This window comes from Ranitomeya variabilis, chromosome 4 (assembly GCF_051348905.1).
Source record: "Ranitomeya variabilis isolate aRanVar5 chromosome 4, aRanVar5.hap1, whole genome shotgun sequence".
In the NCBI taxonomy this organism is placed as follows: Eukaryota; Metazoa; Chordata; class Amphibia; order Anura; family Dendrobatidae; genus Ranitomeya; species Ranitomeya variabilis.
In genome coordinates, this window is record NC_135235.1 from 214312496 (window position 1) to 214560908 (window position 248413).

Sequence of the window (248413 nt, forward strand, 5' to 3'; positions counted from 1 at the left end):
CAATCTGCAGTACTAGATGCAGCCTTTTTGTACTCAGCAATATATGGGAAGGTGATAGTGTATTCAGTATGTTCCTCATTTTAGGTCTTTCCTGATTTGCTGAGCATTTGTAGGGGACAAGGTTGACACAATGAACATTCAGTTTATATAGGTAGATTCTTATGTTTCCTTTCCTATTCCCAATGATTTATCTCTGTAATGTACAAAACCATGAGCTATAAGTTATTACTTAACCTGTTGCTGCTCAGCGCTTTATGAGTAAATCAGTCCCATTGTTTTACAGTATTAAAAAGGTTGTAAAAACTAAGAAAAGGCAGAAATTAGGGAAAAAAAAGTGTTTTTTTTTTCTTTCCAAATAAAGTACTATTCTTGATCACAGGTAGTGTCATTACTCTAACTCAGCACCATTCACTTGAATAGCACCGAGCTGCAATACTAGCAGTAGCCCATGGAAAACAGTGTCTTTTTTTCTGGAAAAAAATTAAATGGTAAAGAAATATTACAAAAAATGAAAAATATTTCCATTTTTATAATTTTATTGTTAGCCTCACAACAAGTCAAAAATGCATTTTTTGATCCCCCAATGTGGAGCGGGTTGTAAGCAGATGTTATTACTGAGTATTGTCACCAGTAAGACAATCCAAGAAAAGATGGAGCAAGGTGAGTCCTCCAGAGGACATTGTGGATCTACACCATAGTTTGTTGAATTGAAGAGAGTCCTGAGCAGAGGACCCTTCTCTGTCCTATCGGGGAATATGGATAGGAGCTATATAAACATATTTTTAGCTAAATAAGTTTTCATTTTCAGCAGAAAAATAAAAATGAAGCAATGCTGAATCTGTCACATGATTGATACCAATGTTGCCAAAGGGCTAATAGACAAATACTGCAGTCTATCAGGTTCCATCTCGGAGTATACCACGTTTCCAGAAAAATTATCTAAACCCAAGATAAAAAACATGATAAGCAAATACCCTGCAGTAAATAATTAAATAGCAATAGTGCACAAAAATAATAAAGGGTGCTTATTTAAAATAATTTTGATTTAAAAAAAAAAAAGGAAAAGCCATCTCACCACGTCACGGTGACCCTACTTGGGATAGTCCTAACCTCTAGTATTAAAACCTTACCATTTATCAAGTGACACATGTGCAAAAAGGCTGAGAATGACTGAGATCAGGCTAATGGACACCCAGGAATGGGGAACTACATGCCTGGGTGTCCATAAGCCGGATTCAGTCCTTTTCAGCCCTTATACATGTATGTCAGTTGACAAATGGCAAGGTTTTAACACTAGAGGTTAGGACTGTCCCAAATAGGGTCACCTTGACGTGGTGGGATGGCTTTTACATTTTTTTAAATCAAAATTATATGAACTAAGCACCCTATGTTATTTTCATGCACTATTGCTATTTATTTACTTACCACAGGGTATTTGCCTATTATGTTTTTATCTTGGGTTTTGTCTGTTTAGTGGCCAGTGTGAACATGCGCTTACATGGCGCAAGGTCACCTGTTATGAACTGGTGGTTTAGGAGCAACATGGGACGTGCTCTGGAGGAGGTGGTACCTGTACTGACTGCAGTTCCTGAGCTTAACACAACACTAGAAGTAGCCGTGGGATGTTCCTGTCACTCCCTAGACATATCGTCACAGCCGGAGGACTAACTGCCCCTAAAGATAGAAACAGGAAAGCTATCTTGCCTCAGAGAAAATCCCCAAAGGATAGGACAGCCCCCCACAAATATTGACTGTGAGTGGAGAGGGAAATGACATACGCAGAATGAAAACAGGGTGTAGCAAAGGAGGCCAGTTTAGCTAGATAGATAGAACAGGACAGAATACTGTGCGGTCAGTATTAAAAACTAGAAAAATCCACCACAGAGTTTACAGAAATCTCCACACCCGACTAAAGGTGTGGAGGGTAAATCTGCTTTCCAGAGCTTCCAGCTTAACTGAATAAATCCATAGTGACAAGCTGGACTAGAAAAAACATAGAAAGTGCAGAAAGATTAAGTCCACAACAAGTGGACTGCAAAAGAACAAAGCAAGGACTTATCTTTGCTGAACTGGTCCGAATATCAGGGAAATCCAAGCAGAGATGTGAATCCAACCAGGAACCATTGACAACTGGCACTGGCTGAAGGATAGAGCCAGGATAAATAGCCGAGCCAGAATAAACGATCAGTGGAAGCAGCTGCTGACTGCTAAATCCAAGGAGCAGCAGTTCCACTTAAATCCACCGGAGGGAGCCCAAGAGCAGAACTCACAAAAATGCCACTTACAACCACCGGAGGGAGCCCAAGAGCGGAATTCACAACAGACACCAACTTATCTTCCAGTTCATCTCTTTAGGTTTTTGTTTAAAGAAGAATAGATTTTCAATCTCCTTTGCTCTGAGATTACAAGGGTCCAGTAGGTGGACCTTTCATGGGACATGTCCCAGATCTCTTCACTGCAAACTTCTTAACTCCTCCCCTCTGCACTGATTGACAGCTCTACTGACCAACCAGGAAACCGCTAGAACAAAAGGAAGAGGATAGAGAGTGGACACTTCACATAATGTTACCTCCCACAGGACACTTTCAATCGCAGCGCAATGGGGATTAAAACTCATTTCTCTTGGTCATGCAACCTAAGTATATTTAATCTGATTTACCCAGTCTGTGACAAATGGTCGCAAGCCACATCCAGAGTACCTCGATTAGAGATATCCAACTTCTGCATATGATATCCAGATCTGCTTTCTATTTACAGCTAATTACACAAGTAGAGACGTGCTGTTAGCTAGACCTAATACACCTAGCTTGCAGAGAGCCACAAGCCACACAACATGGACTGGAGAGCCACATTTTTTTCCTGAACCACAGGTTGGGGACCCCTGCCATAGGTAATCAAGCAATTATAGGTTCAAATCTGTTAAGTCGAATATTTAATACAATTAAGAAAAAAAAATTTAAAAATATAAAATAAAACTTAACATCATATTTTACCACTAGTAAAATGTAACAAAAATACATTAATAAATAATTGAAAAATTACATACCGGTATTTGGTATTGTTGTGTGTGTAATTGCCAGAACTATTAAAATATAAAAAATATTTATCCCATACAGTAAATGCTAAAACCAATTTCAATTTTTCGATCTCTACAATTCCCCCCTCCCAATAAATTCAATCAAAATTGTTTAAAATATCAGCTCAACATGCAAAAAAACAAGCCGTGGTTTAAAAATGAAAAAAACAAAAACATCCTGGTCTCAGAATATGGCAACAAAATCCATATTTTTTCATTTTTTCAAACTTCTAAAATATTAAAATAAACTTTTAAAATCACCGTACTCATACTTGTAAAATCACGTTTTTTTGTAAAAAACAAACACCAAAACAGAAAAAAACAAATGCAGTTTTTCACAATTTTACGCCACTTGGAATCTTATCCCTATTGTTCGCTATATAATTATAAAATGAGTGGTGATAGTCAAAACTTCAACTTGTCGCCCAAAATCCAAACCCTCATGGCTACGTCAATGGATAAATTAAACAAAAAGTTAGGGCTCTTGGAAGAAAGGGAGGAAAAAAATTGCAAAAATTAAAATTTACCCTCTCATGGAGGACTTAAATATAACTTGTACCTTGTGTATACGTGCTTTCAGGTTGGATGGAAAAGCAAATCAACAATTAATGATACATGGTTACAGAGTAAATAAAATGTACCCAACACGTTCAACAGTTGTGCATTCGGTGTAAAGTTCAGGCTGTAAATCGGGGGTATAAAAATGTCAGGTAGTCAGTCGATAAGTACGTTCCAACTGTACTAAAATCAAGTCAACTTCTTATCAAGTTATGATACTGCAAAAAAAAAAAAAGAAAAAAAAAGAACGAGCACCTTCCTCTTTGCTGTCGCCATAAAGTGACAGATGACACATTTCTGCAAACGATCTGTAGAGCAATCTGTACCGTGGGAGTCAGGAGACTTCTACACTGCTGGGACCAGAGCGGATGCAGTAACATATGCTGGAAAGAAGTGAGACCTGATGGGTTTACTGCTCTGGAGTGTTTTTCTGTGCACCATTGGTAAGTTGAAATATTATTAATTGGGGTCTAGATAGCACAGAAAACTAGGGGATGATGAGGTCACATTTGGAACCATTTTACTATTTGGCTTAAGTCGAGAGCTACACTTTGGTAGTGGAAGGTGGCATTGATCTCCGCAGATGTGGTGGACATTTAATTTTCCTCTTTTAGAACCTGAAACCCAATAAAAGTGTTTTCTACTCAGCAGAGACCCAGTGCCCCTTATAGAGAGACGGAAGTAGAGGTTCACTCTTATTTTGGAGGACTCAAGTTGACCATTGGCAACGAAGGTTCCCAACAGTCAAATTCAGTTGTGACAAGTGATGTTATGGCCAAGCGAAAAAAACTCTTATCCTGCAAATGATAAAGTTTTGACCCTACTGCTCTAATGTTTCTCCCACCAATAATGTTTCAATACTATCTATGTAGTTGCCAAGAACAGGGCAAAAAAATGCACAAGGTCCAAAAGCCATGTTTGGCAGGGGAACAAAATAAGCTAGGATTTTCATTGTAGACCATTTTTCTTTTGGCTTAACGTGAGAGTTACACTACAACCCATACATTGATATTTGAAGACACTTCATTTTCCTATTTTCCTATTTTCCAACCAGAAACCTAACAAAAGTGTTGTCCGCTCAGCCCAGAACCAGTTCTCATGCCCCATTATGGAGTCTTCTCTTAATTAGTCAGAGAGTAACTCTTGCTTTAGGAGATTCAAGTTGACCATGAGCAATGGAAGTCCCCAAGAGAGCCACAGTTAGTTCTGACAGGTGGTGTTTGATGTCCAAGTGAAAAGTCTCTTATCCTACAAGTGATATGGTTTGACCCTAGTACCAAGATCTGGTAATGTTAGTGTTCTTGGTGCTATTAATGATCAATGGTATTTACAGTTTCCAAAAACAGGGCAGGTGATCCTAAAGGCAAACATGGCTGGGGAACCAAATGCCATAAAACAGATACCTATTGATTTTGTGCATCGTTGTAGGTGAAACATGTTATTGCCAATGTTGATCAAAGTGTGAGTTGTCCAGATATGGCATTCATATGTAGGAGGTCCAAGAGTCAACCCAATGTGTTTGGGAAACATAATGCTATATTGTAGTGGTCCAATTATTTTGATACGTTGGTGTAGACAAAATTTGTTAATGCCGACACTGATCAGAAAAAGAAGTTGTCTGGATTGGAAATCTTGCTTATACTTATCGATTCTCTTGTCCGTAGGCATGGTGGCCACCATCAGTCAATTCAATGCCTCTATTGGAGGAACAGCATTCATTTCTCCGATTTCACCTGCCAGCCCAGACTATCGGATAGACTGGAACTTTGATACCGCGGGGGCAACTATTGCAACTCTTATTCCGTCCAGTAGCCCTACTTACGCTGGGAGATGTAATGGAGGCAAATGTACACTTTTTATAAATGGAACTCTCCAAATGGACCAGCTCATCAGTAGTGAGAACAGATCTTACTCAGTGTCATTTCAGGCTGAAGGGAAGCTAATAAAAGAAGAGGTCAAGCTCAACGTATATAGTAAGTGCTTGTGATACATTGTCAAATGTCTGATGTAGAAGAACAGATAAAACTATCTGATCCCCAACATAAATCCTGATCTTCCCATTCATGAGATGTTGATGTGGAAGTGCCAACAATATCAGCTGGTGAGACTATGCTCCCAACAGTATTGATAATGGTTCTATATGTTATGACTTGTGTTAAGTACTGATGTTTGGTTAGGGTCTGAGTCTATAGGACCTCTTCAATCTCTCAAACCAAGAGGCAGAAGATCTCAGTAGATGCTTGAGTATGCACAGAATAGTCTCAATAGGAAGTCAGTACACCACTCAATGTGCACTGGAACATAATCTGACCCTTTTGGTTTAAGCGATCGGTGCAGAGCACAGGAACCAGAACCCCATATATGAACAGTACTTAAAATGAGATACAACATACTGTACCAAAATTTTTTTAATAAAAAGTTTAGTTACCCTTTAAAGAAAATATTTTTAAAAAGTGTGTGGTCTACAACTATTTAGGAAACATTCCCAGTCTGCAGTCAAAATTAAGGGAACTTGCCTAAGAAAACTTATTAAAGGGAGTCTGTCAGCCGTTTTGTCCCCTGGTGTCAGCCAGAGATAAATGAGGTATACTCTGGGCGCTCTCTTACAGTGAAGCATTCTGGGCTGTTGGCACTGTTCCAATCCCTTCTTTTTACTCTCTTTGGTGTGGTCCCGTGGTCTCCTGAATGGATTCTGGAAGCATAGCCAAAGAATAAGCCAAAAATGTCTCGTGAGCCAACCCCTTTTAATATTTAACCCATCTTTAAAGAGCAACAATCATTTTAAAATTATCTTCATACATTAATAGTACCGTACATGTAAAAACAAAAAAAAATCTCAGAAATGAGAAAAAATTGTTTTAGCTGATTACAGATTTCACCCATAAATTGAGAAACAAGTCAGTCCCAGGAAAAGAAAGAAGCAGATTTCTCTGATTAAAATCATTACAAAGTTGATTATTTTCTTGTGTACTAGTAATTCATTGAATAAAAATTAAAACGATGGTTACACTTTAAAAATTACACTTCTGTGTAGAACTTATTTTCTTCTTTTTTTCGCCACCCCCTCCTATTGGAGCCAGTTTGTCTCAATTCATAAATGTAGCTTACACTTTATTTGCATAGAGATCCACCCTAAATTAATCTGACTTTTCATGAATAACGGGCGTTGTGTAAAACAGCAAAAAAATCAACAAAATTTGGTGCAGAACTATTTGATTTATTCCTCCGATTTCTTAGAATTTGCAAGTAGGATCCTCATAATCTTACATGGCTTTGCAGAAGCCGCCTGGCACTACATTGCACTTATCTTGTGGTTTATTAGATCATACCTCTATAATTCTATTTCAGATCTTCTCACCCCTCCATCCTTGATCGTCTCTTCCTCCATTCGCCCAGTAAATGGCACCACCCTGAATTTGAGGTGTAATCCAGGGACACAGACCGTCCACAGTGTCTACTTCTATCGAAATTATGAATTACTGTCATGCAGCTCCTCTCATCTATCGTGCAGTAGTTCTAGTGTCTACCTGTACTTCAATCCCATCCTAGGCAGTGATACCGGTAATTATACTTGTGGCATTGAAAATCCTGTAAGCAACAGCATGAGCATCGGGACCTACCTGGATGTTGCAGGTAAGTGTAAGGAGATGCACATACTGCCCCCGATCCCCTGTGAAGACACGGGTACTAATATGGTGGATAACATGAATTGTCATATGGTTATTAGTGTTGGTGTTTTGTTCTGCCCAGCAACAGATAGTAATGGATAGAATGAAGAGGTGAGACTAGCCCAGAGAGGGAGAGGCAACATAGCAAGATCAGAGAGGACTTCCTGGTAGTGAGTCAGACAAAACATAGCTTACAGCTAGAGCAGATGTTTGGTCTGAGTGAGTGGAGACCGAGGCAGTGGATAGCCTGATTCTGAGCAAAGAAAGTAAAATGCATATACACAGTGAGTGCTCCAGCAGAATAGTGAGTGCAGCTCTGGAGTATAATACAGGATGTAACTCAGGATCAGTAATGTAATGTATGTACACAGTGACTGCACCAGCAGAATAGTGAGTGCAGCTCTGGGGTATAATACAGGAGGTGACTCAGGATCAGTAATGTAATGTATGTACACAGTCACTGCACCAGCAGAATAGTGAGTGCAGCTCTGGAGTATAATACAGGATGTAACTCAGGATCAGTAATGTAATGTATGTACACAGTTACTGCCCCAGCACAATAGTGAGTGCAGCTCTGGGATATAATACAGGATGTAACTCAGGATCAGTAATGTATGTACACAGTGACTGCACCAGCGGAATAGTGAGTGCAGCTCTGGGGTATAATACAGAATGTAACTCAGGATCAGTAATGTAATGTATGTACACTGTGACTGCACCTGCAGAATAGTGAGTGCAGCTCTGGCGTATAAAACAGGATGTAACTCAGGATCAGTAATGTAATGTATGTACACAGTGACTGCACCAGCAGAATAGTGAGTGCAGCTCTGGAGTATAATACAGGATGTAACTCAGGATCAGTAATGTAATGTATGTACACAGTGACTGTGGAGCGCCCCCACTGCCACAGGGCCGAGGGGTACCCGGTACCGGGCCTCTCTGTCTCAGTTCTGGGGTTGTCACGGTGGCTAGACCCGGCCCGTGACCCTGCTGAGGGACGTCCAGTGAAAGTTAAGAGTGATGATTTTGTTGTGGTGTAGTGCAGGTCGCGATGAATAACGAGGACACCAAAGTGCAGTCTCTTTACCTCTTTACTGAAGGCTTCAGGATCCTCAATCCGGAGTATGGTTAACTGGGCTGGCTGAGACCGGCTGGTCCGATGGCACTTCCAGAGTTCCCTTTGCAGGTGGAAATCTGTGCCTACCTTCTAGCGCTTGTGTGTTGTAGTCCTTCCCTGCTTAGCACCACGGGATAGTCCTCACAACTGTTGTGTCTGTTTCTGAAGTTCCCTCACAACTGCTTTTGATGTTCTTCTTCATCCCCCAGATGATATGGCTAGGACGCACCCGTATGACGGGTAGGCCTGGAGGTCTTCCGGGACCCTAGAGTCGCCCCTCTCCAATTGTTGCCCCCTAGGTCTGCTTAGGTGATTTAGGTGAGACAGCCCGCCTATAACTGACTGTCCTGCCGTAGGTTTGAAGTAAGGCCTGGAGCTCAATACTTCCCCGGCGTTTCCGGCCACCGGCTACACGCCTCAGTAGGATGTTGCCTCGTCTTACAGCACGACTTCTACTGGTGTTTCTCCTTGTTGCGTTGATCTCGTTTCTCACTCTTCACAATATACCTCACTTCCTGACCTTTCTTGGGGTACCGCCGCAATGAAGTGCAAGCGCGGTCCCGTAACGTTCTTTCTGTTCATTAGGCCTCTGTCAGGATCCCACCCCTGACAGGGAACCCCCTGAATCTTCCCCTGCAACACCCTCTGCCACAGGATGTTGCCTGGTTCCAACCCAGTCAGCTTCTGACTAACTTCCTATCTAACCCCGTTTTACCAGATTGTGAGGAGTGGCCTAATACATAGCACTTTTAGCTCCCCCTGGAGGCCAGACTGTGAAGTGTATTGGTGTCTGTGATACCTGGTCAGGTGAACTCCTTCAGTGCCATCAGACGTACCAATACTCCCCTTAGCGGCGGAGCATCAGTACTGCAACGACCAGGACTCTGGGGCGCTGCACTCCCCCCCGGTTAAATCCAGTACTCCTGGACTGGGAAGAAAACAACAATACATGTCAGCAAAAAGACATACACTTTTTGAAATGCAATAACAAGTAAATTTGAACAGAGCTTCCCTTTATGGGAGGTGAGGACACTTGAACGTTACAAACATGGTTAAATATTTTAAATAACATACTATAAATAACTTCTCTTACCCAACTGGGTATTCTACTTAGTGCAAATTCTGAATAATAATTTAACTTTGCCTCTAAGGACGTATAAGCTGAATCCATAAAGGATTACTATAAAACACTACAATGTTAATCAACTTTTCTTCATTTTCCAACTTTACATTTGCAGGACCGCCTGTCTATCTGCCCCAGGCCTACTGCCTCTCGCTCTTTTGCAGGACCGCCCCATTCCTCATCCGGGCCTACTGCCTTTCTTTTTCTATACACAGTATAGGACTTATCAACCATTTCTTAGTTCAAGATCACTGAGCCATCTCTGTATGGCTCCTAGGAGGACTCACCGACTAACCCCGTACGGGTTCACTTCCTGTCCTCATTCTCTAACACATTATTAAACATTTCTTACAATCAACTAACTAACTACATATAACTTTTACATGTAAGCATTATTACTTCTTCTTTTAAGACATCATTACACCTTAAGTGCTATTGGTGAACGTTCCCTTTAAGAGAGAACCAAGTTTCTATGAGGTAGTGCAGCTACTCCAGCTGCCAGTCCGTGTAAACAGGAACTCCAATGCTGTTCCCAGGAGCAATTTCTTCGCAAAGAGTTCTCTTTGTTGTAAAACCAGTAGGGAGCACCTTTAAGAAGGTGCAAACTATTTACAATGAGTTTGTAATCATGCAGTGTTCATGATCCAGCAGTTCTTTTCAACAGTGATGAACAAAAGCAAGCGAAAAGGCAAAAATAGGGATCCCGGGTAAACTAAGGGATCCCTTTAAGAGTTAACCCTAGTCGGGTTGCAGCAGCAGGAAAACACATAGAAAGACGAACAGTTAACTATGTACAGTCTGTAAAGCACTTATGCCTACTCAGGTTCTGGCTGAGCAGGAGGCGGCCTCCTATCGGGTCTCACCTGGCAGACGGGTCGTGGTGGCATGACAAGGACCGGTCCTGGCCTCAGCAACGACAGGATTCCTCTTTGGGACACCCTCCTTAATCGGGAGCGACCACGACTCATAGACACGCGGTGGGTCTGGGGTTACTGGGGTTCCGCGGGGGCAGGTTCCGTCACCTTCTCCGCAGGGGATTTGTCCTCCGACGTCCCGGCGGCGGCCTGGAGTGTGACGCACCGCTGGACACCCCGAGCCATCCAGCCAACCTCCCTCCTCCACCGCGTGTAGGTTACCGCATCCCCGGGCTCCAGGTCGCGATCATACCTTCCTCCGCAGGGCTTCACTTCTTTCCGATCAACACGTACCTGCAGTGGCTCTCCAATTTCTTGGATGACTCCCCTTCCTTCCCGGGAGTTGAAGAACACCACCACACCCCAGTGTGACGGCGGAACCTCCTCAATGCCCGTCAGGTCGACCTGGGCCGCAGATTGGGGCCTGCTCCGCCACGCCGCCATCAAGCGCCGCAGGTGTTCGGCCTCCGGCAGGATTCTCAGGCCCTGTGCCTGCAGCTCACACTCTGCCGCGGCTGGGATGGAGGAAGCAGGGGACACCGGAGTTAGGCGGACCTCCGTAGGCTGACCCAGCCGAGCGGTCACACGAGCATCGGCCTCCCGGCGGCGTGCTATCTGCCGGGCCTCAGCTGCAGCCACATACTCCTCAGACGGCGGCCAGTTTGGTCTGCCCGGCGGTATCTCCATGAGGGCCAGTCCCTGTAACGATGGCGGGTCTGGGGCTGTGACGGGTAGTGCAGCCTCATGCTGGGTCGGGTCGTCCCCATGCGGTGCTTCCGACGTCGCCATCTTTGCCTCCTCCTCGGTATCTTCTTCCCGCGCTCTCTTTTGTGGGCGGCCCTGTCTCCATGGTCTCCACCCTCCAAAGAGGATGAGAAGGCGGACCTCAGCTGCTGACGGGCACGTCCTCAAGATGCAGAGATATTTGGACTGGGCGGCCATTGCTTTTCGCGCCCTTCAGTTTAGCTGCGCCCACTCCACGCCCCTCTTCTCCTCCTGCGCTCTCCTCAGCGCTGTAATGGCGGTGGTTTTGGCGGCAAGTGGCAATACACAGTCTTTGTAATAAGTCACAGTCCAAGCACAATAAATCACAGTTCCAAGGCACACATGACCTGATTCTTCAGGCTTAAGTAGATCCTGTTCGTGACGCCAAGTTGGAGCGCCCCCACTGCCGCAGGGCCGAGGGGTACCCGGTACCGGGCCTCTCTGTCTCAGTTCTGGGGTTGTCACGGTGGCTAGACCCGGCCCGTGACCCTGCTGAGGGGCGTCCAGTGAAAGTTAAGAGTGATGATGTTGTTGTGGTGTGGTGCAGGTCGCGATGAATAACGAGGACAACAAAGTGCAGTCTCTTTACCTCTTTACTGAAGGCTTCAGGATCCTCAATCCGGAGTACGGTTAACTGGGCTGGCTGAGACCGGCCGGTTCGATGGCACTTCCAGAGTTCCCTTTGCAGGTGGAAATCTGTGCCTACCTTCTAGCGCTTGTGTGTTGTAGTCCTTCCCTGCTTAGCACCACGGGATAGTCCTCACAACTGTTGTGTCTGTTTCTGAAGTTCCCTCACAACTGCTTTTGATGCTCTTCTTCATCCCCCAGATGATATGGCTAGGACGCACCCGTATGATGGGTAGGCCTGGAGGTCTTCTGGGACCCTAGAGTCGCCCCTCTCCAATTGTTGCCCCCTATGTCTGCTTAGGTGATTTAGGTGAGACAGCCCGCCTATAACTGACTGTCCTGCCGTAGGTTTAAAGTTACGCTACGCGCCTCAGTAGGATGTTGCCTCGTCTTACAGCACGACTCCTACTGGTGTTTCTCCTTGTTGCGTTGATCTCGTTTCTCACTCTTCACAATATACCTCGCTTCTTGTCCTTTCTTGGGGTACCGCCGCAATGAAGTGCAGGCACGGTCCCGTAACGTTCTTTCTGTTCGCTAGGCCTCTGTCAGGATCCCACCCCTGACAGGGACCCCCCTGAACCTTCCCCTGCAACACCCTCTGCCACAGGATGTTGCCTGGTTCCAACCCAGTCAGCTTCTGACTAACTTCCTATCTAACCCCCAGTTTTACCAGATTGTGAGGAGTGGCCTAATACATAGCACCCTTAGCTCCCCCTGGAGGCCAGACTGTGAAGTATATTGGTGTCTGTGATACCTGGTCATGTGAACTCCTTCAGTGCCATCAGACGTGCCAATACTCCCCTTAGCGGCGGAGCATCAGTACTGCAACGACCAGGACTCTGGGGCGCTGCACCTGCACCAGCAGAATAGTGAGTGCAGCTCTGGAGTATAATACAAGAGGTAACTCAGGAACAGTAATGTAATGTATGTACACAGTGACTGCACCAGCAGAATAGTGAGTGCAACTCTGGAGTATAATACAGGATGCATCTCAGGATCAGTAATGTAATGTATGTACACAGTGACGGCACCAGCAGAATAGTGAGTGAAGCTCAGAGGTATAATACAGGATGTAACTCAGGATCAGTAATGTATGTACACAGTGACTGCACCAGCAGATTAGTGAGTGCAGCTCTGGGGTATAATACAGGATGTAACTCAGGATCAGTAATGTAATGTATGTACACAGTGACTGCACCAGCAGAATAGTGAGTGCAACTCTGGAGTATAATACAGGATGTAACTCAGGATCAGTAATGTAATGTATGTACACAGTGACTGCACCAGCAGAATAGTGAGTGCAGCTCTGGAGTATAATACAGGAGGTAACTCAGGATCAGTAATGTAATGTATGTACACAGTGACTGCACCAGCAGAATAGTGAGTGCAGCTCTGGGGTATAATACAGGATGTAACTCAAGATCAGTAATGTAATGTATGTGCACAGTGACTGCACCAGCAGAATAGTGAGTGCAGCTCTGGAGTATAATACAGGATGTAACTCAGAATCAGTAATGTATGTACATAGTGACTGCATAAGCAGAATAGTGAGTGCAGCTCTGGAGTATAATACAGGAGGTAACTCAGGATCAGTTATGTAATGTATGTACACAGTGTCTCCACCAGCAGAATAGTGAGTGCAGCTGTGGAGTATAATACAGGATGTAACTCAGGATCAGTAATGTTATGTATCTACACAATGAGTGCACCAGCAGAATAGTGAGTGCAGCTCTGGATTATAAAACAGGATGTAACTCAGGATCAGTAATGTAATGTGTGTACACAGTGACTGCACCAGCAGAATAGTGAGTGCAGCTCTGGAATATAATACAGGATGTAACTCAGGATCAGTATTGTAATGTATGTACACAGTGACTGAACCAGCAGAATAGTGAGTGCAGCTCTGGGGTATAATACAGGATGTAACTCAGGATCAGTACAGGATAAGTAAACCAGTATATGAAGAACATTTCTATAAAAAAATCTTTAATCTCTTATAATCTTCAATGAGAAAGCCCTGATGGCTGCATTTCTAGATATCCTAGCTAATTTTTCAGCTCAACCTCATATATTGTATTTAGAGCACAGGTTAGACAGAAGTCAGTAGTTTGTACCTTTGGATACATAAGGGTCATTTGTGGTATAAAAACAGCAGAACATTTTTTTTTATTAAAACTATTTGCAAAATTGCCTAATTTTGTATTTTTAGTTTTCAATTTTGCTCTAACAAAATGCCGCATTGATGTACACACTTATTCATTCTCACTCCTTTGTCTATGCTCTGATTTACAGTCCATGTATCTGGAGTGACTCTACGCAGTAATACCTCTGGTCCGGTCATTGCTGAGAAGGAAGCCATCTCTCTTGTTTGTTCTTCCTATGGCACAGACGTCAATTACAACTGGACACTAATGGAGTTACCATTGCCTAAAAACCCCCGATATAACCTAACTAATGGTAACTCAACTCTCGTCATCAGTCCGGTGATGAGGAGCGATCAGGGAGCATTCACTTGCCGAGTCTCCAACTACCTGAACAGTCAAATAAGCAACCCCCTAAATCTGACATGTGAGTACACCTTCACATCCACATTTCATCGCATACTGTATGTTGGTAGTAATTCCAATATATAGCTTTACGTCAGCCTCCCTCATCCACCACTGGTCTCTGTTCTCCTGGCTCAAGCAATGAGCCATCAACCAGATGTGATCACTGCAGCCAAGAGTTGACAGCACTGAGGCCACCAGTGTATGACTGTAGCGATAAAACGTTTTGTATAGTAAAAAACTGAATCTTGTTCTGATATTTTTTAAGTTCTAAGACCCCCTCAACAAGGATTTTTCCATCAACAGGGTCTCCAGAAGGAAACATTGAGTGCCGAGCAGAACATTTAGATCAAAGTGTCCAACTTTACTGCTTGTGGCCTGGAGGATCCCCCCCCGCTGTTGTACACCTGATGTATGAAAATATTGTTCTAAGTGGGACTGAGACTAGCACAGCAGTGGTGTCAACCAACCAGTTTTCCCTTGGAGCTCCGCTGTCTTGCAGTGGAAGCCATGTTGGATCAAGTGAAATGTGCTTGCTAGCGATTGGTAAGAACTTATAAGACTATACGGTACCCTAACATTTCTAAAACGTTATTTTGAGGGTGATATTTGTTCATATGCCCTAATAAAGCTTATAGACATTATAAAGGAAGTCCACCTCTTGAGACTCCTCTACGAGCCATGGCGAAGCGTCTCATGCATAAAGCTTCTTCAGAGAAGAGTAGTACTGGAGCTCTAGTGCCACTTACCCTAAAATCCAATATCAATCCATTATCGAGCCTTGCCACATGACTTGGCATAAGAAGTCCAACCAGAAAGTCTATTTGCAGACACGTGTTTCAGGGTGTTTGCTCTTCATTAGTGCAAAACAAGAGATCTAATTTGGCTGGATGAGAGACCTCTAATGATTCTCCTTGTGTAAGGAGACTTATAGGCAATGTAATGCTGTTTTGGGAAGTTAAATATGTAAATTACCTCTAAAGAGAAGAAGAGGACTGGACCTTTTGTGCCACCTATTGGAAGTAGCAATCCTAAAAGTCAATATCGACCCTTTAAAAATGATGATCACTAACGGGAGGTGGGATATTGAGGAGCTGTATCATGTTTCAAATCATAGGAAGTTCGGACAGGTTAATTACAATGTATGTAAATGAAGTCCACAAAATCTTCATCTCTGATTTCATATAATTTTTTTTCAGATATACCACGGTCTTCTGGATTCATCAACAACAGCATTAACACGGCCAACAAGGGGAACAGCGCCGTTCTATCAGTGACTCTAAACAGCGGGAACGCTTCAGGAGCTCAGATCTTCCCTGCAATATTCTCGTGGGTTCGCCTTGACCCAACTCCATCCAAACTCATCACCACGAGAGATATCATCATTATGTCTAATGACTACTCATCATATATGATCATACTAGAAATGAATGAGGAGTTTAATGGAAAGTACATGTGCAAAGCTGAGAATCCCATTGGAAGCAATTATTTTACATTCATTCTCAATGTGAAGAAAGAAGGTACATACAATATATGTATGTAGCAGTAATTATCATCCAATAATTTATTTGTGTGTTATGATTATTAAGGTCCAATGTAAATGAAATGGGGCGCTATAGATTTCTACCATGGTGCACTACCCATTCCTACCACCAGATGGAGTATTCTACAGTAGGATTGTTTATGTTATTTGCTATCAAGATTAAATATTACAGCACTCCATGTGGTCAGGCTTCGTGCTGCAAGCAAATTGTTACACCAGATTTTTATGCAATATTTAATTGAAAAAAAAAAGATTAAAAGTGTTATTAGAGCCTAAACAATAATGGACTATTCTTAGGACAGGATATTAATGTATTAAAAGTAGAAATTCAACCTATGGGATCCCATCAATTAGTGCAGTGAAGGGGCTAAAGCTGAGGTAATTGAGCATATCTGCAGGTTCAGACACAGTCTATACAGACGAGCTGATGAGATTGTATAAGCAATGAAAGGGACTCACAGGAGGTCAAAGGATGGAGCATAACCAATCAAACAGTGGAAGCCTATAAAAAATAGCTCAATATGGGTCTCAGATAACTCTCATTCACTAAAGCAAGGGGTAGAAGCAGTTAGCTGATCAATATGACTCCATATTTGCCTCTCCTAGGTCTGTTTGGAGATCAGATCAAATGATGATTAGATCCATAGACTACTTTTTCTGCTTCTTTGTTTTAGCAATCATTGATGGCGTCTAAGCGCCAAGGCCACCATTTATGAAGTCTACTTACTAACGAGAAGCAATGGCTAAATCAGTATTCCACTGCCGCAAAACAAAAACCCATCAAATCGGCTTCTATCTGCTGGAACCTCTTTTGATTAGCTTTATCTTGTCCAACATCAGTGTTGAGATGTGAGACACATGATCAAAGGAGGAGCTGAAGATGCCCCCAGGTGGGAGGCTCATCAAAGGGATCCTGTTCAGTGGCCATACCATGCAAAACTGACCACTGGATCAGGGTCCCACTAATCAATTAGCTCATCTCTATGTCTAACACATCACTATAATAGGTACTTTCTAAATCCTCTTCATTTATTTTCAGACCATCTGATATGTGGTTTTCAGCCCGATTTAAGTTTCCAAAAGTTTCTCTTGTGGGAGTGTCTCTCCCAGTAATATAGGCTGGATGTGAGCTCTGTGTGTCTCTCCCAGTAATATAGGCTGGATGTGAACTGTGTGTCTCTCCCAGTAATATAGGCTGGATGTGAGCTCTGTGTGTCTTTCCCTGTAATATAGGCTGGAGGTGAGCTCTGTGTGTCTCTCCCAGTAGTATAGGCTGGATGTGAGGTCTGTCTGTGTCTCCCAGTATTATAGGCTGGATGTGAGCTCTTTGTGTCTCTCCCAGTAATATAGGCTGGATGTGAGCTGTGTGTGTCTTTCCCTGTAATATAGGCTGGATGTGAACTGTGTGTCTTTCCCAGTAATATAGGCTGGATGTGAGCTGTGTGTGTCTTTTCCTGTAATATAGGCTGGATGTGAGCTCTGTGTGTCTCTCCCAGTAATATAGGCTGGATGTGAGCTCTGTGTGTCTCTACCAGTAATATAGGCTGGATGTGAACTGTGTGTCTTTCCCAGTAATATAGGCTGGATGTGAGCTCTGTGTGTCTCTCCCAGTAATATAGGCTGGATGTGAGCTCTGTGTGTCTTTCCCAGTAATATAGGCTGGATGTGAGCTGTGTGTGTCTTTCCCTGCAATATAGGCTAGATGTGAACTGTGTGTCTTTCCCAGTACTATAAGCTGGATGTGAGCTCTGTGTGTCTCTCCCACTAATATAGGCTGGATTTGAGCTCTGTGTGTCTTTCCCAGTAATATAGGCTGGATGTGAGCTCTGTGTGTTTTTCCCAGTAATAAAGACCTGGATGTGAGGTCTGTGTGTCTCTTCCGGTAATATAGGCTGGATGTGAGCTCTGTGTGTCTCTCCCGGTAATATAGTCTGGATGTGAGCTGTGTGTATTTCCCAGTAATATAGGCTAGATGTGAGCTCTGTGTGTCTCTCCCAGTAATATAGGTTGGATGTGAGCTCTGTGTGTCTCTCCCAGTAATATAGGCTGGGTGTGAGGTCTGTGTGTCTCTCCCAGTAATATAGGCTGGATGTGAGCTCTGTGTGTCTCTCCCAGTAATATAGGCTGGATGTGAGGTCTGTGTGTCTCTCCCAGTAATATAGGCTGGATGTGACCTCTGTGTGTCTCTCCCAATAATATAAGCTGGATGTGAGCTCTGTGTGTCTCTACCAGTAATATAGGCTGGATTTGAGCTCTGTGTTTCTCTCTCAGTAATATAGGCTGGATGAGTGCTATGTGTGTCTCTACCAGTAATACAGGCTGGATGTGAGCTCTGTGTGTCTCTCCCAGTAATACAGGATGGTTGTGAGCTGTGTGTCTCTCCCAGTAATATAGGCTGGATGTGAACTGTGTGTCTCTCCCAGTAATAATGGCTAGTTGTGAGCTGTGTGTCTCCCAGTAATATAGGCTGGATGTGAGCTGCGTGTCTCTCCCAGTAATATAGGCTGGATGTGAGCTCTTTGTGTCTCTCCCAGTAATATAGGCTGGATGTGAGCTTTGTGTGTATCCAGGGTGCTGCTATCTTCATTAGCTCACATCCACACAGCATAAGAACTGTACTCATTTCATCTGCATTCGCTTCCTTCCTTGTCTATAGTATGTTTTTTCTGCCCTCTCTGGAATACTTTCTCCCCTCTCCGCAGTGGAGGAGTGAACAACCCTCTACCTTTTGTTATCTCACACACTGAGAAAAGCTAGATAGCCATGTAGAGCAAAAGCTCAGAGAGATCTTTTATATGCGCTGTATTCAGCTACTATAAGAGACTTACAGATACCCTACAGCTAAAAACGGAAGAACATTTTTAATAAAGATTATTTAGGAAGTTACTGAACTTTACATTCAGGAAATAAATGAACAATAAGAAAATATACGCACACATGTACATGATCTTTAAAGGGGATACTAGACAAAAGGAGCTATTACACATCCACAGGCTGTGTAAATAGAGTATACAGACAATGAAATATAATCCACGTGGTGTTTTAGTTGTTTTTTATTATATTTTTACAGTTTACAACCTATAACAGCTTCTCTTTTCGTGTTCCTTCTACAGAAATCCTCTCGGCAGGGGCTATCGCAGGCATAGTAATTGGGTCCATTGTGTCTTTGACGCTGATCATTCTGGTTCTCATCCTTGTTTTCCAGAAAGACAAAATAAACAATGCTGGTAAGATAAATGGAAAAGAATAAAGAATAATTTAGTGATCTTGAATAAGTATTTTCTGGAATCAGAAAATACCAGGTATGAGATAGAAACTTATATGCATTAATAGAAGGGGGAAAATAGGTGTAAATGCCCAAGACATCCGGGTCATTTACCTGGGAGAGGTGTGTGTTCATGTAGGGTCCTTCTCAATGATTGAGACTTACGTTCACGAAGCTCGATCATCTGTTTATTCCCAGCAGAACCACCATCTGCACCACATCCTAAGCTCATCCGTAAGATACAGAGAAGAAATAAAGAGAAGCCTTCCAACAATGAAGCCAGGAATGGTAAGTAGGTCACAAGTATAAGATCAACCACTAACCGTGATCACCAGGAAAATGGTAACTTGCCCATATCTGTGTTGAGTTCCATCTCAATGGGGTCCTGCCTTCCTACAAAGACGAAGTCATCCAGAGAATATCCATAGTGTGACCTGACCTAGATGAAGCGGTTACATGATAAGGTCACCAACGCATTTGTCTTTTTCAGATCATTGTATTAGTTCCAACGAATACATCAACACGGGCGAACGATCAATGCCTTCAGGGCCGGTATGTTATGCTCACAAATACTGTAGCATTATTAAATGAGGTTAGTAGAGATATAAAGGTTGTCTACTTCCCTCAGAACTAAATATTTGGGTTTTGGTTACTGTCCACTAAAGATACCAAGAGAACCAAAAATTAGTAATAGTCATACATGGTGTCACGGTCATGGCAGGAGATCCTTTCATCATCTTTGAGTGAACCTTTGCATGACTTTTCTGCAACAAACTGTGGTGGTGTTGTATGGAGTAATGACGATATTGGGGTTTCTGCTCCATGTAACCTCTTGGGACCTCCAGAAGAAGCTGACCACACTCAGTCACCTGTTTGTACACAGCCCCAACACGAACTACATACAACTCCTCCTCCTCACCCTGTATAAAGGAAGAGATGGGGGGGTTTCGTTCAGGTGATCAGTTGGATCCTCATCTCTCAGATGTTTATTCCATATCCTATCGATATGACATAAATGTCCCAGACGTGAACATCTCTTTAACTACCAGAATAGAATGTACATTTGGGGATTGTTCCTAAAGTTGACCCTACACTTCTCACGATCCTTTTTTCCCCCCAATATTTGTGCTGGTAAAATGTTGAGGACACCCCTATACACATTGAGGACACCAATTTCCTTCCAATGTGTATGATACTTATTGGCAAGACCTAGAAAATAACTAGAAACAGTTCCCACTGGTGGAACCTCAACTGATCACTGTAATGGTGTCCACTCCAGACCGTCCATTGCTCCATACCTACAAAACTGAAGGGAGCAGCATGGAAAAGTGAATCTGTCAAAATTGATTTCAGCAATTTTCATCAAATTTATTTTACGCAAATGGAATGAGACCCAATTTCAAGAACCAAAGCAGAATAAATGGATGGACAAGCTTCTGGTCGATCATCCAAAGCAAATCATCCCTACACCACCTGATCTTCTCCTGCTCTGGTCTCCTCTTCTTGTACACTGGTTAGGCCTCAATGTACATTATCATGTCATAATTTGCTGTGCCCCATGTTATCACGTGGGATGGTTCATAGCATCGTGATAGAAGGACTTTGAGGCCTACCCGGCACCGGTGAAGAAAAGACTGGAGCCGGAGTAAAGTTGGTGTTTAAGGAAACCAGAGGAAGATCGGCAAAGATCTGAGGTAGTAAGAACAGGTAAGAGGCTAGTTAAGTATGACAATTTCTTGGTTTTTAAACTCCCAACAGATTGGAAACCAGATGGCTGCCATTTTACTTGAAACAAACAGTCAAAAATCCAGATTTGGAAAATTATTAATGACTTTGATTAGTTAATAATCAATTCACTGATCTCCAAAAAGCATTCTCTCTTCCGCTCTGTACAATATCTACAGGACTGGTGAAGATAGCCACCAGAAACAAAGAACAACACCATAAATATTATATATATATTGGGGCAGCAGGGAGACTGTGCGAATATGCCGCTCTGTTCAAGTCTGACCATAGTAAGAAGGAACGAAAAATCCTTCCCCCAGTCAGATGTCCAGCAGTAGGAATCAGACATTTACTACCAATTATATGGATAGATGATGAAGGTCTTTTTGTGGGAAAACAGCATTGATTACTGACTGATTCTATGATAACATTGATAAACACAAGCACAGTTACGTAAAGTTGCATATTTCTAATAGTCAATGTCTTTTTTATAAGCAGGAGAATCAAATGTCCACTTCAACATATGAGGTGAGCAATTTACATTCAATATACGAGGTGAGCAATTTACATTATTAATTACTGTCCTCTATGTACATGAATATACTTATATATATGAAGAGAGGGGCAAATCAGAACCTCTGCTTGATTGCAAAAGATCTTCAGAAAGATTTAGCAATGTGGAGTTGTGGTATATTGTTCTACTGGTCAGAGACACCTGCACAAATATGGCCTTCATGGAAGAGTCATCAGAAGAAAACCTCTCCTGTGTCCTCACCATAGAATTCAGAATAAGAAGTATGCAAAAGAACATCTACCAGACTGAGGCCTTTTGGAAACATGTACTGTGGACCGATGAGGTTAAGATAGAACTCTTTGGCCACAATGATCAGAGGTATGTGTGGAGAAAAAAGGGCACAGAATTTAAGGAAAAGAACATCTCGCCAGCAATTAAGCATGGGGGTGGATCAATCATGATTTGAGGTTGTCTTGCAGCCAATGGAATGGGGAATATTTCATGGGGGGGGAGGGAAGAATGGATTCAATGAAATTTCAACAAATTCTTGATGCAAACATAACACCATCTGTAAAATAAGCTGAAGGTGAAAAGAGGATGGATCCTACAAATGGATAAAGATCCTAAACACACGTTAAAATCCATAATAGATTACCTCAAAAGGCGCAAGCTGAAGGTTTTACAATGGCCCTCTGAACATCATTGAAAATCTGAGGCTAGACCTCAAAATAGCAGAGGATGCATGATGACCCAGGAATCTCACAGAGCTAGAGGAATACTCCAAGGAAGAATGGATGAAAATCCCTCAAACAATAATTGAAAAACTCTTGTCTGGCTACAAAAAGCATTTACAATATGTGATTCTTTCAAAAGGGGGTGCTACTATGTACTAACTATGCAGGGTGCCCAATCTTTTGCATCGACCCATTTACCTTTTTGGAATTTTTAAAATGTAAAAGGTGGAAAAAAATATATTTTTTGCCTAAAATACAAAAAATACAAAGGAAATGTGTCGTCTTTAACTTTAGGCCTTTTAGAGATCATTTAATCTTCAACTTTCTTAACGGTTCAGAATAACAGTAATTTTGACCAGGGATCAGGGTCGGACTGGGGCACCGGGACACCGGAGAATCCTCCGGTGGGCCCCGCCCCCAACCTCAGCTCCTGCCTCCGTCATTCGTGCCTGCACTACCCTGCACACTTTATTCTATAGCCGGCACTGGCAAGTAGGCAGCAGACTGTACAAATGATGTGAAATGCAGCTGCGCTGCAGCTCTTTCACATCACCTGCTACCACTGCCGGCTTCTATTGAAGATGTGCAAACAGAGGTGCGCAGCGTGTGTGCGTGTGCAGAATGCCGACCTGACTTCAGCCAGCACAATCACAGGCACAGCTGACACACACGCACTCACTCACGCATCAGCTGATCTGTTTCTTGCCTGTGTCTCTGGCTCTTCAAAACTGTGGACCGAGGTGGTCTAATGCTGAAGTGGGGAAGGAAGCCCTCAGGAAATTAGCTGACAGTGGGGAACGGGGCCCTTGGGAAATTAGGTGACTTAGTGTGGAAGAGGGCCCTCAGAAAGTTAGGTGACACAGTGGGGAAGGGGGCCCTGAGGTATTTGATGCCTTCACGACATCCGCCTTACATGTATGGCACATGTTAAATGCCACTGTCAGTCTCTGACAGCGGCATTTAACATGCGGCACTGACATGCGTGCGCATTATTCTTTTGCCCATCAGAGCACCCGTTATGTGATCGCGGGTTGTCGATGGGTTGCCATGACAGCAAGGATTCAGCTGATGACCCCTGTGCCTGTCATGGAGAACCTGTGAAACCCCACAAGAGACTGTGATTTCTGGAATATACAGCGATGCTTTGGCATCACTGTATATTGCACGGGCGATCAGACAATCGCATCTCTAAGTCTCCTAAGGGCAATAAATGAGGCTAGGTTCACATTGCGTTAACATTATCCCGTTCAACACATGCGTTAACGGGCTGCTGTTAACGCAAGTGCCGATATGTCATCACGCTAGCGCAGGTAGAGCTAGCATAGCAGATGCTCTATCTGCGCTAGCAGTGACGGACCTGGAAACGCTGCAGCCCGCGTCCCAGGGTCCGTCACTCAATGACGGCACATAGCTAGCGCACGCCCATTGTGGGCGTACGCTAGCGATGCGTCCGACATTGGACTTAATGGCGGTGTTAACAGGCTGCGTTACACCGCGCTATGCCGCGGTGTAACGTAGTCCGTCTAACGTACGCCTCTAGCGCAATGTGAACCCAGCCTTACAGTGAAAAGTTAAAAAAGTTTTTAAAACTACCTTAAAGTTCAAATCATCCCCCTTATATGCCATTGAAAATAAAGATGTTTAAAAAATGGAAAAACTCAGCTCTGTTAACTAAAAACTGTTAACTCGATCAGTAAACACCGTAAGGCTAAGTTCACACATTGCGTTTTTACTGCATTTTTGCAGTGTTTTTGTTTGCACTACATATTGCTTTCAATAGGTAAAAAACACTACTAGGGTAGGTTCACACTGGGCGTTTTTGATGCATTTTTTTGCTGTGTTTTTTTTAATGCTAATTTTCAGCTGATTTTTTTCAGTACCAGCAAAGCCTATGAGATTTCACAAATCTCATGCACACACATTGGTTTTGTTTGTCATCAGGATTTTGTGCTTTGCATCGTTTTTTTACATAGAGCATGTCACTTTTTTCAGCGTTTTTCACCCATTGACTTGAATGGATGGTGAAAAAGCGCTGCAAATGAATTTTCTTGCAGCGTATTTGCTGCAGAAAAGTCAAGGAGAGCTGGATGTGACCTCACGCTCGGCTCTGCTACATCTAGATGGCAGGCTGCATGGTGCGTCCATGCAGCCTGTCATCCAGCAGAGTGGACCCGAACCCCATTCACTTGAATGGGGTGCAAGACAATACAGGGTTTAACACGCTGTCATATGCATGACAGCACGGAAAACACTGCTTCTGATCGGCAGTGAAATCCTCCCCGCCGGTCAGAGAGCCGCGGTTCCCACGCTGCCAAAAAACAGCGGGAGCGCTCAGCTGTGATTGGAGGTATAAAGTTTACCTCCGGTCACTGGTGTAAGCTGATGGGACTACTGCTCCTATCATCTGACGCCTGTTCCGCTAATAACCGTGAGAGCAGGAGTGGATGATGGGAGTCTTCATCTGCCGCTCCTGTGCTGTAAATAATTAAAAAAATAAACCTGCGTGGGTTCCCCCCTATTTTTGATACCAGCCAGGCATAGCTCACAGCTGGGGGCTGCAACCCTCAGCTGTCAGCTTCATCAAGGCTAGTTACCAAGAATAGAGGGGTCCCCAAGCCGAATTTTTTAATTATTTAAATAAATAATTGAAAAAAAATGGTGTGGCGTCCCTCCATTTTTGGCAACCAGCCTTGCTATAGCAGACACCTGGGGGCTGGTAAGGGGCCATGGATATGGCCCCCCCAGCCTAAAAATAGAAGCCTGCAGATGTCCAGAAAAGGCAATTCTATTAGATTTGCCAATTCTTGTGCTTGGCCCGGCTCTTTCCACTTGCCCTGTAACAGTGGCAAGTGGGGTTCATATTTGTGGGGTTGATGTAACCTTTGTATTGTCCAGTGACATCAAGCCCCGAGGTTAGTAATGGAGAGGCGTCAATAAGACACCCCCATTACTAACCCCATAGTCACATTGTAAGAAAACACAGGCAGCAAGAATAAAGTCCTTTAATTGAAAGAATGACACAGATTCCTTTAATTATCTCAATTAAACCATACTTACGACCTCGCCTAATTCCACCAAAGCTCTCTTTCTCCTGTAATAAACCAAAAATAATAAAACAACTCTATCCCTCACCTCTCCGTTGTTGTGTCCCACGCTGTAATCCATGTCTGGGGGATAATTAATTTTGAACCTGGACGGTGCCCAGATGCAACCGTCCACGCTTAAAACCACTGGTGAATGAGCTGCTGTGAGCGCAGCCTCAGTGACTAGCGGTGACATTACTGAGGCTCGGTTCCCAGCTGGGATGAACTGCGGTGACCTCGGTGAGATCTCCGCTAGCACCGTGAGAAAGTCGCAAGGTGAAGAGGCAAGTTCACTGGGAGAATTTCACCGTGAGAATTTTACTGCGGTGAACTCATCTCTGCACCATGCGACTGACACCTGGCACTGACACCTGCTGGCATACAGGGACGGCAGCTGCCTAGGGCCCCCAGCCAGTGGCGTGTCGCTAATAGCGGCACACCACGCAGCTGCTATGGGGGCCCCCGGTGCCAGTGGTGCAATGGCGGGTGACAGGAGGCAGAAGCCAGCTGCTGCGGCCCCGCTGCTAAAAAGAAATGAATATTCCCCATGCCCCCATGGGTGGGGAGAGGGGTGAATATTAATTTCACTATAATAGTGGGCATTGTTATCAGCAGCCAGCTAACACTGCTAGCTATCAGGGTCCACAGACCAAGGCCCCCACTCTCCCAGGGGCCCCCAGCCCGCGTGGCCACTATGGAGCAGTAAGTCAGGGATGTGTTATGGTTTCCAATGGCAAGGAAACATCAGAAGCATAGATTAAACGGACAAGCTCTCGGGTGATGGAAACTAGAGCTGACCGCGATGCTAAACCTACACACCACACTAGAAGTAGCCAGGGGGCATTCCTGCGTTGTCTCTAGATGCCGCGCGCCAGCCGGAGAACTAACTACCCCTGGTAGAAGAAAACACAGTCCTGGCTTGCCTCCAGAGAATGTCCCCACAGGAGATAGCAGCCCCCCACATATAATAACGGTGAGAGCAGATGAAAAGACACACGTAGTATGAAAGCAGATTTAGCACAGAGAGGCCCGCTAACTAAATAGCAGAAAGATACAACAGAGGACTTCGCGGTCAGCTGCAAAACCCTTCAAAACACCATCCTGAAATTACCTTAACTCATGTGACAACTCATGCCACTGGAGTGGTAATTTCAGCCCAACAAGAGCTTCCAGCTGCAGAGATTCACATAAGTGCAAACTGGACAAAACATACAAAAATAGACTTAAGGACTAAAGTGTCCAACTTAGCTGAGCAGAAAACTGGGAGCAGGAACATGCAACAGAATCACTCTGGATACATTGATGGCCAGCATTAGAATGACTGAGGAGCAAGGTTAAATAGGATACTCCCACATCCTGATAGGAACAGGTGAACTGAGAAGGCAAAGCTTGCAGGACACCAGTACCACAAGAGACCACCGGGGGAGCCCACGAACCGAATCACAACAGTACCCCCCCTTAAGGAGGGGGCACCGAACCCTCACAAGAACCACCAGGGCGATCTGGATGAGCCCTATGAAAGGCACGGACCAAATCAGAAGCATGAACATCAGAAGCTGTAACCCAAGAATTATCCTCTTGACCGTAGCCCTTCCATTTCACCAGATATTGAAGTCTCCGTCTGGAAACATGGGAGTCCAAGATTTTCTCCACCACGTACTCCAATTCACCCTCAACCAGCACAGGAGCAGGAGGCTCAACAGAAGGCACAGGTGGTACCTCATACCTCCGCAATAATGACCGATGGAAGACATTATGGATAGCAAAGGATGCTGGGAGGTCCAAACGAAAAGACACAGGGTTAAGAATTTCCAAAATCTTATAAGGACCGATGAACCGAGGCTTAAACTTAGGAGAAGAGACCCTCATAGGGACAAAACGGGAGGACAACCACACCAAGTCCCCAACACGAAGACGAGGACCAACTGTCATGTTCTCAATGGCAAGAGAACATAGCATCAGCATATATAGGAACTAGCTCTTGGAAGATGGGAACTGAGCTGACCATGAACTAAACCTAACGCACAACTAGCAGTGGCCGGGTAGCATGCCTACGTTGATTCTAGATGCCCAGCACCAGCCGGAGGACTAAATAATGCTAGCAGAGGAAAATATTAGTCCTAGCTCACCTCTAGAGAAATACCCCGAAAGGAGACAGAGGCCCCCCACATGTATTGGCGGTGAATTAAGATGAAATAACAAACGTAGTATGAAAATAGGTTTAGCAAATTTGAGGTCCACTTACTACATAGCAGAAGACAGAAAGGACACTTTCATGGTCAGCTGAAAACCCTATCAAAACACCATCCAGAAATTACTTTAAAACTCTGGCATTAACTCATAACACCAGAGTGGCAATTCCTGTTCACAAGAGCTTTCCAGACACAGTAACGAAACTACAGCTGTGAACTGGAACAAAAATGCAAAAACAAACATGGACAAGAGTCCAACTTATCTAGTAGTTGTCTAGGAGCAGGAACAAGCACAGAGAGGCTTCTGATAACATTGTTGACCGGCAAGCAACTAACAGAGCAGCAAGGTTATATAGCGACTCCCACATCTTGATGGGAACAGGTGAACAGAGAAGATGAAGACACCAGTTCAATTCCACCAGTAGCCACCGGGGGAGCCCAGAATCCAAATTCACAACAACCAACACGACGATGGCGATTAGCAAAACGTTCAGTCTTCTCCTGGGACAACTCCAAATTGTCCACCACCTGCCCCCAAATACGATGCAACCTATCCACCATGGTATCCACTCCAGGACAATCCGAAGACTCCACCTGACCAGATGAAAAATGAGGATGGAACCCTGAATTGCAAAAGAAAGGGGAGACCAAAGTGGCAGAACTGGCCCGATTATTAAGGGCAAACTCAGCCAACGGCAAAAAGGAGACCCAGTCATCCTGATCAGCAGACACGAAACACCTCAAATAAGTCTCCAAGGTCTGATTAGTACGTTCCGTCTGGCCATTTGTCTGGGGATGAAATGCAGACGAAAAAGACAAATCAATGCCCATCCTGGCACAAAACGCCCGCCAAAATCTGGACACAAACTGGGATCCCCTGTCGGAAACGATATTCTCCGGAATACCATGCAGCTGAACCACATTCTGAAAAAACAGGGGCACCAACTCAGATGAGGAAGGCAGCTTGGGCAAGGGCACCAAATGAACCATCTTAGAAAAGCGGTCACACACCACCCAAATGACGGACATCTTCGGAGAAACAGGGAGATCAGAAATAAAATCCATAGAGATGTGTGTCCAAGGCCTCTTAGGAACAGGCAAGGGCAACAACAACCCACTAGCCCGAGAACAACAAGGCTTGGCCCGAGCACAAACATCGCAAGACTGCACAAAAGTACGCACGTCCCGAGACAGGGAAGGCCACCAGAAGGACCTAGCCACCAAATCTCTGGTACCAAAAATTCCCGGATGACCTGCCAACGCAGAAGAATGAACCTCCGAGATGACTCTATTGGTCCACTCATCCGGCACAAACAATCTACCAGGCGGACAACGATCAGGCCGATCCGCCTGAAACTCTTGTAAAGCACGTCGCAGGTCTGGGAAGACAGCAGACAATATCACCCCATCCTTAAGTATACCCGTAGGTTTAGAATCACCAGGGGAATCAGGTTCAAAACTCCTAGAAAGGGCATCCGCCTTCACATTCTTAGTACCTGGCAGATACAAAACCACAAAATTAAACCGGGAGAAAAACAACGACCAGCGCGCCTGTCTAGGATTCAGACGTCTGGCCGACTCAAGACAAATCAAATTTTCGTGATCAGTCAAGACCACCACCTGATGTTTAGCACCCTCAAGCCAATGACGCCACTCCTCGAATGCCCACTTCATCGCCAAAAGCTCCCGATTACCGACGTCATAATTTCGCTCGGCGGGCGAAAATTTTCGAGAAAAGAACGCACAAGGTCTCATCACTGAACAATCTGAACTTTTCTGCGACAAAACCGCCCCCGTTCCGATCTCGGAAGCATCAACTTCCACCTGAAAAGGAAGAGAAACATCAGGCTGGCACAACACCGGAGCAGAAGAAAAACGGCGCTTAAGCTCCCGAAAGGCCTCCACAGCAGCAGGAGACCAATCTGCAACATCAGCACCCTTTTTAGTCAAATCAGTCAAAGGCCTGACAACGCTAGAAAAACCAGTTATGAATCGACGATAAAAGTTAGCAAAGCCCAAAAATTTCTGAAGGCCCTTAAGAGAAGTCGGTTGCGTCCAGTCACAAATAGCCCGAACCTTCACAGGATCCATCTCAATAGAAGAGGGGGAAAAAATGTACCCCAAAAAAGAAATCTTCTGAACCCCAAAAACACACTTTGAACCTTTAACAAACAGAGAATTGGTCCACAAAACCTGAAAAACCCTCCTAACTTGTTGAACATGAGATTCCCAGTCATCCGAAAAAATCAAGATATCGTCCAAATACACAATCATAAATTTATCCAGATATTCACGGAAAATATTGTGCATAAAAGACTGAAAGACCGAAGGGGCATTTGACAGACCAAAAGGCATCACCAAATACTCAAAATGGCCCTCGGGCGTATTAAATGCGGTTTTCCACTCATCCCCCTGCTTAATTCGCACCAAATTATACGCACCGCGAAGATCAATCTTAGAGAACCACTTCGCCCCCTCAATGCGAGCAAATAAATCAGCAATGGCAAAGGATACTGATACTTGACTGTGATCTTATTCAAGAGTCTATAATCAATACAAGGTCTCAAAGAACCATCGCTTTTAGCTACGAAAAAGAACCCCGCTCCAAGAGGAGACGAAGAAGGACGAATATGTCCCTTTTCCAAGGACTCCCTAATATACTCTCGCATGGCAGCATGTTCAGGTACAGACAGATTGAATAGACGACCCTTAGGAAATTTACTGCCAGGGATCAAATCTATGGCGCAATCGCAGTCTCTGTGAGGAGGAAGAGAATTAAGAGTAGATTCCTCAAAAACCTCACGATAATCAGACAAAAACTCAGGAATTTCAGAGGGAATAGATGAAGCAATGGAGACCAAAGATGTGTCCCCATGATTTCCCTGACATCCCCAGCTTAGTACAGACATTGTTTTCCAGTCAAGGACTGGGTTATGAGTTTGCAACCATGGCAATCCCAGCACCAACACATCATGTAGATTATACAGTACAAGGAAGCGAATCACCTCTTGATGGTCTGGAGTCATACGCATAGTCACTTGTGTCCAGTATTGTGGTTTATTACTAGCCAATGGTGTAGAATCAATACCCTTTAAAGGTATAGGAACTTCCAGAGGCTCTAGATCAAACCCACAGCGCCTGCCAAAGGACCAATCCATAAGACTCAAAGCGGCGCCAGAATCCACATACGCATCCGCAACAATAGAAGATAACGAACAAATTAGAGTTACAGACAAAATAAACTTGGACTGCAAAGTGCCAATAGCAGAGGATTTATCAACTTTCTTTGTTCGTTTAGAGCATGCTGATATAACATGAGTAGAATTTCCACAATAGAAGCACAAATGATTTTTGCGCCTATAAATCTGTCGTTCGCTTCTGGACAGAAAGCTATCACATTGCATACTCTGTGGTGCCTCTTCAGAAGACACCGCCAACTGGTGCACAGGTTTGCGTTCCCGTAAACGCCGATCAATCTGAATTGCCATTGTCATGGACTCATTCAGACCAGTAGGCGCAGGAAACCCCACCATGACGTCTTTTACAGCATCAGAGAGACCTTCTCTGAAAATTGCCGCCAGAGCGCACTCATTCCACTGAGTAAGCACAGACCATTTTCGAAATTTTTGGCAATATATTTCGGCTTCATCTTGCCCCTGAGAGAGGGCTATTAGGGCTTTCTCAGCCTGAATCTCCAAATTTGGTTCCTCATAAAGCAACCCCAAAGCCAGAAAAAACGCATCCACATTGAGCAACGCAGGATCCCCTGGTGCCAATGAAAATGCCCAATTTTGGGGGTCACCCCGCAGTAAAGAAATAACAATTTTTACTTGCTGGGCAGGATCTCCAGCAGAATGAGATCTCAGCGAAAGAAACAATTTACAATTGTATTTAAAATTTAGAAAACAAGATCGATCTCCAGAAAAAAACTCCGGTATAGGAATTTTAGGTTCAGACCGAGGAGCATGTAACAAAAAATCTTGTATATTCTGAACTTTAGAGGCAAGATTATTCAAATTGGTAGCCAGACTCTGGGGATCCATATTTCAACAGATAAAGTCTGAGCCATTCAGGGGTTAAGAGGAGAGGAAAACAGGAGACTGCAATTAGAGCTGGAGTGCAACTTCAGAGGAAGGGAAAAAAAAAAAAAAAAAAGGTTTCACACAGTTCCTTTTCTCTCCTGCTTCAGCCTATAGATTAAACATTTGGGCTGGCCATACTGTTATGGTTTCCAATGGGAAGGAAACATCAGAAGCATAGATTAAACGGACAAGCTCTCGGGTGATGGAAACTAGAGCTGACCGCGATGCTAAACCTACACACCACACTAGAAGTAGCCAGGGGGCATTCCTGCGTTGTCTCTAGATGCCGCGCGCCAGCCGGAGAACTAACTACCCCTGGTAGAAGAAAACACAGTCCTGGCTTGCCTCCAGAGAATGTCCCCACAGGAGATAGCAGCCCCCCACATATAATAACGGTGAGAGCAGATGAAAAGACACACGTAGTATGAAAGCAGATTTAGCACAGAGAGGCCCGCTAACTAAATAGCAGAAAGATACAACAGAGGACTTCGCGGTCAGCTGCAAAACCCTTCAAAACACCATCCTGAAATTACCTTAACTCATGTGACAACTCATGCCACTGGAGTGGTAATTTCAGCCCAACAAGAGCTTCCAGCTGCAGAGATTCACATAAGTGCAAACTGGACAAAACATACAAAAATAGACTTAAGGACTAAAGTGTCCAACTTAGCTGAGCAGAAAACTGGGAGCAGGAACATGCAACAGAATCACTCTGGATACATTGATGGCCAGCATTAGAATGACTGAGGAGCAAGGTTAAATAGGATACTCCCACATCCTGATAGGAACAGGTGAACTGAGAAGGCAAAGCTTGCAGGACACCAGTACCACAAGAGACCACCGGGGGAGCCCACGAACCGAATCACAACAGGGATGCCCGTTGCCAGCGCCGCCCCCCAGTGAGTGCCGCATTCAACTGTATCGGCATCATAGATGCCAATACAATTGAAAGCAATAAAGGAGGAGAGAGTGTCAGATGATGCTCCCCCTCCCATTATTCCCCTCTGACGCTGACACAGCAAGTGCGTGATGATGTCACTTAATAGCATACCCGCCGTGTGCCGGGCAGACGGCAGCGCAGCTCCTGACACCGGAGAAGAGCCGGAATCAGCACGGGAATGAGAGCGAGAGGAAAGTAGTGTGTTTATATATATATATATATATATATATATATATATATATATATATATATATATATATATACAGTATATTAGTGATGAGTGTGTATACTCGTTGATCCCAATCATGCTCGGTTGGTCTCCGAGTATTTGTGAGTGCTCGGAGATTTCGTTTTTGTTGACCCAGCTGCATGATTTACGGCTGCTAGACAGGCTGAATACATGTGGGGATTCCCTAGCAACCAGGCAACCCCCACATGATGTACTCAGGCTGGCTAACAGCCATAAATCATGCAGCTGTGTCACCAAAAACGAAATCTCCGAGCAGTCACAAATACTCGGAGACCACCCGAGCAATGAGTATACTCGCTCATCACTAATATATATATATATATTAGTGAGTTCTGGTTCCATTATACCCTATGAGGGGGGAGCATTGTACCCTATAAGGGGGGGCTACATTGTACCCTATGAGGGGTTGTGCATTGTACCCTATGAGGGGGGCTGCATTGTACCCTATGAGGGGGGCTGCATTTTACCCTATGATGCTGGCTGCATTGTACCCTATGATGCTGGCTGCATTGTACCTCATGAGGTGGGCTGCATTGTACCCTATGAGGGGGGCTGTATTGTACCCTATGAGGGAGGCTGCAATGTATCCTATGAGGGGGGCTGTATTATTCCCTATGAGGAGGTCAGCATTATATTCTGCGGGGGCTACATTATATTCTGTGAGTGGGGGGCTACATTATACTATATGAGGGGGCTGCATTATACCTTATGAGGGGGTTGCTTTATACTCTGAGGGGGCTACATTATATTCTGTGGGGGGCTGCATTATACTATACAAGGGCTGCATTATATTCTATGGGGGGCTACATTATATTCTATGAGGGGGCTATGTTATGTTTTATGAGGGGGCCTACCCCAACTCCTGCTACATAATTAAGACATGTGTATTAACTTATATTATACCCTGATAGTAGCTTGTTTTACTACACAATTGGTGGTCTTGTATTTATTTCTATGTAGCTACATAGTGGGCCCCAAGAATGATTTTCTCTGGTGGGCCCAAGGTGCTCCAGTCCGACGCTGCCAGGGATGACCAAACTTTTATGAGAGAGAGAGAATGAATACATTAAATAAAAAGTTTCTATGCCATATTCCATCCTAATGTCTTCAAAGGGAGATTTGTAGTTAAAATTCTGCGCTGCCACTAAGATGAATTTCCGTCCTAATGGAGACCAAAACAGCACTTTTTTCACCATAAATGGATCCTTGGAATTTTGAAGTGAATATAAAGAAGGATTTGTCCTTTTACCCATTGAACTAATTTACTGGATGACATTTCTACCAGTAGGAAGTCAGATATATGTGATTTTAGCCATAAGCTGGGGCTATGCTGCAATTTTTTGGTTACCTTCATTACCACCTCCAGATTTTTCCACGTAGTCCTAGTTTAACCATCTGATACTTTACACCTTCTCAATCTTTCCTGTACAGCTGGAAAGGACAGATTCAATAAATCAAGCCTGATTCATCACGGTCTTTATTGCCAAAATTTTTAGATAAACAGCATTGGAATTGAATTTCCGTAAAAAATTTGGAGTTTTTGCATTTTTACACTACTTATGTCCAGCTCCGTCAACTTTCAGAAAAGCTGGTGTAACTTGGAAGGGAAGGGCAAGACTTAGTGTCCCTAACTAATTCATGATAATTTTCATCTCCAATGTACCTGAAATTACTCCAGGTGATGGATGCGTCAGATCCAATTCCCAGAGTGAATTTGGCACATAGTTCATTAAGACTGGTACGAAACGGGCATTATTAGGCAAAGCACATGTTCTAAAATTACTTCTATTGCTTTTTCTGATCATTATGTAGTATTGCACATTATTATTTTTGGCATTAAAATTGTTATCCAGAATAACAAAACATTGGTGCTTTAGTCAAACACAGCGCCTGTCCCTGTACCTGTCCACAGGTAGTGTGAGGTATTGCAGGTAAAACTCATTGATATCGTAAAGCTGACCTCATATAAGCCATGGACAGGTGTTTTCATTTGTCAAGGAAAGTAGATACTCGGGTAAAAAACATGATTCCTCAGTTCCTTCCTGGCTCTGACTTTTAAGGGATCTCCCAGCACCAAGGCCCTTTCATCCTCAGGCCCCATAATAAAGTGATATTAAATTATAGTTTCTCTGGTTTCTGTTGTATATTTATCCCTAATTACTTACTCACTATTGATAACTTCTCTCTTTGCAGACGCTGAATTTTTCAGACAGAGCGTTATACAACCACCTGAATAATGGTAACAAAGCACCATAATGGTAACAAAACACCATGACAGTATTACTCCCTAACATTAGACTTTTACTAACAACATTATTACTTTACATACAATTATTAGTTGGTTAACGGATTTCTACCCAATTTATCTTAAAACATTTTGATTCATGTGACTGCACCAAAATATGTGGCTTAAAGGAAATTTTTCATTAAAAAAATAAGAATAAGTAATTTCATCACTCCTCCTGCTCTCCCTTCCTGCATAATAATCGTTGCACATGCTCATTAGGTGCTTAAGTACAAAAGATAAGCAGATTCTGTTCATTGCTGCTAATGTACATGTGCATTTACTGAAACAGGAAGTTATAATCTAAAACAAGCCCTAGTGGTTGGGGTGAGAATTGCAAGATTTTTAATTTTTATTTATAATACAGATTGCTATTGGGATAAAAAAAATAACAATTTAAAAACAATTAATACATTTAACACAAAAATTTTATTTGGGCAATAAATTATTTTCTGCTGTCATGTGTTATGACCCCAATGGCGAGGGTCTCAGAGGAACGTGGAAGTCTGCAGAATACAAAAATCCAGCTCATAGGTCAGTGGTAACTGGGTTGACCATATATCTACTCCTAACGCCAACACTAGAAGTAGCCGGGGATCATTCCTACGTTGATTCTAGATGACACGCGCCAGCCGGAGAATCTAGCTACCCCTAGTAGAGGAAAACAAAGACCTTTCTTGCCTCCAGAGAAGGGAACCCCAAAGCTGGATAGAAGCCCCCCACAAATAATGACGGTGAGGTAAGAGGAAATGACCAACACAGAAATGAACCAGGTTTAGCACAGAGAGGCCCGCTTACTGATAGCAGAATAAAGAAAGGTAACTTATATGGTCAACAAAAACCCTATCAAAATCCACACTGGAAATTCAAGAACCCCCGAACCGTCTAACGGTCCGGGGGGAGAACACCAGCCCCCTAGAGCTTCCAGCAAAGGTCAGGATATAGATTTGGAACAAGCTGGACAAAAATACAAAACCAAAACAAATAGCAAAAAGCAAAAGGCAGACTTAGCTGATATAACTGGAACCAGGATCAGTAGACAAGAGCACAGCAGACTAGCTCTGATAACTACGTTGCCAGGCATTGAACTGAAGGTCCAGGGAGCTTATATAGCAACACCCCTAACTAACGACCCAGGTGCGGATAAAAGGAAAGACAGAAAAACCAGAGTCAAAAAACTAGTAACCACTAGAGGGAGCAAAAAGCAAATTCACAACAGTCATGTTCCCATTAAGTACAACTGAGTTTTTTGCAGTTTCTAAATTCAATACTAATTTAGGACCTAAAATCTGGTAGAGAAAGTCTTGTTGCTCAGTATGGGAGTCCTGACAACCATGGATAAGGCTGTAGTTTATACTTTATTCAGGATCGACTATGATGCCATGCAATTAGAGGCACAGACATTACTAATACTATAAAGTGAGTAACTAATGTCAATGACATACGGTACAGCATATAAAAGAGGCACATTAACCATATCAATATCAATGTCAGTATGGACATTATCCATGTCTACGTCAGTACACAAGTAATGCTGACATAAAATGCGTTTACATCCTGTACACATAAACAGTGCTGACATACTGTGCAGATAAAAAGTGCTGCTATACTGTACAAATAAAAAGTGCTGATATATTGTACAAATAAAAAGTCCTGCTATACTGTACAAATAAAAAGTGCTGATATATTGTACACATAATGCTGATATACTGCACACATAAAAAGTGCTGACATACTGTGCAGATAAAAAGTGCTGATATACCATGCACATAAAAAGTGCTGCTATACTGTACAAATAAAAAGTGCTGCTATACTGTACAAATAAAAGGTGCTGCTATACTGTACAAATAAAAAGTGCTGATATATTGTACACATAAAGCTGACATACTGCACACATAACAAATGCTGACATACTGTGCAGATAAAAAGTGCTGATATACCATGCACATAAAAAGTGCTGCTATACTGTACAAATAAAAAGTGCTGATATATTGTACACATAAAGCTGACATACTGCACACATAAAAAATGCTGACATACTGTGCAGATAAAAAGTGCTGATATACCATGCACATAAAAAGTGCTGCTATACTGTACAAATAAAAGGTGCTGCTATACTGCACACATAAAAAGTGCAGAAATGCTGTACAAATAAAAAATGCTTCTATACTGTACACATAACGTTCTGCCATATTGTACAATTAAAACATGCTGATATACTGTAAACAAAGCGCTCACATACACAAAAGCGCTGCTGTACAGTGCAAATAAAAAGTGCTGCTTTACTATAGAGATAAAAAGTGCTGATATACTGTATACATAAAGTGCTGAAATACTGTGCAAATAAAAAATGCTGCTATAAAGTGCTGATGCGGTACACAAAGTACCGTTTTACTGTACATATAAAAAGTGAGGATATACCATGCACATAAAAAGTGCTGACATACTGTACAAATAAAAAGTGCTGATATGCTGTACACATAAAGTGCTGACATACTGTACAAATAAAGTGTTGCTATACTGTACTCACGAAAAATGCTGACTCACTGTACAAAAATATTGCTATCATACAGTGCACAAAATAATTTGCCCTATGTCAGCCAGACTGCCCAATTTTGATATCGGAGTGAACTCCATTGATTATTTACACAAAAAGGATATGGCAGTATTATTTATAGTGGTATTAGGGGTTGGGGAGACCACAGGCAAAATGGAAATATTTTCAAATTGAAATAATTAAAAAGTGAGGTATGTGCAGACACTGGTGTGACCATACGGTACTTGACATTGCGCCCTCTGGGGTTCTTTGCGTTGCCAATTGTTCTGTTACTATAGTAATTAAATTCATTAGTAGAACTTACCCCATAATCCCCCCTCTCGTTCTGTGGGCACGATCTGAAACACATGAGCTACATATATTCAGCCATCAATCCCATATATGATACATACATTTTATTTCTTCCCTTTTAGTACCTGTGGACAATTGTCTCCAAACTGGCCACAGACGACAGGAAACAGAGCGCAATAAGGGACCGAAATTGTAAAGATCTTCGCACGACGCTCAAAATTCAACTCGTAAATGTGGTTTTAGACTCGTGAGCTCAAGTTTTTACAGGATCAGACTTCTAGACGAGGACTTTCTAATCACTTTCTAGTAGGATCTAGATACACTAAATAAGTGCTAAAGTCTCCTGTGAGAGCAGCCAGACCTTCAAAAGTGGCAGCCTTGGATGGGATAAAAGGTTTTCTACGTGGTCCATCCTTATAGCAGGCCCCTTTTCCTCAGCAGCCAAATTAACAATGAGGGGTTTAATACTGCCCTCCTTGGTTGTAGTGTGTTAATAAAGGCTGTTATTAAGATGCCTTTACTGCAGTATATGACAGATCAATCAGTTCAGTGATAGTGACTCTGCAGGTCCTGCACCTCCCTATTTCACATGAAGATTTGGATTATTATTCACTGACTGAGACTACCACTCCCATTTTCAAATTGTTTCAGTGCTGCAGTAGTACAATACACTCAGATTAGGCCTTCTTTTATCATTTTGTGGAATTATCTACTCGATCTTACCTCCTATCCCTATGCTGTAAACGCCCCCATCTTTTATAGTTTCAGGGCAGAGAGCAGCGCTGAACCTGCGGAGGCTGGGTGCTATCTCTGTTTACTGCTTTAAATGTCTAAAATCATTTGGGGGACAACTTTTTTGGAAAGTAGAAAACCAGGCAGATCGATAACACTTTGGAATATTTATAGGCATGTTTAGTTTTGGTTATATATAAAACCAACTGAATAATGGTAACAAAGCACCATAATGGTAACAAAGCACCATGACAAAGAACTGTTTTGTGGAATTATCTACTCGCTCTTTGATTATATATACGAGTATATAAGAAAGTTATGTTTTTTATTTGTTATATATTTTTATAGAGAAAAATAAATTGATTGTTACTACTTATAGTATAACACAGTGGTCTGTCGGTGGTGTTTTGTTTCACATTCTTTTTGATTTACGGTTGTATTACTCCTCTGTTCTAAAGAGTTTTCTGGGATTTTAATATTTATGACCTGTCCTTTAGGAGAGATCTAGTATTGGATTGGTGGAGATCCACCTTCCAGGACACTCTGCTGTTTGAAGGGGGCACGGTATCGAATGCTGATAACGATCGTAAAATCCAAATTCTGGAAACTCATTATGAATTTTCCTATTAGTGCATATGGACATTCACAAGAAACCCACATTCAAGACCCTCTTCCGTAAGTCAGGGCAGACAGCTTCTGCAAAGAGCACATTGGGTCTGTACAGAAGTCAACAGTACAAATCCCTTTCTCGGTCCTTAAGTTTTAGATAAGGATAAGTTTATGACAAATTTGTCACTCCTTAAGGCTTTTTAACCCAGCTCAGGCAGCAGAACACTACCTGAATATTCAGGTAATTTATCATCTACACCATTACCACATTACTTGGCTTTGGTTTTGTTTTAAAGTATTCCTCATACACAGGTCTGTTCCAGTCACTGGGTTCTGCTGCATCGCACATATATGATCTAAAGGTGCCCTCTGACAAATGCAGTTCTGCTACTTTTGCCAAAAGTGTGTAATTTGACAAATCCAGCTCTGCTACATCACTGGGCTCTGCTACAGTACTACTAGTGTGTCTCCTGAAATAGCCATCTCTGCTGTACCAATGCCAATTAGAAAGCTAATGACATAAAAGCAAACATCTGTTTTCTCAGTGGTAGATGAAATGATGGGCAAACTTTTCTGTAACAGCACAATAAAAGTAGGCGATATGTACAGTTAATGAGTTTCACCAACACTTTGGCTTCATCAGGGGAAACAGGAAACTAGTCAACTAAAAATAACATTTTATGAGCTAGCAACAGGTAGTTGTACTGTAAGGCATCAATTTAATATAACTACTAATTACCAAGCAAAATTGACAGACAAAAAGAGTCAGAATCTGCATCACTTTTGTCCAGAAGTTGTCTAGTATTGTAGATTCAAGTGACCAAGAAGTTTTCCCAACAACTAAACTTCATCAGGGGAAACGGGAAACTAGTCACTTAAAAATTACATTTCATGAGCTAGCAAGCGGTAGTCATGCTGTAAGGCATCTATATAATAAAACTAATTATTATCAAGCACAATTGTCAAAGACCAAAAGGATCAGAACACGAATCACTCTTGTCCATAGGTTTTGCCTGGAATTGAAAGTTCAAGTGACCAACAAGTTTCACCAATACCTTAGCTTCATCAGAGGAAATGGGAAACTAGTCACTTAAAAATTATACTTTATGAGCTAGCGAGTGGTAGGTATAAGCACAATTGTCAAAGAAAAAAGTGATCAGATCCTGAATCACTCTTGTCCATAGGCTTTGTCTGGAATTGCAAGTTCAAGAGACCAACAAGTTTCACCAATACCTTAGCTTCATCAGTGGAAACTAGTCACTTAAAAATTATATTTTATGAGCTAGCGAGTGGTAGACATGCTGCAAGGCATCTATATAATAAAAATATTAATTATCAAGCACAATTGTCAAAGACAAAAAGGGTCAGCAGAATCAGCATCACTTTTGTCCATAGTGTGTGTCTGGTATTGCAGGTTGAATGACTAGGACTGATCTGCAGTAGCGTATACAGCCTTTTCTAATCTAACCCTTAGGCCGGAGTCACACATGCGTGTTTTACGTACGTAAGAGTGCAGAAACTACGTACGTAAAACTCGCATTACATACGGCACAATGCTTCTCAATGGGTCTAGTCCTATAAGGCGTATATTACGGATCCGTAATTTACGGAGTTGTACGGGCGCAGAAAATCGCAGCATGCTGCGTTTGTCAGCGTATCGCGCAAAAAATACGCCAATGCAAGTCTATGGGAGAGCGTATAATACGGAATGCTTACGGACCATGCGTGTGCCTTGCGCGAAATACGGATTTACTGGCAGATGTCCTGAAATGTCCAAAGGCCTCAATCAGGCAGGTGAGACATGCTAATTAGCTGAAAAAGCCAGACAGTGAACCCGGAAGTCTGCTGCACGCCTCCACGGAGTGATATTCAGCATGGCAAACATTGTCAACGCGGACATGCTCATAATTTTGGTCCAAGAGAGGCCTGTCCTCTGGGACCAAAGAGACCCTAATTATGCCAACAGGGCACAAAAAGAGGCAGCATGGAGGAGCGTGTGTGTAGCACTCTTCCCACATTATGACCAGCAGCCACGTCAGGCACAGCGACAGATAAGTAAGTACACCCATGTTTGAAATGTAATGTTCTTGTGAATTATCAGGCCCTTACTACTTTGAATTTCTCTTCACGAATTTAGTAAATAGTCATGAAGGAACTAGAAAGCCCACCAGTAGATACATGGTGTTGTACATGAGAAACGGATTTCATTAATGTTTAGAATAGGTGTCCCTTTTACTTACTAACAGTGTTTCCCATTATTTGTCCTTTCTGTGATAGAGGTTAGTGGACTCTGTCCTTGTGGCTTTGCTTGCTAATTGTGGTTTTTTGGTATATTTAAGATTAAATCTTCTCCCCAAAGGCCTATTTGGATGCTACACTTAAATCTCTGTAGTCAGTTCCACCTTTTGTGAGCTCACTGATTAATGGCCTAAAGAATGTGTGTATTTTTTGTTGTTTCAGTGGGTGATGTTACAACAAGGTGGCGGAGTATCCGCGACCAGTACAGGAGGGAGAGGCAGCAGCGGGAGAGAAGTGGAGCCGGGGCACCTCCCAAAAAAAAGAAGTACATATATTTTGACCGGCTCAACTTTCTGAATCCCAGCATGGACCTCAGGCCGTAAGTACTAATCTAATTTTTTTTTTTTTTTTGGTTTTTGTATTATTTGTGTACCTAAAACATTTTTTCTTTTTCAGAACTCAGTCTAACCTCACTGACAGGGAGACAGGGTCTGACTCGGAACTTGTCATTGACCCAGTTGGGGAAGTTGAAGAGGTGGCTGGTCCATCTGCTGCTCCCTCTGGCTCCATCCCTCCTGGATCCTAATCTGGTCAGGCAGCACCGTCTGCCTCCGTCCCACACCCTGAGGACCCACATTTTGCCTCTTCTGCAGCAGCCTCATCAGCAGCACCACCACCTAGCCAGGATGACTGTTGTGAAATTGGATTCTGGGCTCCCCCGGTGGCCACTTGTGGAATTGTTCTTGTGTGCATCATCCCCTCTGTTCACCTGCTCCTATCAGGATGTGGGAGTCGCTATATAACCTTGCTCCTCTGTCAGTTTCATGCCGGTCAACAATGTAATCAGAAGCCTTCTGTGCTTGTTCCTGCTACTAGACAACTCCTAGCTAAGTTGGACTTTTGTCCTTGTGTGTTTTTGCTTTTTGTTCCTGTTCACAGCTGCTGTTTCGTTACTGTGTCTGGAAAGCTCTTGTGAGCGGAAATTGCCACTCTGGTGTTATGAGTTAATGCTAGAGTCTTAAAGTAATTTCTGGATGGTGTTTTGATAGGGTTTTCTGCTGACCATGAAAGTGCCCTTTCTGTCTTCATGCTATCTAGTAAGCGGACCTCGATTTTGCTAAACCTATTTTCATACTACGTTTGTCATTTCATCTAAAATCACCGCCAATATATGTGGGGGCCTCTGTCTGCCTTTTGGGAAAATTTCTCTAGAGGTGAGCCAGGACTGTCTTTTCCTCTGCTAGGATTAGGTAGTTCTCCGGCTGGCGCTGGGCATCTAGGGATAAAAAACGTAGGCATGCTACCCGGCCACTTCTAGTTGTGCGACAGGTTTAGTTCATGGTCAGTATAGTTTCCATCTTCCAAGAGCTAGTTCTCATATATGCTGGGCTATGTTCTCTCGCCATTGAGAATCATGACAGTTTGACCGGACCAAAAAAGGGTTAAATTACTGGCTGAGAAAGGAGAGAAAAAAGAAGTCTGCTACAATTTTTTTTTTTTTTTTTTTTTTCCTCTAGTTCTGAGTGTGCTCTTAATTGAATCACTTGCTAGTTTGCCTATGCTGCAGCCTTCCTCTCTTTCTCTCCTTCTAATCCTTGAATGGCTCTGTGTTCACCTGTTTCAAATGGATCTTCAGAGTGTAGCTACAGGTTTGAATAATCTCGCCACAAAGGTACAAAATTTGCAAGATTTTGTTGTTCATGCACCTATGTCTGAGCCTAGAATTCCTTTGCCTGAATTCTTCTCGGGGAATAGATCTCACTTTCAAAATTTTAAAAATAATTGCAAATTGTTTTTGTCCCTGAAGTCTCGCTCTGCCGGAGACCCTGCACAGCAGGTCAGGATTGTAATTTCCTTGCTCCGGGGCGACCCTCAGGACTGGGCTTTTGCATTGGCACCAGGGGATCCTGCGTTGCTCAATGTGGATGCGTTTTTTCTGGCCTTGGGGTTGCTTTATGAGGAACCTCATTTAGAGCTTCAGGCGGAAAAGGCCTTGATGTCCTTATCTCAGGGGCAAGATGAAGCTGAAATATACTGCCAAAAATTCCGCAAATGGTCTGTGCTTACTCAGTGGAATGAGTGCGCCCTGGCGGCGATTTTCAGAGAAGGTCTCTCTGATGCCATTAAGGATGTTATGGTGGGGTTCCCTGTGCCTGCGAGTCTGAATGAGTCCATGACGATGGCTATTCAGATCGATAGGCGTCTGCGGGAGCGCAAACCTGTGCACCATTTGGCGGTGTCTACTGAGAAAACGCCAGAAAATATGCAATGTGATAGAATTCTGTCCAGAAGCGAGCGGCAGAATTTTAGACGAAAAAATGGGTTGTGCTTCTATTGTGGTGATTCAACTCATGTTATATCAGCATGCTTTAAGCGTACTAAGAAGCCTGACAAGTCTGTTTCAATTAGCACTTTACAGTCTAAATTTATTCTATCTGTGACCCTGATTTGTTCTTTGTCATCTATTACCGCGGACGCCTATGTCGACTCTGGCGCTGCTTTGAGTCTTATGGATTGGTCCTTTGCCAAACGCTGTGGGTATGATTTGGAGCCATTGGAGGCTCCGATACCTCTGAAAGGGATTAACTCCACCCCATTGGCTAGTAATAAACCACAATACTGGACACAAGTGACTATGCGTGTTAATCCGGATCACCAGGAGGTTATTCGCTTTCTGGTGCTGTATAATCTACATGATGTTTTGGTGCTGGGATTGCCATGGCTGCAATCTCATAACCCAGTCCTCGACTGGAGAGCTATGTCTGTGTTAAGCTGGGGATGTAAAGGAACTCATGGGGACGTACCTTTGGTTTCCATTTCATCATCTATTCCCTCTGAGATTCCTGAATTCTTGTCTGACTTTCGTGACGTTTTTGAAGAACCCAAGGTTGGTTCACTACCTCCGCACCGGGAGTGCGATTGTGCCATAGACTTGATCCCGGGTAGTAAATACCCTAAGGGTCGTTTATTTAATCTGTCTGTGCCTGAACACGCGGCTATGCGAGAATATATAAAGGAGTCCTTGGAAAAGGGACATATTCGTCCTTCGTCATCTCCCTTAGGAGCCGGTTTTTTCTTTGTGTCTAAGAAAGACGGCTCTTTGAGGCCGTGTATTGATTATCGACTTTTGAATAAAATCACGGTTAAATATCAATATCCGTTGCCACTGCTGACTGATTTGTTTGCTCGTATAAAGGGGGCCAAGTGGTTCTCTAAGATTGATCTCCGTGGGGCGTATAATTTGGTGCGAATCAAGCAGGGGGATGAGTGGAAAACCGCATTTAATACGCCCGAGGGCCATTTTGAGTATTTGGTGATGCCTTTTGGTCTTTCAAATGCCCCTTCAGTCTTCCAGTCCTTTATGCATGACATTTTCCGCGATTATTTGGATAAATTTATGATTGTGTATCTGGATGATATTCTGATTTTTTCGGATGACTGGGACTCTCATGTCCAGCAGGTCAGGAGGGTTTTTCAGGTTTTGCGGTCTAATTCCTTGTGTGTGAAGGGTTCTAAGTGTGTTTTTGGGGTTCAAAAGATTTCCTTCTTGGGATACATTTTTTCCCCCTCTTCCATCGAGATGGATCCTGTCAAGGTTCAGGCTATTGGTGATTGGACGCAACCCTCTTCTCTTAAGAGTCTTCAGAAATTTTTGGGCTTTGCTAACTTTTATCGTCGATTTATTGCTGGTTTTTCTGATGTTGTAAAACCATTGACTGATTTGACTAAGAAGGGTGCTGATGTTGCTGATTGGTCCCCTGATGCTGTGGAGGCCTTTCGGGAGCTCAAGCGCCGCTTTTCTTCCGCCCCAGTGTTGCGTCAGCCTGATGTTGCTCTTCCTTTTCAGGTTGAGGTCGACGCTTCTGAAATCGGAGCTGGGGCGGTGTTGTCGCAGAGAAGTTCCGACTGCTCCGTGATGAGACCTTGTGCCTTTTTTTTCCCGTAAATTTTCGCCCGCCGAGCGGAATTATGATATTGGGAATCGGGAGCTTTTGGCCATGAAGTGGGCTTTTGAGGAGTGGCGTCACTGGCTTGAGGGGGCCAGACATCAGGTGGTGGTATTGACTAACCACAAAAATTTAATTTACCTTGAGTCTGCCAGGCGCCTGAATCCTAGACAGGCGCGCTGGTCGTTGTTTTTCTCTCGGTTTAATTTTGTGGTGTCTTACCTACCGGGCTCTAAGAATGTTAAGGCGGATGCCCTTTCTAGGAGTTTTGAGCCTGACTCCCCTGGTAATTCTGAGCCCACAGGTATCCTTAAGGATGGAGTGATATTGTCTGCCGTTTCTCCAGACCTGCGGCGGGCCTTGCAGGAGTTTCAGGCGGATAGACTTGATCGTTGCCCACCTGGTAGACTGTTTGTTCCTGATGATTGGACCAGTAGAGTCATCTCTGAGGTTCATTCTTCTGCGTTGGCAGGTCATCCTGGAATCTTTGGTACCAGGGATTTGGTGGCAAGGTCCTTCTGGTGGCCTTCCCTGTCACGAGATGTGCGAGGCTTTGTGCAGTCTTGTGACGTTTGTGCTCGGGCCAAGCCTTGTTGTTCTCGGGCTAGTGGATTGTTGTTACCCTTGCCTATTCCGAAGAGGCCTTGGACGCACATCTCGATGGATTTTATTTCGGATCTGCCTGTTTCTCAGAAGATGTCTGTCATCTGGGTGGTGTGTGACCGTTTCTCTAAGATGGTCCATCTGGTTCCCTTGCCTAAGTTGCCTTCTTCTTCCGAGTTGGTTCCTCTGTTTTTTCAAAATGTTGTTCGTTTGCATGGTATTCCGGAGAATATCGTTTCTGACAGAGGGACCCAATTCGTGTCTAGATTTTGGCGGGCATTCTGTGCTAGGATGGGCATAGATTTGTCTTTTTCGTCTGCTTTCCATCCTCAGACTAATGGCCAGACCGAGCGGACTAATCAGACCTTGGAGACATATTTGAGGTGTTTTGTGTCTGCGGATCAGGATGATTGGGTTGCTTTTTTGCCTTTGGCGGAGTTCGCCCTCAATAATCGGGCCAGCTCTGCCACCTTGGTGTCCCCGTTTTTCTGTAATTCGGGGTTTCATCCTCGATTTTCCTCCGGTCAAGTGGAATCTTCGGATTGTCCTGGAGTGGATGCTGTGGTGGAGAGGTTGCATCAGATTTGGGGGCAGGTGGTGGACAATTTGAAGTTGTCCCAGGAGAAGACTCAGCTTTTTGCCAACCACCGTCGTCGTGTTGGTCCTCGGCTTTGTGTTGGGGACTTGGTGTGGTTGTCTTCTCGTTTTGTCCCTATGAGGGTTTCTTCTCCTAAGTTTAAGCCTCGGTTCATCGGCCCGTACAAGATATTGGAGATTCTTAACCCTGTGTCCTTCCGTTTGGACCTCCCTGCATCCTTTTCGATTCATAATGTTTTTCATCGGTCATTGTTGCGCAGGTATGAGGTACCGGCTATGCCTTCCGTTGAGCCTCCTGCTCCGGTGTTGGTTGAGGGTGAGTTGGAGTACGTTGTGGAAAAGATCTTAGACTCTCGTGTTTCCAGACGGAAACTCCAGTATCTGGTCAAATGGAAGGGATACGGTCAGGAGGATAATTCTTGGGTCACTGCCTCTGATGTTCATGCCTCCGATCTTGTCCGTGCCTTTCATAGGGCTCATCCTGATCGCCCTGGTGGTTCTGGTGAGGGTTCGGTGCCCCCTCCTTGAGGGGGGGGGTACTGTTGTGAAATTGGATTCTGGGCTCCCCCGGTGGCCACTTGTGGAATTGTTCTTGTGTGCATCATCCCCTCTGTTCACCTGCTCCTATCAGGATGTGGGAGTCGCTATATAACCTTGCTCCTCTGTCAGTTTCATGCCGGTCAACAATGTAATCAGAAGCCTTCTGTGCTTGTTCCTGCTACTAGACAACTCCTAGCTAAGTTGGACTTTTGTCCTTGTGTGTTTTTGCTTTTTGTTCCTGTTCACAGCTGCTGTTTCGTTACTGTGTCTGGAAAGCTCTTGTGAGCGGAAATTGCCACTCTGGTGTTATGAGTTAATGCTAGAGTCTTAAAGTAATTTCTGGATGGTGTTTTGATAGGGTTTTCTGCTGACCATGAAAGTGCCCTTTCTGTCTTCATGCTATCTAGTAAGCGGACCTCGATTTTGCTAAACCTATTTTCATACTACGTTTGTCATTTCATCTAAAATCACCGCCAATATATGTGGGGGCCTCTGTCTGCCTTTTGGGAAAATTTCTCTAGAGGTGAGCCAGGACTGTCTTTTCCTCTGCTAGGATTAGGTAGTTCTCCGGCTGGCGCTGGGCATCTAGGGATAAAAAACGTAGGCATGCTACCCGGCCACTTCTAGTTGTGCGACAGGTTTAGTTCATGGTCAGTATAGTTTCCATCTTCCAAGAGCTAGTTCTCATATATGCTGGGCTATGTTCTCTCGCCATTGAGAATCATGACAGATGACCCTGGAAATAGCAGCAGCCCAACTGTTGCCCTGGCTCCATCCCCACAGGCTGCAGGCAGACCACAGCGTGCACGCCGCAGAAGAGAATTACTCCAAAGGCGCCAAAACGTGGATGCTGGGGTCCTGAGCTACTTGGCCTGTGTTCGAGACGATGATGGGGAGGAGGGATTTACCAGGAGCATGGCCCATTACTTAAGGTCCCTAGAGCGTGAGTTAAGGCTTCGTGTGAGAGGGTGTTTTCAGATCCTTGTTGACGCATGCACCCCCCCAAATAACCCATACAATCTCATGCATATGATTGAACAGTGGCAGATGTCACCTGAAAATGTTCTGCGGCCTCAGAGATTACAAGGCCTGGCAGCTCAACAAGGATCTGAAGCACCCCCTCCACGACAGCCAACACCTCAGCCCCAACCCCCATCAAACACACAATGGCCACCTCAGCAACATATGGCGGGATATCTTCAACCATCCCAATATGGCCACTTGTCCACACCCAGTGCTGGAGGCTGTTCCCAACCTGGGTATGGACAATATGGTCATTTTGGGTTGGGTTATGATTCCCGGCAATATGGTTATCACCAGCAGGGGTATCTACCAAATCCTCGCCCCACTCTTCCAAGTTCCCAGCATCATAGCTTGGCAAATGTCCCTCAGGCCACTACAACATCTGCACAGGGTGCTGGACAATTGGCCCTACAAATGCCACCTGATGCAGACAATGAGCAAGCTACTTCTCCTGCCCCAACCTACCAGGACTTAATAATAATAATAATAATCTTTATTTATATAGCGCCAACATATTCCGCAGCGCTTTACAGTTTAACAGTTTCAAACAACAATCATAGGTAACAATGTTAACAATACAGCAATAAAGCAAAATAAGACGACCCTGCTCGTGAGAGCTTACAATCTACAATGAGGTGGGGGAGATACACAGTACAGGTGTGTATTTACAATGATGTATTTACAATGATGGTCCAGCCATCTTCAGGGGGTGGGGGGTAGATGAGATAGTGAATGGGCTGCACACACACACACACACACACACAAACATAAAATGACTGATTAGGGAACGTGATAGGCCGCTCTGAACAAATGAGTTTTGAATGAGCGCATAAAGCTATGCAAGTTGTGGATGGTCCTAATATCTTGGGGTAGAGCATTCCAGAGGATTGGCGAAGCACGGGAGAAGTCTTGGAGTCGGGAGTGGGAGGTACGGATTAGTGCAGAGGTTAGTCGAAAGTCATTTGCAGAGCGCAGCGGTCGGCTAGGCCAATAGACAGAAATGAGGGAGGAGATGTAAGGGGGTGCCGCACTGTGGAGAGCTTTGTGGGTGAGAACAAGTACTTTGAATTGTATCCTGTAATGAATGGGCAGCCAGTGTAATGACTGGCGAAGAGCGGACACGTCCGAGTAACGATTAGCCAGATGGACGACCCTGGCTGCTGCATTAAGGATAGACTGGAGAGGGGAAAGTCGCGTGAGGGGGAGGCCAATTAAAAGAGAGTTGCAGTAGTCCAGGCGGGAGTGGATTAGGGCGACAGTGAGAGTTTTTGTTGTCTCCATGGTGAGAAAAGGGCGGATTCTAGAGATGTTCTTTAGGTGTAAGCGGCACGAGCGGGCAAGAGATTGTATGTGGGAGGTGAAGGAGAGACTTGTAATTTTTTTTTTTTTTTTTTTTTTATGTTACTTTAAACTTTTTGTTATTTTGTTTTTAATATGATTTGGATACAATATTTAGGCTTGTATTGTCACTACAGAGCATGTTTTCTTGTGGTTTTTTGCGCAATTTTTGGCTAAAAAGAAAAATAGGCCTTTATAAGGCCAAAAAAAGGTTCGGAAAAAAACAGAACCTAGACAGTAAAAAAAGTTATTCAGTAAAACGTTTTATTACTACCAATCACCGTCTGTATGCGCTGGATTCATTCTTCCATCACACACACATGATATGCTGATAACCATATGTGAAATAAGAAAATACAACACACACAGTTGGAAACTTGATTAACACATACTTTATAGAGCTAATTAATTACACATGCAAAAAGGCATAGTCTTGCCAGGGAATAGCACCTTGAGGAGTCAGAAAATAATTTGTAAAGATATCACGAACTCTCAGTCCAGAAAGTGGACAACGCGGAGGAGGGACATATGGGGTAGGCCTAGGAACATTGTTCATGAGGTTATCTTCCAAATTTGGAGAAGAACAATCATGTATTCTTGTGAAATTATGTAGAATGACACAGGCTTTGATCACCTCATTGATTGTAGCCTCACTCAGCTGGATGGCAGACTGAAGAACACGCCATTTGGCCACAAGAATCCCAAAGGCGCACTCAACCAGTCTCCGTGCCCTGGCAAGTCTCAAATTAAACACCCTCCGCCGGTGGTCAAGGTTGCGCCTGGGGTAAGGCCTCATGACGTGCCTCGACAGTTGGAAGGCCTCATCTCCAACCAAAACAAAAGGCACTGCTTCCACATTGGAGCCTGGGAGTTGTTGTGGTGGTGGGAGGTTCAATTGGTTGTCACGTAGCCGCCGACCCATTATGGACGAATTGAAGACCCTAGAGTCTCCAGTTCGCCCATAGGCCCCAATGTCTACAATTACAAACCTGTAGTTACTGTCAGCAACTGCTAACAGAACTACAGAGAAAAACTGCTTGTAATTGTAGAATTGGGAACCAGAGTTCGGCGGCTTACGCACCCTGATATGTTTCCCATCCACAGCTCCAATGCAATTAGGGAAGTCACAATTATTTCTGAAACCTGTGGCGATTTTAATCCAATCGTCCTGTTTTGGCTCCGGCAACACAGCTTCATGTAGTTTCTGCCAGATTTGGGAACAGGTTGTCCTAACAATGCCTGAAATGGTCGACCGCCCAATCAGAAACTCCAGGTGTAGACCCGCATAGGACAATCCTGTCGACAGGAAGCTGCAATACAACAAAAAGGGAAAAGAACAAAACATGAGGATGACGAACAAAGGAATAAGCCAAAGTGTATATTTCATTTACTATTACATTATTTACAGTATACAAATTTACAGTTGACAAACTAAATAGACTAGAATATTGACAACATTCTTTGATATGTGCTTGTGGCTTCATGTCAAAGTGAAGTTAATTAAACCAAGTAGGACACCGCACATTTGGAAAGAATCCCAAAAAACCAAACAGTATTTGAAAATGTGGAATACATACCGTAAGGTTAGGAGCAGACGCTCCTCAGCAGAGATGGCTTTTCTCATCCAGGTGTCCTGAAAGGTGAGCCCAGGACGTAAGATCTCCAACAACATGTCAAAAGTCCGGATGGACATGCGAGTATACTGGTAAAACTTCTCTGGATGTGCCCTCAAAGCTGAATATAGTCTCTGGAAATGGCCTTTACTCTGGCATTGGGTCAATAGAGGATGTACCCACAATCTTCGTCTCCTCCTTCGCGGATCCACATTGACCGGATATGGCTGGCCAAAGCGACGAGACAACACCCAGTGAAGCAACACCCGCTGAGTTGTGCTTAAATACACAGGGCCAGACATGTTTGTAATCTCCAAGCACCACAGCCAAAATATGCTAGAGAACATATAGGGCAGATGGGAGGGCTCCACCTGTTGTAGAGGGCTTAAATAGTGTGGTTAATGATGGTTTAAATGATTTGCAGGCCTGAAAACCGTTAAATGTCCATTTTGTGATGGTGCGTGAAAAATACGCCATACGGATCACATACGGATTACACACGCACAAGCACATGCGCAAAATACGCGACCACACCTAAGCAACGCAGGAACTACGGAAGTCGCTTACGGAGACATTTTGGCATATTGAACGCGTAGTACGGACGTATAATACGTGGCGTATTGTCTTACGCCAAGTGTGACTCCAGCCTTAGATATACATGGGAAGGTTACAGAGTATTTAGTAAGTTCCTTATTCTTTGCCTTTTCTGATATGCTGATTAGCTAGTTCTAGGGAGCAAAGTTGACACAATGAACATTGCACATTGAGTTTTTATAGCTAAATTTCGATGATTGCTTTCCCATACCCAATGGTTTACCTCTCTGCTCTAAAAAAACCTTAACGCTAAATTTATTCTCAACTTGTAGCCGCTCAACTCATTTATGATTTGAAAGGGTTCCTGAAATGTAGAGAAGGTTGAAAATAGGAAAAAAAAGTAAGTTATTGACCCTTTAAAACTCCTGACTTCAATAGGAAAGTGAAAGTTAGCACTTAAGGCTCTCTAAACCCTCCCCTCTGCTTTGATTGCATAAAGGATCAAACGATTAGAGGTTTAAGTCTCCTAATGGGATTAAATAAAAATATAAAACATATTTTTTTAAAAATAATTAAAAAATCCCCAAAATATAAAAGTTTCCCCAAATGTAAATATTAAAATATATATATATAAAAAAATAACATGGTTGGTATTGCTATGTGTGTAATTGACAATATTAATAAAAATTTAAAATTATTTATCACATATGGTTAAGGCCGAAGAAAAGAAAAAATTAGACCACCAGAATTCCATTTTTCATTTGTCACAATACCCCCCCACTCCAAAAAAAAAGATGCAATCAAAAGTGTATATGCCTCAAAATGGTATCAATGACAATGTCAACTCAACATGCCAAAAGACAAGCTCACAAACAGCTCCATCAAAGGAAAAGTTAAAAAAAAATTATGGGTCTCCGAAAATGGCGACAAAATCGTTTTTTTTCTACAAAGTTCTCCATTTTTTAAACCACAACGATATAAGACAGAAAAACAACATATGTTTGGCATTACCCTAATCATACTGACCAGTAGAATCAGGTAAGTTTTATCACGCAAAGAACCCGAAAAACAATGATGGAATTGCAATTTTTCACCATTTCGCCCCACTTGGAATTTTTTTTTCAATAAATAATGGTAAAATGAAGGGTGTCATTCATAGCTACATCTTATCCTACAGAAAACTAAGCTCTTGTATGTAAAAGGAGGAATAAAATAAAAGTATAGTTGTTGGAAGAAAGGGAGGAAAAATTGAAAATTGAAAAATGAAAATTTGCCCGTTCATGAAAAGCTTAAAAATTGCTTGGAAAATTTAATACTGCTTACCATAAAAATACATGTAAGTGCAGTCCATTCTTCTGCCTTCCGCGCACTATGAACATTGTGCCATGTATATAGGTTTCAGATTGGACTGACAGCAAATAAAAAAATCACGTTGTGAATCGTTCTGCATTCAGTGTATAGTTCAGATGGAATATCAGAAAAAGACAGGTAGTAAATCAATAAGTACGTTCCTATAGTAATAACATTAATCAATTAATCAATTTCTTATCAAGTTACGATACTGCAAACGAGCGCCTTCCTCATTGCCATCCCATAAAGTGACATAACACATTCTTGTAAGCAATCTATCACCCTCAGTACCGTGGGAGTCAGGAGGCTTCTACATCGCTGGGTCCCGAGCGGATGCAGTAACATACTGGGACCTGATGGGTTTACTGCTGTGGAGTGTTTTTCTGTGCACCATTGGTAAGTTGAAATGTTACTATTAGGGGCTAGATGGGACTGGGTGGTATCACTATACAGAAAATTAGGGGATGATTGGGTTGTATTTGGAACCATTTTTCTATTTGGCTTAAGGTGAGAACTACATGGAAGGTTGCATCCATGCATTGATCTCCACAGATGTGGTGGATGTTTCATTTTCCAATTTTAGAACCAGAAAACCAATAAAAGGGTTTTACGCTCAGTAGAGATCCAGTGCCCCTTTATAGAGAGAGGGCAGTAGAGATTCACTCTCATTTTGGTGGAATCATGTTCACCATTGGTAACGGAGGTCTCCAACAAAGTCACATTTGGCTCTGACAAGTGGTGTAATGGCCAAGTGAAAAGACTCTTATTCTGCAAGCGATATGACTTTGACCCTAGTACCGAGATCTATCAGCCTGATGAAGGGACGTAGGCAGTCTTGAAAGCTTGCTTTGTAACATCATTCACTATATTTTGTTAGCCATTAAAAGGTATCACACCCACAAGATTCCTATTTTGGTTCTCCCACTGAGAGCACTCTATATCTTGCAATGTTATAACGTTCCTGGTGCCATAAATAGTCAATGGTCCACAAAAAGGCAGCTACATGCAGGAGGTCTGAAAGCCAAATATGTCTGATTAACACAATGATCTAAATGATTGTGTGCATCACTGATGGTGAAATTTGATAGCGCCAACTTTGATCAGAAGAAGGAGTTATCCAGATAGGGAAGTCTTGTACAGGAGGTCCGAGGGCTAAGCCAATGTGGTTGGGGAACACAATGCTATATTGTAGATGTCCAATCATGATGATGCATCGCTGTAGCCAAAATGTGTTAATACCGACATTGATCAGGGAAAGAAGTTGTCCAGATTGGAAATCTTGGTTATAATCATCTATTCTGTTGTCCATAGGTATGGTGGTCACCATAACGCAATTTAATTCGTTTATTGGGGGAACAGCTTACATTTTCCCTAACTCACCTGCCAGCCCAGACCATCGGATTGACTGGAACTTAGATACTACGGGGGCAACTATTGCAACTCTTCTTCCGTCCAGTAGTCCTACTTATGCTGGGAGGTGTTCTGCAGGCAAATGTACACTTTTTATAAATGGAACTCTCCAAATGGACGAGCTCGTCAGCACAGATAACAGATCTTACTCTGCATCATTTCAGGCTGGAGGGGTGCTAATAAAAGAAGAGGTCCAGCTCAACGTATATAGTAAGTACTTGAAATACTTTGTTAAATGTCTAATGAAGAAGAGCAGAAAAAACTATCTGATCCCCACCATAGATTGTGTTCCTGCCATCCATGATATGATATGTTGACGTAGATGAACCAATAGACTATGCTCCCAACAATATCTAGAATGAGACCTTAAAACTTAACTAAACTTTAATAACGCTTTATATGTTAGAACTTATGTTAAGTACTAATGTTCAGGTAAGGTCTAGGTCCTGAGAACCCCACCGATCACTCAAACCAAGGGGCAGAAGCTCCCAGTAGATGCTTGAGCCAGAGCAGAATAATCTCAATAGAAAGTTAGTCCACTACTCTGTATGTACTGGAGGGGTAACCTGACCACTTTTGCCTTTTGGTTAAGCAATTGTTACAGATCTCGAGACCTGGACCTTTACATATGAACAGTGCTGTATAGGGGTTAAAACATATAAAAAATGTACAAAAGTTTATTCTTTTTTACTTACCATCTTTCGGCTCGATCTCGAGCCATGGTAATTTGATGGATGAACGCTATGTAGGAAGATCAATCTTGTGTAAGCCTAGATAGGTCCACCAGGGTCTTCACCACGGTTATCTTGATACTATGAATCCATTGGGTTGCTGGTCTTCCTCTTTGCCTTGTTCCTTCTATTCTTCTAACTATGATGTCCTTCTGTTTACCCTTTTGAAAAGCCTCTACTCTACTGGTGTGATTCTATATTACATCTGTGATTTTATCACAAATTTTGCAACATTTTAGCAGAACATCTGACTTTTTGTTCTAAAAGGGTTTTTTCTTAAATACCATAAAGCAAGGACAAAAATAGTTTACAAAAACCTGAATCCAAGTTATAGAATAAATTAGCAAAATGGGGACCTTAAAACACAACATTTATTAATAAATTATTAAAATTCACAGACACAACAACCATAAAAGTCAATGTCCCGCAACAAGACAAGCCAAGAATTGGGCAGAATTGTTGAGTCGGAGGACCGACTGTCTATCATAAAACCACCAATCCCTGTAAAACTGGCAGCGTAGCAAAAATAGACCTAATGAACCAAAAGGGCCAGAGCCAAGTACATACAATAAACAATTAGCTCACATTGCACCACATATACAATGAAGATCCATGTGATGCAACAACAGGAACGATCTCACCCATCCAGTAGGGAGTAGGATCTCCAAGTTAATTCAAATAGTCTCCCATGGAGCTGAAGGCATAACACCATAAGGACAGACATCCAAATCAGAAGGGTATTATTCATGCCATTCCAAACGGGGACCGCCTCCCAATGCGTTTTATCCCAACGGGACTAATCAGGGGATATGGCAGCCAGGGAAAGAGAGCTCCACCGTGCCAGGTGATGCACTGGAGCCTCCCAGGAATTTTAATTTTAATAATTTATTAATAAATGTTATGTTTTAAGGTCCCCATTTTGCTAATGTCTTCTTTTTTCTTAAATGCATTAATAAGGAGAATTTTTTATTTTTGCACACAATTGATTAACCAGGTGTTCCAATTTTAAAAAATGCTCACAAACACTGTCAGGAGCATGAGGTATTTGGTTATGTACTATCACGCACACTGAGCTCTGCAACAACCAGGAGCAGAGAACAGAGGCTACGGGCCATTCTGACCCCCCCCCCCCCTCTTCGCATCTGCCTGCTGCTATGTGTGTAATTCAAAACCCTCACTAGAATTTATGGCTGTAGCTGCAGATAGCAGTCTCTGTGAAGTCTGCCTTTTTTACCCCCTCCCACCTAAGACTAGTTGAACTGGTGTAAAGCCCTGAGTTTCTTTGTTTGATTAAAGTTATATATTGCGGCACCGATTTGGGCTAGAAAGATAAGAATTATATATTCCGGATGTCCATCGATAGATGTAGCACCCACTAAAAGTGCGAGCAGCTAAACACAATGAGTGCAAAGTGCGGATATCTCAGTAAGCAGTTCAGGTAATTGCTCCGTATTTACACTTAAAAGAATGTCCCTGACTTGGGGAACATCATGAGCATGGTGTCGTACTTATGCGAGGTTCACACAGCAAGTTCTGCATAAAAATAGTTAATATAGCTCTAAGTAAAGAGGAGGTTTCAGCTTGTAAGTGATCTCACCACAGGGGGAGTGCCTGGGTTTTGGGCTAAGAATATCTTAGTGATTCAGCAGTTTGCAGTGTCTTTTGTCTTGGGGTCTAGCTGCTATAGAGATAAGTGTTATGCATCTGGATATATGCTCACCTTCCCCCCCAGCACACGGTGCCATGATGATGCCATGAGATAACGACCTGTAAGTTCTCTTTTCAATGTTAATCCTTTTTTATTTGTAATCTGTAATGTACACATGATTTTGTCTTCTTTATAATATCTTTTATACTTTGTAAACACTGCCTACCTTTTTTATGGAGTAAAATATATAATTTACTAGCTTGTCTCTCTCTGCTCTATAAACGAACTGTCACTTCCTCTGAAGTGAATTACGCTACTGATTTGGGTTGGCTCCGGACCCTGTTATGACCTGGTGGTTACGGAGTGGTACTGAGATGACCTGGTGGGTAAAACCAATCATGGACAAGCTCAGAGGAGGTGGCAGCTCTACAGACAGTAATCACCTATATGACCTAGTGATTACGGAGCAGCACTGAAATGACCTAGTGGGTAAAACAAATAATGTACTAGCTCTGAGGAGGTGGTAACTTTACTGACCGCAATCCCTACTCCTAACACCAACACTAGAAATAGCCGTGAAGCGTTCCTATCTCTGCCTAGACGCCTCTTCACAGCCTAAGAACTAGCTACCCCTGAAGATGGAAACGGAAAACTATCTCGCCTCAGAGAAACCCCCAAAGGAAAGATAGCCCCCCACAAATATTGACGGTGAGTGAAGAGGGAAATGACAAACTCAGAAATAAAACTAGATTTTAGCAAAGGAGGCCACTACTATCTAAATAGACAGAGAAAGAAAAGGCTACTGTGCGGTAGGTATAAAAACTAAATGTCCACGCAGAGTTTACAAAAATAATCTCCACACCGACTCACGGTGTGGAGGGGCAAATCTGCAACCCCAGAGCTTCCAACTAGCCGGAATATTTCATGATGACAAGCTGGATAAAGAGACATAACTTAAACTGAACAAAAGGTCATAGGCAGGGAAACACCCAAAAACTAGCAGAACTTATCTTAAGCTGAAATGGACTGGCCAACAGAGAACTTCCAGGAAAGGACTGAATCCACAGGAAGGAACATTGACAGCTGGCATCAACTACAGCCTAAAGCCCAGTTAAATAACAAAACCAGGGCACCGATTAGTGAAAGCAGCTGGTAAGTTCCACTTGAAACCACCAGAGGGAGCCCAAGAGCAGAACTCCCAAAAATACCATTCATGACCACAGGATGGAGCCCAAGAACGGAATTCACAACAGTACCCCCCCCCCCTTGAGGAGGGGTCACCGAACCCTCACCAGAGCCCCCAGGCCGATCGGGACGAGCCAAATGAAAAGCACGCACCAAATCGGCAGCATGGACATCGGAGGCAAAAACCCAAGAGTTATCCTCCTGGCCATAACCCTTCCACTTGACCAGATACTGAAGTTTCCGCTGTTGTGAATTTGGTTTTTGGGCTCCCCCGGTGGTCACTGGTGGTACTGGACTTGTGTGCTTCACTTTCTCTGTTCACCTGTTTCCATCAGGATATGGGAGTATCCTATTTAGCCTTGCTGCTCAGTTATTCTAGTGCCGGCCATCAATGTAACCAGAGCCTTTCTGTTGCATGTTCCTGCTTCTAGACTACTATCAGCTAAGTTGGACTCTTAGTCCTAAGTTTGTTTGCATTTTTGTTCCAGTTCACAGTTATGTTATGTTTCTGTAGCTGGAAGCTCTTGTGGGCCGAAATTACCACTCCGGTGTCATGAGTTGACACATGAGTCTTAAAGAAATTTCTGGATGGTATTTTAATAGGGTTTTCAGCTGACCGTGAAGTTCCCTATTGTATCTTCTTGCTATCTAGTAAGCGGACCTCGCTTTGCTGAACCTACCTTCATACTGCGTATGTCTTTTCCTCTGAACTCACCGTCAATATATGTGGGGGGCTTCTGTCTCCTTTTTGGGGGAATTTCCCTAGAGGTAAGCCAGGTCTGTTTTTTCCTCTATTAGGGTTAGTTAGTTCTGGCGCTGGGCGTCTAGGGATAAAACGTAGGTACGTCACCCGGCCACTGTTAGTTGTGTGGTAGGTTTAGCTCACGGTCAGCTCGAGATTCCATCACCCAAGAGCTAGTCTGCTATTTAAGTTCTCTGACGTTTCCTTGCCATTGGGAACCATGACAGTATGGCCGGCCAAGGGTTAAAACCGTTGGCAGAAGAAAGGAGAGAAAAAGAAGTCTGCAGATTTTTTTTTTTTTCCCTCTGAGCTTGCTCTATAGTTGACTTAGTTGCATTTCTGCTCTAATTGCAGCCTTTGTCTCTCTCTCTCCTTCTAATCCTTGAATGGCTCTGATCTCACCTGATTAAAATGGATCCTCAGAGTTTGGCTACAGGTTTGAATAATCTTGCTACGAAGGTTCAAAATTTACAGGATTTTGTTATTCATGCTCCTATATCTGAACCTAGAATTCCTATACCAGAATTTTTCTCCGGGGATAGAGCTCGTTTCCTGAATTTCAAAAATAATTGTAAATTATTTCTTTCCCTGAGATCTCGCTCCGCTGGAGATCCCGCACAGCAGGTTAGGATAGTAATTTCCTTGCTGCGGGGTGACCCTCAAGACTGGGCATTTGCATTGGCACCCGGGGATCCTGCGTTGCTCAATGTGGATGCGTTTTTTCTGGCTTTGGGGTTGCTTTATGAGGAACCTAACTTAGAGATTCAGGCTGAAAAAGCCTTGATGGCCCTATCTCAAGGGCAAGATGAAGCTGAAATATACTGCCAAAAATTTCGTAAATGGTCTGTGCTTACTCAGTGGAATGAGTGCGCCCTGGCGGCGAATTTCAGAGAGGGTCTCTCTGATGCCATTAAAGATGTTATGGTGGGGTTCCCTGCACCTACAGGTCTGAATGAGTCCATGACAATGGCTATTCAGATTGATCGGCGTTTGCGGGAGCGCAAACCTGTGCACCATTTGGCGGTGTCTTCTGAGAAGGCTCCAGAAAATATGCAATGTGATAGAATTCTGTCCAGAAGCGAACGGCAGAATTTTAGGCGAAAAAATGGGTTGTGCTTCTATTGTGGTGATTCAACTCATGTTATATCAGCATGCTCTAAACGTACAAAAAAGGTTGATAAGTCTATTTCAATTGGCACTTTACAGTCTAAGTTTATTCTGTCTGTGACCTTGATTTGTTCATTATCGTCAATTACCGCGGATGCCTATGTCGACTCTGGCGCCGCTTTGAGTCTTATGAATTGGTCCTTTGCCAGGCGCTGTGGGTTTGATCTAGAGCCTCTGGAAGTTCCTATACCTCTGAAGGGTATTGACTCTACACCATTGGCTAGTAATAAACCACAATACTGGACACAAGTGACTATGCGTATGAATCCAGACCATCAGGAGACGATTCGCTTCCTTGTGTTGTACAATCTACATGATGTTTTGGTGCTCGGATTGCCATGGTTACAATCTCATAACCCAGTTCTTGACTGGAAAGCAATGTCTGTGTTAAGCTGGGGATGTCAGGGGGCTCATGGGGACGTACCTTTGGTTTCCATTTCGTCATCTATTCCCTCTGAGATTCCGGAATTTTTATCTGATTATCGTGATGTTTTTGAGGAGCCTAAGCTTGGTTCACTACCTCCTCACAGAGATTGCGATTGTACCATAGATCTGATTCCGGGCAGTAAATTTCCAAAGGGTCGTTTATTTAATCTATCTGTACCTGAACATGCTGCTATGCGAGAATATATTAAGGAGTCCCTGGAAAAGGGACATATTCGTCCTTCTTCATCTCCCTTAGGAGCCGGTTTTTTCTTTGTATCTAAAAAAGATGGCTCTTTGAGGCCGTGTATTGATTATCGACTCTTGAATAAAATTACAGTCAGATATCAGTATCCTCTGCCACTGCTGACTGATTTGTTTGCTCGAATAAAAGGGGCTAAGTGGTTCTCTAAGATTGATCTCCGTGGGGCGTATAATTTGGTGCGAATTAAGCAGGGGGATGAGTGGAAAACCGCATTTAATACGCCCGAGGGCCATTTTTAGTATTTAGTAATGCCTTTTGGTCTTTCAAATGCCCCTTCAGTCTTTCAGTCCTTTATGCATGACATTTTCCGGGAATATTTGGATAAATTCATGATCGTGTATCTGGATGATGTTTTGATTTTTTCGGATGACTGGGATTCTCATGTCCAACAGGTCAGGAGGGTTTTTCAGGTTTTGCGGGCTAATTCCTTGTGTGTGAAGGGTTCTAAGTGTATTTTTGGGGTTCAAAAGATTTCTTTTTTGGGGTACATTTTTTCCCCCTCTTCCATTGAGATGGATCCTGTCAAGGTTCGGGCTATTTGTGATTGGACGCAACCTTCTTCGCTTAAGAGCCTTCAGAAATTTTTGGGCTTTGCTAATTTTTATCGTCGATTTATAACTGGTTTTTCTGATGTTGCTAAACCTTTGACTGATTTGACCAAAAAGGGTGCTGATGTTGCTGATTGGTCCCCTGCTGCTGTGGAGGCCTTTCGGGAGCTTAAGCGCCGCTTTTCTTCTGCCCCTGTGTTGCGTCAGCCTGATGTTGCTCTTCCTTTTCAGGTTGAGGTCGATGCTTCCGAGATCGGAGCTGGGGCGGTCTTGTCGCAGAAAAGTTCCGATTGCTCCGTGATGAGACCTTGTGCGTTCTTTTCTCGAAAATTTTCGCCCGCCGAGCGAAATTATGATATTGGTAATCGGAAGCTTTTGGCTATGAAGTGGGCTTTTGAGGAGTGGCGTCATTGGCTTGAGGGGGCTAGACATCAGGTGGTGGTATTGACCGATCACAAGAATTTGATTTATCTTGAGTCTGCCAGGCGCCTGAATCCTAGACAGGCGCGCTGGTCGTTGTTTTTCTCTCGGTTTAATTTTGTGGTCTCATACTTACCAGGTTCTAAAAATGTGAAGGCAGATGCCCTTTCTAGGAGTTTTGAGCCTGATTTCCCTGGTGATTCTGAACCTACAGGTATCCTTAAGGATGGGGTGATATTATCTGCTGTTTCCCCAGACCTGCGACGGGCTTTGCAGGAGTTTCAGGCGGATAGACCTGGTCGTTGCATGCCTGGTAGACTGTTTGTTCCTGATGATTGGACCAGTAGAGTCATCTCGGAGGTTCATTCTTCTGCATTGGCAGGTCATCCCGGGATCTTTGGTACCAGGGATTTGGTGGCTAGGTCCTTCTGGTGGCCTTCTCTGTCTCGAGATGTACGAGTTTTTGTGCAGTCTTGTGATGTTTGTGCTTGGGCCAAACCTTGTTGTTCTCGGGCTAGCGGATTGTTGTTATCTTTGCCCATTCCAAAGAGGCCTTGGACTCACATCTCTATGGATTTTATTTCTGATCTCCCTGTTTCTCAGAAAATGTCTGTCATCTGGGTGGTGTGTGACCGTTTTTCAAAGATGGTTCATTTGGTGCCCTTGCCTAAGTTGCCGTCCTTTTCCGAGTTGGTTCCTCTGTTTTTTCAAAATGTGGTTCGCTTGCATGGTATTCCGGAGAATATCGTTTCTGACAGGGGGACCCAGTTCGTGTCTAGATTTTGGCGGGCGTTCTGTGCTAGGATGGGCATTGATTTGTCTTTTTCGTCTGCGTTCCATCCTCAGACTAATGGCCAGACCGAGCGAACTAATCAGACCTTGGAGACTTATTTGAGGTGTTTTGTGTCTGCGGATCAGGATGACTGGGTTGCCTTTTTGCCGTTGGCGGAGTTTGCCCTCAATAATTGGGCTAGTTCTGCCACTTTGGTTTCTCCTTTCTTTTGCAATTCGGGGTTTCATCCTCGCTTTTCTTCTGGTCAGGTGGAGTCTTCGGATTGTCCTGGAGTGGATACTGTGGTGGATAGGTTGCATCGGATTTGGGGACAGGTGGTGAACAATTTGGAGTTGTCCCAGGAGAAGACTCGGCATTTTGCTAACCGCCGTCGTCGTGTTGGTCCTCGTCTTCGTGTTGGGGACTTGGTGTGGTTGTCTTCTCGTTTTGTCCCTATGAGGGTTTCTTCTCCCAAGTTTAAGCCTCGGTTCATCGGCCCGTATAAGATTTTGGAGATTCTTAACCCTGTGTCCTTTCGATTGGACCTCCCGGCATCTTTTTCTATCCATAATGTCTTCGGCCATCAATGTAACCAGAGCCTTTCTGTTGCATGTTCCTGCTTCTAGACTACTATCAGCTAAGTTGGACTCTTAGTCCTAAGTTTGTTTGCATTTTTGTTCCAGTTCACAGTTATGTTATGTTTCTGTAGCTGGAAGCTCTTGTGGGCCGAAATTACCACTCCGGTGTCATGAGTTGACACATGAGTCTTAAAGAAATTTCTGGATGGTATTTTAATAGGGTTTTCAGCTGACCGTGAAGTTCCCTATTGTATCTTCTTGCTATCTAGTAAGCGGACCTCGCTTTGCTGAACCTACCTTCATACTGCGTATGTCTTTTCCTCTGAACTCACCGTCAATATATGTGGGGGGCTTCTGTCTCCTTTTTGGGGGAATTTCCCTAGAGGTAAGCCAGGTCTGTTTTTTCCTCTATTAGGGTTAGTTAGTTCTCCGGCTGGCGCTGGGCGTCTAGGGATAAAACGTAGGTACGTCACCCGGCCACTGTTAGTTGTGTGGTAGGTTTAGCTCACGGTCAGCTCGAGATTCCATCACCCAAGAGCTAGTCTGCTATTTAAGTTCTCTGACGTTTCCTTGCCATTGGGAACCATGACATTCCGCCTTGAAAGATGAGAATCCAAAATCTTCTCCACCACATACTCCAGCTCCCCCACAACCAACACCGGAGCAGGAGGGTCAACGGAGGGAACCACGGGCACCACATATCTCCGCAACAAAGATCTATGGAACACATTATGAATGGAAAACGAAGCTGGAAGGGCCAAACGAAAAGACACCGGATTGATAATTTCCGAAATCCTATAAGGACCAATAAAACGAGGTTTGAACTTAGGGGAAGAGACCTTCATAGGAACATGACGAGAAGACAACCAGACCAAATCCCCAACCGGAAGCCGGGGACCAACGCACCGACGGCGGTTAGCAAAACGTTGAGCCTTTTCCTGAGACAATGTCAAATTGTCCACCACATGAGTCCAAATCCGCTGCAACCTGTCCACCACAGAATCTACCCCAGGACAGTCCGAAGGCTCAACCTACCCTGAAGAAAAGCGAGGATGAAAACCAAAATTACAAAAAAAAGGCGAAACCAAGGTAGCAGAACTAGCCCGATTATTAAGGGCAAACTCGGCCAACGGCAAGAAGGTAACCCAATCATCCTGATCAGCCGACACAAAGCATCTCAAATAGGTTTCCAAGGTCTGATTGGTTCGCTCCGTCTGTCCATTTGTCTGAGGGTGAAACGCCGAAGAAAAAGACAAATTAATGCCCATTCTACCACAAAAGGACCGCCAAAACCTAGAAACAAACTGGGTACCTCTGTCAGACACGATATTCTCCGGAATACCATGCAAACGAACCAAATCAGAGGAGGAAGGCAACTTAGGCAAAGGTACCAAATGGACCATTTTAGAAAAACGGTCACAAACCACCCATATGACAGACATCTTCTGAGGAACAGGAAGATCAGAAATAAAATCCATGGAAATATGCGTCCAGGGCCTCTCAGGGATAGGCAAAGGCAAAAGCAACCCACTAGCACGAGAACAGCAGGGCTTAGCCCGGGCACAGATCCCACAGGACTGCACAAAGGAATGTACATTGTTGTGAATTTACCTTTTGGCTCCCTCTAGTGGCTACTAGTGATTTTACTCTGGGTATGTCTTTCATCCCTTGTATGCTCACCTGGGTCGTTAGGTCAGGGGTGTTGCTATATAAGCTCCCTGGACCTTCAGTTCAATGCCTGGCAACGTTGATATCAGAGCTAATCTGTAGTGCTCTTGTCTACTGATCCTGGTTCCTGCGTGATTAAGCTAAGTCCGCTTTCTTGCTTTTTGCTATTTGTTTTTGTTTGCATTTTTGTCCAGCTTGTTCATTATCTGTATCCTTTCCTTGCTGGAAGCTCTAGGGAGGCTGGAGTTCTCCCCCGGGGCCGTTAGACGGTTCGGGGGTTCTTGAATCTCCAGTGTGGAATTTTGTTAGGGTTTTTGTTGACCATATAAGTTATCTTACTACATTCTGCTATTAGTAAGCGGGCCTCTCTTTGCTAAACCTAGTTCATCTCTGTGTTTGTCATTTCCTCTTACCTCACCGTTATTATTTGTGGGGGGCTTGTATCCTACTTTTGGGGTCTATTCTCTGGAGGCAAGAGAGGTCTTTGTTTTCCTCTTCTAGGGGTAGTTAGTCCTCCGGCTGGCGCGAGACATCTAGCGACCAACGTAGGCATGTTCCCCGGCTACTTCTAGTGTTGGCGTTAGGAGTAGATATATGGTCAACCCAGTTACCACTGCCCTATGAGCTGGATTTTTGTACTTCGCAGACTTGCTGATATCTCTGAGACCCTCGCCATTGGGGTCATAACAGTTTGCCAGGCCCGTATTAAATGTTAAATGCATTGCAGAAGCGGGATTATAAGAAAGAAAGTTCTGAGTTTTTTTTTCTCTCTCTCGTTTTTTTTTCTTTTCCCCTTTAACTCTGAGTGGCTTGTGTTTGCTGCAGACATGAATGTCCAGACCTTGATTACAAGTGTGGACCAGCTTGCTGCTCGTGTGCAGGGCATACAAGATTATGTTATCAGAAATCCTATGTCAGAACCTAAGATACCGATTCCTGAACCATTTTCCGGAGACCGATTTAAATTTAGAAATTTCAGGAATAATTGTAAATTGTTTTTGTCCCTGAGACCCTGTTCATCTGGAGACTCCGCTCAGCAAGTAAAAATTTTTATTTCTTTTTTACGGGGCGACCCTCAGGATTGGGCCTTCTCGCTGGCGCCAGGAGATCCGGCATTGGCTGACATTGATGCGTTTTTTCTGGCGCTCGGTTTGCTTTATGAGGAACCCAATCTTGAGATTCAGGCAGAAAAAGCCTTGCTGGCGATGTCTCAGGGCCAGGACGAGGCCGAAGTGTATTGCCAAAAATTTCGGAAATGGTCCGTGCTGACCCAGTGGAACGAGTGTGCATTGGCTGCAAATTTTAGAAATGGCCTTTCTGAAGCCATTAAGAATGTGATGGTGGGTTTTCCCATTCCCACAGGTCTGAATGATTCTATGGCCCTGGCTATTCAAATCGACCGGCGGTTGCGGGAGCGCAAAACCGCAAATCCTCTCATGGTGTTGTCTGAACAGGCACCTGATTTAATGCAATGTGATAGAATCCTGACTAGAAATGAGCGGAAAATTCATAGACGCCAGAATGGCTTGTGTTACTACTGTGGTGATTCTACACATGTTATCTCAGCATGCTCTAAACGTCTTACTAAGGTTGTTAGTCCGGTCGCCATTGGTAATTTGCAACCTAAATTTATTCTATCTGTAACTTTGATTTGCTCACTGTCATCGTATCCTGTCATGGCGTTTGTGGACTCAGGTGCTGCCCTGAGCCTTATGGATCTGTCATTTGCCAAGCGCTGCGGATTTGTGCTTGAGCCATTGGAAAATCCTATCCCTCTTAGGGGTATTGACTCTACGCCATTGGCAAAAAATAAACCGCAGTTTTGGACACAGGTTACCATGTGCATGACTCCCGAACATCGGGAGGTAATACGTTTTCTTGTTCTACATAAAATGCATGATTTGGTTGTTTTGGGTTTGCCATGGTTACAGACCCATAATCCAGTCTTGGACTGGAAGGCTATGTCAGTGTCAAGCTGGGGCTGCCATGGAATTCACGGAGATTCCCTGCCCTTGTCTATTGCATCTTCTACGCCTTCGGAAGTTCCGGCGTATTTGTCTGATTATCAGGATGTCTTCAGCGAGTCTAAGTCCAGTGCACTGCCTCCTCATAGGGAATGTGACTGTGGAATAGATTTGATTCCTGGCAGTAAGTTTCCTAAGGGGAGACTGTTTAATCTGTCGGTACCTGAACATACCGCGATGCGTTCATATATCAAGGAGTCTCTTGAGAAGGGGCATATCCGTCCTTCTTCTTCCCCTCTTGGTGCGGGATTCTTTTTTGTGGCCAAAAAGGACGGATCTTTGAGGCCTTGTATTGACTATCGGCTTTTAAATAAGATCACTGTCAAATTTCAGTATCCTTTGCCGCTGTTGTCAGATTTGTTTGCCCGGATTAAAGGTGCCAAGTGGTTCACCAAGATAGACCTTCGTGGTGCGTACAACCTTGTGCGCATTAGGCAGGGCGATGAATGGAAAACCGCATTCAATACGCCCGAAGGTCATTTTGAGTACTTGGTGATGCCATTTGGGCTCTCTAATGCACCTTCAGTTTTTCAGTCCTTCATGCATGACATTTTCCGGAAGTATCTGGATAAATTTTTGATTGTTTATCTGGATGATATTCTGTTTTTTTCTGATGATTGGGACTCGCATGTGGAGCAGGTCAGGATGGTTTTTGAGATTCTGCGTGAAAATTCTTTGTTTGTAAAAGGCTCAAAGTGTCTCTTTGGTGTACAGAAGGTTCCCTTTTTGGGGTTCATTTTTTCCCCTTCTGCTGTGGAGATGGATCCAGTCAAGGTCCGAGCTATTCATGATTGGACTCAACCCTCGTCAGTTAAGAGTCTTCAGAAGTTCTTGGGTTTTGCTAACTTCTACCGTCGTTTTATCGCAAATTTCTCTAGCGTTGTTAAACCGCTGACGGATATGACCAAGAAAGGCTCTGATGTAGCTAACTGGGCTCCTGCTGCCGTGGAGGCTTTCCAGGAGTTGAAACGCCGGTTTACTTCGGCGCCTGTTTTGTGCCAGCCTGACGTCTCACTTCGCTTTCAGGTTGAGGTGGATGCTTCAGAGATTGGGGCAGGGGCCGTTTTGTCGCAGAGAGGCCCTGGTTGCTCTACTATGAGACCTTGTGCCTTTTTCTCCAGGAAGTTTTCGCCGGCAGAGCGAAATTATGATGTGGGCAATCGGGAGTTGTTGGCCATGAAGTGGGCATTTGAGGAGTGGCGTCATTGGCTCGAGGGTACTAAGCATCGTGTGGTGGTCTTCACTGATCACAAAAATTTGATGTATCTCGAGTCTGCTAAACGCCTGAATCCTAGACAGGCCCGCTGGTCATTGTTTTTCTCCCGTTTTGACTTTGTGGTCTCGTATTTACCAGGTTCTAAGAATGTGAAGGCCGATGCTCTGTCTAGGAGCTTTATGCCTGATGCTCCTGGAGTCGCTGAACCTGAGGGTATTCTTAAGGAAGGAGTTATCTTGTCAGCTATTTCTCCAGATCTGCGACGTGTGTTGCAGAGATTTCAGGCTGGTAGGCCTGACTCTTGTCCACCTGACAGATTGTTTGTGCCTGCTAAATGGACCAGCAGAGTCATTTCCGAGGTTCATTCCTCAGTGTTGGCAGGGCACCCGGGAATTTTTGGCACCAGAGATCTGGTGGCCAGGTCCTTTTGGTGGCCTTCCTTGTCAAGGGATGTGCGGTCATTTGTTCAGTCCTGTGGTACTTGTGCTCGAGCTAAGCCTTGCTGTTCTCGTGCCAGCGGGTTGCTCTTGCCCTTGCCTGTCCCGAAGAGACCTTGGACACACATCTCTATGGATTTCATTTCGGATCTTCCGGTGTCTAAGGGCATGTCTGTCATCTGGGTGATATGTGATCGTTTCTCCAAGATGGTCCATCTGGTTCCTTTGCCTAAGCTGCCTTCCTCTTCTGATCTGGTTCCTGTGTTCTTCCAGAACGTGGTTCGTTTGCACGGCATTCCTGAGAATATTGTGTCGGACAGAGGATCCCAGTTTGTTTCCAGGTTCTGGCGATCCTTTTGTGGTAGGATGGGCATTGAATTGTCGTTTTCCTCCGCTTTTCATCCACAGACTAACGGACAAACGGAACGAACTAATCAGACTCTGGAGGCGTATTTGAGGTGTTTTGTCTCTTCTGATCAGGATGATTGGGTGACCTTCTTGCCGTTGGCTGAATTTGCCCTTAATAATCGGGCTAGTTCTGCCACCTTGGTTTCGCCATTTTTCTGCAACTCCGGTTTCCATCCTCGTTCTTCCTCGGGACATGTGGAGCCTTCTGACTGTCCTGGAGTGGATTCTGTGGTGGATAGGTTGCAGCGAATCTGGAATCATGTGGTGGACAACTTGAAGTTGTCACAGGAGAAGGCTCAGCGTTTTGCCAACCGCCGCCGCGGTGTGGGTCCCCGACTTCGTGTTGGGGATTTGGTATGGCTGTCTTCTCGATTTGTTCCTATGAAGGTCTCCTCTCCCAAATTTAAGCCTCGATTCATTGGTCCTTACAGGATATTGGAGATCCTTAATCCTGTGTCCTTTCGCCTGGATCTTCCGGTGTCGTTTGCCATTCACAACGTATTTCATAGGTCCTTGTTGCGGCGGTACGTTGTGCCTGTGGTTCCTTCTGCTGAGCCTCCTGCTCCGGTGTTGGTTGAGGGCGAGTTGGAGTACGTGGTGGAGAAGATCTTAGATTCTCGTCTCTCCAGGCGGAGGCTTCAGTACCTGGTCAAGTGGAAGGGCTATGGTCAGGAGGATAATTCCTGGGTGGTCGCCTCTGATGTGCATGCGGCCGATTTAGTTCGTGCCTTTCACGCCGCTCATCCTGATCGCCCTGGTGGTCTTGGTGAGGGTTCGGTGACCCCTCACTAAGGGGGGGGTACTGTTGTGAATTTACCTTTTGGCTCCCTCTAGTGGCTACTAGTGATTTTACTCTGGGTATGTCTTTCATCCCTTGTATGCTCACCTGGGTCGTTAGGTCAGGGGTGTTGCTATATAAGCTCCCTGGACCTTCAGTTCAATGCCTGGCAACGTTGATATCAGAGCTAATCTGTAGTGCTCTTGTCTACTGATCCTGGTTCCTGCGTGATTAAGCTAAGTCCGCTTTCTTGCTTTTTGCTATTTGTTTTTGTTTGCATTTTTGTCCAGCTTGTTCATTATCTGTATCCTTTCCTTGCTGGAAGCTCTAGGGAGGCTGGAGTTCTCCCCCGGGGCCGTTAGACGGTTCGGGGGTTCTTGAATCTCCAGTGTGGAATTTTGTTAGGGTTTTTGTTGACCATATAAGTTATCTTACTACATTCTGCTATTAGTAAGCGGGCCTCTCTTTGCTAAACCTAGTTCATCTCTGTGTTTGTCATTTCCTCTTACCTCACCGTTATTATTTGTGGGGGGCTTGTATCCTACTTTTGGGGTCTATTCTCTGGAGGCAAGAGAGGTCTTTGTTTTCCTCTTCTAGGGGTAGTTAGTCCTCCGGCTGGCGCGAGACATCTAGCGACCAACGTAGGCATGTTCCCCGGCTACTTCTAGTGTTGGCGTTAGGAGTAGATATATGGTCAACCCAGTTACCACTGCCCTATGAGCTGGATTTTTGTACTTCGCAGACTTGCTGATATCTCTGAGACCCTCGCCATTGGGGTCATAACAGTACATCCCGTGACAAAGAAGGCCACCAAAAGGACCTGGCAACCAAATCTCTGGTACCAAAGATCCCAGGATGACCAGCCAACACTGAACAATGGATCTCAGAAATCACCTTACTAGTCCATCTATCAGGAACAAACAATTTCCCCACAGGACAGCGGTCGGGTCTATCAGCCTGAAACTCCCGAAGCACCCACCGTAAATCAGGGGAGATAGCAGAAAGAATCACCCCCTCCTTGAGAATACCAGCTGTTATGGACCTGGTGGTTAGGAGCACCCGGAATGACCTGATGAGTAAACTAGTAATCGGAACAAGCTCTGGGAAAGTGGGAACTCTGCTGACCGCAAACTCTACTCCTATCACACACACTAGAAATAGCCGTGGAGCGTACCTAACTCTCCCTAGACGCCTCTTCACAGCCTAAGAGCTAACTACCCCTAAAGATAGAAATAGAGCCTAACCTTGCCTCAGAGAAAATTTCCAAAGGTAAAGGCAGCCCCCCACATATATTGACTGTGAGTTAAGAGCAAAGTCACAAACACAGGAATGAAACAGGTTTTAGCAAAGGAGGCCAGACTTTCACTAAATAGTCAGAGGATAGAAAAGGGAACTATGCGGTCAGCACAAAAGACTACAAAAAACCATGCAGAGTAAGCAAAAAGACTCCCCACACCGACTCACAGTGTGGAGGTGCCACTCTGCACCCCAGAGCTTCCAGCTAGCAAGGGAATATCATGATAGCAAGCTGGACTAGAAATTAGCAGTACTAAGAAATATATTCAGGAAGCAGTAACAACAAATGAACTAGCAAAGACTTAGCTTCTGCTGGAGTAGACAGGTCCTCAGAGAAGTCAAAGAGAGATCTGAACCAATACTGATACATTGACAGCTGGCATGAAGTAACGATCAGAGTAGAGTTAAATAGGGAAGCCAGCCTAACAGTAAACGAGGTCAGCTGAGAAAGCAAACCTCAGAGACCAGCAGTTCCGCTCAAAGCCACCAGAGGGAGTCCAAGAGCAGAACTAACCAAAGTACCATTCATGACCACAGGAGGGAGTCCGAGAACGGAATTCACAACAGTACCCCCCCCCCCTTGAGGAGGGGTCACCGAACCCTCACCAGGGCCCACAGGCCGATCAGGACGAGCCAAATGAAAAGCACGAACTAAATCGGCAGCGTGGACATCGGAGGCAACAACCCAGGAATTATCCTCCTGACCATAGCCCTTCCACTTAACCAGGTACTGAAGCTTCCGTCTCGAAATACGAGAATCCAAAATTTTTTCTACCACATACTCCAACTCCCCCTCAACCAACACCGGGGCAGGAGGATCAACGAAGGGAACCATAGGCGCCACGTACCTCCGCAACAACGACCTATGGAACACATTATGGATGGCAAAAGAAGCTGGAAGGACAAAACGAAATGAGACACGGTTGAGAATTTCAGAAATCTTATAAGGACCAATGAAACGAGGCTTAAACTTAGGAGAAGAAACCTTCATAGGAACATAACGAGAAGACAACCAAACCAAATCCCCAACACGAAGTCGGGGACCAACACAACGACGGCGGTTAGCGAAACGTTGAGCCTTCTCCTGGGACAACGTCAGATTGTCCACTACGTGAGTCCAAATTTGCTGCAACCTGTCCACCACAGAATCCACACCAGGACAGTCAGAAGGCTCAACCTGCCCCAAAGAAAAACAAGGATGAAAACCAGAATTGCAAAAAAAAGGCGAAACCAAAGTAGCCGAACTAGCCCGATTATTAAGGGCGAACTCAGCCAATGGCCAGAAGGTCACCCAATCATCCTGATCAGCAGAAACAAAGCATCTCAGATAGGTTTCCAAAGTCTGGTTGGTTCGTTCGGTTTGGCCATTTGTTTGAGGATGGAAAGCCGAAGAAAAAGACAAATCAATGCCCATCTTAGCACAAAAGGACCGCCAAAACCTAGAGACAAACTGGGAACCTCTGTCCGACACAATGTTCTCCGGAATGCCATGCAAACGAACCACATGTTGAAAAAATAATGGCACCAAATCAGAGGAGGAAGGTAATTTAGGCAAGGGTACCAAATGGACCATCTTAGAAAAGCGATCACAAACCACCCAGATGACAGACATCCTTTGAGAGACAGGAAGATCTGAAATAAAATCCATTGAAACATGCGTCCAAGGCCTTTTCGGGACTGGCAAGGGCAAAAGCAACCCACTGGCACGAGAACAGCAGGGCTTAGCCCGAGCACAAGTCCCACAGGACTGCACAAAAGAACGCACATCCCGAGACAAGGAAGGCCACCAAAAGGACCTAGCCACCAAATCTCTGGTCCCAAAAATCCCAGGATGACCAGCCAACACTGAGCAATGAACCTCAGAAATAACTCTGCTAGTCCATGTATCAGGGACAAATAGTTTCTCCGCTGGACAACGGTCAGGTCTATCAGCCTGAAACTCCTGCAGCACCCGCCGCAAATCAGGGGAGATGGCAGACAGAATTACCCCCTCTTTGAGAATACCAGCCGGCTCAGGGACTCCCAGAGAATCAGGCACAAAACTCCTAGAAAGGGCATCCGCCTTCACATTCTTAGAACCTGGAAGGTATGAGACCACAAAATCGAAACGGGAGAAAAACAGCGACCATCGAGCCTGTCTAGGATTCAACCGCTTGGCAGACTCGAGATAAGTCAGATTTTTGTGATCCGTCAAGACCAACACGCGGTGCTTGGCTCCCTCAAGCCAATGTCGCCACTCCTCGAATGCCCACTTCATAGCTAGCAGCTCCCGATTGCCAACATCATAATTACGCTCAGCAGGCGAAAACTTTCTAGAAAAGAAGGCACATGGCTTCATCACAGAGCCATCAGAACTTCTTTGAGACAAAACAGCCCCTGCTCCAATCTCAGAAGCATCAACCTCGACCTGAAAAGGGAGCGAAACATCTGGCTGACGCAACACAGGGGCCAAAGAAAAACAACGTTTCAGCTCCTGAAAAGCCTCAACGGCTGCAGAGGACCAATTCACCACATCAGCACCTTTCTTTGTCAAATCAGTCAAAGGTTTAACCACACTAGAAAAATTAGCGATGAAGCGACGGTAAAAATTAGCAAAGCCCAGGAATTTCTGGAGGCTCTTCACAGATGTAGGTTGAGTCCAATCATAAATGGCCTGAACTTTAACAGGGTCCATTTCGATAGTAGAAGGGGAAAAAACGAAGCCCAAAAAGGAAACCTTCTGAACTCCGAAGAGACATTTAGACCCCTTCATAAACAAGGAATTAGCACGAAGGACCTGGAATACCATTCTGACCTGTTTCACATGAGACTCCCAATCATCCGAAAAGACCAAAATATCATCCAAATATACAATCATGAATCTATCCAGATACGTTCGGAAGATGTCATGCATAAAGGACTGAAACACAGATGGAGCATTTGAAAGCCCGAATGGCATTACCAGGTACTGAAAATGGCCCTCGGGCGTATTAAATGCTGTTTTCCATTCATCGCCCTGTTTAATATGCACAAGGTTATACGCCCCTCGAAGATCTATCTTGGTGAACCAACTAGCCCCCTTAATCCGAGCAAACAAATCAGACAGCAGAGGCAAAGGGTACTGAAATTTGACCGTGATATTATTGAGAAGGCGGTAATCTATACAGGGTCTCAGAGAACCATCCTTCTTGGCCACAAAAAAGAACCCTGCTCCCAACAGTGATGAAGACGGGCGAATATGCCCTTTCTCCAAGGACTCCTTTATATAACTCCGCATAGCGGCGTGCTCTGGCACAGATAAATTGAAAAGTCGGCCCTTAGGAAACTTACTACCAGGAATCAAATTTATAGCACAATCACAATCCCTATGAGGGGGTAGGACACTGGATTTGGGCTCATCAAATACATCCTGGTATTCTGACAGAAACTCAGGGACTTCAGAAGGAGTGGAAGCAGAAATTGACACCAAAGGAACATCGCCATGTACCCCTTGACAACCCCAACTAGACACAGACATTGATTTCCAATCCAATACTGGATTATGAACCTGTAGCCAAGGCAAACCCAACACGACCACATCATGCAAATTATGCAACACCAAAAAGCTAATATCTTCCTGATGTGCAGGAGCCATGCACATGGTCAACTGAGTCCAGTACTGAGGTTTATTCTTGGCCAACGGCGTGGCATCAATTCCCCTTAATGGAATAGGATACCGCAAAGGCTCCAAGAAAAAACCACAGCGCCTGGCAAACTCCAAGTCCATCAAATTCAGGGCAGCGCCTGAATCCACAAATGCCATAACCGAGTAGGATGACAAAGAGCAAATCAGAGTAACAGACAAAAGAAATTTAGGCTGTACAGTACCAATGGTGACAGACCTAGCGAACCGCTTAGTGCCCTTAGGACAATCAGAGATAGCATGAGTGGGGTCACCACAGTAAAAACACAGCCTATTCTGACGTCTGTGTTCTTGCCGTTCAGTTCTGGTCAAAGTTCTATCACATTGCATAAGCTCAGGCCTCTGCTCAGAGGACACCGCCAAATGGTGCACAATTTTGCGCTCACGCAAACGCCGATCAATTTGGATGGCCAAGGACATTGATTCATTCAGACCAGCAGGCGTGGGGAATCCCACCATAACATCCTTAAGGGCTTCAGAAAGACCCTTTCTAAAAATTGCTGCCAGGGCACCCTCATTCCATTGAGTAAGCACAGACCATTTTCTAAACTTCTGACAATATATCTCTGCTTCATCCTGACCCTGACACAAAGCTAGCAAGATTTTCTCTGCCTGATCCACTGAATTCGGTTCGTCATAAAGCAATCCAAGCGCCAGAAAAAACGCATCTACATTAAGCAATGCAGGATCTCCTGGCGCAAGGGAGAATGCCCAGTCTTGAGGGTCGCCACGCAACAAAGAAATAATAATTTTTACTTGCTGAATGGGGTCACCAGAGGAGCGGGGTTTCAAAGCAAGAAACAGTTTACAATTATTTTTGAAATTCAGAAACTTAGATCTATCCCCAGAAAACAAATCAGGAATTGGAATTCTAGGCTCTAACATCGGATTCTGAACTACATAATCTTGAATGCTTTGTACTCTGGCAGTGCGATGATCCACACAAGAGGACAGACCTTGAATATCCATATCTACACCTGAGTCCTGAACCACCCAGAGATTAAGGGGAAAAGAGAGACAAAACACACTGCAAAGAAAAAAAAATGGGTTCAGAACTTCTCTTATCCCTCTTTTGAGATGCATTAACACTTTGTTGGCCAGCTGTACTGTTATGGACCTGGTGGTTAGGAGCACCCGGAATGACCTGATGAGTAAACTAGTAATGGAACAAGCTCTGGGAAAGTGGGAACTCTGCTGACCGCAAACTCTACTCCTATCACACACACTAGAAATAACCGTGGAACGTACCTAACTCTCCCTAGACGCCTCTTCACAGCCTAAGAGCTAACTACCCCTAAAGATAGAAATAGAGCCTAACCTTGCCTCAGAAATATATTCAGGAAGCAGTAACAACAAATGAACTAGCAAAGACTTAGCTTCTGCTGGAGTAGACAGGTCCTCAGAGAAGTCAAAGAGAGATCTGAACCAATACTGATACATTGACAGCTGGCATGAAGTAACGATCAGAGTAGAGTTAAACAGGGAAGCCAGCCTAACAGTAAATGAGGTCAGCTGAGAAAGCAAATCTCAGAGACCAGCAGTTCCGCTCAAAGCCACCAGAGGGAGTCCAAGAGCAGAACTAACCAAAGTACCATTCATGACCACAGGAGGGAGTCCGAGAACGGAATTCACAACAACCAGCCGGCTCACGGACTCCAGGAGAATCAGGCAAAAAACTCCTAGACAGGGCATCAGCCTTCACAGTCTTAGATCCCGGAAGATACGAGACCACAAAATCAAAACGGGAGAAAAACAAAGACCACCGAGCCTGTCTAGGATTCAACCGCTTGGCTGATTCAAGGTAAATCAGATTCTTATGATCGGTCAAGACCACAACACGATGCTTGGCTCCCTCAAGCCAATGTCGCCACTCCTCGAATGCCCACTTCATAGCCAACAACTCCCGATTGCCGACATCATAATTACGCTCAGTAGGCGAAAACTTTCTGGAGAAGAAAGCACACGGTTTCAACACAGAGCCATCAGAACTTCTCTGAGACAGAACAGCTCCTGCCCCAATCTCAGAAGCGTCAACCTCAACCTGAAAAGGGAGAGAGACATCTGGCTGATGCAACACAGGGGCAGAAGTAAAACGATGCTTAAGCTCCTGAAAGGCCTCCACAGCCGCAGAGGACCAATTCACCACATCAGCACCTTTCTTGGTCAAATCAGTCAGAGGTTTAACCACAGTAGAAAAATTAGCAATGAAGCGGCGATAAAAATTAGCAAAGCCCAAAAACTTCTGAAGGCTCTTCACAGATGTGGGCTGCGTCCAATCATAAATAGCCTGGACCTTAACAGGGTCCATTTCAATAGCCGAGGGAGAAAAAATGAACCCCAGAAAAGAAACCTTCTGAACTCCAAAAAGGCACTTAGACCCCTTCACAAACAGTGTATTAGCACGAAGAATCTGAAATACCATCCTGACCTGCTTCACATGAGACTCCCAATCATCGGAAAAAACCAAAATATCGTCCAAATATACAATCATAAATTTATCCAGATACTCCCGAAAAATATCATGCATAAAGGACTGAAACACAGATGGAGCATTAGAGAGCCCGAAAGGCATCACAAGATATTCAAAATGGCCTTCGGGCGTATTAAATACTGTTTTCCTTTCATCACCCTGTTTGATGCGGACCAGATTATACGCCCCTCGAAGGTCAATCTTGGTAAACCAGCTAGCCTTTTTAATCCGAGCAAACAAATCAGAGAGCAAAGGCAAAGGGTACTGGAATTTGACCGTGATCTTATTGAGAAGGCGATAATCTATACAGGGCCTCAAGGAGCCATCCTTCTTGGCAACAAAAAAGAATCCCGCTCCCAACGGTGACGAAGACGGGCGAATATGCCCCTTCTCCAAGGATTCCTTTACATAAGTCCGCATAGCGGCATGCTCTGGCACAGACAGATTGAAAAGTCGACCCTTAGGGAACTTACAGCCAGGAATCAAATTAATAGCACAATCACAGTCCTTATGAGGAGGCAGAGGACTAGATTTAGGCTCCTCAAATATATCCTGGAAATCCGACAAAAACTCAGGAACTTCAGAAGGGGACAAGGAAATTGACATCAGAGGAATGTCACTATGTATCCCCTGACAACCCCAACTAGTCACAGACATAGATTTCCAATCCAGTACTGGATTATGTACCTGTAACCATGGAAAACCCAGCACAACCACATCATGCAAATTATGCAACACCAAAAAATGAATATTTTCCTGATGTGCTGGAGCCATGTTCATGGCTAACTGTGTCCAGTACTGAGGTTTATTCTTGGCCAATGGCATAGCATCAATCCCCCTTAAGGGAATAGGACTCTGCAAAGGCTCCAAGGAAAAACCACAGCGCTTGGCAAATTCTAGGTCCATTAAGTTCAGTGCAGCGCCAGAATCCACAAATGCCATTACAGAAAAGGACGACAATGAGCAAATCAGGGTAATAGACAAGAGAAATTTAGGCTGTACAGTACTGATGGTAACCGAACTAGCAACCCTCATAGTTCGCTTCGGGCAATCAGAGATAGCATGAGTAGCGTCACCACAGTAAAAACACAGCCTATTCTGACGTCGGAACTCCTGCCGTTCTGCTCTTGTCAAAACTCTATCACATTGCATAGGCTCAGAACTCTGTCCAGAGGACACCTCCATATGATGCACAACCTTACGTTCACGTAGGCGCCGATCAATCTGAATGGCCAGAGACATTGATTCGTTCAAACCAGCAGGTGTGGGAAACCCCACCATAACATCTTTAAGAGCTTCAGAAAGACCCTTTCTGAAAATAGCCGCCAGGGCATCCTCATTCCATTTTGTAAGCACAGACCACTTCCTAAATTGCTGACAATATATCTCTGCCGCTTCCTGACCCTGACACAGAGCCAGCAAAATTTTTTCTGCCTGATCCACAGAATTGGGTTCGTCATAAAGCAATCCAAGTGCTTGAAAAAATGAATCTACATTGAGCAATGCAGGATTCCCTGGCTCAAGAGAGAATGCCCAATCCTGCGGGTCACCACGCAGCAGAGAAATAACAATCTTCACCTGCTGAATGGGGTCACCAGAGGAACGGGGTCTCAGAGCAAAAAACAATCTGCAATTATTTTTAAAATTCAAAAACCTAGATCTATCCCCAGAAAACAAATCAGGGATAGGAATTTTAGGCTCAGAAACAGGAGTTTGAACAACATAATCTTGGATACTCTGTACCCTTGCAGCGAGATGATCAACACGCGCAGACAGACCCTGAACTGTTGTGAACTCTATTTCTGGGCTCCCTCTTGTGGTCACAAGTGGTACTGTGTGAGTGCTGTCTTTCTGCAGGTTTGTGACTGGCATCAGCTGTCTCGTTATCTGTGGGCTGGTTTTCTATTTAAGCTCACTTGGAATCTCAGTCTATGCCTGCTGTCGTTGTATTCAGTGCTATTCTGTTTGCTCCTGTCTACATCCGTTACCAGTCTCTTCAAGAGAAGCTAAGTTCTGTTTGCTTATTCTTGCTCATCTGTGTTCAATATGTTCCTAGAATATTATGAGTTTTGTCCAGCTTGCTAATATGTGATTTCTCTGCTTGCTGGTAGCTCTGGGGTGCTGAGTTGCTCCCCCCACATCGTTAGTTGGTGTGGGGGTTCTCGCATTCTCTGCGTGGATATTCTTGTATAGGGTTTTTTACTGACCGCACAGATCCCTTGCTATTTTCTGCTATCTAGTGTTAGCGGGCCTCATTTGCTTAACCTGTTTCATCTCTGCGTTTGTCTTTTCCTCTTAACTCACCGTTATTATTTGTGGGGGGCTGTTCTATTTCTTTGGGGTTATTTCTCTGAGGCAAGTGAGGTCTTACTTTATCTCTAGGGGTAGTCAGTTTCTCAGGCCGCGAAGAGACGTCTAGGATTTCAGGAAACGTTCCACGGCTACCTTTAGTGTGTTTGGTTAGGATCAGCTTTGCGGTCAGTCCAGTTACCACATCCCCAGAGCTCGTCCTATTGTCTCTGACTTAGCTGGTTAGATTCGTGATCCTAAGCCACTGGGATCATAACAGTACAGCAGGCCTGAAAAGTGTTTAATGCATCGCAGAAGTGGGATAAGAGAAGTCCTGAGTACAATTTATTTTTTTTCCTCTCCCTTTGCTGCAGTCTGTCCAGCTTCTCTCATCCCCTTAATCTCTGGGTGGCTTTGAGTTCAGCTGCAGACATGGATATTCAGAGTCTGATTTCTAGTGTGGATCATCTTGCTGCAAGGGTGGAAAGCATTCAGGATTTTGTTGTTCACAGTCCTATGTCTGAGCCAAATGTACCTATTCCTGAGTTGTTTTCTGGAGATAGATCTGGGTTTCTGAATTTTAAGAATAATTGTAAATTATTTCTTTCTTTGAGACCTCGTTCCTCTGGTGATTCCGCTCAGCAAGTTAAAATTGTTATCTCCTTGTTACGCGGCGACCCTCAAGGTTGGGCTTTCTCCCTGGCGCCAGGAGATCCTGCATTGCTGAATGTGGATGCGTTTTTTCTGGCGCTTGGACTGCTTTATGAGGAACCTAATCTTGAGAACCAGGCAGAAAAGGCCTTGCTGGCTCTCTCCCAGGGCCAGGATGAAGCTGAGGTGTATTGTCAAAAATTTCGGAAATGGTCGGTGCTTACTCAATGGAATGAGTGTGCCCTGGCTGCAAATTTCAGAGAAGGTCTTTCTGAAGCCATTAAGAATGTTATGGTGGGGTTCCCTACGCCTGCAAGTCTGAATGACTCAATGGCTTTGGCCATTCAGATTGATCGGCGTTTGCGGGAGCGCAAATCTACGCACCATCTGGCGGTGTTTTCTGAACAGAGACCTGAGTCTGTGCAATGTGACCGAATTCTGACCAGAATTGAGCGGCAAAATCATAGACGTCAAAATGGGTTGTGCTTTTACTGTGGTGATTCAACTCATGTTATCTCAGCATGCTCTAAGTGCGTAAAAAAAATCGCTAAATCTGTCACCATTGGTACTATACAGCCTAAATTCATTTTGTCTGTTACTTTAATTTGTTCTTTGTCATCCTACTCGGTTATGGCTTTTGTGGATTCGGGTGCTGCCCTGAACCTGATGGATGTGTCGTTTGCCAGGCGCTGTGGTTTTGTCCTGGAGCCTTTGGAATTCCCTATTCCACTGAGGGGTATTGATGCTACACCATTGGCTGAGAATAAGCCTCAGTATTGGACTCAAGTGACCATGTGCATGACTCCTGTACATCAGGAGGTGATTAGCTTTCTTGTGCTGCATAATCTGCATGATGTTGTCGTTTTGGGTCTGCCATGGCTGCAGGCCCATAATCCAGTTCTGGATTGGAAAGCTATGTCTGTTTCAAGTTGGGGATGCCAGGGGATTCATGGCGATGCTCCTTTGGTGTCAATTGCTTCTTCCACTCCTTCTGAGGTCCCTGAGTTTTTGTCGGACTACCAGGATGTATTTGATGAGCCCAGATCCGGTGCCCTGCCTCCTCACAGGGATTGTGATTGTGCTATAAATTTGATTCCTGGTAGTAAGTTCCCCAAGGGACGACTTTTTAATTTGTCTGTACCAGAACATGCCGCAATGCGGAGTTATATAAAGGAGTCTTTAGAGAAGGGACATATTCGCCCGTCCTCCTCCCCTCTTGGTGCTGGATTCTTTTTTGTGGCCAAGAAGGATGGTTCTCTGAGACCTTGTATAGATTATCGTCTTCTAAATAAAATCACGGTCAAATTTCAGTATCCTTTGCCATTATTATCTGATCTGTTTGCTCGGATTAAGGGGTCCAGTTGGTTCACCAAGATAGATCTTCGTGGTGCGTATAACCTTGTGCGTATTAAGCAGGGGGATGAATGGAAAACAGCATTTAATACGCCCGAGGGCCATTTTGAGTACTTGGTGATGCCTTTTGGACTCTCTAATGCTCCTTCTGTGTTCCAGTCCTTCATGCATGACATCTTCCGAGAATATCTGGATAAATTTATGATTGTGTATCTGGATGACATTTTGGTCTTTTCTGAGGACTGGGAGTCCCATGTGAAGCAGGTCAGGATGGTATTTCAGGTCCTGCGTGCTAATGCCTTATTTGTGAAGGGCTCAAAATGTCTCTTCGGAGTACAGAAGGTTTCCTTTTTGGGTTTTATTTTTTCTCCTTCTACTATTGAGATGGACCCAGTCAAGGTCCAGGCTATTCATGACTGGACTCAGCCTACATCTGTTAAGAGTCTTCAGAAGTTCTTGGGTTTTGCTAATTTTTACCGTCGCTTCATTGCTAATTTTTCTGGCGTGGTTAAACCCTTGACGGATTTGACCAAGAAGGGTTCTGATGTGACTAATTGGTCTCCTGCGGCCGTGGAAGCCTTTCGGGAGCTGAAGCGCCGGTTTTCTTCGGCTCCAGTTTTGTCAGCCTGATGTCTCTCTTCCTTTTCAGGTCGAGGTTGATGCTTCTGAGATTGGAGCAGGGGCTGTTTTGTCGCAGAGAAGCTCTGATGGCTCTGTGATGAAGCCTTGTGCTTTCTTTTCAAGAAAGTTTTCGCCTGCCGAGCGGAATTATGATGTTGGTAATCGGGAGTTGTTGGCTATGAAGTGGGCATTTGAGGAGTGGCAACATTGGCTCGAGGGAGCTAAGCATCGTCTGGTGGTCTTGACTGATCACAAAAATCTGATTTATCTCGAGTCTGCCAAGCGGCTGAATCCTAGACAGGCGCGTTGGTCATTGTTTTTCTCCCGTTTCGATTTCGTGGTCTCGTACCTGCCTGGTTCGAAGAACGTGAAGGCTGATGCTCTTTCTAGGAGTTTTGTGCCTGACTCTCCGGGAGTTTCAGAGCCGGCTGGTATCCTCAGAGAGGGAGTGATTTTGTCTGCCATTTCCCCAGATTTGCGACGAGTGCTGCAGAAATTTCAGGCGGATAAACCTGACCGTTGCCCACCAGAGAGACTGTTTGTCCAGTCCAGATGGACCAGCAGAGTTATTTCCGAGGTTCATTCTTCGGTGTTGGCAGGCCATCCTGGGATTTTTGGTACCAGGGATTTGGTGGCTAGGTCCTTCTGGTGGCCTTCTTTGTCGCGGGATGTGCGTTCCTTTGTGCAGTCCTGTGGGATTTGTGCTCGGGCTAAGCCTTGCTGTTCTCGTGCCAGCGGTTTGCTTTTGCCTTTGCCTGTCCCGAAGAGGCCTTGGACGCACATTTCCATGGATTTTATTTCGGATCTTCCAGTCTCTCAGAGAATGTTTGTCATCTGGGTGGTGTGTGATCGTTTTTCTAAAATGGTCCATTTGGTGCCCTTGCCTAAGTTGCCTTCCTCCTCCGATTTGGTTCCTCTATTTTTTCAGAATGTGGTTCGCTTGCACGGCATCCCTGAAAATATTGTGTCTGACAGAGGATCCCAGTTTGTGTCCAGATTTTGGCGGATCTTTTGTGCTAAGATGGGCATTGATTTGTCTTTTTCGTCGGCTTTCCATCCTCAGACGAATGGCCAAACCGAGCGAACTAATCAGACCTTGGAAACTTATTTAAGATGTTTTGTTTCTGCTGATCAGGATGATTGGGTGACTTTTTTGCCATTGGCCGAGTTTGCCTTTAATAATCGGGCTAGTTCTGCTACTTTGGTTTCGCCTTTTTTCTGCAATTCTGGTTTTCATCCTCATTTTTCCTCGGGTCAGGTTGAACCTTCTGACTGTCCTGGGGTGGATTCTGTGGTGGATAGGTTGCAGCAGATTTGGAACCATGTGGTGGACAATTTGAAGTTGTCACAGGAGAAGGCTCAGCGCTTTGCCAACCGCCGTCGCGGTGTGGGTCCCTGACTTCGTGTTGGGGATTTGGTATGGCTGTCTTCTCGGTATGTTCCTATGAAGGTTTCCTCTCCTAAATTCAAGCCTCGCTTCATCGGTCCTTATAAGATTTTGGAAATCCTTAACCCGGTGTCATTTCGTTTGGACCTCCCAGCGTCGTTTGCCATTCATAACGTGTTCCATAGGTCTTTGTTGCGGAGGTATGTGGTGCCTGTGGTTCCTTCTGTTGAGCCCCCTGCCCCGGTGCTGGTGGAGGGCGAATTGGAGTACGTGGTGGAGAAGATTTTGGATTCTCGTATTTCTAGACGGAGGCTTCAGTATTTGGTTAAGTGGAAGGGCTATGGTCAGGAGGATAATTCCTGGGTTGTCGCCTCTGATGTTCATGCAGCCAATTTGGTTTGTGCCTTCCATGTGGCTCGTCCTGATCGCCCTGGGGGTTTTGATGAGGGTTCGGTGACCCCTCCTCAAGGGGGGGGTACTGTTGTGAACTCTATTTCTGGGCTCCCTCTTGTGGTCACAAGTGGTACTGTGTGAGTGCTGTCTTTCTGCAGGTTTGTGACTGGCATCAGCTGTCTCGTTATCTGTGGGCTGGTTTTCTATTTAAGCTCACTTGGAATCTCAGTCTATGCCTGTTGTCGTTGTATTCAGTGCTATTCTGTTTGCTCCTGTCTACATCCGTTACCAGTCTCTTCAAGAGAAGCTAAGTTCTGTTTGCTTATTCTTGCTCATCTGTGTTCAATATGTTCCTAGAATATTATGAGTTTTGTCCAGCTTGCTAATATGTGATTTCTCTGCTTGCTGGTAGCTCTGGGGTGCTGAGTTGCTCCCCCCACATCGTTAGTTGGTGTGGGGGTTCTCGCATTCTCTGCGTGGATATTTTTGTATAGGGTTTTTTACTGACCGCACAGATCCCTTGCTATTTTCTGCTATCTAGTGTTAGCGGGCCTCATTTGCTTAACCTGTTTCATCTCTGCGTTTGTCTTTTCCTCTTAACTCACCGTTATTATTTGTGGGGGGCTGTTCTATTTCTTTGGGGTTATTTCTCTGAGGCAAGTGAGGTCTTACTTTATCTCTAGGGGTAGTCAGTTTCTCAGGCCGTGAAGAGACGTCTAGGATTTCAGGAAACGTTCCACGGCTACCTTTAGTGTGTTTGGTTAGGATCAGCTTTGCGGTCAGTCCAGTTACCACATCCCCAGAGCTCGTCCTATTGTCTCTGACTTAGCTGGTTAGATTCGTGATCCTAAGCCACTGGGATCATAACACTGAACCTCCATATCAGTACCAAGCTCCTGCACCATCCAAAAATCAAGGGGAAAAAAAAAGACGAAACAAGCAACAAGGAAAAAAAAACTATGACTCAGAACTTTCTCTTCCCTCTTTTGAGATGCATTTAACACTTTGCTGGCCAGCTGTACTGTTATGACCTGGTGGTTACGGAGTGGTACTGAGATAACCTGGTGGGTAAAACCAATCATGGACAAGCTCAGAGGAGGTGGCAGCTCTACAGACAGTAATCACCTATATGACCTAGTGATTACGGAGCAGCACTGAAATGACCTAGTGGGTAAAACAAATAATGTACTAGCTCTGAGGAGGTGGTAACTTTACTGACCGCAATCCCTACTCCTAACACTAACACTAGAAATAGCCGTGGAGCGTTCCTATCTCTGCCTAGACGCCTCTTCACAGCCTAAGAACTAGCTACCCCTGAAGATGGAAACGGAAAACTATCTCGCCTCAGAGAAACCCCCAAAGGAAAGATAGCCCCCCACAAATATTGACGGTGAGTGAAGAGGGAAATGACAAACTCAGAAATGAAACTAGATTTTAGCAAAGGAGGCCACTACTATCTAAATAGACAGAGAAAGAAAAGGCTACTGTGCGGTCAGTATAAAAACTAAATGTCCACGCAGAGTTTACAAAAATAATCTTCACACCGACTCACGGTGTGGAGGGGCAAATCTGCAACCCCAGAGCTTCCAACTAGCCGGAATATTTCATGATGACAAGCTGGACAAAGAGACATAACTTAAACTGAACAAAAGGTCATAGGCAGGGAAACACCCAAAAACTAGCAGAACTTATCTTAAGCTGAAATGGACTGGCCAACAGAGAACTTCCAGGAAAGGACTCAATCCACAGGAAAGAACATTGACAGCTGGCATCAACTACAGCCTAAAGCCCAGTTAAATAACAAGGCCAGGGCACCGATTAGTGAAAGCAGCTGCTAAGTTCCACTTGAAACCACCAGAGGGAGCCCAAGAGCAGAACTCCCAAAAATACCATTCATGACCACAGGATGGAGCCCAAGAACGGAATTCACAACAGGACCCGTTAATCGGAGCAGGTGGCACCATACTTTGTTTTGTGCGATTGGGAAGCTTTGTAGCGATGGCGGCATTAATTATTGTTCCCCCCTGAGTAGGAGTAGTTAAAATCACCCTCGCTGCAGTGAGCCCAATAGCCAGTACATAGCAGGCAGCCTTTCTGGCGACAAATTACCCTAGGTGCAGTACCTAGTCTGACCTGAGGGTAAAGGGGGGCACCAGAGAGCTGCAAGTTCCAAGCCAGAACTGGGAAGTGGGATATAAATAAATCCCCTTCAGAAGGAACCAGGGGCAACCAAACAACCCCGGTTCACGAAAAATTGGTATGAGTGGTGGGGACAATAAAGATATCCTCCCCGGGATCCCTAACATATTGCTGGGATTCATGACATTCTGTTGGCAGCACGGTGTGAACCGTGACAAACACCATCAACGAATACAAGACAAAAGTAATTTCTAACAATCCACAAATGAAAAATTGGGCTCATTGGTCTGTCTCAAACGTCAATTTAAAATTTTACCTAAATTTTTCACCAAGTAGATTTAAAAAAAATTACACTCATTAAGTAGTTTGAGGCGCATAGTTAACCACAAATGAGAACATTTTGACCCAGAGTTCCAGTTTATTGCCTGCTTTGCATATATTATGGATCATTTGTTTTGGCCACAGATATATTAAGTCATATAACAAAATTGCCAGCCGTAATGTGAATTGAACTTTAGTTATAAGACCCATTAATTATCAGGAAAACGAATCTGCTTCAAGTTCACAGGGTGATCACACATTTTTGCATTTCTTCCTCTTAAGATAAATTTCTGCTTGAGACTTCCTTATTACTTTTGGAATTTGAACTCCAAGATTAATAATTTTCCCTAATCTCAAATATATATATTTTTGTACAGACCGAACAAAACACATTTCAATCCCCTAACGACCAGAGAATTTTTCATTTTTGCAATTTTGTTTTTTTCCAAGAACCATAACTTATTTTGTCAGCCCACATAGCCCTACGAGAGATTGTTTTAAGAGGGAGGAGTTGTGTTTTTCAATGACTCCATGCATTTTATCAAATGCAGTACTGAAAAATAAGGAAAAAATGTCAAACGCGGCAAAAAAAACCCTGCAATTCCACCACATTTTTGCAGTATAGGGAAATCAGAGTTTTCCTATGAAGCTCAGTCTGATGGCAGCTACAAGGACCGGCCATGGTAATCCATAAGTTCCCTCGATCACGTTGTGGACAGCCAATCGAAGCTAGTGCATGAAGGCATCGGAACTGATGCCATTTAAAATGCCGCTGTCAGAGAATGATAGCAGAATTTAAGTGAATAAACTACAGTGATTGCAGCAAGTTTACAGTTTCTGTAGTTACAGGCAGGTGCTGGCAATGTAACACAGCTGGCATCTACTTGGTATGAAGCAGGCTCAGCACCTGAGACTACTTCATACATTACTTACAAATCTATAAAAAAATGTACATCATGGGTCTTTAAGGAAAGGAATTTTCCATTTTACAATTGTAGTGGTGAAAACAAGTATTTAGTCAGTGACGAATCATGCAAGTTCTCCCACTTAAAAAGATAAAAGAGGCCTGTAATTGACATCATAGGTAGACCACAACTATGAAAGTCAAAATGAGAAAACAAATCCAGAAAATCACCTTGTCTGATTTGGCAAGATTTATTTTGCTAAATATGGTGGAAAATAAGCATTTGGTCACCTAAAAACATGCAAGATTTATGGCTCTCACAGACCTGTTACTTCTTCTTTAAGAGGCTCCTCTGTCTTCCACTCGTCATTACCTGTAGTAATGGCCCCTGTTTGAAATTGTTATCAGTATAAGAGACACCTGTCCACAATCTCAAACAGTCACACTCCAAACTCCACTATGGTGAAGACCAAAGAGCTGTTGAAGGACACCAGAAACAAAATTGTAGCCCTGCACCAGGCTGGGAAGACTGAATCTGCAATAGGCAAGCAGCTTGGTGTGATGAAATCAACTGTGGGAGCAATAATAAGGAAATGGAAGATATACAAGACAACTGATAATCTCCCTCGATCTGGGGCTCCATGCAAGATCTCACCTCATGGGGTCAAAATGATCACAAGAACGGTGAGCAAAAATCCCAGAACCACACAGAGGGACCTAGTGAATGACCTGCATAGAGCTGGGACCACCGTAACAAAGGCTACCATCAGTAACACACTACACCGCCAGGGACTCAGATCCTGCAGTGCCAGACGTGTCCCCCTGCTTAAGCCAGTACATGTCCGGGCCTGTCTGAAGCTTGCTAGAGAGCATTTGGATTATCCAGAAGAGTATTGGGAGAATGTTATATGGTCTGATGAAACCAAAGTAGAACTGTTTGGTAGAAACAAAACTCATTGCGTTTGTAGGAGACAGAATGCTGAGTTTCATCCAAAGAACACCATACCTACTGTGAAGCATGGCGGTGGCAATATCATGATTTGGGGCTGTTTCTCTGCAAAGGGACCAGGACAACTGATCCGTGTACATGAAGGAATGAATGGGGCCATGTATCGTGAGATTTTGTGTACAAACCTTCTTCCATCAGCAAGGGCACTGAAGATGAAACGTGGATGTGTTTTTCAGTATGATAATTATCCCAAGCACATCGCCAGGGCAACGAAGGAGTGGCTTCGTAAGAAGCATATGAAGGTCCTGGAGTGGCCTAGCCAGTCTCCAGATCTCAACCCCATAGAAAACCTTTGAAGGGAGTTGAAAGTCTGTGTTGCTCAGCAACAGGCCCAAAACATCACTGCTCTAGAGGAGATCTGCATGGAGGACTGGGCCAACATATCACCAACAGTGTGTGCCAACATTGTGAAGACTTACAGAAAACATTTGACCACTGTCATTGGCAACAAACGATATATAACAAAATATTCAGATGAATAATGATTCAAATACTTATTTTCCACCATATTTTGCAAAATAAATCTTGCCAAATCAGACAAGGTGATTTTCTGGATTTGTTTTCTCATTTTGACTCTCATAGTTGTGGTCTACCTATGATGTCAATTACAGGCCTCTCTCATCTTTTTAAGTGGGAGAACTTGCACAATTGGTCGCTGACTAAATACTTTTTTCCCCACTGTAATTTTCATAAAATCTGAATGATCTGATGAATGTACAGTACAAGGAGCATGAGTGAGAAATGAGTGTTTTTATCTTTATGATTGCCATGAAATAAAGTTTCGCTGCTTGAGACCAGGAAAGACAGCTCCAAAGCACAAATATCTTCCTCATCATAGAGACAGAAAGACAGGTTATTGTGCTTCGGGGTGGACTGTGGGCAGGTGTTTCTTTGGTCTTTTCTTGGTTTCTCTGGCCTAGAGCAGGAAGATCAGACTCTGCCTAGAATCCTACCCCGAATCACAGGCATAACTTTAACTGAAAACTTCTAACACTGATTACACAAGAACCACAAGATGGATTTCATCACCCCAGGTATCATTTTAATCAGTATAACAGTGCCAACCTGACAATGTCTGTAGTTTACTTAGCAAAATCCTGCTGACAGGTTCACTTTAAGTTATCTTGTGGTTTACTATATCATACCTATATATTTCTATTTCAGATCTTCTAACACCTCCAGACCTGATCGTTTCTTCTTCCATTCGCCCGGTAGATGGCACCACCCTGAATTTGAGGTGTGATATAGGGACACAGACTGTCCATCGTGTTTACTTCTATAGAAATGATGAATTACTGTCTTGCAGCTCCATTCATCTATCGTGCAGTAGTTCTAGTGTCTACCTGTACTTCAATCCCATCCTGAGCAGTGATACTGGTATTTATACTTGTGGCATTGAAAATCCTGTAAGCAACAGCATGAGTATCGGTACCTACCTGGATGTTGCAGGTAAGAACCATAAGCTATAAAGAAATTCAACATAGTTTATAGATTACAATAGGAAAACTGGATTCTGATATTGTTGTCTTTGGGGGTCATTACGCACACGCTGCATCATGTCCTGCAATCAGGTTTTGTAGTTGAACCATTCTCCATCATCCAATGCAGTAAATTAATACAAAGAGCAGCTATTAGTACAGAGGACAAGCAAGACCACTCAGACTTACCATCTATCCTGATTATTCTCTGAGGTTTTAGGATAAGGGGGTGTAATAATCATGAATTAAAACCTTTTTTATACACTACAGAGCTGCATTCACAATTCACCAGACTTTAGAGCTATTGATTTTCCTGTATAAAGGTGTCTCTTGTAAGTTACATACCAGGAACTATTACTATTAATGATGAGCCAGCGTGCTTGGCATTGCTCTGCACTCGAACGAGCATCGAAGTGCTCAAGACACGAGTATCTCTGGTGCTCGAACACCATGTTCGTGTCCCCGCCAACGTTTCGCAACTTTTTTCCAAAACTAAACATGAGGGGATTGCCTGACAATCACGGTAATGCTGTAGCCATCTGATAAAACCCTATGACGCGATGTTCGCCCCACTGTACCTGTAAACAGAGAAGGGAGAGTCGCTGCAGAAGGGAAATTGAGCGTTATAGGCCTTGCCGAAGAAACCTAAAACCAACAGTCCTTGTCAGGGCGCCATCTATTGTACTGTATTCAATACTGCTGTGAGCTTTACTATTTAGTATAGGAATAGCTGGTGGAGAAGGGATATTGCATCTCAGGTACTACTGAAGAAAAGAAAACCTTATCAGGGCTCCATCTATTCTATTCTAGTACCTAATAATATAGCTGTTAGCTGCAGCACATACCTAATTTAAAATGCACAATGCGTGCGGTAAGGGACCGGGAAGTAGGCATGCTACTGATGGTTGACGCAGAGGCCGACGCTGTGGAAAAGGTGAACTGTGCCTGCTGCAGGAGCACAACAAATATGCACACCTACATGACCTAGCTTCCTGTCCCACTTTGCAGGGGTGCACGGGACAACACTCTTGAAGCCAGAACAGTTCGAACAGGTGGTCGGTTGGATTGCAGATAATACTGACAGTCTGTTTCGCAGCACCACCCTGTCTTCCACACGGTCCAGTCTCACTAGCCAAGAGTCTAGACCACATAATCCTTATCCTGATCCCCCTTCCTCCCACTGTGTTGGGTCCCAGGAGACAAGTGATCCCATACTTGGACACTCTGAGGAGCTCTTTACATTTCCATTTTATTGATTCTGGCCCCTCGCCCTGCACATTTCAAGAGGGACTTGAAAGACAGTGTGTAGTGATGCTCAAATATTTGAGCATCCATGGTCAGAAGAAGATGACGGTGGGGAACAGCAATTAGTGTCTCAAGAGTTAGATGATGAAGAGGCTCAATTGTCAACAAGTCATGCTATTGAGTCAACAAGTCAGGAGGAGTGTTGTGAATTTGCTTTTTGCTCCCTCTAGTGGTTACTAGTTTTTTGACTCTGGTTTTTCTGTCTTTCCTTTTATCCGCACCTGGGTCGTTAGTTAGGGGTGTTGCTATATAAGCTCCCTGGACCTTCAGTTCAATGCCTGGCAACGTAGTTATCAGAGCTAGTCTGCTGTGCTCTTGTCTACTGATCCTGGTTCCAGTTATATCAGCTAAGTCTGCCTTTTGCTTTTTGCTATTTGTTTTGGTTTTGTATTTTTGTCCAGCTTGTTCCAAATCTATATCCTGACCTTTGCTGGAAGCTCTAGGGGGCTGGTGTTCTCCCCCCGGACCGTTAGACGGTTCGGGGGTTCTTGAATTTCCAGTGTGGATTTTGATAGGGTTTTTGTTGACCATATAAGTTACCTTTCTTTATTCTGCTATCAGTAAGCGGGCCTCTCTGTGCTAAACCTGGTTCATTTCTGTGTTTGTCATTTCCTCTTACCTCACCGTCATTATTTGTGGGGGGCTTCTATCCAGCTTTGGGGTCCCCTTCTCTGGAGGCAAGAAAGGTCTTTGTTTTCCTCTACTAGGGGTAGCTAGATTCTCCGGCTGGCGCGTGTCATCTAGAATCAACGTAGGAATGATCCCCGGCTACTTCTAGTGTTGGCGTTAGGAGTAGATATATGGTCAACCCAGTTACCACTGCCCTATGAGCTGGATTTTTGTATTCTGCAGACTTCCACGTTCCTCTGAGACCCTCGCCATTGGGGTCATAACAGTTTGCCAGGCCAGTATTAAATGTTTAATGCATTGCAGAAGAGGGATTATAAGAAAGAAGATTCTGAGGTTTTTTTTTCTCCTTTCCCTTTACCTCAGAGTGGCTATGCTTGCTGCAGACATGAATGTCCAGACCTTGATTACAAGTGTGGACCAGCTGGCTACTCGTGTGCAGGGCATACAAGACTATGTTATCAGAAATCCTAGGTCAGAACCTAAAATACCGATTCCTGAACTGTTTTCCGGAGACAGGTTTAAGTTTAGGAATTTCGTGAATAATTGTAAATTGTTTTTGTCCCTGAGACCCTGTTCATCAGGAGATTCTGCTCAGCAAGTAAAGATTGTTATTTCGTTCTTACGGGGCGACCCTCAGGATTGGGCTTTTTCGCTGGCGCCAGGAGATCCGGCATTGGCTGATCTTGATGCGTTTTTTCTGGCGCTCGGTTTACTTTATGAGGAACCCAATCTTGAGATTCAGGCAGAAAAGGCCTTGCTGGCTATGTCTCAGGGGCAGGACGAGGCTGAAGTGTATTGCCAAAAATTTCGGAAATGGTCCGTGCTGACACATTGGAACGAGTGTGCACTGGCCGCTAATTTTAGAAATGGCCTTTCTGAAGCCATTAAGAATGTTATGGTGGGTTTTCCCATTCCCACAGGTCTGAATGATACTATGGCACTGGCTATTCAAATTGACCGGCGGTTGCGGGAGCGCAAAACCGCAAATTCCCTCATGGTGTTGTCTGAACAGACACCTAATTCGGTGCAATGTGATAGAAAAACCGCAAATTCCCTCATGGTGTTGTCTGAACAGACACCTGATTTAATGCAATGTGATAGAATCCTGACTAGAAATGAGCGGAAAATTCATAGACGCCGGAATGGCTTGTGCTACTACTGTGGTGATTCTACACATGTTATCTCAGCATGCTCTAAACGTATAGCTAAGGTTGTTAGTCCTGTCACCGTTGGTAATTTGCAACCTAAATTTATTCTGTCTGTAACTTTGATTTGCTCACTGTCATCTTATCCTGTCATGGCGTTTGTAGATTCAGGTGCTGCCCTGAGTCTCATGGATCTCTCATTTGCTAAGCGCTGTGGATTTACTCTTGAACCATTAGAAAATCCTATTCCTCTTAGGGGTATTGATGCTACACCATTGGCAGCAAATAAACCGCAGTATTGGACTCAGGTTACCATGTGCATGACTCCTGAACACCGCGAGGTGATACGTTTCCTGGTTTTACATAAAATGCATGATTTGGTCGTTTTAGGGCTGCCATGGTTACAGACCCATAATCCAGTCCTGGACTGGAAGGCTATGTCAGTCTCAAGTTGGGGCTGTCGTGGTATTCATGAGGATTCCCTGCCTGTGTCTATTGCTTCTTCTACGCCTTCGGAAGTTCCGGAGTATTTGTCTGATTATCAGGATGTCTTCAGTGAGTCTGAGTCCAGTGCACTGCCTCCTCATAGGGACTGTGACTGTGCTATAGATTTGATCCCAGGCAGTAAATTTCCTAAGGGAAGACTGTTTAATCTGTCGGTACCTGAACATACCGCTATGCGTTCATATATCAAGGAGTCTCTGGAAAAAGGACATATTCGTCCGTCTTCTTCCCCTCTTGGTGCGGGATTCTTTTTTGTGGCAAAAAAGGACGGATCTTTGAGACCTTGTATTGATTATCGGCTTTTAAATAAGATCACTGTCAAATTTCAGTATCCTTTACCGCTGTTGTCTGACTTGTTTGCCCGGATTAAGGGTGCCAAGTGGTTCACCAAGATAGACCTTCGTGGTGCGTACAACCTTGTGCGCATTAAGCAAGGTGATGAATGGAAAACCGCATTCAATACGCCCGAAGGTCATTTTGAGTACTTGGTGATGCCTTTTGGGCTCTCCAATGCGCCTTCAGTTTTTCAGTCCTTTATGCATGACATTTTCCGGAAGTATCTGGATAAATTTTTGATTGTTTATCTGGATGATATTTTGTTTTTTTCTGATAATTGGGATTCGCATGTGGAGCAGGTCAGGTTGGTCTTTAAAATTTTGCGTGAAAATTCTTTGTTTGTCAAGGGCTCAAAGTGTCTCTTTGGTGTACAGAAGGTTCCCTTTTTGGGGTTCATTTTTTCCCCTTCTGCTGTGGAGATGGACCCAGTCAAGGTCCGAGCTATTCTTGATTGGACTCAGCCCTCGTCAGTTAAGAGTCTTCAGAAGTTCTTGGGCTTCGCTAACTTCTACCGTCGTTTTATCGCTAATTTTTCTAGCATTGTGAAACCTTTGACGGATATGACCAAGAAGGGCTCCGATGTAGCTAACTGGGCTCCTGCTGCCGTGGAGGCTTTCCAGGAGTTGAAACGCCGGTTTACTTCGGCGCCTGTTTTGTGCCAGCCTGACGTCTCACTTCCCTTTCAGGTTGAGGTGGATGCTTCGGAGATTGGGGCAGGGGCCGTTTTGTCGCAGAGAGGCCCTGGTTGCTCTGTTATGAAACCTTGTGCCTTTTTCTCTAGGAAGTTTTCGCCTGCCGAGCGAAATTATGATGTGGGCAATCGGGAGTTGTTGGCCATGAAATGGGCATTTGAGGAGTGGCGTCATTGGCTCGAGGGTGCTAAGCATCGTGTGGTGGTCTTGACTGATCACAAAAATCTGATGTATCTCGAGTCTGCTAAACGCCTTAATCCGAGACAGGCCCGCTGGTCATTGTTTTTCTCCCGCTTTGATTTTGTTGTCTCGTATTTACCAGGTTCAAAGAATGTGAAGGCCGATGCTCTTTCTAGGAGCTTTGTGCCTGATGCTCCTGGAGTCGCTGATCCTGTTGGTATTCTTAAAGATGGAGTTATCTTGTCAGCTATTTCTCCGGATCTGCGACGTGTGTTGCAGAGATTTCAGGCTGATAGGCCTGAGTCTTGTCCACCTGACAGACTGTTTGTTCCGGATAAGTGGACCAGCAGAGTCATTTCCGAGGTTCATTCCTCGGTGTTGGCAGGTCACCCGGGAATTTTTGGCACCAGAGATCTGGTGGCCAGGTCCTTTTGGTGGCCTTCCTTGTCAAGAGATGTGCGGTCATTTGTGCAGTCCTGTGGGACTTGTGCTCGAGCTAAGCCTTGCTGTTCTCGTGCCAGCGGTTTGCTCTTGCCCTTGCCTGTCCCGAAGAGACCTTGGACACATATCTCCATGGATTTCATTTCTGATCTTCCGCTATCTCAGGGCATGTCCGTTATCTGGGTGATATGTGATCGCTTCTCCAAGATGGTCCATTTGGTTCCTTTGCCTAAGCTGCCTTCCTCTTCCGATCTGGTTCCTGTGTTTTTCCAGAACGTGGTTCGTTTGCACGGCATCCCTGAGAATATTGTGTCAGACAGAGGATCCCAGTTCGTTTCCAGGTTCTGGCGATCCTTTTGTAGTAGGATGGGCATTGATCTGTCGTTTTCGTCTGCTTTCCATCCTCAGACTAATGGACAGACGGAGCGAACCAATCAGACTTTGGAGGCTTATTTGAGGTGTTTTGTCTCTGCTGATCAGGACGATTGGGTGACATTCTTGCCGTTGGCTGAGTTTGCCCTTAATAATCGGGCTAGTTCCGCCACCTTGGTTTCGCCTTTTTTCTGCAACTCTGGTTTCCATCCTCGCTTTTCTTCGGGTCATGTGGAGCCTTCTGACTGTCCTGGGGTGGATTCTGTGGTGGATAGGTTGCAGCAGATCTGGAATCATGTGGTGGACAACTTGAAGTTGTCACAGGAGAAGGCTCAGCGCTTTGCCAACCGCCGCCGCGGTGTGGGTCCCCGACTACGCGTTGGGGATTTGGTGTGGCTTTCTTCCCGCTTTGTTCCTATGAAGGTCTCCTCTCCCAAATTTAAACCTCGTTTTATTGGGCCTTACAAGATATTGGAAATCCTTAATCCTGTATCTTTTCGTCTGGATCTTCCTGTGTCGTTTGCTATTCACAATGTATTTCATAGGTCCTTGTTGCGGCGGTACATTGTGCCTGTAGTTCCTTCTGCTGAGCCTCCTGCTCCGGTGTTGGTTGAGGGCGAGTTGGAGTACGTGGTGGAGAAGATCTTGGATTCTCGCCTCTCCAGGCGGAGGCTTCAGTACCTGGTCAAGTGGAAGGGCTATGGTCAGGAGGATAATTCCTGGGTGGTCGCCTCTGATGTTCATGCGGCCAATTTAGTTCGTGCCTTTCATGCCGCTCATCCTGATCGCCCTGGTGGTCGTGGTGAGGGTTCGGTGACCCCTCACTAAGGGGGGGGTACTGTTGTGAATTTGCTTTTTGCTCCCTCTAGTGGTTACTAGTTTTTTGACTCTGGTTTTTCTGTCTTTCCTTTTATCCGCACCTGGGTCGTTAGTTAGGGGTGTTGCTATATAAGCTCCCTGGACCTTCAGTTCAATGCCTGGCAACGTAGTTATCAGAGCTAGTCTGCTGTGCTCTTGTCTACTGATCCTGGTTCCAGTTATATCAGCTAAGTCTGCCTTTTGCTTTTTGCTATTTGTTTTGGTTTTGTATTTTTGTCCAGCTTGTTCCAAATCTATATCCTGACCTTTGCTGGAAGCTCTAGGGGGCTGGTGTTCTCCCCCCGGACCGTTAGACGGTTCGGGGGTTCTTGAATTTCCAGTGTGGATTTTGATAGGGTTTTTGTTGACCATATAAGTTACCTTTCTTTATTCTGCTATCAGTAAGCGGGCCTCTCTGTGCTAAACCTGGTTCATTTCTGTGTTTGTCATTTCCTCTTACCTCACCGTCATTATTTGTGGGGGGCTTCTATCCAGCTTTGGGGTCCCCTTCTCTGGAGGCAAGAAAGGTCTTTGTTTTCCTCTACTAGGGGTAGCTAGATTCTCCGGCTGGCGCGTGTCATCTAGAATCAACGTAGGAATGATCCCCGGCTACTTCTAGTGTTGGCGTTAGGAGTAGATATATGGTCAACCCAGTTACCACTGCCCTATGAGCTGGATTTTTGTATTCTGCAGACTTCCACGTTCCTCTGAGACCCTCGCCATTGGGGTCATAACAGAGGAGGACCAGAGTGTGGAAGTGGAAGACGAGGTGGTGGATGATGTAGTCATTTATCCAACCTGGGAACGTGGCATGCAGAGCAAGCGCAGAGGGAGCAGGATCCAGAGCACCGCAACTGGCAGGCAGCGGCAGTGTAGTGGCTACAGGGAGAAGGCGGGCAATTATTTCTTATAGAACCCACACGTAGCAAGATCCCAGGCTGAGGGTTAGGTGTTCCCCAGTATGATGCTTTTTTATTGAAAGTGCGGAAGACAAGAAAAGTCATTTGCAACCTGTGCCATCCCAAGATCAGCATGGACCAGACTACTACCAGCCTGACCACTACCAGCTTACTCAGGCACATGTCATCCAAGCACCTGACTAGGTGGAAGAACGCCTGGGTCCACAATTACTGCCCCTTCCCCTGTGCCATGTGCTTGCAAAACCACTGTGCAGGACACAAGCACTGATGCCTCCTGCCCTGCACCTGTCTTTGGACCTTCGCAAGCAACATCAGCAACCATGCATACTCCCTTGTCCCAGAGCAGCATTTAGCTGTCCCTACCCCAGGCCTTGAAACACAAGTTGAAATACGTATCCATCCACCCACAGACCAAATCACTAAACACCTACATTTCCAGACTGCTTGCCGTGGAAATGTTACTGTTTAGGCTTGGGGAAACTAATGTTTTCTGCAACCTCATGGCAGCGGCCGTCCCTCAGTACTCGCCCCCCAGCCACCATGCGTTGTGCATCCTCGCCTTACACAAGCACGTGTCCAATAACATCACCTGTGCCTGTCAGGACTCTGAACATTTTTTACCTTTTGTGCATTACTGCCCTTTTTCAAGATGGCGTCTTTGGTCTCATGTGCACTGTATCTTCCTGCTATAAAGCTCCACCCCAGCCTTTAGTCTGTGCTAGATTATTCTGCCTTGCATCCAGCTCCTGACCTCTGATTACTTCCTGGCTATACACCTGCTCCTGTGAACCTGTGTGGTGACCCTGATACTCTGCTCTGAGTTCCTGCTGCATACACAAGCTTCCAGTAATCCTCCTTCATCTGCTGCTCGTGTTTACGTCTATCTGCATTTGCTGGACATGTAAGCTGTTGCTGCTTCGCAATAACCTGAGACTATTAAACAGGCCTCCCTGGTTGAGCTAAGATATGTTTTGAACTGCCTTATAAGCATATCTATCTGTGTCTGGACTAGACAAGGATTTATTCGTGTCAAGTATCCTCAAGAATAACTGTCCTTCATAGACTTTCTGCTTGATTGCATTCTCCTCTGAAGTTTCCTATAGACTGCTAAGCTGCGTTTATTATTTGCACCAAGTGTTGTGGACTTGAGTTTCTCTCTGCACCTGTTTGAATCACCGTGTGATAATATAGACTTTACCACTTATAAAACTGTGTCCTGTAGTTGTCTTGTTCCACGCAAAGAGTCTCCTGAGTTATCCCCTATAATTATTACAGGATAATCTAGCCTAAAAAAAAAAAAAGGAGACTGCTGGAACAATGACTGCAGGAAGCAGATTAGAGCAGGTGTTTTCCATAATTAGATCACTTCAGAAAGATGTGGAAGGTCTGCAAAAGAAGTTTGGAAGCTTTGAACTCAATCAACAAGTGTTTGGACAAACTTTGCAGGACTTGGGCAACCGCATGGCAGCCCAGAAAAACAAACTTGCTGGCACAGAGTCCCAGTATGGACGGGCTTTTCAGGACATAAGCACGCAAATAGCTGCACAAGTGACTTTACCCTCTGGGCAACCGCCACCAGCTAGCCCACCTAAGTTGCCCCCATTCAGATTTAATGGTGATCGCGACAAATTTCGTGGCTTTGTGAATCAATGTATGCTATATTTTGATGTGCATGCTGACCATTTTCCTACTGATAGATCCAAAGTATTGTGTGTAATAATGCTACTGACCTCACGAGCGCTCGCCTGAGCGAATCCGATGATTGAGTCTCGTGACCCACGGTTAAATGACTTGGATGATTTCTTGGCCGCTATGGCATTAATGTTTGATGATCCTAATCGCCGTGCAACCGATGAATCTGCTTTGTTGTCTTTACGCCAGGCTAAACGTTCTGTTATTGAGTATGCCACTGAATTCAGGAGATTAGCTATGGAGCACAAATGCCTATTTTTAAAAGGGGTCTGTCTAGTATTGTAAAAGATGAACTAGCCCGCTCTGAGTCACCACAAGAGCTAGAGACATTTATACAGCATTGTGTGCGCATAGACATTCGCCTTACTGAGCGTAGGCAGGAGAAATTTGCTGCATATAACCGTGCTTCTAACTTTTCCCTTCCTTCCAAAGAGCCTGCAGGTAAAACATCTCGGGAGGTGGAGGAGATGCCCATGCAAATTGATTCCGTTCAGAGGCGCGAGGTCAATGAGCGCCGGGAGCATCGCCTTCGTGAAAGTCTATGTTTCTACTGCGGCCAGTCTGACCACTTCTTGATCAATTGTCCTAACTCCTAAGTGTTCTAGGCGGCCTAACAAGGTGCTAGCAGCAATAGGGGAGTATGACAACTGTGATGATGAATCTGCCATCTCTGAATGTAGCCTGCCTTTAAACGCTGTATTCCATTTACTTTCTATGACCTCACCCCCCAAGGAGCTGAAGGAAAAGAACTCTCACTGTTCTCTCCCTATTAAGATACTGTGTTCAGGACAGTGGATTTCCAGTGCAGCTATGATTGACTCTGGTGCAGGTGGCAATTTCATGGATATCGCATTTGCCAAGGAACATGGCATTAAAATTCAGCAAAGAGCCTCTCCAATCACCATGGAAACAGTGGATGGGTCACCTTTAATCTATGGGCCTGTGGATCAAGAGACCATACCCCTTGAAATTTTGTTGGAGCCTAATCATCAGGAGCAACTTTCTTTCTTGCTAATTTCTTCTCATTTTCCTGTGATTTTAGGCATTCCGCGGTTGCGTTCTCAGAACCCAATTATCAACTGGGAGACCAAAGAGATTATCTCTCCAACAAGGAGCAACTCAGCATTAACAGAAGCTGTCCCTGAGTCCACGGCTACGTAACCACATGTACAGGTATTTTCTTTACCTCCAGCTTATAAAGAGTTCTCTGACATCTGTGACAAGAAGAATGCAGATCAGCTTCCTCCACACAGGCATTATGACTGTCCCATTGAGCTGCTTCTCGGGGCAGCCATTCCTTTTGGTAACGTATACCCTTTGGCGGCACCTGAGCTTCGAGCCTTAAAGGAGTATATTGATGAAAATCTGGCCAAGGGCTTCATATGTACTTCTTCCTCACCAGCAGGGGCACCTATCTTTTTTGTAAAGAAGAAGGATGGGACCCTGAGACCCTGTGTTGACTATCGAGAACTCAATAAGGTAACCATACGAAACCGTTACCCTTTGCCTCTGATTCCCGAATTACTGGAAAGAGTCCGCCATGCTAAGGTGTTCTCTAAACTTGATCTTCGTGGGGCTTATAATTTGGTGCGTATTCGTCCAGGGGATGAGTGGAAGACGGCATTCAGATGCTGGTATGGACACTTTGAATCTCTTGTGATGCCCTTTGGGCTTTGTAACGCCCCTGCAACATTTCAACACCTTGCTAATGACATTTTCAGAGATTTGTTGGACCAGTTTGTAGTGATCTATTTGGACGATATACTATTCTTTTCTGACTCTCTACAGGAACATGAAGAACATGTCAAAACTGTTTTAAGATGTCTGAAAGAGAACCATCTGTATATTAAGCCGGAGAAATGCGAGTTCCATCGTTCTGAGATACAGTTCTTAGGTTATATCATCTCTCCTCAGGGGTTGAACATGGAATCTGGTAAGATTCAGGCTATCCTTGACTGGCCGGTACCCAAGAACGTTAAGGAGGTCCAACGTTTTATTGGTTTTGCAAATTTCTACAGACGCTTCATTCGAAATTTTTCTGATATTGTCCCATTACTTCCTTGACAAAGAAGGAAAAGCCCTTTAAGTGGTCATCACAGGCTCAAGAAGCTTTTGATCGGCTTAAGATCTGTTTCACATCAGCACCGCTGTTGATACACCCAGATCCAACACTTCCTTTCATTATGGAGGTGGACGCTTCTGATAATGCCTTGGGGGCTATTCTCTCCCAAAGAACTGGAGAGAAGGGTCTGCTACATCCTTGTGCTTTCTTTTCCCGTACACTAACCTCAGCAGAGAAGAATTACGACGTGGGAGACAAGGAATTGCTGGCTATTATTGCGGCTTTCAAAGAATGGAGGCATCATCTGCAAGGAGCTGCACAACAGGTCATAGTGCTAACTGACCATCGCAATCTAGAGTTCCTTAGATCCGCTGGATGTCTTTCTCCTCGTCAGGCTCGTTGGAACTTATTTTTAAATCAATTTAACTTTGTTATCTCGTACCGTCCAGGTTCTCATAATGGGAAGGCTGATGCGTTATCCCGAATCCATGCTGCGGATTCCGTACCTGGAGCCCCGTCCAAGACCATTCTATCTGATGCCAATTTCATCGGAGTTATCCACGATCAGGACTTGTGGAAGGAGTGCAGGGAGGCCTATGAAGGTGATGTATTTCTGGCCAACACACCTGTGGATATTAATCTTGTCTTTAAGGGTGGCATGTGGTTCGTTCAGAGATCGACGTATCTACGTCCCTGAGGTCGTCCGTCTGCAGATCCTCAAGTGTGCACATGACTCCAAGTTGGCTGGTCACAGGGGGGTACAGAAGACACAAGAGTTCCTGAGCCGATTCTTCTGGTGGCCAACTTGCCTGAAGGATACCAATGACTATGTTCTCTCTTGCGAGGTATGTGCCCGTTACAAGACTCCTCATGTGGCACCTACGGGTCTTCTACAACCATTACCTGTTCTGTCCCGCCCTTGGGGGTCTATATCAATGGACTTTATTGTGGAGCTGTCTACATCGGGGGCATGAATACAATCATGGTGGTAGTTGATCGCCTGACTAAAGCTGCTCATTTTGTTCCGTGCACCGGCCTCCCCTCAGCTAAAGATACAGTGAACTTGGTTATACAGAATGTCTTTTGGTTGCATGGGGTTCCGGATGAGATCATCTCTGACCGTGGAGTACAGTTCACTTCAAGATTCTGGAAGGGGTTTTGCTCTGCACTCAATATTAATGTCTGTCTCTCTTCTGCTTACCATCCCCAGACAAATGGTCAGAATGAGCGTACCAACCAGACGCTGGAACAATATCTAAGATGCTATGTCAGTCATCCCCAGGATGATTGGTTGGAGTTGTTGCCGTTAGCCGAATTTTCATATAATAATTCTCAGAGCGCCTCTACTAAATTTACACCTTTCTTTGCCAATCTGGGTTATCATCCGTGTATTTTACCTAGGTCTCCAATTAATTCTCCGGTTCTGGCAGTGGAGGAAAGGCTGACTGCGATGAGACAAAATCTGGAGGTTCTGAAGGAATCCCTGACCACAGCTCAAGAACGTTATAAGAGATCGGCTGATAGATTCCGTAAACCTGCACCCATGTTCAAGGTAGGAGATTCCGTGTGGTTAGCAACTAAGAATCTGAAGTTAAACGTTCCTTCACAAAAACTTGGACAGAAATTCATTGGCCTTTTCAAGATCAACGGTATTGTGAGCTCTGTGACCTGCCAGCTGAAGCTGCCTAGGACAATGAAGGTACACCCAGTTTTTCATGTATCTTTACTAAAGCCTGTATCTCCTAATACCTTCCAGGGACGTGTTGTGCCACCTCCGCAGCCTGTGGTGATTGATGGGCAAGAACAATTTGTGGTGGAGGAAATTATTGATTCCAGGATTCGCTGGAATCGGCTCCAATATCTGATAAGATGGCAGGGATATCCCCCTGAGGAAGACTCTTGGAAACCTGTGGAAAACATCAATGCCCAACAGAAGATTTCTCATTTTCATCAGAGATTCCCTGAGAAACCAGGCCCAGGATCGTCCTGAGGCCACTTCTAAGGAGGGAGTAATGTCAGGACTCTGAACATTTTTTACCTTTTGTGCATTACTGCCCTTTTTCAAGATGGCGTCTTTGGTCTCATGTGCACTGTGTCTTCCTGCTATAAAGCTCCACCCCAGCCTTCAGTCTGTGCTAGATTATTCTACCTTGCATCCAGCTCCTGACCTCTGATTACTCCCTGGCTGTACACCTGCTCCTGTGAACCTGTGTGGTGATCCTGCTACTCTGCTCTGAGTTCCTGCTGCATACACAAGCTTCCAGTAATCCTCCTTCATCTGCTGCTCGTGTTTACTTCTATCTGCATTTGCTGGACATGTAAGCTGTTGCTGCTTTGCAATAACCTGAGACTATTAACCAGGCCTCCCTGGTTCAGCTAAGATATGTTTTGAAATGCCTTATAAGCATATCTATCTGTGTCTGGACTAGACAAGGATTTATTCGTGTCAAGTATCCTCAAGAATAACTGTGCTTCATAGACTTTCTGCTTGATAGCATTCTCCTCTGAAGTTTCCTATAGACTGCTAAGCTGCGTTTATTATTTGCACCAAGTGTTGTGGACTTGAGTTTCTCTCTGCAACTGTTTGAATCACCGTGTGATAATATAGACTTTACCACTTATAAAACTGTGTCCTGTAGTTGTCTTGTTCCATGCAGAGAGTCTCCTGAGTTATCCCCTATAATTATTACAGTGCCCTGATCAATGCTGTTACTGGGAAAGTCCACTTAACCACCGACACATAAACAAGTGCTTGTGGCCAGGGACGCTACATTTCCCTGATGGCACACTGGGCAAACCTAGTGGAGTCTGGGACTGGGTCGGACCCTGGGACTTCACAGGTGCTACCAACGCCTACAAGGACGGGACCTAGTTCCATCAGGGCTTCCTCCACCTCCTTCACCAGTTCCTGCACCCCCTCCTCCTCCATAGCCTTCATTTCCAAATTGTTGTCCATATCATATTGGATGCACTGTAGCGCTGCCTCGGAGAAGCGGCAACAGGCTCTGCTGAAACTAATTTGTTTAGATGAAAAACAGCACATCGGTGCACATTTGTTGAAAGGTATAAAAGACCAGACAGATTTGTGGCTCTTGCTGCTGAATCTACAACCAGGAATGGTCCTGTGTGATGTATAGAAACACATGCAGCAGCACGCTCCAGTCCCGAGTGGCGGCGGCAGTGACGAGTATTGATGCAAGAGACTCACGTGAGTTTCTCGCATTGCACTTTGCAAGTGTGACCCCGGCCTAACCGTCCTGCTTTTGTGTCTACTCAAACACTCACTGCTCAAAATTAAAGATATCTTTGTGTGTGGACCAGATTGAGATGGGGAAAGAAAGAACACAGGGAGATATTTCCCAGCCCAGTCTCATCTCATCTTCTCAGCATCAATTGGGTGGTAACGAGGGAGAAGGATGCTGAGGAGGAGAAACCAGAGATGGTAGCCTGCGCAACAGAGGATACGATCCACACCAGCTTCACTCTGTCTGTTCAGTGTGGATGAGCTGAATAGGAGGAGAAGGGAGATTCATCCTACTGGTGGGGACAGGCAAGTCTTGCCTGCTGGGAATATGGCACACATGGCTGACTTTATGACCTGCTGCTTTTCCCTTGATTGTCATGTTATACGCATTTTAGCCAACAATTGCTGGTTGTACACCCTTCTTGACCCACACTACAAGGAGAACTTTCCATTTCTCTTTCCTGGTGGTGGAAAGGAATAGTAAAATGGTGCAATATGAGAAGACCCTAGCCAAACAATTAGTACAAAAATTCCCATCTTGCAACACTTGCGATAGAGCTCATAGTTCCATGGACAACCAAGAAGTAGAGACGAGGGAGACACACACCAGATCTAGCAGAAGCAGGGGAAGACTATCATAGGTCTGCGACAGTTTCATTAGACCCTCACGGTGCCCAGACCCTGATCTGTGGGGTACTCTGACAAGGAAGGAAAAGTTTTGGAAGGTGGTGAAAGAGTACCCAGCTGACCATACCAGCGTCCTCCTTGATTCCTCTGTGCTGTACAACTATTGGGTATCCAAGCTAGACACCTGGCAGGAATTGTCCTTCTACACCTTGGAGGTGCTGGCCTACCCTGCTGCTAGTGTTGCCGCCGGGGGCATAATAACTGATACAATTCTCTTACATATATATTTGACCCCAGGAGTAAATGTTTTCAACTCTTGTACATAGTGCATAGGCTTTCCCTGTCTAGGAGTCCCACTCCTTGCAAATGGTAAAAATAGATTTACGAGGCCCTCCTCTGCATGTCTTCCAGGGTGTATTGGAGTGCCTCCATCAAATTTTTTTTATTACACGTAGTGCATACACTTTATCATTGTAGGAGTCTCACTACTTAATAATGAGATTAAGATGTTTTCTCAGGCCCTCCTATATGTATCTTCCAGGGTATATTACCGTCCCTCCTTTTAATTTTTGCTAGGCCTTGCACGTAATCCATATGCTTTACCAGTGTAGGAGTCCCATTCTTTTTAAATCTCTGGACATGAGTTTCAGAGAAAATGGCCATGGACAGTGATTCACCACGCACTTCCTGTACGCGTAGGTCCTCCTCTTCAGGCGCCGGTCCGTTGATGCGTTGCCTGTCACTCTCTTCACCTGAACTGCTCTGACCCTTTGCTCTTCAGTAGTTACAGTGAATGCAGCCTTCTCAACCCCATCGTTGTTGTGGGGTATTTCTTCAATTTTTAATACAGCAATGGTGGTAAGATCTTTACTTTCCATAGTCTTTATTCAGCACATCAACAGCTTTAGATTCATACAAGTCAAGTTCTTGCTTTCTCCCATCTTGTTCTATTTCTCGTTCCTCATGTCAGTATCATCTGATGGAAATGAGTGTGACAAATTCTGTCTCTTTGTACAATCTATGTGTCTTTCAGGGTATATTGCAATCCTTCATTCAAATTTTGGGCAGCCCTTGCACTTAGTTCATAGGTTTTACAAGTCTAGGAGTCCCATGATCTAACAATTTTAAGAGAATATTTATGAGGCCCTCCTTTATGTCCAATACATGGTGTATCGGAGTACCTCTTTTTTTGGCAGTTCTTGCATTGTCCGCATAGGCTTTGTGACTTTCAGAGTCCCTCCTTCATAAACTGTCCATATCTCACATACCACATGCCCAGATAAGGTAGTAAAATGTTAAAATTACATTTACTGGTAAATGTTTTTTTCACCATTGAAAGCAATGAGAAAGTGGTAACACTCAGCCAAAATGCTACCTGTGATGGCCCAAGGAGTGGAGGAGGCTTTTTTTTTTGCTTTTCAATTTATCCTTGCATACAAGTCATTATACAGGAAAGAAAAGTTTCCTAACATTTTTTTCATGTAAAATCCATTTTATCTTCAGTTTTGGATGTTTTATTGCCAGTCTGTAAGTGGCGTATTACTCTGACAACATTGTTCCCAGCAGCGACCTGGGAGTCAGAGATACATCCAGGCGTCGTCCCCATGCTGTTCCCATTCCATCTGAGTGATTTTCCTGTCTCCCCTGCCCTACTCTCAGGGTCTTCCGGAAAAATGCTCCAGTTCCCATTGACTTCAATTATACTCGTTATTCGAGCGTTCAACTTGCTCGATTCAAGTAATGAGCACTCAAGCATTTTAGTGCTCACTATTGATGAGCGAGTGTACTCATTACTCGGGTTTTCCCGAGCACGCTCAGGTGGTCTCCGAGTATTTGTGACTGCTCGGAGATTTAGTTTTTGTCTGCGCAGCTGCATAATTTACGGCTGCTAGACAGCCTGAATACATGTGGGGATTCCCTAATGACCAGTGAACCCCCACATGTACTCAGGCTGGCTAGCAGCCGTAAATCATGCAGCTGCATTGACAAAAACGAAATCTCCGAGCACTAACAAATACTCAGAGACCACTTGAGCGTGCTCGGGAAAACCCGAGCAACGAGTATACTCGCTCATCACTTGTGCTCACTAATCACTAGTCATTATGCCAGGAACTGTGCAGTATTTAGATGTAAGAAAACTCCACAGTTTTAGATATCTTTGGAAAATTGTCAGCTTGATCTCACATACTGCATTTAGACAGCCAGTGAGAAAGAAGTCAGAGCTAGTTTTAGCTTGATCCCATGGATACAGGTGGGCCTACATAGGAGTGGCATAAAACAGTAGGATATTCTTTATTTAAGACTATTTGCAAAGTTGCCTAACTTTCTGTTGGTGGATAACACACCTATTCACTTTGTCTATGCTCTGATTTACAGTCCATGTATCTGGAGTGACTCTACGCAGTAATACCTCCGGTCCGGTCATTGCTGAGAAGGAGGCGGTCTCTCTCGTTTGTTCTTCCTATGGTACAGATGTTAATTACAACTGGACACTAATGGAGTTACCATTGCATCAAAACTCCCGATATAACCTGATTAATGGTAACTCAACTCTCATCATCAGTCCGGTGACGAGGAGCGATCAGGGAGCATTCACTTGCCGAGTCTCCAACTACCTGAACAGTCAACTAAGTAACCCCCTAAATCTGACATGTGAGTACACCTTCACGTCACGTAAAACTTTAAATAAAAGCATTGTCCACCTTCCATCATTTTCTGTACATCGGGATGGTTTCCAATGTATGTTTTTGGATGGAAGCCACAGTATTCAGTGACATTTGTCATTTATGAGGTCCAATATAAAAAAAAAGTTATGAGACATAGGTTTTTTTTTCTAACTCCTATATTATATGGAGTCATTACACACAGAGTGATCTATTTCAAGTGTTTATTTCTGTTAATGTTGATGATTATGGCTTACAGCCAATGAAAACCCAAAAGTCATTATTTCAGTAAATTAGAATACTTTATAACACCAGCGTGAAAAAATGATTTAAAAATCCGAAATGTTGGCATACTGAAATGTATGTTCAGTAAATACACTCAATACTTGGTCGGGGCTCCTTTTGCATCAATTACTGCATCAATGCGGCGTGGCATGGAGGCGAACAACCTGTGGCACTGCTCAGGTGTTATGGAAGCCCAGGTTGCTTTGATAGCAGCCTTCAGCTCATCTGCATTGTTGGGTCTGGTGTCTCATCTTCCTCTTGACAATACCCCATAGATTCTCTATCGCATAAGGTCAGGCAAATTTGGTGACCAGTCAAGCACAGTGATACTGTTGTTTGTAAACCAGGTATTGGTACTTTTGGCAGTGTGGACAGGGGCCAAGTCCTGCTGGAGAATGACATTTCCATCTCCAAAATGCTTGTCGGCAGAGGGAAGCATGAAGTGCTCTAAAATTTCCTGGTAAACGGCTGTGCTGACTTTGGTCCTGAATCCTGATAAAACACAGTGGACCTACACCAGCAGATGACATGGCTCCCCAAACCATCACTGATTGTGGAGACTTCACACTAGACCTCCAGCAGCTTGGATTGTGGCCTCTCCACTTCATCCAGACTCTGGGACCTTGATTTCCAAATGAAATGCAAAATTTACTTTCGTCTGAAAACAACACCTTTGACCACTGACAACAGTCCGGTTCTTTTTCTCCCTGGCCCAGGTAAGATACTTCTGGCGTGGTCTATTGGTCATGAGTGGCTGACACAAGGACTGTGACACTTGTAGCCCATGTCCTGGATACGTCTGTGTGTGGCGGCTCTTGAAGAAATGACTCCAGCAGCAGTCCACTCCTTGTGAATCTCCCCCAAATTTTTGAATGGCCTTTTCTTAACAATCCTTTCAAGGCTGTGGTTATCCCGGTTGCTTGTGCACCTTTTTCTACCACACTTTTTCCTTCCACTCAACCTTCCATTAATCTGCTTGGATACAGCACTCTGTGAACAGCCGGTTTCTTTAGCAATGACCTTTTGTGGCTTCCCCTCCTTGAGGAGTGTGTCAGTGACTGCCTTCTGGACATCTGTCAAGTCAGCAGTCTTCCCCATGATTGTGGAGCTACTGGAACAGACTAAGGGACCTTTTTAAACACTTAGGAAGCCTTTGCATGTGTTTTTTGTTAGTTATTCTAATTTACTGAGATAATGACTTTTGGGTTTTCATTGGCTGTAAGCCATAATCATCAATATTAACAGAAATAAACACATGAAATAGATCACTCTGTGTTTAATGACTCTATATAATATAGGAGTTTCACTTTTAGCATTGAAGAACTGAAATAAATTATTGTTTTGATGATATTCTAATTTTGTGAGAAGCACCTGTATATATCCAGCCTAAATAATAGGCATAGCAATGTAAACCGTAAACCAGTCCTATGAAAGCCAAAAGACTTTTTGGGATTCCACTAGATCAATAGAGCTATAGATTTGCTGACACATACTGTATGACACATTTTTCTCTAAACACCACATTTACCCTCCAAGAAATGGAGCTAAGAAGGCTGCTGAAGAAGTAGCAATAGATGGGTCTCCAATGCTTTGTCCAAAAACCCCATCTTACAAATAACTTGCAATGATCTAAAATCATAAAAGGAGTAACACTCGACTTATACCCTGCTGCTTTGAACCATGCTCACACTTCCCTGGTTTCCCACCCATCTCTGTTAAACGCGCCCAAGAGATATGTTGTCAACAAGACGTGACCGCTGCCGCCAAGTGTTATCACCACTGAGGTCACCAGCGTTTGGTTGTAATGGTCGTATATAGTAAAATGTAAAAGCGCTGCGGAATATGTTAGAGCTATATAAAAATAAAGATTATTATTATTATTATTATTATAGTATAAAAGTCAACCCTGTCTGATTTTGTAAAATTGTAGGACTTCTTTAACATGAATGTTTCCATCAACAGGGTTACCGGAAGGAAATATTAAGTGCGGGGCAGAGCGTTTAGATCAAAGTGTCCAACTTTACTGCTTATGGCCTGGAGGTTATCCACCGGCTGGTGTTCACCTACAGTATGAAAACACGATTCTGAGTGGGTCAGATACAAGTACTACAGTAGTGCCAATTAACCGCTTCCCCCTTGGAACACAGCTGTTTTGCACTGGAAGTCAATCTGGGTCAAATCAAGTGTGTTCACTAGTAATCGGTAAGAACTAATGAAGACTGTACGATACGCCAACATTTATGAAACACGTTGTTCAGGATGACACTTGTCCATACTACCTATTAGAGCATGTGAAGATTGTAGAGTGAGTCCCATGCTTGAAACTTCTTGTATGAGCCATAGATAGGCGTTTCTAATTACATGTTTAGACGCGCCAACCACTGCAGGAGTTAAACACTCGTTTCCTGATTATTGGCCTAACCAAACAGAGTGTAATATGGATTAACAAGATTTGAGTCATCCCTATATGACATCAATGAGGTTTTTAGGTCCTTGCCTTACACCAAGGATATCTTCTTCCACAAATGAAGGCCAAATTCTCCATATTAAATACATCAGTAAAACCTCTCCAAAGGACTACCACCTTAAAGGAATGGACAACCCCATCCTAATAGTTCCATATTGCTGCACAAAATAAAAAAGTGCATAGTAACATCACATGACTCTGTGAGGTAACATAACTGCTGCAGACTTTTTGACTCTGTCCTTCAGAGCAAAAGTTCTCGAAGTAGTAAAGAAGACCAAGGAGTAGGTAGAAGACCAAGGAGTAGGCAGAAGACCAAGGAGTAAGTAGAAGACCAACAAATAGGATTAGTCAACAAAGTAGGAAGAAGATGAAGTGGGAAGTAGACATTCAAGAAGTAGGAATATGACCTAGAAGTAGGAAGATGACCAAGAAGAAGGAAGATGACCTAGAAGAAGGAAGATGACCTAGAAGAAGGAAGATGACCTAGAAGAAGGAAGATGACCAAGAAGTAGGAAGAAGACCAAGAAGTAGGAAGATGACCAAGAAGTAGGAAGATGACCAAGAAGTAGGAAGATGACAAAGGAGTAGGAATAATACAGAGAAGTAGTTAGAAGAAAAAGAAGTAGTTAGAAGACGAAGAAATAGTAAGAAGACCAAGAATTACTAAGACGACGAAGAAGACAGAAGTAGGAAAAAGATGAAGAAGTAGGAATTCGACGAAGTAAGAAGAAGACGAAGAAGTAGGAAGATGACCAAAAAGTAGGAAGAAGACAAAGACGTAGCAAGAAGACAAAGAATCGGGAAAAAGTAGGAAGTAGATGAAGAAGTTTCAAGAAGACAAAGTAGTAGGAAAAATTAGGTAGAAGACAAAGAAGATGCATTGCTTAAACAGTATCTAACAACTGATATCACACTGATAGAATCATCATGCATTATTAGATATTGCCAGAATAACTTCATCATCCTCCTGACATTAAAATTGTCATCTTATGAGTTCAGCAAAAGAATGAGAAAGCTAATGAGTCCAAATATGTACACTCTCTGGCCCTCCCTCCCAGGCTCAATTGACTACTGCAGCTTGTACTGAGCTGTATGAAATTTCAGCAGCAGGGTGGAGGGACATTATGGAAGTATCAATCATGCTAGGTAGGTGGATATTCTGCAGCAGCAGGAAGGAGGTACATTGAGGAGCTATTAATAATGATATATTGCGGAGATTCAGCAGCAGCAAGGAAGAACATTGAGGAACTGTTAATAAGGCTAGGTGTACGGAAATCCATCAGCAGGGTGAAAGGACACTGATAAGCTGTAAATCAAGCTAGGTGGGTGGAAATTAAGATTATATAGTTCAGATCACAGTCTGTCAAATTACATAGAAAGACTAATTACAATGCAACTTTGTGATGTCCGCAAAATATTCATCTCTGACTTCATATCATGTTTTTCAGATATACCGCAGTCTTCTGGATTCGTCAATGAAAGCATTAAAGCAGTCTACAAGGGGAACAGCGCCATTCTATCAGTGACTCTAAACAGCGGGAACACTGAGGGAGCTCAGATCTTCCCTGCAACGTTCTCGTGGGTTCGCCTTGACCCAACTCCATCCAAACTCATCACTACGAAAGATATAATTGTTATGTCTAATGACTACTCATCATATATGATCATACAAGAAATGAATGAGGAGTTTAATGGAAAGTACATGTGCAAAGCTGAGAACACTATGGGAAGCAATTATTTTACATTCGTTCTCAATGTTAAGAAAGAAGGTATGAGATCTTAAGAAAACAGCTGGATTTAGCTGGAATCAAATTATCACCTAACCGGGTGTTATTATTGGCTATTTTCTATCATAATAAGAAAGCACATCACTGAGTCCAATGTAAATGAAGTAGTGTTCTTTGCAATTTTACCATGATTCACCACACATTGCTACAATGGTTCACCACACATTCCTACCATGGTGCACCACACACTGATAACATGGTGCACCACACATTCCTACCATGGTGCACCACACACTGATACCATGGTGCACCACACATTCCTACCATGGTGCACCACACACTGATACCATGGTGCACCACACATTGCTACCATGGTGCACCACACATTGTTACCATGGTGCACCACACATTGCTACCATGGTGCACCACACATTGCTACCATGGTTCACCACACATTGCTACCATGGTTCACCACACATTCCTATCATCATTCACCACACATTCCTACCATGGTTCACCACACATTCCTACCATGATTCACTACAAATTTCTACCATAGTTCACCACACAATGTTACCATGGTGCACCAAGCATTGAGTTTTGTGTGTCTTTCCCAGTAATATATGCTGGATATGATATCTGTGTGTCCCTCCCAGTAAAATAGGCTGGATGTGAGGTCTGTGTATCTCTCCCAGTAATATATGCTGGATGTGACCTATGTGAATCTCTCCCAGTAATATAGGCTGGATGTGAGCTCTGTGTGTCTCTCACAGTAATATAGGCTGGATATGAGCTTGGTGTCTTGCCCAGTAATATAGGCTGGATGTGAGTTCTGTGTGTCTCTCCAAGTAATATAGGCTGGATGTGACCTCTGTGTGTCTCTCTCAGTAATATAGGCTGGATGTGAGCTCTGCGTGTCTCTCCCAGTAATATAGGCTGGATGTGAGTTCTGTGTATCTCTCCCAGTAATATAGGCTGGATGTGAGCTCTGTGTGTGTCGCTTAGTAATATAGGCTGGATGTGAGCTCTGTGTGTCTCTCTGTAAAATAAACTGGATGTGAGCTCTGTGTGTCTCTCTCAGTAATATAGGCTGGATGTGAGCTGTTTTTCTCCCCCAGTAATATAGGCTGGATGTGAGATCTGTGTGTCGCTGCCAGTAATATAGGCTAGATGTGAGGTTTGTGTGTCTCTTACAGTAATATAGGCTGGATGTGAGCTCTGTGTGTCTCTCCCAGTAATATAGGCTGGATATGAGCTCTGTGTATCTCTCCCAGTAATGTAGGCTGAATGTGAGCTCTGTGTGTCTCTCCCAGTAACATAGGCTGGATGTGAGCTCTGTGTGTCTCTCACAGTAATATAGGCTGGATATGAGCTTGGTGTCTTGCCCAGTAATATAGGCTGGATGTGAGTTCTGTGTGTCTCTCCAAGTAATATAGGCTGGATGTGACCTCTGTGTGTCTCTCTCAGTAATATAGGCTGGATGTGAGCTCTGCGTGTCTCTCCCAGTAATATAGGCTGGATGTGAGTTCTGTGTGTCTCTCCCAGTAATATAGGCTAGATGTGAGGTTTGTGTGTCTCTCACAGTAATATAGGCTGGATATGAGCTTGGTGTCTTGCCCAGTAATATAGGCTGGATGTGAGTTCTGTGTGTCTCTCCAAGTAATATAGGCTGGATGTGAACTCTGTGTGTCTCTCCCAGTAATATAGGCTGGATGTGAGCTCTGCGTGTCTCTCCCAGTAATATAGGCTGGATGTGAGTTCTGTGTGTCTCTCCAAGTAATATAGGCTGGATGTGAGTTCTGTGTGTCTCTCCCAGTAACATAGGCTGGATGTGAGCTCTGTGTGTCTCTCACAGTAATATAGGCTGGATATGAGCTTGGTGTCTTGCCCAGTAATATAGGCTGGATGTGAGTTCTGTGTGTCTCTCCAAGTAATATAGGCTGGATGTGACCTCTGTGTGTCTCTCCCAGTAATATAGGCTGGATGTGAGCTCTGCGTGTCTCTCCCAGTAATATAGGCTGGATGTGAGTTCTGTGTGTCTCTCCCAGTAATATAGGCTAGATGTGAGGTTTGTGTGTCTCTCCCAGTAATATAGGCTGGATGTGAGATCTGTGTGTCTCCCCCAGTAATATAGGCTGGATGTGAGCTCTGTGTGTCTCTCACAGTAATATAGGCTGGATGTCAGCTCTGTGTGTCTCTCCCAGTAATATAGGCTGGATGTGAGGTCTGTGTGTCTCTCCCAGTAATATAGGCTGGTTGTGAGCTGTGTGTTTCTCTCCCAGTAATATAGGCTGGATGAGAGCTCTGTGTGCATCCAGGGTGCTGGTATCTTCATTAGCTCACATATCCACACAGCACAAGAACTATACTCATTTCATCTGCATTCGCTTCCTTCCTTGTCTATAGTATGTTTTTTCTGCCCTCTCTGGAATACTTTCTCCCCTTTCCACAGTGGATTAGTGAACAACCCTCTCCCTTTTGTTATCTCAAACACTGAGAAAAGCTAGATAGCCATGTGGAGCAAAAGCTCAGAGAGATTTGTATCTTTTATATGCGCTGTTCCCAGCTACTGTATATAAGAGACTTATAGACACCCTACAGCTAAAAACGGAAGAACATTTCTAATAAAGATTGTTTAGGAAGTTACTGAACTTTGCATTCAGGAAACAAAAGAACAATAAGAAAATATACGCACACATATACATGATCTTTAAAGTGGGATACTAGACAAAAGGAGCTATTAGGGTACTGTCACACAGTCACACTTTGGACGCTACGACGGCACGATCCGTGACGTCGCAGCGTGGTATGAGTATCGCTCCAGCGTCGTAGACTGCGGTCACACGTTGCAATCATGGCGCTGGAGCGATGCCGAAGTCCCCGGGTAACCAGGGTAAACATCGGGTTACTAAGCGCAGGGCCGCGCTTAGTAACCCGATGTTTACCCTGGTTACCAGCGTAAACGTAAAAAAACCAAACCGTACATACTTACATTCCGGTGTCTGTCCCCCGGCGTTCTGCTTCTCTCCACTGTGTAAGCAGTAGAGCCGGAAAGCACAGCGGTGACGTCACCGCGTCACCGCTGTGCTCGCTTTCCGGCTGGCAGGCGCTCACAGTGCAGAGAAGCTGAGACGCCGGGGGACAGACACCGGAATGTGAGTATGTACTGTTTGTTTTTTTTTACTTTTACGCTGGTAACCACGGTAAACATCGGGTTACTAAGTGCGGCCCTGCGCTTAGTTACCCGATGTTTACCCTGGTTACAAGCGAACACATCGCTGGATCGCTGTCACACACAACGATCCAGCGATGTCAGCGGGAGATCCAGCGACGAAAGAAAGTTCCAAACGATCTGCTACGACGTACGATTCTCAGCAGGATCCCTGATCGCTGCTGCGTGTCAGACACTGCGATATCGTATGGATATCGCTGGAACGTCACGAATCGTACCGTCGTAGCGATCAAAGTGTGACTGTGTGACAGTACCCTTACACATCCACAGGCTGTGTAAATAGAGTATACAGACAATGAAATATAATCCACGTGGTGTTTTAGTTGTTTTTTATTATATTTTTACAGTTTACAACCTATAACAGCTTCTCTTTTCGTGTTCTTTCTATAGAAATCCTCTCGGCAGGGGCTATCGCAGGCATAGTAATTGGGTCCATTGTGGCTTTGACACTGATCATTCTGGTTCTCATCCTTGTTTTAAAGAAAGACAAAAGAAACAATACAAACAATGCTGGTAAGATAAATGGAAAAGAATAAAGAATAATGTAGTGATCTTGAATAAGGATTTTCTGGAAATCAGGTATGAAACAGAAACTTATATGCATTAATAGAAGGTGGAAAATAGGTGTAAATGCCTAAGACATCCGGGTCATTTACCTGGGAGAGGTGTGTGTTCATGTAGGGTCGTTCTCAATTATTGAGACTTACCTTCACGAAGCTCGATCATATGTTTAATCCCAGCTAGAGTTTAGCGACTTTTACTTTTTTCATATCGAGTCGGGTTTTGCGAAACCCGACTTTGTCAAAAGTCGAGTCGGGTGAAATCGGCCGATTATCGCGAAAAGTCGGAGTCCGACTGAAACACGAAACCCAATGCAAGTCAATGGGGAATCAAAGTCGGCAGTGAGTGGAGGACAGGAAAACACCTACAGTGCCCATTTTAATGCCAAAAACATCAATTCTTATTACTGAAGCTTGTCAATCTTAGTTTACTTTATAATAATAGTTAGGCATTGAAAACTGGGGGTCATTTGGCTAAAGTTGTGGGGGAATAGGGCTGGCTCAAGATTTTTCGTGGGCCCAGGAAATGCAGAATACGTCACGGCGGTGGAGCAGGGAGAGGTCAGTATTTCAAGTTCAACTTTGCAAGTGCTGTGATCCTGAGCAAGCAGGGGGGGCCCACTCGTTGGCACTGGCACAGGGTGTTTGACGGCGGGTGGCGCCTCCCACTGGCAGCAACACTTTTGCGTACTATGAGGGGCCCTGTGCCAGTGACGTTGCCAACGAGTATGCCCCCCCCCTACCTGATGAAGGAACCTGCACTTTCATCTGCACCTTCCTCTTTGTCCCCGTGTAAGGTGGTATAGTATGCGGGAAGGGGAACCTGACTTTCAGCAGGGTCAGATTCTGGCTGTGCAGAGTGCAAGGGGAATGTAGTGGTCTGGGTCAATGTACTAGCAGACTCATCTAGCAGTGGCTGGGCAATGGGCAGGATGAGGAGGAAACACAGATATAGGCCCAAATAATAAAGTGGGCTAAATGCAGTTCAAATGTGGTAACAGGACTAAACAGGCGGCATTGCTTTGTTCAGTGGAGGACAACTGTAATGAGTGGCAGACACAGTTAGTAGGCCTAAATAAAAAAGTGGGCTAAATGTCTGCCAAAAAATTGTTCATAAATAAACAGGTGGCGTAGCTAGATACAGGGGTGGGCTCCTCTGCTGAGTAGCAGACAGTGGTAGTAGGCACAAAGTATTAACTGGTCTAAATGGAGGCCAGGGCCCCTGTATATTTTAACTATCATCTATCATTTCAACAAATTTGCATTGGCAGTGCCATTGAAGGATTTAACAGCACAGACTACACAGTGGTGGGGCAGGGAGAGGTAAGTATTGCAAGTGGTAGAGCACTGTTCAAGCTGGGGGGGAACACTCTCTCGTGGGCGGCGGTACTAGCACAGGGCCCCTCATATTACGACGGTGTGTCTGACGTTGGTTGTGCACCACCAATGTCAGAGAGACACTTCATTTTACTATGAGGGAACCTGTGCCAGTGCCATCGCCCAAGAGTGGGCACACCCACCTGTCCAGGCAAACGGCACTCGCATGGGTGCTTGCGCCAGGTGGTGACCACGGCCCTGTGGGGAGAGTCAGCCCATTTAGGGAGGTATAAAAATGGCCTATGGTGGACATTCAGCAGCTGCAAATGGAGGAATTGGAGCAGTCAGTAAGAGAAGGCCAAAAGCAAGACATTTTTCAGGCAAGCTACGTGTCAGCAGGGGAAGGTGGGGCAAAATAATTTGAAATCCATGATTGGTTCATTTTAATGAAGGTTAGATCATCAACATTTTTGGGTAGCCAGACGTGTCCTTTTTTCGGTCAGTATTGAACCAGCAGCACTGAAGACTCTTTCTGATAGCACACTAGCAGCAGGGCAAGCGAGCTCCTGTAATGCATATTCTGCCAATTCAGGCCAGGTGTCTATTTTAGATGCCCAGTAATCAAAGGGGAATGACCTGTGAGGGAGAACATCGATAAGGGAGGAAAAGTAGTTCGTAACCATACTGGACAAATGCTGTCTCCTGTCACTTTGAATCGATGCAGCAGTAAAACCCCTCTGTCCAACGCCACTTCTGATTTGTGCTCCTCTAACACCTCTGCCATGTTGCCCCATACGGCTCGTGTGAGAACCATCACCGCCGCTGTGTGCTGGGAATGCCTGAACCAAACGGTTTACAAGAGTTGCTTGTTTGGTAGCCAATATTTGCTCAGGGTTCTCATGTGGCATGATATTTTGTAATTTTCCTTTATATCGTGGATCCAGGAGGCAGGCCAACCAGTAATCGTCATCGGTCATCATTTTGATAAAGCGGGGGTCCCTTTTTAGGATACGCAAGACATACTCAGCCATGTGGGCCAATGTTCCAGGTGTCAATTGACAGCTTATGCTGGGTTGAGGAGCACTTTCTTGCAAATTAACATCACTTGTGTCCCGCAAAAACCCTGTACCTGACCTTGCAACGCCACCAATTTCTATTGCCCCCTGAGAAGCTTCCTCCTCCCATAAATATTCATCCCCATCATCCTCCTCCTCCTCTTCGTCCGCCACCTTGTCCAGGAGAGTTCCCTGAGCAGACAATGGCTGACTGTCATCAAGGCTTCCCTCATCCTCAGCTGCAGACGCCTGCTCCTTAATGTGCGTCAAACTTTGCATCAGCAGATGCATTAGTGGGATGCTCATACTTATGATGGCTTCGTCTGCACTTACCAGCCGTGTACATTCCTCAAAACACTGAAGGACTTGACAGAGGTCTTGTAGCTTCGACCACTGCACACCAGACAACTCCATGTCTGCCATCCAAGTGCCTGCCCGTGTATGTGTATCCTCCCACAAATTAATTACAGCACGCCTCTGTTCGCACAGCCTCTGAACCATGTGCAGTGTGGCGTTCCACCTTGTTGCAACATCGATTATTAGGCAGTGCTGGGGAAGATTCAGCGATCGCTGATGGTTCAGCATACGGCTGGAGTGTACGGGGACTGGCGGATGTGCGAGCAAAGTCTTCGCACCTTCAGGAGCAGGGCTGGTTACTCCGGATAATTTTTGAGGAAGCACTGCACCACCAGGTTCAAAGTGTGAGCCAGGCAAGGTATGTGTTTCAGTTCTGAAAGGGCTATGGTAGCCATAAAATTCCTTCCGTTATCACTGACTACCTTGCCTGCCTCAAGATGTACACTGCCCAGCCATGACTGAGTTTCTTGCTGCAAGTACTCGGCCAGTACTTCCGCGGTGTGTCTGTTGTCGCCCAAACACTTCATTTGTAACACAGCCTGCTGACGCTTACCACTAGCTGTTCAATAATGGGACACCTCGTGTGCAACACTGGCAGCTGCGGATGGAGTAGTCATGCAACTGTGCTCTGTGGAGGAGGAGGAGGGGTGGCGAACGCCTGCAGCCAACTGTTTCCTAGACTGTGGACTAGGCAGAACTGTCCCACTATGGCTGTCCCCTGTGGACCCTGCATCCACCACATTAACCCAGTGCGCCATGATGGACACGTAACGTCCCTGGCCATGCCTACTGGTCCATGCATCTGTTGTGAGGTGCACCTTTCCACTGACTGATTGCCTCAGTGCATGGACAATGCGGTCTTTGACATGCTGGTGGAGGGCTGGGATGGCTTTTCTCGCAAAGAAGTGCCGACTGGGTAGGTCATAGCGTGGTACTGCGTAGGCCATCAGGTCTTTGAGAGCTTTGCTTTCAACCAACCGGTAGGGCATCATCTCTAACGAGATTAGTATAGCAATGTGGGCGTTCAAACCCTGTGTATGTGGATGAGAGGATGAGTACTTTCTTTTCCTAATGAGAGTCTCTTGTAGGGTGAGATGGACTGGAGAGCTGCATATGGTGGAACTAGCGATGCTGGTGGTGGTGGACATGGCGGATTGAGAGAGGGTTGGTGATGGTATTCTTGATGTTGGCCTACATACAGTGTTTCCTACCAATAACCTTGTGATTCCCTGACTGCTTTGGCCTTGCGACGATACCTCCACATTTGCTGCTGGTGGTGTCCTAACCGGTGGGCTTACAGTGAGGGAAGCAATGTAGCGTTGCTCACTACCTTCATTCTGAGCAGGTGCACCAACGGTACGGGACGTTTGGTAGTTAGTCCAGGCTTGCAAGTGCATGCTGGTTAAATGTCTAAGCATGCACGTTGTATTTAAATTTTGAAGATTCTTCCCTCTGCTAAAGGTCTTTGAGCATTTCTTACAGATAACTTTTGACTGATCATTCGGATCTTGGTTAAAAAATTCCCACAGTACACTCTTCCTACTATGGAATACCTTTTCAGGCATTGCACGCTATGCTACTTTCACCGGATGGCCACGCTGTCCTAAAAATGTTTTTGTTTTGACAAACGTTTTTGGCCTGATACGGGCCTGCCAGATGACAGCTGTTGCGATGTAGATGGCTGCTGCGGATCATCCTCCTCCGCTTCTGAGCTACTGGCAGCGGCACCCTCTTCCCCCAATGGCTGCCAATCTGGGTCAACAACTGGGTCATCTATAACCTCCTCTTCAAAGTCATGTGCACCTTCCTCTGTGTCACCGTGTAAGGTGCTATAGCGTTCGGGACAGGGCACCATAGTCTCATCAGGGTCAGATTCTGGCTCAGTACACTGCGAGGGCAATGTAGTGATCTGAGTCAATGGAACAGCATAATAATCTAGCTGTGGCTGTGCATCAGTGCACTCCATGTCCGATTCATCTTGTAATGGGCAGTTAACAATTTCTCTTTCTAACCCAGGCACAGTATGTGTAAACAGCTCCATGGAGTAACCTGTAGTGTCGCCTGATGCATCCTTCACTTTTGGTTTGGGTGAAGGACACAAGGAAACGTCTTGTTCCTGACCAGGAGCATCCACTGACGACTCGCTGCTTTTATATTTGGAACTTTCTGTAGAGGAGGCGAAAGAGCTAGAGGCTGAGTCAGCAAGGAGAGCCAAAACTTTTTCCTGCTGCTCCGGCTTTAAAAGCTGTTTTCCTACTCCCATATAAGGGAGCCTTCAAGGCCTTGTGTAGTCAGACGATGACGCTGGCTCAACACCTCCAGCCTTAGGTGCTATTGTACTTTTGCCACTCCCACCAGATGCACCACCACCACCACCATCAGTACCAGCTGGCAACCATCGCCCACGGGCTCTTCCACCAGACTTCCTCATTTTTTGGAAAATCTAACCAAAATAACAACCGTTATATGGTACTGTAAAACAAGGTAGAAGGTGTATACAAACTTGTTGAGAATTTAAATCTCCCTTTTTTGGGGGGAGACTGAACCAAAACTCAGGCCCTGTGCATAAAACAACACAATGTACGTGGCAGAAAGTGGCTGGCTGATATACGACAAACTAACAGGACTGAAGTATATCCACTTTGTGAGAATTTGAATCTCACTTTTTTTTGGGAGACTGAACCAAAACTCAGGCCCAGTGTATAAAACAACACAATGTACGTGGCAGAAAGTGGCTGGCTGATATACGACAAACTAACAGGACTGAAGTATATCCACTTTGTGAGAATTTGAATCTCACTTTTTTTGGGGGGAGACTGAACCAAAACTCAGGCCCAGTGTATAAAACAACACAATGTAAGTGGCAGAAAGTGGCTGGAAGATATATGAAAAAAATACAAGGACTGTAGTACAATTTCAATCTCCCTACAATGATCTCAGGACAAGTATGGCAGCAATAAAAAGGACTGCCGCACACAAAAGTGTGGACAAATAAACAAGATAACTGTGCAGAAAGGAGCAACAGGATTTTTGCTTTTAAAAAAGCAGTTGGTTTGCACAGCAGCGTGCAAACAGCAATGCAGCTATCAGGGAGCCTTATAAGGCAGCCTAATAAGCTACAGAGTTGATGCACAAAGATATAGCCTCCACTGTCCCTGCAAAAAAAAAAGGTGGTGTTGGACAGTGGAAATCGCTACAGCACAAGCAGTTTGGGGGTTAATCTTCCCTCCCTAACTATATCCCTTCTTCTAATGAAGCTGCAGCAAACTCTCCCTGTGCTAAGATCGGCAGAAGTAAGATGGCGGTCGGCGTGCACGCCCCTTTATAGCCCCTGTGACGCCGCAGAAAGCAAGCCAATCACTGTCATGCCCTTCTGATGGTGGGTCCGAGACCTATGTCATCACGCTGCCCACACTCTGCGTCCTCCTTCATTGGCTGAAAAATGGCGCTGAAAGCGTCATACGAAACGCAACTTTTGCGCGCAGATCGCTGACCTCATGGCCGATCCCACACTAGGATCGGGTCGGGTTTCATGAAACCCGACTTTGCCGAAAGTCGGCGATTTTTGAATTTGTCCGATCCGTTTCGCTCAACCCTAGTCCCAGCAAAACCACCATCTGCACCACATCCTAAACTGATCCCTGTCCTGCTTTTCTCGTTCTGAGCATGCCCCGAGTAAGATCTCTCAGTGGAGATCGAGGGTCACATGATCAGACACTGCAGCTAAGGTCCTGTAGGTGCTCACGCTCTGTGGCAGTCTCTCATTGGTCCTTCTTGGAAGGTCCTGTACGTGCTGCAACTATTTAAGGTTCGCATGGCCGCACGGCCATGCGCTAGTATTGCTTTTATTTATGTACTTTGCGCCAGTGTGGTCTTGTATGAGTGTGTTCAGGGACCCGGCTGAAATAAGCCCCTAGAATGCTGGCACCTCCGGCGAGGAGTTTGTATGCTTGTGTGTTCAGGGACCCGGCCGAAATAAGCCCCTAGAATGCTGTCACCTCCGGCGAGGAGTTTCGTGTGCATGCAAGACCACTGACTGCTCTTGTTTAGACAGTTAGCCTGTGCCTCTGTGGAGTCTAACAGGGCGCAGTGCTTTGCATTCACGGCTGCTCTGTGAAGTAACAGAGAGCTAACACCGCCATTTAGTTCCGCTATTTGCTAGCAGCAGGTTCTCCTGCACGGTGGACCCCGGGCTGCGAACGCATCTATCCTAATAAAATATATACTTTCATTAGGTGCGTTCCGCTAGCCCTAACATAATACTAGCGCCAGGGTCTGGCTAGTAAATGGCGGACATACAGCAATCTTTGCGGTATATCCAGCAGCTGGAGGGTAGGTTGGCAGCTCTCGAGAGCTCAACCTCAGCTGTGGATATTTCCGCAGTTGCTGTACAGGCTGCTAGCGTGGCTGCAGCAACCTTGTCCACTGCCACCCCTGTTCCGAGATTTTCGCTCCTCCCACTCCCAGAAAAATTTTCTGGAGAAAGCAGATCTTGTAGGGGATTCGTGAGTCAGAGCTCTATTCACCTTGAGCTTCTGGCTGCACGTTTTCCCACAGAGCGGGCTAAGGTGGGATTTATTGTGTCCCTCTTGTCGGACAGGGCGTTGGAATGGGCTACGCCACTGTGGGAGCGTGGCGATCATGTGGTGCAGAGTGCTCCGTTGTTTCTGAGCACTCTGAAACAGGTCTTCCTAGGACCTCAAGTCACCCATGATACGGCGCTCCAACTGCTGGCATTAACTCAGGGTGAGTCCTTGGTCAGCCAATTTGCCATCCGTTTCCGAACTTTAGCTTCAGAGCTGGAGTGGTCGGATAAAGCCCTTATCCCCATATTTTGGAGGGGGCTGGCTGATCACGTTAAGGACGCTCTGGCCACTAGGGAGATTCCAGCCTCACTGGAGGAGTTAACCCCTTCCCGACCCATGACGCCACGTAGGCGTCATGAAAACCCGTGCCAATCCGACCCATGACGCCTATGTGGCGTCATGGAATGATCGCGTCCCTGCAGATTGGGTGAAAGGGTTAACTCCTATTTTACCCGATCTGCAGGGAGAGGGGGAGTGGTGCTTCAGCCCAGGGGGGGTGGCTTCACCCCCCCGTGGCTACGATCGCTCTGATTGGCTGTTGAAAGTGAAACTGCCAATCAGAGCGATTTGTAATATTTCACCTAAAAAACTGGTGAAATATTACAATCCAGCCATGGCCGATGCTGCAATATCATCGGCCATGGCTGGAAATACTCAAGTGACCCCCCCCCACACCCACTGATCGCCCCCCCAGTCCTCCGTTATGGGGTCCGGTCCCCTCCGTCCGCCTGCCGGCTCCCCCGTCCTCCTGTCCGCTCCCTCCTTGTTTGTATTCACCCCCCCTGTGCTCCGATTACCCCCCCTGTGCTCCGATCCACCCCCCCACCACCCCTTCATACTTACCGATCCTCCCGGTGTCCGTACGTCTCCTCGCTGGGCGCCGCCATCTTCCAAAATGGCGGGCGCATGCTCAGTGCGCCCGCCGAATCTGCCAGCCGGCAGATTCCTTACAGGTACATTTTGATCGCTGTGGTAGGTTCTATCACAGCGATCAAAATAAAAAAAATAATAAATAAACCCCCCCCCCCTTTATCACCCCCATAGGGACAATAATAAAATAAAGAATTTTTTTTTTTTTTTTTTCGTTTTCCACTAGGGTTAGGGTTAGAACTAGGGTTAGAACTAGGGGTAGGGTTAGGGTTAGGGGTAGGGTTAGGGTTACGGGTAGGGTTAGGGTTAGGGGTAGGGTTAGGGTTATGGCATGTGCACACAGTGCGGATTTGGCTGCGGATCCGCAGCGGATTGCCGCGGATCCACAGCGGATTGGCCGCGGATCCGCAGCGGATTGGCCGCGGATCCGCAGCGGATTGGCCGCTGCGAATTCGCCGCTGCGAATTCGTAGCAGTTTTCCATCAGGTTTACAGTACCATGTACACCTATGGAAAACCAAATCCACTGTGCCCATGGTGCGGAAAATTCCGTGCAGAAACGCGTTGTATTTTTCGCAGCATGTCAATTCTTTGTGCGGATTCCGCAGCGTTTTACACCTGTTCCTCAATAGGAATCCGCAGGTGAAATCCGCACAAAAAAACACTGGAAATCTGCTGTAAATCTGCAGGTAAAACGCAGTGCCTTTTACCTGCAGATTTTTCAAAAATCGTGCGGAAAAATCTCACACGAATCCGCAACGTGGGCACATAGCCTTAGGGTTAGGGTTGGAATTAGAGTTAGGGTTGGAAATAGAGCTAGGGTTGGAAATAGGGTTAAGATTAGGCTTGTGGTTAGGGTTACGGATAGGGTTAGGGGTGTGTTGGGGTTACAGTTGTGGTTAGGGTTGGGATTAGGGTTAGGGTTGGAATTAGGGTTACGGGTGTGTTGCGGTTAGGGTTGTGGTTAGGGGTGTGTTGGGGATAGGGTTGTGATTAGGGTTATGGCTACAGTTGGGATTAGGATTAGGGGTGTGTTGGGGTTAGTGTTGAAGTTAGTATTGAGGGGTTTCCACTGTTTAGGCACATCAGGGGTCTCCAAACGCAACATGGCGCCACCATTGATTCCAGCCAATCTTGCGTTCAAAAAGTCAAATGGTGCTCCCTCCCTTCCAAGCCCCAACGTGCGCCCAAACAGTGGTTTACCCCCACATTTGGGGTACCAGCGTACTCAGGACAAACTGGGCAACAACTGTTGGGGTCCAATTTCTCCTGTTACCCTTGCAAAAATAAAAAATTACTTGCTAAAACATAATTTTTGAGGAAAGAACAATTATTTTTTATTTTCACGGCTCTGCGTTATAAACTTCTGTGAAGCATTTGGGGGTTGAAAGTGCTCACCACACAACTAGATAAGTTCCTTGGGGGGTCTAGTTTCCAAAATGGGGTCACTTGTGGGGTGTTTCTACTGTTTAGGCATATCAGGGGCTCTGCAAATGCAACGTGACGCCCGCAGACCATTCCATCAAAGTCTGCATTTCAAATGCCACTACTTCCCTTCCGAGCCCCGGCATATGCCCAAACAGTGGTCTACCCCCACATATGGGGTATCAGCGTACTCACAACAAACTGGGCAACAAATATTGGGGTCCAATTTCTCCTGTTACCCTTGTGAAAATAAAAAATTGCTTGCTAAAACATCTTTTTTGAGGAAAGAAAAATGATTTTTTATTTTCACGGCTCTGCGTTGTAAACTTCTGTGAAGCACTTGGGGGTTGAACGTGCTCACCACACATCTAGATAAGTTCCTTGGGGGGTCTAGTTTCCAAAATGGGGTCAATTGTGGGGGGTTTCTACTGTTTAGGCATATCAGGGGCTCTGCCCACGTAACATGATGCCCGCAGACCATTCCATCAAAGTCTGCATTCCAAAACGTCACTACTTCCATTCTGAGCCCCGGCATATGCCCAAACAGTGGTTTACCCCCACATATGGGGTATCAGCGTACTCAGGAGAAACTGGACAACAACTTTTGGGGTCCAATTTCTCCTGTTACTCTTGCAAAAATAAAAAATTCTGGGCTAAAAAATATTTTTGAGGAAAGGAAACACATTTATTATTTTCACGGCTCTGCGTTATAAACTTCTGTGAAGCACTTGGGGGTTCAAAGTGCTCACCACACATCTAGATAAGTTCCCTTGGGGGTCTAGTTTCCAAAGTGGAGTCACTTGTGGGGAGTTCCTACTGTTTAGGCACATCAGGGGCTCTGCAAACGCAACCTGACGCCCGCAGAGCATTCCATCAAAGTCTGCATTTCAAAACGTCACTACTTCCCTTCCGAACCCCGACGTGTGCCAAAACAGTGGTTTACCCCCACATATGGGGTATCAGCATACTCAGGAGAAACTGGACAACAACTTTTGGGGTCCAATTTCTCCTGTTACCCTTGGGAAAATAAAAAATTGTGGGCTAAAAAATCATTTTTGAGAAAAGAAAAATTATTTTTTATTTTCATGGCTCTGCGTTATAAACTTCTGTGAAGCACTTGGGGGTTCAAAGTGCTCACCACACATCTAGATTAGTTCCTTGGGAGGTCTAGTTTCCAAAATGGGGTCACTTGTGCGGGAGCTCCAATGTTTAGGCACACAGGGGCTCTCCAAACGCGACATGATGTCCGCTAATGATTGGAGCTAATTTTCCATTCAAAAAGCCAAATGGCGTGCCTTCCCTTCCGAGCCCTGCCGTGCGCCCAAACAGTGGTTTACCCCCACATATGGGGTATCATCGTACTCAGGACAAACTGGACAACAACATTTGGGGTCCAATTTCTCCTATTACCCTTGGGAAAATAAAAAATTCTGGGCTAAAAATCATTTTTGAGGAAAGAAAAATTATTTTTTATTTTCACGGCTCTGCGTTATAAACTTCTGTGAAGCACCTGGGGGTTATAAGTGCTCACTATGCATCTAGATAAGTTCCTTGGGGGGTCTAGTTTCCAAAATGGGGTCACTTGTAGGGGAGCTCCAATGTTTAGGCACACAGGGGCTCTCCAAACGCGACATGGTGTCCGCTAACGATTGGAGCTAATTTTCCATTCAAAAAGTCAAATGGCACGCCTCCCCTTCCGAGCCTTGCCGTGCACCCAAACAGTGGTTTACCCCCACATATGAGGTATCGGCGTACTCAGGAGAAATTGCCCAACAAATTTTAGGATCCATTTTATCCTGTTGCCCATGTGAAAATGAAAGAATTGAGGCTAAAAGAAATTTTGTGTGAAAAAAAAGTACTTTTTCATTTTTGCGGATCAATTTGTGAAGTACCTGGGGGTTTAAAGTGCTCACTATGCCTCTAGATAAGTTCCTTGGGGGGTCTAGTTTTCAAGATGGGGTCACTTGTGGAGGAGCTCCAATGTTTAGGCACACGGGGGCTTTCCAAACGCGACATGGTGTCCGCTAACGATGGAGATAATTTTTCATTCAAAAAGTCAAATGGCGCTCCTTCCCTTCCGAGCCTTACCATGTGCCCAAACAGTGGTTTACCCCCACATGTGAGGTATTGGTGTACTCAGGAGAAATTGTCCAACAAATTTTAGGATCCATTTTATCCTGTTGCCCATGTGAAAATGAAAAAATTGAGGCTAAAATAATTTTTTTGTGAAAAAAAAGTACTTTTTCATTTTTACGGAACAATTTGTGAAGCACCTGGGGGTTTAAAGTGCTCACTATGCTTCTAGATAAGTTCCTTGGGGGGTCTAGTTTCCAAAATGGGGTCACTTGTGGGGAAGCTCCAATGTTTAGGCACACCGGGGCTCTCCAAACGCGACATGGTGTCCGCTAAAGATTGGAGCCAATTTTTCATTCAAAAAGTCAAATGGCGCTCCTTCCCTTCCGAGCCCTGCCGTGCGCCCAAACAGTGGTTTACCCCCACATATGAGGTATCAGCGTACTCAGGACAAATTGTACAACAACGTCCATGGTCCAGTTTCTCCTTTTACCCTTGGGAAAATAAAAAAATTGTTGCTAAAAGGTCATTTTTGTGACTAAAAAGTTAAATGTTCATTTTTTACTTCCATGTTGCTTCTGCTGCTGTGAAACACCTGAAGGGTTAATAAACTTTTTGAATGTGGTTTTGAGCACCTTGAGGGGTGCAGTTTTTAGAATGGTGTCACTTTTGGGTATTTTCAGCCATATAGAACCCTCAAACTGACTTCAAATGTGAGGTGGTCCCTAAAAAAAATGGTTTTGTAAATTTTGTTGTAAAAATGAGAAATCACTGGTCAAATTTTAACCCTTATAACTTCCTAGCAAAAAAAAAATTTGTTTCCAAAATTGTGCTGATGTAAAGTAGACATGTGGGAAATGTTATTTATTAACTATTTTGTGTCACATAACTCTCTGGTTTAACAGAATAAAAATTAAAAATGTGAAAATTGCGAGATTTTAAAAATTTTCGCCAAATTTCCATTTTTTTCACAAATAAACTCAGAAATTATCGACCTAAATTTACCACTAACATGAAGCCCAATATGTCACGAAAAAACAGTCTCAGAATCGCTAGGATCCATTGAAGCGTTCCGGAGTTATTACCTCATAAAGGGACACTGGTCAGCATTGCAAAAAACGGCAAGGTCATTAAGGCCAAAATAGGCTGGGTCATGAAGGGGTTAATAACTGTCTCTACCCGTATTGACCTCCGTTTTTATGAGCAGAGGTTAGAGCGAGCCCAGTGTAGGCAGAGGTTTCGGCTGGCTCCCATCTTCGCCAGACCTCTGGAATCCCCGGTCCTGGTTCCTGAGTCACGAGGCCAGGGAGGTGTCACGAGCGGATTCTAAGTCCCGGACCGCTTGGGCATCCAAGGTCTGTCATGTTTGCCAGCAGTCTGGACATCTTGCCACCAGATGTTCCCAGCAGTCGAGGAGACGTCAGCCTCTAGTGGTAGTCGGTGGAGGTACTCTAGATACGGCAACGTTTGCCTCAAAATTGTCCTTTAAGGGGACAATTATTTTTGGCTCATCTTCCCACTCAGTAGAGCTCTGCGTGGATTCTGGGGCGGAGGGCAATTTCATGTCTTCCGCCTTTGCCCAACGTCACGCAATACCCCTGGTTATGCTAGCGCAACCAGTTACGGTACGAGTGGTGAATGGGTCGACACTGCCTTCACAGATAACTCACCAGACCATTCCTTTTACTCTGTCCATGTCACCATCCCATCAGGAGTCAATATCTCTGCTCGTCATACCTGAGGGTATTGATGAGGTCCTGTTGGGGATACCTTGGTTACGGTACCACTCTCCACATATCGAGTGGTCTTCAGGCAGAATTTTGGGATGGGGTGAGTCTTGTGGGGGTAGGTGTCAAAGGGAGTGCATTCAGGTTGCTACTACAGAGGTACCCGCAGATCTATCCTCTCTCCCCAAACAATACTGGTCTCATGCGGACGTGTTCTCCAAAAAGGCGGCGGAGATCCTTCCGCCTCACCGCCCCTATGACTGCCTATTGATCTCTTGCCTGGTGCTGAGCCTCCCCGGGGTCGAGTTTATCCGTTATCTCTCCCGGAGACGGAGGCTATGTCTCAGTACATCCAAGAGAATCTGGCAAGAGGGTTCATCAGGAAGTCAGTGTCGCCTGCTGGCTGGGTTCTTCTTTGTTCAGAAGAAGAATGGGGAACTGCGTCCATGTATAGACTACAGGGGTCTTAACGCCATCACCGTTAAGAACAAATACCCATTACCCCTGATATCTGAGCTTTTTGATAGGCTACGGGGAGCAAGGGTATTTACAAAAATAGATCTGCGGGGTGCTTACAACCTGATTCGCATCCGTGAGGGGGACGAATGGAAGACGTCTTTTAACACCAGGGATGGGCACTATGAGTATCTGGTGATGCCCTTCGGGCTCTGTAATGCCCCAGCCATTTTCCAAGACTTTGTGAACGACATCTTCCGGGATATGCTCACCACCTCGGGCGTAGTCTATCTTGATGATATTCTCATCTACTCTCCAGATATCGACTCCCATCGGAGAGATGTTCGCAAAGTCTTTGACCTCTTACGGGCAAATTCCCTCTACGCCAAGTTGGAGAAGTGTGTGTTTGAGCAGGAGTCCTTGCCATTTCTTGGTTATATCATCTCTGCCCAGGGTTTGCCTATGGATCCTGCCAAGCTACAGGCTGTGATGGACTGGCAGGAACCCCATTCTCTTAAAGCGGTGCAGCACTTTATGGGGTTCATTAACTACTATCGACAGTTCATTCCACGCTTCTCAACGTTGGTAGCTCCCTTGGTTGCCCTTACCAAGAAGGGAGCAAATCCCAAATTGTGGTCTGAGGAGGTCTCCAAGGCCTACATCGCCCCGATGTAGACAAACCATTTATCATGGAGGTGGATGCCTCATCTGTTGGTGCTGGAGCAGTCCTCTTCCAAAAAGATGCTCAAGGTCGGAAGCATCCTTGCTTCTTCTTTTCAAGACCTTCTCACCAGCAGAGAGGAATTATTCCATGGGGGGACAGGGAGTTGCTGGCCATGAAGTTGGCCTTCTCGGAGTGGAGACATCTCTTGGAGGGAGATCGTATTCCTTTCCAAGTCTTCACAGACCATAAAAATTTAGTGTACCTGCAGACAGCCCAGCGGTTAAATTCTCGCCAGGCTAGATGGTCCTTGTTCTTCTCCCGGTTCCATTTCACCCTCCATTTTCTTTCTGGGGAGAAGAACATTCGTGCCGACGCTCTCTCTCGCTCCGTTGTGTCATCTGTGGAGGAAGAGGAGCCTTGGCTTATTGTCCCCACTGAGAGCCTGAGAACCGTAACTCCGGTTTCGCTAGAGTCTGCGCCTCCGGGCAAGACTTTTGTACCTTCCAATTTGCGACCGGAGGTTCTCTCGTGGGCTCATTCTTCCAGGGTGGGTGGACATTTTGGGACAAAAAGGACATCTGAGCTGTTGGCGAGGACGCATTGGTGGCCACATATGGTCCGTGATGTCGGGGATTATATTCTGGCGTGTGTCTCCTGCGCCAAAAATAAGTCTCCTCGACAATGGCCAGCTGGGTTACTCTATCCATTGCCGGTGGCAGACAGGCCCTGGGAGATGGTCGGGATGGACTTTGTGGTGGGTTTGCCCAAGTCTCGGGGCTGTACCATCATTTGGGTTATCACCGATCACTTCTCCAAAATGGTGCATTTGGTGCCGCTTCCGCAGTTACCTTCGGCACGGGCCTTGGCAACGTTGTTCATAAAGCACATCTTTCGCCTACACGGTATGCCAGACAAGATTGTCAGTGACTGGGGTCCCCAGTTTGCGTCTCGGTTCTGGAGAGAGCTTTGTCGTCTTCTCAGCATTGAGTTAAATCTCTCTTCCGCATATCATCCCGAGACGAATGGATTGGTAGAGAGGGCCAATCAGACCTTGGTCACATATCTGCGACATTTTGTCTCAGCCAGGCAGGATGACTGGGCATCCTTGCTACCGTGGGCAGAGTTTGCGCTGAACAATGCGGTTGCCGACTCCACTGGACAAACCCCATTCCTCCTCAACTATGGTCAGCATCCGCGGGTACCTGTGCCTATGCCCGTGTCTTCTGCCGACTCCAGGGTGGCAGACTGGGCTGTGGAAGCACGGGATATTTGGGACCGCACTCAGGATGCCATTCAGGCCTCCAAGGAGAGAATGAGGTCCTCCGCCGATGCACATCGGCGCCCCGCTCCGACTTTTGCTCCCGGCGACTTAGTGTGGCTTTCCGCCCGTAACATCAGGCTGCGAGTTGAGTCCACTAAGTTTGCACCTCGCTACTTGGGCCCTTTCAAGGTCCTCGAACAGGTTAACCCTGTGGTCTATCGTTTAGCCTTTCCGCCACGCCTGGGTATCACCGACACCTTTCATGTGTCCCTCTTGAAACCTGTATACATGTCCCGGTTTTCCGAGTCATCTGCCGGGACATCGGGTTCGTCTACGGACGATTACGAGGTGAACGCTATTTTGGGGTGCAAGGTGGTTCGTGGCAAAAAAATTTATTTGGTGGACTGGAAGGGTTACGGTCCTGAGGATAGGTCCTGGGAGCCTGCTGAGCGCATTCGGGCTCCGCAGCTCATTGCTGCCTTCGAGCGTAGCGAGGTCCAAGGGGGGGGGCCCTAGGGGGGGGGAATGTTAGGGGTCGAGTTCCCGTCTCTGCACAGGGGGAATCTCGGGCCATCTCCGCTGCGGTCTCCCATTCTTCTCCTGCCGCAGTGGAGTCTGCTAAGCGGAGACATCGGTCCCAGCGTCTCGCTCAGTCTGACTCTGTACAGAGAGTTGCTGCTACTTTTCCTGCTTCTGCCATTGTAGTCAGTGCTGGGCAGTAGCGAGCAGACGCTTCTGGGACTAAGTCCTGCTTTTCTCGTTCTGAGCATGCCCAGAGTAAGATCTCTCAGTGTAGATCGAGGGTCACATGATCAGACACTGCAGCTAAGGTCCTGTAGGTGCTCACGCTCTGTGGCAGTCTCTCATTGGTCCTTCTTGGAAGGTCCTGTACGTGCTGCAACTATTTAAGGTTCGCATGGCCGCACGGCCATGCGCTAGTATTGCTTTTATTTATGTACTTTGCGCCAGTTTGGTCTTGTATGAGTGTGTTCAGGGACCCGGCTGAAATAAGCCCCTAGAATGCTGGCACCTCCAGCGAGGAGTTTCGTGTGCATGCAAGACCACTGACTGTTCTTGTTTAGACAGTTAGCCTGTGCCTCTGTGGAGTCTAACAGGGCGCAGTGCTTTGAGTTCACGGCTGCTCTGTGAAGTAACAGAGTTAGCTAACACCGCCATTTACTTCCGCTATTTGCAAGCAGCAGGTTCTCCTGCACGGTGGACCCCGGGCTGCGAACGCATCTATCCTAATAAAATATATACTTTCATTAGGTGCCTTCCGCTAGCCCTAACAGATAAGTAAGCCAACGATGGGCAACGAGTATTAAATCAACCACTAACCGTGATCACCAGGGAAATATTCACTAGCCCATATCTGTGTTGAGTTCCAACTCAATGGGGTCCTGCCTTGGTACAAAGACGTAGTCATCCAGAGGATATCCACTGTGTGACCTGACCTAGATGAAGCGGTTACATGATAAGGTCACTAACGCATTTGTTGTCTTTTTCAGATCATTATATAAGTTCCAACGACTACATCCACACGGGCGAACGATCAATGCCTTCAGGACCGGTATGTTATGCTCACAAATACTATAGCATAATTAAATGAGGTTAGTAGAGGCATAAGGGTTGTCTACTTTACTCAGAACTCAATATTTGGGTTTTGGATACTGTCCAGTAGAGATACCAAGAGAACCAAAAATTAGTAATAGTCATATATCAGTGTCATGGTCATGGCATCATCTTTGAGTGAACCTTTGCATGACTTTTCTGCCACAAACTGTGGTGGTGTTGTATGCAGTAATGATGATATTGGGTCTTCTGTTCCATGTAACCCCTTTGGACCTCCAGAAGAAGCTGACCATGCTCAGACACCTGTTTCTATGCAGACCCAGCATGCTCTCCACACAACTCCTCCTCAACAATATAAGGAAGAGATGGGGGCTTCATTCAGGTGATCAGTTGGATCCTCATCTCTCAGACGTTTATTCCATATCTTATCGATATGACATAAATTTCCCAGATGTGAACATCTCTTTAACAACCAGAATAAAACGTAAATTTGGGGACTGTTCCTAAAGTTGACCTTACACTTCTTGTGATCCTTTTTTTCCTCTCAATATTTGCACTGGCAAAATGTTGAGGGCACCCCTATACAAATTTAGGACACCAATTTCCTTACAATGTGTATGACACATATTGGCAAGACCTAGAACATAACTAGAAACAGTTTCCACTGGTGGAACCTCAACTGATCACTGTAATGGGATCCACTCCTGACTCTCCATTGCTCCATACCTACAAAACTGAAAGGAGCAGCATGGAAAAGTGAACTTGTCAAAATTGATTTCAGCAATTTTTAAAAAAATTTGCCTGCAATTCTCATCAAATTTATGTTATGCAAATGAAATGAGACCCAATTTCAAGAACCAAAGCCGAATAAATGGATGGGCAAGCTTCTGGTCAGTCAAAGCTCCCTATGCCACCTGCTCTTCTCCTGCTCTGGTGTCCTCATCTTGTACACCGGTTAGGCCTCAATGCACATTATAATGTCATAATTTGTTGTGCCTCATGATATCATTTGGGATGGTTCATAGCATCGTGATAGAAGGAGCATCAAGGTCTAGCTGGCAATGGTGAAAACAAGACTGGAGCTGGAGTAAAGTAGGTGTCTTAGGAAACCAGAGGAAGATCAGCTAAGATCTGAGGTGGCAAGAACAGGCGAGAGGCTAGTTAATTATGACAATTTATTAGTTTTTTAACTCTTACTGGCCTAAATGAATCCAACAAATTGAAAATCACTTGGCTGCCATTTTGCTTGAAACAAACCGTCAAAAATCCAGATTTGCTATAATCAGCAAATTTTGGAAAACTCAAAATTACATTGATTAGTTAAGATTCAATTCACTGATCTCTAAAAAGCATTCTCTCTGCCGCTCTGTACAATATCTGCAGGACTGGTGAAGATAGCCACCAGAAACAAAGAACAACACCATAAATAAGTATTGGGGCTGCGGGGAGACTGTGCGACCATGACGCTCTGTTTAAGTCTGGCCACAGTAAGAAGGAATGGAAAATCCTTCCCCCAGTCAGATGACCAGCAGTAGGACCACAGCAATCAGACATTTACTACCAATTATATGGATAGATGATAAAGGTCTTTTTGTGGGAAAACAACATTGATTACTGACTGATTCTATGATAACATTGATAAACACAAGCACAGTTACGTAAAGTTCCATATTTCTAATAGTCAATGTCTTTTTTTTATAAGCAGGAGAATCAAATGTCCACTTCAATACATGAGGTGAGCAATTTACATTCAATATACGAGGTGAGCAATTTACATTATTTATTAATATTACTGTCCCCTTTGTACAAGAATATACTGTATATATATATATATAGAGAGAGAGAGAGAGAGAGAGGCATATCAGAACCTCTGCTTGATTGCAAAAGATCTTCAGAAAAATTTCACAGTCTCTGGAGTTGTGGTATATTGTTCTACAGTTCAGAGACACCTGCACAAATATGGCCTTCATGGAAGAGTCATCAGAAGAAAACCTCTCCTGCATCCTAACCATAAAATTCAGCATCAGACGTATGCAAAAAAACATCTACAAGCCTGGTGCCTTCTGGAAACAAGTCCTGTGGGCCGGTGAGGTTAAAATAGAACTCTTTGGCCACAATGATCAGAGGTATCTATGGAGAAAAAAGGGCACAGAATTTCAGGAAAAGAATATCTCACAAACCATTAACCCCTTAACCCTTAAGGGTGGTTTGCATGTTAATGACCAGGCCAATTTTTACAATTCGGACCACTGTATAACTCTGGAACGCTTCAACGGATCCTGATGATTCTGACATAGTTTTCTTGTGACATATTGTACTTCATGATAGTGGTAAATATCTTTAATTTTACCTGCATTTGTGAAAAAAATGGAAAATTTTGAAAATTTCGCAATTTTCCAACTTTGAATTTTGATGCCCTTAAATCACAGAGATATGTCACACAAAATACTTAATAAGTAACATTTCCCACATGTCTACTTTACATCAGCATCATTTTGGAACCAAAATTTTTTTGTTAGGGAGTTATAAGGGTTAAAAGTTAACCAGCAATTTCTCATTTTTACAACACCATTTTTTTTTAGGGATCACATCACATTTGAAGTCACTTTGAGGGGTCTATATGATAGAAAATACCCAAGTGTGATACCATTCTAAAAACTGCACCCCTCAAGGTGCTTAAAACCACATTCAAGAAGTTTATTAACCCTTCAGGTGTTTTGCAGGAATTTTTGGAATATTTAAAAAAAATGAACATTTACTTTTTTTCACAAAAAATTTACTTCAACTTCAATGTGTTTTATTTTACCAAGGGTAACAGGAGAAACTGGACCCCAAAAGTTGTTTTACAATTTGTCTAGAGAATGCTGCTACCCAATATGTGGGGGTAAACCACTGTTTGGGCGCATGGCAGAGCTCGGAAGGGAAGGAACACCGTTTGACTTTTCAATGCAAAATTGACTGGAATTGAGATAGGACGCCATGTCGCGATTGGAGAGCCCCCTGATGTGCCTAAATATTGAAACCCCCAACAAGTGACACCATTTTTGAAAGTAGACCCCATAGGGAACTTATCTAGATGTGTGGTGAGCACTTTGACCCTCCAAGTGCTTCACAGAAGTTTATAATGTAGAGCCGTAAAAATAAAAAATCATATTTTTTCACAAAAATGATATTTCGACCCCATTTTTTTTATTTTCTCAAGGGTAACAGAAGAAATTTGACTCCAAAAAGTTGTTGTGCAATTTGTCCTGAGTATGCACATACCCCATATGTGGGGGTAAACCACTGTTTGGGTGCATGGCAGAGCTCGGAAGGGAAGGAGCGCCGTTTGACTTTTTAATGCAAAATTGACTGGAATTGAGAAAGGACACCATGTCGCATTTGGAGAGTCACTGATGTGCCTAAACATTGAAACCCCCCACAAGTGTCACATGATTTTGGAAAGAAGACCCCCTAAGGAACTTATCTAGATGTGTTGTGAGAACTTTGAACCCCCATGTTTTTCACTACAGTTTATAACGCAGAGCCGTGAAAATAAAAAATCTTTTTTTTCCACAAAAATTATTTTTATCCCCCCGGTTTTGTATTTTCCCAAGGGTAGCAGGAGAAGTTGGACCCCAAAAGTTGTTGTACAATTTGTCCTGAGTACACTGATACCCCATATGTGGTGGAAACCAATGTTTGGGCGCATGGCAGAGCTCGGAAGGGAAGGAGTACTGTTTGGAATGCAGACTTAGATGGATTGGTCTGCAGGCGTCACATTGCATTTGCAGAGCCCCTGATGTACCTAAACAGTAGAAACCCCCCACAAGTGACCCCATATTGGAAATTAGACCCCCCAAGGAACTTATCTAGATGTGTTGTGAGAACTTTGAACCCCCAAGTGTTTCACTACAGTTTATAAAGCAGAGCCGTGAAAATAAAAAATCTTTTATTTTTTCTACAAAAATTATTTTTAGCCCCCGGTTTTGTATTTTCCCAAGGGTAACAGGAGAACTTGGACCCCAAAAGTTGTTGTACAATTTGTCCTGAGTACGCTGATACCTCATATGTTGGGGTAAACCCCTGTTTGGGCGCACAGGAGAGCTCGGAAGGGAAGGAGCACTGTTTTACTTTTTCAACGCAGAATTGGCTGGAGTTGAGATAGGATGCCATGTCACGTTTGGAGAGCCCCTGATGTGCCTAAACAGTGGAAACCCCCAAATCTAACTGAAACCCTAACCCAAACACACCCCTAACCTTAATCCCAACCCTAACATTAACCCTAACCCGAACATGCCCCTAACCCCAACACACCTCTAACCCCAACACACCCCTCACCCTAATCCCAACCCTAACCACACCCCTAACTCCAACACACCCCTAACCCTAATCCCAACCCTAATCCCAACCATAAATGTAATCCAAACCCTAACTTTAGCCCCAACCCTAACCCTAACTTTAACCCCAACCTTAACCCTTACTTTAGCCCCAACCCTAACCCTAACTATAGCCCCAACCCTTACTGTAGCCCCAACCCTGACTTTAGCCCCAAACCTAACCCTAACTTTAGCCCTAACCCTAACTTTAGCCCCAACCCTAACCCTAACTGTAGCCCTAACCCTAACTTTAGTCCCAACACTAACCCTAACTTTAGCCCCAACCCTAACTGTAGCCCTAACCCTAACTTGAGCCCCAACCCTAACCCTAACCCTAATGGAAAAATGCAAATAAATACATTTTTTTAATTTTATTATTTTTCCCTAAATAAGGAGGTGATGAAGGGGGGGGGGTTAATTTACTTTTATAGCGGGTTTTTTAGCGGATTTTTGTGATTGGCAGCTGTCACACAATAAAAGACACTTTTTATTGCAAAAAATAGTTTTTGCGTCTCCACATTTTGAGAGCTATAATTTTTCCATATTTTGGTCCACAGAGTCATATGAGATCTTGTCTTGTTCTTGCAGGACAAGTTGACGTTTTTATTGGTACCATTTTCAGGCACGTGACTTTTTTGATTGCTTTTTATTCCGATTTTTGTGAGGCAGAATTACCAGAAACCAGCTATTTATGAATTTCTTTTGGGGGGGGATGGGGGCGTTCATACCGTTCCACGTTTGGTAAAATTGATAAAGCAGTTTTATTCTTCGGGATTACAGCGATACCTCATTTATGTCATTTTTTTATGTTTTGGCACTTTTATACGATAAAAACTATTTTATATAAAAAATAATTATTTGCATCGCTTTATTCTGAGGAGGACTATAACTTTTTTATTTTTTCGCTCATGATGCTGTATGGCAGCTCGTTTTTTGAGGGACAACATGACGTTTTCAGCGGTACCATGGTTATTTAATCCGTCTTTTTGATCGCATGTTAGTCCACTTTTTATGATAATAAAGCATTGGGGTTTTTTTACGGTGTTCACTGAAGGGGTTAACTAGTGGAACAGTTTTATTGGTCGGGTCGTTACTGATGCAGCGATACTAAATATGTGTACTTTTATTGTTTTTTTTTTATTATTTATATAAAGAAATGTATTTAGTGGAATAATATTTTTTTTTTCTTTATTTAGGATTTTTTTTTTTTTTTTTTTACACATGTAAATATTTTTTATTTTATTTTATAACATTGCCCCATGGGGGGACATCATTGTATAGTGTCAGATCGCTGATCTGACACTTTACAATGCACTGTGTCAGATCAGCGATCTGACAGGCACTGCAGCGAGGCAGGCGCTTGCAAGATACCTCCCTGCAGGACCCGGAAGGAGCCCCGCTGCCATTTTGGATCCAGGGCCTGAAGGGAGGAAACACTTGGTACAACGCGATCACATCGCGTTGTTCCAAGGGTCTCAGGGAAGCACGCAGGGAGCCCCCTCCCTGCGAGATGCTTCCCTATGCCGTCGGAACGCTGAGATCATGTTCCATGACCGCTCCTGGTACATAGTGCCGGATGTCAGCTGTGATAATCAGCTGACACGCGGTAGCGATCGGCCGCGCTCCAACTGTGAGCGCGGCCAATCGCCTATGACGTACTATCCCGTCCCTGGGAATTAAGTCCCAGGTCACCTTGATGGGATAGTATGTCATATGGGATTAAGGGGTTAAGCATGGGGGTGAATCAATCATGGGGAACACTTCATGGGTAGAGGGGAGAATGGATTCAATGAAATGTCAACAAATTCTTGATGCAAACATAAACAAGCTGAAGGTGAAAGAGGAAGAGGATAGCTTCTACAAATGGATAATGATCCTAAACGCACGCAAAATCCACAACAGATGACCTCAAAAGTCGCAAGCTGAAGAGTTGACAATGGCCCTCACAGTCCCTTGATCTGAACATCATTGAAAATCTGTGGCTAGACCTCAAAATAGTAGAGGATGTAACATGACTGTGAGGTCCAGTTTATCATATTGTCCCTCAAAAGTAGTTTTTTGACCACATATGGGGTATCGGCGTACTCAGGAGAAATTGGACAATAAATTGAATGGAGCAATTTCCCCTGTTAACCTTGTAAAAAAAAAAAATTGGGGACCAAAACAACTTTTTTGTGGGAAAAATATGACTATAACTATATAATATGACTGTAAATAGGAAAGATTTACCATACATAGACCAGCTCTGAATGCGGAGAGCTAATTGGTTGCTATTAGGGTTCTATGTTTGTACAGGAAAGCTAGTGTCCAATGGTAACTACTATAATACCGCACCTATGCACAAGAATATAACTACTATAATGCTGCTCCCATGTATAAGAATATAACTACTATAATACTGCCCCTATGTACAAGAATATAACTACTATAATACTGTCCCATATGTACAAGAATATAACTACTATAATACTGCCCCTATGTACAAGAATATAACTACTATAATACTGCCCCCTATGTACAATATAACTAATATAATACTACCCCCTATGTACAAGAATATAACTACTATAATACAGCCCCTATGTACAAGAATATAACTACTATAATACTGCTGCTATGTACAAGAATAAAACTACTAAAATACTGCTCCTATGTACAAGAATATAACTACTATAATACTGCCCCCTATATCCAAGAATATAACTACTATAATACTGCCCCATATGTACAAGAATATAACTACTATAATACTGCCCCTAAGTACAAGAATATAACTACTATAATACTGCCCCTATGAACAAGAATATAACTACTATAATACTGCCCCTATGAACAAGAATATAACTACTATAATACTGCCCCTATGAACAAGAATATAACTACTATAATACTGCCCCTATGAACAAGAATATAACTACTATAATACTGCCCCTATGTACAAGAATATAACTACTATAATACTGCCCTTATATACAAGAATATAACTACTATAATACTGCCCCTATGTACAAGAATATAACTACTATAATACTGCTCCTATGTACAAGAATATAACTACTATAATACTGCCCTCTATGTACAAGAATAAAACTATTGTAATACTATCCCTATGTACAAGAATATAACTACTATAATACTGCCCCCTATGTGCAAGAATATAACTACTATAATACTGCTCCTATGTACAAGAATTTAACTACTATAATACTGCCCCTATGTACAATAATATAAATACTATAATACTGCTCTTATGTACAAGAATATAACTACTACTAGATGGTGGCCCGATTCTAACGTATCGCATATTCTAGAATATGCATGTCCACGTAGTATATTGCCCAGCCCATGTAGTATATTGCCCAGTTATGTAGTATATTGCCCAGTGGCATAGTATATTGCCCAGTTACATAGTATATTGCCCAGTGACGTAGTATACAGCACAGAGCCACGTAGTATATTGCACTGCCATGAAGTATATTGCCCAGTCAAATAGTATATTGCCCAGTCACGTAGTATATCGCCCAGCCACGTAGTATATTGCCCAGCCACGTAGTATATTGCCCAGCCACGTAGTATATTGCCCAGCCACATAGTATATTGCACAGCCACGTAGTATATTGCACAGCCCACGTAGTATATTGCACAGCCCACGTAGTATATTGCACAGTTACGTAGTATATTGCCCAGTGGCGTAGTATATTGCCCAGCTACGTAGTATATTGCACAGCCCACGTAGTATATTGCCCAGTTACGTAGTATATTGCCCAGTTACGTAGTATATTGCCCAGCCACGTAGTATATTGCACAGCGACGTAGTATACAGCACAGAGCCACGTAGTATATTGCACAGCGACGTAGTATACAGCACAGAGCCACGTAGTATATTGCCCAGCCACGTAGTATATTGCCCAGCTACGTAGTATATTGCCCAGCCACGTATGTCACAGGTTAAAAAATAAAAAATAAACATATACTCACCTTCCGAGGGCCCCTTGTAGTCCTGTCGCCTCCTTCTCGCGCAGGCGCGCAGGACCTGTGATGACGTCACGGTCACATGTCTGTGACGTCATGGTAGGTCCTTCTCGCAGACCATCCTTGCCACCGGAACCTGCGCTTGCATGGAGCGGTCACCGGAGCGTCGCGAGGAGCGGGAAAGGTGGCGGAAGGTGAGTATATAATGATTTTTTATTTTTTTTACTATTTTTAACATTAGATGTTTTTACTATTGACGCTGCATAGGAAACATCAATAGTAAAAACTTGGTCACACAGGGTTAATAGCGGCGGTAACGGAGTGAGTTACCCGTGGCATAACGCGGTCCGTTACCGCTGGCATTAACCCTGTGTGAGCGGTGACTGTGGGGAGTATGGAGCGGGCGCCGGGCACTGACTGCAGGGGAGTAGGAAGGGACTAATCGGACTGTGGCTATCGCTGATTGGTCGCGACAGCCATGACAGGCAGCTGGCGAGACCAATCAGCGACTTGGATTCCATGACAGACAGAGGCCGCGACCAATGAATATCTGTGACAGAAAGGCAGAAGGACAGACAGAAGGACAGACAGAAAGACGGAAGTGACCCTTAGACAGTTATATAGTAGATAATACTGCCCCTATGTACAAGAATATAGCTACTATAATACTGCCCCCTATGTCCATGAATATAACTACTATAATACTGCCCCTATGTACAAGAATATAACTACTATAATACTGCCCCTATGTACAAGAATATAACTACTATAATACTGCCCCTATGTACAAGAATATAGCTACTATAATACTGCCCCCTATGTCCATGAATATAACTACTATAATACTGCCCCTATGTACAAGAATATAACTACTATAATACTGCCCCTATGTACAAGAATATAACTTCTATAATACTGCTCCCTATGTACAAGAATATAACTACTATAATACTGCTCATATGTACAAGAATATAACTACTATAATACTACCCCTATGTACAAGAATATAACTACTATAATACTGCCCCTATGTACAAGAATATAACTACTATAATACTGCTCCTATGTACAAGAATATAACTACTATAATACTGCCCCAATGTGCAAGAATATAACTACTGTAATACTGCCCCTATGTACAGGAATATAACTACTATAATACAGCTCCTATGTACAAGAATATAACTACTTTAATACTGCTCCTATGTACAAGAATATAACTACAATAATACTGCCGCTATGTACAAAAATATAACTATTATTATACATTATTAACAATTAAACTCTACATTGTTGAATCCTCAGGACTTTGATTGACGACTGACTTTTCATATACACATTTGCTTCATATTGCGTTTTACCCTCAGACATCGGATGACGACACTGAGCCTGGAACTGATAATTATGAAAAAACTATGCCAAATTGAGGTAACAGTATAATCTCTTGACAGTTTACAAACATTCTGTATGGAACGTCATCTATGACTGTAAATTGTCTGTTACCCATCCTGTCGAGCAGCATCTCTCCAGTACTTAGAAGGCAGACAGGGTGTACTCTCTAGTTTGGCTGTGATAGGCACAGCAGCTAGAATTGCCCAAGTCTTAATGAATTCAGCACATCTTACTCCTTTATATTATCACTGTCATTAATAACATGCTACAGTGATACAATAAAACCTACTAGCGATACAATATAAATAATGTGCCGTCATTTCCATGCTTTATTCTAGAAAATACAATTCTATTTTTCTGTGATTTGTTTCCTATGTATCGCATATACGTGCCACTTATAATCCTCGTCTCCCATCTTATAGGATCTGCGTCTGGAAACACACCGTGATGACCTCTCCATTTATGTGGCTGGACACAAGAAGACGACCCACCAGCCATTATGGCGTCATTTCTCATCGTTGTTTATATTCCTTACATATTACATACGTCATATAGTTACAATATTTTATTATCGCACTACAGTAATAGAAGTGTAAAATGGTGAATATTTTTAGCAGTACTCTATCTTCAACTGACCCATAAACAATGAATGGAGCCGTAGTGTGGATGCTGAGCCCCGTCCTCGGGATCGGTGGGGCTCAGAGTGCTGCGACCCTCAGTAATCATACTATAGACAAGTCCTAATTTGCTATTATAACCTGTTTAAGTTGTACTTTTACATCCTATGTTGCATGTGGGTATATGGAGAAGGTTTAGGAGTAGCACTCGTTCCATACATGTTGGATGCCGGCTGTGCTATACAGCAAGCACCTGCGTCTAACAGCAGCGAGCGGAGCTAGATCTGATTGCTGCTGTTTAGACACTTGAATGAGACCGCCAATCCCTGACAGTGACATTTTAAGAAGAAGTTATCCACTACTTGGAGAACTTCTTCTCATACCCCACCCTTGACCCTGATGACATAAAAAAACCTATACTCACCTCCCGTGCTGCCACCGTTCCTGCAATGTCCTCACTCGCTCTCCTAGGGAGCAGCTGCAGCCCTGATTTCCTCTTCATGTTCAATCAGTGCGAAGGGGGAAATGGTGACTCCAGCGCTGATTGGGTGCCAGGGTCAAGTGTCACAACACAGCACAAGAGCCCCGGGCATAGTGAGCGCCAACGCCGCGGGAACGGTGGCAGCACAGGAGGTGAGTATTGACTTTTTTATGTCATCGGGGCCTAACGTGGGGTACAAGGACAACCCATTGGGGTGTACATTTGGACACCCATCATCTCACCCACGACGTGATTGCCGATTGCCAATAGGTTGTCTTGACAGCCATGCACTTACTGAGAGAACCATGGCCGCCATCTTGGTACTTCTTTGAAGACTGTCGACAGGCTGAGTTACATAGGAGACCATGATTTTCCCTATTTACTGAAGTATTGCAGTATATAGTACAAGTGATGGTAAGGGAAAATCCTCTTGGAGGCATACAAAAAAAAGATAAATAGCATATATAAAAAAAAATAAAGAATATAAAAAATAAATGTGTATATCTCGCCGTTTTTACCAATACAATAATGTTAAAAATACCTCCAATCTATGAAATGTATTTAACCTGTATGTTAAACATCGTGAAAACAAAACAAAATTGAAAAGGTAGAAATGTCCTTTTTTGACCACTGCATCTCTTCCCAAAAAATGTAATAAAAAGCAAGCAAAACTAGCAAAAACAAGGCCTCATACAACTTCATCAACAGAAAAATGAAAAAAAAAATTAAGGGAGAAAACCATCAGAAATCATTTTTTTTATAAAATTTTTTCACCTATTAAATAAAGGAACGCAAAGACAAGTTTGGTATTGTTATAATCACACAACGAATGACATAAACATAATACCCAAAAAGAACGTTGGCAGAATTGAAGCTTTTTTTTGGGAGGGGGGGTGGTACTGGAGCAGCCCCCAGACGCAGGACGGCGGGGTACTCGGTACCGGGTCTCTCGGTTCGGAGGATGTCACGGTGGCCCGACCCGGTCCGTGGTCCTGCTAAGGGGCGCCCAATATAAGGTGAAGGTGGTCGTGTAGGTTGCGGTAAATAACGAGGACACAGGTTTGCAGTCTCTTTACCTCTTTACTGAAGGCTTCGGCATCCGCAATCCAGAGCACTGTTAACTGGGCTGGCTGAGACCGGCCGGTCCGAAGGCACATCCAGAGTTCCCTTTGCAGGTGGAAATCAGTGCCTACCTACTAGCGCCTGGGTGTTGTAGTACTTCCCTGCTGAGAACCACGGGATAGTCCTCACAACTGTCGTGTATGTTTCTGTTCTTTCTCTCCGTCCCCCAGATGATATGGATAGGACGCACCCGTATGACGAGGTAGGCCTGGAGTTATTTTATAGGGACCCTAGTGTCGCCCCTCTCCCACAATTGCCTCCGTTGTCTTCATTAGGTGATTTTGGTGAGACAGCCAACCTATAATTAACTGCCCTGCCGTTGGTTTGAAGTAATGCGCCTTCCTTGGCGTTCCGGCCACCGGCTACGCGCCTCAGTAGGATGTTGCCGGTCTCGGGGCACGACTCCTACTGGTTCTATCGCCTCTGTGCTGTGATCTCGTTTCTCACTTCTCCACAATAAACCTCGCTTCTTGTCCTTTCTTAAGATACCGCCGCAATGAAGTGCAGGCGCGGCTCCGTAACGATCTGTCCTTTTCGCTAGGCCTCTGTCAGGATCCCACCCCTGACAGGGACCCCCCTGAATCTTCCCAAGCAACCTCTTCTCTCACTAGGTGTTGCCTGGGCAAAACCCAGTCAGCTTCTCTCTAACTTCCTATCCAGCCCCCAGTTTTACCAGATTGTGAGGAGTGGCCTAATCATAGAACCCTTTGCTCCCCCTGGTGGCCAGAGTGTGAAGTGTAATGTGTGACTGTGATACCTGGTCAGGTGAACTCCTTAAAGGGAACCTGTCACCCCGTTTTTTTGGTATGAGATAAAAATACTGTTAAATAGGGCCTGAGCTGTGCATTACAATAGTGTAGTTTGTGGACCCCGATTCCCCACCTATGCTGCCGAAATACGTTACCAAAGTAGTCGTTTTCGCCTGTCAATCACGCTGGTCTGGTCAAAAGGGCGTGTTGTCTTCCCCCAGATTTTGCGTAGTTTTCCGTTGGTGGCGTAGTGGTGTGCGCATGCCCAAGGTCCCGAATCCTCTGCCAGGGGATTTAAAAGAGCGCGCTGTTCGTTATTTCATTGGTGATCGGTGGGCGCGGCCATCTTCCTTTGGCCGCGCGTGCGCAGAAGCGGCGCTCTGCTTCACCGCGGCTTCAGGAAAATGGCCGCGGGATGCCGCGCGTGCGCAGATGGATATCGCGGCGGCCATTTTCCTGAAGCCGCGGCCAGCAGAGCGCCGCGGCCAGCAGAGCGCCGCTTCTGCGCACGCGCGGCCAAAGGAAGATGGCCGCGCCCACCGATCACCAATGAAATAACGAACAGCGCGCTCTTTTAAATCCCCTGGCAGAGGATTCGGGACCTTGGGCATGCGCACACCACTACGCCACCAACGGAAAACTACGCAAAATCTGGGGGAAGACAACACGCCCTTTTGACCAGACCAGCCTGATTGACAGGCGAAAACGACTACTTTGGTAACGTATTTCGGCAGCATAGGTGGGGAATCGGGGTCCACAAACTACACTATTGTAATGCACAGCTCAGGCCCTATTTAACAGTATTTTTATCTCATACCGAAAAAACGGGGTGACAGGTTCCCTTTAAGTGCCATCAGACGTACCATCACTCCCCTTAGTGGCGGAGCGACAGTACTGCAACGACCAGGACTCTGGGGCGCTGCAGTACCATTTTATTGGGTTTGGAACTTTTTACCTAATTTTTCACTGTATTATATGGTAAAATGAATGGTGTCATTCAAAACAGGTTGAGTATGTCAACTAAACAAAAAAAATGATGGCTTTTCGGAGGACAAGAAGGAAAAAATAAATGCAAAAACTAAAATTGAAGAGTTAAAAGACTTGTGTCACTACATCCTCTCCTAGATGGGCTTTCCATTGCTTGCAGCATCCCTCTGTTAGACTGGGTGGACATATCCGTTCCATGCCGGGATCACATTACCGAACCCAACCAGAAGATTCCCTGACCAGACGTAACTTTAGCAGTTGGATTGAAAGGTCTACTGGGCATATGGAAAAGACTGAATGACTAGTACCTGAGTACAACACTGGAGAATATGTGACCAGTAAACAATAAGTGTGATAAATGATCATAACCACTCCTGGTGGACGACGATCAATCAAAAACGTTGTTTATCATTGACCATCATTGATAGTTGATCGTTAAAAAATGTATGTGACTTGATTGTACTGTTGGAAATGTCCACAATGTTTGAAACCTTGCGTGTATATGGTTTGTACAATATCTTTTTAGAATTCCGTTTGAATAAAAAGTTACACCCAGAAACAGGAGATCACGTACACGAAAAATGGTCCTAGCGTCGACACTGTTTTGGATCCAAGTTTCAGCAATGTTTGATTCATGTGTCAGTGTTAATCGTCTTTGTTCCTTCAGTGTTTTTCACTCATGGATAAATAAATAAAATTCAAACTTAAATATTTATTGTATTTTCATGGACCCACAGACAAGTCCAATTTTCTCATTCCACCATTAGTCTCCAGAAAAGAGCTAGAGATGACCCAAAATTGAGTCCGCTCAAGCTCTCCACCTTATTGATGGTTCCAAAGTCGCCTCAGCTTAGAGGGTGACTTGTTTTTGCTCTTCCTCCTCGGACCAATGCCATCCACAGTGGAAGCAAATCATCGGCTCTCCAGCACAGGCCCCATGACACCATCGGAAAAAGCACAAGTCCAACAACTGATCAAATGCCACAGCTCATCAAAGAGGTAACAGCTAATGTCCTCACAGAAGAACAGTGACATGATCTAGATCCCCCACAAAGAGGGACCTTCTGCAGAACTTCAGCTTCCCATGGTAGAAGGTCAGGATCCTGTCCCTTCCTAGAAGTGATGATTAAGGGATGTGGGTAACAGAACTGCCAGAATGTTTTAACTTCCTCATGAAAGTCTTGTCTCCCCAATCAGATGCCAAACTCATCCTGGTTCTTTTCTTGTTGGCACCTCCACCACTTCTCATTATGCCCATTACATGTTAAAACAATAACTTTCTTGATTTCATTCTGAAGACATCGACCGGCTAGGCTCTTTCTTCACCAGCTTTGACCAAAAAGAAGGTCAAGACACTCTGAGCAAACAAAACCAATAAAAGATTGAGGAGACAAAATAATCTGAGTTTAGATGTCGATTGTCTTGAAATCCAAACCCCCCACACTTTATTTTTTAAGGGCTGCCATACCATGCCTGTCTATATATGCCTGTCTCTTCCCTCTATAACGATTGACCTCTTCCCCTTTTAAAGGACCTTAAAGAGACATCATTGCAACATGCCATTCCCAGAGTCCAGGCATGGAAGTGATGGCTAGCTAGCTGGCCCAGTGCCATCACTCTCCTAACTGCAAACTTGAGAGCTCGCTGCCAGGGAAAGGGGGCATATGGAATAAATTAGCTAGCTGAACTATTTTGTCACTCGAAAACAGACTTAACCCTTGTTGACCCAGCAGGCTCTGTAGCCACAGCAACATTCAATGCCTCTTCCACCACAGTACATTGACATCACCACTAGTCCTGTTATCCACCCACCCCTCCTGTATTTATACCAACAGTCCTATCTGTATTGCCCTTATTCACACATATACTCAAACTCCTAGCATCCAACCCACTACTCCCATCATTGTCTCTAGACTTCCTAAAGCTTTTTACGAGAGACATTATATCAACATGCAGCAGATGACCCAGCACCCATCATCTCAATGGCTTCACAGAGCACCTGAGCACCACTGCACTGAACAAACCCCTCCAAAAGAAGAACAGCCATCAGCACCAGTGCCCCAGGATTGGTCACCATCCGATCTGCCTCTGCCATCTTAAATTTCTGTTCCCTGCTCCTATGCTCTGAGTCCTCTTCAAAGCCTAATCTCGTGACGCTAATGGGGCCAATACCCTGTGGTAACTTTTCAGGTGACCAAGAGCGCACATAGCGAGGAACATAGACCAGTCTCAACTCCTGCATTGTTGTCTTCATCTCTTTTTTTCACTTTATTCTCTCCAGGAACGTCATCAGGTAGGTTACCCCCAAAAGAGAGGTCCTCGTTGGAGACTCGAGCTGGTATATCTGAGCAATAAGTAACCCATCCAAAATGTTGCTCTCCTCATCACTACTTCTGAAGAAGGCAGCAAAAACTGTTCCAGATGGAGACTCCCATATATTCTCTTCCCTTCTGGATGTCTATCCTCATCTTCCTCCACAACCTGGGCTTTCTATGCAATTTCAGAGAACCTCATGACCTTTTTCTGCTTCTCTTTAAAAAGCCCACTACCCTCCAAGATGCAGGTCCTCCACTACATCAGAATGTTCATCTCATCCCTGTTTCTGTATTTGGGCTTTGAATTTCTGGCTTCTGCTTCTTGGATGCTGAGTCAATCCTTACATTGGTACAGCAAAGCTGCTCCTGAATCTACTTCAAACTCTCCCGACATCTTCAAAATTGCAGAGGTTACTCAAGATCCTGCAACCAACGGTGGTAATTTCCTCCCTGAATACGCACTCATCCCAGGATTTACATGTGTGACCTCTTCTCTTTGCCGCCTCAGGAGCATCATCTCTCACTCCAGACAACTCTCCATAGGGGCCAAAGGTGGAAATGAGGGCACATCACTGCTCCTTAGGCAAGATTTCCTTACCCCTGGCCAGATGGTGAAATCCTGGCTAGTTGCTGGCTTCCTCTGCTCCCTGCCACCCTAAACCAGAGAGCAGGGCACTGGGACTTCATCCAGGTGAAAGTCCAAGATCCAACTCTGGCACATGTACTTCTCCCATCTCACTAGATTTTTTACAGGAGCAACATGAGACACAGCTATGAGAGAAAGGAGTCAGAATCCGCAGAACACCGCAGTTTATGGTGAATGGTCGGAGTGCTCATGCTGACCCCCGCCTGCTGCAGCGCCCCAGAGTCCTGGTCGTTGCAGTACTGTGGCTCCGCCACTAAGGGGAGCTATGGTGCGTCTGATGGCACTGAAAGAGTTCATCTGATCAGGTATCACAGACACCAATACATTTCACAGTCGGGCCTCCGGGGGGAGCTAAGGGTTCTATTCACTAGGCCACTCCCCACCATAGTGGGTAAACTGGGGGTCAGGCAGGAAGTTAGATCAGAAAGCTGACTGGGTAGGAACCAGGCAACACCTTGTGGCAGAGGGTGTTGTGGGGGAAGATACAGTAGGGTCTCTGTCAGGGGTGGGATCCTGACAGAGGCTTGGCAACTTGAACGAACGTAACGGGACCGTGCCTGCTCAGGATAGTGGCGGTGCCCAAGGAAGGATTAGAAGCGAGATAGATTGTGCTGAGTGAGAAACGAGATCAAGCAAAAGGAGAATACCAGTAGGAGTCGTGCTGTAAGACCGAGGCAACACCCTACTGAGGTGCACTACCGGTGGCCGGAACGCCGAGGGAGTATCATAACATTCAGCTTCAAGCAATACTCCAAACAGCGGCAGGGCAGTCAGTCTAAGGCGGGCTGTCTAACTTATATCACCTATGCAGTCTTGGGGGGCAACTTGTGGAGAGGGGCGACTCTAGGGTCCCGGAAGAGCTCCGAGCCTACCCGTCAAACGGGTGCCGTCCCAACCAGAACACCAGGGAGGGACGGAGGATTAGCAGAACATCATCTAATCGAGTTGTGAGGGAACTTAAGAAACAGACACAACAGTTGTGGGGACTTTCCGTAAGCACAGCAGGGAAGGACCACAACACATAGCGCTAGCAGGAAGGCACAGATTTCCACCTGCTAAGAGAACTCTGGAGGTGCCATTGGGCCGGCCGGACTTGCGCAGCCTGGTTATCCGGATTCCAGACTGAGGACCCAGAAATCTTCAGTAAAGAGGTAAAGAGACTGCAACCTGGTGTCCTCATTATTTACTGCACCGCACCACCACAGCCTCACCACCTTCACCCGTCATCATCTTTCACTGTGCGCCCCTCGGCAGGGTCACGGACTGGGCCTAGCCACCGTGACAACCCCAGAGCAGAGACTCAGAGGCCCGGTACCGGGTACCCCTCGGCCCTGCGGCGGTGGGGGCGCTACAACTTGGCGTCACGAACAGGATTCTACTTAAGCCTGAAGAATCAGGTCATGTGTGCCTTGGGACTGTGATTTGTTGTGCTTGGACTGTACTTTATTGCAAAGACTGTGCTGTGCCATTTACCGCCAAAATCCGCCGCCATTATAGCGCTGAGGAGAGCGCAGGAGGAGAAGAGGGGCGTGGAGTGGGCGTAGGCAAGCTGGAGAGCGCGAACAACAATGGCCGCCCAGTCTAAATATTTCTGTGTCCTGAGGACGTGTCCGTCAACAGCTGAGGTCCGCCTCCTGATCCTGTTTGGAGGGTGGAGACCATGGAGACGGGGCCGCCCACGAAAGAGACCGCGGGAAGAGGACACTGGAGAAGGAGAAAAGATGGCGACACCGGGAACACCGCGTGGGACTGACCCGATCCAGCCTGAGGCTGCGCCACTCGACACAGCCCCAGATGCGCCAACGTTGCGGGGACTGACCCTCACGGAGCCACCGATGGGCTGACCCCCCTTGCCACTGTCTGAGGAGTGTGTAGCTGCAGCCGAGGCCCGCCGGATAGCACGCCGCTTGGAGGCTGATGCCCGCGTGCTCGCTCGGCTGGGCCAGCCCACTGAGGTCCGTTTGTCTCTAGTGTCCCCTGCTCCTCCCAACCCGGCCGCGGCTGAAAGTGCGTTGCAGACGCAGGGCCTGAAGATCATGCCAGAGGCCGAACACCTGCGGCGCTTGGTGGCTGCATGGCGAGACCGACCACAACCGGCAACCCAGGTTGATCTGACCAACGTCGCAGAGGTCCCATCGTCCCACTGGGGTGTAGTGGTCTCCTTCAACCCCCGACATGGAAGAGGGGTTATACAGGAGATCGGGGAGCCGCTACAAGTCCACGTGGACCGGGAGGAGGTAGAGCCCTGCGGAGGAAGGTTCGCTCGCGACCTGGAGCCAGGTGATGCTGTAACCTACACCAGGTGGAGGAGGGCAACAGGCGAAGCTGGCTGGATGGCGCGGGGCGTCCAGCGGTGCGTCGCACTCCAAGCCACTGCCGGAGCATCAGAGGATGAACCTCCTGCTGCAAAAGCCACAGAACCTGTCCCTGCGGAGCGGCGGGGAACCCGGACCCACCATGTACCTGGGGGGCGTGTGGGATCATCAGTGAAAAGAACATCGCGGCGAGGGATCCTGTCATTGCTGGGATCAGAACCGCTCCCTGGATCGGCAGCACGACCCGTTGGTCTGGTGAGGCCCGGAAGGAAATCACCTTCTTCCCCGGAAAATGAGTAAGCATAAATGCTTTATAAATGTAAATAGTTACTGTTCTCTTATGTTGCTGCTAAAACCCGTCCAGGGTTAACTCTTAAGGGGATCCTTTTGTTAACCCGGGATCCCTATTGTTTTGTTTGTTTTTTCTAAGTTTTGCACAAGTTTCCAGAACTGCCGCAATCATGAACAGTGCATGATACAAACTTTTTGTACATAGTTTGCACCTTATTAAAGGTGCTCCCTACTGGTTTTACTTCAAAAAGGACTCTTTGTGAAGATACCACACTGGAACCTTTGCCGAGTAAGGACTGGTAGCTTGAGAAGATATGCTACCTCATGGAGACTTGGTTCCCTCTTAAAGGGGATGTTCATCTGTTGCACTTAAATGGTGATATTGCTTTAAAGGCTAAGAGATAGCAATAATGTTTGATGAAAGAAAGTGATGATAATGTTTATATGAGAAAGTTATATGTATCCAGCTAGTTAATTGTAAAGAAATGCTGATGATGTTCTCCGAAAGAAAGTGGAAGATAGAAGAAGGATGCAGTGGGCCCGTAGGGGTAGACGTGGTGTCCAGCATGCATGTTAGTGAGAAAGATAATGAGAAAGTTTAATGTTCGATAGAAAGTGTTTTTGATAATGTTGATAGATAATGGGGATAGAAGGTGAACCCTGAGTCCTCAGGGGAGTCATGTAAAAATGGCTCGGTGCTCTTAAACTGAAAGTAATGTTATGCTCTATACTGTGTATAGTAGTTGAAAAGGCAGTAGGCCCGGGCTGAACGGGGCGGTCCTGCATAGAAAGGAGAGGCAGTAGGTCTGGTGCCGTTAGGACAGGCGGTCCTGCAGATTTAAAGAAGGAGAATGAAAAAGTTAATTTGCCTTATAATGTGATTATAAGAAGGTCTTTAGTGGATTCAGAGTGTATGTCCTTAAAGGCAATGTTAAATTATTGTTCCACAATTTTGCACTTAGTAGAATACCCGGTTGGGTAAGAAAAGTTAATTGTAGCATGTTGCTATGATATCTAACCATGTTTGTAACGTTCAAGTGTCCTCACCTCCCATAAAGGGAAGCTCTGTTTAAGTATACTTATTGTTATTGCCCTCAACAAAACTGTATGTCTTTTTGCTAACTTGTATTGTTGTTTTCTTCTCAGTCCCGGAGTACTGTGTTTAACCAGGGGGGAGTGCAGCGCCCCAGAGTCCTGGTCGTTGCAGTACTGTGGCTCCGCCACTAAGGGGAGCTATGGTGCGTCTGATGGCACTGAAAGAGTTAATCTGATCAGGTATCACAGACACCAATACATTTCACAGTCGGGCCTCCGGGGGGAGCTAAGGGTTCTATTCACTAGGCCACTCCCCACCATAGTGGGTAAACTGGGGGTCAGGCAGGAAGTTAGATCAGAAAGCTGACTGGGTTGGAACCAGGCAACACCTTGTGGCAGAGGGTGTTGTGGGGGAAGATACAGTAGGGTCTCTGTCAGGGGTGGGATCCTGACAGAGGCTTGGCAACTTGAACGAACGTAACGGGACCGTGCCTGCTCAGGATAGCGGCGGTGCCCAAGGAAGGATTAGAAGCGAGATAGATTGTGCTGAGTGAGAAACGAGATCACGCAAAGGAGAAATACCAGTAGGAGTCGTGCTGTAAGACCGAAGCAACATCCTACTGAGGCGCACTACCGGTGGCCGGAACGCCGAGGGAGTATCATAACATTCAGCTTCAAGCAATACTCCAAACAGCGGCAGGACAGTCAGTCTAAGGCGGGCTGTCTAACTTTAATCACCTATGCAGTCTTGGGGGGCAACTTGTGGAGAGGGGCGACTCTAGGGTCCCGGAAGAGCTCTGAGCCTACCCGTCAAACGGGTGCCGTCCCAACCAGAACACCAGGGAGGGACGGAGGATTAGCAGAACATCATCTAATCGAGTTGTGAGGGAACTTAAGAAACAGACACAACAGTTGTGGGGACTTTCCGTAAGCACAGCAGGGAAGGACCACAACACATAGCGCTAGCAGGAAGGCACAGATTTCCACCTGCTCAGAGAACTCTGGAGGTGCCATTGGGCCGGCCGGACTTGCGCAGCCTGGTTATCCGGATTCCGGACTGAGGACCCAGAAATCTTCAGTAAAGAGACTGCAACCTGGTGTCCTCATTATTTACTGCACCGCACCACCACAGCCTCACCACCTTCACCCGTCATCATCTTTCACTGTGCGCCCCTCGGCAGGGTCACGGACTGGGCCTAGCCACCGTGACAACCCCAGAGCAGAGACTCAGAGGCCCGGTACCGGGTACCCCTCGGCCCTGCGGCGGTGGGGGCGCTACACATGAGACACAGCTATGAGAGAAAGGAGTCAGGATCCGCAGAACACCGCAGTTTATGGTGAATGGCGGAGTGCTCATGCTGACCCCCGCCTGCCACCGAAACTACCTATGAGGGCATGTGATCATACGAACTCACCTAAGGCAGCCTGGTCTGATGAATCAGGATTGACTTCATGAGGGTGGCCGGGTGTGTGCGCATCACTTACCTGGGAAAGAGATGTCACCAGGATGCATTATGGGAAGACAAGTCGGCGGAGGCTGTGCGATGGAGCATAGTTCTGAAACTAGAATAGTGGTGCCCAGGACTACCATAACTCATGGCCAAGCCTTTCTCACTGTTACTGCAGGCGTCCTGATGGCACGAAGGAACAATGAAGCAGTCAGGTATTCCTGGTGTGTGTGCCAAACTCTTATGTGAGCTATTAAAACAAATTCCTTCATTATTGAAGCACGCCATTATACCACGGATGAGCGAACGTGTAACTGTACGAAGTATGGAGGCCGATCTGGAAACATGAACAGTGCTTAACCTCCAGACTCGTCAGGGCATGTACGCACTCTCCTGTGCTGCTTCTACAAATCCCCCTTGTCACAGGAGCCTGACGGATGTGTTGGGAGACTTGTAAGATGCCCAAGCGAGGTAGTCGTGGGAGAGATTCGGTCCCCACTCGCTCTGGCATCCTACAGCCATGGTGTGTCTCAGTCCCGATCTGCTGCTGTGTATGTGTTACTTTCCACTTACTTCTGGCCGGGAGGCCTCTTCTGACCCCAGGAATCCGTCTTCTGGAACCAGGGCAACAATCAAAAACCAAACTTTTACTGTGTGAATGACAGTCTGTATAGTAGTTACAGGCAGGAACAAAACATAAGGCCCAACGAGTTGTCATCTTCCCCACAGGTACCGGATACAACTTTAGCCCTGGTTCTCGGGATAGGTGGCACATCCCCCTCTCTAGCTCTCATAGCCCTTGAGGATCTTCCTCACCTCTAGCAGTGTATCTGGATTGCAATACCTTCCGCCCCATGTGGTCCGAGTCCATCTTTCTCTGTAGCTTCACAAGCTGAGTGTGCCCCTCGCCCCCAACGTCCATCTCGAGGTTGCCCTTGGCCATTACATCTCGAGGTTGCCCTTGGCCATTACATCTCGAGGTTGCCCTTGGCCATTACATCTCGAGGTTGCCCTTGGCCATTACATCTCGAGGTTGCCCTTGGCCATTACGTCTCGAGGTTGCCCTTGGCCATTACATCTCGAGGTTGCCCTTGGCCATTACATCTCGAGGTTGCCCTTGGCCATTACATCTCGAGGTTGCCCTTGGCCATTACATCTCGAGGATGCCCTTGGACATTAGAAGGAAACACACAGAAGGGTATTTGCGTCAATTCGCTGCCCCGAATATTAGGCTCACGCTGTCCCTAGCAGCCAATAATCCTGCTGTGTACTCACTACTGCCCTCTCATTGACTGACTTGTCACTTCCAAATCTGTGGATCCCATCTGACTCAAGCTGCCCAAACAACAGCTCCGCGATGGCCTACAGGGATATTATTCTCTAAACCGGAGGAGGAATACATTAAAGATCCGACTGGAGACCAGACGAGTCCAGTGCCGCCTCCGGCCGGATCCGCCCAGTGCCGGAGTCCTGTCAATCACCTGGAGGGCAGGTTCAAGTCCCCAAAAGGGCAGTTAAAAAAATTTATATATATATATATATATATATATATATATATATTTTTTTTTTTTTTTAAGTAAAATAATAAATAAACCTATTAGGAATTGTCGAGCCCATAAAAAACAGATCTATTAAAATATCAAATAATAATATCAAAGAGAAATAAAAGAAAAACTAAAGGTCCCAGTAAAGGAGCTGAAGTATCACTATAGAAACATTTGTTTCCCATAGCAACCAAACTGGTGGTTGCCATGGGAAACAGTATCACCTGTGGTGCAGCTCTGCGAGCCGCCGTATCTAGGCGGCCGACCTGGCCCCGCCCCCAGGTCACTGACACCTGTCACTCACGTGACCACCTCCCTAACTGGGCGGGAGCTGAGGAAAGGGCGTGGTCGCCCTCTCAGTTGTCCGATGACGTTACTGCAAGATGGTGCCTGCCGGGGAGGAGGAGGAAGATGGAGCGGAGAGAAACGGACATGCCAGTGAGTGAGAACGGGAGCAGCGTTGTCACAGGCGGCTGGTGATGAGTGTAATGTCCGCCGTGTGTGCGGGGAGCGGCTGGGCTGTCATGTGGCTGCTGTGTGTCCGCATGTCCTGCTGCCACATTATACTAAAGGGTCTGACAGGGGGCAAGTGCCTGCACCGCATGCTGGCGACCACCATTGTGCCCCCCAGTGAGTAGCTGCTGCAGTGCCCCCATAACAGGGACCTTCTCCTCTGCAGTGCCCCCATAACAGGGACCTTCTCCCCTGCTGTGCCCCCATAACAGGGACCTTCTCCCCTGCTGTGCCCCCATAACAGGGACCTTCTCCCCTGCTGTGCCCCCATAACAGGGTCCTTCCCCTCTGCAGTGCCCCCATAACAGGGACCTTCTCCTCTGCAGTGCCCCCATAACAGGGACTTTCTCCTCTGCGGTGCCCCCATAACAGGGACCTTCTCCTCTGCAGTGCCCCCATAACAGGGACCTTCTCCTCTGCAGTGCCCCCATAACAGGGACCTTCTCCTCTGCAGTGCCCCCATAACAGGGACCTTCTCTGCAGTGCCCCCATAACAGGGACCTTCTCCCCTGCTGTGCCCCCATAACAGGGACCTTCTCCCCTGCTGTGCCCCCATAACAGGGACCTTCCCCTCTGCAGTGCCCCCATAACAGGGACCTTCTCCTCTGCAGTGCCCCCATAACAGGGACCTTCTCCTCTGCAGTGCCCCCATAACAGGGACCTTCTCCTCTGCAGTGCCCCCATAACAGGGACCTTCTCCCCTGCTGTGCCCCCATAACAGGGACCTTCTCCCCTGCTGTGCCCCCATAACAGGGACCTTCTCCCCTGCTGTGCCCCCATAACAGGGACCTTCCCCTCTGCTGTGCCCCCATAACAGGGACCTTCTCCCCTGCTGTGCCCCCATAACAGGGACCTTCTCCCCTGCAGTGCCCCCATAACAGGGACCTTCTCCTCTGCAGTGCCCCCATAACAGGGACCTTCTCCCCTGCTGTGCCCCCATAACAGGGACCTTCTCCCCTGCTGTGCCCCCATAACAGGGACCTTCTCCCCTGCTGTGCCCCCATAACAGGGTCCTTCTCCCCTGCTGTACCCCCATAACAGGGTCCTTCTCCCCTGCTGTGCCCCCATAACAGGGTCCTTCTCCCCTGCTGTGCCCCCATAACAGGGTCCTTCTCCCCTGCTGTGCCCCCATAACAGGGTCCTTCTCCCCTGCTGTGCCCCCATAACAGGGTCCTTCTCCCCTGCTGTGCCCCCATAACAGGGTCTTTCTCCCCTGCTGTGCCCCCATAACAGGGACCTTCTCCTCTGCTGTGCCCCCATAACAGGGACCTTCTCCTCTGCTGTGCCCCATAACAGGGACCTTCTCCTCTGCAGTGCCCCCGTAACAGGGACCTTCTCCCCTGCTGTGCCCCCATAACAGGGACCTTAGCACATGGTTCCTTTGTGTGAGACCCGCCACTGACCAGTTTATTGCTGTCGTCCGGTCGCGGTGAGTTGCTTTTGTGCAGCACTTATATTGATGTTTAAAGAAAAGTTGCTCCGGGGGTGAATACTTTTGCATCTGTCGCTGTGTGATTGTGTTCTGTCGGGTGTCTCCGCTCTGGGGCGTGAGCAGATTGGGGTCTGGGTCAGCTTTGCTCGCTGATTGTGATGAGGATAAGGGTCGGCAGGATCCACAGCGGGAAATCAGAGGGTCTGTGCTGTCTTCTGTCATTGTGCAATTTGTCCACTAGGTGGCGCCATGCCAGAGGGGATCAATCATTCTTATTAGTATACTTTATCTCCATATTAACTACGAAACTGATGGGGGTCCAACTTCTGGGACACCCGCCGATCACCGTAACGGGGTGCGACCATTGTTCCATTCATTGCCTATGAGACTTCCTCCGCAGTCCCATGGAGAACGATTGGAGGTGCGGTCGTATCTCCGCTCCTAGTCCGGGGCAGCACAGGGCACCTGCGGGGGACTTAACGTAATGACTGTCGTAAAAAGGCATATTGGCTGTTTATTAAGGGGTTAATGCTCTGGCACACACTGGGTAGCCTGGAATAGTAGGGTGCACGGCTGACATTCCGCCACATAGTGCTAGGAAAGCATGGGCACCTCCAGAACAGGTGCGGACAGGACATGTATGGGAAGGTATGTGCCGGCATTCATTGGCTGAGCCTCGCTCAGCCCAGATCCACGGACGAGATTACAGCAGATGAATCAGTGCGATATAGCAGTGCCGGAAATGTCGCCACCATGTGCACAGCTGCAAGAGGTAAGGCTGAATCCCACAGTTTCACAACCGCGGAGATATCCTTCCCGGGAAGCGTCAGGCTTCTCCTTGGACTTTGGCCATTCTGCAGGATGTCGGGGATCAGCTGTTGTGTTAGTCAGGACATGCTGGGGTTTGTAGTTGCACAGCTGCTGATCAACAATGTGTTGAGGATACCTTGATGGCAGATTCGGGCACATTGGATTTTTACTTGTGGGGTGGTATGTGGGGTAGGTCGAAAGGTGGTTGACCCATTGGACCCCCAACACCCTGACCCATCGACAGTGTATCGCTTTGGCGTCTGACAGCTGAACATTAAGCATAGGATCTGTTCTGCAGGACCCGGCAGCGGCTGCTACACCCTGAACGGAGCGGTTCATATACGTGTGTATATACGGTGGCCACCGTGGCTCATAATGGCTGATCGCTGGGGTTTCTTGGCCTCTGAGTCCCACCTATCAATATGGATAGGGTGTCAATATGCCGTGACCGGACAACCCCTTTAAGGATTAGACATCACCTTAGGGTTGACGTGAGAATTGGTTTCCCCTTTATTGCAGCATCAGACTCCTGATAGGGGGACGTATGGCGGTATCAGCGCTGTGGCTCCTCCGTTCTCAGGACCGGGCAGGTGTAGGATGTCGGCACGTGGTCACCCGATCCGCCATCTTCAGTTTCGCCCTTATATACAATATTCGTGATCACTCTTCCGAGAAAATGTCTGGAGACGCAGAGAGGGACGGAACGGCCGCCGCAGACATGGAGCGTCAGGCTGGTAAATGATGCGTGGGGCTTCATGTGCGCCGCAGGCGATTTATCCCGTTTCCTATTTGCTCTATTGATTTTATAAATGCCGTTTTGTTTTTGCTGCAAAGTCGGTGATTTCGCCCAAAGTGGATGAGGCTTTTTCTTGCCCCGTGTGCATGAAGCCTGAGCGAGAGCGTGACCGCATTGCCAGAATTGGCTGATATTTCGGGATTTGTCTTTGCATTGATCAGTTCAGCGTTATTGATCGCTCCCATCCTCTCATTGTCACTGGTCTTATGACTACAAAGAGCCTCCTGTCCCATCCCCCTCCCATGGAGCGAGTGGCCGGCCCCTCACACCACCCCTGACCCTCCGATTATTGGCTGCCACTGACCCTGCACTCTCACAGAAAACATGGAGCCGTCAGCCGGGGTCAGACCTCTCCGAGCCTGCGGGTCCTGACTGTAAGTAATCCTGTGTCACCTCCTCTGCTGTACTAGATCTGCTCCTTCTTAGTTCAGGGCCTTTTTTAAAAAATGTTTTGGTAAATTTTCTTCCTGGATGTATATTATATGCGGATTTATCATCCGAGGTTCCATTCCCAGGAGATCAATGGACGCTTGTGACCCTTGGACCATAGCGGCATTTGCCATCCTGGTTTTTATAGTACTTTTCTTTATTTATTTAATTTTTAATGCAAAAGTTGTCTCCCATTGACATCAATTGGGTAGAAAAAATATTCCGGAAAACGCAGCATTGCTCTGAAATTATCCAGATTTCCAGGTTCTGCGCATGTCACAATCTGTCAGCCCCTACACTAATGCCCGGCGGACCCCTCTGACGTGTCTGTACATGTCCTGTACTATGGGGGCTAAAAAACAATAAATAAAACTGTGTGTATATTTTTCAGCTAGTTTTTTGTACATGTTTTTTAAGCCGCTTTTCACAGGTTTGTTACGTGATCCCCACACATCACGGTGGAGTCACATTATAGTATTTTTTCCCCTTTTGCAGCATCCATTTCTCTGACGGCCCTTTTGAGCGGATTCATTTGCAGGCGGCTTATCTAGAAGGAGCACATCATATTACAGGATGAGTTACAGGGACGCAAAGGGGGGAATGGAACAATTGGCATCAGGACGCCCAGGCAACCTGATATCAGCTGCTAGCGACAGCAGTAGTGATTGTGCAGGGCGAATACTATGAATGTCCGCCTGTCATTATTAGTACTATGTTATGGGGGCAGCTCACAGCCTCCGGACTCACGCACTTGTCGCTTGCACCTGCTGGGGGTGATCACATATACGAGACTTGTCCCCATATTGTAGTTATATCCCCATATTGTATATATGTCCCCATATTGAAGTCATGTCGCCACATCCAGGTCCTCAAATTTATGTCCCAAGATTTAAGGAGGAAAATAGAAAAATAATATGAGGCAAAAATTGTGTTCAATTCTGTAAAATCCTCCATTCTGGTTTATATATCCCCAAAATCCTGGTATTTGTGGCCCCCTCATCCCTATCCTGGTATGCGTGGCTCCTCATCCCTATCCTGGTATGCATGGCTCCTCATCCCTATCCTGGTATGCATGGCCCCCTCATCCCTATCCTGGTATGCATGGCCCCCTCATCCCTATCATGGTATACATGGCCTCCTCATCCCCATCCTGGTATACATGGCCCCCTCATCCCTATCCTGGTATGCATGGCTCCTCATCCCTATCCTGGTATGCATGGCTCCTCATCCCTATTCTGGTATACATGGCCCCCTCATCCCTATCCTGGTATACATGGCCTCCTCATCCCCATCCTGGTATACATGGCTCCTCATCCCCATCCTGGTATACATGGCTTCTCATCCCCATCCTGGTATACATGGCTCTTCATCACTATCCTGGTATACATGGCCCCCTCATCCCTATCCTGGTATACATGGCCTCCTCATCCCTATTCTGGTATGCATGGTCTCCTCATCCCCATCCTGATATACATGCCCCCCTCATCCCCATCCTGGTATGCATGGCCCCCTCATCCCTATCCTGGTATGCATGGCTCCTCATCCCCATCCTGGTATACATAGCTCTTCATCTCTATCCTGGTATACGTGGCTCTTCATCCCTATCCTGGTATACATGGCCCCCTCATCCCTATCCTGGTATTCATGGTCCCCTCATCCCTATCCTGGTATGCATCGCCCCCTCATCCCTATACTGGTATTCATGGCCCCCTCATCCCTATCCTTGCATTCATGGCCCCCTCATCCCTATCCTTGCATTCTTGGCCCCCTCATCCCTATCCTGGTATACATGGCCCCCTCATCCCTATCCTGGTATTCATGGCCCCCTCATCCCTATCCTGGTATTCATGGCCCCCTCATCCCTATCCTGGTATTCATGGCCCCCTCATCCCTATTCTGGTATTCATGGCCCCCTCATCCCTATTCTGGTATTCATGGCCCCCTCATCCCTATCCTGGTATTCATGGCCTCCTCATCCCTATCCTGGTATGCATCGCCCCCTCATCCCTATCCTGGTATTCATGGCCCCCTCATCCCTATCCTTGCATTCATGGCCCCCTCATCCCTATCCTGGTATACATGGCCCCCTCATCCCTATCCTGGTATTCATGGCCCCCTCATCCCTATCCTTGCATTCATGGCCCCCTCATCCCTATCCTTGCATTCATGGCCCCCTCATCCCTATTCTGGTATTCATGGCCCCCTCATCCCTATCCTGGTATTCATGGCCCACTCATCCCCATCCTGGTATTCATGGCCTCCTCATCCCTATCCTGGTATTCATGGCCCCCTCATCCCTATTCTGGTATTCATGGCCCCCTCATCCCTATCCTGGTATTCATGGCCCCCTCATCCCTATCCTGGTATTCATGGCCTCCTCATCCCTATCCTGGTATGCATCGCCCCCTCATCCCTATCCTTGCATTCATGGCCCCCTTATCCCTATCCTTGCATTCATGGCCCCCTCATCCCTATCCTGGTATGCATCGCCCCCTCATCCCTATACTGGTATTCATGGCCCCCTCATCCCTATCCTTGCATTCATGGCCCACTCATCCCCATCCTGGTATACATGGCTCTTCATCACTATCCTGGTATACATGGCCCCCTCATCCCTATCCTGGTATGCATGGCTCCTCATCCCCATCCTGGTATACATAGCTCTTCATCTCTATCCTGGTATACGTGGCTCTTCATCCCTATCCTGGTATACATGGCCCCCTCATCCCTATCCTGGTATTCATGGTCCCCTCATCCCCATCCTGGTATATATGGCTCCTCATCCCCATCCTGGTATACATAGCTCTTCATCTCTATCCTGGTATACGTGGCTCTTCATCCCTATCCTGGTATACATGGCCCCCTCATCCCTATCCTCGTATTCATGGCCCCCTCATCCCTATCTTGGTCTGCATGGCCCCCTCTTTCCTATCCTTGCATTCATGGCCCCCTCTTTCCTATCCTTGCATTCATGGTCCCCTCATCCCTATCCTGGTATGCATCGCCCTCTCATCCCTATCCTGGTATGCATCGCCCCCTCATCCCTATCCTGGTATTCATGGCCCCCTCATCCATATCCTGGCATTTATGGCCCCCTCATCCCTATCCTGGTATTCATGGCCCCCTCATCCCTATCCTTGCATTCATGGCCCCCTCATCCCTATCCTGGTATTCATGGTCCCCTCATCCCTATCCTGGTATGCATCGCCCCCTCATCCCTATACTGGTATTCATGGCCCCCTCATCCCTATCCTTGCATTCATGGCCCCCTCATCCCAATCCTTGTATACATGGCCCCCTCATCCCTATCCTGGTATTCATGGTCCCCTCATCCCTATCCTGGTATTCATGGCCCCCTCATCCCTATCCTGGTATTCATGGCCCCCTCATCCCTATCCTGGTATTCATGGCCCCCTCATCCCTATCCTGGTATTCATGGCCCCCTCATCCCTATCCTGGTATTCATGGCCCCCTCATCCCTATCCTGGTATTCATGGCCTCCTCATCCCTATCCTGGTATTCATGGCCTCCTCATCCCTATCCTGGTATTCATGGCCCCCCTCATCCCTATCCTGGTATTCATGGCCCCCCTCATCCCTATCCTGGTATTCATGGCCCCCCTCATCCCTATCCTGGTATTCATGGCCCCCCTCATCCCTATCCTGGTATTCATGGCCCCCTCATCCCTATCCTGGTATTCATGGCCCCCTCATCCCTATCCTGGTATTCATGGCCCCCTCATCCCTATCCTGGTATTCATGGTCCCCTCATCCCTATCCTGGTATTCATGGCCCCCTCATCCCTTTCCTGGTATACATGGCCCCCTCATCCCTATCCTGGTGGGTAAAAATTCCATTATGCAATGCAAAGGAAATACGGAAAACATGATCTGTTGGTGGCTCTTGAGGACTGAAGTTGAGGAACTGTGGTCCAACACGAATAGGTGGCTTTGGTCTCGGTGGTTAGTCTATTGTGACCCTATGTATTCATTAGTCCTCTTGTCTTGTGTTCCGTTATCTCAGATCCATCACGAGAACTGTTGTTGTTCTTGTTTTTATGCAGTTCATGTCCATCTTGCCAAGCGATCCCGTGCTGTTATTCCATCTACTGATTCATGGGCTCGGGTTATTCTCTAAGCTCGCACATGTTTCGCCCATATGGTCTGTCTGTATAGAGGGCACCCCTGTTGTCCTGCTCATTTCGTGGGACAGCTGGAAACAGGAATGTGATGATCGTTCCGGGAGCAGGGGAAGTTCTGTCCGGTCTCGTGGCTTCCTAGTAATAAGGTTTAATGTCCTGCCAGAGAATGTGTGGTGGAGAACATTACTCTGGAGATCTGTGCGAAACGTTCAACGGCTAGATATGGCCGGTGAAGGGTAAGGTCATTATTCAGCTGGGAACCGGGCAAAATGATACAGCCTTAAAACACGACTAGAGCTATATTTTAGTAGAAGGTTATTCACAACCTGATATAAGACTGTGCGGTCTACAGCTCCAGCCCAAAGGAAAAGCCTCCTTAGATGCACCAAACGTTCTCCTGCCTTGGACTTGTAACTGGTTTCAGAAAGCTCAGCCAGAGAGCAGTCATTTAGTGGTGGCATCACCCAGGCTCCAAAAATATGGTTTATTCTCCCCTCTCTTTGGTTTAGTTCAATACCTGATCTGCAGAGACCTGGGAGTAAATGAACTCTCATGACCAACTGAGACTCCAACCTCTGGCAGTCTTCTGGCCATGTTTTAATAAGGCTGTTTGTGCCCAGGTCACCTACTGACAACCTGTGTGTCAACACCACGTCTTGTCTAAACAGGTTGTGCCCTTTTCATGTTATCTAAGGCGGCTCCTGGGACGTCAGCCATATCTCACCTTCAAGATCCCGGTCTTTAACCCCTTCCCGACATTTGACGTACTATCCCGTCGAGGTGGGGTGGGCCCGTATGACCGCCGACGGGATAGTACGTCATCACCGATCAGCGGCGCTCACGGGGGGAGCGCAGCCGATCGCGGCCGGGTGTCAGCTGCATATCGCAGCTGACATCCGGCACTATGTGCCAGGAGCGGTCACGGACCGCCCCCGGCACATTAACCCCCGGCACACCGCGATCAAACATGATCGCAGTGTACCGGCGGTATAGGGAAGCATCGCGCAGGGAGGGGGCTCCCTGCGGGCTTCCCTGAGACCCCCGGAGCAACGCGATGTGATCGCGTTGCTGCGAGGGTCTCCTACCTCCTTCCTGGCTGCAGGTCCCGGATCCAAGATGGCCGCGGCATCCGGGTCCTGCAGGGAAGGAGGTGGCTTACCGAGTGTCTGCTCAGAGCAGACACTTGGTAAGCCTGCAGCCCTGCACAGCAGATCGTCGATCTGGCAGAGTGCTGTGCACACTGCCAGATCAATGATCTGTGATGTCCCCCCCTGGGACAAAGTAAAAAAGTTAAAAAAAAATTTTTCCACATGTGTAAAAAAAAAAAAAAAAAAAATCCTAAATAAATAATAAAAAAAAAAAATATATTATTCCCATAAATACATTTCTTTATCTAAATAAAAAAAACAAAACAATAAAAGTACACATATTTAGTATCGCCGCGTCCGTAACGACCCAACCTATAAAACTGCCCCACTAGTTAACCCCTTCAGTAAACACCGTAAGAAAAAAAAAAAAAAAACGAGGCAAAAAACAACGCTTTATTACCATACCGCCGAACAAAAAGTGGAATAACACGCGATCAAAAAGACTGATATAAATATCCATGGTACCGCTGAAAACGTCATCTTGTCCCGCAAAAAACAAGCCGCCATACAACATTATCAGCAAAAAAATAAAAAAGTTATAGTCCTGAGAATAAAGCGATACGAAAATAATTATTTTTTCTATATTTTAGTTTTTATCGTATAAAAGCGCCAAAACATAAAAAAATGATATAAATGAGATATCGCTGTAATCGTACTGACCCGAAGAATAAAACTGCTTTATCAATTTTACCAAACGCGGAACGGTATAAACGCCTCCCCCAAAAGAAATTCATGAATAGCTGGTTTTTGGTCATTCTGCCTCACAAAAATCGGAATAAAAAGCGATCAAAAACGGTCACGTGTCCGAAAATGTTACCAATAAAAACGTCAACTCGTCCCGCAAAAAACAAGACCTCACATGACTCTGTGGAGCAAAATGTGGAAAAATTATAGGTCTCAAAATGTGGAGACGCAAAAACTTTTTTGCTATAAAAAGCGTCGCTGGTTTCACACTTGCGTTTTTGTCTGCAGCGTTTTTTGCACAAAAAAACGCATGCGTTTCTTCCCTATATTTAACATTGAAAACGCATGCGGTTTTTTTGTACGCGTTTGGTCGCGTTTTCAAACGCATGCGTTTTTTTTCTGCATGCGTTCATTTTCAGAAATACAACCTGCAGTATTTTCTTGCGTTTTTAAGCACATGCGTTTGTTTGCGTTAAAAACGCATGCATTTAAACACACTGAAAAGCCACCCACCACCATCAAGGTGATAAAGGGATCCAAACCCTAACCCTAACTCTACCCCTAACCTCACCCCTAACCGTTTAATGAACATTTTCTGACAGTCATAGTGCCACGTATTTCAGTGCCACGTATTTCAGTGCCACGTATTTCAGTGCCACGTGTTTCAGTGCCACGTATTTCAGTGCCACGTATCACATATTTCAGTGCCACGTATCACGTATTTCAGTGCCACGTATCACGTATTTCAGTGCCACATATTTTAGTACCACGTATTTCAGTGCCACGTATTTCAGTGCCACGTATTTCAGTGCCACGTATTTCAGTGCCACGTATTTCAGTGCCACGTATTTCAGTGCCACGTATTTCAGTGCCACGTATTTCAGTGCCACGTATTTCAGTGCCACGTATTTCAGTGCCACGTATTTCAGTGCCACGTATCACGTATTTCAGTGCCACGTGTTTCAGTGCCACGTATTTAAGTGCCACGTATCACGTATTTCAGTGCCACGTATTTCAGTGCCACGTATTTCAGTGCCACGTATCACGTATTTCAGTGCCACGTATTTCAGTGCCACGTATTTCAGTGCCACGTATTTCAGTGCCACGTATTTCAGTGCCACGTATCACATATTTCATTGCCACGTTTTTCAGTGCCACGTATTTCAGTGCCACGTATTTCAGTGCCACGTATTTCAGTGCCACGTATTTCAGTGCCACGTATTTCAGTGCCACGTATTTCAGTGCCACGTATTTCAGTGCCACGTATTTCAGTGCCACGTATCACGTATTTCAGTGCCACGTGTTTCAGTGCCACGTATTTAAGTGCCACGTATCACGTATTTCAGTGCCACGTATTTCAGTGCCACGTATTTCAGTGCCACGTATTTCAGTGCCACGTATTTCAGTGCCACGTATTTCAGTCACGTTTAGGGTTAGGGGTAGGGTTAGGGTTAGGGCTAGGGTTGGAGGTAAAGTTAGGGTTGGGGCTAAAGTTAGGGTTGGGGCTAAAGTTAGGGTTAGGGTTTGGATTACATTTACGTTTGGATTAGGGTTGGGATTAGAATTATGGGTGTGTCAGGGCTAGGGGTGTGGTTAGGGTTACCGTTGGGATTAGGGTTAGGGGTGTGTTTGGGTTAGGGTTTCAGGTAGAATTGGGGAGTTTCCACTGTCCAGGCACATCAGGGGCTCTACAAGCGCGACATGGCGTCCAATCTCAATTCCAGCCAATTCTGCGTTGAAAAAGTAAAACAGTGCTCCTTCCCTTCCGAGCTCTCCCGTGCGCCCAAAAAGGGGTTTACCCCAACATATGTGTTATCAGCGTACTCGGGACAAATTGAACAACAACTTCTGGGGTCCAAGTTCTCTTGTTATCCTTAGGAAAATAAAAATTTGGGGGGCTAAAAATCATTTTTGTGGGAAAAAAAAGATGTTTTATTTTCACGGCTCTGCGTTATAAACTGTAGTGAAACACTTGGGGGTTCAAAGTTCTCACAACACATCTAGATAAGTTCCTTGGGAGGTCTAGTTTCCAATATGGGGTCACTTGTGGGGGGTTTGTACTGTTTGGGTACATCAGGGGCTCTGCAAATGCAACGTGACGCCTGCAGACCAATCCATTTAAGGCTGCATTCCAAATGGCGCTCCTTCCCTTCCGAGCTCTGTCATGCACCCAAACAGTGGTTCCCCCCCACATATGGGGTATCAGCGTACTCAGGACAAATTGGACAACAACTTTTGGGGTCTAATTTATCCTGTTACCCTTGTGAAAATACAAAACTGGGGGCTAAAAAATCATTTTTGTGAAAAAAAAAAAGAATTTTTATTTTCACGGCTTTGCGCTATAAACTTTAGTGAAACACTTGGGGGTTCAAAGTTCTCAAAACACATCTAGATAAGTTCTTTGGGAGGTCTAGTTTCCAATATGGGGTCACTTGTGGGGGGTTTGTACTGTTTGGGTACATCAGGGGCTCTGCAAATGCAACGTGACGGCTGCTGACCAATCCATTTAAGTCTGCATTCCAAATGGCGCTCCTTCCCTTCCGAGCTCTGTCATGCGCCCAAACAGTGGTTCCCCCCCACATATGGGGTATCAGCGTACTCAGGACAAATTGGAAAACAAATTTTGGGGTCCAATTTATTCTGTTACCCTTGTAAAAATACAAAGCTGGGTGCTAAAAAATCATTTTTGAGAAAAAAAATAAAAATTATTTTCACGGCTCTGCGTTATAATCTGTAGTGAAACACTTGGGGGTTCAAAGCTCTCAAAACACATCTAGATAAGTTCCTTAGGGGGTCTACTTTCCAAAATGGTGTCACTTGTAGGGAGTTTCAATGTTTAGGCACATCAGGGGCTCTCCAAACGCAACATGGCGTCCCATCTCAATTCCAGTCAATTTTGCATTGAAAAGTCAAATGGCGCTCCTTCCCTTCCAAGCTCTGCCATGCGCCCAAACAATGGTTTACACCCACATATGGGGTATCAGCGTACTCAGGACAAATTGCACAACATTTTTTGGGGTCCAATTTCTTCTCTTACCCTTGGGAAAATAAAAAATTGGGGGCAAAAAGATCATTTTTGTGAAAAAATATGATTTTTTATTTTTACGGCTCTGCATTATAAACTTCTGTGAAGCACTTGGTGGGTCAAAGTGCTCACCACACATCTAGATAAGTTCCTTAGGGGGTCTACTTTCCAAAATGGTGTCACTTGTAGGGAGTTTCAATGTTTAGGCACATCAGGGGCTCTCCAAACGCAACATGGCGTCCCATCTCAATTCCAGTCAATTTTGCATTGAAAAGTCAAATGGCGCTCCTTCCCTTCCAAGCTCTGCCATGCGCCCAAACAATGGTTTACACCCACATATGGGGTATCAGCGTACTCAGGACAAATTGCACAACATTTTTTGGGGTCCAATTTCTTCTCTTACCCTTGGGAAAATAAAAAATTGGGGGCGAAAAGATCATTTTTGTGAAAAAATATGATTTTTTATTTTTACGGCTCTGCATTATAAACTTCTGTGAAGCACTTGGTGGGTCAAAGTGCTCACCACACATCAAGATAAGTTCCTTAGGGGGTCTACTTTCCAAAATGGTGTCACTTGTAGGGGGTTTCAGTGTTTAGGCACATCAGGGGCTCTCCAAACGCAACATGGCGTCCCATCTCAATTCCAGTCAATTTTGCATTGAAAAGTCAAATGGCGCTCCTTCCCTTCCAAGCTCTGCCATGCGCCCAAACAATGGTTTACACCCACATATGGGGTATCAGCGTACTCAGGACAAATTGCACAACATTTTTTGGGGTCCAATTTCTTCTCTTACCCTTGGGAAAATAAAAAATTGGGGGCAAAAAGATCATTTTTGTGAAAAAATATGATTTTTTATTTTTACGGCTCTGCATTATAAACTTCTGTGAAGCACTTGGTGGGTCAAAGTGCTCACCACACATCAAGATAAGTTCCTTAGGGGGTCTACTTTCCAAAATGGTGTCACTTGTAGGGAGTTTCAATGTTTAGGCACATCAGGGGCTCTCCAAACGCAACATGGCGTCCCATCTCAATTCCAGTCAATTTTGCATTGAAAAGTCAAATGGCGCTCCTTCCCTTCCAAGCTCTGCCATGCGCCCAAACAATGGTTTACACCCACATATGGGGTATCATCGTACTCAGGACAAATTGCACAACATTTTTTGGGGTCCAATTTCTTCTCTTACCCTTGGAAAAATAAAAAATTGGGGGCAAAAAGATCATTTTTGTGAAAAAATATGATTTTTTATTTTTACGGCTCTGCATTATAAACTTCTGTGAAGCACTTGGTGGGTCAAAGTGCTCACCACACATCAAGATAAGTTCCTTAGGGGGTCTACTTTCCAAAATGGTGTCACTTGTAGGGGGTTTCAGTGTTTAGGCACATCAGGGGCTCTCCAAACGCAACATGGCGTCCCATCTCAATTCCAGTCAATTTTGCATTGAAAAGTCAAATGGCGCTCCTTTCCTTCCGAGCTCTGCCATACGCCCAAACAGTGGTTTACCCTCACATATGGGGTATCAGCGTACTCAGGACAAATTGTACAACAACTTTGGGGGTCCATTTTCTCCTGTTACCCTTGGTAAAATAAAACAAATTGGAGCTGAAATAAATTGTGTGTGAAAAAAAGTTAAATGCTCATTTTTATTTAAACATTCAAAAAATTCCTGTGAAACACCTGAAGGGTTAATAAACTTCTTGAATGTGGTTTTGAGCACCTTGAGGAGTGCAGTTTTTAGAATGGTGTCACACTTGAGTATTTTCTATCATATAGACCCCTCAAAATGACTTCAAATGAGATGTGGTCCCTAAAAAAAAATGGTGTTGTAAAAATGAGAAATTGCTGGTCAACTTTTAACCCTTATAACTCCGTCACAAAAAAAAATTTTGGTTCCAAAATTGTACTGATGTAAAGTAGACATGTGGGAAATGTTACTTATTAAGTATTTTGCGTGACATATGTCTGTGATTTAAGGGCATAAAAATTCAAAGTTGGAAAATTGCGAAATTTTCAAAATTTTCGCCAAATATTCGTTTTTTTCACAAATAAATGCAAGATATATCGAATAAATTTTACCACTAACATGAAGTACAATATGTCACGAGAAAACAATGTCAGAATCGCCAAGATCCGTCAAAGCGTTCCAGAGTTATAGCCTCATAAAGGGACAGTGGTCAGAATTGTAAAAATTGGCCCGGTCATTAACGTGCAAACCACCCTTGGGGGTGAAGGGGTTAAGCTGAGTTTTAGGTAAAAACAGAGTCTTCGATTGATCAGTTTTTTTTTTTACACAATTCTGACGTAAAACTACATGAAATTTTGCAAATTTTTTTGTGTAACTTTTGGCATTTTAGTCATGGACAAGTCTTTTTGAAAAGTGAACAAGAGCTTGAGTCGGAGAAGACACGGCGAAACGCAACTGGCAAGTCCATCATAATTTTACGTTAAAAAAGTGGTGGTAATTATGACAGTCCATGTCTAAAAGACGCGCTAAATTTCAGGGCAATTTTCATCAAAATTTGTGCAAGAAACATCCGATGAATCGGGGACTGTTATTGGGTTCTCCTTTTGGCCTCCTTGAGTGTCTTTTCCGGATTTCGTGGTCCTGAAGAGGGACAATCCCTTGTTATAAAAGGGGACAGGGGGAATGACATAATAGAGGAGCATTACTGGTTGATCCACCACTGCTAAGGCCAGTGAGTGGCTGCAGAGATTATTTGTGTCAACAAGGAGGTAATTGATACTTCTGAGCACCAGATGAAGCATAATTAGAGGCGAAACAGCTGTAACTGTAGTAGTATGACCTTCGACTAAAAAAGCACAACATAATCCGCCAGTGATGAGTGGCACTTATTTTTCTTTATTATTTTTTAATAATTAATGTTTCTGTTATGTTATCCCTTCCCCAGATGACCCCTTTTTTTCTTTTTTTTTCTGCTCGACAACCCCTTTAAGGCATATAGATGTTAGAGTGGGCTTCTGCAAGTTGAGATCTCCTTAGCAAAATGTGAATGTGGTTGCGTTGGATTGTGTATAGTCAGAAAAGCTACAAAAAAACATGCTACAAAAGTATGTGCCCCCCCACATTGTGTTGTTTCCTGCATGTTGTTGTTTTGGATGGAAGACAATGCTCTGCTTTTCTTGATAAAAGGGCAGAAATGTCCTGGCCCGAGTCCCGGTCCGGCTGCTGTCGTATTCTGTGCAGAGGGCACTCTGAGCGGAGAGCAGCACCAGCCGGGGACGCTTTCACTTCCAACCATGTGATGGTTTTGTGTCAGGCAGAACCAAGTCAACTAGGGAACGCCGGTGCCGGACACGGGGGTCCCATTGTTCCTAAAGGGGCCAATTTAAGAGACCCCCTGTAAAAACTGGTTATTGATCGATTGTTGCACCTTGCCCACGAGCGACATTTAGTTCCAGCTCTCCCCCAGAAGGAAGAGAATAGTCTTTCCTGTGCCACCTATAGGTAGCCACCCTGAAAGCAAATGTCTGACCGATTTAAAGGGATTGTCCAGCTGACACGTGTTTTAAATAGCAAGATATAGCGCTTATATGCTAAAAAAGGGCCCCAATATCTGTCGCTTCTGGTTCAAGGCATCCTCCCCCTCCAGCCTGTGTTCAGGAAACTCTCTGCTGTTTCGTCTCATCATTGGTGTTTTGTGTGAAGGGGGCTGTCTGGCTGCTCATTTTATTAACTAAGTCTGTTCCCTTCTCTTTCACAGCTGAGCTATAGAGAAATTGGGACTGGTCATTTTAACAGCTAAGCCAGCCCCCTTCTCTGCCATAGCTAATTTATAGTGAGAGAAGGGGGTAGGTGGATGATTATTTTAATAGCTTAGCCAGCCCTCATCTCTCTATGTCACAGTCAATGTATATAGAGAGAATGGGGCGGGCTGACTGCTCATTTTAAAAGGTAAACCATTCCCTTTTCCATCACTGTCAATTTATACCAAGAGAAGGAGGCTGGCTGACTGCTCATTTAAATAGCTAAGTGAGCTCCCTTTTCTGTTATATTTAAGCCAGCCCCCTTCAGTGTCCTAACCGACATGTTGAAAAGGGGACTGGCTAACTACTCATTTTAATAAGCCAGACCCCCTCTCAATCACAGCCAATATATATAGGATAGTGGTGGCTTACTGTGTTCATTTTAGTAGGTAAGCCAGCTCCCTTCTAACAGCCAGTGTATAGAAAGATAAGTGGTTGAGTAACTATACATTTCAATACCTAAGCCAGCCCCTTATCTGTTGAAGACCATGTATATATAGACAAGGGAGCAGGCTGTCTGCTAATTTTAATGTCTGCGCCAACCTCCTCCGCTGTCATGTCCATCATATAATATAGGGGGCTGCCTAGCTACACATTTTAATAGCTAAGCCTAGCCCCCTTCTCTGTCACATCCCATATATATATAGAGAGAGAAAGAGTAGGGAGCAGCCCCTTCTCAATCAGGGATAGGGGTGGCTGACTGCTCATTTTAGTAGCTAAGCCACCTCCCTTCTCTCTAACAGCCAATGTATAGAAAGATAGGGGGGTTAACTGCACATTTGAATAGCTAAGCCAGCCCCCTTCTCTGTCACAGCCCATGTATATAGAGAGAAGGGAGCAAGCTGAGCGATCATTTTGCTGTCTAAGCCAGCCTCCTTCGCTGTAATGTTCAACTTATATAAAAGGTGGCTGTCTAGCTACTCATTTTAATATGTAAGCCAGCCCCCTTCTTAATTACAGCAAATATATAGAGAGGGCTAGGGGTGGCTGACTATTCATTTTATTATCTAAGCCAGCCCCCTTTAACAGCCATTGTATAGAAGGATAGGGAGTTGACTACTCATTTTAATAACCTATGCCAGCCTCCTTCTCTATCACAGCCGATGTATATAAAGAGAAGGGTGCTAGGAGGCTTACTGCTCATTTTAATATCTAAGCCAACCCCCTTCGCTCTCATGTCCAACATGTAGAAAAGAGAGCTGGCTTACTACACATGTCAGAGCCAATGTATATAGAGAGAAGGGAGCAGTCTTACTGCTCATTTAAATAGCTAAACCAGCCCTATTCATAAATGACATACAAAAAAGGGGGCTGGCTAACTACTGTTTTTACTAGCTAAGCTATCCCCTATCACATCCAATTTATAAAGAGAAGGGGGAGGGTGACTGCTTATCTTAATAGCCAAGCCAGCCTCCTTCTCCGCCATAGCTAATTTATAGTCAGAGAAGGAGGATGGTGGAGCCTCCTTCTCCGCCATAGCTAATTTATAGTCAGAGAAGGAGGATGGTGGATGATTATTTTGATAGCTTAGCCAGCCCTCATCTCTCTGTCACAGTCAATGTATATAGAGAGAATGGGGCGGGCTGACTGCTCATTTTAAAAGCTAAACCAGTCCCCTTTTCCATCACTGTCAATTTATACCAAGAGAAGGGGGCTGGCTGACTGCACATTTAAATAGCTAAGTGAGCTCTCTTTTCTGTTATATTTATGCCAGCCCCCTTCAGTGTCCTAACCGACATGTTGAAAAGGGGACTGGCTAACTACTCATTTTAATAAGCCAGACCCCTTCTCGATCACGGCCAATATATATATAGGATAGTGGTGGCTGACTGTTCATTTTAATAGGTAAGCCAGCTCCCTTCTAACAGTCAATGTATAGAAAGATAGGGGGTTGACTATACTTTTCAAGTAGCTAAGCCAGCCCCCTTCTCTGTTGAAGACCATGTATATATAGACAAGGGAGCAGGCTGCCTGCTCATTTTAATGTCTAAGCCAGCGCCCATCGCTGTCATGTCCAACGTATAGAATAGGAGGCTGGCTAACTACACATTTTAATTGCTAAGCTCAGCCCCCTTCTGTCACAGCCCATGTATATAGAGAGTAGGGAGCAGGCTTACTTCTCTTTTTTAATATGTAAGCCATCCCCCTTTTCAAGCACAGCCAATATATAGAGAGGGATAGTGGTGACTGACTGCTCAGTTTAGTAGCTAAGCCACCTCCCTTCTCTCTAACAGCCAATGTATAGCAAGATAGGGAGGTTAACTACACATTTTAATAGCCAAGTCAGCCCCCTTCTCTGTTCTCTGTCACAGCCGATGTATATAGAGAGAAGGCATCAGTCTTACTTCTCATTTTAATAGCTAAACCAGCCCCATGCGCTTTCGTTAATGACATACAGAAAAGGGGGCTGGCTAACCACTCTTTTTAGTAGCTAGGCTATCCCCTTTCTCAGCCAATTTATAGAGAGGAGGAGGGTGGCTGACTGTTCATTGTCAAAGCTAAACCAGCCCCCTTTCCCATCACAGCCAGTTGAGACACAGAAGGGGGCTGGCTTGCTGCTCATTTAAATAGGTAAGCCAGCCCCCTTCACTGTCATAGCCAATATATAATGATAGGGGTGGCTGACTGTTCATATTAATATGCAAGCCAGTTCCCTTCTCTCTAACAGCTAATGTATAGAAAGATAGGGGGTTGACTAACTATACATTTCAATACCTAAGCCAGCCCCCTTCTCTGTTGAAGCCCATGTATATAGACAAGGGAGCGGGCTGTCTGCTAATTTTAATGTCTACGCCAACCTCCTCCACTGTCATGTCCATCCTATAGTATGGGGGGCTGCCTAACTACACATTTTAATAGCTAAGCCTAGCCCCCTTCTCTGTCACAGCCCATATATATAGAGAGTAGGGAGCAGCCCCTTCTCAATCAAGGAAAGGGGTGGCTGACTGCTCATTTTAGTAGCTAAGCCACCTCCCTTCTCTCTAACAGCCAATGTATAGAAAGATAAGGGGGTTATCTGCACATTTGAATAGCTAAGCCAGCCCCCTTCTCTGTCACAGCCCATGTATATAGAGAGAAGGGAGAAAGCTGAGCGATCATTTCACTGTCTAAGCCAGCCTCCTTCACTGTGATGTTCAACGTATATAAAAGGTGGCTGGCTAGCTACTCATTTTAATATGTCAGCCAGCCCCCTTCTCAATTCCAGCCAATATTTAGAGAGGGCTAGGGTTGGCTGACTATTCATTTTATTATCTAAGCAAGCCCCCTTCTCTCTAACAACCATTGTATAGAAGGATAGGGAGTTGACTAATTTTAATAGCTAAGACTGCCTCCTTCTCTGTCACAGACCATGTGTATAGAGAGAAGGGAGCTTGGCTGGCTGCTCATTTTAATATATAAGCCAGCCTCCTTCACTGTCATGTCCAACGTATAGAAAAGCAGCCTGGATAACTATTCATTTTAATAGCTAAGCCAGCCCCCTTCTCAATCACAGTTATATATATATAGAGAGAGAGAGAGAGAGAGGGATAGGGGTAGTTGGTTGTTCATTTTAATAGCTAAGCTAGACCCCTCCTCTTCCTCTCCAACAGCCATTGTAAAGACTGGTAGGGGTTTGACTACACATTTTAATAGCTAAGCCAGTTCCACTCTCTGTCACTGCCGATGTATATAGAGAGAAAGGATTAGTCTTACTGCTCATTAGAATAGCTAAACCAGAACAATTCGCTTTCATAAATGACATATAGAAAATTGGGCTGGCTAACTACTTATTTTAATAGGTAAGCTATAGCCTATCACAGCCAATTTATAGAGATAAGGGGGGTGGCTGACTGCTCATTTCAATAGCCAAGCCAGCCCCCTTCTCTGCTATAGCTAATTTATGGTAAGCGAAAGGGTTGGTGGATGATTATTTTAATAGCTTAGCCAGCCCTCTTTTCTCTTCACAGTCAATGTATATAGAGAAAGTGGGGCTGGCTGACTGCTCCTTGTAAAAGCTAAACCAGTCCCCTTTTCCATCACAGACAATTTATACCAAGAGAATGGGACTGGCTGACTGCTCATTTTGATAGCTAACCAAGACCCATTTTCTGTTGTGGTCAACTGATGAGAGCGAAGGGGGCTGGCTTGGCTGTTAAATTAAGCAGTCAGCCCATCCTCCTCATGCACCGCATCGGACACGTAATGCTCTGCTCTGTGGATGACCATTCAGAAGTGGAAGGAAAATCTGTTCCTATTGGGGGCCCAAAGCCGAGCAGAGCCAAACTGTGCACTAATGAGGAGCAGAAGCCCTGGAACAGTCCTGTCCGCAGATTACAGCCAATGGCAAATAAGCAGATCTCATTTGCATAATTTTTCCCATGAGCCATTGCCTCTACGGACACCGATAACCTAGTAGATGAAGGTGATAAGATATAAGGTGGATTCACCGGTGATTATTATTGGGGGCCTGGTGCCCCCTCGTAGCCCCCCGTGATGGCAGACATAGACCGCAGTATATTTAGCCAGGCTCGCACGTGTTTTGTCAGCGCCGCGGGATTAAGCCAAGGGCAGACAGTGATGGGGCAGTGCCAGGCGAGGTGCCCATATGTCATGCCGGCACGAGACTCCTTGACTTTCCAAGTGGGCAGCTCCAGCTGCGGCTCCCTCCTCCCCCTCTGGGTTTATAGCTGTGCGAGGAGGAGCTCATGTGGACATTGAGATGTTACTTTCCGAGCAAGCAAAGTCCAGACGAGGCACCCGGGAGTAGTCTGAGCACAGGTATGATGATGGGGCAGTGGTCCTCCTCGTCCCCCCTCTCCTCTCCGCTGACACTTCTCAGATTATTGGGCTGTAGGTAATGGGGTTTGGATAATGCAGCTGCTCCCCAGATGTGGGGGCCTCTGGGGGTGCTAGGAGCAGGCGCAACAATGAATGGTAACGGTTCTCTCTGGGGTCCGGATGCTTTTTGGACATCCTTCACTGATCTCTAGTGAGGAGCTTGAAATGGATGATAACAGAGAACAATAGATTCATCTTCCCAACGACAGCCTACTACAACCCCCACTTTCCGTTACTTAATTTGGGCAATAACATAAAACATGGCTTCTATTCACGCTTCCCCAGATGCTCGGGGGGCCGACGTCAGCAGCTCTGGGAATCCAGGAAAGATGGGTGACAACCGACTCGGGCGCAGAATTGGCGGCTGTACTGGTTGTCACCCAGCTGTACTGGTTGTCACCCGGCTCTTCCAGACCCCCGGGTGCTGGGGCAAAAATGGCGAAACTTCTTGTTCTTTTCTTCACCCGCTGTACATCCATTAATTGATGCTTGTTAAGTAATTTTAGATATTTATATTCTGATTTATTATTTATAATTTATTTTTATTTTTTTATTTATTTTTAGAATGAGGGAAAAAAGTTGATTTAAATGTTTTAGATTTTTTTTTGCATTTTTTCCATATTTTTTTCCCCATATTTTTTGCATTAGTTTCCATCTAACATCGTATACTATAATGCAGCGGTCTCCAGCCTGTGGCAGCACAACTCCCAGCATGTTATCCATTCTGGGAGCCATCGTTCTGCACCCTGGCCCCTTAGTGAATGCATTGTGTTCTTCCTTAGGGATCCACGATCCCAAGTGATCGGTTCTGGCTCCCTCCCGTTGTTTCTCTCTAAGCTTTTTCACCCTTTGGTCTTTCTAGGTCTGGTGGTTGTGCCCCCCGAGCAGATGGACCCCCGGCCCCTGTTCCAGGCCGTGGACGCCCTGTGCCAGGACAACATCCTTCACTTCGGGGAGTCCGGCTCTGAGGTTTCCTCCCGGCTGGTGCAGGCGTTTTCCCGTATCCAAGAACAAGCCCGGGGACTGGAGCCTTCCCTGCGTGCCCTGGCTGCCGTGTGCCCGCTGTTTGACCTGGACCCCGACACCCCGGCCAATGGCTACCGCAGCCTGATGAAGGTGGTATTGGCCTGCGCCCAGCACATCCTACACAAGTGCCGCTACGTCACCACCAGCCGCCGCAGCCTCTTCTTCAGGGCCGCGCACAACTGCTCCGAGCTGGAGGCCTACGGCGCCGCTCTCACCCAACTCCGCGCCTTGCTCTGTTTCGCGCAACGCCTTCTTACCGCCAACCGTCACGGCGACCTGTTCTTCCGCCAGGAGCGAGGCTTGTCTGAGGAGTTCCTGAAGGAGTACAGCACCATGCACAAAGGCTGCTTCTATGGCCGCTGCCTCGGCTTCCAGGTGAGCCCAACAACATGGTCAACTCTGATGATGCACGAACGTGCTGGGATAAGGCGTTACCCGACCATGCTCGTATGCTAACGCGAGTGTCTTCGGCGTGCTTGAAAAATATATTCGAGTCCCTGCGTCTCCATGTCTTGCGGCTTTTTGACAACAGAGATTTCCTGTTTGTTAGGTAATCGCTGCACATACTCAACCATCTTTTTCGACCACGCTTTATCCGAGCATATTCACTCATCACTATTGCCTTAGCGTAGGTCATCAATATCAGTTTCATGGGGGTCCGACACACTACATCATTCCTGGGTCACCCCACTTTCCATAGACTGTTACATATCAGCTGGTCGGCCGTTCCCTCTGGACCGCCAGTTCGGTTACTTTCCTCTGTGTATGGACACCTTTCCTTTAGGTGGTAGCACCCGTACATTATCATATTATTACGGACACCTTTCCTTTAGGTGGTAGCACCTGTATATTATCATATTATTACATTACTCTCTGCATTCTGTCTTCTCGCTTTGTCCTTTTCGCCCTCTCTCCACACTTCCCATAGACTGTTACATATCAGATGGTCGTCCGTTCCCTCTGGACCGCCAGTTCGGTTGACTTTCCTCTGGGTATGGACCCCTTTCCTTTAGGTGGTAGCACCCGTATATTATTACATTACTCTCTGTAGTCTTGTCTTCTCGCTTTGTCCTTTCGCCCTCTCTCCGCACTTCCCATAGACTGTTACATATCAGATGGTCAGCCGTTCCCTCTGGACCGCCAGTTCGGTTACTTTCCTCTGTATGGACACCGTTCCTTTAGGTGGTAGCACTCGTATATTATCATATTACGTTACTCTCTGTATTCTGTCTTCTCGCTTTGTCTTTTCGCCCTCTCTCCGCACTTTCCATAGACTGTTACATATCAGACGGTTGGCCGTTCCCTCTGGACCGCCAGTTCGGTTACTTTCCTCTGTATGGACACCGTTCCTTTAGGTGGTAGCACTCGTATATTATCATATTACGTTACTCTCTGTATTCTGTCTTCTCGCTTTGTCTTTTCGCCCTCTCTCCGCACTTTCCATAGACTGTTACATATCAGACGGTTGGCTGTTCCCTCTGGACCGCCAGTTCGGTTACTTTCCTCTGTATGGACACCGTTCCTTTAGGTGGTAGCACTCGTATATTATCATATTACGTTACTCTCTGTATTCTGTCTTCTCGCTTTGTCTTTTCGCCCTCTCTCCGCACTTTCCATAGACTGTTACATATCAGACGGTTGGCCGTTCCCTCTGGACCGCCAGTTCGGTTACTTTCCTCTGTATGGACACCGTTCCTTTAGGTGGTAGCACTCGTATATTATCATATTACGTTACTCTCTGTATTCTGTCTTCTCGCTTTGTCTTTTCGCCCTCTCTCCGCACTTTCCATAGACTGTTACATATCAGACGGTTGGCTGTTCCCTCTGGACCGCCAGTTCGGTTACTTTCCTCTGTATGGACACCGTTCCTTTAGGTGGTAGCACTCGTATATTATCATATTACGTTACTCTCTGTATTCTGTCTTCTCGCTTTGTCTTTTCGCCCTCTCTCCGCACTTTCCATAGACTGTTACATATCAGACGGTTGGCTGTTCCCTCTGGACCGCCAGTTCGGTTGACTTTCCATAGACTGTTACATATCAGATGGTCGTCTGTTCCCTCTGGACCGCCAGTTCGGTTGACTTTCCTCTGTGTATGGACACCTTTCCTTTAGGTGGTAGCACCCATATATTATCATATTATTCCGTTACTCTCTATATTGTCTTCTCGCTTTATCCTTTCGGCCTCTCTCCGTACTTTCCCCGGCTCTGTGCGTCGCCCGGCCTCGACCTTCACAGCAGCCTTGATCTTCTCTTGGCTCGTGTGCCGCTGACATCACGGAGCATTATCTGTGCCAGTGATAAGGCAGGACGGAGGTTGTACGGGTTTTCCCGATGCCGGGGACAGAACACATGAGTCAGCGGCAGGACGTCACATCGGGACACGTGCTTTTATGTTTGGATATTACAAAAGGGAAAGGGACGCTTGGGTAATGCTGGGTGATCAAAAGGCCACGGCGTCAACTGGCCAAACCGTAGTCGGTTACTGGTGCACTCATCCATACACAGTAGATGGCTGTCGACCGAACGAGGGTTCAGACGGTTTTTCCCGTTTGTTCGTTACTCCTGTAGACATTCAATTGTCGGCGAAACGCGTTGATATCAATTGACATAAGTCTAATGTGTCGGGGGCTTGAGGTGCCATAACTCGAGCAGATTTCCTACGATGGTAGAACAAGCCGACCGGTGAGCAGAGGTTTGCCACACAGGTAGATGCAAGTGATCGGTAAGACGATGGTTGAAATTGATCGATTGATTATCACTTTGTGTAAAATGAGCTTTTAGGCCAGGATTCACACCGGTGTTTCGCTGTCCTAGAAGGGTCACTGGTTTCCTCACCCAAAAATCTCTAGCCTTTGTCTAGTTTGGGTCAGGAGACCTGCGACCAAGTCTACGGATCGAGTTTGGGCGAAACACGGATGTGCGAAACCGGACTTAGGCTGGGGGGCATATGGCTAGCTAGTCTACAAAATATGTTGGGAGCTTTTCCAAACAACCTCGGGCCCTTTGCCGTGTTGTGATCCCTTCGCACACTTTCTAGACGTCTGACCCTTGACCCGTCCTCACCTGACGTTAATCCATCATCCCGACCTTTGTCCCGACTTCTGATCAGTTGATTTCTTCCTCTTCCCTCCCCCATTACCACATGTTTTTATTGCTAGTGTCTATCCTCTCTCCCCAGTTCACCCCGTCCATCCGCCCCTTCCTGCAGACCATCTCCATCGGCCTCGTGTCATTCGGGGAGAATTACAAGCGGCACGGATCCGGAATAAGTAAGTGTCCATATTGGATGGGGAGGGACCGTCCTAGCATGGCTTGCAGATTACTGACCTCGCATGCTGTGCATCCCCTGCTGGATCAGCGTCTGCATGGCGTATTGTGGCAAAGTGGTGACAAAGTTGTCTGCAGATTTATGTTTTTCTCTATATAGCAAGGAGAAATTAAAGGGAAAGTAGGGAATGATAGATAGATGTGTCAGCTCACTCTCCAGCACATTAGGTGTCGGGACACTCCACCTATACATTCAATCCGCGTCCGTCTAGTGTTGTGATATCTCGCTGTATTCAAATCATGGGTAAAATCTTCATTCACTGAAGACACGTTCTCCCATTACCGAGATAGGAGATGACAGTTGGTGCTCATAAGATTCTATGGAGTGGGAGGAGCTAGAGGCACAGAGACATTCTACTGCATGTTCCATAGACCTTCATGAGCACCAACTGTCACCTCCTGTCTCTGTAACAGGAAATCTATTCACTGAAGATGCTTTTTAACCATAAATTGAGACTTTTGAGAGGGAAAGACCAGTCCCAGAGGAGAAAGAAGCAGATTTCTCCAATAAGATATATTACAAATTTCTTATTTTCATGTGTACTATTGATTTATAAAATAAAAATAAATAAAATAATAGTCTTGCAGATCCGAGTGTTGCTCAAGCGATAACATGATAATTCCCCTTTAAAGGCTTGCTGGCGGGTGACCTCAGTGCTGTGGGCGCCCTCTTGTGGACTGTTCCTGAGCTGCAGTGTTACCTTACTGCATGGTCATTTCAGTTTGTATTTTTACATGGTCTCTTACGTTGCAATAAAAGGGGCTCCAGGGTTGTTTCCCCCTGTATATAAGATAGGGGTTAACTTATTGATTGCGTGGGGTCCTACTGCTGAAACCCCAAGTGGACCCAAGAACAGGTCTTCCACTCCATTCATTGTCTATGGGACTTTCGGAAATGGCTGAGCGCTGTACTCACCTGTCCCATAAACAATGGGCCCTGATCTTGGGGTATATGGAGGACCCCCATTAAGTTATCCTCTATTCTATATAGAATAGTAATAAATGTCAGGTCCTTGCGGCTGCATGCTGTGCTCTCCTCATCCATGCCCGTCGCTCTGTATAACTGCATGTCTTGTGTACGGAGACCCTTGGTCTTTACTACAATGTGACCGTTTCCCCTCTTCCTCCTAATAACGCTCTCGCTGACAGCGGAGGGAGCACTGTCCACCTACTACGGTAAGCGTGGCATGCCGCCATACTGTGCCCGCGCGTCGGTAGTGTTAACACACGGGCAGAGTCTTTCATGTTCTGTCTGCCAGCTGGCTCACACTTCTCTCATCCCTTCCGGAAGGTGTCGCTGCCAGCTCTTTCTTCATAAGCGGGAGGTACGCCATCGACCCCGAGCTTCGAGGAGCCGAGTTTGAGAGGATCACGCAGAATCTGGACGTCAACTTTTGGAAAACTTTCTGGAACATCACCGAAATGGAAGTGCTGACGGTGAGTAATCAAAATAAAAAAAATAAAATTCTCGGTCCGAACCGGACACTTAGTGTCTATGCACTGACTTTTCACGGACGTCCGTGTTATTGTTCGGGTTTGACAGCCTGAACAAAGCTTGTTGAAAGGTTGCAGCACAATCCCAGCAAGTATTGGCATGGCTGTGACTGGATGGCGCAACATGTGGGGAAAAAAAAATGTGGGGTTCCCTCTCTTTTTTATAACAAGTGCAGATAAAGCAGCCCCCAGCTGTCAGCTTTATGTTGGCTGGTTATCAAAAAGAGGGGCCCCCACACCATTTTTTTTCATTGCTTAAATAAATCATTTTAAAAAGCTAGGCTAGGGGGACCCCACATAATATTTTTTTTAGGGACCATCCATTTTTAATAACCAGCAAAACAAAAGCAGACAGCTGGGGGCTGATGTTAATTTCCTGGGAAGCTTCATGGATATTGGCCCCTTCCGAGCATAGTAAGACCATCTCAAAGCTGTCTGCTTTGCCTTGGCTGGTTATTAATAAAAGGGGATCCGTCATTTTTTTTCATTCAATTATTATTTTTTGTTCATTTATTTATTAGTAATATTTAAAAAAAAAAACAATGTGGGGTCCTTTCTATTTTTAATAACCTGCTAAGGCAAAGCAGACAGCTGTGGGCTGATGTTAATAGGCTGGGAAGGTCCATGGATATTGGGCCATGCCCAGCCTACAAATATCAGACTGCAGCCGCCCCTGAAGTGGCGCATCATTTGATGCGCCAATTCTGGCACTTAGCCTCACCACTTTCCGATTGCCCTGGTGCGTTGTCAATCAGGGTAATTGTTTTTAGGGTCAGTAATGGAGAGGTGTCGGTCAGACACCCCCATTACTAACTCAGTAGTAAAAATAAACGCACACAGAAAAAATATGTTTGAATAAAGACTCCCCCCACATTAGCTCTCATTCACCATTGTTATAATAAAATGATCCCTTGAAGTAATCCGCGTCAATCTTCTTCTTTGTGTCTGGCATCTGTGAATAGCAGTAAAGCTACCGCTATGCACTGGCGCCGGCTGGTGAATACTCTCATCAGCATCGCCTGCTCTGGCTGGTTTCAGCAGTAGCAGGTGACGCTGATGACAGTAGTAGTCATCAGCCGACCAGAAATAACCTTGTCGCCGCCGGTCACAGCCACTGGTTCACACGCTCTCCTCTTTGTGACAACCCCCAGCGGCGGTCATCGGTGGCGACTTCGGTAAGGTTGCCCAGGTTAGAGCTGCTGTTTACCTTGCTGTTAAACGTAGGACAGGATGGGAACCGCCGGATGTTCGGACCCTACATTCACTTGAATGGGGTTTGGTATCTAGTTCGGGTACCGCTCTGGTACCTGAACTTTTTTCTAAAGTCCGGTGAACCCGACAGATCCAAACATCTACGCGTCCGCCCAACTCTAGTAATGAGTGGATTGGCTGCAATGGTAGCAAAGTCTCATTCACTGACAGCAAGCAGGGGTCTTGATAAGAGTGAAGCCGATAAAGCTTTGTTCATGCAAAAGCAAAAAATCTCTATTTTTTCCTGATTGGATCCGTATTTTTGTCGTCTTTCCTTGCAGTCTATAGTTGGAATAGCATCCACAACCGTACGCATCAACAAGACCCTCTCTGTGCCCCCCGAGCCGCTGAAGATGCCTCTGTCTTCGGATCCACAGCGTACGGTCACCATTAATCCACCCGTCGCTCATTCAGGACCCGGCCCGGTTCACATGCGGCTCATATCCTACCAGCTGCGGGAGGGACAGGTAGGCGACCTGGAAACGACAGACCCATATGTACAACTGTGAGATCGTCATCTTCTGGAGCTGGTGTAGGGGCACGTTCACACTCCAGTGCTTCTCATGTATTCGATCAGCCACAAAGTACGTGGACCCCCTATCATTGAACACATCTGCTTTTTCTAAAGGGTCTGTTCAGTGCAGATCTCGTCATCATGCAAGATTGATCCCCGGCCCCAAGATGGCCGCAGGGTCCTGCAGGGAAGGTGGCTTGGGAACGTGTGCTGAGAGCTGGTGCTGGCATGCCTCCTTCCCTGCCTGTCAGATCGTTGATCTGATATAATACAGTAATGTCCCATCCTGGGACAATGTGAAAAAGTTTTACAACATTTTTTTACAAAGTGTAAATATATTAAAAAAAATATATATATATATCCCTAAATAAAGAAAAATAAATATTTTTCCAATAAATACATTTATTTATGTAAATAAAAAAACAAAACAATAAAAGTACACATATTTGGTATCGCCGCGTCCGTAACGACCAGCTCTATAAAACTGTCCCACTAGTTAACCCTTTCAGTAAACACCATAAAAAAGGCAAAATACAATGCTTTATCATACCACCGAACAAAAAGTGCAATAAAACACGATCAAAAAGACGGATGTAAATAAACATGGTACCACTGAAAACGTCATCTTGTCCTGCAAAAAGCAAGCTGCCATAAAGCTCCATCAGCAGAAAAATAAAAAGTTATAGCTCTCAGAATAAAGGAATGCAAAAATAATTATTTTTTCTGTTAAATAGTTTATATTGTGTAAAAGCGCCAAAACCCCCAAAAATGAGGTATTATTATTATTTATTATTATAGCGCCATTTGTTCCATGGCGCTTTACATGGGAGGAGGGGTATACATAATAAAAACAAGTACAATAATCCTAAACCATACAAGTCATAACTGGTACAGGAGGAGAGAGGACCCTGCCCGCGAAGGCTCACAATCTACAAGGGAAGGGTGAGAATACAGTAGGTGAGGATAGAGCTGGTCATGCAGCGGTTGGTTGATCGGTGGTTACTGCAGGTTGTAGGCTTGTCGGAAGAGGTGGGTCTTCAGATTCTTTTTGAAGATTCTGATGGTAGGTGAGAGTCTGATGTGTTGTGGTAGAGGGTTCCAGAGTAGGGGTGATACGCGAGAGAAATCTTGTATACGATTGTGGGAAGAGGAGATAAGAGGGGAGTAGAGAAGGAGATCTTGTGAGGATCGGAGGTTGCGTGCAGGAAAGTACCGGGAGACGAGGTCACAGATGTATGGAGGAGACAGGTTGTGGATGGCTTTGTATGTCATGGTTAGGGTTTTGTACTGGAGTCTCTGGGCAATGGGGAGCCAGTGAAGGGATTGACAGAGGGGAGAGGCCGGGGAATAATGGGGGACAGGTGGATTAGTCGGGCAGCTGAGTTTAGAATAGATTGGAGGGGTGCGAGAATGTTAGAGGGGGAGGCCACAGAGCAGGAGGTTATAGTAGTCGAGGCGGGAGATGATTAGGGCATGCACTAGGGTTTTTGCAGATTCTTGGTTTAGGAATGTATGGATCCGTGAAATATTTTTGAGTTGAAGTCGGCAGGAAGTGGAAAGGGCTTGGATATGTGGTTTGAAGGAGAGATCAGTGTCAAGGATTACCCCGAGGCAGCGAGCTTGTGGGACTGGGGAGAGTGAGCAGCCGTGTACTGTAATGGTTAGGTTCGTTGGGGGGGGGGGGGGTCGCGTGAGATGGGGGAAAGATGATGAATTCTGTTTTGTCCGTGTTAAGTTTTAGAAATCTAGTGGAGAAGACGCATGAAATAGTGGACAGACATTGAGGGATTCTGGTTAGTAGGGAGGTGATATCTGGTCCAGAGATGTAGATCTGTGTGTCATCAGCATAGAGGTGATACTGGAAGCCATGAGATTCTATGAGCTGTCCCAGGCCAAAGGTGTAAATGGAGAAGAGCAGGGGTCCAAGGACTGAACCTTGTGGGACTCCGACAGATAGGGGGCGAGGTGAGGAGGTGGTGTGTGAGTGGGAGACGCTGAATGTCCGATCTGTTAGGTATGATGAGATCCAGGATAGGGCCAAGTCTGTGATGCCAAGGGATGAGAGGGTCTGTAATAATAGGGAATGGTCCACTGTGTCAAAGGCAGCCGACAGGTCCAAGAGGAGGAGAACAGAGTAGTGTTGCTTGCTCTTGGCGGTTAATAGGTCATTGGTGACCTTAGGCAGTTTCAGTGGAATGGTGTGACCGGAAGCCAGATTGTAAGCGGTCGAAAAGGGAGCAGGAAGATAGATGGGAGGACAGTTCAAGATGGACGTGTTGTTCCACTATTTTTGAGGCATAGGGGAGGAGTGATATAGGGCGATAGCTAGATACAGAGGATGGGTCAAGGAAGGCTTTTTGAGAATAGGTGTGATTGAGGCATGTTTAAAGCTTGAGGGGAAAACACCAGTTGTTAGTGATAGGTTGAAGAGATGGGTTAGAGTTGGGATGAAGACTGTGGTGAGGTTTGGGATGAAGTGGGAAGGGATCGGGTCAAGTGCACAGGTGGTGAGATGCGATCTTGAGAGTAGGAGTGGAGGTATCACTGTAATCGTACTAACCCGAAGAATTAAAGCGGTTTTACCAATTTTACCACACGCGGAACAGTATAAAAAGCAATTCCTGAATTGCTGGTTTTTGTTCATTCTGTCTCCCAAAAAACTGAATAGAAAGCGATCAAAAAATGTCATGTGCCTGAAAATGATACCAATAAAAAAAGTCAGCTCGTCCCTCACAAAACTAGCCTTCACATGACTCTGGGTCAAAATATGGATAAATTACAGCTCTCAAAATGTGGTGATGCAAAAACTAATTTTTGCAGTAAAAAGCATCTTTTAGTGTGTGACAGCTGCCAAACAAAAACCCGCTATAAATCTGGTATCGCTGTAACCGTACCTGAACAGAGGCCAGACGGAGTGTAGGGTAACTCTGCTGCCCCATTATAGTGAATGGATCCATCGGGGTTTTCATTTGTCACGTCACTCAGAGATTTAGATGGAAACCCCAAAGTGCTCAGCGTAGAGCGCCGGATAAATGTGATAAATGTTATGTAAAATGTTCCCAATAAAAGCTTTCACTCAATCCACAAAAAAGCAAGTCCCCACTCAGATCTGTTAATTGAAATATAGGGGGCACTGGTAGCACAAAGGCTCTGGAAAAGCAAAATGGCTCCTCACCCCCAAAAGAAATTCAGCAAATGCCCCCTCCCCCCTGAGCCCCAGTGTGCCTAAACCACATTTAGCATCCACATGTTTGGCATTTCTGTAGTGATGAGGACCCACCTAATTTACAGGTACGGATCTCCAGAAGCATGAGCTGGGTATAATGTATTGGTCACTGCAATGTACTGGTCACTACAACGGCAGTTTGCAATTTTCACTCAGCAACATCCACTGCTGCCCGTTTCTGGAAAACAATCATTGAGTCAAATCATCACTACACCTGTAAATAAATTCCCACAGGGTATAATTTCCAAAATGGGGTCCCTTATGGGGGGTACATCTGCATTGTACTATGGCGCTACTTCCCTTCTGAGCTTTGCACTGTGCCTCAAAAGTATTTTTTTGACCACATATGGGTTATGGGTGAACTCAGGAGAAATTGCACAACAAACTTTGGGGTCCATTATCTCCTTTTTCCCTTGTGAAAATACAAAATTTGTAGCTAAAAAAGATTTTTGTGGGAGAAAGCTGTTCATGGCTTAACGTTATAAACTTCTGTAAAGCACAGGAGGGTTTAAGTTACTCAACACACATCTAGATAAGTTCCCAAAGGGGACTAGTTTCCAAAATGGTGTCACTTATGGGGGGGTTTCCACTGTTTAGGCATATCAGTGGCTCTTCAAATGCGACATGGCGTCTGCCAATTATTCCAGCATATTTTAAATTCAAAAAGTCAAATCACACTCCTTCCCTTCCAAGCCCTGCCGTGCGCCCAAATAGTAGTTTTCCCCCACATATGGGGTATCGGCATATTCAGGAGAAATTGCACAACAAATTGTAAGGTCCATTTTCTCTTGTTACCCTTGCAAAAGTCAAAAAAGTTACGTCTAAAGGAAAAAATTTGTGAAAGAAAAGTAAATGTTTATTTTTTCTTCCACATTCCAAAAATTCCTGTGAAGCGCCTGAAGGATTAATAAACTTCTTGAATGTGGTTTTGAGCACCTTGAGAGGTGCAGTTTTTAGAATGGTGTCATTTTGGGGTCTTTTCTGTCATATAGACCCCTCAAAGAGACTTCAAATGTGAGGTGGTCCCTAAGAAAAAAAAGTTTTTGTAAATTTTGTTGTAAAAATGAGAAATCGCTGGTCGACTTTTAACCCTTATAACTTCCTAACTAAGAGTTTTCCAAAAGTTTTTTGAAACATTCACACATCGATTCAGTTTTTAAATCCGTCCATAATGCACCATGTGGCGCTATTTATTTTTTTAATGGACGTTATGCGAAGAATGATTTGATAACTGATGGAAGCGTCTTCCGTTTTTCATTAACCTCAATGGCCGAGTCCGATTTGCAGAAATAGAGGAGATTCGGGCATGTGCTGGGTCTGTTGGAGCAGAAACATGGATCCTTCGAAAATAAGAAAAAAATTAAAAAAAATGGTTAGGGATGCTGCCGTACACCAGATCTCTCGTAGTCCATTTCTAAAACCCCTTTAAGAGACGTCAGACATAATTATATAATGATTTCTTAAAATGGTCCTCTTTGTTGCAGGAGAGTGAAGAACTTGGCGCTTTCACTAAACCCGAGGGTCCGCTGAGCCTGGACCTTCGCCTCAGATCCCGGCCTGCTGCGCTCTCTCCTGACCTGATTATTCACTTCCATGGTGGGGGCTTTGTAGCCCAGACCTCCAAATCCCATGAACCCTACTTGAGGACATGGGCTCAGGAACTGGAAGCTCCGATCTTGTCCGTAGATTACTCCCTGGCTCCTGAGGCTCCTTTCCCGAGAGCCCTGGAGGAATGCTTCTACGCTTACTGCTGGGCGCTGAAACACTGCCGCCTCCTGGGTGAGTGCAAATCTGCACTTATAAATGTGATTATGTGTTCACAACCACTGTAATAATACTGCCCCCTATGTACAAGAATATAACTACTATAATACTGCCCCTATGTACAAGAATATAACTACTATAATACTGCCCCTATGTACAAGAATATAACTACTATAATGCAGCCCCTATGTACAAGAATATAACTACTATAATGCTGCGCCTATATACAAGAATATAACTACTATAATACTGCACCTATGTACAAGAATATAACTACTATAATACTGCTCCTATGTACAAGAATATAACTACTATAATACTGCCCCCTATGTACAAGAATATACCTACTATAATGCTGCTCCTATATACAAGAATATAACTACTATAATACTGCACCTATGTACAAGAATATAACTACTATAATACTGCTCCTATGTACAAGAATATAACTACTATAATACTGCCCCCTATGTACAGAAATATAACTACTATAATACTGCTCCTATGTACAAGAATATAACTACTATAATACTGCCTCTATGCACTAATATGTACCTAGCACTGCAGGTTTTTGATGTGTTCGTCTCTTCCAGGCTCGACGGGGGAGAGGATATGTCTGGCCGGTGACAGCGCCGGCGGTAACCTTTGCATCACAGTGTCGCTCCGTGCCGCCTCTGTTGGGGTCAGATTACCTGACGGTATTATGGTTGCCTACCCCGCCACCTTACTGCAGGCTACGGCATCGCCTTCCCGCCTTCTTACCTTAATGGACCCGTTACTGCCCCTCAGTGTCCTATCAAAATGTCTGAGCGCCTATGCAGGTAAGTGAACTGTCAGTAAAGTATGTGCACCCCCGGCCATACCTACGCTGATTACCTTGTCTCCTCCAGGCACCGAGCGCGTCCCAGTAGAGGAGCGAGTGTTTGAGAGGCAGAGCGCGGTCAGTCAGGTGACCCGAGGGACGGCGCTGTTCCTCCGAGACATCCGGCAAGGTGCTGCCTCCTGGCTGAGCACTCTAATGGAGGGCAACAAGGAGAAGGGTCCCGGTAAGTGACTGGAGCTGTGAAGATGATGGGTTGAGTTGTTCACGGCTGCATAGGTAAATACAGGTAGTCCTCGACTTACGACGTTGATCCGTTCTTACACGGCGTCGTAAACCGAATTTCGATGTAAGTCGGACCATACATTCATACAGTACTGTACCATAATAACAGTACAGTACTGCAAACACTTAGCCTATCCAAACACCTATCCTAACACAGTACCCTACATAATTAGGGTGTTATGGCGTGCAGGAGACTCGTTTTCCTCGTGTAACTTGGTACAGTGTACAGTACTGGACTCTATTCTTCTGCCACTCCACGTAGTTGCATGTAGTTCGACTTACGACGCAAACCGTGTAAGTCGGAACGAGGCCTCGTATAAAGCATTGTAACCACGAAACGATGTAACTCGAGACCGTTGTAACCCGAGGACTAACTGTATAGGGAATGTCCATATTTCAGAAATGGTCAGGAAAAGCGTATCGGAGGCGGCACTGGACGTGGCGGACGGGATTAACAGACGCGTGTCGATGAAGAGCAGGACCACCCAGGATCTCAGCCTGAGCCTGCAAAACGGACAAATTGGATCACAGTGCAGCACAGGAAGGACCCCGCTGTCCGCCCCGTTCAGCCCGAGCGAACTGCCTTCTCCAGCAAGCCCCCAGGAACAGGTCAATTTCTTTCTGCCGGAGAACGAACCCACGACACACTCCAAGGAGAACACCCCCCCTGTGCTTTTACCCGAGGACCGAACCTCTCCCTCCATAGGGTTCCCCGAAGGATTCGAGCCGCTGCGCTCCCAGAGCGGTGTGGCCAATATGACCCTACAGACGTCTGCCATTGTGCACAACCCCTACATGTCGCCTCTCCTGGCCCCTGACAGCATGCTGCAAGGGCTCCCGCCTGTGCACATCGTGGTAAGACCACCCAAACCTTATGGTACCTGCTAGTTCCCATGTCTCTCTAGTGCCGCCTATCGAAGGGGTTTATTATGTTAAAGGGTCAAACATTGACTTCTAAAGGCGGCTTTCTTCCTTCTAGAGGAGCATTAATTTGCATTCTCTCGCCGATAAGGCGCCTTTCATCTTCTTAAGTAAAACAATTCACCATGTTCCTATGCTTTGGGCTTAAAACTAGCTTCAGTCGTCCTCATAGCCACAATGCCCCGTCTCATGCACGCCGAATCTCTCTCCTCACAGGCTTGCGCCCTGGACCCGATGCTGGACGACTCTGTGATGTTCGCCAAGAGGCTGCGCTCCCTTAACCGCCCGGTGACCCTAAAGGTAGTTGAAGATCTCCCTCACGGCTTCCTGACCCTCTCCCAGCTTTCACAAGAGACCCGAAACGCCACCAACGTGTGCATAGAGCGCATCCAGCAAATTCTCAGAGAGGAGCCAACCGCCCCTCCGCCCGCTGCGCCCAGAAAACACCGTAAGCTGGAGCGGACCCTGGGGAAAAGCCCGGTGACCGAGCGAGAGATTGGTGCTTGAAACCATAAAGTGCAATAATGAACTTGCCGCACTCGTCGTTCTCATCCAGGTAGCAAATTACCAGAAGACGCAGCACGGGGCCCGATGGGTTATACTGGGTGTGTGCAGTGGGAGAGGGAAGCAAAGTGCCCTATCCACCTCATATGTCCTCATGGCCGGGCCTAAAGGGGCAATCCTCTTGAATCTTGCTTTAATCATTGTCTATGGGACGGCCCGACAGCTGAGATTTCAAGGACCTGTTCCTGCGCAGCTACCACCAACACCGCAGCGAATAGTCTGAAATGGCACACTGACGACTAAAGGGGTCCTTGGTGTTACCCTGCACGACATCTGTTACCAAACCAGAGCATACGGACGCTTGTGAATTAGAGGGGTGACTTCTCTCCATTTTAAGTTTATTTATACCTTCGTTTTTTATACTTTTGATCAGTATTATATACAGGAGCACATCCAACATGGTGGGGTGACGTTTAATGTTTTTTTGTTATTGGCACTACTCACAATTAATCTCTGGGACAAAAAAGTGCAAGCGAACAAATGACATGGTGGATATATATATATATTTTTTGGGGGGGGTTTGACGATTGTAATGATTGTTGAAACGCATAAAAAAAAAGACGTTTTTATTTCTTGTTTTACACATGGAACTTATGTTTACCTAGATCTCGACCAGAGAGATTTGACCGTCACCTTCGTCTTTAACCTCAGCCTAAACCCAGTAGTTTGCCCCTGCTGTCGACCGGTTCTCTGCCTTTGGGTCAGTTCTAGAGTTGAACAAAAAGATCATTCGCCGGACCCTGATCCAGTAGATCTTTGGATTTGGGATGGTGGGCCACATCTCTTTCCTGCCAGCAGTCTAATCAGAAGAGGCACCAGGGATGTCGACAGGTACGAGGAATGTTGGCAAGGTTCAGGTCTACCGACATGGCCACTTGGATCGGGGTCCTGCCAATCTTGTTTTTGCTCAAATCTGCTTAGGTCCCAGGATGCAAAAACAGAATGGCCATTGCAACAATCTCAATTTTCAGCAGCTGCAAAACTACAACACCCAGCATGCCCCGTCAGCTGCAGATTTGAGATTATATTCCAGGCATCGACCACGAGTCTCATAACCCAAATTAACAGCATCGTATAGTTTGGGAGGGATCTTTGGAGACTCTCTTAATGGGCACTTAAAGGGAAAATCTTCCATCGTAAGGTCAGATTAATAATACAGTAACCAGTGAGCATTAATATTCTATTTATTCTGTATCTAACTCACCAGCTGTGAACATATATTGTATATACCACACCTGTAATTCTGTATATACACCTCTAGACTCCCTTGTATATACCTGTAAACACATAAGTGTATATATCCAGGCCTATACAGAAGTGTAAATACCGATATATATATTTTTATGTACATTTTCGCGCGCCGTCTGATCTGATTGTCTCGTCTGAGCTCTTTTATATACCGCACTCCCAGCTCTTATACAGCGGGAAAAATCTTATTTTTCTGTGGTTGGTTTTTACCTGTGAATAAAAAAAATTCTATACCTAACGTCTCGACTCCTCTCTTATATAAAGGGAAGCGGCAGGTTAAGAGTTTGAGGGATTCGTTTGTAAGGCGAACCTGTAATCTGATGCTAAAGAGACGTAGGAGCCGAGCAGAGTAATATATAGCTTTCTGTCAAAAGATGCAGTATATCCTGTATTTTTATTGATTAAAATCCCTGCTCTTTCTTTGCTTCGGAGTCCAGTGGGCGGTCTTGTATGTATAGGAGGTGTCAACCACTGATTGGGACCGCCCTCTGGACTCCAAAACAGAGAAAGAATAGTGGTTTGCACAAGTTATAGTAAATCTGTTCCCACAAAACTATATAAATCAATCTGCTCAGCTTCTCCTGCTCTGTAACATGGGGCCTGCAGATCCGGCACCATGAATAATGTGAGGTGCAAAGGGCGATTTGCATTACAGCACCGTCTGAATCCGAGTTTTAGCGTGTGGAGGGGACGCAGGAGTCGACTTCACACGTGGTAAATCCCGCTTGTGTTACAGAGCCGACAGCTGCAAGAGGAACTTCAGCTTCAGTTCCTGCTGTTAACTATTTAGGTGCTGCTGTTAACCATTTAGGCGCTGCTGTCAGATTTTGACAGTGGCATTTAAATGGTGCGTAAGCCGGGGTACACGTGGTACTTTTTGGAAAAAGTCAACATTTTTGGCATAAATGTGCTCAAGTCGTTCCTCCCCGTCCCCAGACTTTTATATTTTTGTGACACTTTTGGACGTGCAACTTCTTGTGCTCGAAAGTTGAACAACAGGTTAAAGACAAACAAAGAGTATTTTTGATTGTGAGCAAAGCTCATGTACCGTCTGCACCATTTTGAAGAATTTGGTGCAAAAAAAAACATAAAAAGAATTGTAACACAAATAATATGCTGTAAAAACATCCAATCCCCCTAACACTCACTAAAAATAAGAGTATTATGGAATTGCTTTTTTTTTTTTATCACTTTTTTTTTTTCATCCCGCTTGAAATTGTTCTCGTTTTTTTAATTGCATTCGTTATGTGATAAAAGTAATGGGGTCATTCAAAACTAAAAGGGTATGTGCACACGGTAAGTATTTGGTGCAGAAATTTCAGCACTATTTCTGTATCCCTTGGCAGAAAAAAACGCAGCAACAAAAATGCTGTGACTGGCCGGAAACCTTAATACCCGGGTGCAGCATACAGTGTCAGACGCTGCAAAAACCTCAGCAGATCTCCTGTTCCTGCAGGACCTGACCCTAATCCCCAGCGCTACCTCCCGGATTTATTGCTAATCTGTTCGGCTGCTTTCCAGGAAAAGATTTCCGACAGCGAGATACTAATAATATGCAGAAAATAGCAATACACGTCCGCCACATAGCGTCCAGATGTGCCCGAATACCGCATCCACTCAGCAAAACTGGGGTGAAAATGTGCAGCTTCTAAGGGGTTAATAAGACCCAGTTAAACTTTGCCATTTTTTTATTGGGCTTCTATGATATGCCATAAATAAAAAAATTTTAAGCAGAAAATAAAAAAAAAAGTTTCTAATCCAGCTAAAAAAAAAAAAAAAGTATTAAAAAAAGGAAAACGCAACAATCGGAGCAGATTTCTATTGCGTACTTTGGTGGTGGAAAAATCAGCGATTTGCACCTGGGATTATGGCCTAATAAGGAGGATGAACTGCAATACCAGACACGACCCATGGATAGGAGTGGCTGCTATTATTGGGACGGGCTGGCATCCGCTGAATCTGCTAAGGGTTTCACAGGTCAGGGTCTTCATTAACATTTGCAGTTTTTCTGGATATATTAACACTTTTGTTTATAGCTCGTTGCCTTAGAGAACTACCACCGCTGCTAGACATCATAACATGCGCAGTGCTTACAAGCTCTTCTCTATTAAAGGGGGTTTCTGTATAAGGCCAGTGCCCATGATCCGGAACTAGCATTGCTTTGGACGCAGCACATGCGGATTCACCGCGTCCAATACATCCACTATGTTGTCGCATCTGGCCTCAGCGGGATTGACGCTGCATACACAGCACCAAACCCCCAGCAGTTCCTGATCGACCCTAATTTGAGTGTGTGTGTGCCTAGGATGCCGAATGCTGACAGTGTGTAATATGCTCCCTGTCTGCACGGTGCCCTAGATATCACACTTAGTCCTGGGAGCAGCCGTCTCCTGATTCTGGGGGAGCTGCTCACTCCCAGACCATAGTTATCCTGTGTGGCGGAGTCTGGTCATAACACCCCCAGTCTCTGCCGGACCCTCCTGCTGTAGCCTCCCATGCAGCACACGGTGTGAGGCAGCAACGGAATAACTCAGCTGATTGGATGAACCAGGAGAGAGAAGGCTTCTACATAGGTGAGTATAATGTGCTGCGCATCCATCCATTCACGCATCACTATATACTGAGGTTCTGCGGGAGCTGAGGAATGGTATATATGTAGACCTACACATACACACCACTATAGATTCTCCACATCACAGTACTCGTATGTCTGGGGTGATCACTGAAGTATTGGAAATAACAGAGCAGTGTCCTATGTCTGTGGAAAGAAGCACAATCGCAACACTCCACATCACATCCACAGTGGTGACATAGCATCACACGACCCCACATCACATCCACCGTGGTGATAGAGCTTCACACGTCCACACATCACATCCACAGTGGTGACAAAGCATCACAGGACCCCACATCACATCCACCGTGGTGATAGAGCTTCACACGTCCACACATCACATCCACAGTGGTGACAAAGCATCACAGGACCCCACATCACATCCACAGTGGTGATAGAGCTTCACATCACATCCACAGTGGTGATAGCTTCACACGTCCCCACCACATCCACAGTGGTGATAGAGCTTCACGTGTCTCCACATCACATCCACAGTGGTGATAGAGCTTCACGTGTCTCCACATCACATCCACAGTGGTGATAGAGCTTCACATCACATCCACAGTGGTGACAGAACTTCACGTGTCTCCACATCACATCCACAGTGGTGACAGCTTCACAAGTCTCCACATCACATCCACAGTGGTGATAGAGCTTCACACGTCCACACATCACATCCACAGTGGTGATAGAGCTTCACGTGTCCCCACATCACATCCACAGTGGTGATAGAGCTTCACATCACATCCACAGTGGTGATAGAGCTTCACACGTCCACACATCACGTGATGTGGAGACACGTGAAGCTCTATCACCACTGTGGATGTGATGTGAAGACACGTGAAGCTCTATCAGCACTGTGGATGTGATGTGAAGACACGTGAAGCTCTATCACCACTGTGGATGTGATGTGGGGACATGTGACTCTCTATCACCACTGTGGATGTGATGTGTGGGCAGGTGAAGCTCTATCACCACTGTGGATGTGATGTGGGGACATGTGACTCTCTATCACCACTGTGGATGTGATGTGGGGACAGGTGAAGCTCCATCACCACTGTGGATGTGATGTGGGGACGTGTGAAGCTCTATCACCACTGTGGATGTGATGTGTGGACAGGTGAAGCTCCATCACCACTGTGGATGTGATGTGAAGACACGTGAAGCTCTATCACCACTGTGGATGTGATGTGGGGACGTGTGAAGCTCCATCACCACTGTGGATGTGATGTGGGGATGTGTGACTCTCTATCACCACTGTGGATGTGATGTGGGGACATGTGACTCTCTATCACCACTGTGGATGTGATGTGTGGACAGGTGAAGCTCTGTCACCACTGTGGATGTGATGAAAGGACGTGTGAAGCTCTGTCACCACTGTGGATGTGATGTGGGGACGTGTGAAGCTCTGTCACCACTGTGGATGTGATGTGGGGACGTGTGACTCTCTATCACCACTGTGGATGTGATGTGGTGACAGGTGAAGCTCTATCACCACTGTGGATGTGATGTGGAGACGTGACTATCACCACTGTGGATGTGATGTGGGGACGTGTGAAGCTCTATCACCACTGTGGATGTGATGTGGGGACGTGTGAAGCTCCATCACCACTGTGGATGTGATGTGGAGACGTGTGAAGCTCTATCACCACTGTGGATGTGATGTGGGGACGTTTGAAGCTGTAACACCACTGTGGATGTGATGTGGAGACGTGTGATGCTCTATCACCACTGTGGATGTGATGTGGGGACGTGTGAAGCTCTATCACCACTGTGGATGTGATGTGGAGACGTGTGAAGCTCTATCACCACTGTGGATGTGATGTGGGGACGTTTGAAGCTGTAACACCACTGTGGATGTGATGTGGAGACGTGTGATGCTCTATCACCACTGTGGATGTAATGTGGGGACAGGTGAAGCTCTATCATCACTGTGGATGTGATTTAGAGTGTTGCGATTGTGCTTCTTTCCACAGACATAGGACACTGCTCTGTTGTTTCCAATACTTCAGTGATGGCTGAGGTCAGTGCAGGGGCAGAGTGGGTGCGAGGAATAAAAGGCAGAAACAAAAAACAATGTACAGTTGTATATTACAATACAACACAGGTTAGCTTAAAAAAAATGGATTTTTGGGGTAATTGTTTGAAAACAAACTGGCCAGGATTGCAGTGTTTCCTTCTAATCCCGGCCAGCTTCAGCGTAGTACTTACAGGCTATACACAGCAGCGGTGGTCGATCTCCTAGGCGACAAACTAAACCAAAGGAAAAGTGTGAATATCTCAAGAACGGCTTCAAATATTAATAAGCAGTAAAATGCAAAAGTGCTTGTTGTTACAAGCTCAATCCGACAATGTCCATCTATGAGAATGGGAATAAACAATTTTACTTTCAAGAACGATTAAACAGTCATTTAGACCTTAATTATCACAGTAAGTACACCAGCCTCATCGGGTCTAAGATCTATATATTGTAAGCTATTTGTTTTAAGGTATTAAACTAAAAAATAACTGTATGAACGTATGCACATGTGAATACAGGCTTATGCAACACACTCCACATATAGATCATGGCTCCTGTTATATTAAAAGTCAAGACGCCAGCGTGACATATTACCGTACATCATTATGAGTAATGTCCTCGTCTTGTGGCCTCGGCACTACACATCTGCTAATCTTCATATCAGCCTTGGCCATGTCTATATATACTGCGGCCACATTCCCGTTTACATGCCTCTTTCCATTAGAAATACGTCATCTCGGCAGATCAGATTCTATATATAGACAGTCACAGAAGAGAATTACACACATTGAAGCCAATAAGCCCAGACAAATTTTATTTTATTGTAGTTATATAAAATAATATAATATTTTCACCGAAACATTTTTGGAACAATTTTCTGCTATACTCAAGATGTCCACCAGACGGTGCCATTGACCCAAAAGAGAAAGGGCAACCAAGAAAGTAGTTTAGCCTTTGGCAAAATAAATTTATTCTCAGTAAATATTAGGTTTTTTTTCTCTAATATTATTTTAAACTATATTCGAAGAAAAAATATTATATATATATATATATATATATATATACACATATATATATATATATATATATATATACATATACACTGCTCAAAAAAAGAAAGGGAACACTGAAACAACAGAATATAACGCCAAGTAAAATAAACTTTTGTGAAATCAAACTGTTCACTTAGGAAACAACACTGATTGACAAGCAATTTCACATGCTGTTGTGCAAATGGAATAGACAACAGATGGAAATTATTGGCAACTATCAAGACACCCCCTATAAAGGAGTGGTTCTGCAGGTGGGGACCACAGACCACATCTCAGTACCAATGCTTTCTGGCTGATGTTTGGTCACTTTTGAATGTTGGTTGTGCTTTCACACTCGTGGTAGCATGAGACGGACTCTACAACCCACACAAGTGGCTCAGGTAGTGCAGCTCATCCAGGATGGCACATCAATGTGAGATGTGGCAAGAAGGTTTGCTGTGTCTGTCAGCGTAGTGTCCAGAGGCGCTACCAGGAGGCAGGCCAGTACACCAGGAGATACATATTTATATACTCTGTCACGGGTGGGTTCTGGGCATGGTACTCCTTAATCATATTCACATGGACAATCTTTTGTCTTAAACCCTGATCATCTAAACGAAGGAGGCAATTGGTATCATTAAGTTTTCTGAGGACCCAGAAGGGACCTTCCCATGTTGTCTGCAATTTATTTTGCGGATGGGGAACAATCATTAAGACCTGTTGTCCTTCTGTCTGGTTTGAGCCATCTGCACATGATCCTGAGCAAAACTAGCAAGTTGAGCCAGGGTTTCCCAAAGCTTTAAGACATATGGAACCAAGTAGCAGTTGTTCTTGACTGGATTCTTGCAGCAGGTCTAACCATTCCACCTGATAAATGCCAATTGGGGATGGGTGAAGTCGAGTACCTGGGGCATATAGTAGGAGGAGGGAAGCTACGTCCCGAACCTGCCAAAATCCAGGCTTGTAGAGATTGGCCTGTACCCCAAACCAAGAAACAAGTTATGGCTTTTTTGGGCACTGCCAGCTATAACCGAAAGCTTGTTTCCCATTTCAGCACTGTGGCCAAACCTCTTACAGACCTCACTAAGGCTAGTTTCACACTAGCGTTAACTGCAATACGTCGCAAATGCGTCGTTTTGCCGAAAATACGCATCCAGCAAAAGTTCTTGCTGGATACGTTTTTTCGTCATAGACTAACATTAGCGACGCATTGCAAAACGTCGCGTCCGTTTTGCGACGCTTGGGCGTGTGTTAGCGGACCGTCGGGAAAAAAAAAGTTACATGTAACGTTTTTTGCTCCCGACGGTCCGCTTTTTCCGACCGCGCATGCGCGGCCGGAACTCCGCCCCCACCTCCCCGCACTTCCCCGCACCTCACAATGGGGCAGCGGATGCGTGGGAAAAATGCATCCGCTGCCCCCGCTGTGCGGCGGAGACCACGCTAGCGTCGGGAACCTCGGCCCGACGCACAGCGACGGGTTGTTCCCGACGCTAGTGTGAAAGTAGCCTAAGAAAACCATGCCCCGAGTGGTGACTTGGACTCCAGCCTGTGATGAGGCTTTTAATCTGCTGAAGGACGCCTTGGTATGTGTAACACCCCAGGGGACCGGTTGTTACAGTGATGTTGCCATCCTTTCGGGGAAGGCGATATCATGCTTAGAGGCAATGGGAATTTCCTTTTTACCAGGTAAGGCACTCATATGCAACACATTCCAAATCTAGGCCGGGGGGGGGGGAGCTCAGGACCCGGATTCAGGGGAGCTTCCCTGAGCTTTAAGTGTCCCGGTCTGGAGGAGGAGTTAGGGTCAGTTGGACAGAGACACTGAGACGGAAGGACGTCTGGAACAGACGGAGAGGCCTGGCAGCCACGTGGGGGCTGCAGCCTCTGGAAAGAGCAATAACCTGAAGGGTTGAATGTGGTGGAGCTACAGAGGAAAAAGAACAGAGGAGGAATAAAGGGCTCAGAGGGGAACAGTGGGGAGGACACCCTCGGAGCCATAGTGCGGAAGCCGGGTACCAGGAGCCCGAGGCCTTAGTAGAACTGTAGGACACTTAGTAGAACCGGAGGGCTAAGAACTATAGTGATCAGCCCGCACCACTCCTGAGACGCAGCAGCACCTGAGGAGCCTGGGGCATGATAGAATCCCTGTAAAACGGCTCAAGCTGCCCGTCATGCAGGTACCTGTTCCAGGACAGGGGAAAAGAGGACTTTGCTAGTAAGCTTCAAGCAGCAGGGACCTCACATACAATAGCGCTGGTAGGAAAGGCTTACAGCCCTCAACCGGGGAGAGGAGTTCCCTATTGCCTCCAAGCCGGCTGGACCCTATCTACACCTGTACCTGGTACCTTGGACTGAGGCCTGTTACATCTACAGTAAATCAGGTAAAGGCTTATCATGCTGTGTCCTCCACTTATTCGTTGGCATACAACAGCCTTGCCACACGCCTTGGGAGCCCTGGGGACCCCGCTTCACCTGTGGGAAGCGTCACCATCATTGCTGCAGAGGACCCCTTTAAAGCAGCGTCGGTTCCCCTATTGACCGAACACCACAGGTGGCATCACGACAGACTTTACCACAATTCCCCTTTAAAGACCTTTCCCCTTTAAATTGGACGCCCAGGGCCACAGACCAGGTTGCAGCCACCGTGACATCCCCTTTAAGAGCGACCGGACCCGGTACCGAGTACCCCACTGCCCTGGTAGGGTGCTCCATATGCGACCCTGCTCTGGCTGCTCCAGACTACAAGAGGAGGTTTATTGTGCAGACGGATGCCTCTTCTTATGGACTGGGGGCTGTACTTAGCCAGGTGAGCACCCCATTGCCTACCTCAGCAGGAAACTGCTGGATCAAGAAGTGGCCTATACAACCGTTGAAAAGGAATGCCTGGCTGTAGTATGGGCCCTCAGGAAACTAAGGCCATATCTGTATGGGTGAGAATTGACTGTGGTTACTGATCACAATCCACTCACCTGGCTGAACAGAGTCTCTGGGGACAATGGACGGTTACTATGATGGAGCCTGGCTCTTCAACCCTATAACTTTACAATACAATACAGAAGAGGCAGCCATCACCAAAATGCAGACGGATTGTCCAGGCAGGAGGAGCCCTGAGTCCTGTCAGCCATGACCATGTGTACTTGACCAGCAACCTGTAGAGGTCACTAGTCCTGTACACAAATTGAGGGGGGAAGGGGTTGTAACAGCATGTCTCTTCCCTGGCCTGTGTTCCTGGACTGTAATGTAATCAGCTCTAGGTCCACCTCCCTGTACTGCATCCAGTGGGGGATTCTGTCTTTGCTCTTCTTAGCATGGGACTCACCTAGTACACAAATCTGTAATACAGAGTCAGTAACTTCTGGAAGCTTCTCATTGTAGCCACATGTTAAAAATTGATATGAATCTCACCCATGGATGGGCTGATCCCCGGACAGGACAATAGACTCATGTTTTTGGCCGGGTCAGTTGGTGGTGACCTGCGAAAGGCTGGGATCTCATGCGGAGGCGAGATCCCGGTGACCATGCATATTGTTAGAAGCTGTGATGTGGGACTGCATTGTATCCCTCATCTGCTGGATACATTGAACTCATCCAAGGACTATTTCTATATTTCCTTGGCGTCGGATTACCGGGTGGCACCCCTGGGTCGGCTCGCATTGTGTGGACTCATTACGGACACTGTAGCATTACCCTTATTTGTGCTGCCCAGCTCCCTGTTCCAATAAATCTCATTGGATTGTTTATCGGCTTGGTGTCTCTTCCTGCTCTGTCACACCTGCCCACTCTGCATAGCCACACTCACTCCACACGGCCCACGTTGTTAGCGCACACGGGCGGAGACACATTCACCTCGAAAGCCACCTTGCAAAACTCACTGGCTGCGACGTCCCAGCTGCTGCAAGCTACAATGAGGGCCGCCACCTTCAGAGTATCAGTGCGCGGCAGGCACAGGCCACATCTAGCTCCACTGTGTGTAGAAAGGATTTGCTCCTGTGAGGCATGACATCAAGGGAAAAGGAGGAGTCTCATGGATTACATCGCTGTGCTCATAACAGGAAGTTGCTGTGCACGTGCGAGGGGAAGAGAGGAGTGATGGGAAAATGAGAGGAGTGAGGTGAAAATGAGAAGAGTGAGGTGAAAATGAGAAGAGTGAGGTGAAAATGAGAAGAGTGAGGTGAAAATGGGAGGAGTGAGGGGAAAACAGTGAAGTGATCGGAAAATGACAGGTGTGAGGTCAAAATGACAAGTGTGAGGGGGAAAATGAGAAGAGTGAGGTGAAAATGAGAGGAGTGAGGTGAAAGTGAGGGGAAAATGAGAGGAGTGAGGGGAACATGAGAGGAGTGAGGGGAACATGAGAGGAGTGAGGGGAAAATAGTGAAGTGATCGGAAAATGACAGGTGTGAGGTCAAAATGACAAGTGTGAGAGTGGAAAATGAGGCGTGAGGGGGAAAATTAGAGGCGTGATGGGAAAATGAAAGACGTGAGGTGCTGCTGCAGTATGAGGCTGTGTATAGAGAAGAGTGAGGTGCTGCAGGTGGAGGCGGTGTATAAGGCCACATTCACACGTTCAGTATTTGGTCAGTATTTTACCTCAGTATTTATAAGACAAAACCACGAGTGGGAGAAAAATACAGAAGTGGTGACATGTTTCTATTATACTTTTCCTCTGATTGTTTTACTCCAAGTTTTAGCTTGCAAATACTGAGGTAAAAATACTGACCAAATAACGTGTGAACTAGGTCTAAAGGAGAAAAGTGTGGTGCTGCAGAAGAAGTAGGCTGTGTATACCATACGCTTTATTGCAATTAGTGCAATTTCTCTCGGGATCAAGTATTTCCAATTGTATATGTAAGAGGAGTGTGAGGTGCTGCCGGAGGAGACGACTATAAAGGAGAAAAGCTGTGCTTTATCTGCAATATAATCATTATAATTTGTTATAACTAACCACAGTTAGCTATTATGCCCGGGCAATGCCGGGCTCTTCAGCTTGTCTGTTATATAAACTTCAAAATGATAATGTAAAAAATTACAACTCTTACTGCAAATTAAATAAAAAGGGCTTAATATTGTTCTTTTGATAAAAAATTTAAAAAAAATTAAAGAAAAAGTTTGATCCTTGGGGGGGTTAACTCTGTATAAAGCAAACTGTCATTAAAACAGTAACCACTAGATGGCGCTGCATCTCCCATGACTTCTTGCATGTTCTGTACATTGCTTCCTAGAGAGTTTTGTGCTCCTTTTGCAGGAATGATGATAGTGGAATAATAGGCTTTACATGTTTATGGGCTAAAATCCTGTCACAGCTGCCGATATGTATAGTAAAGGAAACAAAGCGAAGTAAGGCTGAGGTGATTGCAATGACTCGGGATGTGCCAGGGATTGTGGGCATACATGATGCCATCCCACTACGACAGTCAAGGACAAGACAAATCTCTCTTCCAAGTTTTTCCCTAAAAAATCAAGTTATCCTCTGTTCTTTGAATAAGCAACAACTTGCTGTTTGCTGGATTTCTGACTGCTGGGAACCTCAACTATCCCAAGATCGGAGTTCTGAAGCCTTGTCCTGGTTGCTGCTTCTTTTTCTTTTATGTTTTAATCCATTTTCCCAGTGTTTGATTAAATGTGATGTTTTAGACCCATATATATATTTTTTTTCTACCGTTCCCTGCGGTTGCTGTATCCCCCTTTTTCCTCCATGTACACAAAAGCACCATTCAGGATGGAGCTGTAGATCGTTTGAAGTCCCAGCGTTTGGAGATAACATCATTTTTTGGGGGGGAAATAACCCATTTAATGTTATTTGAACCCACAGACTACAAGAAAACTAGGCATCCCTCTAATATACATGGAGCCATGTTGAATTTCCCTTTTATCCCATGCTTCAAATGACTGGTGCAATACCAGACCGAGCCTGTGGTGATGGTTAGCGCCATTTTGTCTTTCTAACCTCAGATGTCCCCCTTTAAAAACATGAGATGGCTTCCTGTCCTCTTATTGATACAGCTGATATGTAGAAATATCTGGCTTCCAGTCTTTATGGCTTGGTTTACTTTTATAGTTCGTGAACTTTCGCCATCTCATGTTTTTACCGTCGGGGTTGGGTTTTATTGACCGCCCATAAGGAAGTGATAATCCCCACAGTTCTCCCTCCGTTGACCATCCCCATGAAATTACTGCAGGGGAAAGAAAGTAGCTCTCCACATTGATAAGTCTTCAGTCCCCAGATTCCGAATTTTTCTCGAGAATTATTACATTTCCACCTGCAGAATCCTGTAAATAATTTACTGTCTGTTCGGAGCCAAGAGGCAAGAAAATGAGGCTTTATAGATGAGGATAAACTTCTCGGAGGAGAGAATTTTACTATCTCCGCCACCTGAAGATACCGTGACCCGTGTATGTAAAAGACGTGTCGCATATTATTAGATTACATGTTTATATACAATTTCCATTGACGTCTATGTAAATCAGCTCTTTATAATGATTGGCGCAGTGATGCCGGGTGTACAGAATCGGTGCCACCTGCAGCTCCTTACTTCCCATTTCACTAAAAGTTCCCCGTCCCCGCCTGTACTGTCTGCTGCAAAACGCAATTGCCGCCTTTGCCCCCCATGTGGGTAGTCATGCTCTTCTATGTTCTTCCCTACTCTCAGGGGTCAGCAAAGGCCAAAACGAGGCCATATGTGTTCCGTCATTTGTAGTCGATCTTATAATACATAGACGCAGGTTAGGCTGGTTTCACATTTGCGTTCGGCTGAGCTGCGGAGGGCTGCGTACTTCCTTGTTAAACTCCGCCTACTTCCTCACTTCTGTTTAGCTCCGCCTACTTCTGCATGCGTACCTATCTTTAACATTGGGTATGCAGGACATGCGGATGTATGCGGATGCGTCATTTTGATGTGCCCACTGAACGCACAGAAATGCAACATGTTGCGTTCCCATGCGGTTGGCCGGCGCGTCAGAACGCTGCATGCAGACGCATCCACATGTCCTGCGTACCTAGTGTTAAAGATAGGTACACAGGATGCATGCAGAAGTAGGCGGAGCTAAACGGAAGTAGTTAGGAAGTAGGCGGGGCTTAACGAGGAAGTACGCAGCTTTCCACTGCTCAGCCGAATGCAAATGTGAAACCAGCCTTAGTTTAGGATAAGTTCATGCACAATTTTTTTTTTTTTTTTGAGGGGGGAGTACAGTAGCTTGCAAAAGTATTCACCCCTTGTCTTTTTACCAATCCTGCTACCTTACAGCCAGTGTTTAAATATTTTTGTAATGTGATTTGTGTGTGATGCATCAGCACTAAATAGTCTAAGTTGGTGAAGTGAGAAACATATAGGCATAAATTACATTTATGCTATCAAATAACTTAAAATTCAATATGTATTCATCCCACTAGCTATGAAACCACTAAAAATTTCTCGTGCAAGCAATTATTTTCATAAGTCACATGCTTAGTGACAGGATGTCCACCTTTGTGCAATCTAAGTGTTACTAGTCTGTCAGTATATTCACTTTACTTTTTCTGAAAGGCCACAGAGGCTGCAACACCATTAACAAGAGGCACAACTAACCAAACACCACCACAAAGACCCAGTAGATCTCCAAACACCACCATGAAGACCAAGGAGATCTCCAAACACCACCATGAAGACCAAGGAGATCTCTAAACAACACCATGAAGACCAAAGAGACCTCCAAACAACACCATGAAGACCAAAGAGACCTCCAAACAACACCATGAAAACAGAGGAGATCTCCAACCAACACCATGAAGTCCAAGGAGAAGTCTAAACAAAAACATGAAGACCAATGATATCTCCAAACAACACCATGAAGACCAAGGAGACCTTCAAACAACAACATTGACAAGAGGCACCAATAACCAAGCAACAGCATGAAGACCAAATAGATCTAAAAACAACACCATGAACACCAAGATCTCCAAACAAGTCCGGGACAAAATTGTTGAGAAGTACAAGTCAAGGTTGGGTTATAAAAAAGAATATCCCAATCTCTGATGATCAAATCCATTATCATCAAATGGAAAGAACATGGTACCACAACAAACCTGCCCGAAGAGGGCCATCCACAAAAAACTCTCAGCTCGGACAAGAAGGGCATTAGTCAAAGAGTCTGCACAAAGACCAAAGAAAGCTCTGAAGGAGCTGCAGAGTTCCCACGCAGAGACTGAAGTATCTGTCCATACACCCACAATAAACCATATACTTCATAGCAGTGACCTTTATGGAAGAGTTGCCAGAAAAAAAGCCTTTACTTACACACAAATAATTGCAAGGCTTTGTGTTTATTTATTTTTTTTACTTTGGATTTTTCAAGCTGAAAAATCCACGTTAAGAAAAAAAGCTCCAGGTGAACAATTTCTTTCAATAGGTTTCTTGTTTTGTGATGCTGAATCTTAGCCACGGTAAAATAAAAATAAAAACTTTCCAACTTTTTGATATTCTTTGTGGCAGCGTGAAAAAAGCACTACTTTTTTATTTTTTATGGTCTCATTTACATGTTCAGTATTTGTAAGCCAAAATCAAGAGTGGAAGAATTAGAGGAAAAGGAAAAGTATCATAGAAATAAGTCACCTCCTCTTCATTTTTCACCCACTCCTGATTCTGGCTTACAAATACTGATACAAAATACTGAACATGTGGACGTGGCCATAAAGTGAGCTCTACAGGGCGTCATCGCTGCGGCGTGGTACAAACATGGCTATTCGGACACAGTTCAGATTTTGACTCGGATTTTGCTTTTTTTTAATGAAAGGAGAGAAATCCCCAGTCAAAATCTTTATCAGAAATTGACAGGTTGGATGTCACGGGTGGATCCAGCCTATAGCCCCATTCACACATTCCGATATTTCCGGTACTGGAAAAAACAGTACTGGTGCTATGTACAGTACAGACCAAACGTTTGGACACACCTTCTCATTTAAAGATTTTTCTGTATTTTCAGAACTATGAAAATTGTACATTCACACTGAAGGCATCAAAACTATGAATTAACACATGTGGAATTATATACTTAACAAAAAAGTGTGAAACAACTGAAATTATGTCTTATATTCTAGGTTCTTCAAAGTAGCCACCTTTTGCTTTGATGACTGCTTTGCACACTCTTGGCATTCTCTTGATGAGCTTCAAGAGGTAGTCCTAGGGAATGGTCTTCCAACAATCTTGAAGGAGTTCCCAGAGATGCTTAGCACTTGTTGGCCCTTTTGCCTTCACTCTGTGGTCCAGCTCACCCCAAACCATCTCATGAATAATTAAGTGTATAATTCCACATGTGTTAATTCATAGTTTTGATGCCTTCAGTGTGAATGTACAATTTTCATAGTCATGAAAATATAGAAAAATCTTTAAATGAGAAGGTGTGTCCAAACTTTTGGTCTGTACTGTATGTCACCCTGGTGCCGACTGTGTGCACCATTCGTGTTACACATACTGGAATAGAGTACAGAATAGAAATGACAGATGTTTAGCTGTAAAATGTGCAAAGATAGATAGATAATATATAGATATCCATCTACTATATAATTGTCTAAGGGTCACTCCCATCTTTCTGTCTGTCACGGAAATCCCAAGTCGCTGATTGGTCGCGGCATAACGCGGTGTAATGCAGTCGGTTAATGCTGCTATTAACCCTATGTGACAAACTTTTTACTATTGATGCTGCCTATGCAGCATCAATAGTAAATAGATCTAATGTTAAAAATAATAAAAAAAAAATAAAAATCGTGATGCTCCGGGGCTCCGGGCCATGTATTGCGGTATCGCGAGAGGATGACGTAGCGCTAAGTCATCCTCTCGCGAGACCGCAATGCATTCTTGGGACCGGAACATCGCAAGGAGCATCGCTGAACGCCTGGCCTGGATCCGGGGGCCACTGGAGGGTGAGTATATAACTATTTTTTATTTTATTTTTATTTTTTCAATGGGGATATGGTGCCCACACTCCTACATAGTACTTGGGCTGTGTTATATACTGCGTGGGCAGTGTTATATACTACATGGGCTGTGCTATATATTACGTGGGCAATGTTATATACTACGTGGGCAGTGTTATATACGGCGTGGGCTGTGCTATATATTACGTGGGCAGTGTTGTATACTAAGTAGGCAGTGTTATATACTACGTGGGCTGTGCTATATATTACATGGGCTGTGTTATATACTACGTGGGCTGTGCTATATATTACGTGGGCTGTGTTATATACTACGTGGGCAGTGTTCTATACTGTGTGGGCTGTGTTATATACTACGTGGGCTGTGTTATATACTACGTGGGCTGTGTGATATACTATGTGGGCTGTGTTAAATACTGGGTGGGCTGTGCTATATACTACGTGGGCAGTGTTATATACTATGTTGACAGTGTTATATACTACGTGGGCTGTGTTATACACTACATGGGCTGTGTTATATACTACGTGGGCAGTGTTATATACTGCGTTGGCTGTGTTATATACTATGTGGCTGCTATATACTACGTGGCTCCTATATACTACGTGGCTGTCTGTGTTACGTGGGCTGTGCTATATACTATGTGGCTGCTATATACATACATACATACATACATACATACATATTCTAGAATACCTGATGCGTTAGAATCGGGCCACCATCTAGTGAGATGTACTTGTATTAAGCTATATTAAAATCAATTTTAAAAATGAAGTGTGTTCCCCCATATTTTTGTTAACCAGCAAAGGTAAAGCAGACAGCTGTGAGCTGATATTATCAGGCTGGCATAGTCCCTGGTTATTGGGCCCTTCCCAGCCTAAAAATATCAGCCTGCAGCTGCCCCATAATTGACATATCACATTACATGCGCCAATTCTAGCGCTCTTCCTGATTGCCCTGGTGTGGTGACAATCGGAATAATGGTAGTTGGGGTTGATGACAGCTGTGATATGTCAAAAATCACAGCTGGCAACAATCCCTGTGGTTAGTAATGGAAAGCTGTCTATCATACACCCCCATAAACCAGTAATCAAAAAATAAACACACAGAAAAAAAACACTATTAAAAAATAAAGACCCCCCCACCTCTTTATTGGAAAAAAAAAAGTTCACACTGCGCTACTCGAAACCCAGCGCTCTGATGAGTGTTGACGTCCGTAGCCAGCGACTGTGACTAGCGGTAACTTCACTGCAATTCACAGACGCTGGAGGCGGATTAAAACGGAACTTAGTTGGAACATTTTTACCAATAAATTGGTAAACGAGGGACTGTCTATTGTTTGTTTCTATAGGAAAACACCGTGTGCACTGCTATTATCTGGTGCAGAGACTAGGTACCCAAATCCTTCAGTAGGGCTGTCCCACACGTCCAGATAATTCCGGTACCGGAATAAATCGGTATCGGAGTTATCCGTGTCCGTGTGCCTGGGAACTCACGTAGGCCATACGTGCGGCACACGTGTGCCGCCCGTATGGCGAGTGGGTACCACACGGAGCGTGTGGTACCCACATGCGTGTGGTACCCTGCATCGTGCTGAAGCCGTGAAGCCGCGATTCATATGTTCCCTGCAGCAGCGTTTGCTGCAGAGAAAATATGAATAATAGTGTTTAAAATAAAGATCTATGTGTCCGCCGCCCCCCCCGCTGTTCAGAAAATACTCACCCGCTCCCTCGTTGGCTGTCGCTCCTTCCTGGTCTGGCCCCATCTTCTCCTGTATGCGGTCACGTGGGGCCGATCATTTACAGTCATGAATATGTGGCTCCACCTCCCATAGGGGCGGAGCCACCTATTCATGATTGTAAATGAGCGGCCCCACGTGACCGCATACAGTAGGAGGCGCGGGGCAGAGAGGAAGGAGTGACAGCCAACGTGGGAGCGGGTGAGTATTTTCTGAACAGCGGGGGGGCGCACAGGGGGTGGGAGGGCGGCGGACACATAGATCTTTATTTTAAACACTATTATTCATATTTTCTCTGCAGCAAACGCTGCTGCAGGGAACATATGAATCGCGGCTTCAGCACCAGTGGGGGGGACAACGCTTACTGTAGCGCTGTCTCCTGCACGCACACGGACCCCAGACGGAGAACGTCCGTGTGAGGTCCGTGTTTTACACGGACCCATTGACTTTAATGGGTCCGTGTAATACGTGCGCTCCCACGAACACTGACATGTCACAGTTAAAATTTCAGGTTCTGGAACATGTCCCTATACAACGCAGGGGGGGTAACAGAGTACTTATGCTTAAAAAACATGAGGCATATTGGATTCATTCTTTAGATACACTGTCCCCAAAAGGACTCAACAGGGAATATGAGTTGTCTGCATTCATCTAAGGGCACTGTTGATCTGTGTTGGTACCATCGCAGTATGTTCTAAACCTTTTATTGCATATGTGATATGACATGTTGGACTGACATTTTTATCTTTTAGAATCGTCTGTATTAATGATGTCTGACACAGCACGAATTTCCACCGGATCAATCACTACTCACTGTGCCACTATGCACCACGGACCACCCTGAGATCCATCCTGTCTGTTGGCACTCGTGTTATGTATATTTAACTATATCCACCCGAATGTACCACTATGTATCACATACAGTCCGCATATTGCGCTCTGCGATATATACTTATATATCCATATAAACTCTCGTAGGCATTATGTTCCTCTGTGGGTCTCACCCCCCGTAACTCTGTGATTCCGCAACACCTTATATTCATCCCTTTCCAGAACTAACTGCATTAACTATGTTACGCCCCCACTGTTTACTCCTACTTCCTTTTAGTTCCGCCCATCCATCACCACAGTATTGAATTGCCAGCTTTGTACAAACATTTCATTTCACATGCCCCCACATCGGCCACTACATCTTGTAACCTACTAACAGCGCAACATCTAACTTTTCAGTTAGATATTCACTACCGCTATCACTGTGGAACGCATAACCTTCAGTTGACACGCACGGCCATGCACTTCCGGTCTGGCCGCTGCAGTTCGGCGTCACTTCCGGTTAGAGCGCCTTCTCATGACACATACCCAGGGATTCAAAAAGCACCGCTCTCATACTGATCCCAGACAAGCGGTGGACACCGCGTCTGTGAGGATCGCATTTTTCCACAGCGGCTCCCCTCCAGGTATGATATGTCTCCGGACATCTACAGACACATAACTGGTAATCCACTTATGCGGTATTCAGTCCCCTTATTCCACTCTTTTTAGCCAACGGATTTCATATCTGGTCGCCCTTGGAGGCTATTACCTCTAATCCTGGACACGTCCATCTGAGGTAATTACATAATAGGGGAGGTTTTTCACACCATTGACATTTAAATATACTGTTGATACATACCTATACTCCTTCCTTACGACTTTTCCACCACCATTATTCCACAGTTTTCTCAGATCTTGATTTATAAATCACCGTACGCTTCCACAAGGCGGCCACCTGTTGTAAGTACCACTATCTTGACCCGTGCACCACTAGCTATGTCCTCACCTTATACATAGTTGTGAACTATTGTTCTCTTGTTTCACGCCACTTCAGGCAACACGTATGATCTGCGTCCTAATTATAAGTATTGTCCATACACTTCGAAAGACACAGCACGGTACGTGTTTCTCCTAAGATGTGTTTCTCCTAATTGATTATTTGATCGCCATACTAAGCGAGAATATTGTGCAGGGTTACACTCTGTCATGAATTTTTGTATTATTTTACAAATATGGCTCTTATTGTAAATTGTATATACTTTGTTTTGTTTCATGTACTTGGTTGCTATCTATACACTGTATTATATTTTGTTTTCATTTTGGATGTTGTAGTGACTGATGAAAGCCTAGTTAAGGCTGAAACGTTTCTCCAGTGCTACTTCAGTACCAATAAATCTGCAAAAATACCTATATTTAAGTTGAGTGCGAGACTTCTTTTACTGTCTATTGTTTGTTTCTGTATTTTTCTGTTGTTCAGGTATCCATTTCTGGACTACTTTGGATTTGGTGGATTACTGTGGACCTGCATGGGTTGTTTTAGTTTTTTTTTTTTTAATAAAGTGGTGAACGAGGTGTGAGGGAAGTCTTCTTTCAATTAAAGTGTTTTTTTCTGTGTGTGTTGTTTTTTTTTCTTTATTACAGGGTTAGTAATGGGGGTGTATGATAGACACCTCTCCATTACTAGCCCCGGGGATTGATTGATTGATTGATTGATTGACTGATCAACCCCAACTACCATTACCCCGATTGCCACCGCTTTAGGGTAAAGTGGCAGAATTTGCGCATCTAATGTGATGTGCGACTTCTGGGGCAGCTGAGGGCTGCTATTTTTAGTCTGGGAAGGGGCCAATATCAATGGACCTTCCCAGCCTGATAACAGCTAACAGCTGTTTGCTTTACCTTGGCTGGTTACCAAAAAAATAGGGGGACCCCATGTCATTTTATTCATTAGTTAAATGCATGTACAGTAAAATACACACACACGGCACAAATTATATATCTCACAGATATCTTTTTATCTTTTTTTGCACATCTAACACCTAAACATCTGTCATTTATATTCTGCATACTATTCCGGTATGTGTCACACAGATGTCACACTTTGTCATCCGTGTGCAGGACGAATGGACATCCATGCTGCAAAATAAAAAGGACATGTTCACATATGGGTCATTCAGACTACAAGAACATGTGAGCGGCACCATAGATTTTGATGGGTCTACAAGTGTGTCTCCAGTACGTGTGAAAGCTGTCACCACACATACTGGAAACACTGATGTGTGAAGGCTCTACGTGTCATGGCCGCACATTTTTGAAGGCAATATCGCTGGGTACCCACAGAATCATGCACCATGAAACCCAGCTTGCTCTAAGCCAAACGGCCATATCTGATCCAGGCTCCGAAGAGTTAACATGTTTTACCCTAACGAGAAAGGCATGTGAACAATCCAAACTTTATTTACATAAAAGGGGAACAAGGCATGATGAGGAAGGAATCGTTATAGAAACTCAGACCCCGCCACATCAAAAATGTCATATTGTTTATTCACCACAGTTATGTAACCGCACACGGTAATCACCCGTCATGTTTACACAGCGAGCCCTCTGACGCCTCCAACCTCAGAATCAATCACATCACACCTCATGTATAAGGAACCATGACAACCAAGATGGCGCAGTCGCCGTTTTAGCGACCATCTGACTGGTTATTATAGGCAATGAGCTGAAGTAACAGACACAGCCACGGACAAGAGTGGCACAGTTTCTGGAAAGCAGATCCTTTGTACTCGGAGCTCTAGAGCTGTACAGAAAAGTTAGAGGTTCCCATAGCAATGAGTAGTAAAAAAAAACATGGCTCCGATCGCCTGATTGTCGATGGCAACCTAGGATGGTGAGAATTAAGTAGTGTGATCACGATAGGGAGTCCCTTTGGGAACCCTAAGGCCTCCAATGTGATTGCATGGAGCCAATTCATTACCATGGCAGCAGGGAATCTACTGAAGGCCCTGAACGCCGCCATCTTTGTACTCATAGGAGACTGTTTATTTCACTGTAAAACAGAGTGTTAATGAATAATTATATATACTACAAGCGATTAAATAATCCCAAGGGAAACATAAAAAAAATCTTTATTGAAAAACCATTTTTAAAATTACAGAATTAAAAAAAACCTTTAAATCGTTAAATTGCCCTTTTTCCCAATAAAAAAAAAGAAAAAAAAACATATTGGGTATTGCCCATGTCCACAAAAGTCCAATCTATCAAAATGTAAAATTAATTTACTTGCCAAAAAGCAAGTTGAAATGACAGAAGTGCTTCTCTTTTGTACCATCCCCACTGTCAAACATGGTGGTGGCAGCATCATGGTTTGGACCTGCTTTTCTTCAGCAGGGACAGGGAAGATGGTTAAAATTGATGGGAAGATGGATGGAGCCAAATACAGGACCATTCTTGAAGAAAACCTGTTGGAGTCTGCAAAAGACGTGAGACTGGGATGGAGATTTGTCTTCCAACAAGACAATGATCCCAAACATAAAGCAAAATCTACAATGGAATGGTTCACAAATAAACGTATCCAGGTGTTAGAATGGCCAAGTCAAAATCCAGACCTCAATCCAATCGAGAATCTGTGCAGAGAGCTGAAAACTGCTGTTCACAAACGATCTCCATCAAATCTCATTGAGCTCGAGCTGTTTACCAAGGAAGAATGGGCAAGAATTTCAGTCTCTCGATGTACAAAACTGATAGAGATATACCCCAAGCGACTTGTAATCGCAGCAAAAGGTGGCGCAACAAAGTATTAAGTTAAAGGGGCCGAATAATATTGCACGCCCCACTTTTCAGTTTTTGAATTTCCACAAAAATGTAAAATAACCAATAAATTTTGTTCAACTTCACAGTTGTGTTCCACTTGTTGTTGATTCTTCACCAAAAATTTACATTTGGTATCTTTATGTTTGAAGCCCGATAAGTGGGAAAAGGTTGAAAAGTTCCAGGGGGCCGAATACTTTCGCAAGTCACTGTGTACATGTAATATATATATATGTGTATATATATATATATATATATATATATATATATGTGTATATATATATATATATATATATGTGTGTATATATGTGTATATATATATATATGTGTGCATATATGTGTATATATATATATATATATATATATATGTGTGTATATATATATATACATATACATATACATATATATATATATATATATATATATATATATATATATATATATATATATATATATATACACACACACACACACTCAAATGCTTGGTATCGCCATACTGGTACCGATCTGAAGAGTCCTATTACCAGGTCATTTTTAGCATATGAATAATGAATGGCGTCCAAACAAAGCCCAAACAAATTCCATTATTTTCACCATTTCGTCCCACATTTCATCCCACTTGGAATCTTTTTCCCCGTTTTCATATACTTTATATGGTAAAATGAATTAAATCACTCAAAAGTACAGCTCGGCCAGAAAAAAAGCTAATTTTCAGATTTTAAGAGTGTGACGGGGTGTACGGCAGAGCAAGAAGGGACCACAGGCCAAGGGATGATTCCACAGATTTATTATCAAGAACGCTGGAACAGCACATGCAGGTAGATCTACAGAGTCCACAATTAGTCCAACGGAACAGGTTCGGGGGCACCTCCCGATAATCCTTGTGCCAGCTAACAAAGCAATACTCCACACGAGTCCAAGGGATCCCAAAACAATCCCACGAACGACGAGATATGTCCTCAGCTCAAGTCTCGCCCCGTTCGCTTCCGCAGTCACAGATGGACGTGGGGTCTTGCTTCGGCTAAGAATCCCCACTCCTTCTCCTTCAAGGGTCAACTCACATCTGATCTCAAAATAAGAATGGATTGTCTGAGCTCCTGAGATCAGCCCATGAAGGGGGTAGGGGCCACACCTTCTATTCAATGGTTGGGTCCACCAGAAGATTCTAGACTGGTCGGCTCCGCTTAGTCTATCCAGTATGTGCATTTGACTAGCCTCCTGCTGTGAGGAAGAATGGCTATTCCTTCACTAGTGGTGTTGACAAAGCTTAATTACATTATAGCTTAGGGCTGCAAGTATTGGGGGAAGGAGACAGGTTAAGTTACATACATCCCATGACATTGCAAAGTGTACAGTAAATACAACCAAATAGAAGCCGCACCACATCATGACATATTATACAAAATACAGGACAAGGGAAAAAAGTACATATCATTCCAAAGAGGTTAAAGTAAATCCCTCTGTGCTCCACTTTCCAAATTGAGTGCTCCTCCTTTTAGATTGTCAGCTCTTCTGGGCAGTTCTGCTTGTTGACCTGTATAAGTTTTAGAATGCAACAATATAAAGAAAAAAAAACACAAAAATTGAGCTTAACTTGAGTTGGTACACATGCAGAAGTCAAACGCATGTTCACATTGGCCACAAAACACATAAAACCTACAAGAGAAAAAGTGAGCAGTAAAACCCTGCTGTAACTAAGTAAAAAAGCAAAAGTGCATTTAAATAACACAGTTTTTAGTAAAACCTTCCCCTCTCCTGAGCTGGAAATTGTATATAAGGCTTCCCTAGTCTGGTGTCTCACTGGTTGGGCCCAGTCCTTTTGTCTGTCCTTATTCACACTGAGGTCAACATTGACACATGGTAAGGATTTAATATTAGACAGTGTAGGACTGTCCTGATCAGAGTTACCTTGACGAGGTGGGATGGCTTTTGTGCTATTTGTTGATCAAAAACAGTATTACTAAAAACTCTGTTATTTAAATGCACTTTTGCTTTTTTACTTAGTTACAGCAGGGTTTTTTTGCTGTATAAGTTTTAGAAAAAGCAACGTCATAGTTTAGGTTTCCCCCCCGGGTGCCCTGGGCACATGCCCCAACCACTGGACTTTGGACAAAAGGATGAGATTATTATTATTTATATAGCATCATTGATTCCATGGTGCTGTACATGAGAAGCGGTTACATACAAATTACAGTAAACAGACTAACAATAACAGACTGATACAGAGGGGAGAGGACCTTGCCCTTGCAAGCTTACAATTCTACAGGATGGTGGGGAAGGAGACAATAGGTTGAGGGTTGCAGGAGCTCCGGTGTTGGTGAGGAGGTAGCTCCGGTAGTGATGAGGAGGCAGCGGGGTCAGTGCAGGCTGTAGGCTTTCCTGAAGAGATGGGTTTTCAGGTTCCGTCTGAAGTATCAGAATATGGTTGATAGTCGGACGTGTTTTGGCAAAGAATTCCAGAGGATGGGGGATATTCGGGTGAAGTCTTGGAGGCGATCAGATGAGAAGCGAATAAGTGTGGAGGAGAGAAGGAGGTCTTGGGAGGACCAGAGATTACGTGGGGGAAGATATCGGGAGATCAGTTCAGAGAAATACAGAGGAGACAGGTTATGGATGGCTTTGTAGGTCAGTATTAGTAATTTGAACTGGATACGCTGAGAGAATGGGATCCAGTGAAGAGATTTGCAGAAGGTAGAAGCAGGAGTGTAGCGAGGAGAGAGATGGATTAGTCGGGCAGCAGAGTTAAGGATGGACTGGAGAGGTGCAAGGGTGTTAGCAGGGAGGCCACAGAAAAGGATGTTGCAGTAGTCAAGGCAGGAGATGATGAGGGCATGCACAAGCATTTTAATAGATTGAGGGTTGAGGAAAGGACGGATTCTGTAGATATTTTTGAGCTGGAGGCGACAGGAGGTGAAAAGAGCTTGGATGTGCAGTTTGAAGGACAGGGCAGAGACACATGCCTGACCCCGCACTGCGCGCAACCCTTAGAATGCTACTAAATTTATAGTAAAGAGTAGAGGATCAGGTGAGAGGGATTGTGGGAGCTGGTTTTGGATAAATTAGCAGTTGGCTAGCACACCAGGGGAGGTTAGATGGTCAAAGACACTGGGCCTGGCTACATCTATATGCTATATGGGTACTGTCACACTCTGCAACTTTCCAACGATCACGACCAGCGATACGACCTGGCCGTGATCGTTGGAAAGTCGTTGTGTGGTCGCTGGGGAGCTGTCACACAGACCGCTCTCCAGCGACCAACGATGCCGAGGTCCCGGGTAACCAGGGTAAACATAAACAAACCGTACATACTCACATTCCGGTGTCCGCCAGGTCCCTCGCAGTCTGCTTCCCACTCTGACTGAGTGCCGCCGTAAAGTGAAAGCAGATCACAGCGGCGACGTCACCGCTGTGCTCTGCTCTTACTTTCCGGCCGGCAGTCAGTCAGAGCGGGAAGCAGACGGCAAGGGACCTGAAGGACACCGGAATGTGAGTATGTACGGTTTTTTTTTTTTTAACTTTTACGCTGGTAACCAGGGTAAACATCGGGTTACTAAGCGTGGCCCTGCGCTTAGTAACCCGATGTTTACCCTGGTTACAAGCGAACGCATCGCTGGATCGCTGTCACACACAACGATCCAGCGATGACAGCGGGAGATCCAGCGACGAAATAAAGTTCCAAACGATCTGCTACGACGTACGATTCTCAGCAGAGTCCCTGATCGCTGCTGCGTGTCAGACACAGCGATATCGTATGGATATCGCTGGAACGTCACGGATCGTACCGTCGTAGCGACCAAAGTGCCACTGTGTGACAGTACCCTAACACCTTGCACCAGATAACATCTCCAGCATGGTAAACAGCAGATGACAGAAAGCAGAGGTTGTACTATTAAAGGAAATGTTGCAGGATGGTAAACTGCAGATGACAGCAAGCAGAGGTTGTTCCTGCATGAAGAGAGGAGATGGATGTTATTTCCCGGCCGTTTAAATAACTGCAGCTTCTCGTTGCTTAGCTGCAGTGATGCATTGCTGCAGGGGGACGCGTGTCAGACACCACACTACATGCACCCTTTAGAATATAATACATATGTCGCCTCATACATCAGAGCAGTGGCCGCTCCATCTCGCACCTTCAGAAAAAGTATCAGAAATCTGTTTATTGGATTTGGAAATCTCCATCTCTGGCTTCATATGTCCTGGCCACAAATGCCATCACTCATATAGAAAGTAGCACCACAATTAGTTTCACTACTTCTTCATTCGTGTCCTATGTACTGAGATTTCCTGTTTTTAACCGAAATGTAATTGCCACAGAATGACGCAGAAAACACAAAATTCTTCATTTTCAACATCTACGTTTGCTGTGGAGCATTCATATGTAGGTGCAGATGCTGAAAAATTCTATGTAGCCTGTGAGCTAAGCGATACATGTTACCTGCACTGATACATTCTGATAAATAAAAGATTTATGCTGTTAAATCCTATTTATACTCTTAAATATCCTGTTTACATTTTATTCTGTCTGTAGCGTCCTGTAGAGGCTCCTGGGCTCAGTCCCACCTACAAAATCTGTGACGTCTTGTTGGCGCTCATCTGCTCAGTCCCACCTACAAAGTCTGACGTCTTGTTGGCGCTCATCTGCTCAGTCCCACCTACAAAGTCTGATGTCTTGTTGGCGCTCATCTGCTCAGTCTCACCTTCAAAGTCTGTGGCATCTTGTCGAGGCTCCTGTGCTCAGTCCCACCTACAAAGGACGCAACAATATCTACCCCAACTCTTGCAAGTTTGCTACAAATGTTTTGTATCCGGTCTAGAGACCAATCCCCTGTACAGGTAAGGAACTCATATATTTGACTGGTCTAGCCTTAATACATAGCATTTGTAGCAAACTTGCAAGAGGTGTGGCAGATGTTGTTACGCTCTTTGTAGGTGGGACTGAGGACTGGAGCCTCGACAAGACGCCGCTGACGGAATAAACTTCAAAACAGGATATGTTTGTCTGAAGGTCTTCCTGAAAACTATTTAGAAAACAGTAGAAACCTGCAATTCTCTTGGGTGTGTCTGCGTGTGACACCCACACATTCACTACAATGCAGTCCTACACCAAATTCACCAATCGTCCTCTCTGAACAAAGATGTCAACCACCTGACAAACCCACTAGGACCTGCTCCTGGGAGGGTAATGTGAGCTCATCCACAACTAACTCCTACTATTACAGGTCTTTAATAGTATTTTCATATGAGCCAAATGGACATTTTTCGGGCACCCTACATTCCAGAGCGTGAGTACAATTGCAACTAATTAATCTTCCAAAATCACTCCTCTGCCCACCAACTCCTGTGACTACAGCACGTAAACTGTCTTTTCTCGAATGGAGATCACCTCTCTCTAGGGTTCTACCCATTTAATGGCCTGCACGCAATTCTTCTGCAGCCATACTTTCCCTTAATTTAGTGGTGGTTACTCTTTATGGGTGGGCTCTTCTCTCCCGACTGTGACCGCCATGGGGGCAACCTTCACTCCTCCGGCTAGCAAAGGTGGCACATTGTTTCGTCAAGTGTGTCCGTCCCTAGGCTAGTGGCTAAAGGCTATAATAGACTGCAAAGCTTCCACTTGTGCAGACGGTTTCTGTAACTAACCCCAAATGGAGGGAAGAACTCGCCAATCTCACACGCTTAGTTCATACAGGACCCACTCTCCACAACATCACACTCCCGTGTAACCTCAGTTGTCCAGGATCACCCACTCACTCACCCAGGATTACTGTCCAGATCCACTGGCCAGGTGCCCTCTATGCACATTGCGTCTATCATCCCGATCTCCATACATGTACCAACAAACCACAAACACTCATACACGCATGTACACTTGTATTGTACAAATGATTAGGTGTTTCGGGCAACATTAGGGAATGTCTGGCCCAACATCATGGCAGCATGACCTTCAACAAGGGAAGGCTCAAACATTTCTAACCCCATCTTCTGAGAAAATGTCTGTATGCAGTGTTATCATACACTGACAGCAAACAGAAATGAAGCAGAAAAGTAGACGATACAAGGTAATGGTAAACATACTCTAGGGGCCCCATGGAGAGTGGGGTCCCAGCTCTGGTTGAAAGTTTTCTCTTGGAAAGTGTAAGCTCTTCGTAATAGAAACTGATGAGCGTGGGACCAGCCGGTCTTTTAATGTGTATCGGGATGTCTCTCAACTGCAGATGTTGGATGGCAGAAGGATCAGGGATGCTGGATTTCAATATGCCCAATCGATGGGTACAACACAAAGCTTGGATGAGGTCTCATACTAGGAGCTCCTAAGACCGGGCGCGACGTTAGGGCGTATCCAAAACCAATAGCCTCAGAAACCAAATTTACTGCAGTGCAAATAACAAAGTCCATAATTGTTGGCAGGCAACGATGGGCTGTCCTCCAATATCCCGAGAGCCGTAGGCAAATCAGTCTGGTTATCTCGATAGTTAGATGTTGCTACTTGATTAAATTATATTGATTTAAAGGGTTTGTCCGAAAATGTAAGAAAGTGGACTAAAAACAGAAATTAGTATCAAGTAAAATATAACCATTGCTCACCCCGGCAATCTTTGCTGATTCTGCAGTGATATGATGCCTGTCCCTTCTCAAGAACGGAGGGATTTCTAAATGTATTATTTACTGCTCATTGCCTAGGTGACTGGCCACCAAATAGTAAAAAGTCAATAGGAAGGGGGTAGGTCTGTGTGGTCTTATTGTCCCCTGAGGACAAGATGAGAACAACCCTTTAGGTGCAAGCTTTGGTTGGCATCTTGTAACCTGCTTGGTGATCAAATCGTGGAAAAATGTGATTAGCTTCTCCGGAAGCTGCAATAGACGTGTTTGTTCCAGGAACAATTAAAAGGTAATAAAGATTGTTAGCAGCAAATTAATGAGACATTGTGAGATGAGGCCGAGCTCCTGGAAATAAGAGGGACAGAATCGGGGAAACTCATCGTGTTGTCAGGCGTGCCGGAGCTTTTATGCTGCACGTCGTCCTGTTACTACCCAGATGTTTACACACCGCACATTGTGTTCTCGGGAGAGGTCACGGCGGGCAATTCTAGGATGTTCGCAAACCTCGTAAAGGCCAAGACAACTGACTCAGCGCCTTAATTAAATATCTACGTTTTGGCCACTTTTTTGTTTAAAACGCATCGTTAACGATTGTCACTGATAAAGGTTTATTCACACCTCAAACATTCACACGTCAAAAGTATAGGACGTACGTAGTTCCAGTTTGTCATTTAGTCCCATTGCCCCCCAGTGTATAACAGCTGGCCTCTTGTCCCAGGTGTCTGATATTCAGCCCCCGATGTATGACATCCAGCCCCAATACCCCAAGCTGTACAATATCTGGCACCATAGCTCCCCGGGGTATAACATCCACCCCGTTGCCCCCTCGGCATATAATATCCGGCTTCTAGTCCCAAGCGTATAACATCCAGCCCCTAGCCCCCAGTATATAACGCCTAGCCTCGGTGTATAACATCCGGCCTCCTTGCCCTCGGTGTATAACAAGTGGCCGGCCCCTAGCCCCCCAGTATATAACAACCGGCCCTTTGCCCTCTGGGTCTATAACATCTGGCCTCATTGCCCTTTTTTTTTTTTCTGTTTACAGCTTATTGCCTTGGAGACCGACCACCGCGGCTGCTAGACAGAAGAACATGTGCAGTGCTTACAAGCTCTTTTCTATTTTGAAGCTAGAGCGCAGTGTTACTACCTAATCCTGGCTAGTTTCATTACAGTGCTTGCAAGCAATACAGCAGTGGTCGGTCTCCTAGGCAACAGAAGAAAAAAGTGTTAATATCTCAAGAACGGCTATAAATTTTAATAAGCAGTAAATTGCAAAAGTTATTGTTTTTACAAGCTCGAGCTGACAATATCCATCTGCGAAATTGGGAATAAACCATTTAAGCATCAACTTTGTACATTTTGCAACCACCAAGAAAATCTCTCATGAGTCACAACCCTGTTCTTACCACCCGGCCCTTAGCTAACAATCCAATAAAAAAACAAGGGAAACAGACAACAATAAAAAACAGGGAGGACATGGCAAAAATAGAAAAAAGCTATAAAGATAAGAGTTACATAACAGCCACCACAGTTACGTTAACGCTTAAGAAATAATTTACAAAACATATTTAATTTAAAAAAAAACAAAAAACTTTAAACTGAAAGTGTTGACTTGTTTGCAGAGTTAACCAGGAAAAATTGCGGAAGGTGTTTTTAACAACGTTTCGCCTCGAGGTGACAAAATTAAAGAGTAACCGCCGTTTTAATTTTTTTCCCCCTACAAATCAATAGTACACATAAAAATAAGTAGAAAAAATCTGCTTCTTTCACCTCCAGGACTGATCATTTAATCTCAATTCAGGGGTAAAATATGTAAAATTTGTATTCAGTGAAGACAGATATCCCCCATTACTGAGATCGGAGATGATAGTTGTTGGTGCTTATAAGATTCTATGGAGAAGGGAGGAGCTAAACAGTTCTAAATAGAACTTTATGAGCACCAGCTGTCATCTCAGTAATGGGACAATCTGTGTTCACTGAAAACACGATTTTTCCCATGAATTGAGAATTTTGAGAATGAAAGATCAGTCCAGGAGGAGAAAGAAGAAAGATTTTGCTAATGATGCATATTACAAAGTTGCTTATTTTTACGTGAAATATTAAATTCTGAAACAAAAATGAAAACGAGGATGACTTTTTAAATGAAGGGTATGCATATTTTTGCACTTGAAATTGTCTTTAAAAAAAATACTATAGTTTTGTGTGTCAAGCTCCTACAAACGAAACTTAAGTTTGATCCTGGTCCACAGGAACGAGGGAGGGACACGATGACCTTGCGGAGTAAAGCCACAGTAATCACCGCTGGTGATAATAATGTAATAGTACAGAGGGATTTAGATAAGGTTTTTGTAGAACAATACAAATTTATTACTGAACTGTAGCAACCAGTGTCAGGCGGCTGCTGCTAAAGCCCATGAAATCATAAAATGTATCAAAAGCAGCCTAGAGGATGACCTAATTGTAGCTTTGTATAAACTGTAAAAAATGTAGTATTTTAGTCTTCATTTGTCAGAACCATTTAGTTAAAAAATGGTCTTGTCCGAAGATGAGGACATTCGAGGACTCTATGATGATGGTTGTTTTCCTTTCTTTTGCAGGAGAATAAGTTGAACAAGATTGATTGTGGGGTGTTTCGTACTTACTATGTTACTATCCAAACAATTAAATGCACACAAGGCGGACACCTGGTTGTATGTATCATGTACAATCAATCAATATCCTTTACATATGCATACAGCTCCTGACAGACTCAACCGGTACTCACCAGGACATGGGAGAGGCTGATGACTCATAAGGTTTCTGGATTTTATTCTTGGATTTACATACATTTAGCTGTGTGTGACGAGTTAATAAAGAGAATCTATCACTTTGCCGGTCATCTGTAGCCTAGTAGGTATAGCGGGTGAAATCAGTATTGAACGCGTCACCCATTTTCTAAGTAAATCTATTTCTAAAGGTTCTATGCACATGAAATCCTCACCAGATGTCAATAACAATACATCCAATTCACACAGGCAAGAAAAATCAAACCAAAGATGGCTATAAATTATGGGAAACAATGAGAAATGACACAGGAAAAAAAGATATCGAACATGCTTGCTGAAATTTATTTAATACAGTACTTTGTACAAAAGCCTTCAAGACACCTCCTTATGGAGAAACTAGTCGCAGGCATTGCTCACTTGTGAATTTGGCCTATTCTTCAACACAAACACTCTTCACAACGTGAAGGTCCCGTGGGCTTTGTCTAAGAACTCTGAGCTTTAGTTCCTTCCATAAATTTTCTTTTGGATTTAGGTCCGGTGATTGGCTCGGCCATTCTAGCAGTTTTAATTTCTTTCTCTGAAACCAATTGAGAGTTTCCTTGGCTGTGTGTTTGGGATCATTGTCTGGCTGGAATGTTCACCCTCATTTCATCTTCCTCTTCCTAATAGAGGACAGCAGATTTCCCTTCAATTATGTGAATTTTTCCAGTGCCGTTTGCTGAAGAAAAGCCCCACACCACAATGTTCTCACCTCCAAACTTCACTGTTGGTATGGTGTTTTTGGGGGTGATAAGCAGTGTATTTTATACTCCAAACATGGTGTGTATTATGGCATCCAAGGAGTTCAATCTTGGTCTCATCTGACCAGACTATATTTTCCCCGTATTTCACAGGCTTGTCTAAATACTGTTGAGGAAACTTTAAACGTGCTTGAAGATGCTTTTTGTTCAGCAATGGAGTCTCACATGTGAGCGCACGTACAGGTCATGGAGGTTGAGTGCATTACATAGTTTTCTTTGAAAAATTGTACCTGCTGATTCCAAATTTTTCTGTAGCTCTCCATAGGAGATCCTTAATGCTTGGTCAACAATTCTGATACATTTTTTCAATCCTGTGTCTTAAATCCTGCGGGTAGCACATGGTCATGGCCAATTTATGGTGAAAGAATGTTCTTTCCACTTCTGGATTATGGCCCCAACAGTGATCACTAGAAACTTCAGTAGTTTAGAAATTCTTCAGTGAATGCCATCAGCATATTTTGCAACAATAAGGTTGCGGAGGCCTTGAGACATCTCACTGGTTTTACCCATCATAAGATGTTTCTTGTGTGGCACCTTGGTGATGAGACACCTTTTTATAGGCCATCAGTAGAACCAGCTCATATTTTTCACAAAGAGACAGGATTTCTAACTACTGATATATGTTATCTGGTGTGGTTTTTTGTTCCTTTCTTTATTCATGTGTTCAATACTTTTTCCATGTATCATTTCTCATTATTACACATAATTTATGGACATCTGTGGTTTGATTTATTTGCCCGTGTGGATTGGATGGGTTGTTATCGACATCTGGTGAGAACACTATGTCAATAGCACCTTTAGAGATATATTTACTTAGAAAACTGGTGACATGTTCAATACTTTTGGAACTGATGGAGACAGTCAAGTACAGTAACTTTCCATGGAGTTATTGGACCAAGGGTAAATCACCCCATGGAAAGTTTGGCAACCAGGGAATACACAGAAGAAATAGTAACTAATCAAAATGGTACATGCCCAGTTGAAAATTTCAAGTTTCCCAGTACCCAAGATTTACCAGGTAATTGATCCTGGGAAAGAGGACACATCATAAAAAGGTTTAAAGGTTTATTATATTTTCACTATATTTTTTGTTTCCTGCGCAATAACAAATCTGGTGAATTTCTCCTCTAAATTTATGGATAAATTGACAAAAGCTGTGTTTCCAGTCTCCTTGTAGAAAGAGTGCGTCTCTGCACAGTCTAATGCTGTCAGCACTGATTGGTCACTGTCAAACTGTGTAAGGACACACCATAACGGGTAATAGCCATTATTATCAATTTATTCAAATTTCTAAAAGGAATAACAGAGGAATGGCACAATATAGAGTTATAAGAAAGGATTCTCTAGTATTCTTATTTTGTGGGGAATATTATGAAATAGTTAGCAGAGGATACTGAAAGAGTTATCAGAGCAAATTGCATAACCATTAGCCAGAATTTTTGAAAAATCCTGGAGAACAGGAGAAGTCCTAGAAGATTGGAGAAGGGCAAATGCTGTCGCTATCTTCAAAAAAGGAAAGAAGATGAAGTCAGGAAATTACAGGCCAGTGAGCCTTACTTCTGTACCAGGAAAGATATTTGAACAAATTATTAAACAGTACATATGTAAGTACTTGGATAAGAATACAGTAACTAACCAGAGAAAGCATGGGTGTCACGATACCCGAGTATTAATGCTGCAGGGGAAACTGCACCCAGCAGCAACGGAGCTGGATCAGTAACTAACATGAACACCAACTGGACCTTTAACATGAGACAGAGTGATCAGGTAAAGCAAAAGGACCTACGATCATGTGACAGAGTGGGAGGCGGTCATGGGGCGGAGCCAGACGCCGGGGAAACAGAGAAGGAGCAAGCATAAAAGAATAGTGAAACAAGCAGATTTCCAAGCCAGGAGATTTACAAGATACCAACAGGGAGAGTCAGAGAATAGTCAGAAGCCAAGCCAGGGGTCAGTAATCCAGGAAATCGAATAAAGCACATGACAGCAAGACACAAAGCAAGCCAGCACACACTTCAGAGGTCAAGCATACAGACTGCAGAAAAACCTATAGCTGACAAGGATACCAGGTTAGGAGGGAGGATAAATAGTCCTCCCATCTTGAAAGAGAGGCTACAAACATTAACCGTGAGAGCACAGGACATTACCCTTGTCCTAACCATGACAATGGGTTTGTAGCAAACAAGTCATGCCAGACTAATTAATTTCCTTCTATGATGGAATCACTGACTGGGTGGATCAGGGAAACGATGCAGTAAATACAGTATATCTCAACTTCAGCAAAACATTTGATAAAGTATCTCATACTATCCTTATTGAAAAAATGACCAAGTATGGGATTGGCAAGGCTACAGTTAAGTGGATTCATAACCGACTCAGTGATAGTACTCAAAAATGATAATAAATGGTTGCACATCAAATCAGAAGAGTGTTACAAGTGGGGTACCACAAGGCTCTGTCCTGTCCAGTGTTGGTCAACATTTTTATAAATTATCTAGATAAGGGAACTGAAGGTAAACTAATCAAATTTGCAAATGATGCAAAGCTAGGAGGGATAGCTAACACTAGAAAAAACAGAAATGATTCAGAAGGATCTAGATAGGCTTGAACAATGGGCAGTGACTAATAGAATGGTATTTAACGGAGAAATGAAAAATTCTACATCTGGGCAAGAAAAATGAAAATTACATTTACAGAATGGGAGGAATAGAACTAAGCAACAGCACGTGTGAAAAAGACTTGGGTATACTAATAGATCACAGACTGCACATGAGTCAACAGTGTGATGGAGCAGCAAAAAAGGCAAACAGTTCTAGGATGGATTAAGAGAAACATAGTGTCTTGATCACGTGAAGTAATTATCCCCCTCTACTCCTCCTTTGTCAGGCCTCATCTAGAATACTGTGTCCAGTTCTGGGCACCACATATGAAAAAAGACATTGAAAAACTGGAGCAAGTTCAGAGAAGAGCTACCAAGATGGTGAGTGGACTGCAAAGTATGTCCTACGAGGAACGGTTAAAGGATTTGGAATGTTTAGCTTGCAAAAAAGAAGGCTAAGAGGAGACTTAATAGCCATCTGCAAATATCTGAAGGGCTGTCACAGTGTAGAGGGATCATCATTATTCTCATTTGCACATGGAAATACTAGAAGCAATGGAAGGAAACTGAAAGGGAGGTGATACAGATTAGATATTAGAAAAATGTTTTTGACAGTGAGGGTGATTAATGACTGGAACAGGCTACCACAACAAGTGGCAAGTTCTCCTTCGATAGAAGTCTTCAAACAGAGGCTGGGCAGACATCTGTCTGAGATGGTTTAGTGAATCCTGTATTGAGCAGGAGGTTGGACCAGATGACCTAGGAGGTCCCTTCCAACTCTAACATTCTAGGATTCTATGATTCATTAGTTACTAAAATAGACATGTCAGGAGTGGCGACAGAGCCATCTTAAGTGATGCCAATGGTCTCATTCTTTTAGAAGTACAGACACAAGTAATAGAGGGAGTAGAGGGTTGGGGGATCCTAATGTAGATTTTTTAGGCTTTAAGTTTCTGCATCGAGACACAACCCCACTGCCTACCATTAAAAATAACACATCCAACAAGAATTTCTGAAACTTCTCGGGCATGAGAGATTCGGATGGTAATGGAGTCATCACTCACTGCCTGCATTCAGGTTAATTTAAGCAAAACCTCCTATTACAGCACATACCGGTTCTGGGACTGCAGCATCTAACCTCCCAGTATCAGTGTCATGTTCCTGGCCTACATGTGATATTTACCAAGGACTTTGTGATAAGAATTGAGGAACATTAATAAAGTCAAAGCAACAATCGTGCTATTATAAAAGATTAATGTGTGTAAATCACAACTCGTTTCATTTCCCATTTACTGAGGAACTTCATGTTTCGCCAACAGAGGTGGGAAAAAAGGAGAAAAATATAAACTTCAATGAAAATATACGGAAATGGCATAAAAAAGTAGTCTAAACTACACACCTAATGGCTCTGGGAATGGAAGCCACCATGAGATTGGTGGATTTTATTCTCTGCTTGGAGTTATTAAGTAGGATTATTATTTACTTCTAGGGTTTTCAACATTTGTTCTGGTCCCGTGATGGACACATCGATGTAGGAGTAATTACAGTTAGATGTGGTGGAATAGTCTTGGCATGAATTTCCTTGCAAATCCACAATTATTCCACAGAAAAATCTGCACCCTCTATTCATTTCGAAAGGGTAAACTGTAACAGAACCTGAGTGGAAACCTTCCAAATCTCAATACTCCTCAAAAACTTTGAGTTTCTGCTCCATTTCGGCAAAATTTCACAAACTCAGCTAAAAATAGGCTCAATCCTTAGTCCTCTTTTCTGCTCATTTGTAGAAATTTTTTAAGCATTTGTTATTATCCTTCTTTAGGTTTTGAAAAATGCCTGGTGGAAAAATAAACAGTTTCAAGTCACTTTTTCTGCTGGGTTTTCAGAGCAGAAACTCTCGAAAGCTATGTGCAAAGAGTTGTTCAAGGAGTTTCAAGAGCAAAAACTGAGCAGAAACTCTTTAAATCCTCCTCTAAATCTCAAAATTCCTCAAAAACTTGGAGTTTACATTCAGTAGATTTGCCATAGAAATGCATTAGAAGAGTTTTCCAAGATGTTTCTTGAGTAGGATTTTGGGGTGGAAGGGTGCAGGAGATTAGATTTTAAGAAATTTGTTTTTCAAAGGCTTTTTTTGGACCAACTAATCGCTTGCCCCCCCCTCCCTCCCCCGGCAGGGTGTCTTAGCAGACCCAGATCAGCTCTCCCAGTGATCAATACCACCAAAGTTGTCTTTTTCCCCATGTAATTTAAGATTTCTATGTATGCAAAATAAAAAGTGTAATAAAAATATTTAAAAAAAAAATGTGAAAAAATAAGATACAAGTAAAAATAAATCTAGCCCCGACATCACACATTATTACATCACATATTATCTATGAAAACAATAGAAAAACACTTTTAATATAAACAATTTAATATATTTGCGAATGTAAAAAATAACACAAAATAAAAAAAAAAATCATTGATTTAATGGTCTGCCATGGGATGCTTAATGTATGTTGAAACTGTCTATGGATTAAAAATAATGGTCTTCCAAAATAGGAAAGTTTCCACAAACTTCTGACAACTTACATCATCCAGTTTAGTTGTCACTTCCTTTCCCCCGACTCCTATTGACAGCTCTTACAGAGTTCTCTAGTCAGCAGGGGGCAGTAATGCGCACATGAAAATCTGTGTTCTTCACTAACTAACGTTTTTCTGTGCCAAGTTATCTTGATTTATCGCTAATTCACTAAAAAAAAAAATATGCAATGCAGTGAAGAATGGAAATAATCTTCTGAAGGCCATATATGTGGAGACGGCAGGAATGTGCCCTAAGGCCTCTTTCACACTTCCGTTTTTTTGCCATCCGTCGCAATCCGTTGTTTTTGTAAAAAAACGGATCCTGCAAATGTGCCGCAGGATGCGTTTTTTTGCCATAGACTTTTATTGACTACGGATTGTGATGGATGGCCGTCGTGTTTTTGCGGACCATCGTGACGAAAAAACGTTCAAGGGAACGTTTTTTCGTCCGTCGGATCCGCCATTTCCGACCGTGCATGCGCGGCCGGAACCCCGCCCCCTCCTCCCCGGACTTCAGAATGGGCAGCGGAGGCATCTGAAAGCTGCATCCGCTGCCCATGTTGTACACAATTTTGCACAACGTCCGTCATTACGTCGGGCTGATGGTTTGCGACGGCCCCCTACCGACGGAAATGTGAAAGAGGCCTAAGTCTAAACATAAAGTCTCCCTAGTATAGTTTATATAGATATAAGCTGGAACTGCTCCATTACACAACGTGACACTTCAGCATTGCCATTTCTATTCACTTCAGAAGAGCGCAATAAAAGAAGTAATAAATCACCAATAACAGTGCCCTGGAGCAAAGGAAACCAGATCAAAGTTAAAGACTAAAGCAAACATAGGTAGATATGTCAGCCGAAGAATAGGAAGAAATACCAGGGCCCCATCAAAAAAATGAGCCTTTAAGAAGGACCTGGCGGCAAGTCAAAAGTGGCCAGTTTTTGTTCTTATTTTATTCCCATGGCTTCCTCCTAAAAATTCATTTTTTTATTTTTTTTAAATCCGACTTACGGTTCCAGAGATATCAACCTTTTTATTGAGTGGTTGTTTTTGTGGTCTTTACAAGGGGGCGTGACTTACAGTAATTATGCAGAGCATCCTAAAGACACACCCCTGAGGATCCTGTGTGCAACATCCCCCTTGTTAAAGACCATAAAAAGTATCAGTAAATAAAAGGACTCACATATCTGGAACCCTATGGTGGGTTTTCTAAAAGGAACAAATCTGCATATTCAAGGGATCAGTGGGGAAAAAAAAATTGTACATAAACACACACACTTTGGCGATGATCTGGGGGTGTGCTCCATGTGAGATTCTAGGCCTGAAGTTTGATGCAGATGTGAGGCCAAGAGATAGTTACCTGCGGGAGTAAGGTGGTAGAGAAAGGGTGTATGAGGTTTGTGGCTGTGAAGGTCACAAGTTCTGATGGGAGCATGAATGATCATCTGTCAAAGCATGAGCCAGTTACAGAAAGGGAAGCTTTGATATACAGGGCCTGCAGAATGTCTGACAGAGAAAATGGTGAGAGATCTCGAGGCTGATGGAGTCATGCCACAGAAAAGGTGGATCTGTGTGGGCAGGCACTGAAGCCGGTTGGCTTATGTGCATTGCTAGTCAACTTGGCGAGGGAACCAGTAGGGAGTAGATCAATGTACTCAAATATAATGGGAAGCTGTAATTGGGTCTTGTTAGATCTTGCTGAATAAAATTGAGTGGAGTAGACAGTGGGTGGCATAGTGGGAGGTCTTCTGTGAAGTAGCACAGTTCTGGTTGGCGGCATATCGGAAAGTCAACTGTATCTACATCTTCAGCACGTAGATGTAGTTGAATATGGTGGCCTTCATCTCCTCACTACACCATTTACGGAGCCCTTTGCACCATACGAGGCTCAGTACACCAGAAGCGATGACTTACTCTATCGATTCCTGCTGTGTAGAGACACATACAGCATAAACTATTTCTTTATTAGCCAGTGCAGTTCTCTGAGCTGTGTAGAGGGGACACCATTTTGGAAGGTGCTTCCCATTATTCCAGGTTCAGTTGAGACAAGAGAAAAATAAACACGTGCACGCCCTACCCCACTAAAATATGAGTCCCAATCGGCCGTTCTTTTTACGACGCCTACGATGGCTAAAGGGTCAATGTTAAAGGCAGCACATCGCCCTGTGTAAACTGACAAAGTGCTGCCGATGTATAGTGTCAGAACAAACATATTAGTGATTGTTCTGTCCCCAGGATTGCTCATCAGTCCCATGCTTTTGGGTTTGAACCCTTAAGCCTGTGCTTTGTGGTCGGCTTCTCTGTCTGCCAAGCCACAGCTCATACACCTTTTCTCCGTGTGTTTAGTTTCTGTTTAGTTCCTGATATCCTTGCTTCAGTCTTTTCAGACTAACAGGTGTTTTTATTTACTCATTTGTCTACCCGATCACCTTTCAGGTGCGGCTTTATATACTTTCCCCTGATGGTATTTTCAGCCTGTGATAGTCTCACTTGGATGTCCAGCCATACTGCTGAAATTTAAGCCAGTCTGTGAAAGACCAGCTAGGGTTTCTCTCTATGCTGTTTATTTTTATTACCCTGCTCCTTTCTTCTGTTTCTTTTTAGGAAGTAGACAGCATAGTCTTTGTACATACTTAGTACTTTATTTTGTATTTTGTGGTTTGCTTTACTCACTGTGGGATCTCTTTCTATCTCAGCACACTTTCTCTTTTGTTGGTAATGTACACTCTGCTTTACTCTCCAGTTCTTTAGAATGAACGTGAAGTGCTCGATGGCCGTTCAGGCAGCATAGCTCCAAGTTGCCCTTGTCTAGTCTGATATTAGGGCTATCTTACAGGTACTGAAGAAGGCGGTCAAAGGAGCGCTGAGAGGTATCGTAGGGAGTAATTCCTTTATTCCACAACACGTTTCGCCGGTTACAACCGTCTTCATCAGTTTGCCACCTGCATTTGACCATAATGCCACATGCATTTGTATTCACCCCCCCTGAGTCCACACCTAGTAGGACCACCTTTCTCTGCAGTTACTGCTGCAGTCCTTTGGGGTCTATCTATACCAGCTTTGCACATCTAGAGGTGACATTTTTGCCCCTTCTTTGCACACTCACTCTCACACAGGGGGACATCTGTGAACAACAATTTTCAAGTCTGGCCACAGATTCTCTATGGGTTTTAGATGTGAATGGTGACTGGGCCATTCACACACATGAATATACTTTGATCTATAACATCCATTGTAGCTCTGGCAGAATGTTGAAGGTCATTGTCCTGCTGGAAGATTAATCTATGCCCCATCTAGAGGCTGTCTTTTACAGTCTCTAACAGGTTTTCCTCCAAGATTGCCCTGGATTTAGCTCCATCCGTCTTCCCATCAACTCTGACCAGCTTCCCTGCCACTGCTGAAGAAAAGCCTCCCCACAGTAGGATGCTGCAACCACCATGTGTAACCGTGGGGGTGGTGTTTTCAGGGTGATGTGCAACATTAGTTTTCCACCACATATAGCGTTTTGCATTTATCCCAAAAACATCTATTTTGGTCTCATCTGACAAAAGCACCTTCTTCAACATGCTATATAGGGGACACAGAAAGCATGTGGAAGAAGGTGGCACCTTATTAGACTGCAAAGTACCCATATACGTCTCTTGCACAGGGACCCTGTTCTGTCTGAGTCGGTCCCGGTCCTATACAGTGTGCCTTAGCCCCATATACATTAGGCTCTGTTCACATTGTCCAATTGTCATCCATTAACAATGGATGCAGTGCTAAAAAAAATGAATCCATTAAAAATGGAGGGATGAACCGCTTGGTTTCTATTTTTTGGCACAACAGGTCCATTTTTCAGAAGAGGTATCTCTGCCATGCACAGTGCTTAAAAAATGGATCGATTAACGGATGACATAGCAGATGATCCGACTTCAATGTTAAAGAAAGAAAAAATACATTAGGTTATCACTATTTTGGTCTGGACATAACAGTTGTGCAAACTATGTTCTCTTTTCCAGCTAAAAAAACATATTGCAGACTCTCTAGGACATTTCCCATCCCCAATCAAATGAATGGATCTTGTTCCAGATCAAATTATCTCCATTTTTGGGGCTGAACATGGGTCCGAAATTGTAAATAACTACTGAACATGTGCACAGATCCTCAGATACGTAGCTCTTAGCCAAATGACCTGTTGACTATTGGAAAAACAGCCAATGTTATTTACAACTTATCAAGCCCTGATTGCACAGTAGCTCATTATTCCATCACCATAAAGTAGATCGCAATATAACATATTATCAGACTTTGAGTGCTTGGGATAATTAATACCTCACCGCCGTGTGAAGCCTGATAAAATGAGTCCATTAAGAAGCCATTGAAGCTACATCACGTGAAGTAGTCACCGAATAAACACTGCTCACAATATGGAGATAATGATGGAGGCCACCTTAGATGTTCCCCGATCCACACGTACTGATGTATAAAATCCTTAAAGTTCATCAAACACCTTTTTAACATGGTCTACCAGCCTTTGTCTAATAGCTACTTCCTTACATTTCCTAGCTTCTCTAACAACTTAAGATAAATATACCAGAGGAATAAATCATTACTTAGCTCACAGATATCCCTTCAGTTTTTATTTATATCATTAAAACAATAAATCTTTATTTATAATTTATTAAAAATCTAGTAACATAACTCATAAGCATCATACCACCACCCAAAGTAGAAAATAACCAGGGGGGGTGCCTACCCCTAAACTGGCCTATCTCAACCTACCTACCAGCGGAGGTTGGCACCCTACACCTGCGCACTGGCGCCCCCACTCGTCGGCGGCTTTCCCTGCTCACCCTGTCGGGCCCTATGGTGGCAGGGAGTGAGACAGATTGTGAATCAGTAGGTGAGAAAGAGGAGAGGTATGTGTGCAATGTTTTGGATCTTTCCTTTTATAAGGTTGTCGTACACTAGCAAGAATCTGATAGCAATAACAACAAGTGTTGTATTGGACCACTACCCTAGATTGGATTATTGATAGCTATCAAGAAGGTTCTATCTGAAATTTAAGCTATTACACACAATGTATATAACCTGATAAACAACTAACTAGAAGGAAATTCTATCTGTTACACAGATTATATATAGTCAGATGGATAATATCCTAAAACCTGTATGTAGTGAGGGTATAAACAAATGCCCTTCAAAGAACTGAGCTAGATAGTGTGTACAGACAGGTATCCTACATACTCCCCTATTATCTCTGTGTGTAGAGATTCTAATGTGTGACTTCTATCAGTTGGACCGCGGAATAGTGATACAAATACACATTAGTGATATAGTGCCACGTTACTGATATCTCCACATACAGCACCAATATAATTTAATTTAAATCTTCCTCCGCACAGAGGTCTCTACAAATATGATGGCCAGATAGAAAAACAAATTTAAACATAACCAAAGCAATAAACCATCACCCTCAAAACAAACATCATAAACCAAATAGTGATTCACAATAAAAACAGCCCATCAGGCTCTCTACCATATTCAGATTTGGTTATTTGAGTCAGATAACGACTCCCAGATCATAGAAACCTTTTGATACATGTACCAGGTTCAATTGTTTTTACTCGACGCGTTTCCCCTCTGCCGAGGTTCATCAGGAGAAAGGGTATAACCAAGGTACTTATCTCATAGCTGCAAAATATGAGCCAAGGTGGATGGATTTGGTGAGATAGAGTGTTGGAGACGATCCCCCATTCCGATATGATGCTGAGGAGCAGTTTGCCCACCTACGCCCGTTAAATAAGTACGCTGCTGATTACCTCGTGTAAGCTGTCAACCTGAGTGCAGTGCCGCTTCCGGGTTTTTGTTGACACGCCCCTTAGTAACCATCATGTGGACTAGCGTGCGTATCAGCTATGCGTGTCAGCACAGAACTTCTGGTAAGTATGTCAGTTCTCGCGATCGTATCAGATGAAAATCCCCCATTCCAGCGCACGCCCATCAATGACATAGCGATATGATCTGGCGTGCGTGCCAGCCATGCGTGTCACAGGGCAACTTCCGGTATCTACGCAGATCAATTCTCACGGCAAACACAGCATGAAGGACACTCGCTCCCATGCACGCCCCCTCATGACGTGTATGACGCATATAAGAAAAGAAAACAGAAGGAGCAGCATCCATTCCAGGTGAAAGATATTCACAAAAGTCTTTATTCTGCCATCACAGAGATACAACGTTTCGGCCAAAATGGCCTTTGTCAAGTATACTTGACAAAGGCCATTTTGGCCGAAACGTTGTATCTCTGTGATGGCAGAATAAAGACTTTTGTGAATATCTTTCACCTGGAATGGATGCTGCTCCTTTTTTCTTTTGTGAGTATTGGTCCTATTGGATCCTTGGACTTTGGAGCGTGCAGCCTATATCTGTGTGCTGTTGGTTACCTTTTTTCTATACAAGTGTATGACGCATATGTCTGCTCCCTGACAACCAAAGGACGAAAAATATATATATCAAAAACGCCGAGGCATCTAGCGTACGCCACTGTCATGTATCCAAATATATTTATTAACAGAGAGTAATAGGTAGAAATGACAAATATAACAATCAGGTCAAAACAAACCATGCCTATATTTTTTCGGTATATACTACTGTCGATTACAGACAAATAAAGATAAATGTAGATAGAAAAACGTTGTAATCACTTATGACAGTAGAAAAGAGACCACAAAGTATATACATATATGGTAAATATAGATACAAATAACCACAACAAAATCGATTCTGGTCATGTGTTATATTTAGGTCCAGGACAGGGGCTATAAAAGAGCATGTACCCAACAAGAATACCTTTTAATATATCATTTGATCTCTTTCGGTGTATAATTCAGGTAACATCAGCATTTTTTGTCATTAAAGTGGCTAGCGGCAGAAAGTGGGCAAAACAGGTAGTATAGGTTTCCATATTTAACCTCACTCTTATATTAGGAGGAAAAAAGAGTCAGATAGATATCTCTATAATAAGAGAAAGATGAACAATGCACTTTGTGGCCTATTCCGACCAATGTAAGGACTGGGCTATAGATATAAAGGTACCTATCATAGACACATAAGAAGCATGTAAATCAGGCATGGGTGTATAAATCAGGACTTTTGGGTAACATATAGGTGATTTATGAAAAACAGCCAAATTGTATTTGTTCATTGAGCCCACTAGGGGAAGTGGTATCCAGTCTATATATCCATCTCAGTTCTTTTTGTAAGATTTTCTTATTCCAGTCACCACGACGCACCGATGGTACTATAACTTCAATCACAGAAAATGATATGGAGTCAAGATCGCCACCATGTACTTCTCTAACGTGGTTGGAAATTGGAGTATCTCTAGCATGGCGAATGTCTCCTATGTGGTCCCCAATGCGTCTCCTCAGTTCCCTCTTAGTTTTTCCCACATAACTCATAGGACATGAGCACTGGAATAGATACACAATTCCACTCGTTTTACAGTTGGCAAAGTGCCTATTCTGATACATCCTCCCAGTTATAGTGTTTGAAAAACTTTTGCCAACCCTGATATATCTACAAAAAGAACAACCCCCACATTTGAAGGAACCAACCTGCCTCCTATCTAACCAAGTTCCCTTCTTTTGTGGCGGGGTGTACAAACTGTGGACCAGCTGATCTCCAATAGATCTCCCTCTCCTATAGGTGATTGCCGGAGTATCGGCCAGAAAGTCACTAATCTCACTGTCAGCCTTTAAGATTCCCCAATATTTGGAGATAATATTTCTGACTTCACCTGAACAGCTGTCAAAGTTACCAATGATGGTGCAAACTTATCCCCTTTTTTGTCTCGCGGGTTTAAAAGGCTGTCTCTATCACATGACTCAGCTTCCTTGAAAGCCTCTTGAACACTCCTAGGGTACCCCCTACTGAGAAATCTGTTTCTAAGATCCTTAGCTTCCCCATAGAAATTAGAAGGATTGGAACAGTTCCTTTTGACCCTAAAATACTGTCCCTTGGGGATCCCTCTACGCAGGCCACGTGGGTGGTTACTATCCCAGTCCAGTAAATTATTTGTTGCAGTCGGCTTCCTAAATAATGTAGTCTCCAGGGACCACCTACCCCTTTTTTGATATTAATGTCCAGGAAATTGATAGATTGCCGATCTGTTTCTGAGGTAAATCTAAGGCCCAGATTGTTTTTATTCAAATCCTGGACAAAGGTATTGAAAGATGATGTATCGCCCGCCCAGAAAACCAAAACATCATCAATGTAGCGCCCCCAGAAAATAATCTGGGGGCACCACCATAATATCCTGGACATTAATATCAAAAAAGGGGTAGGTGGTCTCCAAAAAGGTGGCTACTTTGAAGAACCTAGAATATAAGACATAATTTCAGTTGCTTCACACTTTTTTGTTAAGTTAAATAATTCCACATGTGTTAATTCATAGTTTTGATGCCTTCAGTGTGAATTTACAATTTTCATAGTCATGAAAATACAGAAAAATCTTTAAATGAGAAGGTGTGTCCAAACTTTTGGTCTGTACTGTATAGAACCTAAAAAAGAACACCCTTAAATGCCAAATAGTAGTCAAAGTGACTTGGAGATAGTGACAGGTGGCTGCTACTAAAGAAAACTGGATCTATAATGAGGACATCACATTCTTTGGAGTTATGGAAATAGCAGGTTCTTCAGCTCTAAGTTCTCATGAATGTCAACACAAGTGTAATGTTCTGTTTACTTGCTAAAATGCTGTCAATCACAATTTTGCTAAACAATATGAATTCCTTGTCTACATGAGCACGTCAGGGTTATGAATCACTAATCATTTCCTAAGCGGAAGTCTTTGAAATAGATATATGAAAAGAGCGAGCACTCACCATAGGTACATGAAATGTCTTTATTGTGGCTTCATTCGTAAAAACAGCAAGGCAGTACAAAAAAGAACCTAGGTTCCTGGTCGACGACGATCGTTTCGCTCCTCTGAGCTTCAACGGGACCCGTTGAAGCTCAGAGGAGCGAAACGATCGTCGTCGACCAGGAACCTAGGTTCTTTTTTGTACTGCCTTGCTGTTTTTACGAATGAAGCCACAATAAAGACATTTCATGTACCTATGGTGAGTGCTCGCTCTTTTCATATATCTATTTCAAAGACTGTTCTATTTTTTCACGAGCACCCCATAAGTAGTGGTATTAGGATTTCAGCTATGATGTGGAGGTGGTAACACAGGTGAGCGGTGCTGATTGTGCGCTTGACTTTTTTCTTTGTTACTACTTCATTTCCTAAGCGGAAACCTATGTTGTAACCTCCACAGGAGACCGAGAACCTGAGATCTCCGACGTAAAATTGTATATCCTATATCGCACATTTGTAATAGTATGCTGGTACTGAGTATGTCACCATGAAACAGACAGACCAACAGTTGAATGGTTTAATAACAGGAATAAGGTTCTCCTCGCAGGGAGGAAGCAATGGAAAATAACTAGCAATACACAGTGCAAAAATATGGGAGTCAAACAATGTAACAGAAGTAAGCAAGATTTCTTGAGAAAAGAACACTTATCAGTCTGATGAGGACTTGATTGAAGGGTCGTCTTCTCCAAAGTAGGCACCGAGAAACAGCGGCACTTGTCGTCCCTCTGTTGTCCATGGGCTGAGTAGTCTCTAGGAGCCCGCTGCCTGGGGTTTCGGGAGTTAATGTGATACGCACAGGCTCTGAGTCTTTAGCTTTTACAGCACAGCCTATCCCGGGAAAACGATGGTCAGTCTATTATAAAGTCTCTCACCAGGAATCAGGGGCTCTGCACTGTTAAGTGTCTCACCAGGAATCACAGTCTCTGTACTGATACCGTGGGTACCAGGGGGTCACAGTCTCTGCACGGGCCAATGTCTCTACACGAGTCTCAAAGCACCCCTCTCCAGTCACAGCAGAGTCCACTTTCATGTACTCACAAGATGCAGTCTTTCTGGGCAATCTCCCTGTATTTGTCCTCTTACCGGGAGCTCTCCCAGAGCGCAGCTGCACCCTGCTCTGACCGCTGCTCACACTGCTCTGTTCCTTGCGTGCGTGCCTTTCCCGCTCTCTGCCTAGCTTCCTTCCTGTCCCAGTCTCTAAGTCTGCCCCCTGGGGAACCTGTAGCACAGCTCAATGGATCCAGGCACAGAGCCGAGAAGGTAACCGCCCCCGGACTCTTCTTGTACTTCACCTCCTTACATTCCCCCCTCTTTCTGCTCGCCATTCCACGGGTGAGATTTTCAGGAGTTCCTGTTGGCAATCTTCCAGTCCTTGCACAATCTGCTGCCAGATGAACTCTTCCTGATTGTAGCAAACAGGGGGTACACCAGCTGTTGAACGTTCAGAGCGTCTCAAATCAGCAGGGGCGGTAGTGTCAACTGCTGTGGGAGGAGTCGAGGTTTCCTCCGATATGTTGGGAGTTTCAGGCACCAGCCCTGTTTCTGGGTTCCCTGGGAGGGATTGAGGGTCTTCCTCGTCTTCCACATCTACATTGATCACTGGCACAGCCGGTGGGTGCTCTGGAGCCAATTGGACTGATTCAGGATCTCGAGATAAACAGGGATGCAACATATTCCTGTGCAGTGTGCGGGTGGGAGTCCCCTCTTCCGTTTCGGGCTGGACCTCAAACGGGACCACGGCTGCCGAGCCGCCGCTTCACTCGGTATGGCCTTTTCTCCCACCGGTACTCTAGTTTGTTGTGTTGGCGCTTTTCCCTCACTAAGACTTGGTCTCCAGGCCGCAGGGCTATCCCCTTTTGAGGAGCTACCTGGGGATGCTCTAATTCATGCAGCTGCTTCTGCACTAGACGTTGAATTGTCCACAGCCGACGACGATGTTATTGAACCCAGGAGTACACCCCCGTCCGTGGGTAGTCCTCCTCGGGTTCCAGCTCCGCTAGCCCCTTTCCAGTTCGGCCAAAGAACAAAGAGTAGGGGGTGAATCCAGTGGTGCTGTGTTTCCGATTGTTATACGCCCACACCAATTCAGAGACGGACTCAGTCCACTTCGCCTTCTGGTCCTCTTCCAAGGTCCTCAACATTTGAATCAGTGCGGTTAAATCTTTCACAAGCCCCATTCCCCTGTGGATAAGGGGTGGTCCGGGACTTATCGATTTTGTACAGCTGGTGCAGCTCTTCCATCACTCTTCCAAGGAAGCAGGCCCCTTGATCAGAATGGATGCACTTGGGACACCCGTACACCTGTATGAAGTGTTTGCAAATTGCGTGAGCATCAGACTCGGCAGTCTGGTCCCGCGTGGGAGTCACTATGGCAAATTTAGTGAAGTGGTCTATCATCACTAAACAATGCTCATAGCCTTGGTGTGCTGGTCCAATTGTCAAGTAATCTATTGCCAGTAGGTCCATGGGGCCAGAAGACCTCACCGTCTCTGTGGGGGCTCGTTGTTCTGGTGGCTTGACCAGCTCACAACTTCTGCATTGCTGACATACTTTCTCCATAATGTTCCTTAAGTTGGGATGATAAAATAGGCGCTGTAACCACTGGAAAGTTTTCTGGCCCAAAGTGTGCTCATTTTTCATGTGCTTCCTTAGCCACCTGATCTATCAAGGACGAGGGAATCACCGTCTGCCATACAAGACTGAGTTCTGTTTGCAGGAATGCCTTCCGGTACAGGATACCATCCCGCAACTGGAGCCTCTCCCACTGGCGTAGCATCTTCAGTACTTCAGGTGACATGGACCTCCTCTCGTGCCGATTGGGCATTTGTTCAGACACGACCCACCTTCTCAACTGAGCTAGCTCCGGATCCTCGTGCTGCACTCGGACCCACTCATCGCGGGGCTGCTCCAGCAAATCCACACAGGCCTCTTCCTGTTCAATTTCCCGCGTCGCTGCCACTGTCCTGGTAGTCTCTCCAAAACCTGGAACCTCCACATCTTCCAGTTCTTCATCCTGACTGGGTGCTGGTTTGCGATAGTTTACTCGGGAGAGGGCATCCGCATGAACATTCTCAGCTCCTCTTTTATATGAAATTCTGTATCGGAACTTGGCCATTCGGGCTACCCAACGTTGTTCTAGGGCCCCTAACTTGGCATTCTCGAGATGGGCCAACGGATTGTTATCGGTGCGTACATGAACTTCTGAGCCAGCCAGATATTCCGCGAACTTCTTAGTCATTGCCCACACCAGCGCCTACAACTACAGCTTAAACGAACTGTAGTTTTCTGGATTCTTTTCCGAGTCATGCAAAGACCGACTGGCGTATGCAATGACGCACTCTTTCCCGTCCTGCATCTGCGATAGTACGGCCCCGAGGCCCTGCAGGCTCCCATCAGTGTGCAAGATGAACGGTTGTATGAAGTCAGCGTAGGCCAGCACGGGGGCCTCCGTCAAAGCCTTCTTCAAAGCCAAGAATGCCTCCTCCTGACGCTTCCCCCACTGTATGTTCCTGGTTTTGGCGCAAGAGGGCACTCCCCTCAACAACTCCTGGAGTGGATTAGCAAGGCGGGTAAAGTCTTTTACGAAGCGTCTGAAGTATCCTGTGAGTCCCAGGAACGCACGCACATCTTTCACAGTTTTTGGTGTTGGCCACTTGTACTGCAGCGATCTTCTCCTGGGAAGGCCTCACCCCCTCAGCGGAGACAACGTGTCCCAAGTATTCAATCTCAGTACGGAAGAGGTGACATTTCTGGGATTTCACTTTCAAGCCATACTTCTGTAGCCGACTCAGAACTTGCTCTAGTTTCTGAAGATGCTCCTCAAAGGTGGGGACAAAGATGATGATATCATCCAAGTAAGTCAAAGTGGCTTCAAAGTTCAGGTCTCCCAGACATCTCTCCATGAGTAGCTGAAATGTTCCTGGGGCGTTTGCTAGGCCGAAGGGCATCCGGTCGAACTCATACAGTTCCATCGGAAGGATGAAAGCAGTCTTGGCTCGGTCTTGCTCAGACATGGGCACCTGCCAGTAGCCGCTGACCAAGTCTAACGTGGAGAAATATCTGGCATTCCCTAGTGCCGTCAGGGACTCCTCTATCCTGGGCAGTGGGTACGAGTCCCGCACTGTGCAAGCATTGAACCGGCGATAATCCACACAAAACCGCAAGGACCCGTCTTTCTTTCTCACCAAGACTATAGGGGCAGCCCATGGGCTCTGACTCTCGCGTATAACTCCCTTCAGCATGTGTGACAGCATTCCCTTCACCTCCTGGTACATCTGTGGGGGTATTTGGCAGTACCGTTCCCGGATTGGTGCCACATCCCCAATCGGTATCTCGTGGGTGATGGCCGTGGTACATCCAAAGTCATCTTCATCTTTGGCGAGCGCCTCCTGAAATTTCCCCAATACGGCTTCCACCTGAGGTACCTGCTGCTGATTAAGTTCTGAGAGCTCCGCCCTCATTTGTTCCAGTATCTGGCACCCTTCTTGCAGTAATCTGGGGTCCGGTGCTGCCTCCCCTTTGACGGTCACCAGCCACGGATCTTCTGGCCTTGCGGTCAGCTGTACCGCCTCAGTTGGGACCAACTCATCTGGGAGGCCCAGGACTTGGGCGACTTCGCTTCTAGGGGGCAAAGTTGTATCTGTCTCCCCCAAATTTATGCAGCGCACAAGGACAGTTCCATCCCGCACGGTAGCCAGGGACCGCGCAACCAATATTCCTGATGGCAGCTGGTTGGCTCTGCTGGGCTCCATTTGGACTTCGACCCCTTCCAGCGGGATGCCGGCTCATATAGGCAGAGGAACCACCGTCTGCCCAGGGGACAACACCCGATTGACTGAGGCGGGGGCGACGACTTTGCTGATTTCCTTTCCGTCGCTGTATGCTTCCTGGACCTTGGCAGTCAATATCAGTTGTTGAAAGACCCTTCTCTGGGGGGTTTGGTTGCTCCATTGTTGCAAGAACTGTTCTGGGGACTCGTTGAAAACCAGGCTTCCGAGGTCTTTTAACACATTCATGCCCAGGGTCACGGTATGGTCTTTAGCTACCTCTCCATCCACCAGTACCACTCCTCTTCTCCCGAGGTCTTTTCCACAGACCTCTATGTTCATCCATACCAGCCCTGCGACTGGGATGGGCAAGTGATTGGCCACCATAAGTTTGATCACAGGGCCCCATTCGGGCCGTAGCGCCTCTATGAAGTGACGGCGAAAATATCTCTCAGGCATGGAGGTCACTTGTGAGCCGGTGTCTATCAAGCACCGCACTGCTCTTCCATTGATTTCTGCCCAGACCAGAGGGCACGTGGAAACAAGGCTGTGGGGACTTTTACTACTCCTCCTCTGTTCTTCATGCTCCGAGCGGAGCCCCTCGAGCTCAGAGCCACCTAGTTTAAAGGAGGGTGCGGGGATGGTCGGCTCCGCCGGGGACACCATCGAGCAATGTGGCCGGATTCTCCACAGGTGTAGCATGTAGGAGGGCTTCTCCTCCTGGTAGTTTCACCCTCCCTTCGGGGGGGCAGCTTCTCTGTCTCGCACCAGAGGGCCGGGCCCTTCTGCCAGAGATCTTCTGGAAGCCGCCATTTCTTCACGGACCTGGCTAATCTCCATTCTCAGGTCCTCCACCCAATGGGGGATATTATCTGCGGTGGTGGTTACCTCCCCGCTCTGCACCCTTCCCACCAGCCCCGTCACTCCCTGTTCTTGTTCTCGCACACGCGCCTCACTGCCAACCTCAGAGAAAGTAATGTCTGGCTTTACTGCATGCGCTCTTGCAGTGCCTGTTTCATCATCGCGTCATGCAGTCCCATCACCAGCTGATTTCTGAGCACCGTCCTTTCGTTTGATAGCAGTGTGAAACTCTTGTAGGGCGTTCATGAATTGGGTCACGGTCTCCCTCTCCCATTGTACCCGGTGAAACAGTCACATGCGAAGTTCCCCTACGTCAGTGGGGTCCCCATGCGTCTCCTCAAGTATGTGCAGCACTTTGTCCAGGGTATCTCTCTCCCGGGGGGACCTGTGCATGACACAATCCCGCGCCTCCCCCTCCAGGGCCATCAATGCAATTTCTGCCTCCAGGGCTGGTGTCATGGGATGCATCCACATCATTCCCCGGATACGCTCCGTCCAACTCCACAGCATTACATTGTTCCCAGTGAACCTTGGCAAATTATTCAACATGGCTCCCAGGGAAATGCTAAACCTGGGAACTTCCCCAGTTGCTTGGTCTGCTCTGTCCGTGCTACCGTGTGACATCCTGCTGACTATGCCAAATGTAGTAGTATGCAGGTACTGAGTATGTCACCACGGAACAGACAGACCAACAGTTGAGGGGTTTAATAACAGGAATAAGGTTCTCCTCACAGGGAGGAAGCAATGGAAAATAACTAGCAATAAAACAGTGCAAAAATATGGGAGTCAAACAATGTAACAGAAGTAAGCAAGATTTCTTGAGAAAAGAACACTTTTCAGTCTGGTGAGGACTTGCTTGAAGGGTCGCCTTCTCCAATGTAGGTGCCGAGAAATAGCGGCACTTGTCGTCCCTCTGTTGTCCGTTGCCTGAGCAGTCTCTAGGAGCCCGCTGCCTGGGGTTTCGGGAGTTAATGTGATACGCACAGGCTCTGAGTCTTTAGCTTTTACAGCACAGCCTATCCCGGGAAAACGATGGTCAGTCTATTATAAAGTCTCTCACCAGGAATCACAGTCTCTGTACTGATACCGTGGGTACCAGGGGGTCGCAGTCTCTACACGGGCCAATGTCTCTACACGGGTCTCAAAGTGCCCCTCTCCAGTCACAGCAGAGTCCGCTTTCATGTACTCACAAGATGCAGTCTTTCTGGGCAATCTCCCTGTATTTGTCCTCTGCCCGGGAGCTCTCTCTCTTTCCCGGACCGCAGCTGAACCCTGCTCTGACCGCTGCTCACACTGCTCTGTTCCTTGCACTCGTGCCTTTCCCGCTCTCTGCCCGGCTTCCTTCCTGTCCCAGTCTCTAAGTCTGCCCCCTTGGGAACCTGTAGCACAGCTCAATGGTTCCAGGCATAGAGCCGAGAAGGTAACCGCCCCTGGACTCTTCTTGTGCTTCACCTCCTTACACATTATCTCACAAGGAAGAGAGGAAGAGGTCATGGCCAACTTTTCTGCACAGGAAAATTACTTTGCCCCTATTTTATAAGTATTTATCAGTTTTTATCTTGTGATGTGGCCATTTATGTTTTCCCTAGGAGCGGCTCCAGCCTTTCGAAAAGTGGACTTTGTCTACAGGGTTATTAAGGAGTGTACACATTTTCATGTACGTAGCTTAAGGATACCCAGTTAAGACCAACAACCACAAAAATACAAAAAAAAATGAAAATTTTCAAAAATTTAAAACCTTTTGCCAGGTAGTACATCATTCTCCATAGGTGAAATGATGATATTAGGAGGGCCAGGATCAGAAAAAAGAGCGTGAGCACCAAAGGGCATGTATGTTAAGGCATGATGCCATGTAGAAGTTCAGGTTGAAACAAAGATCATTGGAGATAATCATAAACATTCACCCTAGTTGGTAGTCTGTGACTGCCAATGGGATCCCTCCGAATCTCTTCGTACCTATGGAAATCCGCTGCATCTCTGGGGGTCTGACCAGTGGAATTGACTCATCTCTGCAGCTTAATCGTGAATGGATTATTTGTGTGCATACACGGCCTCAGTTACATTCGTTGCCTATGGGACTGACAAATAGTTGAGGGTTGTGCTCAGCAATCCCATAAATAATGAATGTGGCGGAGGCCACGCATCTGTAGCGGAGGCCACGCATCTGTAGCGGAGGCCACGCATCTGTAGCGGAGGCCACGCATCTGTAGCGGAGGCCACGCATCTCTTCTCCATTCAGTTCAGGGCTGTTCTTGATATCGCAGAGAGTTCAAGGGGATGGATCCGAATAATCAGTAACTCGTCTCCTATTTTCTGGGAATATCAATATCCACTGTGTAATTCCTCATCTGTCCTGTGGAGGCACTGCAGGTGAATCGAACACTTTGTCTAGTTTTGCCTGTAGATCATGTGATTTCAGTAACACTTGCAGGATATAATGTGATCCTCTGTTTTTGCAGGAACTTTTCAATAGAAGGCAATTATCCAAGGTGTATAAACCCCCTTTTATTTTACCAATCTGCTAAAATTGGGATTTGGACACACATTCAGTTCATACACACGTATGCATGGCATGTGCTTAGTGACAGATTATAAACCATGAGGACCCAAAGCAGATAGAGTAGGATGCACACCAATGGCGCCTAGTAACCAAGTGCAGCCAGATCTGACTACAAACAACA

The 248413-nt window shown here is 45.1% G+C and overlaps 3 protein-coding genes and 1 long non-coding RNA gene across 38 annotated transcripts; 3 read left to right on the forward strand and 1 right to left on the reverse strand.

Annotated features, from left to right (window-relative positions):
- Nucleotides 1–3803: 3803 nt before the first annotated feature.
- LOC143770346 (cell adhesion molecule CEACAM1-like) lies at nucleotides 3804–38982 on the forward strand. Of its 18 annotated transcripts, none has more exons than XM_077259891.1 (12): nucleotides 3804–4077; nucleotides 5299–5607; nucleotides 6983–7267; nucleotides 14141–14416; nucleotides 14701–14940; nucleotides 15594–15914; nucleotides 19051–19164; nucleotides 19404–19490; nucleotides 19693–19754; nucleotides 21423–21482; nucleotides 34916–34961; nucleotides 37977–38982. In XM_077259891.1, exons 1-12 carry the CDS (start codon nucleotides 4038–4040, stop codon nucleotides 38048–38050), a joined length of 1914 nt encoding a protein of 637 aa, XP_077116006.1. In that variant the 5' UTR covers nucleotides 3804–4037; the 3' UTR covers nucleotides 38051–38982. The 18 variants fall into 18 exon arrangements, 14 of the variants coding, with proteins under 14 accessions (XP_077116006.1, XP_077116003.1, XP_077116008.1 ...); XR_013214609.1 differs by having other exon boundaries at nucleotides 3947–4077; nucleotides 19693–19794; nucleotides 21423–21455; nucleotides 34916–34980; XR_013214608.1 differs by having other exon boundaries at nucleotides 3947–4077; nucleotides 19401–19490; nucleotides 19693–19794; nucleotides 21423–21455; nucleotides 37977–38018.
- LOC143770347 (uncharacterized) lies at nucleotides 18903–156253 on the reverse strand. 4 transcript variants are annotated; one of them, XR_013214615.1, is made up of 5 exons: nucleotides 156171–156233; nucleotides 34071–34153; nucleotides 19526–19641; nucleotides 19317–19424; nucleotides 18903–19130 (listed from the first exon to the last, which is right to left on the reverse strand). It is a non-coding gene; the product is annotated as an uncharacterized LOC143770347 (long non-coding RNA). The 4 variants fall into 4 exon arrangements; XR_013214612.1 differs by lacking the exon at nucleotides 34071–34153 and having other exon boundaries at nucleotides 156171–156253; XR_013214613.1 differs by lacking the exon at nucleotides 34071–34153 and having other exon boundaries at nucleotides 18903–19161; nucleotides 156171–156253.
- LOC143770343 (cell adhesion molecule CEACAM1-like) lies at nucleotides 51932–145364 on the forward strand. Of its 10 annotated transcripts, none has more exons than XM_077259873.1 (11): nucleotides 51932–53374; nucleotides 54290–54598; nucleotides 89057–89341; nucleotides 106755–107030; nucleotides 109289–109528; nucleotides 111242–111562; nucleotides 115143–115265; nucleotides 132611–132672; nucleotides 134377–134436; nucleotides 142372–142432; nucleotides 142819–145364. In XM_077259873.1, exons 1-10 carry the CDS (start codon nucleotides 53335–53337, stop codon nucleotides 142429–142431), a joined length of 1776 nt encoding a protein of 591 aa, XP_077115988.1. In that variant the 5' UTR covers nucleotides 51932–53334; the 3' UTR covers nucleotide 142432; nucleotides 142819–145364. The 10 variants fall into 10 exon arrangements, with proteins under 10 accessions (XP_077115988.1, XP_077115992.1, XP_077115989.1 ...); XM_077259877.1 differs by having other exon boundaries at nucleotides 134377–134409; XM_077259874.1 differs by having other exon boundaries at nucleotides 134380–134436.
- LIPE (lipase E, hormone sensitive type) lies at nucleotides 156231–194186 on the forward strand. Of its 6 annotated transcripts, XM_077259882.1 has the most exons (12): nucleotides 156245–156384; nucleotides 159221–159435; nucleotides 178369–178907; nucleotides 181713–181803; nucleotides 183011–183037; nucleotides 183153–183298; nucleotides 184888–185073; nucleotides 189831–190125; nucleotides 190704–190931; nucleotides 191001–191156; nucleotides 191616–192070; nucleotides 192353–194186. In XM_077259882.1, the coding sequence occupies exons 1-12, from the start codon at nucleotides 156314–156316 to the stop codon at nucleotides 192641–192643; spliced, it is 2700 nt and encodes an 899-aa protein (XP_077115997.1). In that variant the 5' UTR covers nucleotides 156245–156313; the 3' UTR covers nucleotides 192644–194186. The 6 variants fall into 6 exon arrangements, with proteins under 6 accessions (XP_077116000.1, XP_077116002.1, XP_077115997.1 ...); XM_077259885.1 differs by lacking the exon at nucleotides 159221–159435 and having other exon boundaries at nucleotides 156231–156384; XM_077259883.1 differs by lacking the exon at nucleotides 183011–183037.
- Nucleotides 194187–248413: the final 54227 nt, after the last annotated feature.

What these genes read in the sequence shown, in the direction of transcription:
- LOC143770343 (XM_077259871.1), top strand. Translation starts at nt 53,335, where the DNA reads ATGGGTTTACTGCTGTGGAGTGTTTTTCTGTGCACCATTG. An exon ending in TAACCCCCTAAATCTGACAT is followed by an intron (nt 107,031 to 109,288) that starts GTGAGTACACCT and finishes TTCCATCAACAG; the next exon opens with GGTTACCGGAAGGAAATATT. An exon ending in AGTGTGTTCACTAGTAATCG is followed by an intron (nt 109,529 to 111,241) that starts GTAAGAACTAAT and finishes CATGTTTTTCAG; the next exon opens with ATATACCGCAGTCTTCTGGA.
- LIPE (XM_077259882.1), top strand. Translation starts at nt 156,314, where the DNA reads ATGACGTTACTGCAAGATGGTGCCTGCCGGGGAGGAGGAGGAAGATGG. An exon ending in GCCGCTGCCTCGGCTTCCAG is followed by an intron (nt 178,908 to 181,712) that starts GTGAGCCCAACA and finishes CTCTCTCCCCAG; the next exon opens with TTCACCCCGTCCATCCGCCC. An exon ending in AGCACTGTCCACCTACTACG is followed by an intron (nt 183,038 to 183,152) that starts GTAAGCGTGGCA and finishes CCCTTCCGGAAG; the next exon opens with GTGTCGCTGCCAGCTCTTTC.
- LOC143770346 (XM_077259888.1), top strand. Translation starts at nt 4,038, where the DNA reads ATGGGTTTACTGCTCTGGAGTGTTTTTCTGTGCACCATTG. An exon ending in GGTCAAGCTCAACGTATATA is followed by an intron (nt 5,608 to 6,982) that starts GTAAGTGCTTGT and finishes ATTCTATTTCAG; the next exon opens with ATCTTCTCACCCCTCCATCC. An exon ending in GATCAATGCCTTCAGGGCCG is followed by an intron (nt 19,755 to 21,422) that starts GTATGTTATGCT and finishes CTTTTTTATAAG; the next exon opens with CAGGAGAATCAAATGTCCAC.